The sequence below is a fragment of the Loxodonta africana genome, chromosome 10 (genome assembly GCF_030014295.1).
Source record: "Loxodonta africana isolate mLoxAfr1 chromosome 10, mLoxAfr1.hap2, whole genome shotgun sequence".
In the NCBI taxonomy this organism is placed as follows: Eukaryota; Metazoa; Chordata; class Mammalia; order Proboscidea; family Elephantidae; genus Loxodonta; species Loxodonta africana.
In genome coordinates, this window is record NC_087351.1 from 67,427,367 (window position 1) to 67,715,724 (window position 288,358).

At 39.7% G+C, this 288,358-nt stretch overlaps 1 protein-coding gene across 14 annotated transcripts; it reads left to right on the forward strand.

Moving 5' to 3' along the window:
- The first annotated feature begins 79,110 nt into the window (after positions 1-79,110).
- KTN1 (kinectin 1) lies at positions 79,111-197,925 on the forward strand. Of its 14 annotated transcripts, none has more exons than XM_064292520.1 (44): positions 79,112-79,219; positions 119,732-120,286; positions 124,500-124,637; positions 126,005-126,169; positions 127,073-127,203; positions 133,541-133,657; positions 135,541-135,681; positions 138,469-138,575; positions 145,431-145,563; positions 146,656-146,743; positions 150,558-150,724; positions 151,114-151,182; positions 152,896-152,930; positions 154,115-154,205; positions 154,577-154,645; positions 155,172-155,209; positions 155,574-155,655; positions 156,181-156,249; positions 160,736-160,770; positions 161,202-161,292; positions 161,991-162,059; positions 163,248-163,285; positions 163,939-164,029; positions 164,177-164,245; positions 165,443-165,480; positions 166,250-166,340; positions 166,429-166,497; positions 166,972-167,009; positions 168,681-168,771; positions 171,103-171,171; positions 172,197-172,234; positions 173,677-173,767; positions 175,840-175,926; positions 179,313-179,402; positions 181,235-181,315; positions 182,095-182,184; positions 182,314-182,406; positions 183,160-183,231; positions 183,461-183,544; positions 183,704-183,787; positions 186,333-186,416; positions 188,651-188,743; positions 189,621-189,738; positions 197,418-197,555. In XM_064292520.1, the coding sequence occupies exons 2-43, from the start codon at positions 119,764-119,766 to the stop codon at positions 189,717-189,719; spliced, it is 4,038 nt and encodes a 1,345-aa protein (XP_064148590.1). In that variant the 5' UTR covers positions 79,112-79,219; positions 119,732-119,763; the 3' UTR covers positions 189,720-189,738; positions 197,418-197,555. The 14 variants fall into 14 exon arrangements, with proteins under 14 accessions (XP_064148596.1, XP_064148590.1, XP_064148582.1 ...); XM_064292513.1 differs by lacking the exon at positions 189,621-189,738 and adding an exon at positions 81,067-81,139 and having other exon boundaries at positions 79,205-79,219; positions 197,418-197,925; XM_064292512.1 differs by lacking the exon at positions 189,621-189,738 and having other exon boundaries at positions 197,418-197,925.
- The last annotated feature ends 90,433 nt before the right edge of the window (positions 197,926-288,358 follow it).

The window sequence follows — 288,358 nt, forward strand, 5'->3', positions numbered from 1 at the left end:
TATTGCTAATGATAAATGTTTAGTGGAACACTACAGTGAAGACACAGACCATGAAAGGCTCAGACACCTCACAATTTACAATTTCGTTCATTTCATCAGGTTAAAAGTCGCGACTAGCTGAGATGCTGATGGGAGGCCAAGGGAACATAGACTCGGTGGTGGAGAAATAAGTCAAAATACCACCTATAGCCTTGTGACCTATTACAGAAATAAGAACAATTTCAACAATGTTTTCTTCTCTGCTGTGTCATGTATATGTTTGTACACTCTGATTTCCCTCTTTTTTCCTCCTCCTCACCCCCTCACCCCCTCCAGTTATAGATAGGGCATATAGGTGGTAGTTAACATTAGTCTACATGTCACAGACTACCAATAGGGGCTGTAATAAAACTGAAGAAGACTGGACATCACCCAGATATCTTGGATTTAAAGCTGGATGTAGTAAATTTTAAGATCTTGAGACTTTAAAGAATGGGTGTTCATATTTTCTTTACATAAGAGATTATTTAATTTTGTTAGATGAGAGCGTTTTAGGGATTACAAGTATGTGAAAAAAGGCATATGTTGATATTGGGCAGTGAAGAGGTGAAATAGAAGAAGAAGAAGAATAACTACTATAATATCTAATGCTTACTGAGCACTTACTATGTGCTTTATATAGTATTTTACCTGAATTGGAGTCCCTGGGTGGTGAAGATGGTTAACACATTTGACTGCTAACCCAAAGGTTGGAGATACAGGTCTACCCAGAGGTACCTTGGAAGAAAGGCCTGGTGATCTACTTTAGAAAACTCAGCCATTGAAAACTCTATGGAGCACAGCTCTACTCTGATACACATGGGGTTGCCATGAATCAGAGTTGATGGCAACTAGTACTGTTTTTTTTTAGTACTGGTTACATGAATTAACTCACTTATTGCTCACACAGCATTTCATTCTCTATTGGCCAGTACACAGTCAATGGAGCAAATGGAAGCCAGCTGATTTTCAAAAAGGCAGAAGGCTGGAAAACTACAACTGAGATCATTTAGTCCTTATATTCTACAGCGTTTTCTCACCGAAGTCCGCGAAATCAGCAGTGACGTGTCATTCCAGCATTTGTGTCTCTGGAGGACATGCACTGTAGAAAAGAGAACAGTGTAGAAGCTGGAATATGCCCTGGAAATTAACCACAAGGAGTAAGGCCCTTGCTGTGCTTTGCTATGAGTTGAGGGTCTCTTGCCTTAATCAACTATGAGTAGAGAAACTGAGTCTGACCATCATATTTAAAATCACCGTACCTTATGTAAACCATTATCTAACGGAAGCTGCATTCTTGAATTCTTTTATAACTAATCTTTGAAGCGATATAGCATTATTTCTACTAAGTTCTATTGGCCACACAGACCAACCGTGGTACAATGTAGGAGAGGACTATACAAGGTTATTAATACCAGGAGATGGGGAGCATAGGAGCCATCTTGGAAGCTGACTACCACCGGTGTATGTGTACACACACACACACACACACACACTTATGTGTATATGTATATCATTTCATGGTGCGATGGATCGTTTTTATATGTCCTTTCTCAGCATGGTCTTGTAATTCTCACCAAATGATTGAGTGAAACTATGCAAATAAGGTGCTTGTGGTCCACCTAGGGGACTGGACAGCTTGCTAATAATTCAAATAAAGTGCATGGGACCCCTGTGGAGGGTAGGACCATTCTAATAAGGTGTGTAGAACTCTAATGAGGGCATTGGCCAGTTTTGCCATTCATCTAGGCTTAAAAGAGAGCCAATGCCAGAGCAGGAGGGCGAGAATCTCAATACCACCAAAAAGAAGAGATGGAAGCAGAGTGCATCCTTTGGATCCAGAGTCCCTGCTCTGAGAACCTCCTAGACCCAGGAGACAGAAAGAGAGAGCTGTAACACTGGTGATTGCAAGACGGCAAGAAGCAGCAGCAGAGAAACGGTGGCAGCAGAGACAGCAAAACCAGAAGACCAGCAAGAGATGGTGCAGTGGCCTTCCTGGCTCACAGAGTGAGAAAGCTGAGAGCCTTTGGGCAGGAGGCTTGCTGGTGGAATGGGGTGTCTCCTGGCACATGATGGAGCTAGGCTTGCTAACCCACAGAGCAAGAGAGCTGATATGATCATTAAGGTTGCGTGTCAATTGGCTGAGCACATGATTCTCAGTGGTTTGGCAGTTATGAGGTAGTTTGGCAGTTGTATAATGATGTAATCACTTCCAGGATGAGATACTGATATAATGTGATCACTTCATGACGGGATCTGTTGTGAGTAGCCAATCAATTGAAAAAGAGTTTCCTTGGGCGTGTGGCCTACATCCAATATAGGTAGACTTTCTGGCAAGGCTCAGGGTCTTTGTTTGCTCTGGATCCTGCAACGGGCTTCTATTCTTCTGACCTCTGGTTCTTGGGACTTGTGCTGGCTGCTGGCTTACCTGCAGATCTTGGGATTCGTTGGCCTTCACAGCCTGTGAGCCAGAGGCCTCCAGCCTGACCCATGAACTTGGAACTTTCCATCCTCTACAACTGCATGAGCCATTTCCTTGATATAAATCTCTCTATATGTATTTTTGTGCTGCACTGATTTTGCCTCTCTAGAGAACCCAGCCTAAGAAAGCTGAGTGCCTTTGATCAGAGGCTTACTGGCAGAATTGGGTGCCTCCAGACACTTACTGGCAGAGCTAAAGAGCTTCGTAATACTTGCTTGAGCAGGGTCAGAGGGAAGCCTACCTGCAGGCATGGCTGAGAAGAAGCTATCCTTATTGAAGAACTGTATCCTGAGTCATTCCTGATCCTGAATTACAACCTGTTACTTCCCTAATAAACCCCATAACAGTATGGTCTGTGAATTCTGTGTGGCCATTGCAATGAATTATTGAACCTAGCGGAGAAATAGAGAGCTATGGAAGGGACAGCTGTTGTGAGAAATTCCCTGTCCTTCCTCCCTCCCACGCACTACTCTGAGGTCTGTCTGGAGATATCCCAAATACCTGAGTATAAACACCCCATGAGAGACTTGCAGATTTTTTTATGACACATTATGAAGTAGTGGTCAGTCCTATAATGTATCTCCTTGTCCTACCATCTATTTTCCCTAACTTAACTTCCCCAGAAGCATCAGAACTTAATCCTTACCTCAGGCTATCTTTTCTAGGGAATCCAGGCTAAGAAAAATGCTTTCAATATATTAAAATCACTACTGAGACATACCACATACGATCCTAAAATGGTTTTTCTTGGCATTACCAGTATAATTTTTAAAAGCATGTAAATGTTAACATTTTGCATATTTGAAGTAGTTAAAAAAAAAAAAAAAACTTGTGTAAGCACCTTTCCCTTTAACAACTCATGCACTTCAGTATGGAGAAGTAGAGTCTTAAAGTAACTGTCTATTTCTTTAAACAGCATGCTAAACATTGTATGGCTGTTGAATAATTAAGTGAATAGACGATGATGATGGGAGCACAGTGGGAGCCACTGTTGGAATGGGAGGTTACCATCAAGGGGAATCGGGGAGGCTAGAATGATCCATGTGGTAACAAGTTAGAGACATTAGTGTGAACTCATGTTTACCTTAATATAGCTACACATGGTTGCACATGGAAATATTTATAAATATGTGTACATACACAAGTTAGTATACACATATGTATTTCCTTTCTCTTTCAGCTGAGAGGGCCTAGAAACAATAGCACCCTGGTAACAAGCAATGAACACACCTACCACCCAAATCTTGGTTTCTAATACCATTCTTCAATAAAAGGAACCAGGACTCCTTAGAGAAATGACTGATTCTAGACCCGGGGCAGGAAATACACAAGGTGAAGCTGGAGCATCTTTTAGTGCCAGAAAGTAAGAAAGTGCTCAAAACACACACACACATGCACGCACGCACGCACACACACATGCACGCACGCACGCACGCACACGTGCACGCATGCACACACACGCACCCACACATACACAGTGATAAGGGTACGTCAAAGGGACACACAAAAACCCAACCCAGCCCATTGCCATCGAGTCGATTCCAACTCACAGTGACGCTGTAGGATAGACTAGAACTGTCCCACAGGGTTTCCAAGGAGTGGCTGGTAGATTCAACTGCTGACCTTTTGGTTAGTAGCCAAACGCTTAACCACTGTGCCACCAGGGCTCGAGAGGACACAGGAGCTGACTAAAAGAGCTCCTAATGCCAAAGCTGGAACAATTTGAGCAACAAAATCAGTGAGGAAGTATTGGATTATAACCCAAAGTATATAATAAATATCCACAAGTCCATATTGGTACAAATAAATGATTGAATAAATGGGGGAGAAACAACAAATCTCCTGTGCAAAAGAATTCCAAATAACTTATGTAGATACTCCACCCTCAAGGAGGTAGAGCAAAGCCCCGCTCCTTAAGTGTCACCTGCACATAGTCAGCTCTTTCCAAAGAGTATGGTATGGAAGGGGGTGGGGGAATGGAAAGGGGTGGGGGAGGAGTAACATTACAGTGGAGAAACTTGACAAACACTTCCTTAGCCAGGTGATCAAGGTCAACATCTGTAGTGATAGATGTCATGTTGACAGTATGTACCCTTGTTATGATGTGGTAAAAATGGTACTTTACTTCTGTGGCCTTCCTTCCCAAAAACCCATAATCCCAGTATAATCATGAGAAAAACATCGGACTCATATCAATTGAGGGACATTCTACAAAATATCTGACCCATACTCCTCAAAACTGTCAAGGTCATCAGAAACAAAGTTTGAGAAACTGTCACAACCAAGGGAAGCCTGGGGAAATATGACAACTAAATGTAATGTGGTATCCTAGAAGAGAAAAAGGACATTAGGTAAGAACTAAAGAAGTCTGAATAATGTGTGGACTTTAGTTAATAAGAATGTATCAATATTGGTTCATTGATTGTAATAAATGCACTACTAAGGGTAGATATTAGTAATAGAGGAACCTGGGTGAGGACTATGTGGGAACTCTCTGTGCTATCTTTGTAAGTTTTCTGTAAATCTAATCTGTTCTGTAAAATAAAGCTTATTATTAAAAAAATTGCATGGCCGAAGTTTGATCATATTCATAATTTCCGTACCTTCCTTCTATACTGAACGAAAACATACTGTTGACTGCCTTATTATTATGTTCTACAAACAGAGTCATTTAGTAAGGAATTTTTGCCAATTACTTTTTCTGTCTTTTCTCTGAATATGATTTTCATCATGCTTTATAGCTTTAATTCAGCAGTACAATGACAGGTACCTGCTTTTAATATGAAAATGACACTTTGAGTAATATTCATTCTTTCAGTACAGCAGAAAATTTCATAACTTTCATATTGGAGGATTTTTTTTCTGCTTCTTTGGGAATAGGACGGACTATTGGTTCATTTGGGAAGTCACTATGACTTGCTTGAAAATACACAAATAATTCGGTGGTATAATGCTACTATTTAGCAACATTTGAAGAGGACACCACACTGAGAACTAGAGGATAATAGATTGATGAATGAATTAAGACTCAGTTTCAAAGATTCATCATATTTCCAGTTAACTCTTTTCATGTTTGGTTACTTATAGAAAATCAGTATTTTCATAGATTTGCTTGTCCCAGCTTGAATAGACTCACATTCTCTATTTGTTCTGGATTCTGGTTCACTCTCTGTGTTTGTGTTGCTATTCTAAATTATAGCGTTTGTACTACTGTTTTCATTACTACATTTATTCTTCAATAAACTACTTTTAAGCTGCTGTTTCAATTTTGTGAATTGGATGTAAAATGCAACAGAATAATTTCAAAAAACAAAAACTCAACAAATATATATACCATTCATGCTTTGAAAATATACTCACTGAGAGAAATTATACCACATTAGTTGAATGTAAAAGGATGAAGGGGGTGCTTGTAACATATTTGCAAGTTTAAGAATGTAGTGATTATTAAGCATGAAATTGGATTTATGGGAAAATCACATTAAATTATATTAATATATATTTTAAAATGTTTGTGTAACAGTATATTAGATTTTTCTTGAGGCTTTAAGTTATGATGATTTTAAAATACCAAAAGTTCTGAGATAGATCATGGTGTAGAAACTTTAAAGTAGGTGTTTGGGAATCAATAAAAATTTCTGCAATGATGGATATGTTCTCTATCTACGCTGTCCAATATGGTAGCCACTAGCCACATGTGACTACTGAGCACTTGACATATGGCTAGTGTAAATGAATTTTTATTTTCTTTGATTAATTTAAATTTAAGTAACATAGGACAGTGACAGGTTAGGTGGCTCTTCAACCCTTAACCCACGAGAGTACAGATAGGTTGAGAGAGGACTGGAAAGGTCTGTGCTATAGATTCCTCATCCTGCCGCCAGAGAGTCGGGCTAGGGCATGGATGCCTCTCACTCAAGGTTAATAAAAAAGGCCATGTTCAAGAAATCTAAAAAATAAGAGAAGGGCTGGTTAGTTGCCCACCAAACCAACCAAAACCCTTTGCCATTGAGTGGATTCTGACTCATAATGACCCTATAGGACAGAGTAGAGCTGCCCCCTAGACTTTTCAAGGAGCGCCTGGTGGATTCAAACTGCTGACCTTTTGGTTAGCACTTAACCACTACGCCACCAGAGTTTCCTAGTTGCCCACGGGCACATGAGAATTTACTGGGGCCAAGAATGACTGTTTCCCAAGGCCTAAATATGAGAGAGGTGTGGTACCTTCTCCAGATTCTGACTGATAGGGCTTCCTGGAGGGGCAATCAGGGCCTAGTAGAAAGACACTGAAAATATCTCCAGACTTCTAGGGGCCGTAGAAGGAGAAACGTACCAGATACTGATATCTGATTGTTTAGGTCAAGGAAACTATAAGTAAAAGATCTTCCCTGATTGGGAATTCTTTGAGACTATGGCAGTCATCTTGGGACCATGAAGAAAGCTAGTTTAAAGGGGCGGGCCACCAGGCGGGGATGGCACAGTGAGAAGATGAGAGGAACCTTGTTGGAATCACTAAGCTCCTGCATTCTCAACCATGAAACCCCTTTAAGTCCAGATATCTTGTGAGTGAAATGATAAATATCTTTACTGTTTATACCACTCTTCAGTAACTTGTAGGCAAAGGTATCCAAGACAAAACAACTACTATCTAGTCCTCTTCGTTGTTTCACAAACGAACACACATACACACATAAATAAAAAGCCCTAAGCATGGGGAAAACAGATCATCTCAGAATATTGGATGGTACTTTATATGCAATTAACTTAGTTCAGTGAAAAACTTGATTTATTCTCCTAGTTCTTCTCATTGGCTGCAGACCCAATGAAGCTTCATATGGCATTTGGGAGGCACTGGTCTAGGCTTGTCGCAGTCGTCGTTTTGCGCCATCGAGTCAATTCTGACTCATAGTACCCAATAGGACAGAGTAGAACTGCCCAATGGGGTTTCCAAGGCTGCAATCTTCATGGAAGCAGGCTGCCACATCTTTTTCCCTCGGAGCAGCTGGTGGGTTCGAACCACCAACCTTTCTCTTAGCAGCAGGGTACTTAACCACTTAACATACTTTATTCAGGTTTCCATGGTTTTTACCTAATATTCTTTTTTCTCTTCCAGGATACCACATTGCATTTAGTTGTCATGTCTGCTTAGGCTCCTCTTGGCTATGACAGTTTTTCAGACTTCCTTGTTTTTGATGACCCTGACACTTTTGAGGAGTACTGGGCAGGTGTTTTGTAGAATGTCCCTCAGTTGGTCTGTGTTTGATGTTTTTCTCATGATGAGTATGTTCTTGCTTTTTATGTAATTTTTCTAGTATAGTAACTGTTATTGTATTTTACAAAAGTATCAATCTGTAACAGATGGAGGGGCAGACCCCTGGTCCCTTACTGTATATAATTTGAGAAGCACTGGTCTAAACAATTGTTGTCCCAGCTTGAGCATTTAAAATTTTCAAAGAATTTCTCCTAATGAAATCTTTGGTTGATCTTTGGATACAGTTCTGTTTTTGAATCAAAATACTGAATTTTATATCTTTAAATATATTTTAAATTTGAATCTTAAGAAAAAATAAATTACCTATTTTGGGCCATCTTCTTTTTTTTTTTATTTTGTCAGTCAATCCTTGATGCCTGACAAACATTGGAAAGAACACATACAAACAAACTCCCAATTATGATGAAAATGTGAAATTTCTGAATCAAGATCTTTATCCAAGGGAGGGGAGTTCATAAAAATCTAAACCAGAAGTACTAGAAATATAAAAGTATTCTGTAAACTAGAGCATAGCATAGCACATTCCTTTACATTCTGTTTTGTTTTGGTTAGGCGTCGGGTGCTTTTGTTTCTTCTCTCTTAATTCCACATAGCAAGTACCTTGAACATTAAGCACCAGTGTTTTTCATTGTATCACACTCCTCAGAGGGTTAGCACTTTCATCATCCATCCTTTTTCTTAATGTCTCCGCTGATAAGCTTGTTCTGATGATATGAGCAGTCTTGTAAACCTTGCTTCTCTCAGGGATTCTCTCTTTGATCCTTGTATCTGGAAACCTGGCGGTAATGAGCCTACTTTGGGCTTTGATGATAACAGCCTTACTCAGTATGTGTTTCCTCTCTGGAACTTGATACTTCCAGTTGCAAGATTTGTGTTAAACAGCATACAGGCAGGCGGCAGGTTACGTACGAGATCTGTTCTTAATTGTGTCTTTAAATCTTTAAATCAAATTTGTGCATAAGTTGGAATAGGCACATACAGTTCTTACATGGTAGCCTTACTTGAATGCAGGAAGGGAGCCCTGGTAGCGCAGTGGTTAAAGCACTTGGCTGCTAACCAAAGGGTTGGTGGTTTGAACCCATGAGGCACTCTGTGGGAGGAAGATGTGGCAGTCTGCTTCTGTAAAGATTTACAGCCTTGGAAATCCAATGGGGCAGCTCTACTCTGTCCCACAGGGTCGCTATGAGTCGAAACCGCAGTGAGTTGGGTTTGGTTAGTGCAAGAAAGGGCTCAAAACCTTTTCAGTGATTTAAAAAAAAAATTGGGGCTTGCACTTTGCATGTTTCTGATGACTAATGACACTGAGCATCTTTTCATGTGTCGGGTGGCCATTTGAATGTCCTCTTTGGTGAAATGTCTATCAAGTCCTTTGCCCAATTTATGACTGGATTGTCTTTTTGTTGTTAAGCAGATGTATTTTTAAATGTCCTGCCAGAACAATTTTTTTCTAAACATGTTACCTTAGAATAATTTTATTTCTTTGCCATAATTCTGGCTATATTCAGCCCTGATTTAGAACTCTGAGTTTCACATGTCTGTCATGATTGACTTATTTCCTTCCCTGTCTCATTTTAAACATTTCAAAGAAAGACAAATTACATGTTCTCCTGTCGGTCTAGCCAAATGTGATTTTGCCATAGGATTGTTTGCTTGTTTATTTATTCACTGATTTATTCATATACTCAGCAAATATTTATAGAGTCTCTATTACGAGGGCAATGCTAGTGCTAGGTATTAGAGAGAAAATGGTGAGGATAAGATGCTTGGTCTGAAGCAACTGTTAGTTTAGTGGGAAAGCGACATATGAAATACACATATACATACATAATTGAAAATGAAAGTATGATCAACACTATGATGAATAAGTACGTTTACAATTACCCTTGTTTGAAACTGGGAGTCCATGAAGGCTGCCTTAAGAAAGTGACATTTAGACTGAGACTCGGGAGATAAAAGGAGGACAAGGAGAGATGGAGAGAAAGAACTTTCCACAACAAGCTTATATACTGAATGGATATGATTCCTTTTGCTTTTTTCTTTAACCTGGAAGAATTTATTCGTTCAATTAATATCGAGAATCCATGTGCCAAGCAGAGATTGAAAACTTGTATGTTAAGAATAATGTTGTATTAAATACTTTTTAATGATGTAGGAAAATGGTTTTAGTTATGGTTTGGAGATGATTTTTGCCTCTAGAGTTCATTTCTCCTCTTCTTCCCTTTAGTAACTGATTAAGAAAATGCTTAAGCACAAGCACTAAAGACAGAGGGCTGGATTACTAAGGCTTAATAAGATGACAGTCTTGGACTCCTAATAATCCTCTCTGGGCCTTGGTTTCTTCATCTTTAATATGATGAGGTTGAACTTGATATTGTGCGAGACTTCTACCAGCTTCAAGTTGTTATCAATAGCCATTAACTTTAGTATCTGAAGTATTTCAGCCCATGAGAAATAATCCTAGCAGCATTATTACTTGGACTGTTTTACATGAAATATACAAATGAATTACTTCTGTGAATATACTTTTGAATTAAATGAAGATGTTTGCAAGATCTTACTTTAATTTCGCTGCCAGTAAATTTCTTATCATTATTAATTCCTGCTTCAACTCACCAAGTATACTATTGCTTGGAAATTTGTACTCCAGGAACACGAAACTAATCAAGTGTATATTCAGGCATGTGTAATCAGTTATGTAGTTAATTATGTATATACAGTTCTTTTTAAATCCACTGCTGCTTAAGCCCTGAAATTTAAAACTGTTATTTGGAACAGGAAAGCAAAATTTACTGCCAGGCATTAGATTGTTTTTTTTCCTCCTCCTGCTCAGTTGCAGAAAATTATATATTCGGTAAAATCTTGGCCTAGTAGTACGGTTAGAAAATGTTATTTTTTTCCATATGATCCTTTGTGTGTGCGCACACAGACATTGCTCAAAGGGATATGCAAGTATCATAAAGTGTGTTACAATTTTGACCAGAAAAGAAGCCCCTGGCAACAGATGAAGAGAGTGATGCAGCATTTTGCCAATTTCAAACCTGCATCCATTCCTTTTCTGATTTCTGGCTAAAACATGAGCCACCTTTATCATTCTGCATAGATAGCATAAAGCCTGGCTGTTCCCTCATTGAATTAATTAATAAAGGTTCAAAATGAGTCACAATTTCGTCCAAAGAGTAATTTTGGCAAGGGAATGACTTGGCTGAACTCTCTTGCTTCTCTTTGGAGAAAGAGAATATTAGTCTTGGAGTCCTGGCCACATTTCTGTAATGTATCCCTATGGACCGCCACTTGTCATTGGATAGAATGGGGGGTTTCCCTGCCTACTCCAAAGATGACAGCACAGGTAGTAAAAGCTCTACTCTACTCACATGTTTCAAAGGAAAAATACCCCTGATAACTGTTTAGGTGTCCAATAAGGCAGGGCTCGAATACTGTTTTCATCATTCATTTGCTACATAACTTCAGTTTCCTCATCTGAAAATGGGCTAATAATTCTGTAACCTACTTGCAAGTAAGCCTTGTCGAATTGTCCCATGCTTACTTAAAATCTAGCTCCGCATATTGACATTTTGGGGAAAAAAAATAAGCCAAAATCCACATTGAAATATAATAAAGACCTTGACTGGAGGTTGTTATCATTGTTGTTAGTCACCATCGAGTTTATCCCAACTCATGGTGACCCTATGTGTGCAGAGTAGGACTGCTCCATTACGTTTTCAAGGCCGTGACCTTTCAGGAGCAGATAGCCGGGCCTGTCTTCTGAGGCATCTCTGGGTGGGTTGGAACCACCAAGCGTTTGACTAGTAGCTGGGCTTTTAACCGTTTATGCCACCCTGGGTTCCTTGACTGGAGGTTACTCAGGAAAAAATAAGGGGATTACATTGCACATTACACAAAGAAGGCTCCCTAAAACGTCTCTTTAAAATTTTTATCCCCCCCAGATTTCAGTGCCTGTATCAGTTTTTATATGCATTAGTTAGGGTATTGCCATTTTACTATCCCAAAGAGTCCCAACATGTAGTGGCTTAAACGGAAAAGAAAGTTTTTTCTTTTTCTTGAACAGCCAAACTATAAATGATCCTGGTCAGCAGGGCATCTCTGCTCACTTGGCATTCAAGAACCCAGGCTCTTCCCTGTGCATCAAAATCTTGTTCATAGTAAAAGAAGATGAATTCCAGATAGAGGGAAAAGGGAAGAGAATGTGGTGGGGGCACAGCTCTGTGTCTGAAGACCTAGGCTTGTAAGTGCACTTATCACTTTTGCTGATATTTCATTGATGAGAACTTAGTCACATGACTATACCCAATACGGCAGTTCGTATTGGCCACAGTCCACCACTCCACCCTGTGTCCCAGCCCATTTCACGGTTATTTTTCCACTCCTGTTGAGAGGTAGAGTGTAATTCTCCTCCTCTTGAATCTGGCCTGGACCTGTGGTTTGTTTTTGCCAGAAGAATGTGGCAGGAGTGGTGTTGTATCTGTTCCAAGCCTTGACTTTAAGAGGCGTTCTACTTTCTTTCTTAAAAATTTCCCAGCTGCCCTGTGAACAAGTCCATGTGAACAAATCCAGCTAGGCTGCTGGAGGATGAGAGACCATATGGAACAAAGATGAGCCACCCTAGCTGAGCCCAGCCCAAACTGATGATCCATAGAACTGTGAGCTAAATAAATAGCTACACGTTGCAGGTTGGGTTCTCTGGGAAGCAGATGCTGAGATGGAGTTAGGAATGCAAAATGCTTATCTGGGAGAAATATCTGTGAAAAAAAAAAAAGGGAAGAAGACAGGATTTGGCTCGTGGGCCATCAGAGTATGATGTTCATGACAAGTCTCTGCCACCCTGACAAGGAGCTCCAAAGCAAAGACTGCATTAGAGGAAACCTATATTGGACAGGTCCCTGGGTGGTACAAACAGTTAAGTACTAGACTACTAGTAAAAGATTGACAGTTTGAACCCAGCCAAGGCACGTTGGAAGATAGGCCTGGAAATCTGCTTCAGAAAGGTCGTAGCCTTGAAAACATTATGGAGCAGTTCTACTCTGCATGCGTGGGGGCACCATGAGTCTGAATCGACCCTATGGCAACCAACAACATTGGACAGACATGGCTAGTCCCTTGTACCACTGCCTTGTGCGCTCATTGGCTAGAGGGTATCCTGAGATGATAATGACCTCATTTTGAAAACCGTCAACTAAGTATACTTCTTGCAGTCAAGTAACGAGTCCTTTCTTGAAGAGGGATCTCAGCGGCACATCTCCATGTGTGCCACATTGTTGTTGGAAGCCACCAAGTTTTAGGGTTACTTGTTATGCAGTAAAAGTTAACTGATTCACGTAACTGCAAGGGAAGCTGGGAAAAGTAATTGAGCTAAGTACCCTCAGGAAACAAAGGGAAACTCCTCCCCTCCTTTTCTTAAGATGGGGGTGGAGATGTAGGTATGTGTGCAGGTGGCCAAAATTAACAATATTTATTCTTAATAACTTAATACTTATTCTTAATACTTACCTCATGTAGTTGTGAAAATTAGAGCTAATATATGTTAAATACCTAGTATAGTGCTGAGGGCTGGATCCAGGTTTTGTGAGGCCGGAAGTTTATACAATTTTGGGGCTTCTTTATAAAGAAAAATAATGCAGAATTACAAAAACAAAATTAGGTACAGGGCCTTTGAAATGGCCCTCATGAGGCTCCTGAAGGTAGTGCTTCATTAGCTTTACATCAAACCTGCCCCTGATAATGCCTGATAGATAGTAGATGTTAAAAATATATATATATATATTATTTGTCCATTGAAAGTAAAATCATATAGCCATTAATTTATTATCCAGTCGCCATTTGCCTGCACAAACAAGCTGTCAGCAGGTCCACTTACGGGCGAGATCCAAACCAACAGCAATTTCCTTTTGGGGGGAGTGGGAGGTCCTTATGATGGACAGAGGATATTGATTATTTTTGTTTTTCTATCATATGAGCCTCCTATGACAGTAGATTTTGCAGCCTTAGGAGGTAGGGTCAGATTTTCTCTATGAAGAACTCATTGCCCTCAAGTCAATTCCAACTCACAGAGACCCTATAGGACAGAGTAGGACTGCCACGTAGTTTCCAAGGAGAGCCTGGTAGATTCAAACTGCTGACCCTTTGGTTAGCAGCAGTAGCACTTAGTCACTATGCCTCCAGGGTTTCCAGATTTTCTCTAGAGAAGCTGAATATACCAGAAGCTCACTTCCCAAGTCTCTCTTGCAGCCAGGGTAGAGGCACAACACCTATCCATCAGGGCACGCACCCCAGACTTTGAAATGAAAATAATGATGACAGGCAGGAGTCTAGCAGAATCCTGTCTAGTAACCATTTGGAGGCAGCAGGGGCAGTGTCTGCAGAGGCAACATCTAGCATCCAGTGCCGGTGGGGCTGGGGTGCAAGTCGCAATGGCTATGCCCAGTGCCAGCACCAGTGACATCTTCCCTGTACTAGTTTGAGTATAGTTCCTGGCCTGGTTCACAGCCTTTCAAAGGCTCCGTGAGATGCCCAGTATCTTTTATTATTATTATTGTATATAACCACTCCGTAGAGTTTCCAAGGAGTACCTGGTGGATTCGAACTGCCGAATTTTTGGTCAGCAGCCATAGCATGTAACTACTATGCCACCAGGGTTTCCATATATAACACAACATCTGTCAAATCAACATTTTTCAGATGTACTATTTAGTGATATCCGTTAATCACATTGTGTAACTGTCACCCATAATTGTTGCCAAATTTCCCATCACCATAAATAGGAACACACTGCCATGGATTGAATCGTGTCCCCCCAAAATATCCGTCAACTTGGCTAGGTTGTATGATTGTCTACCATTTTATCTTCTGATGTGATTTCCCTAAATGTTGTAAACCCTATCACTATGATGTAATAAGATGGATTAGCGGCAGTTATGTTGATGAGGTCTACAAGATTAGGTAGTGTCTTAAGGCAATCCGTTTTGAGATATAAAAGAGAGAAGTGAGCAGAGAGACGTCAGAACTTCATACCACCAAGAAAGCAGCGCCAGGAGCAGAGTGTGTCCTTTGGACCTGAGGTTCCTGCACTGAGATGCTCCAGACCAAGGGAAGAATGATGACAAGGACCTTCCTCCAGAGCTGACAGAGAGAGAAAGCCTTCCCCTGGAGCTGGCACCTGAATTCAGACTTCTAGCCCACTCAACTGTGAGAGAATAAACTCTTTGTTAAAGCCATCCACTTGTGGTATTTCTGTTACAGCAGCACTAGATGACTAGCCCACTCACTGTTTCCTAATAATGGCTCCCATTCCTGCTAACCACTAATAAACTTTGGCCTCTATACATTTACCTATTTTGTTATTTCACGTAAGTGCAATCATACAATATTTGTCCTTTTGTGATTGACTCATTTGACTCAGCATAATGTTTTCAAGGTTCATCCATGCCGTAGTATATATCAGGACTTTATTTCTCTTTATGGCTGAGGAGTATTCCATTGAATGCATGATCCACATTTTATTTATCCGTTCATCTCTTGATGGGCAAGAGGTTGTTTTTACCTTTTGTGCTTAAATCAGCCAGAGTAGGTTTCTGCTACTTATGGCTAAGACCCTGACAGAAATACAATACATGGATTTTTAATTTCAGTCCTCACAGCTGGAGAAAGGAAATATTCCCTTCCATTTTGGGTGAATTCTTATATCTGGAGATGCTGTGGAAAGAATATAGAGCTTACATGAGAATCAGATGAAAAGTGTTTTCCTCCTTCAACTCAGAATACTTGGGTTTGATGTCTTCTGCTACTTGCTTGTTATGTGGCCATGGGTAATTCTCATTTCTAGAAGTCTCTAAAATATTGCTTATAATGTATAGCACCTGGGGTTGTTGTAAGGCTTAAATGTGATAGCAAACATGAAGGTGATCTTCTAATTGTCAAGAACTTAACCCGTATAAGTTATTTTTAAATGTAAAAAATCGAGACAAGCTCTTGCTCCAAACCTGATACACTAATTCCCTGCTTTGGGTAGTTGGATAGTAATTAAAGTCAATTTACAGGCTTGTACACGTTCTTCACATAATTTGAGCTTCCTCCAACTTATTTGTATAATTAATTGGTGCCATTTACTATGCCAAATGGAACTTTGTTCATTTTGTTCTTTCTGTATCAGTAGTAGGAGTCACCTCCCTCAATAACTTTTTTTTTCCCTAGACTTTTATCTTTTTGTTGTTTGGTTTCTTAACATTAATGTGGGTAGAAATAATAAATTTCATGACCATTATGCAGTCTATCGATTGACCTTAGTTTTTTATATTCTTGGTTTGGAGTTTCACAACTTGGTTAGAGAAACTTGGATAGGAATAGAGAACTAATCTAGGAGAGTTTTGCCTAAGAGTATTTTTATAATTATTCTTAAGATTCTTTGCAAAACATTCTTTGGTTCATATGTAATACATATATAACAGAAAACTTGAAAACATCAATGAGAAAAAATTTCCAAATGCTATTATTACCACTTTGGTATTTAGTTATTTATTGTTTAGTTGTTTATTTTGTGTATATAGACATACCTTGTTTATTGCCCTTCACTTTATTGGACTGCTCAGATATAGTGTTTTGTACAAATTGAAGGTTTGTGGCAACGCTGCATCCAGCAAGTCTATCAGTGCCATTTTCCAACACCGCGTGCTCACTTTGTGTCTGTCACATTTTGGTCGTTCTTGCAGTATTTCAAACTTTTTCATTTTTATTGTATCTGTTATTGTGATCTATGATCAATGATCTTTGATGTTACTATTATAACCGTTTTGGGGCACCACAAAATGTTATGTGTGTTCTGACTGCTCCACTGACCGACCGTCCCCGTCTCTCTCCCTCTCCTCAGGCCTCCTTAGTCCCTGAGACAGGACAATATTGATATTAGGCCAATTAGTAACTCTACAATGGCCTCTAAGTGTTCAAGTGAAAGGAAGAGTTCTACGTCTCTCACTTTAAATCAAAGCCTAGAAATGATTAAGCTTAGTAAAGAAGGCATGTCAAAGGCCCAGACAGGCTGAAAGCTAGGCCTCTTGTGCCAAACAGTTAGCCAGGCTGTGAATGCAAAGGAAAAGTTCTTGAAGGAAATTAAAAGTGCTACTCCAGTGAACACACGAATGATAAAGTGAAACATCCTTATTGCTGATATGGAGAAAGTTTTAGTGGTCTGGGTAGAAAATCAAACCAGCCACAACATTCCCTTAAGCCAAACTCTCTGCAATTCTATGAAGGCTGAGAGAGGTGGGGAAGCTGCAGAAGAAAAGTTTGAAGTTGGTTTATGAGGTTTAAGGAAAGAAGTCACCTCCATGACATCAAAGTGCAAGGGCAAGCAGCGAGTGCTGATGTAGAAGCTGCAGCAGGTTACCCAGGAGATCTGGCTACGGTAACTGCTGAAGGCGGCTACACCAAACAGCAGGTTTGCAGTGTAGACGGAACAGCCTTGTATTGGAAGAAGATGCCATCTAGGACTTTCATAGCTAGAGAGGAGAAGACAATGCCTGGCTCCAAAAGTTCAAAGGACAGGCTGATTCTCTCGGTAGGGGCCAATGCAGCTAGTGACTTTAAGTTGAACCCAGTGTTCATTTAGCATTCAGAAAATCCCAGGGCCCTTAAGAACTATGCTAAATCTACTCTCCCTGTGTTCTATAAATGGGACAACAAAGCCTGGATGACAGCACATCTGTTTATAACATAGTTTACTGAATATTTTAAGCCCACTGTTGAGAAAAATAAAAATTCCTTTCTCAGAATAAAAGATTCAAAATATTACTGCACATTGACAATGCACCCAAGAGCTCGGATGGAGATGTACAAGGAGATTAATGTTGTTTTCATGCCTGCTAACATAATGTCCATTCTGCAGCCCATGGATCAAGGAGTAATTTCTACTTTCAAGTTTATTATTTAAGAAAACATTTTATAAGGCTATAGCTGCCGTAGGTAGTGATTCCTCTGATGGACCTGGGCAAAGTAAACTGAAAACCTTCGGGAAGGAGTCACCATTCTACATGCCATTAAGAACAGTCATGATTTGTGGAAGGAGGTCAAAATATCAACATTAACAGGAGTTTGGAAGAAGTTGATTCCAACCCTCATGGGTGACTTCAAGGGGTTCAAGACTTCAGTGAAGGAAGTAACAACAGACGTGGTGGAAATAGCAAGAGAACTAGAACTAGAAGTGGAGCCTGAAGATGTGACTGAATTGCTGCAATCCCATGATAAAACTTTAACAGATGAGGAGTTGCTTCTTATGGATGAGCAAAGAAAGTGGTTTCTTGAGATGGAATCTACTCCTGGTGAAGATGCTGTGAACATTGTTGAAATGACAACAAAGAGTTTAGAATATTACATACGCTTAGTGGATAAAGCAGTGGCAGGGTTTGGGATGATTTACCCCAATTCTGAGAGAAGTTTTACTGTGAGCAAAATGCTGTCAAACATTGCATATACAGAGAAATCTTTTGTGAAAGGAAGAGTCAATCAATGTGGCAAACTTTATTGTTATCTTATTTCAAGAAATTGTTATAGCCACCCCAAACTTCAGCGAACACCATCCTAATCAGTCAGCAGCCATCAACATCAAGGCAAGATCATCCACCAGGAAAAAGATGATGATTCGCTGAAGACTCAGATGATGGTTAGCATTTTTTAGCAATGAAATATTTTTAAATTAAGATATGTGCTTTTTTTTTCAGACATAATGCCAATGCATACTTAACAGATTACAAAGCAAAAAAAAAAAAAACTAAACCCATTGTCGTTGAGTCGATTCTGGCTCATAGTGACCCTATAAAGGCGACTTTTATATGCATTGGGACAGAAAAATTTGCCATGACTCGCTTTATTGGCATGATCGCTTTATTGCAGTTTTATTGGAACCGAACCTGAAATATCTCTGAAGTATGCCTGTAGTTAATCTTTTGCTTCATAAAACACCACCCCAAACTTAGTGCTATAAACCATTTTACTATGCTCATTGATTCTGTGTGTCAGAAGTTCAGACAGGGGTGACCTGCCCGTGAATCGAATTACCTGGGGGCTGTTAACACACAGTCTTTGACTCAGGAGGTCTGTGCTTGTCTGCCTAAGATTCTGCATTTCCAATAAACTTTCAGGTGAGTCGGGAAAAGTTGCTCTGCAGACCGGGAGGATCTAAACAGGAAAACACCCAGCTTAGTCCCTCACATTGAAATATATACCTCCCTTTTTTTTTTAATGTGAGCTCTGAAAACCCTAGCTATGCCTGCTAACCAAAAGGCCAGCAGTTTGAATCTACCAGGCACTCCTTGGAAACCCTATGGGGCTGTTCTACTTTTTGTCCTATAGGGTCGCTGTAAGTCGGAATCGACTGGATGACAATGGGTTTGGTTTGGTTTGGTTTTTTAATGTGAGCTCTAGGTGGTTTTTATGCATTATCTAATTTAATCCTCAGACAACTGTCTGAGGGAAATACTATTATTATCCTCATTTTATAGGTAAAGGAACTGAAGCTTAGAAAGGTTAACTTGCTCATAACCTCAGAGATGGCAGAGCTGGGAATCAAACTACAGGCTCTGACTTTAGAGCCTTCATTCTGAACCACAGGGTGAGTGCCTTGTCTGTTAATTTTTTTCCCTGTATAATTCTAAGATGCCTTGGTGGCACAGTTGTTAAAGTCCTCAACTGCTAACTGAAAGGTTGGCGGTTTGAACCCACTAGCCGTTCTGAGGGAGAGAGATATGGCAGCCTGCTTCCATAAAGATTTATAGCCTTGGAAATCCTATGGGACAGTTCTACGCTGTCCCATAGGGTTGCTATGAGTGGGGATCGGCTCGATGACAGTGGGTAGGGGTATATACATTCTAAGGAGCCCTGGTGGCACAGTGGGTAACAACCTGGCTGCTAACCAAAAGGACTGTGGTTCAAACCCACCTGTGGCTCCATGGGAGTCTGCTTCTATAAAGATTCCAGCTTTGGAAACCCTAGGGGCAGTTCTACCCTGTCATATAGGGTCGCTGTGAGTAGGAATCAACCTAATGGCACACAACAACAACAACATACATGCCAGGAGCCCTGATGGCATAAATGGTTAAGCACTTGGCTGCTAGCTGAAAGATTGGAAGTTTGAACCTCTGCAGCCTTTCCGTCATGGGAGAAAGACCTGGCGATCTGCTTCTGTAAAGATTATAGCCAAGGAAATCCTACAGAGCAGTTCTACTCTTTTATGTGGAGTTGGTAAGAGTTGGAATCGACTCTGTGGCACCCAACAACATATACGTGCTATCATATATTAATTATAACCATAATTTTAAAATAACTGGGATTATACTATGCATAAAAAAAATTTTTTTTTTTACTCTTTTTAAAATTTTTATCCTCTTTCTTTTTCCTTTAACAGTGTATCTTTTATTTCATTATTTTAACATCAAGCTCCACCTGAGAGGGGCTGCTTTCTTTTCTTTCTTGGTGCACACATTCAGGACACTGGAGTTTTTTGTTTTTTAGGGCATCAGAATTTTTATTATAACTCTATAGACTGATGCTCTTGGGTTCAGATGCGTCTCTTTAGTAATATTTGTAGAAAACCTTTACTTGGGGCTGTTCAAGACAAGAGGAATATTATTGGAAATGACTGAGTCCACACTATGGAATGAATTGTGTACAGGTATAGCTGAGGGGCCCTGGTGGTACAGTGGTTAAACTCTTGGCTGCTAACTGAAAGGTTGGCAGTTCAAACCCACCAGCCACTCTGTGAGAGAAAGATGTGGCAGTCTGCTTCCGTAAAGATTACAGCCTTGGAGACCCTATGGGGCAGCTCTACTTTGTCTTATAAGGTCACTACAAGTCAGAATCGATTTGACGACAATGGATTGAGTTATAGGCATAGCCTAAGCCTAAGGTATAACTGTGTGTATTTAAACAAATTGCCATCAAGCTGATTTTGACTCATGGCGACTTCATGTGTGTCAGAGTAGAATTGTGCTGCATACAGTGTCAGTGGCTGACTTTTTGGAAGGAGATTGCCAGGCATTTCTTCTGAGGTGCCTATGGGTAGACTCCAACCTCCAGCCTTTCGGTTAGCAGCCAAGCACATCCAGAAACTCCAGCTGTGTATAGAATTATAATAATTTACAGCATAATTAAATGTAACTCTTTAATTTTTCTATTTTCTGCATAACACTTATTTCCACCCCCACCAATAAAATACAAACACTAATTACAGGGACTTTGTTTTTCTCACTATTGTGAGCCTTAAACTTGGGCTTTGAACTAGTTCTGCCCAATTCAGTCATGGCCAACAAAGTGAAACCCAAACAGACTTGAATTTTTAAAATGTGGGTGAAGCAGAACAATAAGTGGAATGGGAAAAATTATGGGTCAAAGTCGTGCTAGAAATTTAATCTCTCTGTTAGAAAACAAGGACAGCATGTGCATTGCATAGCAACCAAATCTCTTGACCGGAAACAACTGTCCTGGCTCAAAGATGGCAGGCAACCATGCTGCTTTGAATGTGTGTTGCTCTCCACAGTCCTGGCAATAATCCAATCTCCCGAATCAGGCTCTTGAAAGGGCTCACTATGCCTCTTCTGAGTCTCTCATTCCAGGGCTTCGACCTATAATTTTTCCTGTTCCGTTTATCATTTTGCTTCATCCAAATTTTAAAAAATTTGGGTCTGTTCTGATTTTGCTTTGTCAGCCATGACTGAACTGGTTCAAAACCCTGCCTAAAACAGCCTGGCACGTAGTAGGCTATGTATCGATATTTGATGAAAAAAGCAAATGGATGAATTACTCTGGGGTCTTGTATCCTTCAATATTGGCGAGCCTCCTACGGCAACTGTGGCTGAGGGAAATGTTTCTGCCTTGGTACTGGGCCATCCTTTTCTCTGCTTGTCTTCAAAACTGCGTATGTATCCTGTACCAAGTGATGACCACATTGCTTTCTACTGTCAGAGCGGAAGCCCTAATTACAAATGATCGTTGGGTCTCCTGTCTAAAATTGCTTAGAGTGCAGACTCTAAAATACAGAGTATCCGTGAATTGTGTTTTATGGCTCTAGTTACAATATACACGATTCTAATTCTGCAAAATCTTTGCTACAGCTGCCAAGAAATGCCTCTGAGTCCCGGCCATCAAGCCTTCTGCAAGTGAAAGTGCTGACAGAGTTTCAGGAGGAAGAGAACAGCTTCCATTACGAGTACCATGTGGACGATACCCCACTCTTCTCCCTCCACTCAGGGAACTTCTACCCCATTGTCATCCCAGCTATTGTCACTGGCTGGGGTGAAAAATCAAACACATACTAAAACATATTACCTTGCCGGGGCTATCCCTGGGTGGACCAAATGGTTAAGCGTTTGACTACTAGCTGAAAGATTGGCGGTTCGAACCCATCCAGAAGTGCCTCTGAAGACAGGCCTGGCAGTCTGCCTCTGAAAGGTCACAGCCTTGAAAACCCTATGGAGTGGGTTCTCGCATACATGGGGTCACCATGAGTTAGAATTGACTAGATGGCAACTAACAACAGTTACCTTGCTGGGATGCTGTTTATCTATGCCATACATTTATATTAGACAGTCACAGAGTACCAAAAAACAAAAAACCAAACCTGCTGCCGTCGAGTCGATTCCGACTCATAGCGAGCCTATAGGACAGAGTAGAACTGCACCATAGAGTTTCCAAGGAGCACCTGGTGGATTTGAACTACTGACCTTAGCAGCTGTAGCACTTAACTGCTATGCCACCAGGGTTTCCAGTTACAGAGTAGATACTCAAAATGTGCTAATAGATTGATTAGGTCTTATTATCTAGGGTTAACAAGTAGGAATTGTGAATCTAAGAAATTATATACAGCTGGATCTGACTAAGCTCCCTCCATATTAAAAATGTAAATGAAAACTAATAATAGGTGTTGTTAATCGCTCTGACTCATGGTGACCCCAAGTACAACAGAATCAAACATCGCCTGGTCCTGAGTCATCTTCATGATCATTGATATATGCTCAAATCCACTGTGTATTTGAGTGCCTTCCAACCTAATGGGCACATCTTCCCAGCACTTTATTGGACAATATTCTGCTGTGATCCATTGGGTCTTCATTGGCAAATAGATTGCTAGGCCTTTCTTCCTAGTCTGTCTTAGTCTGGAAGCTCTACTGAAACTTGTTCACCATGGGTGACCCTGCAGGTATTTGAAATACCTGCAGCATAGCTTCCTGCATTATAGCAACATGTAAGCCATCATAGTATGACAAACTGACAGATGGGTGGTGAAATACTAGTAATAAACACTTATAATATGCTCACTGTTTGTCAGGCACTGTTCTAAGTACTTTGTGTATATTTATTTGATCCCTCCCAACAACCAATAATGAGGTAGGTTCATTATCATCTCCAATCTGCAGCTAAGGAAATGGAAGTAAAAAAGGGTCACACAGCTAAGAACTGGTGAAGCCAAATCCAAACCCAGGCCAGCTCAAGAGACCATCCTTTAATCACTATCCACACTGTCTCTCTAACCCCATGATATACTAACATGAGTGCCCAGTTAACAAGTCACACCTCAGCAGGGAAACTTCCTCCCCTCCCTAATGCAAATGAACGGCCAGCTGATTATGACCAACAGCTGCTGTGACTCTTCCTTTCCTGATCTGACAAGCTCCAATTTTAGAGAAAGTCCAAAGCCTTTGAGCAGTGGGGAATAGATGATTCTAAACTGCCCGTGATTGGACTCAAAGATTGTTTGTTAAACACTGAGGTCTGCCCTGCATGGGGGTCCTCTGGGATCTGCTTAATTTTTAATTATGGTATGAACATTTCATTCTGTATTGGCTGGTACACAGTAAGTGGAACCAGTGGAAGCCAGATGATTTCCAGAGAGGCAGAAGCCTGGAAAACTGCAACCGAGAGTCTTTTAATCATTATGTTCTATAGCATTCTCTCCCTGAAGTCCACGAAAACAGCACTGTCTTGTCATTCCAGTACTTGTGCCTCAGGAGGCCTAGCATTCCAGAAAAAGGAACAGCATAGAAGCTGGGATAAAAAAAAACAAAAAAACACACAAATACAACCCAAACCCATTGCCATTGATCCTGACTCATAGAGACCCTACAGACGCTGGGATATGCCCTGGAAATTACCCACGGGGAGTTAAGGTCCTTGCTGTGCTTTGGGACAAGTCCAGGGTTTCTTGTCCTAATCAATCTTACCATCATATTCAAAATCATAAGATTATACAAGCCATCATTTGTGAAACTTTCTAATTTTTTTTGTTGTGATAATAGTAAATTGTTGTATGCCGTGAAAGTCGATTCTGACTCATAGTGATCCCATGTGACAGTGGAACTGCCCCATAGGGCTTTCTTGACTGTAATCTTTATGGAAGCATGTTGCCAGGTCTTCCTCCCTCAGAGCCATGGAATGGGTTCAAACTGCCAACCTTTTGGTTAGCAGCCAAGCACTTAACCATTTCTGCAACCAGAGCTCCTTGATTATGTTGTCGTAGTTATTGTTTTGTGTCTTTAAATCAATTCTGACTCATAGTGACACTATAGGACAGAGTAGAACTGCCCCATAGAGCTTCCTAGGCTGTAATCTTTACAGGAGCAGATCGCCAGGTCTTTTCTCCCATGGAGCCACTGGTGGGTTTGGACTGCTAACTTTTTGATTAACAGCCGAGAGTTTAACCGTTGTGCCACCAAGGCTCCTTTCCTTGATAATAAAATAGCTGGCATTAATTGAGAGCCTACTATGTGCTAGGACTTGTATTAAGCATTTTATGTTATTTCATTTCAAACTCATAACAACCCTATGTGAAAGGTACTATTATTATTGGGTTTTTACATGAGAGGAAGCCCAGAAAGATTAAGAAACTGCTCAAGTCCACTCATCATGAAAAGACAGTCAGGATTCAAATCCAGGTCTTTTTGAATCTGTTGCCTACACTCTTAACTACTAAGTTATGCTTTTTGTTTTAAACGGAAAATGCATTTATTTAAATTCTCTGATACCAAAAAGCCAAACCAAGCCCTCTGCTGTCGAGTGGCTTCTGACTCATAGAGACCCTATCGAATAGAGTAGAACTGCTCCACAGGGTTTCCAAGGAACAGCTGGTGAATTCGAACTGTTGACCTTTTGGTTAGCAGCTGAGCTCTTAACCACTGTGCCACCAGGGCTCCAAATCTCTGATAGCTGCAAAAAATAAACAAAAGGTAGAATTCTATTAGGTTGAATGATGTGAAAGTGCTGTTTTTGCAGGTCAAAAACAGTAAAATATCAGCAATTTCATAGAGTTCAATCTGATAATTCATAACCAAGCAACTGATGAATTTTCTTCTCTACATCCTGAGCATGTTAACAGGGTTAATATGTACAAAGTTAGGAATTAAAGTTAAGTTTTGGCATCATCCTGAAAATGAAGGTGTCGCATGATAGCTGTTTTGGAAGTCTAGGGCCACCCTCCACCACATGGACTTTCTAGAAAAGAAGGTTCCCTGGGGAGAGTAGTCCTCAGTAGTCCTCCTCTCTTTGTCTGCTGCAGGTGGGCCTGGGAAAGCAAGTTGTCTCTACTGCCTTTTTGGGGAGATGATGATGCTGAGCTAAGTACCTGTCTGTGGTGGGAAGCTTCAGGGTTTTAGTGTCTCCTCTCTCCAAATAGGAAATCTTTGCATTATTTGGAGTATAAAATGATGCCTCTGGCTATCTCTTTGCTCCATTATCCTATAATGGCAATTATAATATTAATATACACATTCTTGTGTGTGTGTGTGTGTGTATCTAAGTTAATGTTGACTAAGGAAAGCTTTCTTTTAAAGCAGTACATTTCTAGCTTCCTTCTCATTTATGTTAACATAGCCTTAAATAAAGTTTTGACAATAATATATTAAAAGATTGAAGTTTTAAAAAAAAGTCCAGCTTTTCCAAGATTTCTCATTAGGACATGGGAAGATGTATGAGTTTTCTATGAAAATGATTTTAGAATTCAAACACAAAAGACCTCCTGAGACAGCTTTATGTTCTTCTTCCTAAACAACTAGTCCTTGAAAGCTACTGGGCTCCCTCAATAGAAAAAAGCTAGTTGACATTTTTCCATTTAATGCCAGATTTGCTACATTGTACTTGCAAGCAGCTAGAGGATTTGAATGCAGTAGTTGTATGCCCCTTCCAGAACAAACAGGCATCTAGCTTTAAAAACACACTGACATGAGTTTCTCCAGTCCGTTAAATGGCCTAAAGCAGAATGTCAGAGTGTCAGACATGCTTTAAAAGCATAGCACTCTCAATGCAAGACAGCATTTCCCTCGCCCCCAAATACCTTTATGAGTGATTTCCTAGAATATCAGGACCAGATTTACATAAAATTTATTTTATTGAAGTGAAATTCACATAACAGATTTATATCTTGCGTTAACTTTTTTTTACTGTTAAATGAAACTACATCAAAAATATTTGCTTTTTTTCTGTTATTCAGGTGACAGGAAGATATCATGCTGTTGTTCTTAAATTGATCAAAGGATCAAAGCTATTGTATGCAATTGTTCCGGATGACACTAAGCCTTGCTGTTGACACTGTGTGGAATAGATGCTCAGTGAACAAAGGTGCAGGTGTAAAGGGTAAGGGCTTAAGAGCAGTCACAGGTGTTTTACAAGAATAGGGTAATTATTATGTGACAGATATTATGTGACAGAAATGAGGAAGTCAGAAAGTCAAAGGCAATGGGAGAAAAAGCACAAAGATACTATCTGTAATTAAGAAGCTTCTAGATCAAAGAACTGAAATAAAAAGCCTGACTCTTCAAGGTAACCTGTTTATTTTTTCAAGGTAATCTTTTTAGGTGGTTTTTATTGTTAAGGAGTTGTTGAGGTGGCACAGTGGTTAAGCACTCAGCTACTAACTAGAAAGTTCAGCGGTCTGAAACTAACAGCCACTCCAAGGGAGAGAGATGCAGCAACCTGCTTCTGTAAAGATTACAGCCTTGGAAACCCTATGGGGCAGTTCTACTCTGTCCTACAGGGTTGCTGTGAGTCAAGATCCACTCGACAGCACTGGGTTTGGTCTTTGGTTTGGTTGTTGTTAGTTGCCCTTGAGTTGATTCTGGCTCATAGCGATCGTATGTGTGCAGAGTAGAATGCTTCACAGGGTTTTCAAGGCTATGACCTTTTGAGAGCAGATTGCCAGGCCTGTCTTCCAGGGCACCTCGGGGTGGGTTCGGACCACCAACCTTAAATATTTTGCTGTCAATTAATTACTTTGTGGTTAACACACACCCGTTGCCATCGAGTTGATTCCGACTCATAGCAACCCTATTGGACAGAATAGAACTGTCCCATAGAGTTTCCAAGGAGCGCCTGGCGGATTCGAACTGCCGACCTTTTGGTTAGCAGCCATAGCACTTAACCACTACACCGCCAGGGTTTCTACTTTGTGGTTAGCATGTATTTAATACAAGTATTAAATGTTTATTATGGGGATATTTCTGTAAAGCTAGGGAGGCTATTAGTGAAAATTATGTGATTTTCTAAAGTCATCTTTTCGTGCCTTTGAAATATTTCTATTTGCCCTCTTGTTTCTTTCTCTAAATCATATTTCACAAGACATGATCTTGTCATTTTATTATGAATCAATAACCATGAGTAATTAAACTATCTTTTCAACTTTAATCTATTTCAAATGGTGCCTCATCAATGACTACTCATCCTTGAGTTAGCCAGTAAATCGTTTCAGGTTGTGATCAGCTGCTAGTCATAGAAAACCTTCCTAGAGGAGTCAAATGAATGCGTGCTTATTTTTCTCACGTAACAATAAGTCCAGAGGCCTGTGGCTACTGGCATTGACTGAACAGCTCGAGTTGTCAGGACCATTGTCTGGGTCAGCGGATCTCAGACTTTTGGGATCAGAAATTCTTTATATTCTTAAAAATTTTTAAGCACCCCAAAGACCTTTTGTTTATGTGGGTTTGTAAAAATGGCGTGGGGCAGCGTCTGACCTCCTCTACTTCACAGGGAAAGGAAAATCAAGATCAACAGCCCAAGGCTGATTCCTATTAGGCGGAGGTCAGGCATGCCTCCTCTCTCCACCATCTTTACCAATTCTGATACCAACTGTCCCTCCCACAGCACTCACTATTTCTTTGCTGGGTTAAATAACTCATTGCAATGGCCACACAGAACTCACAGACAATACTCACAGTTATGAGTTTATTAGGGAACCAACAGGTTACAACTCAGGTTCAGGAACACTCAGGGTACAGTTCTTCCATCAGACAGCCTCTTCTCAGCCATGCCCACAGGATCACCTGTCTCTCACCCTCAGCCTCTGCCCTGCTTGGGCAAGTGTTAAAAAACTTTTAGCTTTGCCGAAAAGTGCCCAAAGGCACCACACACTACTACTAAGCCTCTGCTCAAAGGCACTCAGCTCTCTTGCTCCTTGGGTCAGGGTCAGCAAACCTAGCTCTACCAAGTGCCTGGAGGCACCCTACTCTATAAGGATTACAGCCTGGAAAACCCTACAGGGCAGTTCACCTTTTTCACAAGGGGTGCGAAGAGTTGAAATTGACTCAACACAACAGCAACACCACCACCAAGCACTTTGCATGGAGTCCAATTATTCCTTGTGCCAAGTTTTGTATTATATCTAATATTAACAATATAAGGTATTGTAGTAACTCTTAGCTATGTTTTTACTCAACTACCAGAGATAAAAGATCTCATTGCTCACTGGGTCTGAGTTTGATTTTCCAAGAATATTTTAGAGGTACTTGTATGAAACATGGATTGCTGGTGGCACAGTGGTTAAGAGCTTGGCTGCTAACCAAAAGGATGGCAGTTCAAATCCACCAGCCACTCCTTGGAAGCCCAATGGGACAGCTCTCCTCTGTCCTCTGGGGTGGCTATGAGTTGGAATCCACTCAACAGCAACAGGTTTGGTTTTGATTTGATGTATAAAACTTGGACAACTTAAAGAAAAGGTATAGGCACTGTTTAAAATACTTAAAATTACTACATGCATGTATTTTTTTGTGATTAAAAATATTTTAAAATAAATATTTATATTTGGTTTCATGTTGAGAAATTTCATAAATAATCACATGGTACCTAATTTTCTTAAAGGACAACTATCTATGTGTACAAATAATTTTTATCATTCAGTTTGGATTAGATGCAGAAATAGGGTTTTCAGATAAAATATAAGACTCCCAGTTAAATTTGATTTTCAGATAAACAACACATAGCTTTTTTAGTCTGTCCAAACATTAAATAACCAAAAAAAAAAAAAAAAAAACCCATTGCTGTCCAGTTGATTCCGACTCATAGCAACCCTATAGGACATAGTAATACTGCCCCGTAGAGTTTCCAAGGAGCACCTGGTGGATTCGAACTGCCGACCTTTTGGTTAGCAGCTGTACTTCTTAACCACTATACCACCAGGGTTTCCAAACATTAAATGGGACATCCAAAAAACCAAACCAACCCATTGTTGTCGAGTCAATTCCGACTCATAGCAACCCTATAGAACGGAGTAGAACTGCCCCATAGAGTTTCCAAGGAGCATCTAGTGGATTCAAACTGCCAACCATTTGGTTAGCAGCCATAGCTCTTAACCGGTATACCACCAGAGTTTCCAAATGGGGCATACTTAAAAAAAAAAAAAAAAAATTGTTGTTTATTTGAAATTCAATATTAACTGGGTGTCCTGTATTTTTATTTGCTAAATCTGGCAATCCTACTCTGAACGTGTTAGATTCTGAAAAATAAAAAGAAATTATAATATATAGTAAAACATTTTTTAAATGGAAAAAATAAATAAGAAATGAGGACTTCCATTTTGGCAATATGAGAACAACCACAAATGCTAGATAAAGTGTACAGCGTATTTTTCGATGCATCATCCACCATCTGGCAAGCATGTAAGAAATTTCAGAAGCCAAAACCGAGGGAAAGTGAGAATCAGGACAACTGTTGGATCCTGATGACCTTGGGCATGGGACAGGAGATGAAACCCAGGGCCCAGCGCGACCCTAATACTCCCCAGCATGTTTTCTCCTTTTCAAAATCGGTGACTGAGAACTTGACATAACTAACGCCATGATGAACCTATCAGTTTTTCTTCTCTGCCTGCCTCCTCCTTCACATAACCTCTGTTAGTGACTTTGTTTTGACCTAATGCTAATGACTTTGTTCTTCGTTTCATCGGATACAAATAACGTTGTTCTGTCTGACCACGTGACTTACAACCCCCACAGGGAAATCAGAGCCCAGGTGTCTGATATGTATATCTTTAACTTGATAAAGAGATGTCCAGCATGTATCTCTTTAGTCTGATAAAGATTTTTTCACTATCTTGCAATGAAAAACTACAAAGATACTTCTAACCCTTGTAAAATTCTTTCTAAGCTCAAACGTAAAATTGTTCTTCGGGACTGCTGCCAGGTCCCCAGTGATGTCTACATCTCCTGAATAAACTTTCTTACTCTTTCTGACTTGGAGTACGTTTCTTTGGCTCGACTGCTCCAGGGCACGAATCCTAATCGGGTAACACCAGCATAGCTAGGGAGTCTAATAGGAGCCACTTGCAGAAATCTAGGCCCAAGAAGGGAGGGCTGCATCCTCAATATAAGGATGAACTAGACATAAACCTCCCTCACAAAAGGGGACAACAAAGAAACTTTTCTGTCTCCACTTCGATGGACTGAAGGCAGAAAAAAAAATCCTCCCTGAGAATTTACATCCGTAAGCCAATCTTCATGCGGCTTTGCAGCCCAAACTCCCACTATGTACATGTCCTGAAACTTTAAGACAAAAACTGTTTAAAATGATCCTGGCTACTAAGTTCCCCCAAAATGCTTGGCAGAAGCAAATGCAAATTCTCTCTCAAGAAACCTGTCATTAACCTCACAGGGCTTCCAAAGCTGTAATCTTTATGGAAGCTGACTGCCACGTCATCCTCCCTCAAAGCTACTGCTGGTTTTTCGAACTGCTGACCTTTCGGTTAGCAGCCAAGTGCTTTACCACTGTGCCACCAGGGCTCCTTTGGCTAGGCTGTAGTACCCAGGTATTCAATAAACACTAATCTAGATGTGCTGTGAAGGCATTTCATAGGTGTGGTTAACATCTACAATCTGTTGACTTTAAGTAAAGGAGATTATCCTTAGGAATGTGGTTAGGCCTCATCCAATCAACTGAAAGGCCTTTCAGAGCAAAATGAAGTTTCTTTAAGGGGAAATTCTGCAGTACAAACTCCTGCCTGAGAGTTTCCAGCCTGCCAGCCTGCCCTGTGGATTTCAAACTCTGCAGCCTCCACAATTGTGTAAGCCAATTCCTTGAAATAAATACCTGTATATCTATGTCTGTATTCTACTACTGGTTCTGTTTTCTGGAGAACCCTGAGTGATACAATCAATCGAAACCCACACCCAGACGCACCACAGTGAAACTGCAGAATGCCAATAACAAACAGAAGATCATAAATGCAACCTGAGAAAAAGAAGAGATTACCTATATGGAATGGCAGCTGAATTCTCAATAGAAAAAATAATTGTCAGTCTACAGTTACATATCTTATGAAACCACTTTTCAAGAATGAGGGCAAAATAAAGACATCTTCATGTATATAAAAACTATGAGCGTTTACTATCAACAAACTCCCACTAAAGGAAAAAGGACTGGTAAGCAATGAAATGGCTATTTGGGTCAATTTGAACAACAGTAATTATATAAAACAATAACAACAGTAGTATATTATTTGTGGACTTGAAGAAAAACAAGGTAGAAATAAAACATAGGAAATTAATAGCAAAAAGTCAAGAGGAGAAGGACCTGTGTTAAAGTGTTTCTAAGGTCTTTGTATTGTTCTGATGGGGTTTCTAAAAATGAAGAAATGGAGTGACTATCTTCCAAGCTAATAGAGAGGGAATAATGAAATGTGGTGGAGCGGGGGAGAGGGGGAGAAAACTTAGTCAATTCCGAAGAAGATAAGATAGGAATAAATACAGAAAAAATGTAACATAGAAGAAGTGAGAGTGGTGGGGATTGGGTGGGATCCGGGTTGTGATATGCTGAGATTTGGCCACCTGGGGCCAGCAGGGAGGGTAAACTAAGCCAGGGACCACTCCTGCCCCAGGGACTGGCCTTCGCAAGAGACTAGTGACCCAGGGCACAGCACCTGAACAGGGAGCATGCTCAAACACACTCAGTTATCGTTAGTACTGGCAGACCCAGTGCAGCATGGGTGGAGCATGGCAGCAATTATGCCAGGACGTAGCTAGTTCAGAAGTCAGAATGGCATTTAGCTTCAAGAGAACTATATGACAACACCTCCTGCTCCACCATGCCATAACTGTTAGACAATATGCCTAATTGGCTTGGTGCTCATAGGTTGTATCCAATATTTAGATAGCCAGGAGGCTGTTAGAATAAGGGCACCAATAACTAATATGGATTGCCCCATAAAAATCACATCCTTCCAGCCAGAGCCCGAATACACGTTAGCACGTGGAAAGCAGTTTTTATTACTTACAAGAATCAGACAGCATTGAATAGGACAATGTCCATTACAAGAAGTTTGTCCTTGAAAGCTGAAAGGGCAGAGATGATGCCTCTTCCCTGCACACCTCACTTTGTGCCATGGGTGAGGGGTGTAAATGGGAGCCTACCTACTGTCGGTCTTCTCCTGGCCAGGTAGGTCCACTTAGGTGGACTGTAAGCTTATGCTGTGTGTGCCCCATCTGCACCATAGCTGAGGAAACTCAAACTTCCTTTCCTGGCTATCTTATACCCACAGCCTAAATGACTAATTGTATCTTTTTAATGTTTTTAGTAAACATCCTACTGCATCATGCCCCCAGAGGAGTCACTAGGGTTGGTGTGACCCAGTGAGGTAACTCATGTTGTCACCCGCCCATGCTAATTACCACAATATTGTAGTTAAAACATCAGAAAATTTGAGAAAATCAGTGACTATTAAAACACTAGCAGTGATGAAAACCACAGCATGTGCTTGTAGCGCCTGTAAATAAAACCACGTGATTCCAAGTGTCATTGTAGTAACTGGTAAAGACAGCTCTGAATGGAACACGTTGTTGTTGTTGTTGTTAGGTGCCATTGAGTCAGTTCCGCCTCATAGCGACCCTGTGTACAACGGAACAAAACACTGCCTGGTCCTGCGCCATCCTTACAATCATTGTGATGCTTGAGCCCGTTGTTGCAGCCACTGTGTCAGTCCATCTCATTGAGGGTCTTCCTTTCCAGGGACTGGCCCTTTCTGGTAACATGTCCAAAGTATATGAGACAAAGTCTCACTATCCTCACTTCTAAGGAGCATTCTGGCTGTACTTCTTCCAAGACAGATTTGTTCATTCATTTAAAGGTTCAAAAAGTAAATTAGCATAGAGTTTTTAGCCTTGTAAGTATATCGATACATGTAAGCTGGGTTTATGAAAAAAAAAAAAAACTGTTGTTATAATTAACTACAGGGATATCTTTATAAAAAACAATGTATTTCTGCTGAAACACTGCACAACTTTTTATAGACAGCCATTTTGGCGTCACCTCTTCCAACAGTGTCATCTGGGGTGGTACGTACCCCCTTGCTAGCAAACATCAGGCCTTGGCAGGGGTGGTGGTTTGTTCTGAGGCCTAAAGACGCCAGCAGGTAGAAGATTGGAGGAAACTATGGCTGTCTGGCTTTTCTCAAGGACTTAGGTACTCCTTATGAGAACTATCTCTATGCGGCAGGACAGCCACTGGGGGTGGAGTGGGGCAGGGGTGGATTAACCCGTAAGCAACAATTTCACATGGGTTTTACTGCTAGTTAAGATGTGGTGAAAAATAGGTGAAATTGGGCACTACAGATTAATAAATAAGCACCAGTCAGCCTGTGCGTACCTCGTTTATTGGGTAATCTGTCCTTGGGTAGGTAGAGGATACTGAGAGCAGAAAGGAGCTTGAGGGTGGCAGCTGGCACAAGTTAATGACTGCACTTCCACCACTCCAGGGATCCAGCGAGGGCAGTTGTAACACAGGCTGTTGTTGTTGTTAGGTGTCTTAGAGTCAATTTCGACTCACAGTGACTGCATGTGACAGAGTAGAACTGCCCCATAGAGTAATTTTCTAGGCTGTCATGTTTATGGGAGCAGATCGTCAAGTCTTTCTCCCTCAGAGCCACTGTGTGGGTTCAAACTGCCAACCTTTGGGTTAGCAACAGGGCACTTGAACATTGCACCACCAGGTCGAGGGCAGGCTAACTGGGTAGAAACCAAGGAAGAGAATCCTGTCCGGCTGGCAGCACAAAATGTTTGAGAAGCCCATGCAAGACCCAGTCCTCAGGGTTGGGCTCCTGGCTTCCAAGCACTGAGGAAGGCTGAGACAGAGGAAGGAAGGCAAGTCTAAAAAATGTAGTCCTCCCACCCTGTCTTGGTCATCTAGTGCTGCTATAACAAATACCACAAGTGGATGGCTTTAACAAAGAGAAATTAAAGTCTTCACAGCAAAGTAGGTTAAAAATCCAAATTCCGGGTGTCGGCTCTCTCTCTCTGTCGGCCTTCTCATCAATCTTCCCCTGGACTAGTAGCTGCTCTGCTCAGGAACCTTGGATCCGGAGGACGCGCTCTGCTCCTGGCACTGCTTTCTTGGTAGTTTGAGGTCCCCCTGTCACTCTGCTTGCTTCTTTATATCTCAAGAGATTGCCTCAAGACACACTCCAATCTTGTAGATTGAGTCCTCTGACTCACTAACACAACTGCTTCCCATCCTCCCTCATTAACGCCATAGAGGCAGGATTTACAACGTATAGGAAAATCACACAATACCTGGAATCATGGTCCAGCCAAATTGATACACACATTTTTGGGGGGACATAATTCAATCCATGACATGCCCCCATCCTTCCTTTCCAATCACTCTCCATTCCAGGTCAGAAGCATTTTCATTTGCAGTTTCTGCTAGTGAATCTATAGTCGTATATCTGCGGATTTCAGAAATCATCTCTGCCTTTTCAAGGAAATTCTTGGTACAAATTCATGCCTCAATAAGATTATAAGTAACCAGCAAAACTAAATGAACCATGATTCTTTTTTTTTTTTTTAAAGGAAACCCTTTCCCTAGGCAACAACCAACTGGGAAAATAAATCCAAGTAAATCCTTTAATACTGTTTCCTGATAAACTTGCATAAATCATTATCAATCTAAAGAAATGAGGCAGGAAGCTATTATAAGAAAGTTTTGATGGTAAAACGGAAACAAAAATAATGCCACATGGAGATGTGTTTTTCTGTGGTAATATGATACCATCTGTGATAAAGTATTAAATCTTAGTGTTTTTTGTTTTTTTTTTTTTATCTTAACTAGCACTGGGTTTCTGGGAGCAGCCCATAGAATCATCCATTTATTCACTCAACGTTTATGATGTAATTTTTCTATGGCAGACCATGAGTCGGCATATAAAGGTAGATGAGATGTGTTTTGTTTCTAGACTTTGAAGGACCTGGAATCCCTGGGTGGTGCAAATGGTTAGTGCTGTTGGCTGCTAACTGAAAGATTGGCAGTTCAAGTCCACCCAGAGCTGCCTGGTGATCAACTTCCAAAAATATCAGCTATTGAAAACCCTGTGGAGCACAGTTCTACTCTGACACACATGGGGTCGCCATGAGTCACACCCGACCCAACAACAACTGGTTCCTGGTAGTAGAGGGAGAAAAATATGCAAAGAAATGACTAACAACAAAAAGAAAAAATTCTAATAAACCGTGCTTTAATAGATGAATGAAACAGAACTAACATTTATTGACAACCACTGTATGAAATGCTCTCTATCAAGAATCAAATTCGATAATCAAATTTAATCCTTACGATAGGCATGTGAGGTAGGTACTATTATTATGTTCATTTTAAAGACGACAAAATTGAGCTTTACACTTGGACAAGCTTACAAATTGGTTAGTAAGTAGTGGAGATGGGATTCAAACCTGGTGGCCTCTGGTAGTTCAGGAAAGATTTCAGTGAGAAAATGACCTTGAAAAATAAGTCAGTGTCTCCTGGTTGAAAGGGTAGAGAGGATGGGGTGAGAGTAGGGCAGTCTGGAAGAGAAAGAAGACTATGCAGGGGGATGGGAGACTGGGTCCCCTGGGCCTGTCAGAGGGCCAGGGATCACTAGGTGTGGTGTGGTATGGGAGGGGAGAGAAGGCTGGTGAAGGCAGCAGGGGCCGGAGCACTGGGGGTCTTGCATGTTTTATTGAGAAATGTCAGGTTTGTTCCATCTTAGTTAAGGATTAAAGCAAGTGAGTGACAGGATCGAATTTGCCTTTCAGAAAAATTACCCTGGCAGATTAGAGAAAGGGAGGCAGGAAACTGTGTGTCTCCCTGACTCAGGGAGATTGGGATAGTAATGCCAGTCCTAAGAATATATCTTAGAGAAGCTAACACACATCTGCTCACAAAGAGCAATGCAGCACTGTTTGTATGGTGAAACCTGTGAGAGCCAGAACTCAACAGGACTGCCTCCTTTTTCCAGAGCTCCCAAGTTTTCCACCTTTGACAGGGTGCAGTCTTACCACTTTTCTATTGCTTGTCTTAGTGGAAAATACTTGAGTTTTCCTTCTCTGACAGGCTTCCACCTTACACAGGTTTCAGCTTTCGCAGGTTTCACTGTGTAAGAACTCTGAAATGTCCTTCTACAGAGAATAAATAAACACATCATGGTATAATCCCATAGCAGAATACCATACGGCAGCTAAAGCAAATGAATCGGGGTGATACACGTTAACAGGAAAAAATATAAAATTAAGTGAAGAAGGCAAGTTGCAGATGATCTATGCACTATGATGTCATTTTCGTAAAGTTTAAAGGCCTGTAAAACAACACTTTATATTCTTTATGGATATATAAATATCCAGAGGAGGTAAAAATATGTATGAGAATGATAAATCTTAAATTCAAATGTCCTGGGGAAGAAGGGACTTGGGGGTGAGGGAGAGCTAGTCAATGTGGGCTTAAATACATGTATAACACTTATTTCTTTTAAAAAACGGCAAATATGACAATGTTAAGATTTTGATAAAACTGGTAGTCACAACAAGGAGCCCTGGTGATGCAGTGGTTAAGAGCTCAGGCTGTTAACCAAAAGCTTAGCAGTTCGATTCTACCAGTTGTTCCTTGGAAACCCTATAAGGGCAGTTCTACTCTGTCCTATATGGTTGCTATGAGTCAGAATCGACTTAAAGGTAACAGGTTTTTTTTGGTAGTCAGAGCATAGTTGTTTGTTATATTATTCCCTGTACTCAACTGTGTTTGACGTAGAACATTATTTAAAATGTTAAGCTTGGATCCAAAAGTGTGCACTTACTCCAACAAAAAGAAAAGAGAAAAAGCACTTGGCAGCAGTGTGGACCAGAGACTGGGAGCTGGGAGACCACTGCAAAGCCTGGGCAAGTGATGGCAGAGACATGAACTGATACAAAGGCACAGTGAATTGGGAGGGTGTGAGAGACAGGAAGTAGTAATTCTTGGATGGCAGGGAGTGAGGGAGAGTCCAAGTGACTCCCAGCATTCTGAGTGGGTGGTGGGCCAACCGCCAGGAAAGGGCACATAGGAGAAGTAACAAGTTTGGTGGGGTGTGGTGCTCCAGGGAGCTCAGTTTCAGACATGTTCAGTCTGAGGTTCTTCCAGGAAGAAATGCCGATATGCAATTTGATATTCAGGTCAGGGGTCCAAGGTCTGGGAAAGAATATAAATTTGGTGATGACCAGCATATGGGGGAAACCATGAGAGTAAATGAGATTGTAAGTCATATTTTAGGAAGAAATACAAGAGTATAATATGCATATCAATTAAAATTTACCAGGTATGAAAAGTATGATATACAAGTACTAATCCTGACTCTTACTCATTGTGTTTGAAATGTTTGAAAGAAGAAGCAAGTTGCCTCTGACAAATTACATGTCTAAAGGTGTTTAGTTTCTAGACTTTATTGTTATCATAACCCCTCATCACCATTTGGAGAAACTTAACGATTTCTGGAAAATCCATGATCTTTTTTTCTATAGGTTGGTTTGGAACCAACAAAAAGGAATTGCCAACCTGATTTGGGTAGCCTAGCCATTGCTCAGAATCATCTGGGGGAACCTACAAAAGCAATGTAGATTCCAGACCAAATGAACCAAAATCCCTGTGGATGGGGCCTGGGAATCTTCTATTTTGAGAAGCTGTGAAGGTCAGGCCGGTCATCAGCCAAGCTTAGGAGCCACAGCAATGGCTCTGGATGAGCAGCGGTTATTTGATGTAGTGGAGCCTACTGATGGCTCCACTGGGACCTTGGCCAAATTACTTACCCTCTTTGTGTCTCAGTTTCCTGACCTGTAAAATGGGTATAAAAATACTCTTGGGGTAGTTACAAGGATTAAATGAGTTAATTTAAGTACATGTAATAGTGTCTGGCATAATACTGTGAGCATGCAATAAAAGTTAGTTACCCAATTACTATTTTTATTACTATATATGTTACAAGGGTCCTGGAACACCACTTTTGCTGGTCTTTTTACTAAGATATTCTAATGATTTTATTTTCAAAAAATAAAGTTCTACGCTTGAGTCGTTTGTACTAAGATCTTCACTTCTCCCATCTTCTAAGCCTCCTGAAATAGTTGCTCTGCCTGTCTTTTATTTTTTGGCAGAGGAAATCTATCCTGAAGCTATTTGAAATATGAAGACATATTTTATGCCCAAACTAGTCTATTAGAGTTTTGGTATAGGGTAGGAGATTGGATTCTTATTCAAATGGCCCTTATTACTCACCAGGTGCCTCAGCAGGCCCTGATAACATTAGAAGTTTCTGGCAGTTTCAGAGACAGTACTTCTACGGTTAAGAAACTTTCTCCTAAACAAATCTATAGTTTGTTGGACTTAAGGCCTATGCATGCCCTAAAGACCTAATTATATGGACTTCCTGTGGTAGAAGTATTATATTAAGACCGTATTTTGAAGGGAAATTTTCCCGAATTATTATAGTGTGTGTAGATTCTTAATCCAAATAGGTTCTTAAAAATTAAAAAGAACATGTGCTCAGTAGAAACATACTCTTTACCAATCTTACTAATCACTTCATATACTAACCATGTACCTTAGCTATATATTACAAATATTATTGACTTATTTTGGTACAGTTAGAATTCCTCTGCTTTAAAACTTAGTAGCTTTAATTCATCTTTGACCCTAGTGGTTGGTGCATAAATCTGAATAATAGTCATATTAACTGGTCTTCCTTGTGGGCGTATGGATATTATCCTATCACTGACAGCATTGTACTTCAGGATAGATTTTGAAACCTTCTTTTTGACGATGAATGCAACACCATTCCTCTTCAAGTTGTCATTCCCAGCATAGTAGACTATATGATTGTCTGATTCAAAATGGCCAGTACCAGTCCATTTCAGCTCACTAATGCCTAGGATATCGATGTTTATGTGTCCCATTTCATTTTTGACGATTTCCAGTTTTCCTAGATTCATACTTCATACATTCCAGGTTCCAATTATTAATGGATGTTTGCAGCTGTTTCTTCTCATTTTGAGTTGTGCCACATCAGCAAACGAAGGTCCCAGAAGCTTTACTCCATCCACATCATTAAGGTCGACTCTACTTTGAGGAGGCAGCTCTTCCCCAGTCATCTTTTGAGTGCCTTCCAACCTGGGGGGCTCATCTTCCAGCACTATATCAGACAATGTTCTGCTGCTATTCATAAGGTTTTCACTGGCTAATGCTTTTCGGAAGTAGACTGCTGGGTCCTTCTTCCTAGTCTGTCTTAGTCTGGAAGCTCAGCTGAAGCCTGTCCTCCATGGGTGACCCTGCTGGTATCTGAATACTGGTGTCATAGCTTTCAGCATCACAGCAACACACAAGCCCCCACAGTACCACAAACTGATAGGCATGTGGAAAGATTGATGAAGTAAAACAACTAAACAGAAGATTTCAAAGGGCCTCTCAAGAAGACAAAGTAAAGTATTATAATGACATGTGCAAAGAAGTGGATGGAAAACCAAAAGGGAAGAACATGCTCGATGTTTCTCAAGCTGAAAGAACTGAAGAAAAAATTCAAGCCTCGAGTTGCAATAGTGAAGGATTCCATGGGGAAAATATTAAATGATGCAGGAAACATCAAAAGAAGATGGAAGGAATACACAGAGTCATTATACCAAAAAGAATTAGTCGATATTCAAGCATTTCGAGAGGTGTCATATGATCAGGAACCGACGGTACTGAAGGAAGAAGTCCAAGCTGCTCTGAAGGCATTGGCAAAAAACAAGGCTCCAGGAATTGATGGAATATCAATTGAGATGTTTCAACAAACAGATGCAGCACTGGAGGTGCTCACTCGTCTATGCCAAGAAATATGAAAGACAGCTTCCGGGCCAACTGAGTGGAAGAGATCTGTATTTATGCCTATTCCCAAGAAAGGTGATCCAACTGAATGTGGAAATTATAGAACAATATCATTAATATCACACGCAAGCAAAATGTTGCTGAAGAGTATTCAAAAATGGCTGCAGCAGTATATCGACAGGGAACTGCCAGAAATTCAGGCTGGTTTCAGAAGAGGACTTGGAACCAGGGATATCATTGCTGATGTCAGATGGATCCTGGCTGAAAGCAGAGAATACCAGAAGGATGTTTACCTGTGTTTTATTGACTATGCAAAGGCATTCAACTGTGTGGATCCTAACAAACTATGGATAACACTGCGAAGAATGGGAATTCCAGGACACTTAAATGTGCTCTTGAGGAACCTTTACATGGATCAAGAGGCAGTTGCTCGGACAGAACAAGGGGATACTGACTGGTTTAAAGTCAGGAAAGGTGTGCATCAGGGTTGTATTCTTTCAGCATACCTGTTTAATCTGGATGCTGAACAAATAATCCTAGAAGCTGGACTATATGAAGAAGAACGGGGCATCAGGATTGGAGGAAGACTCATCAACAACCTGCGTTTGCAGATGACACAACCTTGCTTGCTGGAAGTGAAAAGGACTTGAAGGACTTACTAATGAAGATCAAAGACCACAGCCTTCAGTATGGATTGTACCTCAACATAAAGAAAACAAAAATCCTCACAACTGGACCAATGAGCAACATCATGATGGAGAAAAGATTGAAGTTGTCAAGGATTTCATTTTACTTGGATCCACAATCAACAGCCACGGAAGCAGCAGTCAAGAAATCAAAAGACGCATTGCGTTGGGCCAATCTGCTGCAAAGGACCTCTTCAAAGTGTTGAAGAGCAAAGATGTCCACCCTGAAGACTAAGGAGAGCCTGACCCAAGCCATGGTATTTTCAATCGCATCATATGCACATGAAAGCTGGACAATGAATAAGGAAGACCAAAGAAGAGTTGACCAGTTTGAATTGTGGTGTCGGCGAAGAATACTGAATATACCATGGACTGTCAAAAGAACGAACAAATCTGACTTGGAGGAAGTGCGCCCAGAATGCTCCTTAGAGGCAAGGATGGCGAGACTGTGTCTTACATACTTTGGGCATGTTGTCAGGAAGGATCAGTCCCTGAAGAAGGACATCATGCTTGCCAGATTACAGGGTCAGTGGAAAAGAGGAAGACCCTCAACAAAGTGGATTGACACAGTGGGTGTAACAATGAGCTCAAGCATAACAACGATTGTAAGGATGGCGCAGGACCGGGCAGCATTTCGTTCTGTTGTGCATAGGGTCGCTATGAGTCGGAACCGACCCGACGGCACCTAACAACAACAACAGCTTTAATTCACTAAGAAGTTAATAATTCTAAGATTTTCACCTATCGAGTAGTTAATTGTTTCTAAACCATTACTAAAGTACATTTAGAGAGCCAAGTGAAAATGTATCCCACTGAGGGTGGGCATAAAATGACACAGCATTAAAACGTTAAGACATGAAAAAATGCTGAATGTCACTTGTCATTGTTGTTGTCACTGTTAGGTGCTACCGAGTCAGTTTTGACTCACAGTGACCCTATGCACAACAGAATGAAACACTGCCCAGTCCTGCGCCATCCTTACAATCATTGTTATGCTTGAGCTCATTGTTGCAGCCACTGTGTCAATCTACCTTGTTGAGGTTCTTCCTCTTTTTTCCTTTTCCAGGAACTGATCCCTCCTGATAACATGTCCAAAGCATGTGAGAGGTAGTCTCGCCATCCTTGCTTCTAAGGTGCATTCTGGTTGTACATCTTCCAAGACAGATTTGTTCATTATTGTGGCAATCCGTCGTATATTCAATATTCTTCGTCAACACCACAATTCAAAGGCGTCAATTCTCCTTCGATCTTATTCATCGTCCAGCTTTCACATGCATACGATGAGATTGAAAATACCATGGCTTGGGTCAGGCACCCCTTAGTTTTCAAGGTGACATCTTTGCTTTTCAACTCTTTAAAGAGGTCCTTTGCAGCAGATTGGCCCAGTGCAGTGCATCTTTTGATTTCTTGACTGCTGCTTCCATGGGTGTTGATTGTGGATCCCAGTAAAATGAAATCCTTGACAACTTCAATCTTTTCTCCGTTTATCATTATGTTGTTGATTGGTCCAGTTGTGAGTATTTTTGTTTTCTTTATGTTGAGGTGCAATCCATACTGAAGGCTGTGGTCTTTGATCTTCATTAGTAAGTGCTTCAAGTCCTCTTCACTTTCAGCAAGCAAGGTTGTGTCATGTGTATAACGCAGGTTGTTAATGAGTCTTCTTCGAATCCTGATGCCCTGTTCTTCTTCATATCGTCCAGCTCCTAGGATTATTTGCTCAGCACATAGATTGAATAGTTTGGTGAAAGGATACAACCCTGACGCACACCTTTCCTGACTTTAAACCACTCAGTAGCCACTTGTTCTGTCTGAATAACTGCCTCTTGATCCATGTAAAGGTTCCTCAAGAGCACAATTAAGCGTTCTGGAATTCCTATTCTTAGCAATGTTATCCATAATTTATTATGATCCACAAAGTCAAATGCCTTTGCATAGTCAATAAAACACAGGTAAACATTCTGCTGGTATTCTCTGCTCTCAGCCAGGATCCATCTGACATCAGCAATGATATCCCTGGTTCCAAGTCCTCTTCTGAAACCAGCCTGAATTTCTGGCAGTTCCCTGTCGACATACTACTGCAGCTGCTTTTGAATGATCTTCAGCAAAATTTTGCTTGCATGTGATATTAATGATAATTTCCACATTCAGTTGGATCACCTTTCTTGGGAATAGGCATAAATATGGATCTCTTTCAGTCAGTTGGTTAGGAAGCTGTCTTCCATGTCTTCGCATAGATGAGTGAGCACCTCCAGTGCTGCATCTGTTTGTTGAAACATCTCAATTGATATTCCGTCAATTCCTGGAGGCTTGTTTTTCACCAATGCCTTCAGTGCAGCTTGGACTTCTTCCTTCAGTACCATCGGTTCCTGATCAGGTACACTAGTCATTAAGGAAATGCAAATTAAAGCCACAAGGAAATACTATTATACATCTACTACCTGAACCCTGTTGCCGTCAAGTCAGTCCAGCCTCATGGCCACCCCATGTGTGTCAGAGTAGAACTGTTGCTCCACAGGGTTTTCAAATGGTTGATTTTTTTCAGAAGTGGATCACCACGTCTTTCTTCCAAGGCACCTCTGGGTAGACTCAAACCTCCAACCTTTTAGTTATCAGCCGAGAGCTTTAACCATTTGCACCAGCCAGGGATTCTACATATCTACTAGAATGACTAATATCAGAAAAACTGACAAGTTGGCAAGAATTAAACATTGCTCATAGGAATGCAAGATGATATGACCACTTTGGAAACAATTTGACAGTTTTTTATAAAATTAAACATATATGACTATTTTATCCAGAATCTGACTCAAGAGAAATGAAAACGTATGTTCCCACAAAAACCTTACACAAGTATTTATGACTGCTTTATTCATAATTGCTCCAATTTGGAAATAAACCAAATGTTCTTCAATGACGGAATGGATAAACAATTTGTAGGATATTCACATATTTTAGACTGACTAATACCCATCCTAATCCCTGGAGTTTGTGAATGTTACCTTAAACAGAAAAAGAGGATTTTGCAGGTGGGATTAAGTTAAGGATTTTCAGATACGGAGATGACTCCGGATTATCTGGGTGGGCCCTGAATGCAATCACTTGTATCCTTCTAAAGGGGAGTCAATGGAGATTTGACCCCAGAGAGACAGAAGAGGAGAAGGCAGTATGACCATCGAGGCAGAGACTGGAGTGTGGCAGCCATAAACTGAGGAATGCTGACAGCCACAAAGAAGCCAGAAGAGACAACAGATTTTCTCCTAGATCTTCTGGAGGGAGTATGGTCCTGCCAACACTTTGGTTTTGGCCTAGTGAAACTGATTTTGGAACTGTGAGAGAATACATTTCTGTTGTCTTAAGTCACCAAGTTTATGGTAAGCAGCAAGTACATCATACAGTGGAATACTACTCAGCTTCACAAAGAAACCAACTATTGATATATAACAGCATGAATTAACCTGAAATGTGTTATGCTTAGTGAAAGAGCCAAGACCCAAAAGGCTCTATACTGAATGATTCCATTTATATGACATCTTGGAAGAGGCAAGATTATAGGGACAGAGAACAGATTAGTAGCTGGCCAGTGGTTGTGAGTAGTTGAATACAAAATAAACGGCCTAAAAGAGATTGGGGTGGGGCAGTGGGGTGGGGAACAATGGAACTATTCTGAATATTGATTGTGGTAATGATTATACAACTGATTTCTATGATGTTACCACTTTGGAAACAGTTTGTCAAAACTCATAGAACTGTACAACAAAGAATAAATTTTACTATATGCAAATTTAAAAATAAATTTTAAAAAAGAATGCAAGCATTAGAAGCAAGAAAGAATGTTCAAATGTTAAACTTCAAAGGTCACATAACACATGTCCCTGCCCTAAGGGGAGTTCGTTTTCAGCTCAGACGTTAGTCAGAAAATTTTGCTTCCCACCAAAAGAGACGCTAACCCTTTGGTGGCTGACATTGTGCAGAACACAAAAAAGCAGAGAACATATTCCTTACAGGCAACCGAGGAGATGACACAGAGAGCTCATACTAGAGAGAAGTGAAAGCTTCCAGGCCATGAACATAGACAGAAGCATCATCCCTAGTTGCTGTTGTTAGGTGCTGTTGAGTCAGTTCCGACTCATAACGACCCTATGTGCCACAGAACGAAACACTGCCTGGTCCTGCACCATCCTTATGATTGTTGTCATGCTTGAATCATCTCTAGGGTATTTAGTAATTAAAGGTCTGCATTCGTAGGGTGTACTGAAGGGAACAAACCTTCGAAAACTGTCCTTAAGGTAAAGTTCAGTAATCACATAAAGCAAAGAATTTCTACAATAGGCCGAAGAATCAAGCAAATGACATCCTGTTGCAGTCCTGAGTGGGACAAGACAGAGGATGGACAGTATAGAGTTTAGACTGCACACAATTAAAAGTCCGGAACAGAGGCGAGGCCATTCTCTCAGCCACATTTAGCAAAAGATTCTGACTTAGAGAGGAATTGGGTATTTATAGCAGAACTCCTCCAGGTAACATTGATAATGCAGAGTATGTAATTATGCTTAAATAAAGCCCTCTCATTCCATGTGCTAGTCCCATCATTGTCAATAGTTCTTTCGTTGCCTTCACAAAGTTCAAAGTTGAAGCATCTATTCTGATATTTTGCCATACCAGGTTGTCAATGAGAAAGCAAATCAAATGTTGGAGGATGTTTGCCAAAAATGAAAATCTGAGCTTTGAAATACTGTAATGTGTAGGGTGCAAAAAAATTGAGCCATATAAAATGCAGGGTCTTTTTTTTGTTGTTATCGTGTGGTTAACAAAATGATTGAGGGAAAGCAATGCAAAACCAGGAAGTCGAGAGTTCTAGCAGGATTACTGTGCCATTTCATCTATCCTGGACCCTGACAAGGTTTGGTATCAACCTGGTGGCAGTTTATTGACTTAGATATTACTGGGGACAATTCTGGGTCTGGCTGGCTGAGGCTTCCAGGACAGCGAAGATCCCAGAAATCTTTGGATTAGTTGATACTTATCTTGATGGCCTAATCCAGAGAGACTGGGTCAAAAAAATACTATAGACTCAGGGACTCACCTTCCACCTCTGTAGTTCTTAAGACCCAAACTAATTGTTATTTCCCTGCCCATCTTAGCCCTCACCTTCACAAGAATTTTAGCTGGCCCTATTTGGAAGCCAAGGCTGGACAGAAAATGAAAGCCAGTTGCATTATGTTTGAGTTAATCTCATTGTAGGGTGTACTATCACTGTTTTTTTATGGTTAATGATTTAAATCATTGTTTTTGACAGCAATTAGAAAGCAGGCGATTTGTCTGTTAAGCCAGCCCTAGTTTGAAGGAATGTTGTCATCTTGTAATGTGCTGATCCTGAGCCTACTTGTCCTCAGACCCACCTGTCATTCTTCACTTGCTCTGAGGTTTGTTTCCCAGGCCCCTGTATCAATTGGATTCTGAGTTTGGCCAATGAGAGGCTGTGGTAGGCAGAATAATCCTCCCCCAAAGATATTTACACCCTAATCCTTGAATCCTGTGAATATTTTATATTACATGGGAAAGGAACCTTTGTAGATATGACTAAGGTTATGGACCTTGAAATGAGATTACCCTGGATTATCCAGATGGGCCCAGTCTAATCACGTGAGCCCTTAAAAGCAGAGGACTTTCTCTGGCTGGGGCAGTAGGGGAATCAGAGAGATTTGAAGCATGAGAGAGACTCAACCCACCATTACTGGCTTTTAAGATGGAGGAAGGGGTCATGAGACAAGGAATGCAGGCAGCTTCTAGAAGCTAAGAATGATCCCTGGCTAACAGCCAGCAAGGAAACAGGGACCTCAGTCCTACAACTGCAATGAACTGAATTCTGTCAACAGCCTGACTGAGCTTGGAAGCAGATTCACCCCCGCAGTCTCCAAAAAGTAACATAACCCTGCTGGCACCTTGATTTTGGCCTTGTGAGACTCTAAACAGAGAACTCAGCTGAGCCACACTGTACCCAGACTTCTGACCTACAGAACTGTCAGAAAATAAATGGCTATTGTTTTAAAGCATAAAGTCTGTGGTAATTTGTTTCAGCAGCAATAGAAAACTGTTGCAGAGGCACTGGTCAGAGTGTGGATTGAGAGGAAGGAGAAGTCAGGGTTTTCTACTCCTCCTGCTCTACCTCGGTATCCTCTTTGGCTATGTCTGCATTTCCTCCATACGTCTAGTTCCTGCTGGCCAGATCTCCTATAATTTCAGCATTCTCCACACAACCCTGGCCCCTGAGCTCTGGTAATATCAGTTCTTCCTATCATTCCAACTTAAGGGTCCTAAGTGCTTCTTGCTGTTGCTAACATCTAGAGTACCTTCCATTCCCTGGCTGTCTTCTTAGCCTCTTCCTTCGCCTATGTTACCAATTCTCTGTGTTAAATTTCTTCTGCTTTAAATACTCAAAGTGATTTCTTCATCTTGGTTCGACCCTAGATGATAAGTACAGTATAGGATGGTATTTACCTTTCTGTTTTTTGGTGGCAATTGAAAGGGGGATGCATTAATTCATTCAACAAACATTTATTGAGAGTCCACTGTGTATCAGTGGTGAACAGGGAAGACAAGATCCTTGCCTTCAATGAACTTTACATAAGAACAGGCAGGCAGAATTTTAATTCGTAAATAAATAAAGCACCAGTATTATATAATAAGGGAAGAGCAGGGATCTATGAGAACATAAAGTAGGGAGTTCTTAAACTAGTCTAAAGGCTAGGGAAGGACTCCTTAAAGAGGGGATATTTAACGAGACTTGAAGATTGAGTAGGGTTATGCAGATCATCCAAAAATTAATAAGGTTGGGAGGGAAGCTGGATAATAGAAATAAAACACCCTGTCTAATTCTTTCTTCCAAACTATTTTTACTTTGATTTTGAACCTTTATCTTACCACATTGGCTAGAAATTTAACCTTTGTCATTAGCAAGATTTTACCACCATTCCCCTCCTTCCACCTGTATCCTGCCTCCACCTACCCCGCTCACCCGTCCCATCCCCAGAATATGTCAAAGTTCCCGGGAGAGTGGGGTGCGGGAGGGAAGCATCTCATCCAGGTAGCACTGTGTCTTCCATGCTCCACACCACCCCCCCTCCCCGCCTCTGCTCTTCCTATGTTGTTTTGGAAGCACAAGAGAGGCTGCCTAGGAATCTGTGTGGCCAGGTGCTTTGGTCACTGTTTTCTTCTCTGGGGTCTTATTGCTACTGTAAAGTACAAAGGGACTTCCAGATGACCAGGCCAAGGCCTACTGTCAAGGAGATGGATCACTATCCACAGTGCCTGGAACATCCGAGGCACTCAGTCAGTACTGATGAAAGGAATAAATAAATGGTCTGAAGTGGTCAATCCAAGCATAGTAAGCAGAGTGAGCAACAAAATAGCAATAACAAACACTAATAGGGCTCTAATGTGCCGGGCATTGTTCTTGCTGCTTTAGGTAAGTTAACTCATTCAGTTCTCACAATAACCCTAAAAAAGGCAGTTACTATTGAGTCAACCCCACGTATGTCAGAGTAGAACTATGCCCCACAGGGTTTTCAATGACTGATTTTTTTTTGAAGTAGATCCATGGGCCTTTCTTCCAAAGTACTTCTGGGTGGACTTACGTGTTAACCATTTGCACCTTCCAGGGACTCCCATAATAACCCTAGGAGGTATGCAACTGAGTAGAGCTTAAGTAACTTCTCAAGGATTTGAACCCATGAAGTCTGACTTGAAGCCCTGTATGCTTAAGCACTACTCCATACTGCAGCCCCAGCATGGAATCAAGGTGCATTCTGACTGTGCAGAGAAAGAGCTGGGCCTCGGACTTCTTTGGATATTTCCTTTAGCTTCAGCATAGATTTCATCAGTGGCATTTATCTATGATACTTAAGCTTGCTAACAAATCCTGGGCAAAATCCTGGCATGCAGCCAGCCCACTGGCATTCCTGTCTGGCACACTTTGCAGGGCTGACCATGTGGAAAGACAGCTAACAGGAACAATTGCTGGGTGATGAATGGCTAGAAGTGGGGCAGCTCAAAGCATGACGGACTCAAGGAATGCAATCAGGAAATGCTGACCTGGAACTTAGAGCAGGGAAGGTTGGGCTGTGATGGATGGAAGGCAGCAGCTGCACCTACAGCATGTTGCCATGCTCAGCCTGAGAAGTACTACTTGATTTGAATTGAAAAGGGCAGCTTGAGAGGCAGAGAGGCAAGCAGCGACCGAAGCCACAAACCAAAATACAGAACTTCCATTAATCTTTCCAGCCACACTCACATGCTGGGGTGGTATCTTTGTTGTTCAGCATCTTTTTTCAGTATGATAAAGAACCAGGGTACAGGGCTGTGGGCCCAGGGCTGTGCATTCTGAGACTTCTCATAAAAAGAGGAAGGAATAGGCCAAAGAGGCTTCAATGTCTGATCTCACGGGCACATCTGAGCGTTCTGCTTAATCTTTTTGAAATGGCAATTCTGGAATGCACTGAGGTGCCCCGTGTGAGAGCGGAGGATGACTCTAGTTAAACAGACTTGTTATAGGTAAAGGCAAATTAGGATTGTAGGGACTGTTATTCCAAGGTTCCAGAGCTAATTTGGGACCTTGCAATAACATGGAGTATAATTTTTTTTTTTTATAGGGGCCCATGCCCTTGGCTCTGGGAACTGCGGTGGTGTAGTGGTTAAGAGCTGTCTATGGCTGCTAATGAAAAGGTCAGCAGTTCGAATCCACCAAGTGCTTCTACTCTGTCCTATAGGGTCGCTATGAGTTGAAATTCACTCGATGGCAGTGTGGTTTTTTTGGCCCTTGACTCTTAAGGTTTTAAATGACTTCAGAGCTACTGGATCTGAGCAAAGTATGAGGTGAAGATTCTGTCACCTCCTTCCTGAGCTCCAGATTTATCTCCAGCTGACAGGACATTCCTAGTGAACACATCAGACAGTTGAAACTCAGCATGACTAAAACTAAGGTCTTGAATGTCCTCCTCTAAACCAGCCCCATCTTTTATCTCCCATGTTGATGAATAAGAGCACATACTGTCCCCAGGCTACGAGCCTCATGGCCATCCTGGGCTTCGTCTTTGCCTCACCCCACTCTTGGTGAGTTAGCCTTTGCTTACACTATCAATTCTTCTCAAATATTTTAAAATATATTTCCTCATTTTCATCCCCACCCTGAGCACCTTAATTCAGGCTTTCATTTTCTCATTTAAACCTACTGCAGTGCAGTGGTCTTCTAAGAAGTCCCCTGGCACCCAGTCCTGGTACGCTCAATTTTTCCCTTTATGTCAGAGGTAGAATAGTACAGCAGTTACGGGCTGTTGTTTTTAGTTGCCATTAAGTTGATTCTGACTCTGAAACCAGATTTCCTGGGCTTGAATCTGGGGCCCACCACTTACCACCTGTGTCATTTAAGCAAGTTTCTGAGCCTTACTCTCCTCATCTATAAAATGGGATAATATGTAATAGTACCTACCTTATAGTGTTCTGATGAGGATTCAATGAATTACTACACGTAAGGAGCTTAGAATAGAGTCTGGCGTATGGTAAGCAGAGCTGATGAATAGCAGAGCCCAGTGTTAGAGGGAACATCTTTTCCCCTTTCCTTGTTGCCATTCACCGTACTCCTGGCCTCTCTCAGCCTCTGGGAAGGTGAAATAATGTGCTGTGGCTGGCTTGCCTCAGCTCCACCTCCTTTCCAGGGGCTTTGCCTCTGAGGGCAAGGTCCTACCCTGGCCCACCTGCCTGAGTTCCAATTCATCTTTGTCAGTTCTGAAGGTGATACTTTGCCCTCCATCTGTTTCAAATTTGTTTTATTTCTCCAATTGTTCACAACCTGGGCTGAGAAGAGGAATGCTATTAGAGACATAGAGACTCCCATTGCTCCTTCTACTACACTTTACTGCTTCCTTCAGCTTTCAGAAGAAACTCAGCCATGGTCATCATACCATTTCAGTGTAAACAGGTTTTGTCTTAGTTCTTCTTTGTATTACCCTCAGGGTCACCTAGAGCTAAGCCCATAGCTGGTACTCAATATACTTATTGAATGAAAGAAGTCAAGCTCTAGTCTCCTTCTTTAAAATCAAACATTTCAAGGCAAAGAACACTACAGTGGAAGATAGGACACTTTGTGAGCAACTACATGTCAGGGATCATACTCATTCTATTCGCTCACATAACCCAAAAAACCCACATATCTTACTTCATTTAATGTTCACAATAACCTTCTGTGGTAGGTTTTATTCTCTCCCTGTTTACATAGGAGGAACTTGAGGTGTGGAAACTAGCCCAGGGCTGTACAACAATTAGGGGCAGAGCCTGGATTTAAGCCTGGGCAGGTCAGATTCTTGTGCATTTTTACTGCACCAGCTGACTCCAATAAAGAAGGAACATCCAGGCTCTGGGACAAAGGCGAGGCACATTTTATGCAGTGGCTTGCTGAGGTGCTCATCTGTAGTTTTTGGAAACCTGGTAGCCATTCCTTCTCCTTCTCTTCCTTTTTTAAATTTTATTATGGTAAAATACATATAACATAAAATTAGCCACTTTAACCAGCTTTAAGTGTGTAATTCAGTGACATTAATTACATCATAGTGTTGTGAAACCTTCACTATTTCCAAAACTTTTTCCCCACCCCAAATAGTAACTCTGTACCCCTTAAACAATAATTTCCCATACCTCCTCCCCCACTCCCTGGTAACCTCTAATCTACTTTCTGTCTCTATACATTTGCCTATTCTAGATATTTCATATAAGTGGGATCATACAATATTTGTCCTTTTGTGTCCAGCTTATTTCACTTGGCTATTCCCTCTTCTTTTAGGAACATTATTCCAGGTTTCCTTTGAAGGACCACCTCTATTCTTAGACTGTATGACTCAGTAGAGGACTGACCCTACCATGGGCTTCACGGGTGGGCATGTGACTTAGGCCTCAGAAATTGACATAGAACTTCCTTCTAACCACAGTGATTGGTTCAGAGGCCAGCATGCGACCCAGACTCAACTGGGTTCAAATCAATCCTGGACTTCTCCTGGAACTATTGGGAAAGAGAGGACCTCTTTCCCCGGGTGTTGCTGAGCTTATAAAATGAATGCTGAAATCTTCTGGTACAAACTTCCCAAAGAGGGCCTTCCAGAGGATGAAGCCCACAGCGGAAGATGAAGATGAGCTGGAACAAGAGAGATTCCTGAACCTCTGGGTCTTGCTGTTCCTGGAGCCAAACTCTCCTTGGACAATAAATATTCCTTTCTTTGCTCAAAGGGTCTGAGCTTGATTTCTGTCACTTAACTGCTGAGAGAGTCCTGATGACACACTAGCCTTGATTCTATTATAGATAGACATTTAAGTGGTATAATTATTCATTCTAAGCTTTGCTCTTTTCATTCTGATGAATACTGGTGACTGAAGACTGGATGAGTTGTGGAATGAAATCAAGGACATTATACATGAAGAAAGCAAGAGGTCATTGAAAAGACAGGAAAGAAAGAAGAGACCAAGACGGATGTCAGAGGAGACTCTGAAACTTGCTCTCGAACGTCGAGCAGCCAAAGAAAAAGGAAGAATTGATAAAGTAAAGGAACTGAGCAGAAGATTTCAAAGGGCATCTCAAGAAGACAAAGCGAAGTATTATAATGACATGTGCTAAGACCTGGAAATGGAAAACCAAAAGGGAAGAACACACTTGGTGTTTCTCAAACTGAAAGAACTGAAGGAAAAATTCAGGTCTTGAGTTACAAAAGTGAAGGATTCTATGGGGACAGTATAAACGACGCAGGAAGCATCAAAAGAAGATGGAATGCACAGAGTCATTATACCAAAAAGAACTAGTTGACGTTCAAACATTTCAAGAGGTAGCATATGATCCGGAACCAATGGTACTGAAGGAAGATGTCCAAGTTGCACTGAAGGCACTGGCAAAAAACAAGGCTCCAGGAATTGATGGAATATCAGTTGAGATGTTTTAACAAACAGATGCAGCGCTGGAGGCGCTCACTCGTCTATGCCAAGAAATATGGAAGACAGCTTCCTGGCCAGTGACTGGAAGAGATCCATATTTATGCCTACTCCCAAGAAAGGTGATCCAACTGAATGTGGAAATTATAGAACAATATCATTAATATCACACACAAGCAAAATTTTGCTGAAGATCATTCAAAAATGGCTGCAGCAGTATATCGACAGGGAACTGCCAGAAATTCAGGCTGGTTTCAGAAGAGAACGTGGAACCAGGGATATCGTTGCTGATGTCAGATGGATCCTGGCTGAAAGCAGAGAATACCAGCAGAATGTTTACCTGTGTTTTATTGACATTCGACTGTGTGGATCACAACAAATTATGGATAACATTGCGAAGAATGGGAATTCCAGAACACTTAATTGTGCTCATGAGGAATCTTTACATAGATCAAGAGCCAGTTGTTTGGACAGAACAAGGGGATACTGACTGGTTTAAAGTCAGGAAAGGTGTGCATCGGGGTTGTATTCTTTCAGCATACCTATTCAATCCGTATGCTGAGCAAATAATCCTAGAAGCTGGACTATATGAAGAAGAATGGAGCATCAGGACTGGAGGAAGACTCATCAACAACCTGCGTTATGCAGATGACACAACCTTGCTTGCTGAAAGTGAAGAGGACTTGATGCACTTATTAATGAAGATCAAAGACCACAGCCTTCAGTATGGATTGCACCTCAAGATAAAGAAAACAAAAATCCTCACAACTGGACCAATGAACAACATCATGATAAATGGAGAAAAGATCGAAGTTGTCAAGGATTTCATTTTACTTGGATCCACAATCAACACCCATGGAAGCAGCAGTCAAGAAATTAGGCTATACTATTTTTTATCAGGGAGGTAAGAGGGGGTTGGTGTGGAACCTAGAGACTTAGTAAGACAGAACAGAGGGATCCCCAAATCTGTAAAGAAAGTAACAAGAAATGGGCCAGGGCACAGAAACAAAGTCATTCCCCAAAACAGTGGGGCAGGGTATCTAAAAATAGCCCACAAACTTCTTTAAAGTTGCCTTTCAGAAACAGCTGGAGAAAACCAGGCCCAGGGACATGTGCAGAACATCCACCTGTGACTGCTGTGTGACCTTCCACCAGGGGCAGTGAGGGGCTACAGCCCTAGCAGGGGAATTGAACCCAGGGAGTGAGATACTGTGCAGGCGTGACACCCCACAATAAGTCCTGCTATGAATCCCAGAGGCCTCCGGGACAGAAGCCATCTTGGAAAGCTGCTGTGCAGGCACTTTAGTTAACATATCCCCGCCTGTCTCTATGAATAAACATGAATCTTTTCCCCACCCAAGAACTTTAAAAAAAAAACTCGGGCCTGTCTTTTGTTTTATGAGATGGGGGTATGCGTTGCTCTAGGACCTCCTCACCTCCGCTTGCTTGCAAGCCTCTTCAATAAAGCTTTGTTCGTGTGGAAAACTATGTAACTTACCTGCTCATTCTTGACCAGTGAGAGGCAAGAACCTTATTCCAGTAACAAGCCCAGGAAGGTTAGATGCCCACACACTTATGCCGCACTAGTTGATTCCAATTAAGGAGAAGAACCTAAGTTCTGTTATGGCGGTGAGATGAAGTTTATTTAGTCATCTGCTCCTGTGCTCATCTCCAGCTTTTGCCAGCCTTGCATCCATTTCTTCTTTTTTGGTAATTGTGCTCTGTTTTCCTTTGGGTAGTTACCTCAAGACTCATAAGGTAGAAATACACACTGTAGTAAAGAATCTTTAAAAAATCAAGCACACAAAGAACTATAATAATATCTAGAAAATGGTAGTTACCATAAACAAAGCATAGTAGACTCTGACTTGACTACTGAGATTGGCATTTATCAGTTCATCAAACACCTTGGTTCAAATAATGTATCTGATAAGGGACTTGCATCTAGAATATATAAAGAACTTTTACAACTCCATAATAAAAAGGCAAATAACCTGATTTAAACATAGACAGAGACGGATTTCCAAAGAAGGTAACCAAATTGACATTAAGAATGTAAAAAGATGTTCAACATCATTAGGCATCAGGGAAATGCAAATCCAAACCCCAAAGAGATACCACTTCATGCTCACTAGGATGGCCATTATAAAAAACAGAAACCATAAAGTAAGTGTTGGTGAGGATGTGGCAAAATTGGAATTGTCATACATAGCTGGTGGGAATGTAAAGTGGTGAAGATGCTGTAGCAACAGTCTGGCAGTTCCTTCAAAGGTTAAACATAGAGTTACCATATTACCCAGCAATTCCACTCCTAGGTATATATCCAAGAGAAATCAAAACATATGTTCACGAAGAAAGTTGTACAAAGATGTTCATAACAGTATTATTCATAAGCTAAAAGGTAGAAACACCCGAAATGTCCATCAGCTGATGCATGGATAAACAAAATGTGATAAATTCATATAATGGAGCCAATTCAGCCAAAAAAAGAAACAAAGTGCTGACTAAAGTTATAACAAATGAACCTTGAAAACAGTAAGTGAAAGAAGCCGGTCACAAAAGATGACACATTGTATGATAAAAAATATATATGTATTTTTTTAAGGTTGCTTTCTTGAACCAAGTTGTGGATGGATGGGTGGACAGACAGACAGATCCCACCAGCAATGTATGAGAATTCCAATTTTGCTGCATCTTTATTTTACATTTTTTATTTTTTATAATGACCATCCTAATGAGTGTGAAGCGGTATTTCTCTGGGGTTTTGATTTGCATTTCCCCGATGCCTAATGTTGTTTAGCATGTTTTTACATTCTTAATGTCAGTTATAAGATATGAAATGCCCAGAATAAGCAAATCAATAGAAGCAGAAAGAAAATTGGTAGTTTCCAGGGACTAGAAAAGGGGGATAGGGAGTGACTGCTAATGGGTACAGGGTTTCTTTTTAGACTGATAAAAATATTCTAAAATTGATTGTGGCAATAATTGCCAAACTCTGTGAATATACTGAAAAACATTGATGAACACTTTAAATGTGTGAATTGTGTGGTATGTGATTATGTACCAATTTCTCCACATCCTTGTTAACATTTGTTATTATCTGTTTTTTTTCTTTTTTATTATAGTTATCCTGTTGTTGTGTACCATTGAATTGATTATAACTCATTACTGTTGTGTGCTGTCAAGTTGATTCTGACTGATAGAGACCTTTGGGACAGAGTAGAACTGCCTCATTGTGTTTCCTAGGCTGAAACCTTTACGGGAGGAGCCTTGGTGGCACAGTGATTAAGTGCTCGAATATTATTTGAAAGGTCAGTGGTTTGAACCTGTTAGTCACTCCTCAGGAAACCATATGAGGCAGTTGTACTGTGTCCTACAGGGTCGCTATGAGTTGTAATCGACTCAGTGGCAATGGCTACCTGTGGGTTCAAACTGCTGCCTTTCAGTTAGATGTGGAGCACTTAATCATTGTGCCACCAGGGCTCATTATAGCTATCCTAGTGGGTATGAAATGGATAAGTCTATATCTAACTCTTTGTCTATCTATCTATCTATACTTTGGTTCAAGAAAGGAACCTTAGAAAATAAATTTATCTTTTAAACATTTTGTTTTAGCCTAAAATCCTATCAATGTGCATTTGTTTTCCCATATTTGCATGGCTAAGATTTCTTTGCATATATTGGTAGTATTCTACATTGTCTTTTTTGCATAAACCACTCTCAAAGCATCATCTATGATTTCCTTCATATTTTTTGAGAGGAATGAGAAATCATAGACACTTGCCAAGTAATTGTAAAAGTCTACTAGATTCTTTTAAGTCCTTGAGATCTTTTGCACTTATCTTACTCACACCTAGTTTTTTATAAGTTTTATTGAGATGTAATTCACATACCATAAAATTTACCGTTTAGGAAAGATTAGCTCAAAGGACTGATGGACCACAACAACCACAGCTTCCACCAGACTGCGTCCAGCACAACTAGATGTTGCCTGGCTAGCACCACCAACTGCTCTGACGGGGATCACAATAGAAGGTCCTGGACAGAACTGGAGAAAAATGTAGAATGAAATTCTAACTCACAAAAAAAGACCAGACTTACTGCTCTGTCAGAGGCTGGAGAAACACCCTGGACACCCATTTAGCTCAGAATGAAGTCATTCCTGAGGTTCACCCTTCAGCCAAAGATTAGACAGGCTCATAAAACAAAATGAGACTAAAGGGGCACACCAGCCCAGGGGCAAGGACTAGAGGGCAGGAGGGAACAGGAATGCTGGTAATAGGGAACCCAAGGTTGAGAAGGGAAAGTGTTGACATGTTGTGGGGTTGGTAACCAATGTCACAAAACAATACACATACTAATTGTTTAATGAGAAGCTAGTTTGTTCTATAAATCTTCATCTAAAGTACAATAAAAAAACATTTACCCTTTAAAACTGTACAATTTAGCAGTTTTTAGTATTTTTTTTAGTACATTCACAAAGTTTTATGCACACTTAATTTGACATTAGTTTTTCCATGTATTTGCCTTTATCAACTCTTTCCAAAACAATCAATGTAGTTTTAATAGAAACAGCTCTTTTTTTTGCACTCAGTTGTTGTTATTATTAGGTGATTGCGGATCAATTTTTGACTTAAAGCAACTCTATTTGACAGAACTTCCCCATAGAGTTTCCTAGGCTGTAATCTTTATGGGAGCAGATTGCCAGATCTTTCTCCCAGGGAGCCACTGGGTGGGTTCAAAATGCCAGCCTTTCATTTAACAGACAAGCACTTAACCGTTGTGCCACCTGGGCTCTTTTTGCATTCAGTAGTTGATTAAATTATGTAAATACAATAACAGATATATCTAATGCGGTATATGTGAGAAAACACAACTGACCCTGGGTAAGCACATTCAGTTGTGGGTGTAGAAGTGCTTGGGTGAACTAGAGTGTAGTGTAGCCTATAGTTATGAGTGTTTTGTGTTCCATACACAAAGTAAGTAGGTATCAAGAGAGAATGCAGACAGCTACTTAGTCTGGAGAATTAGTTAAGCGGAGGCTGGTTGAAAGAGCTATCACTGATCAAACAAAATGCTTTGGAAGTTCAAAGGAAGAAAAGAGAAAATCTTGTAGTTTCAAAGAAGAGGTGGCTTTGAAATAGGTCTAGAAGGATGCATAAAAATTTTTTTGATGGAAAAAATTTAAAAATCAGAGACTATATAAACAACCTCCGTATACCCATGAGCCAGCTTCAACAATTGTCAACACATGGCCAATCTAGTTTCATCTGTATATTATTTACTTCCTCCACTCTGCCCAAAAGATAAGTTTTTTTTTGTTTATTTTTCTTCAAATTGAGGTATAGCTTACATACAGCAAAACAAACTAGTCTTAACCATACTGCCCAATCAGTTTTTACGTGTGTATGCACCAGTATAACTACCACCTAGATCAAGATAGAGGACATTCCCAGCTTACTGGAAAAAAAGCTCCCTTATATCCTCTTCTAATCAGTGGTACCCCACCCCCAAAAGGTAACCACTATTCTGGCCTGTATCATCATAAGTTAGTTGTACCTGTTCTTGAGCTTCACATAAATGGAACGATACAATATATACTCTGTTGCATCTAACTTTTTTCACTCAATGTTATATCTGTGAGATGTATTCAATTTGTTGCATGTAGCAGTAGAAGTTTGTTTTTTGCTGTGTCCTATTCCTTTATATGAATACACAACAATATTGTTTTATCCATTCTACTATTGATGGACATATGGGTTGACTCCAGTCTTTCGCTATGAACCTTCTTGTGAATTCTTTTTGGTGATGTGTGCTGTTTTCTGTTGGGTTTATATACAGGAGTAAAATTTCTGGGTCATAGAATATGAGTATGTTTAGCTTTAAGTTACTGCGAGTTTCCAAAAGCGTTTGTATCAATTTACACTCCCAGTATCAACATTAGGCAGTTCTTTCAGTTGCTCTACGTCTTTGCCAACATTTAGTATTGTCAGTCTTTTAGCCACTCTGATAAAAGGGTAGTGGTAATCACTGTTTTTAATTTTTCATTTTTGTTTGTTTTTTAATCAGACACTTATGTTTATTATGTAGGTTCATGATGTAGTGAAAAGAGACCTAATTTTTTTTAATTCAAGTTTATTGAGATATAATTTACAGACAGTAAAGTTTGTCATTTTTAGGCGTACCAGTTGATGAGTTTTGACAAATATATACAATTGTGTAAGTATCACTAAAATGAAAATATAGTACATTGCCCTCATGTTTTTTGTAATTAATCCCCTCCCCGCGCCCCCCCCCCCGCCCATCTGCAGCCCCAGGAAACCAGTGATCAGTTTTTTATCCCTATAGTTTTGCCATTTCCAGAATGTCATATAAATGGAATCCTTTTTTTTGTGTCTGGCTTCTTCAACTTAGCATAATGCTTTTTTTAGGTATCTTTTTATTATGTTACTAGTTTAGCCATTTTAAAGTGTACAATTCAATGGTATTAAGTATTTTCACAATGTTGTGGAGCCCTTACCACTAACCAGTTCCAGAACTTTTTCGCCACTCTAAATGGAAACCCCCTACCCATTAATTAATCACTTCCCAGCCCCTCCTCCCTCAAGCCCCTGACAACTACTAGTCTGTTTTCTGTCTCTGCAGATCTGCCTATTCTGTGTATTTCAGATAAGTGGAATCATGCAGCCTTTTGTGTCTGGCTTCTTCACTCGGCATAATGTTTTCATCCACTTCAAGGTTCATCCATGTATCAGTACTTCACCACTTTTTATGGGTGAACAATATTCCATTGTATGACAGGTCTATAGGGCCAAAAATAACACACGAGGGATATGCTTCATAGTTCAATCATGTATATGAGACTGATGGGCACATCAGCCCAAAAGCAAAAATGAGAAGGCAGGAAGGGACAGGAAAACTGTATGAATGGAAACAGGGAAACTGGGATGGAGAAGGTGGGGGGAGTGTTGACACATTGTAGGGGTGGCAACCAATGTCACAAAACAATTTGTATATTAACTGTTTAAAGAGAAACTAACTTGCTCTATAAACTTTCACCTAAATCACAATAAAAAATATTCCATTGTATGGATACTCCACATTTTGTTTATTCACTCGTCTGTTAATAGATATTTGGGTTGTTTTCATTTTCTGACTATTGTGAATAGTGCTGCTATGAACATTAGTGTACAAGTTTTTTTTTTTGTGTGTGTGAACATCTGTTTTCAATTCCCTTGGATATATATCTAGAAGTGGAATTGCTGGGTCACATAATTCTATGTTTAACTTTGTGAGAACTGCCAAACTGTTTTCCACAACAGCTGCCCCATTTTACATTCCCACTGGCGATGTAGGAGGGTTCCAATTTCTCCACATCCTTACCAACACCTGTTATTTTCCATATTCCTGTTTAAAGGCTTCTTAGTGGGTGTGAAGTGGTATCTCATTGTGGTTTTGATTTGTCTTCCCCTGACGTAGAGCATCTTTTTTTGTGCTTGTTGGATATTTGTACATCTTCTTTGGAGAAATGTCTATTCAAGTCCTTTGTTGATTTTTTAATTGGATTGTCTTCTTGTTGTTGAGTTGTTAGAGTTCTTTATATGTACGGATACTAGACCTTTATCAGATATATGATTTTCAAATATTTTCTCCCATTCTGTGAGATGTTTTTTCATTCTCTTGATAGTGTCCTCTGATGCATAAAAATTTTTAATTTTGACAAAGTCCAATTTATCTATTTTTTCTTTTTTGCTCATGTTTTTGATATTATATTTAAGAAACCATTGTCATATCCAAGGTCATTGAGATTTACCTCTGTTTTCTTTTAATAGAGTTGCATAACTTTGGAAACCCTGGTTGTGTAGTGATTAAGAGTTATGGCTACTAAACAAAAGGTCAGCAGTTTGAATCCACCAGGTTCTCCTTGGAAACTCTATGGCACAGTTCTACTCTGTCCTATAGGGTCACTATGAGTTGGAATCGACTCGACAGCAATGGGTTTTATAGCTTTAGCTCTTACATTTAGGCCTTGATCTATATGGAATTTATTTTAGTATGTGGTGCAATGTAAGGGTCCAGCTTCTTTTTTTTTTTTTTTTTTTTGTATATGGGTATCCAGTTGTCCCAGCACCATTTGTTGAAGAGACTATTCTTTCTCTATTGAATGATCTTGGCACCCCGTAAAAAATCAATTGGCCATAGATACATGGATTTATATGGACTCTCAACTGTATACTATTGATCTATATGTCTATGCCAGTACCACATTGTTTTGATTACTGTAGCTTTGTAGTAAGTTTTAAAATTGGAAAGTGTGAGTATTCCAAGCTTTTTCTTCTTTTTCAAGATTGTTCGGCTATTTGGGGTCCCTGGCAATTTCATATGAGTTTGAGGATCTGTTTTTCCATTTCTGAAGGAAAACAACGCTGTTAGAATTTGTTTAGCTATTGCATTAAATCTAGAGATTGCTTTGGGAGTATTACCATCTTAATAATATTAAGTTTTCCAATTCACGAACATGAATGTCTTTACATTTATTTAGATTTTCTTTAATTTCTTTCAGCATTATAAATGGAATTGTTATCTTAATTATTTTTTCGAACGTTCATTACTAGTTGCTAGAAATACAACTGATTTTTGTGTGTCACTCTTGTATCCTGCAACTTTGCCAAATTCATATATTAGTTCTAATAGCTTTTTGTCTGTGTGGATTCATTAACATTTTCTCTATATAAGATCTTGTCATATGAAAACTGTTCCTATTTTCATACAATAGATTTATATCAAGGAAATGGCCCACGCAATTGTAAAGGGGGGAACATCCATGGTCTATGGATCAGAATTGAGGCTTTTCCTGATTTATGTAGCTGCAGTGGCTGGTGAACCAAGATCAGCAGGTTGGAGGGCAGGGCTCTTGCTCACAGGCTGTGAAGATTGATGAATCCCAAGATCGGCAGGCAAGACTGCAAGGCTTCTCCTGATTCACGTAGCCACAGGGGCTGGTGAATCAAAATCAGCAGGTCAGAGAGCAGGGCTCTTGCTCGCGGGCTGTGAAGATTGACAAATCCCAAGTTCAGCAGGTAAGCTGCTAGCTCAAGTCCCAAGAACCAGAGGTCAGATGAACAGGAGGCAGCTGCAGGATCCAGAGCAGGCAAAAGCCAAAACATCCACTTATATTCATATGCAGGCTACACACCAAGGAAACTCCCTTTCAACGGATTAGTACTCACAGCAGATCCCATCATGGAACGATCACATATAAACACTGAGATATAAAACTTGGCCCAGCCAAGTTGACACACAATCTTAACTATCACAGGTACCTTTTATTCCTTTTGCTTGCTTAATTGCTCTGGTTAGAACTTCCAGTACAATGCTGAATAGCAATGAAGGAAGCAGACATCCTTTTCTTTTTCCTTATCTTAGGAGAAAAGATTTCAGTCCTTCATCATTGAGTATGATGTTAGATATGATTTTTTCATAAACTCCCTTCATCATGCTGGAAAGTTTCCTTCTATTCCTAGGTTTCTGAGTCCTTTTATCATGAAAGTGTGGTAGATATTGTCAAATGCTTTTTCTGCATCAATTGAAATAATCATGTGTGTATTTTTCTTCTTCATTCTGTTAATGTGGTGTACTACATTGATCGATTTTTGTATGTTAAACCACACTTGCATTCTTGGAATAAATCCTACTTGGTCATCGTGTATAAATATTTTAATATGCTTCTGGATTTGGTTTGCCAGTTGTCTTAGTTATCTAGTACTGCTATAACAGAAATACCACAAGTGGATGGCTTTAACAAAGAGAAATTTATTCTCTCACTGCCTAGTAGGCTACGAGGCCAAATTCAGGGTGTCAGCTCCAGAGGAAGGCTTCCTGTCTCTGTCGGCTCTGGGGGAAGGTCCTTGTCATCAATCTTCCCTGGTCGAGGAGCTTCTCAGCACAGCGACCCTGGGTCCAAAGGATGCACTATTCTCCTGGCTCTTGTTTCTTGGTGGTATGAGTTCCCCATGTCTCTCTGCTCTCTTCTCTCTCTTATATCTCAAAAGAGATTGGCTCAAGGTACAACCCAATCTTATAGATTGAGTCCTGCCTCATTAACATAACTGCTGCTTATTCCACCTTATCAACATCATACAGATAGGATTTATAACACATACAAAAATCACATCAGATGACAAAATGGTAGATAATCACATAATACTGGGAATCATGGCCTAGCCAAATTGATACACATATTTTTGGGGGACAGAATTCAATCTGTTACACCAGTATTTTATTGAGGATTATTGCAACTATATTCATAGGGGATATTAGTCTGTTTTCTTGTGGTATCTTTGGCTGGTTTTGTTTTCAAGGTAATGTTGGCCTCAGGGGATGAGTTAGGAAGTGTTTCCTTGCCTTCTATTTATTGGAACATTTTGAGAAGGATTGGCGTTACCTCTTTAAGCACTTGGTAGAATTTGCCAGTGAAGGCATTTTGGCCTGGGCTTTTCTTCTTAGAGAGATTTTTTTTTTTTAAGCTTTTGTTTTTTTAATTGTACTTTAAATGAAGGTTTACACAGCAAACTAGTTTATCATTAAGCAATTAACATACATATTGTTTTGTGACATTGGTTGCCAACCCCAAAATATGTCAACACTCTCCCCTTCTTGACCTTGGGTTCCCCATTACCAGCTTTCCTGTCCACTACTGCCTTCTTGTCCTTGCCCCTGGGCTGGTGTTTCCCTTTAGTCTCATTGTGTTTTATGGGCCTGTCTAATCTTTGGCTGAAGGGTGAACCTCAGGAGTAGCTTCGTTACTGAGCTAAAAGCGTGTCTGGGGGCCATACTCTCGGGGTTTCTTCAGTCTCTGTCAGAACCGTAAGTCTGGCCTGTTTTTTTTGTTAGAATTTTGTTCTATATTTTTCTCCAGCTCTGTTCGGGACCCTCTATTGTGACCTCTGTCAGAACAGTCGGTGGTGGTAGCTGGGCACCATCTAATTGTGCTGGACTCAGTCTGGTTGAGGCTCTGGTAGTTGCAGTCCATTAATCCTTTGGACTAATCTTTCACTTGTGCCTTTGGTTTTCTTCATTCTCCCTTGCTCCAGACAGGGTGAGACCAATCAAGTATGTCAGGTGGCCAGTCACAAGCTTTTAAGAGCCCAGACGCTACTCACCGAAGTAGAATGTAGCACATTTTCTTTATAAACTATGTTACGCCAGTTGAGTTAGATGTTCCCTGAGACCATGGTCCCCACAGCACTCAGCCCAGTAGTTTGGTCCCTTAGGGAGTTTGGATATATCTGTGGAGATTCCATGACCTTGCCTTGTACAAGTTGTGCTAGCTTCCCCAGTATTGTGGGAGATGGTTGTCTTACGCTTCACCATTTTGTGGAGATTTTTGACTACTGATTCATTTTCTTTACTTATAAGTCTATTCAGATATTTATTGTAATAACATGTGGGACAATGTCCTCAAGATTCTTAGAAGCCCTGCAGTTTAAACAGAGAAAGAACACAAGTTTCACTCTTAAAATCCTTAATAGGCTTTCTGTCTGTCTGCAAGGGTCAATGAGACACCACCCTACAGCTCCCTGAGATCTTAACAAAGGAGCTTATAGCTTTATCCTAGATTTGATCTTTGCTCTAGATTTGTTTGAGAATCGTTTGCCACTTCGCATAGACTCTTCTGACTGATACGAAAAGATTAACCAAAAGAATTGTGAAAAGAAAATGGGAAAAATAGTTTAGGGATCATCCTGAATCTTTTTGTAATGGTTCAGCTATTGATTTGAACCTCTCCTTTTAATCAAAACATTTTTTTTTTCTTTCAGGGATATTTGTTACTTCTGTTTTCTCAATGCTGAATGACTTTTGACAAAAGCATTTATGGAACTTCTCAGTAGAGCATTCATGTTTATTTTATTTTTTAAAATAATCTTGAAATTATGTCTTTTACTGCCATCAGGCTAGAAGCTGAAAGGAGTTTGTTGCTGTTGACCTTTGTGCTACTGTAATCTTGGGTTCTTTTCAATCTCCTGAACCAATGGGAATTGAGATCTCCCACAGCAGTCCCAACGCACTCTATAGAAGAAAATAAAGTCACAAAGTAGTGAATTTTAAAGTCAAGGAAGTAAAAAAGTGGTTTAAAAAAAATTACCTTTCTTTCACTGTTAGCAGAGAGTAGAAATCACCTTTCTCTTCCAGCAATTTCACAGAAGGCGACCTCCGACAACCCCTGGCATGAGCTTCTAAGCATAATGAACATTTCTTGGTTAGTATTTAAATCTATAGTTCATTGTTTCTATAAATTCTGCTCTTCTTTATTGTTGTCCTTGAAAAACTAGAAGAACTGATTCATAAGACTATAACACAAGACTAGTAATCTATTTGCTCCATAGTACCAGTGGAGGTTTTGTGAGAGGGTATTGTTTTACTTTAGTTGTTTCTGACCTGAAATGAAACAAATCTTAATCTTTGTTTTTGAGTTCTACTCAGTGGTTGGTGCTGTAAGCCAAGTCCATCTGGAAGCAGATCTTCTGACAATTACTGATGTCATCACCAAGACACAATAGAAAATGAGACTGATTTTCAATACTTAGAAGCCTGAAGTCCCTTATCAACAATATCTCATTAAGGAGTGATTTTTGATGAGATGCTAGAGAAATTGAGCTTTTCCTAGGTTTTGAGAGTCATGGGTCATAATCATTATACAGCTTCCTTCTCTTGGGAACTAAAATTCTAAAACTGCAAAGCCAAAGTAGCGGGAATCAGAAGCAAAATTTTTGTAAGCAAATAATTAGGTATAATAATGAGAAGTGCTCCCACTTCTTCCCCTTGGCTTCTGCACCTATATACCTAACCTGTGGGGTTAAAAAAAAAAAAGTGCTGAACATATTGGCAGGTGATTTGGAGCATATATCACACCTTCTAAAACAGCACCCTAGTATTGCAAGGGATTGTCTTATTTGGCTCTAAAACTGGGTCTGATAGACATTCTAACCATTCTATAATGTCAGCTACTTCTGGTGAATCTTTTGTGCCTTAGCCCATTGCCTCACTGTTTTTGAAGTGAAATTAGCACCTTTGTGAGAAGCAATGTTGTGTGGCATTCCATGCCAGTGAATAGACATTTAGTAAGTCTACAAATGGTGGTGCTGGCAGAAGCTTTGTAGGCAGGGAAAGCAAATCCATATCTAGAATGAGTATCTATTTCAGTGGGGACCAATCACTGCTCCCTCCATGACGGGAGAAATTTAATATAATTAACGTGCCAAATATGACCTTGAGTATATCCCACCTGAATTTAGAGACCATCTCAAGAATAGATTTGATGCACTGAACACTAGTGACTGAAGATCAGACGAGTTGTGGAATGACAACAAGGACATCATCCATGAAGAAAGCAAGAGGTCACTGAAAAGACAGGAAAGAAAGAAAAGACCAAGATGGATGTCAGAGGAGACTCTGAAACTTGCTCTTGAGCACTGAGCAGCTAAAGCAAGAGGAAGAATTGATGAAGTAAAAGAACTGAACAGAAGATTTCAAAGGGCCTCTTGAGAAGACAAAGTAAAGTATTATAATGACATGTGCAAAGAGCTGGAAATGGGAAACCAAAAGGGAAGAACACGCTCGGTGTTTCTCAAGCTGAAAGAACTGAAAAAAAAATTCAAGCCTCGAGTTGCAATAGTGAAGGATTCTACGGGGAAAATATTAAACGACGCAGGAAGCATCAAAAGAAGATGGAAGGAATACACAGAGTCATTATACCAAAAAGGATTAGTCGATATTCAACCATTTCAAGAGGTCGCATATGATCAGGAACCAATCGATGGTACTGAAGGAAGCAGTCCAAGCTGCTCTGAAGGCACTGGGGAAAAACAAGGCTCCAGGAATTGATGGAATATCAATTGAGATGTTTCAACAAACAGATGCAGCACTGGAGGTGCTCACTCGTCTATGCCAAGGAATATGGAAAACAGCTTCCTGGGCAACTGACTGGATGAGATCCATATTTATGCCTATTCCCAAGAAAGGTGATCCAACTGAATGTGGAAATTATAGAACAATATCATTAATATCACACACAAGCAAAATTTTGTGGAAGATCATTCAAAAACGGCTGCAGCAGTATATCGACAGGGAACTGCCAGAAATTCAGATCAATTTCAGAGGAGGACGTGGAACCAGGAATATCATTGCTGATGTCAGATGGATCCTGGCTGAAAGCAGAGAATACCAGAAGGATGTTTATCTGTGTTTTATTGACTAGCAAAGGCATTTGACTGTGTGGATCATAACAAACTATGGATAACACTGCGAAGAATGAGAATTCCAGAATACTTAACTGTGCTCATGAGGAACCTTTCTGATCAAGACGCAATTGTTTGGACAGAACAAGGGGATACTGATTGGTTTAAAGTCAGGAAAGGTGTGCGTCAGGGTTTTATTTTTTCACCATACCTATTTAATCTGTATGCTGAACAAATAATACAGGAAGCTGGACTATATGAAGAAGAACGGGGCGTCAGGATTGGAGGAAGACTCATCAACAACCTGCGTTATGAAGATGACACAACCTTGCTTGCTGAAAGTGAAGAGGACTTGAAGGACTTACTAATGAAGATCAAAGACCACAGCCTTCAGTATGGACTGCACCTCAACATAAAGAAAACAAAAATCCTCACAACTGGACCAATGAGCAACATCATGATAAACGGAGAAAAGACTGAAGTTGTCAAGGATTTCACTTTACTTAGATCCACAATCAACACCCATGGAAGCAGCAGTCAAGAAATCAAAAGACTCTCTGCATTGGGCAAATCTGCTGCAAAGGACCTCTTCAAAGTGTTGAAGAGCAAAGATGTCACCTTGAAGACTAAGGTGCGCCTGACCCAAGCCATGGTATTTTCAATCACATCATATGCATGTGAAAGCTGGACCACGAATAGGGAAGACTGAAGAAGAGTTGACACCTTTGAATTGTGGTGTTGGCGAAGAATATTGAATATACCATGGACTGCCAAAAGAACGAACAAATCTGTCTTGGAAGAAGTGCACCCAGCATGCTCCTTAGAGGCAAGGATGGCGAGACTCAGTCTTACATACTTTGGACGTGTTGTGAGGACGGGTCAGTCCCTGGAGAAGGACATCATGCTTGGCAGAGTACAGGGACAGCGGAAAAGAGGAAGACTCTCAACAAGGTGGATTGACACGGTGGCTGCAACAATGAGCTCAAGCATAACAACAATCGTGAGGATGGCGCAGGACTGGGCAGTGTTTCGTTCTGTTGCACATAGGGCTGCTCTGAGTTGGAACCGACTCGATGGCACCTAACAACAACAACAACAACAACATGCCATCTGATGGCTGCTATTCCCCCCAGGATTTGATGCTGTACCAGGGTTCTGTGCAGGCTTTTGCTGTTGGCAGGTTGAGTACTTAGGAGCGGTGGTAGCTAGATTAGTCTTGGTGAGAAGTTCATATGAACCCAGGCTTAACCTCCATCACTACTATGGTCACTAAGTTCATGAGCCCTTTGAACAAACTGCAGGTTGACTGGCGAAAGAGGTTGACTGACATACACGTAGTAACTCATATTGCCCACCTGTATTATTTTCTTAGGGCTGCTATAACAAATACCACAAAGTGGGCAACTTTACAGAAACAGAAATTATTGTCCCACAGCTCTGGAGGCTATCAGCCTCTGGAGTCCGAGTATCATCCATGTTGATCCCTTCTGAGGGCTCTGAGAGAAAATGTTTCATGCCTCTCTCCTGGCTTCTGGAGGCTCCCAGAAATTCTTGGCAGTCCTTGGCTTGCAGCTTTGTCTACCTCCACCATCACGTGGCTGTCCTTTCCCTGTCTTGCTCTGTCTCTCTATTTTTCTTTTTTATAAAACATCACTTAGATGGGATTAGGACCCACTCTGCTCCAATATGACTTTATGTTAACTGAAAGCATCTTCAAAGACCATGTTTCCAAATAAAGTTCACAGGTACCAGGGGTTAGCACATCAACAAATCTTTTGTGGGGATACAATCTAATCCTTAATACCACCTGATAACAGAGAACTCCTATCCTATGCCCTGAGATGAGCATTCACAGGGGAAAGGAGTAAAGTCATATTCCATGTCCATTTTAAGTGAGCACACCCACATGCCTCTTTCCTAAACCTCCTTGTTATCAGCTCTCCTATATTGTACCTTCTAAGTCCCAGACCATGAATTTGGACAGATATAAATACACGGACATCTCTCTTTCCAGGCAAAGTGAACAACCAGATGTATGGCTTGAAGTTCTGCCCACTGGGAAAATTTATCATCCTCATAGTTCTTCAGGGCCACCCTGATGATTGTGATTCTACAGCAGTTTACATTCAGTTGGTGCCTACATATTGTGTAGATGAACCTCTAAACCTGGCTCAGTTTTTTGCTTCCTTGGTCAAGTGGAATTTCTTATGAGGCCATAGGGTATGAATGAAGCAGAGATGGTAGTGAAACAGGAAAGGTTCTCATGAAAATCTGAGCCATCTGCTTATTTAACCCATTTGTGCCTTCAGAATGTGCTTCAGCTAGATTTAATATAAACCACACCTTTTTGATAAAAAAGATCCTCCCCATTGTCAAATTTATAGCTTGATAGGTCAGACTACATCCAGTTCATAAAGGCCAGTCCAGGTCTTCAGGTTACTTGGGGTCCCATGGTGAGGCACTTGATCTCTATTAGGCCCTGGTAGCGTTTAGTATACCTTTGTTCCCAAAACCTAGATGTCTGCACTATGATTCTTTTTCTGGGGATCGCCAGAGGCTCTACACAGTGTTCTCATCTGCCACAGATACCTCTAGCAACATTGGATCTGCTGGGTCACAAGGCTCAATTAGCAATAAGACCCACAAATCCTGGACCTGCTACAGAGCTCTTTTTTCCTCTGGGCCTCCCTCAAAATCAGCAACCTAACAAATATTCAGTAAATAGGTTAATGTAGCAGACCCAAATGTGATACAAGCTGCCTCCAAAATTCCAAAATATATGTTGCCTCTTCCTTAGTGATAGGGTGTGCAAAGTGCAACAACTTGATTTTGCTTTGGGATACAGATTTTGATAGAAGGCCAGGCAGGGACTCTGAAGTGCGAAAATCAAAGGGGGGAGGCTGGAACCCTGAGGAACATCAACACAAATGTGAGAGACAGAGAAAATAAACTCATTAAGAGACTGAAAAGGAGCTTTTTAGGCTGGAGAGAAGGAAAAGCCTAGAGATGGGGCAGAAAAGCCATGTGGGTAAGATCACTGAAGACAAGGAAATAGTGCATTTCAAGAAGTGAGACATAAACAACTGTGTGGTACGTTGACAGAGAGGTTCTACCAGGTAAAGACTGAAAAGCTCCATCGGAGTTAGCAGCAGAGGGGTCATTGGTATGAGGTGAGAGGTGTTTCCGAATCCAGTTGTGGGTGCCAGGGCCGGTTACTGTGAATAAGGAGCCAGTGGCATCACTAGGATTGGTGTCACCTGATGTGGTGACTCATGCGGTTACTCCCTTCGCATGCTAATTACCACAATATTGTGGCTAAAACATCAGAAAATTTGACAAAATCAGTGACCATAAAGACATCAGCAGCAACGAAAACAACAGCAGGGGCTTCTAGCATGTGCAGAAGAAACCACGTGATGTGAAGCATCGCTGTAATTGGGTAAAAACGACAGCTCTGGCCAGAGCACATTAAAAGGTTCAAAAGTGCAAATTAGTACAGGAGTTTCAGCCTTGTAGGTGTATTGATACATGTAAGCTGGGCTTATGAAAAATGTTTTAACTCACTAAAAGGATATTTTTATAAAAAATAATAAATTTCTGCTGAAACACTGCACAGAAATTTTATAGACAGTCATTTTGGTGCCATCCCCTCTGACAGTGTCACCTGGTGTGTCCACATCCCCATACCCCTCTAGTGACGCTACCGTGAGGACTGAATGGGAAATGAGAGTCCACAGTCAAGTGAGTTATGCCTCTTAACCAACCAATCAACCAGCAAACAAAAAATTTGACTTTGAAGGGGATGAGGGAGATGGGAGGTGGTCTGAACTTTGAAGGAACTTTGTATTTCCGTTTAAGTGGACAGAGCCCTGAATGCACTAATTGCCGATGGAGAGGGAGAGGCTGAGTGTAGACACAGAAAGCGCAGTGCTGATGGAGTGAGGTCCCTAAGGAGGCCAAGAGGGCTGACATCTGTGTCACGAGAGTCAGCACCCAGAGAAATTAGTTCTTCACAGTTGGAATAATGATTTGTAATGGAGCTTAGAATCTATTTACTTTTTCTCATAAATATACAATATCCAAAACAATGGATGGAAAGTATCAAAAGGTGACTTTTAAAAAATGTTGACTTGGATAAAAGAAAATTGGTAAATTGGGGACATGGTCAGAAGTAAATGGAATAAAACCAATGAAGGTTCATTACAGGCTGTCATACTATGAGGAGGAAAGACACTGGGAAAGGACAGGCTGGGATCTAAGAGTTATCCTGAAGGAGCTGAATAAGAGCCGAGCCAGCAAATGGAAGTATGATTTGAAAGGTGAGCACCATTCTGGAGGATAACATTTTTAAAAGCACATTTTATATTCAAAACTCTGAGCATGATGCCATAAATATTGTTAATACTTCCTAACTTGATTTGATTTGTTGCTGCCGATTTGCCCTTAGCAGGTTATGTTCTTCAGAGCTATTTGGTCAGCAGTGGTGAAATACCCACATTCTCTTGCCTGATTCCTCAGGCTATGGCTAATCCCTAAAACATGGCTGGTCAGGATGAAATACGTGTAGACAGTGGTGAGGAAAGAAAACTTTTTTTTTTTATGTGACACTAACCAGCCTGAATGCTGACCATATCTTTAATTTGGCCTACTGAATAGCTGAGCTAACCTATCAAACAAATAGAACTTGTCATGAGAGGATCAAAGAAATATGAATTAATCTTTCGTTTTACCCTGAGCATTACTTAGGACTCTGACTAGTAAAAGTGGGGAATACAATGCAAAAGAGAACCATGAAAAATGTTTATGGGAGGACCCCAAATATGGAGAGAGGACTAGAAAATAAGACCTAGAAGTCGTTGGGTTTGAGAAATGAGAAGACTGCAAGGTTCACTTTAATAAACTCTTCAAGTATTTACAAACAAATGTGACCATCATAAAAGAAGACATTTAAAACCACACTGACTTTTTGTCCTTACGCTGTTTGTTTTCTGCAAATAGCTGTGTGATTTTTTTAGTCTTTTTTGGCAACATTTTATTGTGAAGATTTTCAAACACAGAAAAGTTGAAAAGCAGTATAACATACAACTGTATAGCTACCACTGAGACTCAGCAGTTGTTGACACTTTGCCATATTATCTTTATCTATACATATATTTATATATATATATATTTTGTAAGTTCTGGTGGCACGGTGGTTAAGAGCTCAGCTGCTAACCAAATGGTCAGCGGTTCAAACCCACCAGCTGCTCCTCGGGAGAAAGATGTGGCAGTCTGCTTCCGTAAAGATTATAGCCTAGGAAACCCTATGGGGCAGTTCTATTCAGTCCTGTAGGGTCGCTATGAGTCATAATAGACTTGACGGCAATGTTTTTTTTTTTTTTTTTTAAGTATATATTATTGCTTAATTATTTGAAAGTACACTATAGACATCATGACTTTTTATTCCCAAATACTTTAGCAGGTGTTTCTGAAAACTAAGGGTATTCTCTGAAATAAGTACATACTGCAACCAGATGTATTATCACAACCAAAAAATTAACAACAATCCTTAAATATTATCTGTGATACCCAGTCCTCATTCAAATATCCCCCATTTGTTCCCAAAATATCTTTTTCAACTTTTTTTGCAATACAATAATACAATACTTATCACAGTTCTTTGTTCTGTCTCTTTGGCTTCTTTAAATACATAACAGTTCTACCACCTTCATGAGTTAATCTTAAAGTCAGAAAAGATAAAAAGACAGATGTTAAAAAATAGAAGATTATAAAATTTTTTGCATATATTACTTCATTTGGTATTTACAGTCATAATTACAATAAAAAATATGTGCAGCTTAAAAAAAAACTGAAATAAAAAATGTCACCAGTGATTATCTCTGGATGTGAGACTAGAAGTGATTTTTTTCATTTACTTCCTTCTAATTTTTGTATATTTGCCAAGTTTTCTACAATGAAGATGCAATTAAAAATGTGCCCAAGATTTAGGTTAAAACAATAGAAAAGTTACCTAACAGCAAGGGATATTAAACATTAAAGCAATGAAGTAGCTGTTGAGGAAGGATGTTGAATTACATGTGAAATTAAAAAAAAAAAAAATGATTCATACCAATTTCATGGGGCTAAGAGTGGCTTGCCCTAGAAGTGAGAGGAAAGATGTTGGTTCTCCGTTTTTATGCTTATACAAGCTGGTTACAAACCAGCCTGTTGCCCTGTGGGGTGCAGTCTAGTAGAGTGGAAGGAACCTGGAGTTTGGAGTATCAGCCCCAGCTTTGCCACTTACTCGCTTTTTGATCTAGGCAAGATACTTTATTTTCTAAGTCTGCTTTCTCATCTTTAAAATGGGCATAATTACATCTTACAGAGCAGTTGTCAGGATTAGCAATTATGTACAGTATATGTAAAGTAGCTAATATGGTAGTTGTTATTATTTAGATACAATATAGGTTAAATAATGCCTTTTAAAATATTTATATTTAGAACCTGTAATAAGGTTGTTGAGGAGTCCCAGGGTGGAACAAACAGTTAAATGGTCTGCTACTAACCAAAAAAAAATTAAAAATAAACTAACCAAAAGGTTTGCAGTTCAAATCTACCTAGAAGTGCCAGTCCACCTACAGGCTCCATGGAAGAAAGGCCTGGAAATCCACTTCTGAAAAATCAGCCACTGAAAACCCTATGGTAAGCAACAAAATAAATAAAACTTAGGAAAAAAAAGAAAACAGCCCTATCTACCACAGCTCTACTCTAACACACATGGGATCACCATGAGTTGGGATCAACTCAATGGCAACTAGTTTGTTGTGGTTTTAGTTTTTGGAATAAGATTGTTAGTCTGTAATAGTTATACACTATTTTACAGTTTAAAATTATTTTTAAATGTATTATGTCATTTAATTCTTACACTAACTCTTGTTGTTGTTAGGAGCCCTCAAGTCAGTTCCGACTCATAGTGACCCTACGCATAATAGAACGAAACACTGCCCGGTCTTGTGCCATCCTTACAATCATTGTTATGCTTGAGCTCATTGTTGCAGCCACTGTGTCAATCCACCTCGTTGAGGGTCTTCCTCTTTTCCCCTGACCCTTTACTCTGCCAACCATGATGTCCTACTCCAGGGACTGACCCGTCCTGACAACATGTCCAAAGTATATAAGATGCAGTCTCACCATCCTTGCTTCTAAGGAGCATTCTGGTTGTACTTCTTCCAAGACAGATTTGTTCGTTCTTTTGGCAGTCCATGGTATATTCAATATTCTTCGCCAACACCACAATTCAAAGGCGTCAATTCTTCTTTGGTCTTCCTTATTCATTGTCCAGCGTTCACACGCATATGATGTGATTGAAAATACCATGGCTTAGGGTCAGGCACACCTTGGTCTTCAAGGTGACATCTTTGCTTTTCAGCACTTTGAAGAGGTCCTTTGCAGCAGATTTACCCAATGCAATGCGACGTTTGATTTCTTGACTGCCGCTTCCGTGAGTGTTGATTGCGGATACAAGTAAAATGGAATCCTTGACAACTTCAATCTTTTCTCCGTTTATCATGATGTTGCTTATCGGTCCAGTTGTGAGTATTTTTGTTTTCTTTATGTTGAGGTGTAATCCATACTGAAGGCTGTGGTCTTTGATCTTCATTACTAAGTGCTTCAAGTCCTCTTCACTTTCAGCAAGCAAGGTTGTGTCATCTTCATAACGCAGGTTGTTGATGAGTCTTCCTCCAATCCTGATGCCCTGTTCTTCATACAGTCCAGCTTCTTTGATTATTTGTTCAGCATACAGATTGAATAGGTATGGTGATATAACCCTGACGCACACCTTTCCTGACTTTAAACCAATCGGTATCCCCTTGTTCTGTCCGAACAAGTGCCTCTTGATCTACGTAAAGTTTCCTCATGAGCACAGTTTTCTGGAATTCTCATTTTTCACAATGCTATCCATAATTGAGGTACGTATCATTATTAAATATGATCGTTATTAAATATATATATATTTAATTCCTAGAATGAAATGTATAAAATCATGGGATCAAGAACCAAAGAAAGTTCAAATTTGTTTCTTCCAGTCGCTAGATGTACTTGGACAAGAACATACACAATTGTGTTCTTTTAGTTAGAAGTGTTTACATGATGGTGATTAACAGCCAATTTATTATTATTGATTTAATTTAATGTTACGTCTTCTAGATTATTTATGTTAATGACAAAGGCTGTCAAGAATAGGTGAAACCTATATACAAATGAAAATTCACATTTTAATTGTTTGTATACCTGAAGGTTTACACCTTGGGAGTCAACATAGTGCAGTGGCATATGCATGGGAACTGGAGTTAAACAGATCTGGGTTCAAGCTCTGCATCCTTGAGCTGATTATTCTGTGTGAGCCTGTTATTAATATTGGGTTTTATTGAGGATTATATGAGTTAATATATATTAAACACCCAGCACAGTGCTTAGGTAAATAATTACTGATTCCTATCTCTTTCCCCACTGAATCCACCAGTTTCTGATTCATTGGACAGTCTTTGAAGATGAGCGACATTAAGGTGGTTTTAATCATCTCAGTTTATGCTACATACTATAGCTCCACCTCTCCACCCACTCCTGCCCAAGTTTCTATCCCTTGGAAGTCTCCACTGATCTCTTGGGACTGTCTGGAAAAAGTAGAGACCCCTTTCTGCCTAAACAAGGCTCCAAGATTCCAAGTAGCTATTTAGAAGTGGAAGAAAGCTGTTCATTTGTTTATTACTATGTAACAAATCATCTAAAAAAACAGCAATTATTATGCTCACAATTCTGAGGGGTCAAGAATTCAAACAGGGGTTGGCTAGGTGATTCTTCTGTGTGCTATTGTTACTTCGGCATATTTAGCTGGCAGCATGGATGGTCTGGGTTCAAGAAGGCTTCACTCATGTATCTGTCATCTTGGTGGGGATGGTTGGAAGGCTAGGACCAGCCGGACCCCTCTTCCTCTCCATGGTAGTCCCAGGGCCTCTCCACCTGGCTGTAAAGACCATGGAGCAACATAGGTAATCTTTTTACAAGGCAGCTCAGGGCTCTAAAATGAATGGTTCCAAGAGACAGGGAGTAGAAACTGTTTGTCTCTTAAGGCCTGGGGCCAGAAATTGGCACAGTGTTAACTTCTGCCATATTCTATTGGTCACGGCAGTCACAGATCCCTCCCAGATTCAAGAGGAGGGGACACAGATCCTACCTCACAATGGGAAGAGTGGTAAATAATTTGTGGTCATCTTTAATCTGTCATGAAAGCATTTACTTGAATGTCACTTGCTTGAAAAGACTCCATGTTAAAGGAGCAGAATACAGACATCTATTAAGCACTGTTATGTGCCAGATACTTTGCTAGATTAGCTGATTTGCTTCTGGATCTATAGGTGAGAAGTTTCTATGCACCTCCCCACTTCACTGTTTGGGTTGAGAAGGTAGACCTGGAATCTTTTCTTTATTTGTAGTTCTGTTAATTGCTTCCGTTATAGTTTCATCGCTGCCATCTCTGATCTGGTAGAGTCAGGAGATATAATCTGTTACTCACGTATTACTCAAATCTCTACATAACTCACTGCTTCTGGGAAGCCTTCTTTAGACAAAACAGGAATAACCAGCTTTCTCTCCATCTGCTGGAGAAATGCGTGTTATGTGTGTTTAAAACTTCCAAAACTCAGAAAAAAGAGAATTGTTACATATTAAAGTTATAAATCAGAAGGGAGTCTCCAGTAAATTGCTCTTGTTAAATTAGAAAATAATGATAAGTACTATTCATGGTTAGGTAACAGTGTAACATTTCACATCTTCAATGAAACTTGATTTCTCAGTTGTTACAACTAGAGGTACCTCAAAAAGAGGGTGCTCTAATTCTTTTTTGCAAGTTTGTTGCTGATTTCGGGGGCACTGAAGGTAGTAAGAAGCCAAGGTTAACTCTATGCTAGGTTAATTACATGTGTTAGTTATAGTTAGTTATATTATACTCTATTTCAAATCTAAATTCCTAATAGTGATTGCCACGCATAACATGGCTAGCAATTTTTTTGTTTTGATGTGAATAAACAGAAAGCTTAGAAAGAATGAAGAAGCATTCAACCACTTACCTTTGGAAAAAGTCAATCACCCAGAGAAGATGAAATAGTCCATACATTTATGCTTCTTTGTTTCAAACTGTGGAACACAAAACTAAGCGCTTTCTGACAATAGGAAACCCTCTGCCATTGAGCAGATTCCAACTCATCGCGACCCTATAGGACAGAGTAGAACTGCCCCATGGAGTTTGCAAGGAGCACCTGGAGGATTTGAACTGCCGACCTCTTTGTTAGCAGCTGTAGCACTTAACCACTAGGCCACCAGGGTTTCCAACTCTGACAATAAACCAAAAAACCAAACCTAGTGCCGTCGAGTTGGTTCCGACTCATAGCGACCCTACAGGACAGAGTAGAACTGCCCCCACAGAGTTTCCAAGGAGCGCCTGGCAGATTCAAACTGCCAGCCATTTGGTTAGCAGCCGTAGCACTTAACCACTACTCCACCAGGGTTTCCACTCCGACAATAGAAGTAGTATATTCAGGGAAAACATGTTCCTCAACTCACTTATTACTTAATTAAAAATGTGCCTAAGTATTACTGTGTCTAAAATGTCACTGTGGTTTTACTGAAGTCAGTAAAATGTTAGAATTAACCTGAGGAAAGCAGGTGGTTGTTTGTAACCTAATCAAGAACGCTTAAACTCCGTTACAGAAAAAATACATTTTGCCCCTTTAAAAAAAAATTTTTTTTTTTTTTTCATTAGGAGACTAATGGCTTCACTCTTCAACAAAGCCTGACCTTCTGGCACAGGCTCAATAGGCAGCCAGTGGTTTAGATTAACTTGAGGGTACTGGAGCCAGTGAGGGAGGGGCTGAGTGATCCTACTAAGAAAGGAAAAAGAGGACACTCCTGGAGCTAAAATAAGACAGAATACATCTTTGGAGAACATAGTGGCTGAAGACTGGCAGAATTCTTAACATCTCAGGCTACTACATAGTGTTCAGTTTTCATTTGTAATTGGTCTAAAAAACTAAGACAGAAGTAATTAGAATACAAATGTATATAGTATACTTTTAACCAGCCTACATAAAAGAAAATTCACTGTTGGTTCTCGCTCTTCCTTTTTTAAAGATTGCTTCTGTTTCCCTTTTTCTTCGAGTTGAAGGGGAAATTGGTGGTAACCCCTAATTTTAGGTATCTCTGTCCACACTCTGGAAACATTTGTATCATTTCGAGCTCTCACAACCTTTGAGGAGAGCGCGGAGCTTTTTGGGTATATTTGGAGCAGTGCCTGGCATTCAGTGAGAGATCGATAAACAGTAAGTAATGATAATCAACACATCTCATTTCCAGGTGGAACAGGAAGGTCCCCTGCCATCCTTTTAGCAAATATCAAGCTAATAAACAGGGACCCCGGCCTATCTCTCCTTTCTGCTGCAGATTCTAGTTATTTACTGTGGCTTCATGAATGGCCCCCTCTGGGGGCTTCTTAGTATTGGCCCAGGATTTATTCGGGTCTAAGTTTTTTAAGTTTTCTCTACGTTTGTAGCTAGTGTTGTCCGTAACAACTCAAAAAGAGAAACTCTGGAAACAGGAACGAAGAGAGGATTTCGTTTTCCTGTGCTTTCTGGAGTGGAAGCCAGCACGAGCACGGTGAAATCTAGTACCTTAAGCATAAGGTAATGTGGGGATCCAGGTCGTGCTTAAGTTGGAGGAAAATGCAAGACGAAACCAGCTGTGGGAGAAGAGAGAGAGAGAGCACGGCTAATGAATGAATGGGACACCGCCGCGCCTCAAACCCCGAGCGTCCAACCTCAGACCACCTGGGGGACGTTATCTCGGGAGGAAACCCTCAGAATTCCGAACCAGGCGGACGCTGGGGGATATCCGGCCGAGCGGCGGGCACGGGCGCCTGTCCCTTTAAGGGGCCGGTCTCCGGGCACCGCCGGCCCAGACGCTGGGACGTGCTGGGGCCGCCCCGCCCCGAAGCCGCCCGTTTCCTGCCGGGCGGCGCGACGGCACCTGAGCGACTGCTGCGGCGGCGGCGGCGCCTCGGAGCGGGCGGGCCGGGCTGCGGTGCCGGCGGCGGCCGTCGCGCCTTCGTCTCCTTCCCGGGCCGCACCGCACCGCGCCGCGCCGGCTTCGCAGGGTAAGGGCGAGCAGGCCGCGCTGGGCCCGGGCGCCGGCCGCGAGGGGAGGGCGGTGCCGGCCGCAGGGTTCCGGGGCGGGCCGGGGGCGCGGCCGCGGGGCCAGGACGCCGCCCGCCGGGTAGGCCTCGGTTTCCGCGCCGCCGGGCTCCTGCTCCGACGGGACGCCGCGGTGGGCGGGACCTGAGGGCAGCCTCGGCCTCGTCGGGCCGCGGGGACCGACCCCGGCTCCGGCGCGGCGCCTCTGAGCGCGGCCGAGGACTCCCCGGGAGACGTCTTCCGAGGGCGAGGTCGGCGGAGAGGGCCCGGGGTGAGCGAGACGCCTATTTTTAGCCGGGTCTGAGGGCCCCCGCGAGGGACGGAGGATTACCGCCTTCTCGCCGGGCGGACGGGGGAGCGTGCCTCCAGCGGCGTCCCTGGGCCGGAGCTGGGCCGTGCTGACGCCCTGCTGGAATTTCAGCCCTCGCCGCCCCGTCCGGATGCCGAGGGACCCGGCTCTTCGGCGCTCGTTCTTCCTCTGGCAGCCCCTCCCAGCGCCCTGTAGCTTGGGGTGGGACGGCCGGGGCTGGGAGAGCCTGTGAGGGGAGAGTTGGGGAGATCTGTGGACCGCACTGGGGACGGGCGAAGTTATCCTTTCCTCTTCCTGAGGGGTGTGTCTTCCTGAGTGATCCCCTTCCCCCCTCAGCTTCCAACAATGAGGGTTTGGCGTTGGGGATCTCAGCAGAGCGCCCAGCTGGCAGGCTCGGAACGTCGGACGGTAATGAAGCACCAGGTGTAGGCTGTGCAGGTCTGCACGCTGGTCTTGAAAGGAGCACCAGAGATGAGGGCAGCCGGAGACACCGGAGAGGGAGCTTAACCTCGTGCAGCTGCACCTTCGTGAAGTGCACGAGCGGGGAGGAAGGAGGAATCTTAAGTTCCTAAGTGCATTAGGCCTTTATCAGAGACTGATTCCAATAAGCACTGCTTAATAGGCTACAGTTGAAGTTCACTGTTTAAAGTTGCCTTTTTTCTTTTTTTTGGGAGCTGCTTTGTGGAAAGTTTTTAGAAATTTAAACATACGCAGACAGCTAAAGATTAAACACTTTGGGGGTGAATTAAAACACTCCAAATGGTGTAGAAATTGAGTTTGAAGCTTTGGTAAGTTAGGTTAAACTCGTTCTGGCTAAGTCACAAGCAGGCAAAGGGCAACTGTGTCTCCAGTTTTGGCTAAAGCAGTTGCTGAATAGACTGAGTTGATCTTTCCAAGAAAAACACTGGACTACTCTTGAGTTGATCTGTATTTTGGATAGACATGTCTTGCGATAGGCAGACATACTTGATGTTTCCTAATAAACAAGGCTTCCTTTTCTTTAGTTCAAGTATCTAACATGAAATAGCTGGGCTCATTGTCTTGTAGGTTCTAAGAAAACGTTAGGCATGTCCTTTCTAATTTTGCAGCGTCAGCAGTCATAATGATGTTAGGTGCCATCGGGTGGGTTCCGACTCACCATAGGGTTTCCAAGGAAAGGGCTGGTGGATTCCAACTGCTGACCTTTTGATTAGCAGCCATAGCTCTTAACCACTACTCCACCAGGGCTCCACTTTACCTTTCTGAGATTCATACTGAGATTTAAAATATAACAAGGCCTAATGAAACTTTCTTAAATCTATTAACTCTTTCAATATTATAAGTAAAGCATACGGAGTGTTATTGCACCCTTAATGATTCAGGGTCAGCATTATGAAGAGCCATTATTTTACGATTTTGTTCCCGATTTAGTTTTTTCTATATCTTCCTTTAATGTCAGTAGTCTCTTTGCATGATGGAATATTTTTCATTCAAAATCTCTCACCCCAAGCCTTCTCTTAGTTTATAGGCTTTATTCTGCTTTTGAAGGAGCCTTGGCGGTGCAGTGGATAATAACTCAGCTGCTAACTGAAAGGTCAGTGGTTCGAACCCAAATAGCTGCTTCGTGGAGGAAAGGTGTGGCTGCCATGAAGATTTCAACCTTGGAAACCCTATGGGACAGTTCTGCTCTGTCCTGTAGGGTCGCTGTGAGTTAGAATTGACTTGACGGCAACAACGGGGTAACCGGTAATCTGCTTTTGGTAGAGAAATCAGATAACTAAATTTAACAATTACATTTTAAATATCAGGCAATGTGGCTTTTAGAAAGGGCCAAAGAAGGCCTTTTTTGAAGGCTTTTTTGAGGCTTAATTGTTAATGTTGGTAAGTTTTTACCTTGAATTTTACTTGGAATGTACAGAAGTACTTTCAATTGCAGGCTTATGATTTCTTTATAGCAAAACCAAAAAAACCAAACCCAGTACCGTCGAGTCGATTCTGACTCATAGCAACCTTATAGGGCAGAGTAGAACTGCCCCATAGAGTTTCCAAGGAGTGCCTGGTGGATTCAAACTGCCGGCCCTTTGGTTAGCAGCCGTAGCAGTTAACCGCTACGCCACCAGGGTTTTCTCTTTATAGCAAAGCAACCTTTAATCCAAAAGATCACCGAGTACTTTGTAAATACGTAGATTTGTCAATAAACTCAGTGATTCCAGCAAGATTTGGGGTTTCTTAGGAATCTGACCTAATGTATTATAAATAAGTGCAGAAAGAATCATGCTTTACAAGAATATTCAGATACTTAAGGAGATAACATCTTACGAGCTGCTTGTTTTGTGTACCGTTCATGTTTTAATAACTTTGAAGATAAATCTAGAGTATCCCTAGAGACTAGAAGCAAGTAACTATTTCTCCAGAAATGACACTGATGATCACTCTTAAAGAGTGGAGTTTCACTGGCTTCCTCTTTCTTTTGGTGTGAACATGATTTTTTGGGTATGTTAAAAATGTAATTTACGTGCGAATCTCCGAGAAAACATAGGTTTAGATAAGAACATAAACTGTTTTCTTTTATAAACAAGATAAACAGAAAGCCTTAGTGCCATGAACAAAGTAGTTTAATTAACTTAACCTTCTGTATCTGAGATCTAGAAAAATAACAGTTTATAACTGTTTGTGTACCAGGCTGTTGAATTGGTGTTTAAATATATTTTCAGCGTTTAAGAGATGTGCAGATTTGGTTTCAGCAAAGTGATTTGTACACTAAGTATAACTTAATCGTTACACTCTCCTTGGAGGATGCTTTTTTTGCGTTTCTCTCCTCGGTGATAGCTTTGTTCATTCTTTATGTCCTTTACTCCTAAAGTTGAAGTGCTCGGTCCTTGGTTCACTTTTCTTTTTATACTCCCTTGGTGATTTCATCCAGTCTCAGGGCTTTAAATACCTATATGCTGATGACTCCCGTATTTATTTATATCTTCAGCCTTGACTCCCCTTCTGTACTCTAGACAATCTGTGCGAAATCTTCACTTGGATGTGCAGTAGTCAAACTGAACTTGTGTATTCACCTTTAAACTTGCCTCTGCTGCAGCCTAATTCACTTCTTTTGATGGCAGTTTCCATCTGATACTCAGGCAAAATTTTCAGAGTCGTCCCTGTCTTACCTCATTCACACATGGCATTCTTGGCTCTATCTTATCTTTAAAATAACATCCAAAATCCAATCTTTTATCACTTCTATTGCTCACTAGCCTAGTTCAAGCCATTCTTACTTCTTGCCTAGTTTTCTGCAGTTAGCATCCTAACTGGTCTTCCTGCTTCTGCCCTAGCTCCCAACAGCCCTTTTCAACACAGCAACCAGATCATGTCACTTCTCTCCTCGAAACTCTGCATTGACTTCCCATATCCTGCAGAGCTAAAAAGCCAGAGTCTTTATTGCCTAGAAGGTCGTGCAGAATCTGGAAACTCTTCTTCGTCGTTGTTCTTCCTGTCCTGTTCTCTTACCTTAGCTACTATACTTCCCCTTACTTAATTCCTGCCAGCCCCACTGACTGTCTTAGTTAGGGCCTTTACACTGCTGTTTCCTCTCCTTGGATCACTTTTTCTGTGAGATTACTGCATGAATGATTTCCATGTCTTCGAATCTTTGCTCTTTAAATGCCACTTTCAAAAAGGCATTACTGTCTTATTTAAAGCTGCACTCCCCTGCGTCGGATCCTTGTACCCTGCTGTTTTCTTTATAGCACTTGTCACTTTCCAACATACTATATAATTTCTTTGTTTATTGTGTTTGTTTCTGCTTCCCACCCTCAAACACACGGTATAATGTAACCTCAATGAGGGCAGGGCTTTTTGTCTGTTTTGCTTATTGATAGATCCCAAGGGTTTCGGGCAGTGCCTGGCACATAGCAGGTGCTCTGTAAAGATCTATTGAGTGAATAAATTAAACTCTTACCCTGCAGTTCCTTCCTTTGATGGATACTGCATCTTGGACTCACGTGGTTTTTAGTGTGCTCTTTTCCTCTCCTAGGAACTGTCAGAGCAGAAGGAAGTGGCAGGGAACCTTTGGGAATCCCTTGGTGGAGGGAGTCACGTTAGAGTACGGTGTAAACCCTCTTACCTGTCCCGTGTGATTAGGATCATTGGTTGGTTAGTTAATTAAAAAACTTGGTTAAAGCAAGAACTAAAAATATATGTGCACTTTAAATGGCTTATTTTAACTTAAAACATCTAAATTTACATTTATTTGTTTACGGATTTGAACCATTCTTTTTTTTTTGTGTAGAAGTCTGGTCTTTCTTCCATAAATTATATCCTAAAAGTAGTATCTATGATTTCTAGTATTGGTTTCTTTAAAATGGAATGAAAAGCTATTCTAATCTGGTTCAAGCCATTCTTTTAGAGACTGGGGAACAGCTTCTAAATGTAGAATCCTCCTGAGTTTTTCCAGTTTTTCAACAGCACCTTCCAAAGGATTTAACTTAGTTTTTCTAGGAATCACAATGCTTTGGCTTTATTCTCATATTGATGGATTTCTAGAAATAAGCAGATATATAGTAGATTAGATTGCTAGGCAGAAACATTTTCACTTTCCATAGACACCAGTTTATGTGTTTTAGCAAGGGGAAGAATGACAGTTAATCCAGTGAGGTCCTTTAGGGTAGCTTCCACATTGAATAGGTTTCATAGGGGCCACAGGGACATAGCTGCCTACCGTTCCTGGGGAAGAATGCCATTTTTTCACATTTATTTTGACCCTGAAGAGTATCTGTTTTCAGAATTCATGATTTTCAGTAATTATATTGTCTATCAAGAGACCTGATGCTATGCTACATTCTCACTGGGAAATGTGGGACAATTATTTATTTATTACAGATGAGTCAGTTAAGTGACTAAGGAAAAAGCATAGTCTGGCATGATACCTGGAAGTCACTTAGAGTCCTGCAAGTCATAGACCTATTAGCTCTAAAGTTTTGTGTGAGTTCTGTTCCTGGCTTCTTAAATTACGTAACCTTATATAGTAGGAAGAGTGTGACTGCTAGGGAATCAGAAAAACTTGGGGTTTGAATTTGGTTTTGCCTGTTAGTAACATATTGACTGCATGTGTGTGACCTTAACTGTTAACCTGCCTGAGATTCAATAACCTTGCTTATGTTATCTTAGTAGATGCTTTGTAAGTGATAGCTGACGTTAGAGTGCTTCTTTGCCATCCGTATCTCGTTTCATCTTCTTAGCAACGTTATGAGATAGGTACTATTTGGCGGAAACTAGGAAACCCTGGTGGTGTAGTGGCCAAGAGCTACGGCTGCTAACCATAAAGGCAGCAGTTCAGATCCACTAGGTGCTCTTCGAAAACCCTACCGGGTGGTTCTCACCTGTCCTTTAGGGTTGCTGTGAGTCAGAATCAACTCAACGGCAGCGGTTTTGGTGGAAACTAGGGAGACGGATTGAATAGTTTATCCAAAGACAAAGAGCAGATACGAGGAGAACCCTGAATTTGAACTGAGACATCTGATTCCAGAGTGTATTCTTATTCTGAGATGTTTGTGAGAATGCTTTCTGAAATGTCCGTGTGCAGTTATTGATGTTAGGTGTTGTCAGAATTGACAATAACTAACAGCAACAAGGTGTTAGCTAAATTAAGGCAATGAATATATTATTTTTTGGAGTAGAGGGTTGACTCTAAGTTAATGACTTTAAATTGAAATTTTCCAAGTGGAGAAAACGGTAAAAGCTACTTAAAACCAACTGTTAAAAAATTTTTTAGTTACATAGAGAGGAGTGGGCAGACTGCTTTTAGTTCAAGAATTTTTTTCAGTCTAAATTCCTGTCTGTGTGCATTATGAGTTAATCCTGTGTAATCTTGCAGACGTATCTCAGCGGTTATCTCAGAAGGGTCATCCCTGATCACCCTACCTAAACTACATATTCTGTTTTTTTGTCCTAGTCTTGTTTTTCTTTATAGCACTTATCAGTCACTACCTAACATATGTATATTATGTTTGCTATCTGTCTTACCTACAAGTGTGTAAGTACTTTGTGGCAGGAACTTTGTCTTGCTCATAACGGTGAAGTGTATTCGTGATACTTCTGTAGTTCTCCATTTGATGAATGAATGAATTTCCTGATGTTTGAAAATGAGACTCGTTGATCTTTCTGCTTTACTTGTGATTTGTGCCATCCTTCTACTCTGTTACCATGGCTAATTGAGTGATATTTGGAATGCCATATAAAATGAGACTCTAAGAATAAGGGATTGAAGTTTACCCTTGGGACAGTGAAATAGAAAGCAGAAACTTTAATACACAAATTTCAGCCAAATACTTCTGTGCTTAGTACCAGATAATCTGTTGATCAGTAATTTAAGTGTGTTCTAAGTGAAATCTGTACACAAATAATTTAGTGATGGCTTGTGTTTAGTTTCGGTTATCTTTGAAATAAACTTGGAGGAGCTAAGCCTTACATTGAAAGCACCTCAGTGTTCTGAACGCTCTATTGCTGAACATTGGAGGTATTACCTTAAATCTTTATATCCACACACAGGTTGAATTCATTTATGTGCTGCTGACCTGTGCTTGCCTAGTTTATTGGGAAGTTCATGTTCACTTGAAATGTGTTTTATGATTATTTTACATAGTTTTCATTACCTGGATGTCTGAGGTTGGCTGAATGTCATGATTTTTGCAGGTTTTTCAAGCTTTGGGTATTTTTTGGTGCTCTTATTTCCTGGTATAATTTCTTGCGGTACAGTTTTTATGGCTAGTACACCATTGCTGATGAATGGGGAATTGTTTCTTAAATGGCTTCCAGTTTGACCTGAATATCGACTGCAGTTCTAATTGAAGTTTAAATTGGATAGTTTGAAAAAAGTGACTTAATCCCCTCTTCCCATATCCCTCTCTCCCCCCTTGGCCAAAAATTGCATTTAGTTTTAAATTGGAAGCATTTCTGAGTTTGAATTTTTTGGAGCACTTTTTAAATAAAATATACACTTAAAGATTAGCTTTGGAATTATATGTAAAATACAGCCCATTCAGTTAATCTGTCTGATGGAAGTAGGGGGAGAAAAGAAATAATAAATATAAATTAGTTGTAAAATGAACAAATTTGAGTTCTTGTCTATTCCAGTAACCTTGTGTACTTGGCAGGAATAGGTGAGTCATTATATTCCATATCCTTTCAGTTTTACATAGCCTTCATTAAGCAGTTCTAGCAGCATTTAAAATAACATACTGCTTTTGATAAAGATAAGGTTTACTTATTATTCTTAATTACTATTTTATCTGATATCTTAAGGCAGCTTTGTGCTAGTACGGGGTTGCTAAGTCAAGAAAATGTGCTTCTTAGAGCAGTCAAGTATATGAGACCAAATGGGCAACACCTACCCAAAAGCAAAGAAGGCAGGAAGGGACAGGAAAATTGGACGAATGGAAGCAGGGAACCCGGGGTTAGAAAGGAGGTGAGTGCCGACACACTGCAGGGATTGTGACCAATGTCATGAAACAATTTGTGTGTAAATTTTTTGAATGAGAAACTTACTTGTTTTGTAAACTTTGACCTAAAGCACAATAAAATTAAAAAAGAAAACTCTAGGTATTTTTTGTAAAAATAAATAAATTTCTTATTTAAAACTAACTGTTTTAATTTTCTTTTTGAGGAAATTTGCTCCAAGTATAACTTTCTAGAGGTATTCAGCAGTTCATAATTGCAGTTGTATGCATTTAAGAAACTGGGAAGTTTTTGTCTGTTTACTCCTTCCTTTTTGTTGTTTTGCTGAAAAGTAAGACAAATATTTGTTAAGTGATTGAGATGTACAAGAGAATATAGAATGTGTATGTACAGCTTAAAGATCATATAATGTATATCTGTGTACCAAACACCTTTCAGTCAGCTGTATTTAAAAACTTACAAATTTAAGTACATATAAAAATTTATATGTATATGTAGTATATATAAGATAAAGAATAAAGACATAAAGAACAGCCCTGTACTTAATACTCAGTTCCAGAACATTATGTGAAGTTCTTATTCCTTTATGTACTCCTACTTGCTGAGAAGTAGCCACTATCTTTGTTGCCTTGCTTTTCTTATAGTTTGCCACATCTGTTTGTATCCTCATAGTGGAATAGGGTTGCTGTGAGTTGGAATTGACTCAGCGGTTCACAACACCACCACTTACATTCCTTAATTTTTTTCTGTTGTTTTTGAACACTATAAATAAGATCCTTTTGTATGAGCTTATTTGCAACTTCAACTTTTCCCTTCAACATTATGGTCTGGATATTCTTCCATGTTATACATAGCTCTAATTCATTTACTTTCACTACTGCATGAAATTTCATTGTGTGAGTATTTTACAGTTTTATCTATTTCCTATTGATGGGCATTTGAGTTGCCAGGTTTTTTTTTTTTTTTTTTGCCATTGTAAACATTGCTGCTATAAAGACCTTGCATAGGTTTATTGGTACATTTGAGTAAGTTTCTCTGGGGTAGTGTTTTTCAGACTTTTTTGTTAGCACTCAGTAAGAAATACATCCACTCCTCGTTATCAGCATGGCTAGGTTCCAAAGACCAGGCCATTACATGAAAATTGGTGTTATGCAAAAATGGAGGATGACTACATCAGATCACAAAAATGTGAGGATGACTATATCATTATAACCTTTAGATTTCATCATTTCATAACTGCCAAACCACTGATAATTATGGTCCAGCCACGTTGACATGTATCTTAGATTAACCATCACACCCAGCATTATTCTGCACCTTTCACCTCAGTGTTTGTTACTGCCATACATATGTTAATGCACAAAATAGGATAGATTTTTTCTGTTGTCATAAATGCAGAATGTAGGATAATGAGTTGATAAGTGAGGAGTAGGTGGACGTTTTACATTGTGACCCAGTTCATGATCAGGTATACATGTGCATAATCAAAAAAGTGTTGTGATGAAGAATGAAACCAGTTGCCGTCCAGTCAGCTCTGATTTATGGCAACCCTGCGTATGTCAGAACAGAACTGCGCTTCATAGAATTTTCAGTTGCTGACTTTTTAGAAATAGATCGCTAGACCTTTCTTCTCAGGCAACTCTGGGAGGACACAAACTGTCAGCCTTTGGGTTAGCAGCCAAGTGTCTTAACTATTTATACTACCCAGGAACTGACTCCCAAACCCTTAAATGTGATGCTACTCCATGCTGTTCTGGTTTATTAAAAATAAAAATGCTAGTCAAAACCTATTGATTTTTGCTGCCCACTAATGAGTTGAGACATGGAGTTTGAATGTATTTCTTAGAGGAGTAGAATTGCTGGATTATGTACATTTTCACCTTTACTAGATAGTGCCCCTTTGTTTTCCAGTGTGTATATATATGTGTTGTGATGGCTGCGTGTTCTTGCCGATACGCAATATTGGCAGAAACTAAAGTTAGCTTACTGGGTATGAATTGATACAGGTTTTGCATTTCTTTGATACTGAGAGAGAACACCTTTTTTTTTTTTTTTTTTTAATTGTGCTTTAAGTGAAAGTTTATAAATCAAGTCAGTCTCTCATACAAAACCTTACATACATCTTGCTGTGTACTCCTCCTTGGTCTCCCTGTAATGAGACAGCACACTCCTCCTCTCTACCCTGTATTCCCTGTGTCCATTCAGCCAGCTCCTGTCCCCCTGTGCCTTCTCATCTCGCCTCCAGGCAGGAGCTGCCCACATAGTGTCATGTGTCTAGTTGAGCCAAGACAAACTCCTTCCTTGCAAGTATCATTTTCTGTCTTTATAGTCCAGTCCAATCCCTGTCTGAAGAGTTGGCTTTGGGAATGGTTCCAGTCTTTTGCTAACACAAGGTCCGGGGACTGTGACCTCTGGGGTCCCTCTAGTCTCAGTCAGACCGTTAAGTCTGGTCTTTTTATGAGAATTTGAGGTCTGCATCCCACTGTTCTCTTGCTCCATCAGGGATTCTCTGTTGTATTTCCTGTCATGGCAGTCATCAGTTGTAGCCGGGCAGCATCTATTATTTCTGGTCTCAGGTTGATGTAGCCTCTGGTTTATGTGGCCCTTTCTGTCTCTTGGGCTCATAATTACCTTGTGTCTTTGGTGTTCTTCATTCTCCTTTGCTCCAGGTGGGTTGAGACAAATGATGTATATTAGATGGCTGCTTGCCATAAGACCCCAGACACCACTCACCAAAGTGGAGAGAACATGTTTTCAAATGTTTGCAGGCCATCTTTGTTTCTTTTTCTGTGGAATGGCTGTTCTCTTCTTTTGGGTTGTTACTTTGTTTTTGATTGGTAGGAGTGCTTTATAGGTTCTGAATACTAACCCTTTGCTGATTATGTGTCACAAATGTCTTCTATCACTTCGTGGCTTGTCTTGTCACTTTCTTATGGCGCCTTTATTTATAAAAATTTAAAGTTTTAATGTAGCTGAATTTATCAGTATTTTTCTTTGATTTCTACTTTGTGTCTTGTTTAAGAAATACTTTCCTTCCTCAAGGTTATAAAGATACGCTTGCATGTTGTTTTACAAAAGTCTTGTTTTGCCTTTTACAATTCTTTCCCTAGGATTGAGTTTTGTTTCTTCCCTTTTATGCTACTATTATCTGCAAAATTTGACTGCTTAACATTTCAGTGTTTTTTTTTTTTTTTAAGGATTAAGATGTGTGAATTTACTAGATGCCTTGAGGTAGTTTTTTGAGTTATTTTATGCATTGTCCACACCTTCCTTTTAGAATCGTAAGAAAATAATTATATAAGAATGGTAAAATAAAAAGTGTGGGTAGAGTTATTCATTAAGCTTTGAAGTCGCTGCTTTTCCACACCCTCCATTGTAAGAGATCTGTAAACATTTCTGAGTGAAGCTTGGAGTTGCGTGTGGATTCTGAAGTTATTACAGACATTTGTTGTGTTTTTCCTTGAAGCAGCAGCTCTTCGTGCTTGGTATTTCGCAGTTTCACTGAGGTGTTCTGTAGGTGTGGATGAACTTCTGTACATACAGCAGGTACTCAGAGTGTACTTATAACCTGAGGAATCGGATTTTCAGTTTTGGAAAATTCTCAGCTCTTTAAATATTGTTTCTATTATTTTTTCTTATTCTGTAGCCGTATGGTGAAGTCTGTCAACTTATTCTCTGTGTCTCTTAATCACGGTTTTAATTTTTTTACTCTTTATTTTTCTGTGTCTCATACTAGGTGAATTCAGTATTACCGGGCAATTTAATTCTTTCTTATACTGTATCCAGTCTAGATTTTATTCCATCTATTGAGCTTTTTTTTTTTTTATTGAGCATATATGGCAGTATCTACATTTTCAGTTCTTAGATTTCTAATGTTTCGTGTCTACATACGTGTTTCGGTTCTCCTTGTTTTTGTTGTATAACCTTTTCACTACTTAAAAAAAGATTCTCCCTTGTGTTTGTGATATCTTCACCTTACTCAAGTTTAAAAATATTTCTCAGACTGTATCATAAAACTAATACCATGTAGTGTGAATTCATGTTTTTATTGATTTTTTTTTTTTTTCCCTAAGCATTAAATTTCTTCCTATGTTTTGTATTGTTGGGTTGTTAGGCTCATTTTGAGTGGGGGATTTTTACCTTTCTCCCTGAGTACTCAGCTACCCTGCTGCTAAATAATTATTTTTTCAGCTGCTTCTACCTGGCTAGTTGGGCCTTCAGTCACAAGCTAGGTCTGTTCTAGAAACAGTAAAAGAAAAAGCAAGGTGGAGAAAAGTGTTTATATAGTATGCAGTCTTGCGTCAAGGGAGGGGGGGATGAGAATATATATATGCTAATATTAAAAGTGGAAGGATATTGAATAAAATTAAGAAAACAATAGTTACGTGGAGGGAGAGGTGTAGGGCAGAGAGAGCACAGGGGTGGAATCTGTACATCTTTCAATTTATCTCTTCCCTTAGACCTGACTTAAAAAAAAAAAAAGAAACCCAAACCCGTTGCTGTTGAGCCCTGTAAATATTTTACAAGGAGCTTGGGTGGCACAAGTGGTTTACGATTGGCTTCTAACCAAAGGGTTCGCAGTTTGAACCCACCTAGTGGCTCTACAGAAGAAAGGCCTGGCAAGCTGCTTTGGTAAAGATTACAGCCAGGAAAACATTATGGAGCAGTTCTAACACAATGGGGTTGCCATGAGTTAAGGGGCCAACTCAGCAACTAACAGCAGCTCCTACTTATATAATTATAAAACAGAAATAAATCACTAAAAATTGAAAGTAAAATGAAACAAATGAACTTACGTTATTTACTTGGTGGACACTAGAATGAAACTCTGCCAGATGACTTTAAAACACAGTAATTTCATTGTGTTATACCTAGTGAAATATATGATCTCTTGTGCATAATTTAGTGGCATTAAATTCATGTTGTGTAACCATCAGTGCTGTATTTCCAGAAGTTTTTCATCACCCCAGACAAACTCCCTCCTCGCCTTTCCCCTCAGTCCCTGGTAACCACTAATAAAATTTTATGTCTATGCATTTGTCTATTCTAGACATTTCACGTAAGTGGGATCATACAGTATTTGTCTTTTTGCATCTTATTTTACTGAGCATAATTTTTTCAAGATTCATCCATATTGCAGCATGTATCAGAACCTCATTTCTTTTTATGCTGAATAATACTCTATTGGAAGGATAATACCACATTTTGTTTATTCATTTATCTGTTGATGGGCACTTGGGTTGTTTCCACCTTCAGGCTGTTGTGAATAATGCTGCTGTGAACATTGGTGAACACATACCTGTTTGAATCCCTGCTTTCCGTTCTTTGGGTATATACTTAGGAATGGAATTGCTGGGTCATATGGTAATTCTACGTTTAACTTTTTGAAGAGCTACCAAAATGTTTTCCACAGTGGCTGCACCATTTTACATTCCCACCAGCAATGAATGAGGGCTTCCTGTTTCTCCATGTCCCTGACAACACCTGCTATTTGCCAGTGATTTTCCTGATGGTGACCATCCTAGTGGGTGTGAGGTGGTATTTCATTGTGGCTTTGATTTGCATGTACCTAATTTTTTTTAATGGCTAGTGAAGGAGTCCTGGTACCACAGTGGTTTTAAGTGCACTTGGCTGCTAACCGAAGTCAGTGGTTAGAATCCAGGTTAGAATCCACCAGCTGCTACCAGGAAAAAAGACCTGGTGGTCTGCTTGCATAAAAGTTTCAGTCTAAGAAACTCTATGGGGCAGTTCTACTCTGTCCTGTAGGGTTGTTATGAATTGGAATAGACTTGATGGCACACAGCGATCACTAATGACATTGAGAATCTATTCATGTGATTATTGGCCATTTGTATATCTTCTTTGGAGAAATGTCTACTCAGGTCCTTTGCTCATTTTTTTTTTTTTTTAATAATTTTTATTGTGCTTTAAGTGAAAGTTTACAAATCAAGTCAGTCTCTCACACAAAAACCCATATACACCTTGCTACACACTCCCAGTTACTCACCCCCTAATGAGACAGCCTGCTCTCTCCTTCCACACTCTCTTTTCGTGTCCTTTTCGCCAGCTTCTAACTCCCTCCACCCTCTCATCTCCCCTCCAGGCAGGAGATACCAACATAGCCTCAAGTGTCCACCTGATACCAAGAAGCTCACTCCTCACCAGCATCCCTCTCCAACCCATTGTTCAGTCCAATCCATGTCTGATGAGTTGGCTTCGGGAATGGTTCCTGTCCTGGGGCAACAGAAGGTCTGGGGGTCACCGGGGTCCTTCCAGTCTCAGTCAGATGATTAAGTCTGGTCTTATGAGAATTTGGGGTCTGCATCCCACTGCTCTCGTGCTCCCTCAGGGGTTCTCTGTTGTGTTCCCTGTCAGGGCAGTCATCGGTTGTAGCCGGGCACCATCTAGTTCTTCTGGTCTCAGGATGATGTAGTTGGTGGTTCATGTGGCCCTTTCTGTCTCTTGGGCTCATAATCACCTTGTGTCCTTGGTGCTCTTCATTCTCCTTTGATCCAGGTGGGTCGAGACCAATTGATGCATCTTGGATGGCTGCTTGCTAGCATTTAAGGCCCCAGACGCCACTCTTCAAAGTGGGATGCAGAATGTTTTCTTAATAGATTTTATTATGCCAATTGACTTAGATATCCCCTGAAACCATGGTCCCCAGACCCCTGCCCCTGCTACGCTGGCCTTCGAAGCATTCAATTTATTCAGGAAACTTCTTTGCTCTCGGTTTAGTCCAATTGTGCTGACCTCCCTTGTATTGTGTGCTGTCTGTCCCTTCACCTAAAGTAGTTCTTATCTACTATCTAATTAGCAAATACCCCTCTCCCACCCTCCCTCCCTCCCCCCTCTCGTAACCACAAAAGAATGTTTTCTTCTCAGTTTAAACTATTTCTCAAGTTCTTAATAATAGTGGTCTTATACAATATTTGTCCTTTTGCAACTGACTCATTTCACTCAGCATAATGCCTTCCAGGTTCCTCCATGTTATGAAATGTTTCACAGATTCCTCACTTCTTTTTCTATGCATAGTATTCCATTGTGTGAATATACCATAATTTATCCATTCATCCTTTGATGGGCACCTTGGTTGCTTCCATGTTTTTGCGATTGTAAACAGTGGTGCAGTAAACATGGGTGTGCATATATCTGCTTGTGTAAAGGCTCTTATTTCTCTAGGATATATTCCAAGGAGTGGGATTACTGGATCGTATGGTAGTTCTATTTCTAACTTTTTAAGGAAGCGCCAAATCGATTTCCAAAGTGGTTGTACCATTTGACATTCCCACCAGCAGTGTAGAAGTGTTCCAATCTCTCCACAGCCTCTCGAACATTTATTGTTTTGTGTTTTTTGGGTTAATGTCAGCCTTGTTGGAGTGAGATGAAATCTCATTGTAGTTTTGATCAGCATTTCTCTAATGGCTAATGATTGTGAACATTTCCTCATATATCTGTTAGCTACCTGAATGTCTTCTTTAGTGAAGTGTCTATTCATATCTTTTGCCCATTTTTTAATTGGGTTATTTGTCTGTTCGTAGTTGTGTTTTTGCAGTATCATGTAGATTTTAGAGATTAGGCGCTGATCAGAAATGTCATAGCTAAAAACTTTTTCCCAGTCTGTAGATAGTCTTTTTACTTTTTTGGTGAAGTCTTTGGATGAGCATAAGTGTTTGATTTTTAGGAGCTCCCAGTTATCTAGTTTTCCTTCTGCATTCTTTATAATGTTTCCTATACTGTTTATGCCATGTCTTAGGGCTCCTAACATTGTCCCTATTTTTTCTTCCATGATCTTTATCGTTTTAGATTTTGTATTAGGTCTTTGATCCATTTTGAGTTAGTTTTTGTGCATGGAGTGAGGTATGGGTCTTGTTTCATTTTTTTGCAGATGGATATCCAGTTATGCCAGCACCATTTGTTAAAAAGACTGTCTTTTCCCCATTTAACTGTTTTGGGGCCTTTGTCAAATATCAACTGGTCATATGTGGATGGATTTATGTCTGGATTCTCAGTTCTGTTCCATTGGTCCATGTATCTGTTGTTGTACCAGTACCAGGCTGTTTTGACTACTGTGGCAGTATAATAGGTTCTAAAATCAGGTAAAGTAAGGCCTCCTACTTTGTTCTTCTTTTTCAGTAATGCCTTGTTTATCCGGGGCCTCTTTCCCTTCCATATGAAGTTGATTTGTTTCTCCATCTCATTGAAGAATGTCGTTGGGATTTGGATCGGAATTGCATTAAATGTATAGATTGCTTTTGGTAGAATAGACATTTTTATAATGTTAAAGTCTTCCTATCCACGAGCAGGATATGTTCTTCAACTTATGTAAGTCTCTTTTGGTTTCTTGTAGAAGTGTATTGTAGTTTTCTTTGTATAAGTCTTTTACATCTTCGTTAAGATTTATTCCTAAGTATTTTATGTTTTGGGGGGCTACTGTAAATGGCATTGATTTGGTGATTTCCTTTTCAATGTTCGTTTTGTTGGTGTAGAGGAATCCCACTGATTTTTTTTGTGTTTATCTTGTATCCTGATACTCTGCTGAACTCTTCTATTAGTTTAAGTAGTTTTCTGGAAGATTCCTTAGGGTTTTCTGTGTATAAGATCATGTCATCTGCAAATAGAGATACTTTTACTTCTTCCTTGCCAATCTGGATGCCCTTTATTTTTTTATCTAGCCTAATTGCTCTGGCTAGGACTTCCAGCACACTGTTGAATAAGAGTGGTGATAAAGGGCATCCTTGTCTGGTTCCCGATCTCAGTGGGAATGTTTTCAGGCTCCCTCCATTTAGGGTGATATTGGCTGTTGGCTTTGTATAAATGCCCTTTATTATGTTGAGGAATTTTCCTTCTATTCCTATTTTGCTGAGAGTTTTTATTACGAATGGGTGTTGAACTTTGTCAAATGCCTTTTCTGCATCAATTGATAAAATCATGTGATTCTTGTCTTTTATTTATGTGATGGATTACATGAATTGTTTTTCTAATGTTGAACCATCCCTGCATACCTGGTATGAATCCCTCTTGGTCATGGTGAATTATTTTTTGATATGTTGTTGAATTCTATTGGCTAGAATTTTGTTGAGGGTTTTTGAATCTACATTTATGAGGGATATAGGTCTATGATTTTCTTGTGTCTTTACCTGGTTTTGGTATCAGGAATATGGTGGCTTCATAGAATGAATTTGGTAGTATTCCATCCTTTTCTATGCTCTGAAATACCTTTAGTAGTAGTGGTGTTAACTCTTCTCTGAAAGTTTGGTAGAACTCTGCAGTGAAGCCGCCTGGACCAGGGCTTTTTTTTGTTGGGAGTTTTTTGATTATCTTTTCTTTTGTTATGGGTCTATTTAGTTGTTCTGCCTCTGATTGTGTTAGTTTAGGTAGGTAGTGTGTTTCTAGAAATTCATCTGTTTCTTCTATGTTTTCAAATTTGAGTATAGTTTTTCATAGTAATCTGATCTTTTAATTTCAGTTGGGTCTGTTGTAATATCTGCCATCTTATTTCTTATTCGGGTTATTTGCTTCCTCTCCTGTTTGTATTTTGTCAGTCTGGCCAGTGGTGGTTTATCAGTTTTTTTGAGTTTTTAAAAAAAACAGCTTTTGAACTTGTTAATTCTTTTAATTGTTTTTCTGTTTTCTGTTTCATTGAGTTCAGCTATAATTTTTATTATTTATTTTCTTCTGGTGCTTGTGGGTTTCTTTTGTTGCTCTCTTTCTATTTGTTCAAGTTGTAGGGATAATTCTTTGATTTTGGCCCTTCTTTTTGGATGTGTGCATTTATTGATATAAATTGGCCTCTGAGCACCGCTTTTGCTATGTCCCAAAGATTATGATAGGAAGTGTTTTCGTTCTCATTGGATTTTATGAATTTCTTTATTCCATCCTTAATGTCTTCTATAATCCAGTCTTTTTTGAGCACGGTATTGTTCAGTTTCCAAGTGTTTGACTTCTTTTCCCTGCTTTTTCTGTTATTGATTCCTTATGGCCTTATGGTCAGAGAAGATGCTTTGTAATATTTCAGTGTTTTGGATTCTGCTGAGGCTTGCTTTATGACCTAATATTTGGTCTATTCTAGAGAATGTTCCATGTGCATTAGAAAAGGAAGTATAGTTGGTTGCTGTTGGGTGGAGTGTTCTGTATATGTCTACGAGGTCAAGCTGGTTGATTGTGGCATTTAGATCTTTCATGTCTTTTTTGAACTTCTTTCTGGATGTCCTGTCCTTCACTGAAAGTGGTGTGTTGAAGTCTTCTACTACTATTATGGAGCTGTCTGTCTTATTTTTCAATGCTGATAGAGTTTGTTTTATGTATCTTGTAGCCCTTTCACTGGGTGCGTAAATATTGAATAAGGTTATATCTTCTTGATGTGTTGTCCCTTTAATCATTCTATAGTGTTCTTCCTTCTCCTTTCTGATGGATTTAACTTTAAAGTCTGTATTGTCAGAAATTAATATTGCCACTCCTGCTCTTGTTTTGATTGTTGTTTGCTCGATATATTTTTTCCATCCTTTGAGTTTTAGTTTGTGTCTCTAAGTCTAAGGTGTGTCTCTTTTAGGCAGCATATAGACAGAGCTTGTTTTTTGATCCATTCTGCCATTCTCTGTCTCTTTATTGGTACATTTAGTCCATTTACATTCAGGGTAATTATGGATAGGTATGAATTTAGTGCTATCATTTTGATGTCTTTTTTTGTGTGTTGACAGCTTCTTTTTCCCACTTGATTTTATGTGCTGAGTAGATTTTCTTTATATGTTGTTCTTTCCTCATATTCGTTGTTGTTGATTTTGTTTCTGCTGAGTCTGTATTTTTCCCTTGTATTTTATTTTGATGAGTAGGATAGTTTGTCCCCTTTGTGGTTACCTCATTATTTACCCCTGTTTTTCTAAATTTATAACTAACTTTTATTTCTTTGTATCGCCGTATCTTCCTCTCCGTATGGAAGGTGTATGATTACATTTCTTAGTCCCTCTTTATTATTTTAATGTTGTCTTCTTTTATATAATAACATCGCCGTTACCCTGTGTGGGCCTTTTTTTTATTTTAAATCTTGCTTTTTTTTTATTTCGATTTCCCTGTCTGGGTTGACTTCTGGTTGCTCTGCCCAGTGTTCTAATCTTGGGTCGATACCTGATATTATTGATTTTCTAACGAAAGAACTCCCTTTTTGCCCGTTTTTTAATTGTTTCTTTTTGTTGAGTTGTTGAAGGTCTTTATTTATTCTGGATATTAAACCCTTAAGAAGGAGCCCGGGTGGTATAATAGTTAAACACTCAGCTACTAACTGAAAGGTTGGCAGTTCAAACCCACCAGCTGCTCTGCAGTAGAAAGATGTGTTGCAGTCTGCCTCCGTAAAGTTTACAGCCTTGGAAACCCTAATGGGGAAGTTTTACTCCATCCTATAGGGTTGTTGTGAGTTGGAATTGACTCAGTGGCATTGGGTTTTTTTTTTTTTTTTTAAACCTTTATCAGGTACATAGTTCCATAATTTTTTCTCCCATTTTGTAGATTGTCTCTTCAGTTTCTTTTTTTTTTAAATTGTGCTTTAAGTGAAAGTTTACCATTGAAGTCAGTTTCTCACATAAAAACTTATACTCACATTGTTATGTGACCCTAGGTGCTCCCCCTACAATGTGACAGCACACTCTTTCTTTCCACCCTGTATTTCTCGTGTCCATTCAACCAGCTCCTGTCCCCCTCTGCCTTCTTATCTCGCCTCCAGAGACGAGCTGCCCACAGTCTGATGTGTCTGGTTGAGCTAAGAAGCATACTCCTCACCTGTATTATTTTATGTCTTAAAATACAGTATAATCTTTGAAGAGTTGGCTTTGGGAATGGTTTTAGTTTTGGGCTAACAGAGTCTGGGAGCCATGACCTCTGTAGTCTCTCTAGTCTTAGACTTTTAAGTCTGGTCTTTTTACTAGAATTTGAGGTCTGCATCCCACTTATCTCCTGCTCCGACAGGGGTTTTCTGTTGTGTTCCTCGTAAGGGCAGTCATTGGTGGTAGCCAGGCACCATCTAGTTCTGGTTTCAGGCTGATGGAGTCTCTGGTTTTATGGGGCGCTTTCTGTCTCTTGGGCTCATATTTTCCTCGTGTCTTTGGTGTTCTTCATTCTCTGTTGCTCCAGGTGGATTGAGACCAATGCTTCTTAGATGGCTGCTTGCTAGCTTTTAAGACCCCAAGTGCCACTCACCAAAGTGAGATGCAGAATGTTTTCTCATACAATTTGTTACGCCAGTTGACCTAGACGTCCCCTGATCTCTTCACTTTCTTGATAAAGTTCTGTGATGCAGAATTTTAAAAAAATTTTGATAAAGTTCATTATATCTGTTTTTTGTTGTTTGTGCTTTTGGAGTTATACCTAAAAGTCCATTATCAAAAACAAGGTCTTGAAGTTTTACCCTGATGTTTTTATCCTAATAGATTTGTTTTCATTCTTATATTTAGGTCATCAATCCATTTTGAGTTAATTTTTGTATATGGTGTGAGGTATGAGTCACACTTTAGCCTTTTTTACGTGGGGGTATCCTGTGGTCCCAGCACCATTTATTGAAGACACTATTCTTTCTCCATTAAGTGGACTTGGCACCTGTGTCAAAAATCAGTTGGCCTGGCCATAGATATGTCCGGATTCATTTCTAAACTCTGTTAGATTCCCTTGGTCTGTACATCCTTACACTAATACTACTGTTTTGATTATCGTAGTTTTATAGTACCTTTTGAAATGGGGAAGTGTGAGTTCCCCTACTTTGTTCTTTTCCAAGATTATTTTGGCTATTCTCGGGCCTTGCAAGTCCTTCTGAATTTGAGGATCAGCTTTTCTACTTCTGCAAAAAAGACTTGGAATTTTGATAGGGATTGCATTGAATCTATAGATTGCATCAGGTAGTATTGCCATCTTAATTCTTCCAATTCATGAACATGGGATGTCTTTCCATTTATTTAGGCCTCCTTTAATTTCTTTCAGCAATGTATTATAGTTGTCAGTATATAAGTCTTCTCCTACTCTGGTTAAGTTTATTCCTTTAAAAAAAAAACAAAACACCCAAACCCTTGCCTTGTTCTGGCTAATGATATTGAGCTTCTCCATCTTTTCTTTCTATAGATGTAGTATGTTTGATTGCTCTGTACTGCATCTGGCGAGGTCCACATATATAGTTGTTGTTTCTGTTGTTGAAAAAAGGTATTCACAATAAATAAGTTGTTGATCTTGCAGAATCCTATCATGTGGCCTCCGGCATCATTTCTGTCACCAAGGGAATATTTTCCAACTGTCGATCCTTCGGTCCTTCTTCATGTCCAGCTTTTGCATTCCAGTCCCCAGTAATTATCACTGCATCATGATTGCATGTTTGATCAATTTTAGAATACAAAAGTTGGTAAAAATCTTCATCTTTGGCATTAATAGTTGGTGCATAAATTTGAATAATAGCTGTATACGTGGTCTTCCTTGTAGGCGTATAGATATTATCCTGTCACTGACAGTGTTGTACTTCAGGATAAATCATGAAATGTTCTTTTTGATGATGAATGTGATGCCATTCCTCTTCATTTATCATTCCCTGCATAGTAGACCATGTAATTGTCTGATTAAAAATTGTTAGTACCAGTCCACTTTAGCTCACTAATGTCTAGGTATTGATTCTTTTTTTAAATTGTACTTTAGATGTAGATTTACAGAGCAAACTAGTTTCTCATTGAACAATGCACATATTGTTTTGTGATAGTTTGCCAACCCCATGAGATGTCAACACTCTCCCTCCTCAACCTTGGGTTCCCTGTTACCAGCTTTCCTGTTCCCCCCTGCCTTCTCGTCATTGCTCCTGGGCTGGTGTGCCCATTTAACCTTGTTTTGTTTTATGGGACTGTTTTATCTTTGGCCAAAGGGTGAACCTCGGGAGTGACTTCATTACTGAGCTATAAGGGTGTCCAGGGGGAAAGGGGATATTGATTCTTAATGCGTTCCATTTCATTTTTGACAACTTCCAATTTTCCTTGATTCATACTTTGTACATTACATGTTCTGATTACTAATGGATGTTTACAGCTGTTTCTTCTCATTCTGAGTTGTGCCACATCAGCAAATGAAGGTCCTGAAGGTTGGATGCCATCTGCATCAAGATCGACTCTACTTTGAGGAGGCAACTCTTCCCCAGTTGTATTTTGAGTGCCTTCCAACCTGAGGGGCTCATCTTCCAGCACTGTATCAGTCAATGTTTGCTGCTATTTATAAGATTTTTACTGGTCAGTTTTTTCAGAAGTAGACCACCAGCTCCTTCTTAGTCTGGAAACTCTGCTGAAACCTGGGTGGTGATCCTACTGGTATTTGAAATAGCAGTGGCATAGCTTCCAGCATCACAGCAACCTGTAAGCCACCACAGTATGATAAACTGACAAACGTGTGGTACAAGCCTTGTGTACAGATACACAAATAAGTAGAATTTTATCAAGAATTTAATTTTACTGGGATCCACAATCAACACCCATGGTAGCAGCAATAAAAAAAACAGACGTAATTCATTGGGCAAATCTGCTGCAAAAGAACTCTTTAAAGTGTTAAAGAGCAAAATGTCACCTTGAGGAATAAGGTGCGCCTGACCCAAACCATGGTATTTTCAGTCACCTCACATGCATATGAAGGGTGGACAATGAATAAGGGAGACTGAAGAATTGATGTATTTAAAATATGGTGTTGGCGAAGAATATTGAATATATTGTAGACTTCCAGAAGAACGAACAAATCTGTCTCCGAAGAAGTACAGTCAGAATGTTCCTTACAAGTGAAGATAGTGAGACTTCATCTTGCTTACTTTGGACATTGTAAAAAATGGTGTAGTGGGAGCGGCTGATCCTCCTCCAACTTCCAGTGCGGGAGGAAAGAGAATCAAGATCAACAGCCCAGCCAAGGCTGAGTCCTGTGAGGTGGAGGTCAGATGTACCTCCTCTAGAACGTTTTTACCAATTCTGACACTAGCCGTCCCTCCCACGGTATCTTTCTCTGCTGGGTTCGATAATTCACTGCAATGGCTATACAGAACTCACAGGCTGTATTCACAGTTATGGGATTTATTAGGGAAGTAACAGCTTATTAGGGAAGTAACAGTTTAAAATTCAGGATACAGTTCTTAAATTAGGACAGCCTCTCTTGTACTTGGTCTGTTGGCCTGGCCTTTGCCCTGTTCGGACAAGTGTTACAAAGCTCTTTAACTCTACCGGTAAGTGCCGGAAAGGTGCCTTGCTACGCCAGTAATCCTTTGCCCAAAGGCTCTCAGCTCTCCCGCTGCTTGGGTAGGTGGGCCTAGCTCCACCACGTGCCAAGGGCACTCAGCTTTTTTGCTCCATGGACCGGGAAGGTCACTGCACTGTCTCCTGCTGTTGCCTCTCACTGTCTTGCTGTCTCTGGTGTTACAACTCTGTCTCCTGGGTCTAGGAGGTTTCAGTGTAGGGACCCTAGGTCCAAAGGATGCACTCAACTCCCATCTCTTCTTCTTGGTGGTAGTCAGGTTCTCCCTTTTGGCCTCTGAGGTGGCTTATTTTAAGCCTAGCAGGATGGCAAAACTGACCTATCCATTTGTTAGGATTCTGTGCATCTTATTTGGATAGATCCCCCCTACACCCCACAAGGGTGCCCGTGCACCTTATTTGTATTAGTTAGCAAGCTGTCCAGTCTCCTTGGTGGTCCACAAGAACCTGATTTGCATAGTCCCACCCAATATTTTGGTGGGAGTAACAAGACCATGGCTAGAAAAGGCCATGTAATAGTGATCTATCACACTGCAGACATGTTATCAGGAGGGCCCAGTCCCTGGAGAAGGACATCATGCTTGGTAAAGTTAGAGGGTCAGTGAAGAAGAGGAAGACCCTTAAGATAGACTGACACAGTGCCTGCAACAATGAGTTCAAATGTAGCAATGATTGTGGGGATGGCACAGGACCAGGCAGTGTTTCCTTCTCATGTGCTTCGGGTTGCAGTGAGTTCCAACTGATTTGATGGCACCTATCAACAGTGACAAAGATCTGTTGTTGTCAACATGATTCCGACTAAGTAGCAACCCTATAACCAAACCCAACCTGTTGCTGTTGAATCGATTCCAAGACATAGCACCCCCCTGTAGGACAGTAGAACTGCCCCATAGGGTTTCCAAGGGTGTAATCTGTACAGAAGTGGACTGCCCCATCTTTTTCCTGCAGAGCTACTAGTGGGTTTCAACCACTGACTTTTCTGTTGGCAGCCGAGCACTTAAGCACTGTGCCACCACTGTTCCTTTTCTCATAATTCAGGAGGCTAGAAGGTAGAATTCAGGGCTCTAGCTTTAGGGGAAAGCTTTCTCTCTCTGCTCTGGGGGAAGGTGCTTATTTCTTTGCACCTTGTTTCTTAGTTCTTTGGAGAACTCATGTGGTGGTGTGTTTTCCCCAACTCTGCTTGCTTGCTTTGCTTGCAATCTGCTCTTTTATATCTCGAAAGAGATTAGTGTAAGACACACTACACTAATACTGTCTCATCAGCGCAACAAAGAAAGCCCATTCCCAGATGGGATTATAACCACTATCCCATTGCCTTCGAGTGAATTCCAACTCATAGCAACCCTATAGGACAGAGTAGAACTGCCCCATAGAGTTTCCAAGGAGCACCTCGTGGATTTGAACTGCTGACCTTTTGGTTAGCAGCCATAGCACTTAACCACTACGCCACCAGGGTTTCCATAACCACTACCAACAGAACTTTCATATTCTTAAAGTTGGTGTATATATTACCTAGTATTATGAATAGAATTGTCCCCCAGAAATGTGTGTTGTAAATCCTGACCCCTGTAACCACACACATTTTTGGGGGACAATTCAATCCACAATGCAAGGTGATATATATACCAACTTTAAGAATATGAAAGTGTGTTGTAAATCCTGACCCTATAGTGGTTATATCCTGGCCCCTATAGTGGTTATAGGGGTCAGGATTTACAACACACATTTTTGGGGGACAGTTCAATCCACAACACTAGGTAATATATACACCAACTTTAAGAATACGAGTCTTCCTTTGGTGAAAATCCCAAAGATTTTTTCTGGAAGTCAGTTTCCTAAGGTTGCCTTGGGCAAGATTAGTTTTTGTTTGTTTAGTACTGGAATGATAGTAAAAGAATGGAGGTATTTTTCTGATAAACAGTTTTTTTCCTTGTCGTTACAGATTTAAACATCTTTAACAAAAGTTATGCTGTATTTCCAATTCATGGTAATTTGTAATTTTTTTCTGCTGTATATTCCTTTTCATCTTTGAAACATTAAAGTGCAGCTCTATCATGATAAAATGTTCTCAATTTTGTGTTGCAGCATATTACTGAACACAGATATACTATATTTATGAAGGTTTATTTTGAAATCATAAAAAATCCAGGGGGAAGTATTCAAAAGGCTACTTATATAAAAATAATTATATTCAGAGAAGTAAACTTTTTTTTTCTTTGATTTATTCCACATGCCCTTTAGTCAGCAAATATTTGATTGCTATGGGTTGGGTACTAGGCTGTGCCTGAAGTTAAAAAAAAAAACAAACCCAAACCTGTTGCCCTCGAGTTGATTCTGACTCATAGAGGTCCTATCAGACAGAGCAGAACTGCCCCATAGGGTTTCTGAGGAGCGCCTGATGGATTTGAACTGCCGACCTTTTGGTAAGCAGCCGTAGCTCTTAACTACTGTGCTGCAGGAATTTCCATACCTGAAGATAACCCCCCAAAAAACCCAGTGCCGTCAAGTCTATTCCAACTCATAGCGACCCTACAGGACAGAGTAGAACTGCCCCACAGAGTTTCCAAGGAGCGCCTGGCGGATTTGAACTGCCAACCCTTTGGTTAGCAGCCGTAGCAGTTAACCACTACACAACCAGGGTTTCCTATGCCTGAAGATAGTAGGTGGAAAAGAATGTTTAGGTTGGTGAGAGTCACTCATTTGGCGTGCTAAACTTTTACTCATATAAACTAAACCTTGTATAATAAGTAAATTAAAAAAAAAAAAACTTAAGCGAATGTTTTTTTAAAATCGTAGCTCTCTAGGTCTTACTTTAGAGAAAGATCACATTTTAAGGTTTTGTTGATAAGCTTATATTCAGTTTACCTTAAATATTTTTTTAAATTTGAAAGCAAGTATTTCTTAATGGATCAGAATTTAAAAATTTTTTAGTTATTTATGATTCTTTTTCTTTTACTCCGTCATGGATTAATGATCAATTTCTTAAAAGAAGTAATGTTCCAATAAAAAGGAACCCTAGTGGCACCACAGTTAAGTGCTTGCCTGCTAACCGAAAGGTGGGCTATCTGCTTCTGTAAAGATTACAGCCTAGGAAACCCTGTGGAGCAGTCCTACTTTGCCACACAGCGTAGCTATGAGTCAGGATGTGCTCAATGGCACCCAACAGCAAGAAAAATTGTGTAAATTAGAATACATAAACAGGGCAGGAGAACTATCTTGGTTCTTTGATTCTTATGTGCTTGCCATTAGAATATGTGTGAGATCATGCTGTTTATTTAGCAGTTATGTGTTTGTGTTGACTTCTGCTTTCTCTTATATGGCGGGGTGGGAATTTGCTTGTGGAATGACTTTAAAACGAATATTGAAATATAGAAATGTAAACTATAAAAGTATAGACATTGAAATGTAGACTGCAGAATTGTTCCTAAGGTTTTACAAAAAGTAATCAGGCTTTCAATATTTAATTGGTATACTTGACTGCAGAATGCTGAAAGTTTTCTAGTTTTATATGGCTCTGAAATACTGTAATTGAGGGGCCAGAGAGAAAATGTTTTGCTAGCAAATTTTTCTGGCTTCTTCAAAAAGTTTATTAGGAAAAAGGCTTTATGTTAATATGTTTTATACTATAAAGCTTTAGATAAAGTATTTTAAAGTATTTGCTGAAATTAAAAATCAGTTTTGTTATACATAATTGGCATTTTGTTTATTACTTCTGAAAACTGAATATTCTAGTGTTTAGCTGAGCCTGGAATTCTGTTAATAGATATTGTTTCAATGGAGACTTTATTCCATTATTCTCTAGGGCTTCTTTGCTGAGTAAAATATAAGTAATTGTATTCCTTTAGAGATAATTTTTTGTGTTTACTTTTTAAGACCCTCCCTTTCCATGAATGAGTTGGAATTGATTTGAGGGCAACTAGATACTGGGATTGTCTTTTGAATGGTAATACAGTTGTACTACAAATATATTTAGATACGGTTCTGTTTATTCTGTCCAGGTTTTGTTGTCCTTCCTGAATTGGAGGATTCATGCATTTCAACAGTTTTTGAAAAGTCTCAGCTATTATCTCATCAAATACTACCTTTCTTTATTCTCTTCTCTCCTTGAATTCCCATTTGACTTACTGGGCTTTTTTTATTCTATCCTTTATGTTGGAGCCCTGGTAGTGCAGTGGTTAAGAGCTCAGGCTGCTGACCAAAAGGTCTGCAGTTGGAATCTATCAGCTGCTCCTTGGAAACCCCGTGGGCAGTTCTACTCTGTCCTAAAGGGTTGCTATGAGTAGGCGTCGGAATCAACGCAACAGCACCGGGTTTGATTTTTGTTTTTTTGGTCTGTCAGTTTTTCTTTCATATTTCCCTGAGTATCATTTTATGCTGCATTGTCAGTTTTTACCAGCTTTATCTTCCGGTTTGATAATTCTTCAGCTGTGTATAATTATCAGTCCATTTAGTTTTTAAATTTTGTGTGTGTATACTCACAATTTACAAAGTTTGAGTTTTCCTAGTATCTCTGGTCTTTTATATGATGGTTTTATTCTTTTTTTTTTTGTATCTGATTTCCTTTTACAACTCTAAGGGCTGAAAAAAACTAGTTTTTATTGTCTTTCACAATATTTTGTTATTTGGAGTTTTGGGGGATATACTCCCTGTTTAGGAGCCCTGGTGGCGCAGTGGTTCAGAGCTACGGCTGCTAACCCAGAGGTTGGCAGCTTGAATCCACCAGGTGCTCCTTGGAAACCCTGTGGAGCAATTTTACTTTTATAGGGTGGCTATGAGTTTTTTTATGAGTTAGAATTGACGGCAGCAGAATTTTTGGTTTTACTCTCTTATCTACTAACTCTTCTTCATTCTTTATTATGATTTTTGATTATACGTTAACCTTCTGCAGAAGTGTATCTGCAAATACTGTATTGTGCAGACCAGAAGGAAAAAAAGGATTTTTTTTTCCAGAAGAATTTTATTTCCATCTTAAGAGCCCCAGGGCTTTCATGGCTTGAAGACATTTTTATGTTAATATATTTGGTAAGGTTTGAGGAGGGGTTGTATGTGTTCTGGACTGGCAGATACTATAGATGAAAATTTCAGAGCCCATTGTTGTAAAATCTCGGTGGAGACTTTTTACCTGGTTTGCGGGAGGTAGAAAAGTCAGACAAGGTTTCTCTTCTTCATATGTCAGTGTGGGGATTTTTTCCCTTCGTCTACCTTTGCTGACACTGGACTCCTTAGAAAGTGTTTTACAGACCTGTCTCATTTCTGCTTTCCCAACTTGCAGGTCTCCTGTCTTAGCCCTAAGTGGGCATTAACACTTTCGATTTCTACTTCATTCTTCCCCCCAGCACACACTGTTTCCCTCAATTTCCAGAAGACTCACCTGTTTTAAAACAATTCTTGCTATGTTTTAATTGGAAGAGCTTTAGTTCATATTGCTAGAAATGAATTCCCCAAATTAGTTTAAAAAAAAAAAAATCATGATTTAATTTATAATTAAAAATAAATGCAATTTTAAATTATACTTATAAAACTAATATGTGTTTATGTGGAAAAATGTAAACATTCTGAAAGTTAGCAGGAAAGAAGTCATCCCATAATTAGTGGGTTTCTGAGCATTCTTCCAGGAGTTTTCTAAGCATATAAGCAAGACCCATTCACATGAAAGGGAATTTTCTCTTAATATTGTGCTACAGTTTGCTTTTTATATGTTTTGTTTTGCTTAAAATATATTTTGAATGCCCTCCCATATTGTAAAAATGTACTGTAAACTTTTTTAGCCATTTCCCTAATGTCGGTTATAAGGTTTTATAAGATTACATTGTTATTGGTGAACACCCTTTTATATGTATCTTTTGCATTTGTGTGATAGTATTTTTAGAAAAAAATCCCAAAAAAGGGATTTTTCTGTCAAAAGCTTGTTGTTATGTCGTTAGGTGCCCTTGAGTCACTTTCGAGTTATAGTGGCCCCGTGTATAACAGAACGAACTGCTGCCAGGTCTGCACCATCACAATCATTGTTACGTTTGAGCCCGTTGTTGCTCCCACTGTGTCAGTCTGTCTTGTTGAGGGTCAAAAGGTATGCACTATTTTTACACTTTGGTTAAAATTGTGCCAGTTTTTTCTCTCAAGGAGATTGCAGTAGTTTAACACTATGAGTACTGAGTTTCACACTCCCTGGCTCACTCTTGTAAATCTTTGTCAGCTTGTGAAAAGAGGTGTGTATTTGTATGTGTTTTATTTACTTATTTATAATATTTTATTGTTTTTGGTGAAAGTTTACACAGCAGTTGTTCCCATTTAACAATTTCTTTACATACTGTTCACTGACATTGGTTACATTTTCACAATGTGTCAGCATTCTTATTGTTGCCATTCTGGTTATTCTGTTTACATTAATCTAGCTTCTCTACCCCTCCCCCCACCCGTTACCTTCTCATCTTTGCTTTAGGGTAATAATATCAGGAGTGATATTGTTTATTTTACGAGTCAACCTGTTATTTGGCTGAAAGACGACCTCCCTCTGGAGTGGCTTCAGTTCCAAGTTTAAAGGATATCTCAGCGGTATAGGGTCGCTGTGAGTCGGGATTGACTTGACAGCAATGGGTTTGATCTTTGGTTTTTTTGGGGTGATAGTCTCAGGGGTTCCTCTAGTCTGTACTGGTCCAGTGAGTCTGGACTTTTTTAGAAATTTGAGTTTTGTTCTACTTTTTCCTCCCATTCTCTCCGGGACTATCTGTGTCTCCCTGGTCAAAACAGTTGGTCGTCATAGCCGGGCACCGTCTAGTTTTTCTGGTCTCAGAATAGATGAGGCCATGGTTAATTTGGCCTATTAGCCCTGCAGACTAGTTTCTCTTCGAGACTTTGATTTCCTTCTTTATTTTTTGCTCCAGATGAGTACAGACCATTAGTTGTTTCTTAGATGGCCTTTATTTACTTTTTTACACAGTTTGATTGAGGTTTAATTGACATACAATAAGCTGTACATATTTAAAGTGCGATAAGTTTTTACATGAGTGTAGCAGTGAAACCATCAGCATAATCAAGATATAGTGATCATATGCAACATCTCCAAAGGTTTCCTCATGCCTCTTTGTAATCCCTCTCATACCTCCTTGCCCACTCTAAACTAAGTGAAAGTGATAGCATATTGCTTTAATGTACTTTTCTTTAATGTCACTGAGGTTATATTAAACTGTACTTACGGGATATCTTTTTTCCTTTGAGACCTTCTAAACATGTCCTTTAACCATTTCTCTCTTGAGTTAATCTTCTAAAATTTTGAAGTGATATTTTTAAGACAGCCAGACCTTGTAATGTTCTTAAAATGTATTTTTAGTTTGTCATAGGTCTTTTGAGCTTAGTCATTTATTTTTGCCGTATATAAAAATCTTTATATTTTCTAGTTAGACCTCCCAGTCTTTTAGGGCTTCTGGGTTTCACAGACAAAGGAGAGTCTTTACAAAACATAATTACTTTGAAAATGTATGGACACACGGACACACGACAGTGTCAGTGTCTTATCTTCCAGGTCTTTCATGGTTGAATTTTTAACCTTTGAAACTTTGACCCATATGTATAATTGAGGTAGGGGTTTTAGTTTTTCCCTTAAGTGGCTGTGTTATTTGTGACAATAACCAGTTGTTGTCTAGTTGATCCTGAGTCATAGGGACCCTGTAGGGCAGAGAACTGCCCCATACGGTTTCCAAGGCTGTATTCTTTATGGAAGCAGACTGCCACATCTTTCTCCCATGAAGAGGCTAGTGGGTTCGGACTGCCTGCCTTACTTTTAGAATTGGTTAGCAGCTGAGCACTTTTAAACACTCTGTCACCAGGGGTCCTTATTTGTGACAATACTACTTAATTATTTTTTTGCACATTGATTTGAAGATGGCACTTTGATTATATACTAAATTTTCCATATGTATTTGGGGCTACTTCTGTTCCATTTATATTGCCATTCTTGGGCAGATTAAAAAAATTTTTTTCGTAAGTGAAGTTTTTTCGGTAGGTCCCTTAGAGCCTGACAACAATTTGACATGTATTCTTGTTTTGTCATTTATGTTTAGTTTTGTAAAATGATGTTTTTAGGCATTATGCCTTCTCTGGGGATGGGCAAGAATAAAATTCTCTTTTTTTGGTAATTTCAATGTTTTTTTTTAACCTGTTACATTCAACTTTACCACCTGAGCCAAAACTTTCCTAAGGGATACCAGGTTTTTATAAATGACAGGTTTTGAGGTAGGTTTTATGTTTGCTGGTAAACTTAATTGAGAGCAGGCATAGTTATTAGGACTTTTCTTGTGGTAGGACTTTGAGGTAACATAAAGAGATAAATAGGACGTATAGGAGGTGCTCATCCCTGATTTTTAAGCACAGGCCGACCATTCAGCTGGGTTCAGTATTTGGGTGGCTAGTTGGATTAGAAGGCGTGCACAATGGTTGAATGCTCAACTGCTGACTGAAGGGGTTGGTGGTTCAAACCTACTCAGCATCTCCCCAGGGGAAGGACACAGCTTCAGTAAAGATTACAGCCTAGAAAACCCTATAGGGCAGTTTTACTCTGTCACATGGGGGTTGTTACGAGTCAGAATTGACTTGACAGCACCTAACAGCTGTTGAATTAGATGACCTTTCCAACCCAGGAAATCTTGTGAAAAGTAAATGTAGATGAAGACTATAGATTTAGGGGGAGAAAGCCTTCTGTATATGGTATACTAAAACTAAAAACCAAACCTGTTGCTGTCGAGTTAATTCTGACCCATAGGGACCCTAGAAGACAGAGTAGAACTGCCCCATAGGGTTTCCAAAGAGCGGCTGGTAGATTTGAACTGCTGACTTTTTGGTTAGCAGCTGTATCACTTCACCACCACTGTCACATAACTGCACCACCAGGGTTCTGTATATGGTATAGCTGCTTTAAAGTTACATTATAGGTGTGAATTTCATGTCCTAATGTTAATTTTTGAACTCTTTTGATGATTTATGTTCTTTTGTGTTTGGAAACTGACTTTATCCGAAATATTTAAAAAGCATTGTTAATTTCTTTGATATTAAAACTTCCAGTTCATCTAATTTTGCTAGGTTCAGTTCCTTTACAGAATAAACTTTTACCCAGATTATCTCCTATCAAGGTGTTTTAAATGCACAACGCCTTTTCCTGAGAAAACGGGCTAGTCAGGGTTTGTGGTGTGGGTAAGAAGAAATCTAAAAGATGGGGTGTAACTTTCAGCAACTACCAGCTGCACAGATCCTTTTTAGCTTCTTGGAGAAGCTGTTAAAACCAATTTATCTTATTCTTCTGTACGCTTTCATTACCACATTTTTATTACAAAAAAATTTTTTTTGGTGCTGTGTGTTTTTACTAGTGGAAGGCATGCTGATTCAAAGACCAATTTGGTAATTTTTGATATGATTTACGGATTTTGAGATATATGATCTGGTAATACAAGCCACCAATGAGGGGAGTGGCACTATACTACCACCGATCTGTGGAATGACACTATACTAATGAGAGCTAGGTAGGTAATTTATTGTGGACTCCTTTCCATTAGATTACAAGAGAACCTCTGGTTTTCCAAATGTGACATAGAAAAACCCAAACCCATCAGGGTTCACTAACTTCCACACAAGAAAGCCATAATTATGCTTACAAGCCCTACCTCACAGAAATAAAGTAAAAAAAGGCAAAAGTTTACAAAACTAACACATCCAGGAAGCATCACCTAATAGAATGCTCAACCCGCACAACAGTGAGGCTCTAACTCTGGTCTGCTGAGCTTCATGCATTTCAAAAGAGACCCAACTTGAAGCTAAATGTATTAAAAAAAATAATGCCTTACCTCTGAGGTCCAGGGACATAAAAAATGGCTGATGTACCTTAATCTAGTAGTAACAAAAGAGTTAAAGGGGCGGAAAAAACCCCAGGAAACTGTTGGATTAAAAAATAGAAATCTCATGTGTTGTGACATGATACCTAATGGAAAAGTTAAATTTAATTACTCTTCTTTGGCATTAATTGGATTTCTTTCAGATTGAGGTAGCAGTACTTTAGATTGCGCATTGCTGAAATAATTTAAGGGGTGTGTTAATAAGGTGTGAGTCATAGAAAAAACTATCTGTTGCAGTTTAAAAGGAGAAATTGCAACACAGCTTTGAGATGTTTCAGTGTAGTCTATAAAGCTAATTTTAGAAACTTGTAAATGGAGTTCCCATGTCAGGGAACTCAGTGTTTGGTTTACTGGATTATTTTGTCTTTTGGTAGCTTCTCCTATCTTTTCCTCTGATTTTAAAAGATAATTTTATAATTATGGTTGTGGTCTCTGGACCCATTATACTTGTGGCATAGTGACTGACTAAACCCACCAACCCAGTGCCATCGAGTCGATGACTAGGAGAATAGAAATTTAGGTGAGTTTTATATTTTGATGGCAGTTTCAGGACATGGTTAATGTTTTGCCTATTTTCCTCATTGGATTGTTTCTTGTTCTTATTTGTAGAATCAAGTTTGTCTTTAAAAATTGTTGCAGATGTAATATACTTGTAAACATTTAAATATACAGAAATAAAATAAAATGAACCCAGCTATTTCCTGTGTTTTCTTCAAGTACTTTGTATTTTTTCTTATATTTAAAGCAATAATCCATCTGGTTGTCTTGCATTTGAGTTGAGTAATCCAACCTTTCTGGAAACCCTGGTGGTATAGTGGTTAAGTGCTACGGCTGCTAACCAGAAGGTTGGCAGTTCTAATCCACCAGGTGCTCCTTGGAAACCCTGTGGGGCAGTTCTACTCTGTCCTATAGGGTTGCTATGAGTTGGAATTGACTCAGTGGTAACGGGTGGGTTTAATCCAACCTTTCTGTTACTGATTTGAAATAACTTTACAATAAACTAAGTTTTTGTATTGATTTGGATTTTAGATTTTGTGTTCCATTATTGTCTCTTCTTTTACCTTTATCATACTCCAGTATATTACTGATTCCCTATAATTACTAGACTGTCTCAGAATTCTAAAATCCTAGAGCACTTTTTCTTCATATACATATTCATAGGAGAACAACAACCAGCTATACCCATGGTACTTGAGCTGGAAGAGCAGGATTGCAATGATACCCAGGTTAGGTTTTTATGTTCTGGTTTATAGATACCACATGCTTACCTTTTCAGGTAGATCTTAAATTTGTTTAAAGTCAGCAGATCTTTTTGTACAACCCTTCTAAACATGCTGCGGTATGCATTCACATTTTCTGCATTTAGATTTTTAAATTTAGGTGGAGAACCAAAATGAACACAATTTATAAAAGATAATTCAACAATATGTGTTTCATAGGACCTCGAACTCTTCACCCTTACTCTGAGCTAATTATTTTGCTTCAGTTTCTTTAAGAAAATATTAGGAAGAGCATTTTCACAAATTTCTACACCATGTCTACTTCCTTACCTGTACCTGTGCCTGTATACTCTGTTTTTTATAGATCAACTGTCCGTGCCTCCACCTAAGACTATCCTCTCTACTTGTGTACTAAATTCTGTCCTATCTTGCCATTTGAAAACATTGCCCCTCACTCTTTTCCATATCTTTGTCTTTCTACCAGATCATTTTTGTCAGCATATAAACACGCTGTAATTTCTCCCATTTTTAAAAACTGTATTCGCAACCTCATATTCCCCTCCAACTCTCATCCCATTTCTCTGCATCTTTCACGAGAACTCTCAAAAGAGTTGCCTAGACCTGTTGGAGTTCCCACTCTTGAATTCATTTCATTCAAGCTTTGATCACTTTACTGCTTTTGTCAAAGTCACCAAGTAATCTCTGTGTGCTAAATTCATCAATTTCTTGTCATCTTTTTTTTAACCTGCCAACAGAATTTGACGTAGTTGATCAGTTTCTCCTCCTTGATACACTTTATTCATTTAGCATCCAGGACTAAATACTCCTAATTTTCTTTGTACTTCTCAGTCTCCTTTGCTTTCAAGTTCTACTTCATTTTTCTGGCCTATTAATGCTGAATTGTCCAAGGGCTCATTCCTGGGACTTGGGTTCTATTTATACCCATTCCTTTGATTTTATCCAGTCTTAAAACAAACCCCAGTGCCGTCGAGTTGATTCCGACTCATAGCGACCCTACAGGGCAGAGTAGATCTGCCCCATAGAGTTTCCAAGGAGTGCCTGGCAGATTCAAACTGCTGACCCTTTATCCAGTCTTATAGCTTTAAATATAATCTATGTGCTGTACTCTCCCAGTTTTGTTTCAGGCCTGCACTTTTCACCAGACCAAACTTTGTTTTGTTTAGCTGTCTGCTCGCTATCTCTGCTTTTTTTTTTTTAATATTGTGTCTTCGGTGAAAGTTAGCACAGCAAATTAAGTTCCTACTTAACAGTTTTTTTCTACACAAATTGTTCAGTGACATTGAGTACGTTTTTCAGTCTGTCAGCATTCTCATTATTTCTGTTCTGGTAGTTCTGTTTCTAGTAGTCTAGTTTCCTGGCCCCCTTGGCCTTCTCATCTTTGTTCTAGAGTAAGTGTTGACCATTTGGTCTTGTATAGATGATTTTTTTTTTTTTTTATTTAAAGGAGCACAATATTCCTGGGTGATGTTCTTTATTTTATGAGCCAATCATTTATTTAGCTGAAAAGGTGACCTCAGGAAGTAGTCTCGGTTCAGAGTTTAAAGAGTATCTCGGGGCAGTAGTCTGGGGAGTCCTGTAGTCTCAACCAGTCCAGTAAGTCTGGACTGTTTAAGAATTTGAGTTCTGTTTAACATCTTTCACGCTGTCAGAATCTGTTTATCTTGTCCCTGATCAGAACTGTAGGTAGTGGTAGCCAGGCACCATCTAGTTCTTCTAGTTTCGGGTCCACCTGTTTTTGGTTTAGCCTGAAATCTTTGGAGTTGTCTGTGGCTTTGCTTGTTCTCTCATCCCACATTCAATCTATCAGTGTATCATTTCGGCGCTACCTTCATAATATATCGGAAATCCTGGTGGCACGCTGCTTAAGCGCTACAGCTTCTAACCAAAAGGTCAGCAGTTTGAATCCACCAGGTGCTTCTTGGAAACTCTGTGGGGCAGTTCTACTCTGTCTTACAGGGTTGCTGTGAGTCAATCTACTCGATGGCACGGGGTTTGGTTTTGGTTTTGGTTTTTTTGTAATGTATCCGATGTTGACTACTCATCACCTCACCTGTTAACAACTTGTTCGAAGCTCTTGTCGTCTCTTGGCTTGGATTATTTCGATTGCCACCAATCAGTTTTCCCTGCTTTCACATTTTACCTAAATGATTTTACCTAAATGATTCTCAACATAGCAGTCAGTAATTCTTGTGAAATCGAATCACATTACATCTCTTCTCTACCCTGAACTCTCTTCACTGGCTTCCCATATTTTTCAGAGTACAACCCAAAGTCCTTCCAGATGCCTGTGAGAAACTACATGGTTTGTTGCCCCCCTCCTCCTTCATATTATCTGTTTTCATCTTCTGCTTTTTATTCTTCTTTGTTTTACTTGAACCGCATTGTCCTTATACCTCTCTTCCTCTAATAGGTTCCTTTCGCAGGACCTTTGTACTTGCTCTTTTCATCTATCCATTCTGCCCTTCATTCATTTAGTTCTTTGTTTGAAGGTAAAACTTTTTATTTGTGAAATCATCTCAAAACCTGAGCCTCTGTGTCTTCATGTGCAGCAAACATTTATGAATTGCATACTGTGGACTTAGAACATTTTATTGACTGGGTCCTATCACCTAGAGTTAAATTAACATTGTTTTAATTTTCCTCCCTTTTTTTTTTTTAAGAGTTTGTCCTCCACTACATTCTCCTCAGTTTCATCCCCAGTCCCTTTTTCCTCTTTTTTTTTTGTTCTTTCTCCCCTCCTTATGTAACTGATGGTCCAGTGGTTAAGCACTTGGCCGCTAACTGAAAGGTTGGTGATTCAAACCTCCTCAGTGGCTCCATGGGAGAGAGACCTGGCAATCTGCTCTCATAAAATTACAGCCAAGAAAACTCTATGGGGCAGCTTGACTGTCACGGGGGGTTGCTTTGAGTCGGAAATCAACTCTACAAGACCTAATTAACAAGTAACTGATGCCCCATGGGTATAATGTGAAACAGAGGTGTATTAATTGACATTGTAACTTTAAGTACCTGCTTATTTTGCCAGTTTAAAAAAAAAATGAAGAATTGAATATTTTCTGAATTTCTCTTAAACTAACAAATTTAAAAATTAAGGCAGGTGATACTACATCTGTGATTCTGGCACAACTCTGTATATTCCTCAGAAAATATTTTGTTCCTACAAATACAATTATGATTTTGACCTCAATGTTTTATGGAGTTCATATTTGTGAATTTTACTTATTCTAATGTTGGATGTTTTAGTTCTCTTCTAGTTTTTCATATTATATGTAAGTGAACGTCTTTATGAATGCTTTCTCTTCCAAATAACGTTTCTTAGGATAAAGAGTCAGGATTATTGCGTTAAAAAGGTGGCAAGGTTTTCTTGATTCTTAATATATATTGGTGTTCTTGTTACGGTTATAGAGAGGGAGGGGGAGAAGAGAGGGGAAGGGGGAGGGGAAGAGGGAGAGGGAGGGACACAGACACACTCAGGGGAGGGGAGGGGAATTGAATTGTGTGAAAAGAATCTAAGAACAGAAGTCTTGATTTCTCCAGGCTTCCATGGGACCTGGAAAAGAGAACTAGAAAATCAGTAGAGCCTTTGAAGAATTATGTCTCAAAATTCTTGTGGTTTCATGACCTCTCTTCTCCTTGAACACTTCCTTTTTTTCCTGTCTACACACAGGCAGATTTGCTTTGCTCAATTACCTATTCTGCTATTCTAAGACCTAGGCTTGCACATGGCTGTCACTTGTGGCTTATCAGGGCCCTTCTGGCTTTGACTTGATCCGATGTTTCAGCTTCTATGGCTGCTGCTAAGTGCTTCGGCCTCTCCTCCCCACCCCCCAAACAAAATCCCAAGAGTTCAAACTCATTGTTTTTTTTCCTTTTTCTTACCCCAGACCCCCAGCCAAGTTGAAGAGGTTGCTTTGTAGCTTAGGAATGCCCTATTAAAAAAGGAATGGTCTCTGCACTTCAGAAGGTTCCTTGAAAGACCAGTAACCCTCATGCAGACGGAGTAAAATATGCCTCATTTTTTTAAAACTTGGGCAGTTCATGTTAACATGAATTACCAGAAAGAAAAATTCCGTATAAAGTTTCTTTTAGTATTTTGTTAGCTCATGATTCCTTTCCCCTTTTTAGCTTGTTGGTAAGGTCAGGGTTGTATAACATTATTAAAAAAAAAAAAAAAAGTGTTAAATGCAGGTGTGAAGTGTTAAAATGCAGTTTCAGTCACATGGTTAATGGATGGTGTGCCTGATGAACACGTTCGTTCTCAGGTTTCATTTCTGGCAATTTTCAGATTTGATTCATTGGTCACATAACTCGAATCAAGTATGCATTTTTAAATTGGATATAAATTAGTTGAGAGACAAAGTTTAATAAGCTCAAGTTTATCATGTTATCAGTAAGATCCCTAGGTCTGTCTTGGCAGTTGTTAACACAGATAAGTCTGAATAATTTTATTTTGTTCTGTGGTAAAATGTGTGCTCATAAACCCAAACCCATGGCCATCGAGTTGATTCCAACACATAGCGACCTTATAGGACAGAGTAGAACTGCCCCATAGGGTTTACAAGGAGCAGCTGGTAGATTTGAACTTGCCAACCTTCTGGTTATCAGGTTCTGGTAAAGTCTTACATTCAGTAAGATTTTATTGTTTTATCAGATTTAAAAACAGATTTTTCTAAGGTGCAAAATCTTAGAATGATGATTCCTCCATTCAGGTGGAATTTGGTTTATTTAATCATTTCCTATTTTTAAGACTATTCAGACCAATAGCTTAAAACCTTTAAAAACTTTCAGATTTATTTGCACATTGAAAGTACAAAAATTGACTTCCTAAGCATATTCTGGGGTTTAATTATATCTGCATTACATCCTTTGCCGTTTTCCACAACAGATTTAGGATGACTTGTGAGAATACAAGCTACTTAATATGTGACTTGTACGTGTTTATAGGAAGAAACAACAGAATCATTTTTATTTTGAAGTTTAGCTAAGCTGTCCTTCAAATGAGGGATACAATACCTATATTCACGGTAGATCTGGGTACTCAGATCATATGTTTATTTTCTGTAGCTATTGGATTAATCGAAATACTGAAGCAAAGCCTCTCTTAGCGTTTGGGAAGGACAGGGATGGCCAACCTTGATTTTGTACCATGACTTGTTTCATCCAGTAAGGGGTGCCTTGAAAAAAAAAAGAAAAAATAGAGAAAAAAATCAACGCCAAATCTCATGTTGTAATATTTTGATTTTGACTTTTTTATATTTCTCTATCCTTGGTGTTTTTCACTATATCATGAGACTTCTTAGCCACTGGAATAAAGTTATTAGCAGTTTGTGAATGGGCTTTAAATCTCTAAATGAAGGAATGAGAACTATCTTTTTTCCTTTAAGAGTGTGGTACTCAACGAATAGTTAGTGTGTTGGTAATAGTTCATAATACCTCTATATTTCCAGAGAAGTTGTGAACACTGTATGACTGGTGCAAGCCGTTGTTCAAGTACTAGCCGAAAGGATGGTCGTTCAAATCCATCTAAAGGCTCATTAGGAGACAGATCTGGAGCCCTACTTCTGAAAGGTCGTGGCCTTGAAAACCATACAAAGCAGTTCCGCTCTGCACATGTGCGTTTGCCGTGAGTTGGAGCTGACTCAACAGGAACTAACAGCTATTTTGAGAGAAATTAATAATGTAAATATCTCCATGGTTATGAGTTGTCATTTATTGTTGGAGTGACAAAAATTAGTAATCTATAGAATTACAAACCAGAAAACAAATTGAGATGTGTGTTTAATTATTGAAAAAATTGCTGCTCTCAAAAATCAGTATTCTTAATTTTTTGAGGTATTGTAGTGTGTAAATGTAGCTGTATCAAAATTACTATGTATAGTAGTATTTATCAGTGCAGTGCTTAAGAGCTTGGCTGTTAACCAAAAAGTCGGCAGTTTGAATCCACCACCTGCTCCTTGGAAACCCTATGGGGCAGTTCTACTCTGTCGTATAGGATTGCTATGAGCCTGAATCGACTTGATGGCAACAGATAGGGGTATCAGCATTGTGTAATAAGGGGAAAAAAAGCTAAATACTAAAGTATAAAAAGTGAATTTTGGGGGGAAAAACTAGGTACCTTTAGCTTTTTTCCTTCTCATCAGGATCCTTTCACATACTTTAAAATTAGAAGGATGTGTTACAAACACTCTTTTTAGTTACTACACATTTTCCTTTCATAGTATATTTCAAGCTGTGGTTGGCAAAATAATCAAGTATGTGGTTTAAACAACTAAGCTGCTTGGATTTGTAGTTCAGGTTAGATAAAAATACCAATTGAAAGAGAAAGGAGTTTAATTTTTAAAGACTAAAACAGTTTTTTTTTCCCTTCCTTTCACCCATTTAGGTTTTGTAGGATCACATTAACAAAAAAGCACCATGGAGTTTTATGAGTCAACATATTTCATTGTCCTTATTCCTTCAATAGTTATTGCAGCAATTTTCCTATTCTTCTGGCTTTTCATGAAAGAAACATTATATGATGAAGTTCTTGCAAAACAGAAAAGAGAACAAAAGCTTATTCCTACAAAAACAGATAAGAAGAAGGCAGAAAAGAAGAAAAATAAAAAGAAAGACATCCAGAACGGGAATCTCCATGAATCTGATTCTGAGAGTGTACCCCGGGACTTTAAATTATCCGATGCCTTGGCTGTAGAAGATGAGCAAGTTGTACCTGTTCCTTTGAATGTGGTTGAATCATCAAGTAGTGTTAGGGAAAGAAAGAAGAAGGAAAAGAAACACAAACCTGTACTTGAAGAGCAGGTCACCAAAGAAAGTGATGTATCCAAGATTCCTGGCAAAAAAGTAGAACCGGTCCCAGTTACTAAACAGCCAACTCCTCCATCTGAAGCAGCTGCCTCAAAGAAGAAACCAGGGCAGAAGAAGTCGAAAAATGGAAGCGGTATTGTAATCTTTTCAACTTTATCACATGATTTTATTTGTTTTAATGACTTTAGAGCTTTGAAATTCAGAAACATAGTTAGCTATGAACATAAAATACTAAGTACTGAGTCTGAAACCAAGATCACTACACTTAAGTGTTTGCTTGCATTAACATTAGCTGCTGATAGAAATAAGTAGTATCGATCATTAAAAACAGCATTTAAAACAACCTCGTACTATAAATATGAAAAAAACCTTTAATGGAAGTATGTAAAATCTACCTTTGAGCTGTTTTTCTAAAACCGTTACGGCTGTATAAATATCAGCAATTAAGAACTTTTAGTTGCTTCAGCCAACACTTTCTAATCAATGTAATAGATGTTAAAGATGAAAAGAGAAATCAGATACTGTTTCTTGCCCTTAATTAATTTCTTTCCCTATTTAAAAAATTATTGTAAAATATATATAACATAAACTTTGTCATTTTAACCATTTTTAAGTGCATAATTCAGTGGCATGAATTACACTCACAATGATGTACAACTATTACCACTATTTCCAAAACTTCTTCATCACCCCAAGTAGAAACTCTGTAGCCATGAAGCAACAAATCCTCATTCCTCCTTCCTCCCCAGCCCCTGGTAACCGCTAATCTACTTTCTGTCTTTATACATTTGCCTGTTCTAGACATTTCATGTAAGTGGGATCATACAATATTTGTACTTTAGTGTCTGGCATCTTTCATTTAGCATGTTTTCAAGGTTCATCCATGTTAATGGCATGTATTAGAACTCTATTCCTTTTTATGACTGAATAATATGAAACATTGCTTGGTTGTACCACATTTTGTTCATCCATTCACCTGTTGAGGGACACTTGGCTTGTTTCCATCTTTTGACTGTCACTCACAATGCTGCTGTGAACATTGGTGCACACTTGTCTGCTTGAGTTCCTGTTTTCAGTTCTTTGGGAATTGCTAAATCATATGGTAATTCTGTCTAACTTTTTGAAGAACCAACAGACTTCCTGATTGAATGATTTTGCAAACATTTTATTATACGAGGGTTTTGTGCCAGGTATCATTAGTAGGTACTAGGAGTACAGAGGTGAATAGTGCATTTTCACAATTGTATGTTTACTGCGTAGACACAAACATAAATACCATATTTTTACGCAGATGTGCACTTTATACATTTCTGCCAAGTATGCAACCCCTTCCTGTGTTATTTTATAACCGTGCTATGCGTGTCACATGTGGAGGCATTATTTACATGGGCATGTTATTTGTGGGAAAAAAAAGTCATTATAAATCAAAAGTTTAGTATAATTTAGGTATGCCTAAAGAAGTGTAGGAGTGCCTCACATTAATTTTAAAGGTTGAATAAGTACAAACTATTTTTTTGTGTGTGTGGATGGGAGGGGCAGGGTAGGTTATTCAAGGTAGAGGGGTTAACAGGTACAACAGAAAGGATGTGATGAGATGATGTGTGGAACTGCAGACAGTTTGCAATGTATGAAAGGACTTGTGTGTACCAATAAATTATTTGTGTATCTTAACTCTTGGAGTGTTACATTGGGTTTTCAATACTTGTTGGTCAACAGTGATCAAAGTATGGCATTAGGAAAATTGAGTAAGCACCCCGTTTTAGTAGGGTAGGGCATGTAAACGAATGAAATTTATGTAAGAGATGTACAAAGTATAGAAAAAAATGTAGAAGCCAAGTCTCAGGAAATGCTTTACAGAGGACGCAGTGCCTAAGCTAGGTCTTCAAGAATAAATTACTTCACCAAGCAAATTGTGGGGTTTCCTTCCACTGGTAGACACCATGTTTAAAGTATAAAGTTACAGAGGTACAAGAGTGCAGTGTGTTGTTGAACCATGAAATGTCGAACCAGGAGCGGTAGGAAACAAAGCTGAAATGATAGGCAGTGGCTAGATCATGATGGTCTTTGTGTATGGTGTTAAGGAGCTAGGATTTTATAGATTACCACTGGTGAAAATTTTTAAGCAGATTAGTTGTGTAATCAGATTTACATTTTAGAAAGTTTTTTTTTTTTTTTTTTTTGTTAAAACTTGGGCTGACAGATTTCACAGGGCAGTGTTTGTTATAGCCAGGCTAATTAAGTGGTTATTGTAATATTCCAAAGTTAAGATGGAGGTCTGAACTCTAGTGGTGACAAAAGAAATAGAAAGTAGATTAGATAGGTCTACAGAGCACAAGTGATGTGACTGATCTGATTGGTTAGAGGCATGACAGATAAAAGTCCCTGTGTGGAGCAAATAGTTAAACCCTCAACTACTAGCCAAAAGGTTGGTGGCTTGAGCCCATCCAGAGGCTCCTCAGAAGACAGGCCTGGTGATCTGCTTTTAAAAGGTCACAGCCTGGAAAACCCTCTGGAGCGTAGTTCTACTCAGACACACATGGGGGAATCTGCTCCATGGCAGCTAACAACAACAATGGCAGACAAACTAGAAGGCAGAAACAAAGCTGATTTCCCAAGTTCTAAATTAGGTCAGGATTGGTAGGCTGCAATTTACGAGCCAAATTCTGGCTCTTTCCTGCTAACCAAAAGGTCAGCAGTCAAACCCCCCAGACACACCTTGGAAACCCTGTGGGGTAGTTCCACTCTGTCCTGTAGGGTCGCTGTGAGTTGGAATTGACTCAATGCAGTGGGTTTGTTTTTTTTTTCTTTTTTCCTAGCCTATGAGCTAAGAAAGACTTTTACATTTTAAATGGTTGGGGGAAAAAAAATCAAAAGTAGAATAGTATTTTGAGATGTGTGGAAATTACATGAAATTCAAACTTCAGTGTCTATAAATTTGTATTGAATATAGGCACATTCACTTGGTTTTATATTGTTCGTGGCTGACTTTAGCACTGTAAAAGCAGAGTTGGATAGTTGTGACCTGGGAAGTCTAAAATACTTACTGCCTGGCCTTTTACAGAAAGTTTGCTGGTTGGTAACATGAAGATAAGGAATATTAGGGAGAGAGTGAATGTATATGGAAAGGAGAATGATTTTAGTTTGTTTCAGGTGCTTGTGGGGCCATGTATATAGAGCACAACTCAGGATGCAGCAGTAGAAGTATTTCACAAAGGAGACTACAAAAGAATATTTAGAATATAAGAAAAGAATCATGGGAGCTGAGAGGAGAGAGTTTTAAGGAGTTAGAGACCAACATTATGAAATGCTAAAGCTTAGTCAAATAAGGATTTTTAAAGTATGGCTTTTGTGGAACTAGAGGCCTGAGTTAAACCCAGTCATGATATGGAAGAGATGGAAATCAAGTTGCAATTTGTTGAGAAATGATTGGTAGATAAGGAAGTACAGACTATTATTTTGTTCAGTATCGGATAAGGAGGAACTGGGTTTGGGAGGCGGGGATTACAGTGGTAGAAAGGGTTTTAGTTTTTAAGATGGTAGAGACTCAACCATTCTATAGGCTAAGGGTGGCTGGGAGGGGCTGAGGAAGGGAATATAAAGGGGCAAGCACTGGAAGTCTTGAAGCTAAAAAGCAGGTATAGTGGAGAAAACTGGAATGATAAGTTACTGGTGGTGAATGTCTTAGTTATCTTGTGCTGGTAAACCAAGCCAAACCAAACCCAGTGCTGTCAAGTCGATTCTGACTCATAGCGACCCTACGGAAAAATCACAAGTGGATGGCTTTAACAAAGAGAAATTTATTCTTTCACAGTCCAGGAGGCTGTAAGTCCAAAATCAGGGTGCTAGCTGCAGGGGAAGGTTAACTTTCTTCTGTTGGCTCTGGGGAAAGGTGCTTGTCATCAGGCTTTACCTGGTGGAATAGCTTATCAGTGCAGAGACCCTGGTGTCCGGTGCTTCTTTCTTGGTGGTATGAGGTCCCCATGTCTCTCTGCTTGTTTCTCTTTTGTACCTCAAAAGAGATTGGCTGAAGAAACAACTCAATTCTTTAGTTTGAATCCCCCCTCATCAGCATAACTGCAGCTAATCCCATCACATCAACATTATAGAGGTAGGATTTATAACACATAGGAAAATCACATCAAATGATAAAATGGTGGATAAATCACACAATACTGGCCTAGCTAGGTCGACAGATATTTTTGGGGGACATAATTCTCAATCCATGAAAGTGAGAAAGTAGGATATCAGTTTTAAAATTCTGGAAATTATTCATTAATAATTGCATGTTTTTCTGGTGTGCTCATTGTTTGCTGTGATGATGATTTATTTATTTATTTTTAATAAAGATGACCAGGATAAAAAGGTGGAAGCTCTTGTGGCACCTTCAAAAAAGCAAGAATTATTACCCCTCCATCAAGAGACTAAACAAGAAAGTGGATCGGGAAAGAAGAAAGTCTCATCAAAGAAACAAAAGACAGAAAACGGTGAAATGTGTAGATACGTATTTAATACTGTCCTTAATTCTAGAGAAGTATACTAGGACAAAGATCACAGAGGCCTAACATGCTCTTTAATTCTCAGTGTTATATGTAATTCAACAAGTATAATACTAATAAAGTCCTGGATTGGATTCTCTTTAGCTGTGTGGTTTTGTGATGAAGAAGCGTATCTAAATTTAAAAGGACAACACATTTGTAAATACTCTTAGCTTTGTAAAGAATAATGTAATTAGTATATAATCTCTACAGAAGAAAAAATTCCTGTGATGTCTGTACTTTTAAAAGACTGGATTCCTTGTTTACTAAATATCACTTGCAGATTATGCTAGAGGACATTAGCTAGATCTAGCATTGCCCTCACTCCCCAATTCTGTTATTCTCATTGAAATTATGATATGAACCAAATCCGTTACTGTTGAGTCGATTCTAACTCAACAGCGACCCTATAAGACTGAGGAGAACTGCCCCGTAGGGTTTCTGAGGAGCAGCTGGTAGAATTGAAATGTGGACCTCTTGGTTAGCCAGCTGAGTTCTTAACTACAGCACCACCAGGGCTCCAAAAATGACATAGTGAAGCAATAAAATGTGAGAAAAATATTACCCCAATAGATGCTGAAAATAATCTGATAAAATTAAATATATTGTTTTCAAATAAAAGAATTATGTATGCGGAAAATTTTTTTTTTAAAGGAACAGAGACATTTCTATTTGAGTATGGACGTGTACACCTCTAATCAACAGACATCACACTTAATGTTTAAACTGGTAGAGTTTTTCTTATTAAAATTAGAAACTAAGGATGTTTCGTTTTTTCACTTTTAATACTGTTGTGGAAGTAAGAAGTATCATGAAAATTAGAGGCATCACTATTAGAAATGAGAATATCTGCAGAGAACAATGACTGTGATTGTGTACCTAGCAAGTCAGAGGAGCTCAATTAAAAACTATCAGTCACGATAAGAATTCAGTAAAATATCAACAGAAAATAAAAATTACATTTTCTTTGAGTACTAATTAGACGTGAATGGATTCTTACGAAAAACAGGAGAAAAAATGAGAACTAAAAATCTAAAGAATGTATAAGAAATTTTCAGATACTATTAGAAGTGATATGCTAGATATTTTAGATAACTTAAATGATTTATTGTAAAAGAAAAATACTAAACTGATACGGTGTAATTAGAAAAGTTGGTTTGACTTGTTAAGTGATAAAATAAAAATTTAAAGTCAAATTGAGCAGGTATTGGAGATTTTGAAAATAACTCCATTTATCTTTAAGCATATTTTTATGTTGTTTAATACCGGTTTTAAGAGCTTTGAATGATTATGATTTTGTTGAACTTAAATTGCAGTAGATGAGCCCCTTATTCACGCAACTACTTATATTCCTTTGATGGATAATGCTGATTCAAATCCTGTGGTGGATAAGAGAGAAGTGGTTGATCTGAATAAACCTGAACAGGTAGAAGGGATCCAGAAAACTGGGAGTAAAAAACTGAAGACTGAAACTGACAAAGGTAATATGTGAAATGGTACAGTTTGTTATATTGTAAAAAACATTTTTGAGTTCTGATGGAATTAAGTACCTATTCTTAGAGAAACAAGGTATTGCAAAAGACTTGTAGTAAGAGGTTTACTAGTAGCCTCCTAGTTCAGCCTTCTCAATTTTGTGGACCTAGACACTGGAATTTGACTAATCCAAGTTCCACAGCTATTTTGCTGTGTGTCGCTCTGTTCTCTTCCACTTCTGTCTCCTGTTAGGTTTCTGGGCTAATTCACAACTGACTTTTTTAAGATTCTAATGTAGCTGAAGTAATAAAAGCACTGCGCCTTTTGGGCTGTAGTCTTATGGGTGGTAATTCCTTTAAAAAAGTGAACTTGGGTGCTTAATATAGAGCCCTGGCAGAATTGGGGTGAATGAGAGAGGTGTTTGATGCATAAGTTTTTTCTAATGTCAGGATTGCTTGTATATATTTGATCTTCGTAGAATCCGATTTCCTTCTTATAATTGTCTTAGAGCTTATTTTCTTTTCTGTAAAATTTGGTTTATATGTCTCAGGATTGTTAAAGTTAATTGAGAATATTTGTGAACATATCTAGTGCAGGTAGTATATATTAGACACATTTAAACGATTTGTTTTAAAGTGAGGGCATTCTGACATTTTAGTGTTATGTAAGTTTGTAAACTTTTGGTTAAAAATTAAACTTTTAATATAAATTAATCTCATTATATTAGAGATGATAAAGATACTTCTTTTCCTCTCAGCTGGAGCATTTTTTTTTGTTGTTTGACCTGAAATGTAAATCCGTTTTTTCTTTTGATTATTGATTTTCTGGGCCAGGAACTCGTGATGCCTACCTTTGCTGAGGTTATTACCTGTGTCTTTTAAATGCCAACTCCTTTTTCTTTTTTTTTAAAGAAAATGCTGAAGTGAAATTTAAAGATTTTCTTCTGTCCTTGAAGACCATGATGTTTTCTGAAGATGAAGCCCTTTGTGTTGTAGACCTGCTAAAGGAGAAGTCTGGTGTGATACAGGATGCTTTAAAGAAGGTAAATATTCTTTTGATTTTTGGGCATATTTGGGAGCAGTGATTAGAAGTTCACCAAACAAGACTGCTGCTAGGACAATGAATTAGTTTATACTCCCATCCTTCACATCCCAAAACACAGTAACATCTCAAAGTTCTAGAATGTCTTCAGAAATTATTTCACATATGCATACTAATCAGTACATTTATTCAGTTTGCTTAGATGCCTGTTGAATCATTTGATACTTTGACAAAAGTCAGTTTCTTTAGTAAGGTGATTTATGTGACTTTTAAGTCATTTCATACTTGCCTTAAGTTGGACCTTGCTTTGTTCGTACCTTGCTTTGTACCTGGCTGAAAGTGTTGAAATGAGGGCCAGGTGATTTCTGGATGGCATATGTGGATTTTTTTTTTCTTCCTGCTAAAGATAGCACCATTCAAAATCCTTGGCAATGTTTTTTTTATTGTTTATTGTGTGTGTTTGTGTGGTATTACCCTTCTAAAATGATTGGGGTGTGAGAGAATGCTATTTTACATGGCTGATGAAAATTTATATAAAACAAATCAAAACCCCCATGGACTTAATATCTATATTCTCATAGATCTGCTCACTATACTGTGATGTGCACTGTGTCAAGCTGGGAAAGATGACCGGTTTTCAAGTCTTGTTTATGTAAGATAAGCTGATGTGGTATCTGGTATTCAATATCAGATAACCGGCTTAACTGTCCTCATTCTTAAAACATGGCTCAACACACACATCTAACCAGTGCTCTGCTTTAAAACCTTCAATGGCTTCCATTTGTTGTTCTTTTTTACATTTTTGTTTTATGGTGGTAAAACATGTAACAATTTGTCATTTTAACATTAAGTATACAGTTCAGTGGCACTAATTATATTCACAGTATTGTACAGCCATCACCACTGTCTATTTTCCATTCGTTCTTAAGATAAAAAAATCACCCTACTTCAGGCCACTTGAGCTCCGGCAGAGGTCTCCTAATTGTTCTGATTTTCCTCTTAGCCCTCTAATCTGTTTTTCCACACAATTGCAGGGGTGACCTTTAATAAATAAATCAGGTTATGTTACTTACTGCTTTAAAAACCTTTTGGTACCTTTCCCTTTGCACTTAGAACATAATCCAAATATCTTAGCAGGCCTTATACCTACCTCTCCCTACAGCCTCATCTTATGACATGTTCCCCATTTCCTCACTACATTTCATACACAGTAGATCTTCTCTGGTTCCTCTAGCATAGCAAGCTCACTCTTCTGCCTGGACTGTCCTGTTTTTCCTTACCTCCCTTTGCCCCCCAAATTCTTTCCCTGGCTAACTCCTCCTTCAAGTCTCTGCTTAAATATCACTTCCTCTCAGGCTAAATTGTTCTCCCTGATACTCTCTCTTATAGCTAGCTGTACTTTTTTAAAATACCATTTATCATTATTTAATAAACAGAAATAAGTATATACTGTTGGTCCTCCATATTCATGGGTTCTGAATTGAAAATATTTAGGAGAGAAAAGTTCCAAACAGCAGAACTTGAATTTGCCATGCGCCAAGCACTACATTGAATCCATGCGAGTTAAGTGTTGTGTAGGCATACCCTGCTATAAACTCCCGCTGTTTCACGGATCCTCGGTCTCTCTCCAGCACTGCTTGTGTGAGCATTTTTCACCTCACGTCTCATTTGTTTGCTGCTTGTGTTGTGTGCACCCTTTGTTTCTGCGAAAAAATAGTTCCTAAAAAACAGTAAAGTGGTCAAAGCAATCCCTCTAAGGCCAAGTGTAAATGGCTTGAGGAGAGCTAGAGGAAAGCATTTAAGGCTAGTAAGGGGTGGCTGGCTAGCTGTGTAAAGCGCAGCAGTCTCAGGATTTCAGGATCGAGGGAGAATCGACTGATGCCAGGGCAGCCATCAGTGTTCCCAGGAGAGCTCAAGAAACTCATAGAAGAGAAAGATTACCTTCCAGAACAAGTCCTCAATTTTGAGGAAACAATTATTTAGATTGTATTAGATATTAACATTTTACCTAATTTACATTTACATTGTATTAGGTATTAGAAGTAATCCAGACTTTGTTTAAAGTATATGGGAGAATGTGCATAGGTTATATGCAAATTCTGTGCCATTTTATATAAGGGTCTAGAGCATCTGGGGATTTTGGTATCCTCAAGGGCGGGGGTGGTAGTCAGAGAGGAGTCCTAGAACCAATCCCCAAGGAAACCAAAAGAATGACTGTAATTTTAATGTTTCTCTGACTAGACTGTAAGCTTCATGAGGATAAATGAAGGTATCGTGTCTGTTTTTGCTCATTATGGTCTTCTGAATGGCTGACACACATTAAAAAAAAATAGGCACTCGTATTTACTGAAGTCTATTCATACTTCCAAGTATCTAGTAACAGTATGTTTTACAAGCCTATGGCATTTTACAATGTAATATGCTTGTTGGACAGTCTCCATGTGGTACTTGTAATGGCCCAGAGGAAACACAGTGCTAGAGGGTAGTCAGTAGAATAAATGTGGTAACTGTGACTTTGGATAAAATGTCAGATTATTCTGTTGCAAGGAAATTCCTTGAAATTCTCGATAAACTTGTTCTTTCATTTGCTTTATATTATAATCAGATGAGTATATATCTAAGAAGGGTCCTTAATTATTTGTGGGGATTGGGAAAAGCACCCAGCAGGTAAAAGCCCTAAGCTGAAGTTACTACCTAGCTGTTTAAAATTAAATTGCATTTTCAAATAAAAATGCTTTAAGTGTCACTCTCCTGAGTAAGGATGTTGCTGATGGCTTATGGGGGCAAGAGTAGTCATTTTATTGTCTGAGACAGCTTTGCGCTCTACAGACTGAGTGGTAAATCAAATTCCCCTTTATTTTAAGCTGGCCAAGGAGGAGGTTGGGAGTTGTTAAAGATAGTGTTTTGAAATAGAGCAAGTGTTTTAAAACTGTTGGCATTTTTTTTTTTTTTCTCTGCCCTTGAGCCATTTGCCTCTGGATTAAAATATTTTTTGACTTCTGGGTGGGTCTGTTCTCATCTGCAGGGACCCATTGACCTTGTAGGTACCCTATATCCTTGAAAGACTAGAGAAGTTTTGTTTTCCCCTTTACCTGCCATACAAACTGAGTCTTGGTCATCATACCTTTTATTAGATGCCAGGAGGCCCTGGTGGTACAGTGGTTAAGAGCTCCGCTGCTAACCAAAAGGTCAGCAGTTCGAATTCACCAGCCCCTCCTTGGAAACCCTATGGGGCAGTTCTGCTTTGCCCCATAGGGTTGCTATGAGTTGGAATTGACTAGATGGCAATGGGTTTGGTTTTTTTGAATAAAGATCAATTCAGAGAAAGGGGGACAATAAAAGCAGCAGCACTGGCCTAGGCAGAGGACAGAGATAGAGGAGTTAGAGGACTTGGGGACCAGTCAGATGTGGTGCCTAAAGAAGAGTCTAGGATAACTGCTGCTTTTTGCCTCTGAGTAACTAAATAGATTGTGTGATCATGATATTTGTGAACACTTTGTGGAAGAAGAGAGAGTGGAGGATTGTAAAAAAAAAAAAAAAAAAAAGTTAGGAAGCTGTTAAAGCGGAAATTGTAATTTCACAGTTGAATGTATATTTTTCTGGAGTTGAAGAAAGGATACAATGGGAGTGATTTATGAAAGTAATACACTATCACCAGTACATATGAAGGATATATATTAGACCAGGAAGGATATGGGGAGTGATAAGAAGGCTCAAGAACGAACCCTGAGAAACACCAACATTAAAAGGGCAGGAAAAGTTGCTACAGAGGATACTAAAGAGGAGCAGAAGAGGGAGATAATTAGGAAAGAGTAGTATGGAATCACAGAAGCTTACAGTAGATAGACTTCTGGGGTGAGGGAGGTCAACAGTGACAAGCTATTGAGATGTCAAGGACTCTTGACTGATTTACTTTAAATGAGAAGGGAAATACAGGGTAAAAACTAAAAGGGATTGCAGGGCTGGGGAGATGTTATATTTGTGTGTGTGCGTGCATGTGCGCACCCTTGTATTTAATCTAGAAGACACTTAGGTTTTATGTTTTGTAGAACGTAGGTTAAGATCCTGAGCCCTAGAAGTTAGGTTTCCTGGATTCAGATCTTGGGCTCTGCCACTTTGAGCTTTGTGGCCTTAGATAAATTACTTAATCTCAGTGCCTGTATTCCCCCTCTGTCCCCATCTCTAAAATGGGGATGATAATCAGGTTTTGAGGATCAAATTAAGTGATATACATTAGTTGCTTAGAGTTCCTTGCATAGGGTAGCTGCTCAAAAATGTTAATTGTCGATATAATTATTAGTCAGAAAATGTTAAAATTAGTTTGATTACTTAATTGATTTTATTTTTTATTGTTGACATTTAAATGTACTTGCCTGAATTATGTGATTTTTCAACTTTAAGTTAACTATTTTGACCCCACGTTATATAACTTGAGGAAGTGTGCATACCTAATTTCTTTTCTGCCTTACCCTCTCAACTTTTATTACTTAAAACATTTTTGGTCACCAGATAGTTGTAATATTAAAGTCTATTCTGTGACTATAATTTCCATGTTTGATTGAATCTTAGTCCTACAGTTTAATGGGTTCAAAGCTCAATACTAGCTCTTTGCCATAGCTGATTTATTCATCTCTTGGTCACGTGAAGTTTTGTTTCCTGGAATTTCTTCAAGAAGAACTGATGAAAACTATATTCCCTAAATTCTTGGCAAGTTAAAATGCGTCTTTGTTGTCTTTACACTTGAATGGTGATTTAGTAGGGTATAATGTTCCTGGGTTTTATTTTCTTAAGAATTTTGATTATATTGCTTTACCGTTTTCTACATTCATTTCATATTGCTGAGTAGAGGTCTGAGGCCAGCCTGAGTACTGCCCTCTTTTATGTATTTTTTTCAAACCATACCCTCACATAGAAACATCGTTTGGACAATCAATCAAGGTTTATTATTTAGTGGATTTTTCTAGTGTCCGCACTACTGTACTAACATGATAGGATTCACTTTCTTTGAAGGTCAGTAATTTTACTGTAATATAGCTGACCATTGACTCTTCCATCACTTTCCCCTTAGATATAGCATGTCTTTTCAATCATTAGATTAAATCAACTTTTATTTTTGGGAAGTGTTACATAAAATTTCCGTTCTTTTAGGGATCTCAGTTAAGCATATGTTGGATGTCCATTGCCAGTCTTTATCTTCCATATTCTAGTTCTTCTCTAAAAAACAAACAAAAAAACCAAAAATATTTTTATTTTCACTTTTCATTTACTTTTATCAGTCCTAGATTCTGTGGCCTTTACTGTGTTTTCAGCAGCATGTCTTTTTTTTTTTCCTGCTTCTGATTGGATTATATTCCTGGAATGCTGTTACTTTTACTTCCACTTTGGGTTTTGCCAGCTCGTGTTTCACCTCATTCTGTGGTCTTTCTTCTTCTCTGAGCTCTTTCCTGTGTGTCTGTTCTTTGTTCTTGTTTTCCAGAGATGACTACTATATTAAATTTTTAAAAATCATGGTGATGTTTTTCATCATAATTTTTATCTGCTTTTTGACAGCTTTTATCTGGTGATTGGTCTTCACCTACCGTTTTTTTTTTCTCCTAATTACTTTCCTTTTTTCTTCTGTCATGCATAGATCCTGTTTTCTTTCTTTTTGACCTATACTTCTTTCAGTGAGGAATGTTCCTCTCGGGTCATCTCTCTGCCTCAGTGGACAGCTGCTCATTTTGAAGCTGGTGTGATTTTTTCATTCTTACTTCTGTTTCTTGAGACCACCTTCTAAGAACGTTCCTACCTATAGTCCTTCTACTTGTTCCCTGATGTCATATGGGGGATTGTTGGTTTTGCTTTTTAGGATGTGCCTCCGTTAACTTTGGAGAACTACATACTCATGGCACCTCTGTAGCCTTTGGGTATATATTGTGTCAAGGTTGTCAAGTACCTGTGTTTGATCTTCACTGCTTTTGGTAGTCTTTCCTGATAGTATGCTTGGGGATTACGGATGACTGTTTCATTGAAGATCATTTGTATTTTGGTTTCATAGTAGTTTTTCCTTTTCATCTTCTAGGAGGAGGAGGAAATTGTTACCTTACTCTGGGTTTAAAACTGGAAGTTCTGTAATTCTTTGTAAAAATCTGTTTCTTGACTGATATATACCCTGAAATTAGCACTGGATACATAGCAATACAGTGACTTTTTTGAATGATATTTTACTGACCAGTATTTGGCAGTTATTCTACTTTCTGTGTAAGAGAACTCTGCATTGGCCCCAAAACACTTGATATTAGACACTTCGTTTTCATTAACTCATGCTAACTAATTCTATATTGACTTCTCAATTGTAGTCTAGTAAAGGAGAATTAACTGTACTTGTACATCAACTTCAAGAAAAAGAGAAGTTACTTGCTGCTATGAAGGAAGATGCTGCTGCTACAAAGGATCGGTGTAAGCAATTAACCCAGGTGAAGATATTCTTATATTTGAGGGATATACTTGCTGTATAAGAAGCACATTAATTTTAGAAATTGTCCATAATTCCTGATTTATTTACATAACAAATTTACGCTCAGCAAAGAAGTTACTTCCTTATAGAATTTTTTAATCTCAGTCTTTCATGATATTATCCCCTACAATTTGAGTTATGAATTTAAAATAACAGTACTTAGAAATAGTTTCAGAATAGCAAAATATTTGGTCATTTTGAGTCTGTTTTAATTAAATCTGACATAGAATTGTTCTCTATAGAAACACAAAACTTGGTAAAATCTTATTTAAATTCAGTTTATAGGATAAATGTGAGGCTCTTAACATAGGTAATTAATGAAGGTTCTTGTGATAAATATTTATAATATTTAATCAGTGAAAATCATCAAATCTCAGAAATTATATTCTGAGAAATAGAAAAAGACCTTTAAAACATTACATAAATGAGAAAACAGGATCAAAACTCTATAGAAAATGTGGTCTCCTACTGAAGTGCTTGTTTCTTCTTTTTGGGATTAAATACACTACAGTAAATGAAGCTTATTTATGAATCATTCAGCTAGCTACTTGATGTCATTAGAAGAGTGAATGGCCTTGTTTGAATATAAATCTTTTAAGTGGATTTGAAGAAAAAAACCAGTGGGAAAACTTAGTCAAATTAAGATTCAAATTGTTAATAAAGTAAGCTTTTTTCCTTAGTATTAGAAACAAGTATAATTTTATGACTAGTTTTCTGAAGGAGCCCTGTGGTGCAGTGGTTAAGCATTTGGCTGCTAACCACAAGGCCAGTGGTACAAACTACCAGGCACTCTGCAAGACAAAGAAGTGACAGCCTGCTTCTGTAAAGATTATAGCCTTGGAAACCGTATGGGACAATTCTTCTCTGTCCTAGAGGAGGCTGTGAATCAGAATCGACCCCTTGGCAGTGGGTACTGAGCTGTACATTAAAGATGTAATTTGAACCCTGGTGATGCAAACGGTTAAGTGCTCCAATGCTAAAGAAAGGGTGGAGGTTTTGAATCTACTCAGCACCTTCGTGGGAGAAAGACCAGGTGATCTGCTTCTGTAAAGGTTACAGCTAAGAAAACCCTATGGGGCAGTTCTACTTGGTCATATGGGTTTACTATGGGTCGAAATCTACTCAACAGCACCCAACAACAACAACATGCGTCAGTAAAACAGTTTGCAAATATAAATGAACCAACTCTTAAGGGCAACCACAAATTACACAAAAATACTAGATTTTGTCAAACAGTTCTTGGAGCAGGAAACATGGCCTGCAGATAACTTTAAAATGACTTGCTTGGCTTTCTTGCACTTTGATAATTAGTATTTGTTCTAGTAGTTCATAGTGCAACATGAAATGAAATCACTCCTGGAAGATTTGATTACGGAAGATGATAAAAGCCTTGCCTTCTGATTTTTACTTTTCCTTATTCCAAAGGTCCATTGTACTACGTATCTCTTCTCCTAGGAGGCACCCCCCTCCCCTCCTCCACTTTTTCTATATCCTGTAAGGGAACTGGTACCTGGGAGTAATAGAGAATTAACTCTTCCCCTTTCTTGTAATCAAGTGAGAGTGTAAGATTTATTATAGGTTAACAGATGTTAACTTTTAGACCAGAATGTGCATTTCAAATAAGAATAAACAGAGTGGCAAAGCACATATGAAGGGAATTGGTGCAAAGAACAACTGAGATGCAGGAGACTGTGATTTTTTAAATCCCTTTGACCTTGCAAGTATTTATTGTTTCAGAATCACAGTCATTTCACTGAAATTAAAAATGGTTTCTCATTGTTATAAGCTTATCATACTGATTTTTATGATAAGTTTTTCATAATTTCTGTTTTACTCTTCTAGGAAATGATGACAGAGAAAGAAAGAAGCAATGTGATTATAGCAAGGATGAAAGATCGGATTGGAACATTAGAAAAGGAACATAATGTATTTCAAAACAAAATGCATGTCAGTTATCAAGAGACTCAGCAGATGCAGATGAAGGTATGTTTTCATTCTTTGAAAACAAAATGAAATGTTTGCAGTTGTTTAAACAGTAAATTTTAAGCTTCTTAAGGCCACGTGCTAGACCACTGGGGTACAGTGCCTCATTAAACTCAGTGTCTGTCCTTAGTAGTAAGCAATTTTTCTAGATGGGGATGATGTGGGGAGGTAGAAGCAGACAAGTAAATACACCATTACAATAGAGGTAAACCTTGGGTGCTCTGGAGCTATGGAGATGGGAGGTGGAGAAGAAAAGGATTGATAGGGAAGGCTTGATAGAGGTGATACCCAAATTGAGTCTTTCTGAAACAGTTGGGCATTGTTGAGTGAAGGAATGTGCATGTGGCATGGAGCAGGGATTCTAAATACCATTGAGTGTAACAGTTAATGGGGGTGCTTTCCTTAAGAGATGATGGTTATGTGAGTCTAGTTTGGGGCCCAGGATTGAGCTTTTTAATGAGTGTACCCCAGATGTTTCCAATACAGGTTGTCCAGTGATAACATTTTATGAGAAGTACAGTGAGAGTTAACGGTATTTGGGGGTTAAGGCTGGTCTGATTATTGAGAAAAGACCTAGAGTGGTAAATAGGGGCCATGTGTAAAGGATCTTATATATTTAAAGAGTATATAAAAAAAAAGAATATAGAGCCAGTAAAAGAGTTTAAATAATGTAGCAGTGTGATTATATTAGTATTTTTAATGATTATTCTGGCAGCAGTGTGGAGAGTAGAACAAGGGATAGTTGGAAAGTTTTTTCAGGAATCCAAGTCAGATAGAACAAGGGCCTGAAATCAGATACTGACAATGTGATGTTTGTGTGAAACAGAAGAGTTAGGTAGGGCTTGGCAATAGAGGAGTGAGATAATGAAGGATGGCACCCAGGATTTTGGCTTAGTTGATCTGTCTTTTTTGTTAATTCTTACTCTTTTGCGTCTGTCTTCTATCAACATTTCATAAGATACAATTCTTACTGTTTTTTTTCCATGTCTCATGATTCTGGTTAGATCTGGACTGATGATTTTTTTTATTGTTTTTAAGATATCAAAATTACGTCTTTATTACTAATGAAGAGGTTATTTAAGAACTTGGTTTGGGTCTGCTGCGATGTGGGCTTATGATGATGATGATGTTCTTTGCCGTCAAGTTGATTCTGACTCATAGTGACCCTATAGGACAGGGTAGAACTGCCCGATAGGTTTCCTAGGCTGTAATCTATATTGGATCTGACTGCCACATCTTTCTCCCATAGTGTGGCTGGTGAATTTAAACCACTGAGCTTACGGTTAGCAACTGAGTGCTTTAAACCATTGTGCCACTAGGGCTCCTAAGGTTACATCCCTCCAAATTGAACTTTCTGGACTAATGACTTCTTGAAATGATTATTTCCATCTGCTGGCTAATACTTCAATTTGGAAGCCCTATCACCTCAAATAGTTTTTTTTAATCATCACCTCAAATCTAACATATGTCTGCAATCAGACTCTGACAGTTAGCTTGTTTTTATTTTCCAGTATTTTGAGGCATTATTATCCATACGCTTGAATAAAACCTTTCTCTTCTCTCTTCCTTGCCCAGTTTGTTCTGAAATCTTAGAGTATTTCTAGTTAGCCTTGCATCCAATTCTTATAAATCACCTTAGTTTATTATCTCATACAAAAATAATTAGACAGCCTTCTTAAATAGGTCTCTTATTTCCACTCTGGCCTGTAATTGCTACCAGATTAATTTTTTATAAAATATTGTTTTGGTCATATTGCTAGTCTGTTAAAACTTTTAAATTATTCTTCACTGCTTTGAAAGTCTCAGATTTTCCACTCAGATTGCCACAAATGGCAGAAAAGAAGTAAGTGACCCTGTTGTCAGGTTCTTACCCTGTCATGTTGCTGCTTACTCCAGGTACTCCCATCCACTGTTTCTGTGCTTTTATTTAGCCCAGTCCTCCATCATCTCAACCCCCAGCTACGTGGAATAGTCTCTCTTCCATTATTCAGGTTATTGAAGAACTGATTTTCTTAGCCTCAAGTAATTTTTTTCTTCCCCATAATGCCTATTTACTATTCATTTGAAAGTTAGTCAAGTCTACTTCTAGAGATAATCTTTTATTGGTGATGAAAGATGTTTGAGTAACTTTAATTTTTTATTTGATTGCATGTAAAGGCCGGGATGATAGATTCCATATAAAGTTGTTGCAAAACAGGAACATATACCTTAATTTCTCTTAATTGGATAGGTTTACTAAGATTTATAAGTAAGATTATTTCATATATTAAAGAAAGAAATATCCTTATGTGGAAATAAGATTTGGCATTCTATATCTTTTTGACTGTAATTCTGAAAAAAATAAAGATCAGTATATTAACAAGCAGATTTTTGTGTGATGAAATTGCCATGTATTTGATTATGGCTCACTTTGTGCACTAGTATTGAGCCTATTTTCAGTTTTTAAACTTGGCATTACTGAAAATTTTCTTTAGGTGTATTGGGTAGGAGGGAAATTCTAAATCGTCTTTTAGTTTTGAACATTGTCTCTGCATGTGTTTATTTTGTATTTCGAATATAATAACAGCTAGCATCTACTTGTGCTCTTAAATACTGTGACATATATTTCCTTTGCATTCATCACTAACAAAATACAGTTTTTTTTTTAAATTTAAGTTTTTATTTGAGAAGTATGGTCCAAACTTCATTTTGTTGGTGCTTTTTGTGTTCTCATCCTAGGAGTTTCTCTTGAAAGTTAGTCCTGACAATCACTGTTTTCTAAATCTTACCTGTGTAAAATAATTTTAGTTTCAGCAAGTTCGTGAGAAGATGGAGGCAGAGATAGCTCATTTGAAGCAGGAAAATGGCATACTGAGAGATGCTGTCAGCAACACTACCAGCCAGCTGGAAAGCAAGTATGTTTCCAAATGTTTTTTCATTTGAATGGCAGAGTATTTTCTTGAATCATCAAATGGTATTTAATAGTAATTGGTTGGACTTTTGTTCCTTTTTTGTGCTTTAGGTGAAAGTTCACAGAGCAAATCAGGTTTCATTCAGTAGTTTGTACATAAAGTATTCAGTGACATTGGTTGTGTTCCCTACAGTGTGTCAGCATTCTCTCCATTTCCATCCGGCGTTCCCCATATCCTTTATCTGGATTTTTCTGCCCCTTCCTGCCTTCTCATCTTTACTTTTGGGCAAATGTTGACCATCCCATCTCATATAATTAATTGTTCTAAGGAGCAGGTTCCTCTCAGATGTTACTGTTTCTATTATGGGGTGTCTGTTGTTTGGTTGGAAAGTAGTCTTTGGGAATGGCTTCATTTCCAGGTCAGAAGGGTATCATAGGGCCATAGTCTTGTGGTTCCTCCAGTCTGTCAGACCAGTAAGTTTTTTTTTTTTTGTGAATTTGATTTTTTTGTTCTGCATTTCTCTCCTGCTCTGTCCAGAATCCTCTGTTGTGATCCCAGTCAGAGTGATTGGTTGTGAAAGCTGGGCACCATCTTGTTCTGTCTTGCGTTTGTGTAGGCTGTGGTTCATGTGGTCTGTTAGTTCTTTGGACTAATTGCTCCCTTGAGTCTTTGGTTTTCTTTACTCTCTTTTGCTCTGTATGGGAAGAGACCAATAGTTGTATCTTAGATGGCTACTTGCAAGCTTTTAAGACCCCAGACCCAACTCACCAAAGTAGAATATAAAACACTCTTTCTGAACTATGTTGTCCTAATTGATGTAGATGTCCTCTGAGCCTATAATCCTTACCCTTTGAAGGCTTAGGAACTTTGTCCAGTGAGTTATTTGGTTATATCTAGGAACTTTCTGTGGCTGGGCCCTTGTGTGCACTATTGCCTATATCAGTATGCATGCAGCAACTACAATTATTTATGTTGAAATTCCCACAACCTAACCTAATCTACAGGTAGGTGTTGCTCCCTTGCACCCTCCTGCACCTCTTTAACATACCTATCTACATGTGTATCCTTACATAAATTGTTAATACTACTATTGCAGAATTGTCTCTCTTACAGTAGTTACCATAGTTGTCCTTTATCCTTGCATTGCTCTCAATTTCTTCCTTTGCTTTGGTCCTGTTGTGCTGACTTCCCCCGTATTATGTATCGCCTTTCCCTTAACCAATATGAACATGTGTCTTCTATCTGGTTAGTAGTTTTCCCTTCCTCTCCCTCTCATCCCTGGTGACCTGTCAAAGAATTTCTTTTTCCTTCTTGCGTGTAAACCTTTTCTTTTTTAAAAAATAATGGTTTCATACAATATTTGTCCTTTTGTGTTTGGCTTATTTCACTCAGCATAGTGTCCTCCGGATTCACCCATGCTGTGAGATGTTTCATGGATTCGTCATTATTCTTTATCATTGTGTGGTATTCTGTTGTGTGTATGTACCACAGTTTATCTATTCATCCATTGATGGGCACTTAGGTTGTTTCCATCTTTTTGCTATTGTGAATAATTGCTGCAATGAACAGGGGTGTGCACATGTCTATTCTTTAGGGTATATATCTAGGAAGGGGATTGCTGGATCATATGGTATTACTATCTCTGGCTTTTTAAGGAAGTGCCTTACCATTTTCCATAGTAGTACCATTTTACATTCCCAACAGCAGTTATAAGAGTTCCAGCCTCCCCACAACCTCACCAACATTTATTTTCTATTTTTTTGATTAGCGCCATTGTCAGGGTGAGATGGTACATCATTTTAGTTTCAATTTGCATATTTCTAATGGCTAATGATCACGAGCATTTCTTCATGTGTTTGTTAGGCACCTGAGTGTCTTCTTTGGTGGAGTTCATTTCCTTTGCCCATTTTATAATTGGATTGTTCATTTTTTTGTAGTTGAGGTGTTGAAGTTTTCTGTAAATTTTAGAGATTAGACCCTTATTGGGTATGTCATCGTCAAAAATCTTTCCCAGCCTACAGGTTCTTTTTATTCTTTTGGAACTGTCTTTTGATGAGCGCAAGTGTTTAATTTTTAGGAGGTCCCATTTATCTAGTTCATCTTCTGCTGTTTATGCATTTTAAGTTATGTTTGGTATTTTATTCTTGCCATACGTTAGGGGCCCTATCGTTCGTTGTCCCTATTTTTTCTTCTTATGATCTTTTATAGTTTTAGGTTTTATATTTAGGTCTTTGACCCATTTTGAGTTAGTTTTTGTGTATGCTCTGAGGAATGGGTCCTGTTTCGTTTTTCTACAGATAGATATCCAGTTTTGCCAGCACCATTTGTCAAAGAGACTGTCTTTTCCCCATTTAATGGACTTTGGCCGTTTGTCGAAGGGCAGCTGTCTGTAGGTGGCTGGATTTACGTGTGGGTTCTGAATTCTGTTTCATTGGTCTATGCGTTTGTCCTTCTACTAGTACCAGGCTGTTTTGACTATCATGGCTGTATAGTAGGTTCTGAGATCATGTACTGTGAGGCTTCTACTTTGTTCTTATGCTTCAGTAATGCTTTACTTACTGGGGCCTCTTTTCCTTTCCTTCCAAAGTTGGTGATGAGTTTTTCCATCTTGTTAAAAAATATTGTTGGAATTTGGATTGGGATTACATTATATCTATAAATTGCTTTGGTTAGTATTGACGTTTTCACAAAAGAAAAAAGTGTACTTTGCTGCTGTTGGAGTGTTGTGCTATGTCTGTGAGGTTGAGTTAATTGGTCGATTGTGGCATTTAGAGCTCCTGTGTCTTTGTCCAGTTTCTTTCAAGTTGTGTCTTTCACTGAAAATAGTGTGTTGAAGGCTCCTACTATTGTAGAACTATTTCTCCTTTCAGTGCTGTTAGAGTTTATGTATTTTGGAACCCTGTCATTGTTATTGTTGTTAGGTGCCATCAAGTTGGTTCCGACTCATAGCGGCCCTGTGTACAACAGAACGAAACACTGCCTGGTCCTACACCTCAGAATTGTTGTTATGCTTAAGCCCCTTGTTGTAGCCACTGTGTCAGTCCATCTCATTGAGGGCCTTCCTCTTTTCTGTTGACCCTCTAACCCTCTACCTTACCAAGCAGGATGTTCTTCTCCAGGGACTGATCCCTTCTGACAACATGTCCAAAGTATGTGAGACATAGTCTCACCATCCTTGCTTCTAAGGAGTGCTCTGGTTTTACTTCTTCCAAGACAGATCTCTTTGTTCTTTTGGCAGTCCGTGATATATTCAATGTTCTTCACCAACACCACAATTCAAAGGCGTCAGTTCTTCTTCCATCTTCCTTATTCATTGTCCAGCTTTCACATGCATAGGAGGCCATTGAAAACACCATGGCTTGGGTCAGGTGCACTTTAATCTTCAGGGTGACATCTTTGCTTTTCAACACTTTAAAAGAGGTCTTTCGCAGGAGATTTGCCTGATATAGTGCATCTTTTGATTTCTTGACTGCTGTTTCCATGGGTGTTGACTGTGGATCCAAGTAAAATGAAATCCGTGACAACTTCAGTGTTTTCTCCATTTATCATGATGTTACTTATTGGTCCAGTTGTGGGGATGTTTGTTCTCTTTATGTTTAAGTGTAATCCATACTGAAGGCTGTGGTCTTTGATCTTCATTAGTAAGTGCTTCAAGCCCTCTTTACATTCAGCAATCAAAGTTGTGTCACCTGCATAATGCAGGTTGTTAACGAGCCTTCCCCCAATCCTGATGTCTCATTCTTCTTCATGTAGTCCAGCTTCTTTGATTATTTGTTCAGCATACAGGTTGAATAGGTATGGTGAAAGGATACAACCCTGACGTACACCTGTCTTGATTTTAAACCACACAGTATCCCCTTGTTCTCTTTGAACAACTGCCTCTTGATCTATGTACAGGTTTTTCGGCACAAATAAACATTCTAGAGTTTCCATTCTTTGCAGTGTTATCCATAGTTGGTATGATCCACACAGTCAAATGCATTTGCATAGCCAGTAAAACACAGGTAAACATCTTTCTGGTATTCTCTGCTTTCAGCTAGGATCCATCTGACATCAGCAGTGATATCCCAGGTTCCGTGTCCTCTTCTGAATCCGGCTTGAATTTCTTGCAGTTCCTGCTGCAGCTGCTTTTGAATGATCTTCAGCAAAATTTTACTTAGGTGTGATATTAATAGGAAACCCTGGTGGCATAGTGGTTAAGTGCTACGGCTGCTAACCAAAGGGTTGGCAGTTCAAATCTGCCAGGCGCTCCTTGGAAACTCTATGGGGCAGTTCTACTCTGTCCTATAGGGTTGCTATGAGTTGGAATCGACTCGATGGCACTGGGTTTGGTTTTTGGTTTTTGATGATATTAATAGTAATGTTCAATGATTTCTGCATTCGGTGGGATCACCTTTCTTGGGAATAGGCGTAAATAGGGATCTCTTCCAGTCGGTTGGCCAGGTAGCTGTCTTCCATATTTCTTGATACGGACAAGTGAGTATTTTCAGTGGTTTATCCATTTGTTGAAACATCTCAATTGATATTCCGTCAATTCCTGGAGCCTTGTGTTTCGTCAGTGCCTTCAGTGCAGCTTGGACTTCTTCCTTCAGTACCATTGGTTCCTGCACATATGGTACCTCCTGAAATGGTTGAACGTTGACCAGTTCTTTTTGGTGTGGTGATTCTATATATTCCTTCCATCTTTTGATGCCTCCTGAGTTGTTTAATATTTGCCCCCTAGAATCATTCAATATTGTAACTCTAGGCTTGAATTTTTCCTTCAATTCTTTCAGCTTGAGAAATGCAGAGTGTGTTCTTCTCTTTTGATTTTCCATCTCCAGGTCTTTGTACATGTCATTATAATATTTCACTTTGTTCGAGCTGCCGTTTGAAGTCTTCTGTTCGACTCTTACTTCATCAGCTACTGTACGTTAAAGAGCAAGTTTTAGAGTTTCTCTGACATCCATTTTGGCACTTTCTTTCTTTCCTGTCTTTTTAATGACCTTTTGCTTTCTTCATGTATGATGTCTTTGATGTCGCTCCACAACTCTCTGGTCTTCGGTCATTAGTGTTTAACATGCCAAATCTATTCTTGAGATGGTCTCTAGTTGTGTATATATTTATTATAGTTCTGTCCTCTTAGTGAATTGATCCTTTAATTTTTATGTGTAACTTTATGGTAGATTTTGCCTAAAAGCGTATTTTATCTGAGATTAACATTGTCATTCTTGCTCTTTTTTTGTTTATTGTTTGCTTGATGTATTTTTTCCCATCTTTGAGTTTATTTATGCTTTTGTGTCTAAGGTGTGTCTCTTGTACACAGTGTAATGACGGGCCGTGTTTTTTTTAATCCATTCTGCCACTCTGTCTCTTTACTGGTGCATTTAAGCAATTTATATTCAGTATGATTACTGATAGGCATGAGCTTACTACTGTTTTGTGGTTTTTTTTTTGTGGTGTTGATGGTTTTTCAGTTCCGCTTAATTTTCTGTGTTGAGTTCCTTTCGTTTGTGGATTTTTTAAAATTTCTTCCGTTGTTGTTGGTTTTGCGTTTACTGAGTCTTTATGTTTTTATTCTTTATTTTGTTGAGTAGGTTTATTGACTTTCTTTGTGGTTACCTTGCAATCTACCTTTATCTTCCTAATTTCAAAGCAGTTTTTTATTTCTCGATATCACCTTGACTTCCTCTCCATACGAAAGATGTATAACTACCTCATTTATTCCCTCTACTTGTTTTGACTTTGTCATCATTTATGGGTTGATGTCTCTGGTTTCTTGTTTCTACCTTTTAGCCTTGTTTTATTTTTGAAAATTCTTTATCTGGGTTGGTATTTGGCTGATGCTCTTCTTTGTCCTAATTTCAGGTTGTTGTTTGATGTTTTTGGTTCTGTGCCAAAGGACTCCCTTTGATATTTCTTGTGAGGCTGGTCTGGTTTCTACAAATCCCTTAATTTTTGCTTTGTATCGGCTTTTTTTTGTGTAGTCTCTCCTTTCACTTGGCACTTTCTCTGATTATTCAGCCTTGCCTTTGATGCTCAGGGTTCCCAAGTTGTCATCTACATCCGATTTGCTTGTTCTCCGGTTTTGTTGTAAGAGGGTTGTTGTAAGGCTTCTGACTACTCTGCCATCTTGGACTACCTCCTCTAGACTTCCGTTTCTGAAATGAGTTGGTTTTCAAAACCAGTTCTCTTTTGCTATGTAAAGAACTTCTTCAGCTAAATTTCTGTATGATGAGTACTAGCAACACCAGTGGAACAGTCTGTAAATTTATATGAGACTGAATTTACAAGTTTTATACTATCCCCTTGAGTAGTTCTCAAACGTCTTTGTTCTGAAATGAATAATACTTATTTACCTGGCAAGATAGCTAAAAAAAAAAAAATCCTGATTTCTGTTCTTAAAAGGTTATGATTTAATGACTCTGAGGTAGACCCCAGGAATGCATATTAAGACAGATTCCTTATAATAGTGATGTGGGTGGCTCTGGGGCCAAACTTTGAGAAACAGTGCCCTAGAGAGACTAGTATGCTCACACAGAGTAAGTAAGAAACCTGACCGGTTGATTTTAATAGGTTTTTCAGACAGCCAGTTTGAGATCATGCTCATGAACTGTAATAATCCATTTTTCTTGATATTTTCTAGTAGTTTTAGAATTTGTATAATTGTCACCAGAATCAGATTATTCAGGAATTACAGTTAGCAAACTTCATTATTAGTGGTAAATTATTACTGTTCCATTTTCAGTTAGCTAGGATATATTTTTTTGTAAATGAAATTAGTAGCTCAGAAAAATTCACATAAAATATGTTTAGCTTATCCATTCCTTAGATGTGTTTGTAATAAGGGAACGTTCTTAATCCAGTTACTGTTTTCAGGCAGTCTGCTGAACTAAATAAACTGCGCCAGGATTATGCCAGATTGGTGAATGAGCTGACTGAGAAAACAGGAAAGCTACAACAAGAGGAAGCCCAAAAGAAGAATGCAGAGCAAGCAGTTACTCAGTTGAAGGTGATTTATTCCTGCCTTTATTTGTTTCATGAATAATGCAGATATTCACTTCTTTGATCTAAATGTGTATATAGGTTTGAGAAATGTAGTTTGAGGCTTATTGGTACCTGTAGTCTAAGTGCTCTGCCTTTATGGAAGCCTATGCCGTTATGAAACAATTGAGTATAGGCTTAAACTTGAAGTTAAAAACTGAAGATACAAAAAGAATCAGCTGATGGACAAGTATAAAAAAAAAATAATCTGTAGAATTTTGTCTTACATACGGGGGTCAGGGTCTGCATGTGTAAGGCAGAAATCATGTACAGAAATTATCTTTAGCTTCTCTTTTATCAGTCATAACTTGGAATTTCTTAGTAAGTCCAGTTGAGAAATATAGTTCAATTTGTAGAAGTTAAATGCAACCTCACTGTGTTAGACAGATTCCAATGTAGACCATTGATAAACAGTTACATCTTGATACCAGTTGCAGAGTAGTAGGGGTTGAATGGGCTTTGAGAATAATTGAGTGTGGAAAATAGTATGAGTAACTTTTGTTCTTGAAGTTTTCATGGATATCATATATATAATATTGGTCTTGGTGGTGGGTTTAGAGCTGTAATTTCTAGATATGGAAATCTGTTCTCTACAGATATGGATAAGTAGATAAATGACATAAAAGATAATAGTCATAATGGGAGTGCCGTGCTATAAATCCATGTACCTTATAATATGAATTTCAGGCATCTACTGAGACTTAGCAACAAACACACCTTCCAGTCTTGGAATGCTTATCAGCTGAAGGAAGATTAATGGAGAACAGGTCATAGCTCAGTGGATCAGATCATAGACATAGTAGCTACCTTGATCCAACAGCACAAAAATTGGGTTTTTGAAATTATCTCCAGCTAGTAAATCCTGTATATTGGAGGGTTGGATGTCTGTGCTTGATAAATAAATGGCTTTCAGACTGAGCGTATCTGCTTAGCTTATTAAAATGTAGGAGACTAGTTACAGTAAAGAGTTTTATGACATAACAGTATAGAGGGTGCCTTACTTTAAAAAAAAAAAGGTGAATCCTTTTCTTTTGTTCATCATTTCTTTTTAAATGTCAAGGTTCAACTACAAGAAGCTGAGAGAAGGTGGGAAGAAGTCCAGAGTTATATCAGGAAGAGAACGGCAGAACATGAGGCAGCACAGCAAGGTAAAGGGAAGAGGTATTCACATACATTTTGTATATAGTTCTAGGTAAAATTTCCTTGCGTCTACATTGTGAAAACCAAAAAACCAAACCCGTTGCTGTCTAGTTGATTCTGACTCATAAGCGACCCTGTAGGACAAAGTAGAACCGCCCCATAGGGTTTCCGAGAAATGCCTGGTGGATTTGAACTTCTGGTTAGCAGCCATAGCTCTTAACCACTATGCCATCAGGGTTTCCTCTGTATCATAGAGTATAATTGGGCATTTTGGTTATAAAATAAAAATAGCTCTTAATAAAAATATCTTTTATACTTTCATGGTATATTTATTTCTCTGACATTTGCCAGGGCTTTAAAAATAAGCTACCTACTGGCTTTATCCAAAGCATTAGGTTATGGGCAAAATAATAATATTTAATAGGGTAATGAGAGCCTAGCTGTGTGTATTTGCTTTGTGTAGTTATTCCTTTTGGTTCCTTGATTAACTCTTCATTTTATTTTTCTCTTTTTAAGAAAGGATTCATTTCCTATATTGTGAGGAGAAGAACAGTGAGGGGCATTACCACCCTAAGAAGTTTGCTTAAAGCTGCTTATTTAAAATGCTCACTTGTACTACTTATCTATTCTTAATTTGATGGATCTACCTGGGAGATAATGGAGCTTGTATCTTATGTATCATTTACATCTCTACTACCCCTTTCCTCCCACGAGAGAGGGGGCGAGCTAGTAAAATACAGAACTGTATTTTGGCTCTTTTGACCCCTTTGGTTCCTCTGATTCCCTCCAGGAATTTTCCTCTGGTTCCATATCTAAATATACCCAAGATATTTGAAGGCCTTTTTTTTCACATTCAAAGTTGGCATTTATGTTAAGATACAATAGTTTACTTTCAAGTTAATGTTTTATATTTACATCAGTGAAACACACATAAATCTTGCTAAGACTTCTAACTATAAAGAGTAATCTCCCATTTTACTCTCACTAGAAGTAGTCACTGTGAACTGTCACCTAGTGCTTTTAGTATTTTCTTTCATACTTCTAAATAAGCATACAATTTCTATTTATACTACTATCTCGATCAGTGACTAAGCATCTGTTAACTTATTACTACAAAATATGAGGGCTTAACACTGTTATGACATTTCTCCCATCTTCCCCTCATTCTCATGATATGGTTATGTGTGTTTTTCTATTATATCAATAGTCAATTTTTATATCACTATGACTGCATAACTGAGTGCTGAGCCAAGATATATATTAAAATTGCAGTTCTTCTTAAACTACTCTTTGTTTCCTGAAACCAATTACTTCTTTTTTTTTCACTTGCTTGATTTTTTGTTTTAAAATTTTATCTGTGATTAAACTGTCCTTTCCTTTCTGCCTCACAGCCTCTCAACGTATTAGGTATTAGAGAATCTATAAGTTCTGGCTTTTCCTGGTGATATCCCTTGTGGAGTCCGCCAGCCTACTACTGCTCTAGTACTCATTGCTTTCCTTTCTAGGTTAGCTCCATAGCTGTCTTCCTGAGACGTTTTTTTATGTCTCTTCCCTGTTGCCAAATCCCATATCACTGTCATCTTGCTGCCTTTCCACCCATTTAGTAGAGTATATCTTTTCAGCCACTTCATGGGAGTATATCTTTTTTTTTTTACATTAATAAATAACATGTATTTACCTTTTTTTTTTTTTAAGTTGTACTTCAGACGAAGGTTTACAGAACAAACTGGCCTCTCATTGAACAGTACACATTATTTTATGACATTGATTAACAACCCCATGATATAACACTCCCCTTCTCGACCTTGGGTTCCCTATTACCAGCTTTCCTGTCCCCTCCTGCCTTTAAGTCCTTGGCTCTGGGCTGGTAAGCCCATTTAGTCTCATTTTGTTTTATGAGTCTGTGTAATCTTTGAATGAACGGTGAACCTTAGGAGTGACTTCATTACTGAGCTGAAGGGGTGTCTGGGGGGCCGTACTCTTAGGGTTTCTCCAGTCTCTGTCAGGCCAGTAAGTCTGGCCTTTTTTTGTGAGTTAGAATTTTGTTCTACATTTTTTTCCAGCTCTGTCTGGAGAAGAATGAGTAATGCAACATTTTTCTCCAGCTCTGTCTGGAGAAGAATGAGTAGTCAGGCACCATCTGGTTGTACTGGACTCAGCCTGTGGAGGCAGTACTTCTTCCCTCGTGTCTTTAGTTTTCTTCATTGTCCCTTGCTCCCAAAGGGGTGAGACCATTGGAGTATCTTAGATGGCTGCTCACAGGCTTAAGACCCCAGATGTTACTTACCAAAGTAGAGTGTAGAACATTTTCTTTATAAACTGTGTTAGGCCAGTTGAGCTAGATGTTCCCCTAGACCATGGTCCCCACAGCCCTCAGCCCAGTAATTCGGTCCCTCAGGGAGTTTGGTATTTATGGAGCTTCCATGACCTTGCTTTGTACAAGTTGTGCTGACTGCCCCAGTATTGTGCACTGTCTTACCCTTCACCAAAGTTACCATTTATCTGTTGTCTGTTTAGTGTTTTTCTCTCTCTGCCCCTCCCCTCCCTCATAACCATCAAAGATTGTTTCTTTTTGTGTGTAACCCTTTTATGAGTTTTTATAGTAGTGGTCTCATGAAAGTATGTCCTGAAGTACATTTGTTGAAGCTTTGTGTTCTGAAAATACCTTTATCATCCTCCCTTTTATACTTGATTGGTAGCTTGACTGGATATAGAGTTCTAGGTTGGAAATAATATCCTCACAGAATTTTGAAGGCATCAATTCAATGTTTTAACTTTTAGTGTTGCTGGTAAGAAATATGATGCTCTCTGTTCTAATCTCAGATATGACCATTACATGTTTAATTTTCATGAGCTCTTTCTTGAGTGCTGTTCTGTTAATTATCATCCTTTTATCATTGTAACATTTTACATTTCTTAGAACACATACGCACATTCCTTCATTTATTTCAGATTTGGACTTGTTTATGTTGGGGGGGGTGTTTTCTCATGGCATAACTCACTGTGTTCTAATACACCTTGTATTAATAACACGCTTTTTTCCTCTCCTTTTTGGTTGCTGTTTATGAAAGGATATTTTGAAGCAGAGTGAGGCTTTGAAATCTCAAATTAGGTCAGGTATTTCCATTTCCTGAGCCTTTCCTGATTTCTGGAAAACTTTCCCCATTCCTCTTCTCTGCCAAGTTAATGATTTTTCTGCCGTTCACATTGTCTTCATTTATTGTGATTTGGGATTACATTTATTTTCTGATTATATCAAAGATTGTGTTTCTCATTTTTCTTGTAGTTTTTGGGTTGTTTCTAAGAAGAGAAGCAGACAGAAAAGTTTTTTGTTTTTAAATTTTTATTGCAGACAAAAATTTTACTACTTCATCTTAAATGAGGACGTTTGTTACCCTTCAAATAGATTTCTTTAGCATCTTTCGCCATTCTCTAGGCAAGAGAGTACATGAAATTCACAACGAATTTGCTAAATAACTTATTAAATTTTTTTTTGTAAAATAAAGACTACTGCCAAGAAATTATATAACAGTTTTTAACCATCCATAAACTATTCAGTTAATACATTTATTGAGTATGTACTGTGTATCAAGCCTTGAGCACAGTTCTGAAGTTAGAGAAAAGGCAATCTTTGACTTCACAAAGTTTGCTCTCAGGCAGGTGCTATGATAAAGGTGAGCGTAGGCCTTGAGGGGAGCACACAGGAGCAGGAAGCAGGGGAGAGATTCATGGAAAGTTTTCTAGAGGAGATAATGCTTAAACTAAAGATGAGTCAGAGTAGCCAGATGAAGAGACATTTGTAAAATGTAATGTTTGTTACAGATTTACAGAGTAAATTTGTGGCCAAAGAAAATGAAGTACAGAGCCTGCACAGTAAGCTTACAGATACCTTGGTATCAAAACAGCAGTTGGAGCAAAGACTAATGCAATTAATGGAATCGGAGCAAAAAAGGGTGAACAAAGAAGAATCTTTACAAATGCAAGTTCAGGTATCTGTTTTTCTCTTTAAAAAAAATAAAGAGGCAGTGATTGGATGCCTGTGTGTAGAAAAGATAGTATATCTACCTTACCTAATTCTAAAGTGGTGAAGAATAATTATACCTTAACCTTTGAGCAGTTCTCAAGACGCGAGAATTGTCACAATATGGTATGTTTGAAGATGTAATTACCTACTGTCTTGTGCTTCTTGTATTAGATTAGAAACAGCACAAGACATTCTTAACTTCTACCTTGAAATTAACTCAGAATAAAATGTGTGGTCATTGTTTAAAATAATGCCTTTCTAAAGATATGCTAGTAACTCACTGTGTTCTAATACATTGTATATTTATTAATAGCACACTGTTTTCCTCTCCTTTTTGGTTGCTATTTATGAAAGGATATTTTGGAGCAGAATGAAGCTTTGAAAGCTCAAATTCAGCAAGTCCATTCTCAGATAGCAGCCCAGGTAATGGTATTTTCTTATTGCTTAGCATTAACAATAGCTTCCTAACCATTTGAACAAACATCTGAATGCAAAGCACTGGACTGGCAGCTGGGAGACTAGTCCAGTGAATCAACAGTGATTCCAAGTGCTAAGCACTCAGTTTATTATGTACAGTGCTAATTACATCAAGAAAGAAATCCAAATATGACCAGTTGGTAAGTGGATTAGAGAGGTTTTACCATGGGGGAAAAAATGTCCACAGTCCTGTCACATAATGGGAGGAATTGGCCAAACAGTGTTTAGAATATTGGTTTCTAGATGCTGACTAACCCATTGCTGTCGAGTTGATGTCGACTCATAGTGACTCTATAGGACAGAGTAGAACTGCCCCATACGGTTTCCAAGGACAAACTGGTGGATTCAAACTGCTGACATCTTTTTGGTTAGCAGCTGTAGCTCTTAACCACTATGCCACCAAGGTCTCCAGAAGTTTCGACTAGCCGTGGGGAAAACCTTACATACCCTGGGGGGATAGCAGTTAGTTAACCATAGCTTTCAGATTGTGTTTGAAAAAGGGATTAATTTAAAATTTATGCTTCAGTTTAGTGAATGAGAAATATTCCAGAGTTTTGCAGGTGGTTATTATTAGACCTGTAAATCATTAGCAACATTGTTTTGTAATATTTTATATATATTTTGGAATATAAATAATAAGAAAAAGATAAAAACCTCAGGTACTTATTGCCATAATATACCAAGAAAACAAACCAAACCCAGTGCTGTTGAGTCGATTCCAACTCATAGCGACCCTAGAGGACAGAGTAGAACTGCCCCATAGAGTTTCCAAGGAGCGCCTGGCAGACTCGAACTGCCAGCCTTTGGTTAGCAGCCGTAGCATTTAACCACTATGCCACCAGGGTTTCCTGCCGTAATATATGTACTGTGAATTTCAATTTCAGTTCTTCAGTGTTAAAAATCTAGAAATTATGGCAGTGTTGGGTTAAACTAGAAATCTGACTTCTCTGTGTAGAAAGTGGTTTTAACATTAAAAAACTTGTTTTTAAGGTTCAGGCAAGTTCAAACTCCCAAAGCTTTGAGTGTGCAAACTCCCTTCCGCCCCTTAATTGCTTTCTTTGTAGAAACTTTAGTCTAAAATTAGTAGGGAAAGAATTATTTAATATAGGGAAAGGTGAGTGGGTGAGTGTGTCTATGTGTAAATGATTGATTTAGATTGGATTGAAATCTTAAATTATCAACTGAGAGATAACTTTGGAAAATGTATCTAAAATTAAATACTAAAAGAATGTCATAAGTAAGTACCTCTTAAAAAGTAAAGATGAATGTGGGTATTACCAAACAACTGTTATCTTAACCATGAAGTGGATTATATTATTACTGAAAGTTGTTTGCAGAGGAAAAGAAGTGCAGGGATGAAAAATGAACTTTATGGCTGTTTTTCCTATTTGTCGCTTGTCTGTTATATAGTTTCAAGGTCTATCAAGTTGTATTTGAAATGTCTTGTGATATGTAGCTCTCTCATACTGGCTGTTGGTGATCAAACTTACTTTCAGTATAATAGCTACTATTTATTGAATACTCACCATGTGCCAGATACTGCTTAACCACTCTATATACCTTAATTTCTCTTAATTTTTAACTGTTGTGATGATTATTGTACAACTTTTAAACTTCATCTCAAATGCTTTTATGTTGATAACTGTTTTTCTTCCTTAGACCTCCGCTTCAGTTCTAGAAGAATTACATAAAGTGTAAGCCTGCCTTTCCACATTTGTTATAATTGCTTAGTCACAACTAATTGCTTAGTTATCCGCTAGGTCACTTATGATTAACTTTATTCTCTGACTTCCTCAGAAAGTACTCTGAACTAGACTTGTAGCAACTTTTGCTCTTTTTCTCTCAGTGATTTGGGTATGTAAACATTAGACATTCTGTGTTTTTATATCATCTTAAAAAGAGGTGGGCAAACTTCCTTTCATTTGGGATTTAGCAATTATATGGAAGAAATAATTGTGATTTGAGAGTAGTGGAAATAAATTTTTATGTCTAATAAGTAGTTGCAGCTTCTCTGTACCTAGCTATATGGTGGTATACCCAAAACAAAGTTGTGCATTTTTTTGTGTTATGTAATTTTGTATAGATAATGGAGCACTCAAGTTCATAAGACCTGAAATCTGGTTTTGACATTGCTAGCCCCACGAGCTTAAACAAATTACAGGCAGTCCCCAACTTATGACAGGGTTCTGTTCCGACGACTCCGTCATAAGTAGGTTCTGACACAAACCAAATACCCTTTTTAAAAAAAATTTTAATCACCTGCTATATGGCAGTGTTTTGAACAGTAAGTCATAACGTTGAACATCTGCAAGTGAACATCTGAGAATGATAACATCAAATTACATGCTGCAACATTGTGTGTAGTACATATGACTAAATTTTAAGATGTACCCCCCCTCCCAAAAAAAAAGAAAACCCAAAACAGATGATCTTAAGTGCAGTTTGTTGTAACTTGAATATGTCGTAAGTCAGGGACTACCCGTACTTAACCTCTGTAACTTCGAGTTTTAAAATAGGGGTATGTATTTTAAGGAGTTGTGGTAACGCGTATGTCAGTTATTAATAAACAAAGGGCTATAGGAGTGGAAGGTACAGCCTTGAGAGACTAAGTAAACAGCAAAAAACCCAAACTTGTTGCCATAGAATTGATTCTGACTTACAGTAACCCTGTAGGACAGAGTAGAACTGCCTGATAGGGTTTCCAAGCAGCGGCTGGTGAATTTGAACTGCTGAACTTTTGTTTAGCAGCCTTAGCACTTAACCACTGCGCCACCAGGGCTCCTACCTAAGTAAAGATGACCCTGTTTAAAGCTTTTAATCCTTTGATTTTTGACTTGATTTCTAAATGTTTATTGAACGAAACTATTTCTTGTTAAAGGATTGCAGAAAAGGATAAGCAGATAAAACAGACTGAAGACTCTTTAGCAAATGAGCATGATCATTTAACAAGCAAAGAGGAGGAACTTAAGGTATGGTTATTCTGATAAATGGCAAAAATATTTTGCAGGACTGAAAATTGAATTTTGTAATCAGTATGACAATGAAGAATGGAAAATACTCTAAAACTTACCTGAAATTGTCTTACATCTTTTCTAGAATACAAAATCCTTGTTAGCCCTGTAAGAAGAAAAGTTTACAGAGCTTTTCTTACATGATCTAAATCACAGTAATTTGATGGAGAAATATGTTAAATAACAGGAATCAATGGTTTCTTTCTAATTTAACTAAGAAATTATAATTTGAGATCTTTGCTTAAATCTTAGGTTAGAAGGAATACTTTGCAATCTTCAAAGGCAATTGTACTAAATATTTCTAATACTATTTTTTCTTCTTCTGCCAGAGTGTGCAGAATGTGAATTCTTTCTTAAAAGCTGAAGTGCAAAAATTACAGGCCCTGACGAATGAACAGGTAGGTTTTTATTGCCTTTGAGCATTTACTTCAGAATTTCAATTTGCATATACTTATTTCTAATCAATTTTATTATGATCACTAATTTTATTAATGTAGATGGTAAATATAATGGTTACTTGTGTTTTCTGCATAGCGTGTTGTTGCAAGCGTGTTCTGTTTGACCATGTCTCTCAACCCACCAAGATGTTAAAATTCCATGTTGAAATTAGATGTTCAGTCCGGTGAATTGATTGCCCCTGGAGTACTGAAGGGGTCAGTTAAAACAATCCTGATGTGACTTGTTTTAGCTTTATGTTATTTAATCCAAAAAGGTTATAACTTTTATTAGGGTAAAAGTTGATTAGTGACAAATAAAAAACATGAGACAGCAAAAAGTATTAACAGAAAAATACATTATTGCTATAACTTTATATTTACTGCAAATGTATGAAAATACAACTTTTTAGTTTATAAAGATAAATGAAAGGATAAGTTTGAGTGCTTCCTGAGAAATGATGTAATTTTCATCTGATTCCAAATACAGGCTGCTGCTGCACATGAACTGGAGAAGATACAAAAAAGGTGATTACAGTGCTACACATAGTGCCATTCATAGGATTTATGTTCAAGTGTAATTGTTACCCACTAGTCTGTCATTTTGTTGTACTGTGGTGGCTTCTGTGTTGCTGTGATGTTGGAAGCTTTGCCACCGATATTTCAAATACCATACTTAAGACAGACTAGGAAGAAGGATGTGGTGATCTACTTCTGAAAAAAATTGGCCAGTGAGCCTTGTGGATAGCAGCGGAACATTGTCTGATACAGTGCTGGAAGATGAGCCGCTCAACAATGGGCTCAAACATAGCAACAATTGTGAGGACAGTTGTATGCATAATTGGTGTAAACTTTGTAGATGTATTTTGATTGTTGGTGTTCTTTCATATAGTACTCATCTTAAGGATGATAAAATAAGATTGCTTGAAGAGCAGCTACAGTGTGAAATTTCAAACAAAATGGAAGAATTTAAGGTATGTGATTAAACTTGTATACTTATTTTGATGTGTGATAGCCTTCTTAAAAAAACCTTGTATAATTTTCTGCTCAAGTGAATTTAGATATACTACTTTTTTTATGAAATCATTCTGAAACAGTGCTACTAAAGCTTATTTGGGGGCTTATACAAACAATGAATTTTATTGTAGACTTTGCCTAGATTACCTTAACCTGTTCTTTTAATAGACTTTTGAAATTTATTTTATCCCAACTTCACTCTGCAGTTTTCAGTTTGTATTTGTGACGGTTGTGTCTGCCTCCCTTGTTGCTGCAGTGCAAATCTCTGGTTCTGTATTATAAAGTGTTAACAATCGTAAGAGTGCATTTCTGCAGGCAATAAGATTTGCGTTCTTATGTCAATATATCATTCACCTGAGTATATATGAGTACTTTATGAGTACTTAAAGCAAAAATGGGTTTGATTTAAAAAAAAAAAAATTTAATTAGTGCTTTTTAGCCTTTTTTATTATAAAATGGTAAGCTAAGATTCTTTCTTCCAGATTTTGAATGACCAAAACAAATCATTGAAATTAGAAGTTCAGAAGCTACAAACTCTTGTTTCTGAACAGGTAAGGTTTTCATGAATTATGGGGTAGAAATAGCCAATATATAATAAGGAATAATAAAAACGATAAAAGAAAAAGAATGCATGTGTCTGCTAAAGGAGGTCTATGACTTACAATAACTAACATCTCTTCTAAAAAAGTATGTTCCAAAAACTTAAAACAGTATTAAAGAAACATGCAGCTTCTGTTCTAATGTGTCATCTAGTATCAAGAATTTCTATACTTCTAAAAACTGGAATTTGAAGAGTTATATAGGAGAATAGTATGAAGGAAACACTGAGGAATAGCCAGAGAATAGACACCACCTAGGTTCTAGTATATGGAACCATGCCCAGTCAGGCTGCTATAGTTTTGATGGGTTGGTATAAATACAGACAGAAGGGTGATGCGGGTAGGAGGCTCAGATGAGATGGAAAAAATAAATACTCTGAGAAAGAGAAATTAAGGTTTAGATGTCTGCAATATGCAAAGATCAAGCCAAGTGTTTTACCTAAGGTTCATTTTTAAATCTAACAACCCTGTGATCTAAGTATAATCTACATGTGAAAGAGAGGTCTCTGAAACATCAAGCAGTTTTGACCGGCATCACTCTGCTTTTAAGTACTGGTATAGGTTTCAACCCCATTCTGTTTTTTAAGACATCATGCTACCTTAACAGGAAAAGGTAAGTCTACAAAAGTCTAAGCAAGTACTTCTGTCCTGAGAGCAAAATGTATCAAAATAGTTCGAATATATTCTTTCTATGCATCCTATTACATTTTTTTTTTTTGTGGGGGGGCGGGAGTTGCTTATGAATATATTAGCATTAGCTTCATGTCAGGGAAGAAAAATTATATACTTCACAATTTATATTTTTTCATTGTGTTAATTCTTCCCTGAAAAAACAGAAGGTAGTTTTTGTGTGTTGGTTACCAGAGATTTTAAAATGTACTTCTATTTCATTAAATAAAGTTTTAAACTTCCTAAAATTAACTTCATGGTGTTCAACGCCTTGGAACTTCTGAATCTGTCCTAGAATTCCAGTATTAATAGTTCTGGTAACTCTTGCGTAGGTTTAAACAGAAAACCTCAATCTAAAAAATCAATCATTTAACTTCTGTTCTTTACTAAAAATGGTCTTCCCCATCAATAGACATCAGTAAGCTTGTCAATTTAACATTTTCTGTGGCAGTTCTTAGAGCATCATATTATATCCTAATATCTAATATGAAATTTCCTATCACATATCAGAGTTAATATTTAAAAAATTAAATATTAAAAAAATGCTGTGTTATCAAGTCAGGGTTTTATCTACTGTAATGTTTCTGTGTATTTTAGATAGTCCAGTAAAGTAACAATTTTCAGCATATGATGGAATTTTGTTAAGAAAAAAGTTAATAAGTTTTACAGAACAAAATTTCATAGGTGATTTATTCAAGAGAATAATTTTGTAAAAGGGGAAGGCCATTATTTTGTAATACCGATTTAAGATCTGCCATTGGATGATTCTTAGAATTTTCTTCTGGTTCTGAAAGCCCCGCTTTTTTTATTGTCCGGAAAGCATCTGACTCAGGTTACGTGTTTTTGGCTATAGTTGTTACTTATTTCTTTCATCTTGACAGACCAAAGAACCATATCTTTGGCTTTTCTTTGGTCATTTTTATTGTTATTGTAGTGAAAGAAGAAGTAAAGATTAGTGTAATTTTAATTTCTTTCATTTCTGCTTTTCTTTAACCCCTTCCTACCCAGCAGTCAGAATTCCAAGTGACAGTTGAGAGATGAACAGTTTAGTTATGTAAAACATTCAGTCCTTTGCCCCATGGATTTTTGTTTTTACCCTGGAGGGAAAGATTGAGCTTATTGAAGCAGAAACCAGTAATGGTGCCAAGTTGTTGTTTCTTCAGGTGTAGGAAGCAGAAAACCGATAGATATCAGGTAAGGCAACCTGCTTATGCACTAAAGAAGGGAAGGCTCCGTTTGGATGTAGGCTGTGAATGGTCAGATAAAGCAAATGAATCAATTACCAAGATCTCAGTTGCTCAGAATAAAGTAAAACTTTTTTTTTTTTTTTTTGGTAGGGGAGGGATTCTGAGGTGTTCTACTTTTTTGAGCATCCTGACTTTTGTCAAAGGAGTAGCATTATTTTTCTTACTCCAGTAGATTTTTAAGATTCAGTGGTCAAGACGATTAAGTTGAAAACTTCAAGAATAGGAAGTTTCTTCTCTTTGCCCTGCTGTCTGATTATATTGCAGAAGAATTGATTGTATAATATGTATAAGACGTAGCTTTGAAAATCACCCAGAAAGGAAACGAGGATTGGACATTTTAGACCAATTAAAATGTAAGGTAAAGTAAAAATGTTAAGTAGTTGTTAAAGCTGGGTCAGTTTTGTGCACCTGAATATTCAGTGAGGTGATGACGAAAAAGTACTTGTTTAAACTGTAAGCTTGCTAAAGGAAATTCAGTTCATCAGATATTTATTGAGTATATGCAGGCACATGCTGAGGCTACAGAGATGAATGAAACTTGGTTCCTGCCCTCTGGAATAAGGTTTAGTGTGGAGAGATGTAAAATAGAAAAGTGTGATGAATAAAATTCTCAAACTGTGTATTTAGGTCTAGAGGAAGAGATCATGAATTCTATCTGAAAGAGTGTGAGGGTGGAGAGAAACCACAGAGAAGGACAACTAAGCTAGATTTTGAAAAATGACCATGAATTTGTCAGTTAAGGGGAGTACAGTCGTCAAAGTCATGGCAGTGTGTAGCAAAATTGTCATATTCAGAGAATTAGCATTAGTATGATATTGGACAACTACAAAATATGGGGCGTGGGATAGAGGAAGATTTGGTAGGGCCTAATCATGAACTCGGAAACCGTGGTGGCATCATAGTGGTTAAGTGCTACGGCTGCTAACCAAAGGGTCGGCAGTTCGAATCTGCCAGGTGCTCCTTGGAAACTCTGCGGGGCAGTTCTGCTCTGTTCTGTAGGATAGCTATGAGTTGGAATCGACTTAATGGCCCTGGGTTTTTTCAGGTTAAGCGTGAGCTTTCCCTTATAGGGTTGCTATGAGTTGGAATCGACTTGATGGCAGCGGGTTTGGTTTTTTGGTTGGTTTAATCATGAGCTCAGGGAGCCCTGGTAGCGCAGTGATTAAGCACTCAGCTCCTAACCCAAAGGTCAGTGGTTCGAACCCACCAGCCGCTCTGTAGGAGAAAGATGTGTGGCAGTCTGATTCCGTAAAGATTACAGCCTTGGAAACCCTGTGGGGCAGTTCTCCTCTGTCCTGTAGGGTCACTATGAGTCAGAATCGACTTAAAGCAATGGGATTAATCATGAACTTGATCAAGCATATGGGTGAACTTTGAACTGAAGGGTTTTACAAGGGGGAATGAGTGTTTAGCATTTTAGGAAGGTCACTCTGGCAATGAATTGTTTTGAGTTTATGTGGGGAAAAGCCGGTAGGACTAAAGGTATAATACAGCTTTGGAGAAGATAACTTGGATAGAATAGTGTTAAGTCTTTCTATTAGGTGGCATTCATAGAAAGTAAAAATGAACAAAACATTGTGATGGAAAATTTAGAACTTTTCCCACAGTTTGTCACAATTTTCCATTTTATGCAAATAACGGGTACCTTCTATGTTTGTTTGCCAACTGATCCCACCCCCTGAAAGATACCACCGCCCCCCCAGGTGTTTTCATAAGTGGATCTGTGTCAGTTTTTTTACATGTTACTGTGAAAAAATTAGCATGCTTACAAAAATACCTCATTGGCGGGGGTTGGCAAATAAAGTGGAAGGCATGCATTATTTGTGTAAAATATGGTATAAACCTGATTTAATGTTGTTTTGATAGCTCCTGTCTCCCTTCTGATAGTAAGGAATTTTTTTTCCTCGTTTGGAAAGTTCTTTCTGTGCCCGTGATAAAACAATGCTTGTGAACTAGAGGCAGGGAGAAGAATTAGGGTATTGTGATATGAGTAATGAGTACAAATAAAGCTTAAACTTACACACTGAAGAGAAGTTAATTTTAGAAATATATAAGAAGTGGAATCAGAGGACTTGTGTTTGGTACTAGAAAATCACTATAATCAAATTGGAAAAATTTAAGAGATTAGCAAAATTAGGAGAGAGTGTTGAATTTTTTTTTGTATTTGAAGGATTGAATTAATGTAAAAGAAGTAGGGCAAGTTCTCTGTTATCCTTAAGATTTTCTTTGATAGTAATTTAAAAAATTACCCATAGGACAGTAATTGGTTTTGCTAGCTCATTTTATAGTTCATCTCTTTCTGTGTCTTGTGTAGATGGTCCTCTTCTGTCTTCTTGTTTTTCGTGAATTGAACAATTCTGTAATTATTAGCAGTCTTCAAATATAGACCGTCTTCCTCAAATTTGCATCTAATTAAAACCTTAAACAATTTTCATGGAATATTATTTCTAAAATAGGTTTACCTTATGAAAACTGGATAAAAGTAAACTTTTTTGGTGATTTTTTTTTTTTTTTTTTTTTAGCCTAATAAAGATGTTGTGGAACAAATGGAAAAATGGTAAGAGTTAAAATTTTCCGTTTATATTTTAATGACTCATTTCTACCAAATTTGAGATCATGGAATAATTAACTACATTAATCTAGATTCTTAAAATTCACTTTGTACTTCGTATTGGAAGAGAGTTGTATGCTGTTGATTCATTTGAGATTATGTTATAGTTCGTAGGTGCCATGTGTAGCAGTGATTTATGTGTTGAGGCTTACATATAGACATGCATTGGTTCAGCACGTACTGCATATTAACGAAGAGGAAATACCCCTACACTGTGATCAAAGACCCTGAAGAACTTTTCTAGAATCAAAAGTTTATTAGGAATGATGGACAAAGGAGTTGACTCCAATAAAATATTTAAGAATTGAAGAATATTTAAGAGTTTAAAATATTGTCTTGAAAAATAGTTGATAAATGTTTTAAATTTATCATTTCAGCATTCAAGAAAAAGATGAGAAGTTAAAGACTGTAGAAGCATTACTTGAAACTGGACTTATTCAGGTGGCTACTAAAGAGGATGAATTAAAGGTAAGGCATTTTGTAGATTTATTTTCCTTGTGGATAATTTAGTGAGCATAAAGGGGGTTGGTTGTAACTTGTATAAGGGATTTCCCATAGCTTTTAAACTTGATATTAATTACGTATATTTTATAAATTTATATAACATCTTTTTTTACTGAATTTAAGGTTTTATTTGAAATACAGAAATGCATAGTTGATTGTAGCATCTACTGCCTTAAAGAGGCTGATATTACTGTTACACTTTGTAATATATGCTTCTTCACCGCCACCTGTGCTGCAGTGATAACCAGCAGACTTCATAAGAAGTTCAGGAAACGATTTTAGAGGCCAGAAGAAAGGAAGTACTGTAGTTCTATTTTGATTACCATTAGTCTTAACTTGGTTAAGATAGGCTAGAAGAAATAAGTTAAAAGATGTATTTGGATATAGGAAGGAAAATGGCTTAATTGACAGTAGTATAGACTGTATCTTTTTGAGATTGTGGGAGATATTAGAGATACTTATAGGGATAATTGAATTAAAAATCCATTTGGCTGGCAATAGAAGTTATTGACTTGTAGACATATAAAGAAGTCAGATTTCTGAGTCTTCCAGAGGAAAAGAAGCAAAAAAAAAAAAAAAAAAGTTACTATATTTTGAGAAGCTAGCTGTTGTTCCTTCAAGAAAAAACAGAAGTATTTTGTGCTTATGTTTCTTTGAAAAAGGCATTAAGAACAGAGAACTCATCTCTGACAAAGGAAGTTCAAGACTTAAAGGCTAAGCAAAATGATCAGGTAATGTATACAGTAGATCCTACAACCAGTCTCTTTGTAATAAACAATGAGAAACCTATTACATACAAACATACCAAGCCTGTTAATCACCAGATTCCAAGGTGGAATTTGTCAATTACAGTTTTAATCTGTGAATGATTAGTGACTTCAATATTAGTAATAAGGCTACAATTTACTGAATGTCGACTGTACGCCAGGCATGATGTAGAGTACCCTAAATACATTGTCATCCTTACTACGGCTATACAGTCAGTCTCCCCGGGTTACGGGTGTCTGATTTAGGGACAACTCGTACTTAAGAATGGATTGCCATAAAGTTTATTATGTTAAAAATTTGAGTTAAAAACATACAGTGGTTCACAATAAGGAAAGCATGGACTACTTTGTGACGCTCATGAAAACATTGTGCAGTTTAGAAGTGTTCTTTAAGTGTTTTATATGCATGGAAAGGTAAAACATATACTATATACTAAGAAACATTTGGCTCACTGACTCTTAATAAGAACCATACGTACCTGTTCCAACTTACATACAAATTTGATTTAAAAACAAGATTCAGGAATGGATCTCGTTTTTAACACTGGCACTGCCTGTAAAAAGGTTTTGAGTGTTTAAATCTAAGACTATAAACCAAAACCAAACCTGTTGCTGTTGAGTTGATTCCGACTCATAGCATCCCTATAGGACAGAGTAGAACTGCCCCATAGGGTTTCCGAGGAGCGCGTGGTAGATTCGAACTGCCGACCTTTTGGTTAGTAGTCATAGCTCTTAACCACTATGCGACCACAGTTTCCGTAAGACTACTAAATAAAAATAAAAACCAAACGTGTTGCCGTGGAGTTGATTCCGACTCATAACGACCCTGTAAGTAATAGTAAAAGAAGCTACCTGAAATTAGGCAATTTTCTAGTTTTCTTTTCTCTTTTACCTGGTTGAAAGTACTAACTCAATATATCTAATGGTTTTTCATTTGGCCTACACTTAATACAAGTAACCTTAAAACTGCTTGCTTTCAGAATGCTATTTTCATCATTATGGCTTTAAAATATCTAGAAAGAGTTAATTCACAGGTTTATTTTTCCCATTTGGATTTTGGTGTAATGGAAGATTTAAGGGTAACATACTTTTATGTTTCTGACCATTTATATTTCTAGCAAACTACTAAGTAGGATGCCTTCCTATTTCCAGGTTTCCTTTGCATCTCTAGTTGAAGAACTTAAGAAAGTGTAAGTAATAACATTATTATAAGCTGGTCTTTCTCTTTTGGTCTATTAGTGCTCTTAAATCTTTTTTTTTTTTTTTTTGGTACAATTGGGATAGCTGACATGTTAGTTTAACCTTCAAATCCTATTTCCATAATTCCATTTATTTTTAGTTTATAGCTTTGAATTGTTAATTAACTCCCTACTTTCTGCAGTGAAAACTATTAATAGGTTATATTGGACAGAGATCAATTCCTTATATATCCTGTTAAGGCTTCTACAAGCTTTAGGCAATAGTTACTTTCAAGTTCTGCCCCAGGCACAGAGCCCTAGAAGCTAGTATTGCTGAGTGGAATTTGATTTTCCCCAGTGTTCTTCAGGGTACAAATCTTACGTTCCCTATGTACTCCCGAAGCAGCTTCCCAGCTTCTTGTGTATGCATAGGTTTCAACCATCCGGTAGTTATTGATGTAAATTGTACTCTTTAATTCCTCAATAGGAGGAGCTTGAAGTATGCCCACCCCCCACCCCATGTCTGCAAAGATATGTTTCTGTTCTGTCTAAAATGGAAAGGGTTGATTTGGAGAACCTGCTCATGGTTTGGTGCTGTTTTTATATCTTAGTTGGGGAAGCTTGGTGATTTCTGCTGAAGTTAATACTGCATTTCTTTACCTAAGGATCCATGAGAAAGATGGAAAAATCAAGTCTGTGGAAGAACTTCTGGAAGCTGAACTTCTCAAAGTTGCTAATAAGGAAAAAACTGTTCAGGTATTGGAACAGAGAAAACTGTTTTGTTTTTTGTTTATCAGCTTTTTGGTTCATACCATTTATTTTCATGTGTTTGTCTATACATTGCACTTTGTGTCAATTTCTGTGTTTCCATTGTCCAATCTTGTCTGTTTTGTCATTGTCAAGGATTTGAAACAGGAAATAGAGGCTCTAAAAGAAGAAATAGGAAATATCCAGCTTGAAAAGGCTCAACAGGTAAAAAATCCCAGAGCCATAGCATGACAGATTTGTTAGTGTATGTGTTATTTATGGGCTATTTAGTTTTTTTCTTGTAACCTGGGGTGGGGAGGAAGCACTTTTAAGAGCGTGCTGCAAGTATATTTATTGGGTCATGTGCTTTTTTTTTTTTTTTTTGTTCCTTGCCTGATTGGAGAAAGTTTCATTGATATTTTAATCCCTGTATCTTTTAATTTTAACTCTAAAAGGTTCTTTTCTGGAAAGTTTTCCATATTAACGATTCCTTATAGTGTGATTCCTTTTAGTTTGCCAACTTAAAAAACAAAACATGCTGATAATTCAAATCTTTTTTTTTTTCACCTCCGTGTTTTCTTTAACTTGCATGGACCAAAATGTTTTTATTATAGACTATGAATTCATCATCCTCTGCCTGTAGAACAGAGTATGAGTTTCATTGGGGGATTTCAGAGGTAGATGTGATTGCTGGAAATAGATGGGTTTTGGTGAATTTAATCTGGAAAGGTTTCATTGAAAAACTGGTGAGGTTGCATGAAAGAGATGGTTCATTCAGTTATCCAACAGATTGACTCAGCAATATTTATTGAGTTCCTCCTACTTGTCAAGTATTATGTTAGTGGTCGGAGATAATGTGTTGAACAAAACAATATGATGAAAAGATAAAGTAGTCGTCTAATATAGATTGAGAGTTTAGGAAAGGCTGGTCCTGAGAAACTGACATCTAAGCCAAGGTCTGAAGGGGGTATGAAGGAGTAAACCTGGGAAGAGAGAAAGTATTACTGGACTGTGTATAAGAATAGGAGATTTAAAGAAGGCCAGTATATTTAAAGCGTACTATTAAAGAGTTTTTTATTAAAGAGTAGTTGGCCTTGAAGACTGGGATGGAAAAGAGGTCTGATGTGTACTAGATATGTGGAAAGTTAATATTCCAATTTTAACAAATTTTGAAGTATCACATTATTTAGATTTAGTATTTATAATTCTCCTTGCAGCTCTCCCCCTCCTTATATTTTTATTACATTTACTGTCATTGGAATGAAGGAAAGGTGAAATCAAAACACATCTCACTTTAGTATGAATAATTCAGTTAGGACCTTCGTAATTTGAAGTGTACACATTTTAAAGAAGCATTGTAGAATTTAATAAGGTAAATTGTGAAAGAATTATGAATTGGTTTTTCTGTTCTTTTTATTTTAGTTATCTATCGCTTCTCAAGTTCAGGAGCTTCAGAACTTGTAAGTACCATTTCTCACTTTTCTTTAATAATACCTCTTTTTTACAAGTTAAGTACAGTTATAATGAAAATTCGTAACTTCTTCTTATTTGACTTCAAGTAATATTTTAGATAATATCAAATTATATCTCAGAAGTCTTAATAATTTTTCATCAGGATTTAACCTAGAAGTTTTTGGGGGGAGAAATATTATTTTTCATGATTTATAATCTGTGACCTTAAATGTTGCTGTTTGTCCATTCTAATACCCATTGTGAAATTATGTATATATTCAACAGCAAAAACCAGTTGTAATAAACTAGTATTGATTTTGAAAAAATGAAAACCCATTGCTGTCAGATCGATTCCGACTAATAGCAATCCTATAGGACAGAGTAGAACTGCCCCATAGGGTTTCCAAGGAGCACCTGATGAATTTGAATTGCTGACCTTTTGGTTAGCAGCCATAGCTCTTACCTACTGCACCACCGAGGGTTTCTGGTATGGACTTTAACAGGGTGTAATTTATTCAGTGTCTGGCTGTTTAATGATATATAGAACTGTTTTCTTTAGTCATCCTGTACTTAATTTGATTAGTTCTGTAAACCTTGTATGCCTTTTGTACTTGAAACAATTTTAGTGAAGGATAACACCATTGAAATAATATTGAATGACAGCTGATTTTAATCAGTTTGGGCTGTGAGTACTAAAAATATGCTTTTTCAGTCTCTGGTATTTTTGCTTTTTATGGACATGTAACATTTTCATTTATTTTTCTTACTAATTATCAGATTAAAAGGAAAGGAGGAACAGATGAATACTATGAAGGCTGTTTTAGAAGAGAAGGAGCAGGACCTAGCAAATAGAGGGAAATGGTTACAGGTGAGAAGCTAAAAGAAAAGTAAAAAAAAAAAAAAAAAACCTTTTCGATATTTCAATATCAGTTAAATTTACACCTACTGTTTTTAAGGATCTTCAAGAAGAAAATAAATCCTTAAAAGCGCACGTTCAGGAGGCAGCAGAACATAACTTGAAAGAGGTACAATACAAATTACTAAATATATTGGCATAAGGAGTAAGAAATCTTTACCAGAAAGTGAGAAGTGAATCTGTTCTGAGTTTACGTGCCATAAACCTTTGTTGAACCGTAGATCTTTTGTTGTTGTTGCTATTAAAACAATTTAAGTGTTAGCCCCATCTAGTTAAACTTACTGCCTGAATTGTCAACCTGAACCTAAAAGTATTTCCTTAGCCTTATTTTTTCGATGGATTCTTAAGCTCTACCTTAACCGTGTTAAATTGCTGTTAACCTGCAATCCTTTGAGAAATAAATATCATAGATTAAGTTTAATAGAGAAAATTCATTCTTTCTGTTACAAATATTACAAATATAATTTACTTTAGATAATTGTTTATTATGCTTTTTATATTTATTTTCTTGGTAGGTGATACTGTATACATGTTGTACCTTGTTCTTTTGTTCTAGAATTAAATATGTGAATCTGTTTCTTAGGCATGTTCTGCATCACGACTTAAAGAACTTGAGACTGTGTAAGTATATTTTTAGCCAGCATTTTAAGCAGAAACTTGCATTACTCTTCAGAATATGCCTTGAATATTATGATGGATTTGTTCAAAGTCATTAGCTTTTTTTTAAGTAGGAATTATAGTTTACAGACTGTGTCTTTGTTTGGTATAATAAAACAGAGGCCCTTTAGATGCTTTCAAATACCTGAAGATGATCCTTTCTAAACTCATCAAACCCATTTCCTCAAAATGCTTTCTGCATATGTAGACCGGTTTTATTTAAGTTTTTCGTCTTTAACAGTTATTGTTAAAGAGAGGTTGATATATTTCAAATTGAAATTATTTTTTAAAATAGTTGAAAGAATAAAATGAACATCTCTGAATTAACCAGAAGATAATCTTAGTCATGGTCTTTATCATGAATATTGAATCCTTCTATAAGAGTAACTTGCTTATTGGAAAAATAATATTTGTTGTTATCTTAGTTATCCTGTTGTTAAATAGTAAAAATATTGAATCTAATCAAGGTATCAGCTTTTGTTTGTAGATATTCATTCTGGAAAGTGTCTTTATCATGGTCTGAGGGAAGTCTGTCTTCTTAAACTAGATTAGCATACAGTGGTGAGCAGGGTCTCTGGACCTCATCTTACTAGCCCACTTCAGAGTTACTTTTATGAGATTTTGCTTTGATACGATGCCGCTTGTCTTTATTGATGTTTGGGTTAGAAAGTGGCCCTTTGAAACTGTCAGTATCTTAATGAAGACAAGAGAGAGTTCTCTGTTTTTGTACAACTAATTGTTTATTTTGTGAGCACTGTGTAATTGCCAAGGTGTTTTTTCCATTTGCTTATAGAAAGCTTAGAGCCAGCTTTGTGCTCTATTTTTAGTAGGAATATAGGTCATTGAAGTATGTAATTTTAGGCTCCTTTCTATGTCACATTCTTTCCCTTTTCATTCTTTAATTCTATCCTGCATGTGTGCTCTTTTGTCATTTTTCATGTAGACCTATAAGCATCTTGAAATTCTTCTAGATTTAAGATGAAATAATGTTCAACTCAACAAATGTTTGAGAGTCTGTGATGTACCTCTCTCTGGAACTGTTCTTGGCACTGGGGATATGGATAAGATGGAGTCCTGAGGAAACAGATAGTTAAACAGATCATTTTTTACAGTGTTCATGTTATCCTAGAGGCTTGTTACCTAGGATGCCAAGGGCAATTTGGATTTACTTGGGCCAGATATAGTAAGACATATTTAGATTGTGAAAGGGAGAGCCAGATTAAATTGTATATAGCCACTCTTCAGCACAAAAGCTGGGCATATTGTAATTTTTGGAGTCAACTTATTATGGCTAAGATTCTTGGGAGCAATAACTCATTTCTTTTTAAGTGATTTTTTTATAGTGAGTTGATGAAATATAGTCTTGTTCTTAGCCATTATTTTAGATTTTCCTCCTAGCTAAAGCCACACTTGTGTAAGAAATGTTAAGTATGAAGCAGTTTTAGGATGTACTTGGAGCTGAGTGATCGTGGAAATAGTTGTCTTTTGAAACACATTTATAAGTTGGTATATCATGGAGGGAAAGAGCTGGTAGACATTTTGTTATTCCATCTTTTTTTCTTAGGGGTATTATTGGAGTCTGCTTGCCCTTTTTTATGTGCATAACTAAATATAAGGTCTCTTAAAAAATTCTAGATTGAAAGAAAAGGAAAATGAAATGAAGAAAGTAGAAGCTATGTTAAAAGAGACGGAGAGTGATCTTTCTAACAAAACAAAGCTGTTACAGGTGAATATGATTAGTTAAAATTCATGATGCATGAATTATTAGCTTTGCATCTTTAGGATTTAACTACTACAAAAAGAAATGGAATACATAGTGAGCCTTCCTCCCACCCAGATACTGGGTTTCATTCCTCAGAGATAAATTACTGTCAAATGTTTGTGTATCTTTTGAGAATATGCCCATGCATAAATGCATATGTGTATGTGTTATATAAATATTGGGGGCCTGGTGGCGAAGTGGTTAAAAGCTTGGGCTGCTAACCGAGAGGTCGACCGTTTGAAACCACTAGCTGCTCCTCGGAAGCCCTATAGGGCAGTTCTCCTCTGTCCTGTAGGGTCGCTATGAGTTGGAATCAACTTAGCGGCACACGATAACAACATACAAATATTTACTATTTTTTAAGCACACTGTATTTAACTGGAAACCCTGGTGGTGCCGCGGTTAAGAGCTACGGGTGCTAACCAAAAGGTCAGCAGTTCAAATCCACCAGGCGCTCCTTGAAACCTTATGGCGCCGTTTTACTCTGTCCTATAGGGTTGCTATGAGTCAGAATCGACTTGATGGCAGTGGGTCTGGTTTTGGTTTTTTATATCTCGCTATACACACTTTTGAATTTTGTTTGCCTCCGCTCGCAAATAACGATTTTTTTTTTTTTTTTTTTGAGATCTTTCCATATAACTGGAAACCCTGGTAGCATAGTGGTTAAGTGCTACGGCTGCTAACCAAGTGGTTGGCAGTTTGAATCCGCCAGGCGCTCCTTGGAAACTCTATTGGGCAGTTCTACTCTGTCCTATAGGGTCGCTATGAGTCGGAATCGACTCGATGGCAGTGGGTTTGGTTTTTTCCATATAAGCACATGACTTCATGTTATTTTACTGTATTATTGTATCATTTATATACCAATCCTCTGTTGGCGAATACCTATGTTGTTCAGAGTTGTTTTCCTGTTTAAAAAAAGCTGCACATATATTTTGAATACTTTCGTAAGCGTAGCTGTATTATAGATTCCTACAAGTGAAATTTCTGGCTCAAAGGTTTATGCAGTTGTTTTAAAGAAAGAGAGAAATAATTTTAAATAAAACAGTACCTCCTCACCTTTAAAAATGTAGTTAATATTGAAAGTACTTAAAGAACATTGATTCAAAGACACCTACCTTGTCTCAGACCAGTCTTGCTCACGTTTCATGCTCCGAGGGTTGAATTTGTCACAATCTCTCTCCTTCCGAAGTGGGTTTATTTTAAATTTTGTTAGATAATGCTAAATCACCCTCCAAAAATGTTGTTACCAATTTACACTCCCAACAAAGGACCATTTTTCCTTCATCTTCTCCATTACTGACAAGGAGGAAAACATTGGATAGATGGTAAGATTGTTTTACTTTACATTTGAGAGAAATTAAGCTTTCTTCAAATTTGTAAGCCATTTTATATGAATTGCCCTTTCATCCCCCCAATTTTTCTTTGTCTTCCCTTTTTTAAACTAATTTATAACTTCTCTTTTACATAATAGGAAAGATTAGCCCTTTGTTACTGTGTGAAGAAATTTGTTTTCCTCAGTTTTTTCTTTAACATCATTTGTGTTTTTTCCCCTCATTTGGAGGTTCAAACTTTTTGTATACTCAAATATGAGCAATTTCCCAAATTTTAAGCCTTGGGAAGAAAGATGTCTCCCATTCTATGATCATAAAAATATTATTTTTCATGTTTTCTTCTAATACATTTACAATTTTTTGTTTAGATTTTTTTGATTCATATGTAATTTATTTCAGAGTAGGTTGCGATGATAGCATTCTAGCCTTTGCGGGGCAGGGTGGGAAATGGCTAGCCACATTATTAAGTATTCCCTCACTCCCTTACTGTAGTAGTTCTGTTCCCCATGGGACAGTTGGCAAATCTGGAGACATTCTTGGTTATCACAACTGGTGGAGAGTCGCTACTGAAATCTTGTGGGTAGAGGCCAAGGATGTGGCTACGTATCCTACAGTACACAGGGTAGCCCCCCAGAAAAAGGAAATATGCAGCCCCAAATGCCACTAGTGTCAAGGTTGAGAAACTGCTGTACTGATTTGAAAAGTCACCCATGCTAACTTCTTATAGGTATTTGGGTCTGTTTCTGAATCCTATTTTGTTCCATTGACACATGCACATTCCAAGGCTAGTACTAAATAATTGAATTACTCCAATTTCCATAATAAGTTTTGCTATATTATAGGACTTATTATGCTCTTTAAAATTATTATTTTTGAATTTTCATAGCTTGTCTCGTGTTTCAGAAGTCTACATGAAAAATAAAATCTGTATTCAGGTATTCATATTTAATTTTTGTTTAAATAGGAGGTACAAGATGAAAACAAGTTGTTTAAATCCCAAATTGAACAGCTTAAGCATCAGAGTTACCAACAGGTAGGTACTATTAGATGTCTTGCCTTTTATTTATGTGGCGATACGTTGTATCACCAGTACTGTTGATAACTGTTCTTGCCATTTTTGCCTTTGCATTGAGAATATAGTGTGCTGTTTTATTATAAATGTTTGTCTAATTTCCTAAAAAAAAGCAATTTACTGTGCCATATCCAAGGTGAAATAATCTACAGTTTATAACATATGAACAAATAATATTATCTTTAGTCCAGATCTGTTTTGTATTTGTGTGTGTTTCCTGATCCTCTAGAACGCTTTTCTTAGCAAGCCAGTTAAAGTCCTGTAGAGGTCTTTAGACATCTGTGTACTCCAGACCTCTGCTTTTCCCAAACAAAACATCAATAATTAGAGAAAAAGTAAACAATGTGTAGAGTTGTAATAGCTTAACACTATTTAAAATAACCCTGGTAAAAATGAAAAGTCTTTTTTGTTTAAGATGTTACCAAAATATCCTTTAAATTATTTTATGAACACATGTATAAATTAGAAGGTATTTTGAGGGACGAAAGAATCAGCTTATGTAACAGTTTTGTTTGGGAGATTCTACTCATGAAGGCATTAAGGAGAAATGCCATATGTGAAGAGCTGCCTCCCTTTATATATTATACAAATTTAACTTTTGTCATACATGAGGTAATGAATTTTTCCTGCTTTTGATATTATTGTATTTTTTTAACTTTTAGAAACTTAACATTTTTCATGTAGTCAAAGGAGTTGTACAGTAATGAAAATTCAAGGTGTCAACTCAGTGCTTTGCACATAGTACGAAATTGACAAATGTTGATGAAGTTTGTAAGCGTGTGGTGACAATGAAGGTTAGACTTAACGTTCAGTATAGTTTATAAGTTTGTACACGTTTTTATTAAAATCACTTGATTAAAGTGACTAGCTAGCATATGGACTCTATGGTATTTTCACTTTTGGTGCTAACATCTCAAAAGCAGTTACAATTTTTTGAAGTTTCCTAGAAAGCTTTGTTTTGAAATTACATTTAACTCTTTTAATAGGTGTCTTCTTTTCCTTCTCATGAAGAACTGTTAAAAGTGTAAGTAACAAGTTTGATTCACAGTTTGGGAAGTGGTAACTGTTTTTATGTGCTATATAAAAATACAGTTCTCAGGTAAGCAATTTAACATGACTACAAACGGTCACCTCACTTTCACAGCTCTATTTGGGTATACTGACCTGAGTGAAGGTCAGTAGAGTTTAGCTGTGCCTCTGCCTGAGTTAAAGTACTTTTTTGTGTATTTGGATTTTTTTTTAATACTTTGCTGACGAAGATGCTTGACTCCCCCCACCCCTACCCCCAAGTATTCAGAAACCATTAAACTACTTTGAAAGCTTTTCTGAGTTATCTTAAACTATCTCAGTTACCCTACTGAGTTTTCTCTCCTGATCTCACTATGGAATTGAATGATAACAAATTTTGGTTTAGCTTTTGTATTTTTTTTAAACTCAAAATCTTTATGATTACTCTCTTTTTAGGAAGCAATTTTAAAAAAATATATTTTACCATATATCTGTTTTTTAAATTGTCAGGCTCTGTTTTCCTCCTAAGAGCCTACATTTATGGTCATTTCAGATAAGGTAGTATGTTAAATGTGAACTAAATTAGATATATTAGGTGATAGAAGTAATCTAAGTATGCTATCACCTTGACTTGTTTACAAAGTTGGTGATTTATTTACTAGGTTAGAATTACTTACTGTTAAATTGAGTCTTGAGTTTGTAGAGAGCAGGGGTTCGCCAACTTTTTCTGTAAAGACCCTGCTAGTAAATATTTCAGGCTTTTCAGCCACATGGGTTTCTTTCGCATATTCGTTCCCCACCCCCAGCTCTTTAAAAATATAAAAACAGTTCTTAGCTCGAGGGCCATACAAAAACAGGCCATGGGGCTGAGCCGGGGCCATATTTTGTCAACCCCTTATATAGAACCATATACTTAGAGAAGAGCTGTTTGTAATTTAACCTTCTGCCTAAGCCTCTCCCAGCTATAATAGGATTGAATTGGAAATTCTTGCTGTTGCTTTCTGCATTTCTGGGAAATAGCCAACTCATTAGACTGGACCAGAAAACGTGAACTTTGAGACTGCTATGAGAATAGAACACCTGGCTCACTTTAATATTAGACTTTTGTTGTGGGTCAGCCACTTAACGTCATAAATGATTTCATTGCCTTTTGGGGAAAAAAAAATGTTCTTTACTCTGAAAATAGCTACTGCAGTTGCCCCAGGTACAGCAGTTCATGTGTTCATACTGTTCCTTAGGGAATGGTGTTCTTTTCTCTCTTGCACAAACTTCAGCATTATTGTGTGTAAAAGGATTTAAAAAGCCTTTTATAAAAACAAGAATTCATAGGATGGGCTTTCTAAGTGTCATCCACTTGATGTTTTTATTTCGCAGTAACAAATGTTGATATATGAGTATTTAACTTGTAGTCACTGTTTGCCTGAAAATCTTGCTGTATGTATTCATGTTTTGGTTTAGAATTTCAGAAAGAGAGAGAGAAATAATTGATCTCCAGAGTGAGTTAGACTCTTTGAAGGATGCTGTCGAACACCAGAGGAAGAAAAACAATGTAAGCACTTACCAGAATGAAGCTTTTATTTTTACTACTTTAACTTTGAAATGTCATGGTTCAGGATTATTACTTATTTTTGAAAGCTACTTTTACTTTAGATTTGTTAATCTTTGTGGGAAAATGCTATTGTTTTCTGTGTGTAGCTCTTTGTTGGGGAGGTTACTTGGGGTAATCATTTTATTGGAGAGCTACTTTTCAGTGAATAAGTGTAAAGACCAATTCTTACACTTGTTTGTGAATATTATTTTAAATATGGAAGGTATGATTACTGCAGCTTTAGGTCTTTTTTTTTTTTAAACTAAAAATACAATGGAAAGACTTTCTATTAAACTTTATATTTGGGAAAATAATCTTTTTCAGCTCAGTATTTTAAAATCAAAGATATCTCCTCTTACACTGATTTGGACTAGCCTTTTTGTAAACTAATAGTGATGCCAGTATTCAGACCCAGCATCTCAGTAATTAAATCTTTTCAAAGCCTTCTAGAACCTCTCCTTTTTAACTGAGAGGTGTGTCAGAGGCCTCAGAACCTGAATATATTTATATTAGACTAGGAAGGGATAGTGCTTTTAGAAATATAAATCCCTTTACTGAATAGACATTTATGAATTTAGGTGAATTTCTTATACATTCTTTCTGAACAGAAGGTGACACCTATAAGTAGATGCAAGCATTCTTTGTAGAGGAGCTTTTGTATACAAAAGTGTAATTGCTAAGACTTGAATAAGGCTAAAATGGTTTTGAAATCTAAAGGGTTATTGATGGTAAATAGATAAGTATTTTTCTAACGTAAGTTAAATTTTTCAAAGTTTGTATTCATTAATTTAACAAGTTGGCATTTTCCTGCACCCCTGAGTTTGTCAAAATTAGGTATGTGAATTGCCCTTTGTGTGTGCTTGCGTAACATTACTAACAGGCCTGCCTTTTCACAAAACTAGACGTGAACTTGCCAATACACTGCTAACATCTAATGTGTGTTTTTTAATCGGGCTTGTGAAATAAAGAGTGCATGGTCATGCCAGTGTAATGCAGCAGCAGTGCTGAAGGCGTTAAAGTGTGGTGAAAAGAACCAAGACCTTAGAGGCCTGCAGATTGCAGTGCCAATCCATTCTAGTTTGGTCACTTTATTTGCTGTGTACAGTTGGCCAGATTTCTTAACCTATCTGAGCTGTGGTTTCCCCATCTATAAAATAGGAATAAATACTTCATAGGGTTGTTAGGAGGATTAACGAGACCTTAAGTGAAGTGTCAACTACAGTGTTTGGCACGTGAGTAAGCATCTAGTACATGGTGATTATTGGCTTTTTATTTTATAGTTTTTATCTGTTTGAATTTCTAAGAAAGACTGAAATTTAGGAGATTGATATGTGTTTATATTTGCTTATGAAATGCTGTTAAAATCTAGATCTTTCAGACCTTAGTTTCCAATGGCTTCTGTTTCTCCTTCAAGCGAATGTTTTATAGCTGTCAAGCTTCCCTGTTTGCCTCGATCAATTAGCTAATACAGTTTGTGTCAGGTTGCTTTATGGTATACACGTTTGACCATGCCAAGAAAGATGTAGAAGCACAGTGAGTTACTATGTTGTTGCTAGGTAGATTTGAAATGTGTTAACCTTATTAAAACGTATTCAGAGAGGAAAAAAAAAAGTCATGCTATAGGGGAAAGTCCCGTGAGTGACATTGAGCCTTGTCTAAAAATCATGTATAAAGCTTTTTGCAATACTTGAGTACTTTGTTTTTAATCCTCTACTGTTCAATGTACCTTAAATCTTACTTGTAATCTTGATTTGCCTGTTTACTTTTGAATGCTTTCTTCTTTGTTACATGTGTGCAGTAATTACCTTAAAGCTGGCATATTGTGTGTATTAATACATGGAAAGTGGGCATCTTTATTTCCTCATTCAAACTTCTAAACATTGCTTTTTATTTTTTGCTGATATACATATTCTCACACTGAAATAATTTTGCAGTAACCAGCATTTAAATGCAGTGCAAAATACTGATGAAGTAAAAAGCAAAAATCTTTCAATAATAGATAAACTGAAATCATTCTTTCTAAAAATGATTAGGACCTTCGGGAGAAAAACTGGGAAGCAATGGAAGCATTGGCATCAACTGAAAAAATGCTGCAGGACAAAGTGAACAAGACTTCCAAGGTTGTAATGCTAACTCCTAGAAATAGTCATTTGAACAGAGAAAATCTGCAGCCTGTCTTAAAATCAGCCTAAAGCATTTAATTTTACTGCAATTTAAATATAAAATTTCCTTATCCACATTTATCATCTCTGTCATCTCTACTTTTTCTCGTCTTCTCCTGGCAGCTTTAGTTGTGGGCATGCTGATTTGTTGTTGATTACCTAATTGTTTAAACTTTGGTGAGTACTACTTTAAGCTGAGGAGTCTGAGGAGACCTTCTGTGCTAGCCATGTAAGCTCTTGTCAGACAGTGTGTGCCTGTTAGGTTGGTTAAGAAGGAACTTTGATGAAAACCCTGAACTAAAAAAATAACTATTATTAAACACATTTGAATACCTAGGATATACCTACAATGTACAACAAACTGTCGTAGGTTCTTTGGAGTATACCAAGATGACCTGGACAAGGTAGAAAATGATAAAAGTCATAAATACAGGAAAGGGATCAATGCCGGGTGTGTTATTGGGGGTGGTTTTCCATATGAGGTGGAATTGAACTTTAGGTTTTGAAGCAGCTAGACATCAGTGACCACATGTATTATATTTAGTATGAAATTTTAATATCAAGGGATAAGCCTCTTGACCCAAATATGTAAAGTGCTATATATCCCTCTGTCTCCAAAACGACAAAGGGTACGCTCCCTGGGCTCAAGTTGTTCCATGGGTATGAAGATTTCTAATGAGTTATAGTTGAGAAGAAGTTCTTTTTAAAAATTGAGAGAAATGAAAGCTTTCAGTCAAGTACAGTGGAAACCTGTCAGAGAAGGAAAACTCAAATATTTTACACTAATGGTGATAGAAAAGTGGTAAGACTGTACCCTGTCAAAGGCGGAAAACTTGTGAGACCCAGAAAAACCAGGCAGTCCCGTTGAGTTCCAGCTCTCACAGGTTTCACTGTACTTTGAAAATTCCTACCAAGAATACGTGTGGAACAGGAGAGTTGAGTTTTACAGATGAGTTAAGAAGCTGTGTGATTTAGGCCAGCATTTTAAAAGTACTTGATGAGCCACAGTGACCTATTTAATTTTAAATACAAGTCTTAGTGACAGTTGAAGGACTTTTTTAGCAGGATATACTTTTTATGAAAAATCTTCTATCCAGCATACGTTTGTAGTTACAGTTCTTTTAGTGTAATGGATTTATGTATCTATTCACTTGGCCCTAATTTTCCCTAAAACCCAAATTAGTGAACACTGATAGATACTGGAACCAGAGAAATCTAGGCCAGGCAACAGGAAGATCTCGGCCAAGTAGGACGCTGTGGTTTTGTTGTGAGTGGCTGCAGCTGCATAGTCAAGTCTGTTAGCAATGAGAGGTTTCTGATTGTTGCCACACCTTTGATTTTCACTGTTAAGAGCTACCTTTTAGCTTTCGTTTTGTAGTGAGGTTATATATATCTAGTAGGTGCTAATCCTTCATTTAATACTGGACCATTCCTGCAAGAAGCCATATGCCACCTTCCGTAGGCATTCTTACATACTATGATTCCAGAAGAAAGCTAGAATTTAACCACATTTCAAAACTCATCACTGAGCTGCTTGTGGGCTTCTTGCATAGCTAATCATCTCCAAAGAATAGAATTCAGTCTTTCTATTTCAACGGAATTTAGCCAGCCCTCAGATACCATATGTGTGGAGTGCTGGTGATAGGCCCAGTTCCTCGGGTTGTGCTGTAAGGAGAAGGAGCTATGCAAAACATCTTTAGATGATAGAAATAAGTAATCTTGTTAGAATGTAACAAAGAATGATATACTGCTTTTTCAGGATTATTTTTAAAGTAGTAAGTATTGTTGAAGAGCTTGAGGTCACATTGAAAGATACTTTTTACATATACTTAAAGATAGTAAGGAGATTTTAATGAAGCAGTTACCAGTATCACCCAGGAGTTAAAATGGAATGGAAATTGCTGCGCATAATTAAACTACTGTGTCAAATGAAAACTTGACAGCAAAGGTTATTTGAATGGTATAAAAGTAAATCTTCATTGTTGTGGCTCCTGATTACAAGTTGTATAGTTTTTCTCTTGGGTCATGTTCAAAAAGCTCCTGTTCCACAGCGTCTCTTTTCCTTACTGATTTTGCTTAAAGCTTGCAGCACCACTTCTGTGGTCAAATGATAAAAATGACCTATTAGTTGTCTTGGAACTAGCAGCTAAGTATTGTTTTGAATGAATGTATCTTGTTTTATATAGTAGGTGTATTCCCAGAAAATAGTGGACTTTATTGAATTACTAAAAATACTCCATTAAATCTTCCACTTAAAAAAATCTTGCTGCTAGTTCTTAATAAAGTGACAGCTCTATATAGAATATAATCTTTTTGTAAATTTAGATTTTCATGTGATTGGATTTGCTTAAATTGAAGTGTATGCATCTTATATCAGTAATCAATTTCAGAGATCACATCTAAAAGGGGAATGATAGGCTTGAGATTGTACTAGCTTGCTTGCATTTTTGTCACCTGTGAACTTGACAAGTGTTGTTTTGAGATGATATTCTTGGTTTGGTTTAGGTGTGCGTTTTTGTGTTCTTCTTTATCATGTAGAGATAGTTTGGATATTAGTTGGGATTTTTGTGTGTGATCAAATCATTACCCTAATTTTGACAAACCATGGTTTTGAATTTATTTACTGATATCTACTAGGTTTGGATTTTAAATTATCAAATTTAGACATATGTACATCTGTACTAATGCCTTTGAATTTATAGCTGAGGGAGTCCATACCCAAGTGTCAAAATTATGCTTGGCATTAGTGAAGTATTGTACCATCGGTTTATCTGCTCTCCTTCCTCTTTCTCCTATATGGGCCAGCCATCGAATTTTGGTCCTTTTTGCCTTGTTTAGCATAAACGGCTTCACATGACCTTCAAGCCGAATATTTGGAAATTGCCATTTTAATGCCCATGGAATTACGGTCCCTCAGTAATGCATTTTGTGTAGACATTTGCCCGCCAATAAGCCTCAGCTGTGTTGCGCAGATACATATATTTTAATATATGTAGCTTAACTTTTACTATAGGAAGTGTTTTAGTTTCTTAATGATTTGTTCCTGGAGGTGTAAAGCACTTGTCTAATGCCAAGGAAAATGCCCATATTATCAGATAATTTCTTAGCATGATTAATATGACATTATTATTCAGGATGCTTTAGAGATTTTGCAGATTTTTTCATGTGGACTCATTTTGACACATTAAAATGGGAAATATTAACATTTGTCAGTATTGAAATGAATATTTTAAATCCTATGACTTTCATTTCTTGAAGCTTAAAAGATCATAGCTTTTTTTTTTTTTCCTTTAAATTCTATAATCTTGTAACTTGGATTTGATTTGGTTCATCATCTGCTTTAGGAAAGACAACAACATTTGGAAGCTGTGGAGTTGGAGGCTAAAGAAGTTCTGAAAAAGTTATTTCCGAAGGTTTCTGTCCCTTCTAATTTGGTAAGACTAATTTATGTGTTTATTTTTTTACTTGACATCTTTATCATTATTCAAGGAAGTTGTGAATAAGCAGCATTTGCACTCTGCACTTGGTTTTGATAGTGCACTGACTCCTTAATCTATTATTAACTTAGGGTACTGCCAAGTAGTTAGTCACTTGATTCTAAACTAATTTCTGTTTATTCAACTGATTAATTCTTCTGTTTTATTCTATAAAATTTACATATGAGATTATTTGGAGGATTATAAAAATCCTATTTAGGAAGGAAATATTTCTTAGTGGTTAGTAAAATCAGTGTTCTCAATAGCTTTATTCAAAATAGAACTTAATTGTAAGAAATTGCTCCTTAGTTTTAGGAACAATATCATCTATTAACTTATTCAAGCAAAATTCTTAAGACAGTATAGAACAACTGGTTTTACCTGAGGTTATAAAGTGTTTTAAGTAGGAGAGAAAAGTAATCTTGGATCAGAGAATTAATACAGTATAAGTTTGAGGGTGGGAAAAGCTTGTGAGCCTGCCGTGTGAGTTTCCTTAAGTGGTGGCATAGGCCTTTTTTTAGTTAAATGGAAAATTATTATACATATTCAAAAGTAAAGAGACTAGCATAATGAGCCCAACATACCCGATATCCCACTCCAGTAATTATCAATACGTGGCATGCATCAGTACACAAACAATCTTGTTTTACCTCCCATTCTGAACATCCCAGATTATTTTGAAACAAATTAGACATCAGAAGGTTTCATCTGTAAATAATTTCAGTATGTATTTCTAAAAGATAAGGATTGCTTTTAAAAAAATTATTAAATTAAAAAAATATATCTTTAATAATTTCTGATAGCTAATTGATGCTTGCATTTCCACAGTTATCATATAAATTGTCTATTTTATTTTAATTAAATAATAATTATAGCAGTTTAATTAGGACCCAAGTATAGCTAATATGTTGTGACTGGTTTAAGATATCTCTTAGATCTTTCTTGCTCTGCCTTTATTACCCACCCCTCGACCCCTAACTCATTCCTCGGCTTATATTTGACCCAGGGTTTCCTATGTAGTTTCCCAGGGTCTGAATTTAGCTGACTGCATACCTGTGGCATCAGGATGTTTCTCTGTCCTTCGTGTATCCTGTAAATTGGAAGTTGGATATAGAAGCTAGATCATATTCAAGCTCAATATCTTGGCATGGATAGGGTGGGGGCAGGAGTCCCTGGGTGACACAGATGGTTAAGCACTTGGCTACTAATCAAAGCTTAGAGGCTTGAGTCCACCCAGAGGTGCCTTGGAAGAAAGGCCTGGTGATCTACTTTCAAAGGTCACAGCCATTGAAAACCCTATGAATTGCAGTTACGCTGTGCAACACATAGGGTTGCCATTAGAGTCAACTTGACTGCAGCTGGCTTGGTTTTTCGTTTGGTGTGGGGGCAACACTACTTTATAAGCAGTGTTGTACACTTCCATCAAGAGATACATAATGTCTGCTTGTCTCTTTGGTCATTTGGAGCTTATTTAGCTTGCTATGGAATCCTTTTGACACAACCCTGCTAAACTTCCATTGCTTGTTTGCTTCGTGGTATGACAAGATACTTCTGATTTATTGTATACATTTCCTGCCACAAACCTGGAATTGGTCATTTCTCTCAGAAGCTCTGGTTCCTCTTAGTTAGCAATAGGGGTGGTGTGTGGCTTTTTAAATAAATTTAATTGCCTGACCTATGTATAATCTGAGCTTGGCTGCTTTTGCTGTATTAGACAACATGTAATTTTCACCTATTTTATTTAAATATTTTTGGAAATTGATTATTTTGACTTTTTTCCCCCCTGCCAGAGTTATAGTGAATGGTTGCGTGGATTTGAAAAGAAGGCTAAAGAATGTGTGGCTGAAACTTCAGGTTCAGAGGAGGTTAAGGTTAGTTCAAGAAGTGAAGGGTCTGTATTTTAACCAAACATGGAAAAAAAGAAGCAAATCAATTTCTTTTTAAGGTTGGAAAAGATGCAGGATATATTGTGAGTAGAATAATGATTTTTTGATAAGGTGTAAGAAGGCATATTTCATCTTGTGAAAAATTTGGTGGAAATACTGTAAGTCTTCCTTGCATTTGAATTCACCGTTTCTTTAACTCTGTATCTTAATCATTTCTAAAACTGAGTATTTAATTATCCACTACTCCCTGTTTAGCCTAAGTTTAAGAAGTAAAGACCAGTTAAGATGGGTACGTAGAAACCAATTGGCTTGTTGAAACATCCCAAACTACATCATTTGGATTCAGAAACTATGGATTTTTAGCTGGTTGCTGAAATTTGGGGTTTTTTTTTTTTTCCTTTTCTTTTCAAGTAACTTGAATAAAATCTCCTCTACCATTTGTATAGCATAGGCATTATGATCTTATTTCACATGTGAGTCTGCTTGATTTTACCATCCAGCTAAAGATTGACAAACTTAACGTATTATAAAATCGGGCAATATATTTTATGGTAAGCAGATCTGAAAGAATTTAATTAGCAAAAAACCAAATGCAAAGGCCATTGAACTTCATTGCCACTTAGGAAGTTGAAATGTAGTGTTTCATTATAAAACAGTTTGAAACCATTTATCATAATATGCCATTAAATACTGAAACAAATTTGAAGTACAAAACTTCCTGGTAAAATTAAATGGAGAATTTTTCTTTATTTCATTCTTTGCAGGTTCTAGAGCACAGGTTGAAAGAAGCTGATGAAATGCACACATTGTTACAGCTAGAGTGTGAAAAATATAAATCCGTCCTTGCAGAAACAGTAGGAAATGATTTTAATATGCATTTTGGTCTTATTTTTAAATCATTAACTTACTCCTTAATGGCCTAAATAGTTTTATCTTGGCATTAATATATGAGTTTTTCAAAACAAGTCTATTTTTGTCTGTAGGAAGGAATTTTGCAGAAGCTACAGAGAAGTGTAGAGCAAGAAGAAAATAAATGGAAAGTCAAAGTCGATGAATCACAGAAGACTATTAAACAGGTATTTGGGATGAAGAGCTTGAAGCACGTGGACCGGGAGCCTCAGCACCACCTGGGAGCTTGTTAGAAATGCAGACTCTTTGGCCCCACCCCAGATGTACTGGATCTAAAACTATGGGGTAGGGTCCAGCAGTTCGTGTTTAACAAGCCCACCGGGTGATTCTGATGCCCACTCAGGTTCGAGAACCATTGGTTTAGAGTATGATTAAAGGGTAGTAGTATAGTATGTAAAATACTTTGAAAATTATTGAAATATTATGTGGTAACATAAGGTAAAGAATTCTGCTTTTAAAACAGTTGATGCCCTACACATGATGCAGTATTGAAAAAAAAGTTAAGTCATTCTGCTGTTCTTGGAACCTGAAAGTTATTGGAGAGCTTTAATTTTTCTCCTATTTTCTGTGGTGTGGAAAAAGGGTGCCATCTGTTTCTCACTTATTTTCCTGGCCCAGACTGTGCAGAATTTGAGGTTGCTGATGGTACTGTGTGTTCTGCATCTGGGCATTAATTGTTAATGAAAAATTAAGCACTTTTTGTTGGACTTAATATCATGGAAATGGAGTAGGTTTTGAGTATAATTTAAATCAAGTGAAATGTGATTCTTTTTAAAAGTGTTCTAAAATTCAGTATGACTTTAAATAGGGTGTATTTCAAAATCTGTGAAGTGTCCAATTAACTCAGAGTTCTACAAGATGAAAACATCTGTCTGTACCCTGGGTTGTTTACTTGGTCGTGAAATTCTTTCACGTTTTAGATGCAGTCGTCCTTTACGTCTTCGGAACAAGAGCTAGAGCAATTAAGAAGAGAAAATAAAGATATTGAAAATGTATGTTATTTGATTATTTGGCTTATAACCTAGCATTAAGGGATGTCCTAAGATCTTTGTGTTAAGATTTATCTGCTAATGTAGTTGTTAAGCTATTAAGAATGTATCTTGGATAGTGTTTGAAATGATACAGCCTTGTATTTGTGTGATAACTTTCCATTGTGGAGAAGCATCATGAAATCTTAAATGTATATGTTAGTTAACTTTTCCTTCTTTGTTGCATTGCTAGCTGAGAAGAGAACGAGAGCATTTGGAAATGGAACTGGAGAAGGCAGAAATTGAACGATCTACCTATGTTACGGAAGTCAGAGAGGTACATATAACGGAATTTTTTTCAGTCTTCTCAATTCAAATTACATTTATAACAGTGATAAAATATTTCAATATAATTATTTGTGGCGAAGCTTCCGGGTAGCATACAAAACATGGGATATCACAGGAGATCAATCTTAAACTCTAAACTTCATTGCAGCTGAAAGATCTGTTGACTGAATTGCAGAAAAAACTTGATGATTCATATTCTGAAGCAGTAAGACAGAATGAAGAGCTAAATTTGGTAAGAAGCTTGTTCTCCACTGGGTATCAAGTAGGCTCTGAAAACACTTGCGTTGACATGTGGAGAAACACCCAAACTTTTTCTCCTTGCTAACATCTTTAGCTTGGCATTTTTGCAAGTTTAAGATAATCTTCATATTCTGATGGCTCCTAAGATGATCTTTCTTTTCTTGACTCCTAAGATGACCCTCCTTTTCTTAGCTCCTAACAATGGCATGTTTGGCTTTCAACTCTTTTTCAAAAAATTTTCCATGTTTTGTTAAGCCTACTTTTTCAAACAGCATTATTTTCAGTGAAATAGAGAAATGATACAGATAAAGATTGGCTGAGTTGTGAAGATACGCTCTCAGACTGTCATAGTTAACTGGATCTTTTATTTCTAACCTGGGAGAAGATTCTTGAAGATTGAAGATATATATTCTTCATTCAAGGGCAATAATCCAGTCCAGTTTCATATTTTAACTATTTTTTTTTAAAGATTCCAGATAATAAAAAGGTTATGGAATTCTTTTATCATCAACATATTATTTAGAGCATAATAACTAAAACTGTAGACTTTGAGATACTCAAATTAGCTAAATGTCTTATAAAGGCATAGTACTCTGTTTTCCAGTTAGTAGGAGTCCCTGGGTGGCGCAGGCGGTTAAGCGTTCAACTACTACTAGCTGAAAGATTGGCAGTTTGAGCTCACCCAGAGGACCTTGAAAAACAGGCCTGGTGATCTGCTTCTGCAAGGTCACAGCCTTGAAAACCCTATGGAACAGTTCTACTTTGTACACATGGAGTCACCATGAATTGCAATCAACTCGATGGCAACTAACAACAACGACATTCCAATCCTTATGTTTTCTAAAAACTTAAACTGATCGTGACAGGCTTAGTTGTTAGATATGACTATCTTGTTCTGTTTCAAGCAACAATCGTTACGCCTTCCTGTGACTTAAAATTATAGCACAGAATTCGTTCTTTTTAAAAGAAGCCGAATAAACTCAAGGAAAGCTATAGAAAATAAGTTTTCTCCTTACCCCCAAGTTAACCCTTCCTAGTTTGGAATTTTCCCATTAGCATTGCTACATGTACCAAAAGAAAACTTCTTGATTCATTCATTTGTGCTTGGTTTTCTGTGTTTATGGCAGTGATTTTATGGAAATGAATTTTCAGGGTAGGGCACACACAGCATATGTATCTATCCCCCTCTGTTTGTCTTATTTACCTTTGACTTAATTGAACTCATTCTCTTTGCAACATAAGACCAGTTTTATACATGTTTTTAAGAAATCATTTCTAACTACCTTTGCTGAAGATTTTACTTTTAACTTTGACACTCAGTGGCTGATTCCAACAGTGGCATCAAATCCACGGGATTATAGTTACATCTGCATTCAGCCTGCTGTTCTCTTTGTATTTTTGCCTCTTAATTTCTGTCAAAAGACCATTTTGAGTGGCATTTGCTTTTTTTTATCATGATGCCTTGAGTTTGGAATCTTTTTTGGTTGTTTTGCTTGCTCAGGGTAACTGTTACCACATTTTAAGATAATTTTATTCACCTGTGTACACTTTATGTGTTCATGGGCCAAAACGAATAACCTCTCTGATGTGTAGAGCATTATATTCAAGAGTTTAAGTAAGGAAGCAAACACTGAATAATTTGGATATTTGAATAGAGTTCGCAAAATAAAATTTCCAAATGGAATGCCCTCCACTAATTCTGCCTCCAACATGAAATGTCAGTATCTTACAGTTCCCTTTTTTGGGGTCTCCAGAACTGTTTGGAAAATTATGCCTACGGGCGGGAAGTTTTTTTTATATGCAGATAAAAACAATGAACTTGATAGCTTTAGTAGGAAAGTAATTCTTGTCAATATAGTCCATTTCCCTTTTTCACATTTAATCAGAACAGCTGTCAAAGAAAAGGGATTGTGTTGGCACTAGAGTTTTATAGAACTTTATAAGTGTTTTAACGAGTTGGTTATTGAGAAGTATATCCAAAGACATTTCTGGTTGATATAATTTAGGCCAGCTGTAAAATGTGGTCTTGCACTACTTTCTTCAGTGAAGTCTTAAAGGATGAGCAACATTTAAATTTGTTAAGTTTTCATTTTACTGAATTTGTGGTCTCCTGTTCAGTATCTTTTAAAATATTGGTAATTGACTCTTTAAACTGTAGATCAAGAAAGCCTTTAAAAACAAGTTGGTAAAACTTCCGATTTTAATTTGGAAGAATTTAAAAATGAGCTCCTTTATGAATAGTGAATAATACTTTTCTAAGGCACTTTACTGGAATTTGCTGGTTTTGGTTTTTGCATATGCAGTTTCCCACTCTAAATTCTAGTTCATTTCTATGGGTTTTCTTACGTTTAGCTTTACAGATGGGAGTTTCCACTGCTTAGCTTTTCTGTACATCTGGTGCAGCATATTGGCTAATCCATTGTGCATAGTAACTCTCAGCAGCCCCATTCTTTCTCATTTGGTTTTTCAGTCCTAGAGATGTCAGCATAATCATAGAAAGGTGAATAGTAATTGTCGTATTGCTTTTATTTTTATAGTTGAAGGCACAGTTAAATGAAACACTCACAAAACTTAGAAGTGAACAAAGTGAAAGACAGAAGGTAGCTGGTGACTTGCATAAGGTAAGACACGGTTGTCCAGAAGATGTAATAGTGTGGTGCTAAATATCATACCTGAACCTTGAGGTGTATTTGAGTCTCAAGCAGGCTGCTAATTCTGAATCTGTTGTCTTGCATCATTATGTTAACATGCTTATAAATTTAAGCTCAGTTTGTTATATAGTTACTTTTTTGGAATTAAACTATTTTGGCTGTTTTCCAAGCGTAATTCACTTCATCATTTCATCACATTTATATAATTATTTTATAAAGTGTGTTGTAAAACTAAGTTTAATTGGAGTTACTCTTCTTTAAAAAAAAATTTGGTTATATCGTTTTTTTTTTTTTTTTTTTTTTAACTGGGATTTGCCTGCGTAGTCATTTACAAAGTACATTTTGGTTGATCTTTGTGGATAAAATTAAAAGATGCATATAGACCTTTGGTGTTTCAGGAATTTTTAAATTTGTGCACACGTTTTTCACAATTTCATATATAAACGAGCTAATTTTAGGTTTGCATTTCTTATTCGTTGCGTTAAGTTTATATTTGTAATTCTGCTTTGGGTTTTTTTTCATAGTATAATTCACGTAGGATTATATCAAATCTCCTTTAGAGTAGGGCATCGAACCAGTTCTCAACGGTTCAGCCGTGGCCTACAGAAACAAGGCAGGGCTTCAAACTGGGTCAGAGTGGTTCAATCATGGTGGATGGCAACAATGGCAGTGTACGCATTGTGTAGCAACCAATTCTCTTGCATATCGGCTTTTGACTTAAGTAGGAAACAGGCAGCAGTACCCTACTGAAAGATGGCAGCCAACTACACCACTTTGGATGTGTGGTGTTCTCCACAGTCCTGCCAATAATCCAGACTCCTGCATCAAGCTCCTGAAAGTTTCCTGATGTAGGACATTGTTACGCGAAGGTGTAGGAGGCCAGAGTTGTTTCACATTATTTTGGTGTCATTGTTACCACTAGATAAAATGTGAATTTAGGAAGTTTGTTTTAGAGCACAAATTTAGATAAATGATACACAGACCGAGCAATCTAATTTACTTTGATACATGATTTTAATTTCTTCCCCTGGATCAAAATATAACATATGCAATTTTGGCCTTATACTTTGGTTTCTGAAAAAGTACTTTAAGGATAATAAACAGGTGCTCAAAGGTGTGGATATGCCATGTTATTTATGATGGCTAAAAATGGCAACAATAGATGACAGTTTAAATAAGATGTCTGTATAGTAGAAATGCTGTACAACCCTCCATTTGAAATGCACCTATTTATTGGCATGAACAGAATTAACAGTATTTTGTAAAACAAGTTATAAAACAGCACGTATGTAAAAGCCTACTTTTCTGTTTTGTTTTTTTTTTTACTTTAGATGAAGGTTTACAGAACAAACATTGGTTAACAACCCCATGACATGTCACCACTCTCCCTTCTTCACACCAGGTTCCCTATTACCAGCTTTCCTGCCCCCTCCTGCCTTCTAGTCTTTGCCCTAGGGCTGGTGTGCCCCATTAGTCTTGTTTTATGGGCCTGTCTAATCTTTGGCTGAAGGGTGAACCTCAGGAGTGACTTCACTGCTGACCTGAAAGGGTGTCTGGGAGCCATACTCTTGGTCTTCTGCAGCCTCTTTCAGACCAGCAAGTCTGGTTTTCTTTTTTTTGTGAGTTAGAGTTTCATTGCACATTCTTTTCCAGCTCTGTCTGGGACCCTTCTTTTGTGATACCTATCGGAGCAATCACTGGTGGCAGCTGGGCACCATCTAGCTGTACTAGACTCAGTCTGGTGGAGGCCATGGTAATTGTGGTCCATTAGTCCACTGGACTAATCTTTCCCTTGTATGTTTAGTTTTCTTCATTCTCCCTTGCTCCTGAAGGGGCGAGACCAGTGGAACATCCTAGATGGCTGCCCACAGGCTTGTAAAGCCTATTTATATAAATATTTTTTGCCAGTTTCTACAAGCACATACATGTACAGAGAAGGGATCTAGACCAGGGGTCAGCAAATCTTTTCTTTGGGAGCCTTGGAATAAATATATTAGTTTGTGGGCCACATGTGGTTTCTGGTCCACGTTATAATCTGGAGTAAAAAAGCTATTTTCATTTTGGAGAAAAAGCTCTGAATAGGTTGGCTTTATGTTGTATTTTAGGAAGAGTTTTAGTCTTGTACGGTGTAACAAAATCACTGATTTTTTCATCATATATTTATCAATTCTTTATTGAGTAGCTATCATATTTTTTTCTTGTAGGCCCAACAATCATTGGATCTTATCCAGTCAAAAATTGTAAAAGCTGCTGGAGATACTACTGTTATTGAGAATAGTGATGGTTCCTCAGAATCGGTATGTATTTTCTTTAACCCAAAATCTATGGGACTAACTACCGTCCAAAAAATGGGAAGAATAAAAATATACAAGGTTCTGACTAGAAAAATGCCTTTGTAATGTGCTACTGTCAGTTGTACTGAAGGTAATCCTTTCCTTGAAATAATCTACCTCTGAAATGCAGTGTTTTTTTTTTCTTTTTGTGCTGCAAAAAAGTATTTGGTTTTTACTTTAGCTCAGTGAGATGATAGTTAATTTTAAGGTTTGTGTTGAGAAGCAGCATGGTATACTGGTGACAAGTATAGATTTTGGAGCTAGACTATGTTTGAATCTGGGCCCTACCATTTAGTAGTTGAGCGACTTTGGGCATATTCCTTAGCCTTGCTGTACCTTAGTTGCCCCATCTGTAAAAGGCAATGATAATAGTACCTATCTTGTCGGGTTGTTTAAAGAAATAAATGAGTAAATATATAAAACACTTAGAATAGTGGGTAGCACTTAAAATAGTGCCTGCCAGTTGATAAGAGCTTGCTAAAAATAAATGTTAACTATTTTACTATTTTTGTTATGAATGTGCTCTACTCTGATGCTGGGTCAATTTTTTCTGCAAGAACAAATAAGATTTATTTCTGATATTCATAGATTCTAGTTTTTTTTTTCCTTTTGTGGCTTAGTGACTACATTTATAACAGCTTTCTTTGGTTCCATCTAGTTTTCACCACTAGTAAATAAACACTCTTTCTCTATGTGGTTATTTTTGTTGTTGATTTCCATGCCATTTTTCAAATTTTTTGTATTCATATTTAAAACAACAGTCTAAGATTTTCTGGTTTTGGTTGAAATGCCTTTTCCTCATGTTTGGAGTTTTTCATCACTCCTGTCTTCTTTTTGACAGTCTTCTGAGAAGGAGACAATGTCTGTAAGTCTAAATCAGACTGTAACACATTTACAGCAGTTGCTTCAGAAAGTAAATCAACAGCTCACGAAGGAGTAAGAACACTACCAGATAGTAGGTAAGAATCACTGAGGTGTTGGTGTCGTTTATGGGTAATTGACCTAGTGTGTGTATGTGTAATTTGTGTTTTATCATAAACTCAGGGAACTCTCGTTGCCCCAGAGGAAATATTCCCCCTGTATCTCTCTCAGAACCTCTAGATGGCAGCTTTAGCTTTCTTAGAGTTTTATTTTCATCTTGTGCCTATGTTGAAGGTCTTTAGGCTTGGAGGGAAAAAATAAATCCCTTTATCTTTTGCCACTTTTGACCTGTTTATAAAGCAGACTTCCTTATATCTTGGATACCTGGGTTTTGTTCATCACCCTAGTGTCTGTAACTGCTTTGTTATTTTATTGAACTAAGATCAGGATAAACTTTTTTTTTAATGATTTAGTAAAATAAAGTGACCCTAGCCTTTATACTGGGGGCCCTGGTGGTGCAGTGGTTAAGAGTTGGGCTGCTAACCAAGGGTTGGCAGTTCGAATTCACCAGCCACTCCTTGGAAGCCCTATGGAGCAGTTCTCCTCTGTCCTATAGAATCTCTGTGAGTCGGAATTGACTCTCCGGCAATGGGTTTTTTTTTAACCTTATACTGAGGTAAGATTGCTGAACTGAACATCACAATTTCGTTACATTGGAAGCTGATTTTTACCTAAGTTTGCCTTTGTAGATATTCCAAGAAATCCGTTCTTTAACTCTTAAGTGAGAATTTTAATTGAGGATCAGTAACCCATCATGATATAATAACCTTTTATTGGTTACATTGTGATTGTTGGCATTTGAAAACGATTTGTATTCCAGTTGGTAAATGCAGTTTTTTTTTTGCTGTTATTACTTGGACTATCCCTGCTTTATGAGCACATTATGTCACATTGTCTATGATAGAGTATTCTAATATGCACCGAGTAGTTCAGATAGTCTTCTTTTGAAGTTGTTTTTTAAAATAACCATATCATTTTGGAGACTAGTGACTTGTGGAACCCAAGGAGACAGCTTATCACTGAACTGTGTGTCTTAGGCTAGGTTCTCTAGAGAAGCAAAACCGTAAAATATATAAATGTATATATAGAGAGATTTATATCAAGGAAATGGCTCACGTGGTTGTATAGTCTGGACTGTCCCAAGTCCGTGGGCCAGGCTTCTGATTTCACGTAGCCACAGGGTCTGGTGAACCCAAGATCAGCCGGTCAGAGAGCAGAGCACTTGCTCACAGGCTACAAAGATCGATGAATCCCAAGATCGTCAGGCAAGACAGAGGGTGAGCTGCTAGCTCATCTTTAAAGAATTGGAGGTCAGACGAACAGGAGCCAGCTGCAGGATCCAGAGTGAGCAAAAGCTGATGAGTCTTGCCAGAATGTCTACTTACATTCTATGCAGGCCACATGCCCAAGAAAACTCCCTTTCCACTGATTGGCTGCACCCAGCAGATCCCATATGGAGGTGATCGTGTTATATCAGATCTCATCATGGAAGTGATCATAACATCATATGACTGCCAAACTACATCATAACTGCCAAACCACTGAGAATCATGGCCCAGCCAAGTTGACACACAGCCTTAACTATCATACTGTTAAATTCAGAACCCGTGCGTTAAGACTGTGATGGCTATACAAGAACCTTAGGGATCAATAAAATATCCCTGAAATTTGGGATGGACCTCCATTTTGGTGTTACAGGGACATCTTGTCTCACGTTCATAGAATGATTTTACTCTGGCCTGCCTTTTCATAATGCTCTCCTTTTAAAATGCCATTTCAGGTCAGATTCCTCTAAGAAGAATTTCCAAACAAGCACAGCTAATTTTCTAACGTGTCAGCAAAAATAATTACATCTAATCTCAGTTTTTTATCCTTAGTCAGCTCGCCTCTCCAGTTGCCTAGTTACTATTTCAAACTTTTGCTGTACCGTCTTACTTCCCCAAATTAGCAAATGATCTTGCTTCCTACTTAACAGGGATACAGAAAATGCTTTTGTCACTTTTTCCTGTGACTTCAGCCCTATTCTCTCCACACCCTTCTCTTCAGCCTTGAAAATGTGCAGATGTCATATTTTGATATTGTATTTCCTTCAGGCTACCACCTGATTTAGGCTGGGTTCTCTAGTGAAGCATATATACAAATGTATATAGAGAGATTTATTTTGAGGAAATGGCTCACGCAGTTGTGGTGGGTGACAGGTCCCAAATCTGTGGGTTGGGCGTTGTGCTGGAGGTTTCTGCTGACGCATGTGCTTGCAAGGGACTGACAAACCCAAAATCAGGAGGTCAGGCAAAAGGCTGTTGGCTTACAGGGTTGCGAAAGCTGGTGAATCTCCAAATCTGCAGTTAAGGTGGCGGGGCTACTGGCTCATGTCCCAAGAACCAGAGGTCAGAGGGTGAGGAGTTGGATGCAGGATCGAGAGAGAACGAGCTTTGCCAGAACATCCGTATATGTTGAATGCAGGCCACACCCCCAAGAGAATTCCCCTTTCAGCTGATTGGCTGCTCACATCAGATCACAAAATGGAGAACTGATTACATAGTAGCTGCCAAACCACTAAGGATCATGGCCTAGCCAAGTTGACACATAACCTTAACCGTCACAGTGTATCCCTTTTCAACTTGGTGCCTGTATACATCTCCTTAAATGATACATAATCTCTAAATAAAGACATTTACAAAGCTGTACTTGCACCTAGCATGATACAACTGACATGTACAACCAAAAAATGCACTAGTCCCATTTACATTTTTATAATAAGTAGTGGAATAAGGGAGGGAAGAAAAAGATGTTTGCTGTATACACACACACATATAACAAAAGAAGGAAGACATAAAGCAGTTACAGTCCTTGTTTTTGCAATTGTTCATGTGGTTTTAGCTGGTATTTAGAACTACCCTTTGCCTTCAGCAAGTACCTCAGCTTGTTGTGGTTCTTTGCCTGGTGGGGTGACCTAAGCCTTCATTCCTGAAGCGTCTGGCCATTAGTAGTCCTGCTGGAATTAGGTTGCTGTAGTTTTCCACTGACTTTAATCACAGGGCGTGGTAGTACTGAGACGCCCTACGGGATCTCCTGTACTCCGACATACTTTTCTTTACCTCCATTACATAATGGCAGTCCAATTTCCTCTTGGTAATCAGGATCAGTTATACCAGCCAACATGAGAACTCCCTTCTTTGCCTGTTGATCCAGAGGCATGAGGAGCCTAAAGTGGCCAGGTAGCATTCTTACCTTCCAGTTCAGTAGAATCAATGTTATGTCTCCAGGTGGGAGCGTTCCTTCCTTTGAAACTAAAACATCTAGACCTGCAGAGCATAGGGTTGTAGGGACAGGAAGCAAAAATTTGCGTGTGGGTCAGCAGGGATAATAGTGAGTGGTGCCACTCCCATTTTCACCCCTTGACTCCTAGACCCATAAATTCTGTCTTAGTTATCTAGTGCTGCTGTAACAGAAATACCACAAATGGATGGCTTTAACAAACACATTTGTTTTCTCACAGTTTAGGAGGCTAGAAGTTCAAATTCAGGATGCTGGCTCTCGGGAAAAGCTTTATCTCTCTGTTGGCTTTGGAGGAAGGCCTTTGTCTCTGAGTTCCTGCTTCTGGGCAATCTTCAGTGGCTTGGCATCTTGCTTTTTTAATCTCTTTCATATCTCAAGAGAGATTGACTCGAGACGCATGCTATCCTGATCCCACCTCATTAAAATAAAAAAGACAGTCCATTCACAAATGGGATTATAACTATAGGCATAGAGGTTAGGATTTACAGCATAAGTTTTTGGGAGACACAGTTCAATCTGTAACACCATCTTAATTTTTTACTTCACTGTTTAACAAAGATTCTTAAAATAAGAAACTATTCTCACAGTGTCTACTTCTTATTAACTCCTCCATCCACTCTAGAATGGCTTCCCTTCCTGCTTTTCCACTGAAACCCTTTTTGCTAAGGTCAGTAGTGATTTCCTAATTGCTAGGTCTAATACAGGCCTTTCTTTTGCGTACAATGAGATTCTGAAAAAAACTTAGGAAAGTTGAATATGCTGAAGTCAGTCAGTAGGCCTTTGTGTTATGAGGAAGGGTTTCATTTCTGTAAGATCACCTATTACCCCTTGCCTTTAGATATCATCATTAGTATCTCTCCATCATTTCCAAGGTGTTCGTTAGTATTTGCTTTTTCTTGCCAAACACATGGTCTACTTGCTTTAATCTCATGAACCATTTTTGGCTTGCCTTATTGTTCCCACATTTGCCGTGTTAAGTTTGAAACTTATACCAATCATTGGTTATGACACTTTAATCTCTTAGTTTTTAAAAAATGTAGTAATTTGTTAAGATAAATACATATACCTTGGCAACACAGCTAAACTGAACTGTTGGCCGGTAGGCAGCTCCCCTGAGTGATTTTTAGCATTCTTTTGTCAAATGATGAAAGAAGTCTGAATTTTGCAAGCCAAAAGGTGGTTGAGACTTAGTAGTAGTATAACATATTATGAATGACAGGGTGATTGTGTGAAAGAAGTCCACAGACATTTGAGAACTTTTGAAAACTTCTTTGGCCCTATGCAGCGTTGATAGTGATAACCCCTCCTCACATATCCTTTAGTTCTCCTGGTTCTTTATGCCCTTTAAATATATGTTACCCTCAGATTTTTATCCTCAGCCCTTATTTTTTCTCACTATGTGCTTCCTAAGGCTAACTCATATTTTCTTACCATATTCTTAATCATACTACTGGATGATTAAGTTGGAAATATAAATTTTTTAATCATCAGAATTTTAGGTAATAGGCTAATATCATTTGATCCCAAGAAACTAATTTCCAGCTTTTTAATATACACAAGTACATATGAATTGTTTAAGATAATGCTGTTCATCTTCAATAAGGGAAAAGCTATTTTTTTTAGGTAAAAATGAGAGGTGCTGTACAGTAACTTTTTAGGGTCGCTGTGAGTCGGAATCGACTCGACAGCAGTGGGTTTATACGGTAATTTTTCTAACTCAGTTCTTAGAACTTCTGTGAGCTGTAGAGTTTGTGTGTTTAGCCCCTATCCCTAATATGTAACAAACCTTAACCTTTCTTTTGGAAGTTGTCTTTCCATCCTTTATTTGCCCACTCTGCCTCTTAAAAAAAAAAAAAAAAAGAACTGCCATCCTTTTTTTTTTTTTTAAAAAAGAAGAATTAAGATGATTTTTGTGGCTTCGGATTAGCAACGCTAATATTTTCTAGTGTACCTTTTGTTCCCAGGTATCTAGTTTCCCTTATATGTCTCACATTTGCCTGGCTTTTAGGTATATTTCTGACCATATCAGAAAATTTCATTACCCCAGGTTCCCTTAAATGGGGAACAAGTTTAAGGAGTCCTCTAGAGGGAGAAGGATGATTTTAATCACTGACACTTAACAAGTATGCCTCTGAGCATGAGTGTGCTTCTAACATGTGCTGATTTATTTAATCTTCACAATAACCCTGTAAATTGGGTAGATATTATTGTTGTTATTCCTGTTTTATAAGGAACGGACAGACCAAAAAGGTTATATAACTTGCCCAAGATCACATCTCTAGTTATGGTTCTGGAGCCTGCACTCTAAATCATTGGTTTTCTTCTTCCTAATCCAGGTACTCTGCTCTCATCCCTTTTGTCACTTCTTTTTTCCTTCATTCTGTCTAATCTCTTGCTGCTAGCATCATAATTTCTTCAGTCAATTCTGACTTTTTTTTTTAAAAGTTGGTATCTGGTTGGTCAATAGTAAATTGGTGAGGCTTATGATACCCAGAAATAATTGAGGTTAAGGTAGGGCTAGGGACCATAGTTTCGGGGGACATCTGAGTCAATTGGCGTATCATAATTCATATAGACAGTGTTCTATATCCTACCTTGAGTGAGTAGCAACTGGGGTCTTAAAAGCTTGCAAGTGGCCGCCTAAGATACAACAATTGGTCTCTTCCTGCCTGGAGCAAAGAAGAATAAAAAAAATCAAAGAAATAAAGGACTAATGGACTACATGAACCATGGTGTCCACTAGCCTGAGACCGGAAGAACTAGATAGTGCCTGCCTACCACTGCTGACCACTCTGACTGGGACCATAATAGTAGGTCATGGACAGACTGGGAGAGAAACAGAACAAAAGTCAAACTCATAAATAAGACCAAACTTACTGGTCTGGTAGACTAGTGGAATCCCTGAGACTATGGTCCTTAGACACCCTTCAAAGTGAAATCACTCCTGGAGATCACCTTATAACCATATAAAAGGCCTATAAAATAAACAGTAACACCAGTGAGGAATGTACACCTCAGAGCAATCAACTATATGAAGCCTAAAGGGCAGCATTTGCCCAAGAGCAAAGTTCAGGACAATAGGAGTAGGAAAGCTGGGCGAATGGACAGGGGAAACCAAGGGAGGAAGTGGGGGTATGCTGACTCATTCAGGGGTTTGCAACCAACGTCAAGAAACAAGCCATGTATAAATTGTTGAATGGGAAGCTCATGTGCTTTGTAAACTTTTACCTAAAAAAACATTAAAATGTTCAAAAAAGTTTGAGGTGAAGTTTTGGGAATGTGTGTTATATGTATGTGTTCTCCCTACTCCTTTTTATATGACACAGGTGTCTTTTGTTTCTGAAAGAAAAAAGTTCTTTTGATCCATGGGCATGTAGTGGTGGTAAAGTGCAAGAGTTCGGATCCCATATATAAACTAGCTTTTATTTGCATACTTCGCACTTGTCTATCAGACAGTTCAGGTTTTAGTTTCTGTAATGTATTTAATAGAACTACATTAATTAATGTACCAGTGGGCTGTGTAGACTTTCTGATCATCTGTTAGTCTTGCTTTAATTAGATAATATGACAGTTGGTGATAGCTTTTAATTTTCCTCTCAAGTTTTTATTTGGAAAAATTTCACACATACAAAAAGTTGAAAGAATAGTGCAACACCCATAAACCTTTTACCTAGATTCAACAACTGTGAACAGCTTGCCTTAGTTGCTTTGTCTCTTTCTAGAAATGTCTATCCATATTTTATTAATGTCAAATTGTTTGAAAGTATAAGTTTCATACATTATGATACAGCGTTCTCTTATAAATCCATAGTAGTAGTGTCACATTCAAAGCAAGGTAATAGTTGTATAGTATCACTTGATATTCAGAATTCCCCAATTGTACCAAAAATACCCTTTTTACTATTTTTTTCCAAACAAGGATCCAATCAAAATTCACACTTTATATTCAGTTAAGTCTGTAATTGCTTCTGAAGTTTAATTCTTTAGTCATTTTATCTAACTTGGAAAGCTTCATATGTCCTCAGAAAATCCATGTCTGAAACTTAAATTATTTGTTCCTGGGTAGGAAGTTATAAATTTCAGTCCTGTCTTCCGTGCTACGCACCTTAACTTCACAGTCTCTTGAATAGGACTAAAAAATACAGATACCCGATGTCGTTCTTTTAAATATTTTCTGATAATATTAAAACAATCTCTACATTAGTCTGAGTTTGGTTGGCATTTGGGCTCACTTTTTAAAAATCCAGCCTCTTTCTTCTGAATCTTGAGATTTTTCTTGTGTTTTTGATTACCGTTAGTATTAATTGCTTTGAGCCTAGTTGAAAAAGGGCCTTGTTAGACCACATGGAATATGTGCTTTTGGTGTTTGACAGAGTCTTCAGATTGTCTTTTGTGGCTTTATTTTAAAATGAATGTATTTTTTTCTGATCTTTTACAGAGTGAAGTAATTGGGAACTGTTCATTCAAGGATACAGAAGGCATTGTATTATATTTTGCCAAATTAAAGCCTTATTTATGTTTTCACCCTTTCTACTTTGTCAGAAACACTGAACAGAGTTTTTGTCTTTTCTAATCCTTGTTAGACTACTGATTTAAAGAGAGAAAAATAAAAAATAATAAAAAAATTTAAAAAGCCAACTCTGTAGACACCTTCAGAGTTTAGTTTTATAATAAAAATTGTTTGAATAATTAGACCTTTACATTCCTGAAGATAAACATGTAATCTTTTATCTTATTTTGCTCAATAAAATTGTTCAGAAGATCAAAAGTGGTAAAGACAATGTAAAATTTAACATTTTAATACTGATGTTGTACACTGTTTTACTTAACATTTTGGGGAGTAACTGCCCCTCACTTCAACTCAAGAAAACACTTTTTTTTTTTGTTGCTAATGTAATCTGTTTTTGTAATGACGTCACCAAATAAAGAGATGCTTATTATTCAAAGTTGACTTGTTCGAATTTTTATTGAGCTCTTACAGATTTCATTAGCAATACAGTTCAGAATAACTTAGAACACAATTTTTGTTTTTGGTAAAAATACACACAACAAAACATATACCCTTTAAGCAATTTTTACATGTACAGTTCGTTGACAGTGATTACATACTTCATGCCACCATTTGCACTCTTTACCCATATGGTTTCACCACTGGTAACATGTACTCTTTGCCCCTTAAAATTCTCAGCTGTGCTTTAGAGTTAACGGTTGTCTTTTCAGTCTCATATAGGTAATTCTTAAATAGGATTCAGTGCTCAAGGCAGACATTTATTGAGCTAAATTCTTGTTTAGTTTCAAGATGACTTTATGGGATAGTTTTGGCTCAAGGTTCAAAAGTTGTTTCCAAGGAGTAGATTTGGGGGTCCCTCCAGTCTCAACGTGTCCAAGAAGAATTTGAAGTAGAACAGAGTTATTGATTGCAGACCATCAAACAAGATAAGATAGGTATTATTGATTATATACCTTTTCCAACTGAAGCTCAAGGTCTGTGGTTCTGTACAATTTAAACTGCCTGTTGGGGCTGTGGGTTAGAGAAAGGACGTGGGCAAGCATTTAGGTTTTCACACTTAACACCCCCACTTCAGGGAGAGAAGCTCTATTTTTACTATTACTGTTTTTAAAAATAACTTTTAAGTTTTGTTTTGTCAGATACTATGTTTATACAATTCACATGTATTAGCTTTCTTGTTGAAGAAAAAAAATTTTTTTTAAACAATTGGGTGAAAACACCAAGTTTTTTCAGATACTAAATAACCATTGACAAACATCTTGTGGTTTTGAGTATTAAAATACCTTTTAGGCCACACTGTGGCCTCTTTGCTGTCTCTTGAACACTCTGGCCATGCTTCTGCTTAGGCCCTTTGCACTCTTTCCTCTGCTTAGAACTCTCAGATACCAGCCTTGGCTTGCTCCCTCACCATCTTGAAATCTGCCTAAATGTAACCTTTCTCACAAGATGTTTTGTGACCATCAGTTCCCTCCCCCCGCCCCGCCTTCTCTATCCAGCTACCCTGCTTTATTTTGCCTATAGTACTTAACCCAGACCCAGTGCCGTCGAGTTGATTCCGACTCATAGCGACCCTATAGGACAGAGTAGAACCGCCCCATAGAGTTTCCAAGGACTCTTTATACTTGGTTTCCCTCTGTCCCTTCCCAGAAGGTAAGCTCCATGAGGGCAGGAATCACCTCTTGTTCTTTGCTCTGCCCCCAGCCCTGAGAAAGTACCTGACAATGTGCATTCAAATATTTAAATGAATGAATGGATGAATTTTTATAGCTTACAGATTATTTAAAGCATCGCTTCCCAATCTTTTTGCCTCACAGCACATACCCAAAATAGTATTTTTAAGGTATACAGAGGTAAATTGAAGAGGCTGTCGATGGCAGTTGGTGATGGCTTGGGAATTCAAGCTACCCAAGGCCTTGCCTGACTGCTTTAGTTGGGAAATTGATCTAATGGCCCAATCCTGTGTATCGGCTACTCCCCGTCTCCTTTCTGCTTTGCCTTTTCCTGTAAGGATGCTCATGTATGCCATTTGAAGAAAGCAAACAAATCTCTTTCCACCTTAATGACCACTTGGCTACCCTTCTCGCTTCACAGCTAGGTTCCTCAAGAGAATTGTGTAATTGTACTATTCTTTGAACCTTTCTGTATGTTTGAATTAAATTGCAAAAGTCTCTGAGGGCTTGGCTCAGTCCACCAGTTTGTATCCCCTCCATCAGCACTCCAGCCAAACATTCATTCACCTCTTTGCCTCCAAAGTGGCAGGAAGTTCCCAACATTGCCTGTTCAGTTTGGAGCTCTTATAATTGTTAATGGTTATTATATCAAATTATTGTATTTAAAACTGTGTTCCTCTTGTATTAATTTGTTCTACCTCCTCCAGAATCAAATCAGAAAATCTTATCACACTTCCATTCAGTGATTTTTCAAATTACGCAGATAACTCCATGAGCCCTTAGGTCCACTCCCTTCGAGGTTAAATATTGCCAGTTTATTACGGAATGATGAAAGGCCAAACTGGCCTGCTAGTCCCAACTGTTCCCCATCTGTCCACCATTTCCCATGTACTACAAAGCAGATCCCTGGGAGAGGAAGGGGCATCAGAAGAGAGGAAGTCCTGTGTTACCAGTCTTCAGTGACTCCTCTTGCCCTTGCGGCAGCCTGTTGAGTGGGAGGCATTAAGAAAAACTCAGATTAGGGCAAGTCTACAGGAAGGGGAGAATGACATCAGTAGTTGAGCAGCAAACTTATTGATTCCCCAAAAGAATGGAGAGACATGGTAGGAATGAGTGAGGGATGATTTTACCCAAGCTGTGTCCTTCGGTTTGGTGTGGCAAACCAGTATGTTTCCTGGAAGCTAGTGACGTTGTATAAAGTCTTTCCAAGTGTTCTGCCCCATCAGTAAGAGACTACAGGGTATACAGCTGTGGGTGATACCTGTGTTACCCACAGACAGTTTGAGCCAGGGTCAGACTTTTCTCGTGTCTTGTGTCCCAGGACAGAGACTGCATCTGGACACTTGTCACTCATGGGATCTGCCTTAGGGGGCACATATGGGAAAAGCAGCAACCACCAGAAGAGGACTGTAGCCGCACCCTCAGTTCAAGAGATGCTTGTCCCTTGACTCCATTCAGTGGGTTCCCAGAGAAGGGAGGACCAGGGAGAGATTAAAAAACAGACTCTTTGTTGCTACTACTAAGCCACTAGCCAAGCCTAGGTTTGGGGGAGGTGGGAGATGGGTTATTAAACTAGGCCGGACTGGACTTTTAAGTGGTAATAGGAGAGTAGGAGAGTGAAGTGATAGGAGAGCTGAGGGATCTGCTCAGGATGTGCTTAAGAGAGGAGGAGGACACCGCGAAGCATGATTGAAGGCCATGGCTGGGAAAACATGGCTTCAGATTGTTCTGTGAACTGACAGGTTTTCTATCTTAATCCAGTTTTGTCACGTTTTCCTAGAAAATTGGATCATTACAGATTCATTGGCAGAGTTTTCTAGGGCAACTAACTTATCACACCACTTATTACATGCCAGGCATTTTTAAGGCACTTTAGTTACATTAACTTATTTAACCCTCACCCGAATTCATTGAGTGAGTTCTTTTGAGGCACAGGGAGGATAATTAGCTTGTCCAAGGTCTCACAGCTACTTTAGGGGAACGGGAATCCAGCCTAAGCTGTCTGACTGGATTCCCTTGTTCATCCCCTCCTATATATAGCATTGTCTTATAATCTTAAAAATTATAGTTCTCTCAAGTGTCCCTGAGGTTAAAGGGCCTACTTTGATTTTCTCCTGATCTCGCTTTCCAAGGGATTGTCTACCTCAGTGGTTCGCAAAAGTGTGGTCCACAAACCCCTGAGGTGGAGATTTACTGAGACCTTTTCCAGGAGTCAGCAATGGCCAAACTATTTTCATAATACTAAGATTCTATTTTCCTTTTTCACTGTGTTGACATCACCACTGATGGTGCAAAAACAATCGTGGATAAAAGTGGCTGGTGCCTCAGCTAGAATAAAAGTAGTGGCGCCAAACTGTATGAGTAGTTATTATACTCACTCCAAGTAAAAGCAGTGTCAGATGCACTTAAGGATGCCCTTTCTGATGAGATGGGCGGTGGTACTAATGACTGATTTTTGGATATGTATAATAAAATGTGTCAGCGTTTCAAAGATCTGCACAACTCAGTGAATAAGTATTTTCCAAATGATCAATGCACGATGTAACAAAACCATGCGTAGCTAAAAGATCCATTTAAAGTCCAAGATAAACTAATGGATTTTAATGTAACAGTACAAAATGTTCTTTGGTATGGTCTCGGATTCCACATTACAGTTCATCTTTAAGAAATGACCACTTGTTGGGTTTTGCTTTGGTATCAAATAATTATTCACAGTTATAAGAAAGAACAACTATTTTTTCCGAACACGTGTGAGGCCAAATTTTCTTCATATGTTTTGTGTTAGGTGCTTCGAGTCGTTTCCAACTCATAGAGACCCTGTGTACCACAGAATGAAGCAATGCCTGGTCCTGCACCATCCTTATAATCATCGTTATGCTTGAGCCCATTGTTACAGCCAGTGTGTCAAACCATCTTGTTGTGGGTCTTCCTCTTTTTTGCTGACCCTCTGCTTTACCAAGCATGATGTCCTTCTCCAGGGACTGGTCCTTCCTGATAACATGTCCAAAGCACGTAAGATGAAGTCTCGACATTCTTCTAAGGAGCATTCTGGGTGTTCTTCTTCCCAGACAGATTTGTTCTTTTTTTTTTTTTGTATATTCAGTATTCTTCATCAGCACAGTCATCCAAAGGTGTCAGTTATTCTTCGGTCTTCCTTATTCATAGTCCTGCTTTCACATGCGTATGAGGTGATTGAAAACATCATGGCTTGGGTCAAGCACACCTTAGTCCTTAAAGTGACATCTTTGCTTTTTAACACTTGAAAGAGGTCTTTTGCAGCAGATTTGCCCAGTGCAATGCGTCATTTGATTTCCTCACTGCTGCTTCCATGACTATTGATTGTGGATCCAAATACAATGAAATCCTTGACAACTTCAGTATTTTCTGCATTTATCATGATGTTGCTTATTGGTCCAGTTGTGAGGATTTTTGTTTTCTTTATGTTGAGGTGTAATCCATACTGAGTGCAATGGTCTTTGATCTTCATCAGTAAGTGCTTCAAGTCCTCTTTTAGCAAGCAAGGTTGTGTCATCTGCATAACGCAGGTTGTTAATGAGTCTTCCTCCAAACCTGATGTACCATTCTTCATATAGTCCAGCTTCTTGGATTATTTGCTCAACATACAGATCGAATAGGTACGGTGAAAGGATACAACCCTGACGCACACCTTTCCTGACTTTAAACCACACAGTATTCCCTTGTTCTGTTAGAACAACTGCCTTTTGGTCTACGTACAAAATTTCTTCATGTAATTCAATCAAAACGACATAGCAGAACAGACTGCAGAAGCAGTTGTCCTCTATTAAGCCAGATATTAAAGAGATTTTTTTTTTAAAAGAGATATGACAACATGTAAGACAATGCCACTCTTCTCACTAGATTTTTTAGTTTGTATGTTTTGGAAAATAAAGTTGTTTATTTTATGGAAACCTGTTTGTTATTTTAAAACTAATAAAGGAGTATTTAAAATTTTCTTGGTTTTAATTTTTAAAACGTTGAATACTGGTACAAATCAGAAACATAAAACCTTTTAAGAGTGTAAAGGAGTCTTGAGACCAAAAGTTTGGGAGCCACTGGTCTAGTGTGTTGTTTTTTTCTAACAATTTTAAACTACGTTGGGCAACTTGATCAGCACTTTTTTGTCGTATTTTATGTTTAACTCATTTATGTTTTTATTATTTTTCTTGTTTCCTTTTACTTTTTTTGGATTTATTTTGTTGCTTTTGCCGAAGTATTGTCCTTAAATTTAATTCATTCATTTTTTAGTTCTTCTTGTTTTCTAATAAATTAATTTCAGGCTGTAAATTAGCTTCCTAACTTCTTTGTCTGCATTTCACAGATTTGGTTATATAGGAACATTCTTGTCTTTCAGTTCTTAATTTTTTAGAAATCATGAGTATTATAAGTATATAGAAAAGCACAAAAAGTAATAGAAAAAAAACCTGTGTACCCCCCACTTGGTTATCAAATATTAACATTTTGTCATATTTGCTTGAAATTTCATAAATAGAAGAAAACAGGTTCAGTTGAAGTGTCTCGTGTGCCCTTCCTTGATCCCATTTCCCTCCCACTCCAGAGATAGCTGCTGGGCTGAAGTTGGTCTTTATCTTTAATCTCATGCTATACAATTAATACATATGCATGTGTCCATAAACAACATATAGTGGTTAATTTGCTCAATATTAGTTTTAAAATTCATAGTGCAGCTTTTATTCATTCATTTGAGATGTGACTATGCCACAGTTCATTTGTACATGCTCCTGCTAGGGGACATTTGTCACCAATTTATAAAAATGGTATGTGATTTCCATTTTGATTTCCTTTAAGCTAAGAGTTATTTTGGAGTATGTTTTCATATTTTTTTTTTATAATGGTGGATTTTTAAAGTATTGCTTCCTAATATTACATTTTGGTCAGCAAACATGATGTATATGACACCAATTTTCTAGAATTTGTGAAGACTTAAGAGGAAAAAAATTCTAAACTAAAAAACCCTAACAAACTTATTAGCCTTGGTTTAGAATTAAAATGAGGTTATCAGCAAGAATGCTAAGATTTAAGCTTTGGAAAGAAAGGATTTTATTAAAGGAAGTAGTTTCAATTTTCAAATTACAATACTGGACTGGATATTGCCCTCTTAGAAAATGAGAAAGAATTGAGGAATATTTACATTCCATGGATCTCAGAAACACAGGAAACCGAGAGTCAAAACAGGTGGGGAAAGGTCGTATTTACATTTACATTTATGTGAGCGTTCTCTCCTGTTTGTTACGAATTTATGAGTTCTGAGTTCGGAGCAGGTACTTCCTGAGCTACTCAATACAGAATTCTTGGGATTTCATTCAGTGCCAAGTACAAAGTCCCTGTTTATCTGATGAATGCAGTATTCATATCAAAATATTTGAAATGCAGTATTGTTGGTTTAATCTGTCGACTCTATAGACTATACTGCTTACTCATGTTGATAAATTGTGTTGGTAAGTTCCATTACCACCTAAACTGTGCAGGCACTTCAGACTGGGGCATGCTAGCTGTGCAAGTAAAGTAAAATGTGGCTCTGGCAGGTTCTAACCAAATGCAACAATGAATTTTCTTTAACAGCCCCTTTATTGTCAAGTGCCTGGTGAATATTTGTAAATGTCCCCAGTGATTGAAAACAACATTTACTTTTTATTTGATAAATTCAAATTTGTGAATCGATATATTCCCACGATTCCCACTGTTTCTGATTCAGTAGGTTCGGGTGGGGGCTCAGTAACTTGTATTTCTAACAAGTTCCCAAGTGCTGCTGATGCTGCTGGTTGAAAATCACTGCGTAGTAGTTTTCAATTTGCTTTTCTTCCTTTGCAGTTTCTTCAGTGTCTTGACAAATAAAAACTCTTGTTTTCAAGCATCGGTAAATATTTACTAATTACGTTTATATCATTTTTATACCTTCTACAAATTTGGGGAGGGAGTTTGCAGCATGTGCTCAGTCTGTCACCTTGACAACAGAATTATCCCAAAATAAGCCTAAAAAAGGTAAGGTGTTAGTTGGTGGCTTTCTCCATGTTCTGGATGTTTCTTGATATTTCCTAGTTATGCCAGAAAAGGAGTATTTTTTAAAAACAAGTTTATCTTAAGCTTTTTTCCTCTTTGACGACTTTCTTTATTGCTCATCTCCCAAAAGCTGAATATGCCTACACCAGGACAAGTCCTTTCAGCAATCGACCTCTCTCTCCATTCAAGTTGGTTTTGAATTTGGGTCTCATGTGAGAGTGCGTGAGTAGAGGAACCTAAGTTATGTCTTAAACCTTAACTGTAGGAGAGTCTGGAAACCCTGGTGGCGTAGTGTTTAAGTGCTACGGCTGCTAACCAAAGGGTCGGCAGTTCGAATCTGCCAGGCGCTCCTTGGAAACTCTATGGGGCAGTTCTACTCTGTCCTATAGGGTCATACTATGAGTCGGAATTGACTCGATGGCACTGGGTTTGGTTTGGCTTGGGTAGGAGAGTCTGGGCAATATAGCTTCCTGCTATTCAGATGCAGAGCCAATCAGCCTTCCCTATCTGCTACACAGGGTTCATCGCCAACATTTTATTAGAATGGTCACATTTTACAGTGATTACCTGAATACCCACCACCTTGATTCTATCATTAACATTTTATCACATACCCATCTATCCCGTCCATCAGTTCTTTTTTGTATACTTTTCGACCAAAGTTGCAGACATCAGTATACCACTCCCTAAATATTTCAACAAACATATCATTAAACAGAGTCCAATCTTTGTTTACAATTTTACTTTTGAGGTAAATTTTTTTTACGGTAACATGCAGAAGCCTTAAGAGTACATTTGCTGAGTTTGGACAAGTGCATGCATCTGTATACATGGCAACCCAAACCCTGATCAAGATATAGAACATTACCATCACCCTAGAAAATTTCCTCCTAATCTTACCCAATTCCTGCCCTCCCTCCTGGACCCCGTCCCCAGGCAATCCTGTTCTGATTTTGTTCACCATAAATTAGTTTTGTCTGTTCTAGAATTTAATATAAATGAACTCAGTATATACTCGTGTAAGACTTCTATCCCACTCAGAATACTGTTATTCCCTGGTGATCTTTCTCCTGTCCTCTTCATTGTTCTAGGATTATACCTTTTTATAATTCCGCTATTATTTTTTTTATTATCATTTTAAGTGGGATCTCAGGAGGGAGAGGAGAAGAACACATTCAATATGCTTTCTTTAACTCAAAGTTGAAAACTTGACTTTAAGGGAGTCTTGATTTCACTCCTTGCCTCCCCCCAGTCCTTATCCTAGAAAAGTTCCAGGGATTTGATGGTAAGCTTCAGCTGATGCCCAAAGCTATCAGACTCCAGGGTCTAAATAAAGGGTATACGCTGATTACAGAGAGAGGGTTTTGTATGTAGGCAGGCTACATTTTAATAACAATAGTAACAGCTAACATTAAATTTATGTTTCAGACTAGTACTAGTCTAAGTACTTTATACACATTCTCCCTTTGTCTTTAGAGCAGCCCTGTGAGGCAGGAGGGGGTTCCTGGATGGTACATATGGTTAACATGCTCTACTGCTAACTGAAAGGTTGGAGATTCGAGTCTACCCAGAGACTCCTCAGAAGAAAGGCCTGGTGATCTACTTCTGAACAATCAGCCACTGAAAACCCTGTGGAGCACAGTTTACTCTGACACAGGAGGGGTTGCCATGCGTTGGAGCTGACTCAGTGGGAACTGGTTTGGAGGAGGCAGCAGGATAAGAATATTACGAGGCTGCTGTGAGGATGAAATGGGTGAGGTGAACCAATAGGGAGAAGGGTGCTAAGACATAGAAACTCAATAAACATTAACTTTTATTATTATTATAGCAATGTCTTAGTCATCTAGTGCTGCTATAACAGAAATACCACAAGTGGATGGCTTTAACAAAGAGAAATTAATTCTCTTACTGTCTAGTAGTCTACAAGTCCAAATTCAGGGCGTCAGCTCCAGGGGAAGGCTTTCTCTCTCTGTCGGCTCTGAAGGAAGGTCCTTGTCATCAGTCTTCCCTTGGTTTGGGAGCATCTCAGCACAGGAACCTCAGGTCCAAAGGACACGCTCTGCTCCCAGCACTGCTTACTTGGTGGTATGAGGTTCCCAACTCTCTGCTTGCTTCCTTTTCCTTTTATCTCTTGAGAGATAAAAGGTGGTGCAGGGACACCCCAGGGAAACTCCCTTTTCAGTGGATCAGAGAGGTGACCTGAGTAAGGGTGGATTTACAATCCTACCCTAATCCTTTCAAAAGAAAATTACAATCACAAAATGGAGGACAGTCACACAATACTGGGAATCATGGCCTAACCAAGTTGATACACACATTTTTGAGGGAACATAATTCAATCCATGACAAACAAATAAAAACAAAGACCACAAAGATTATCAGTAGAAAGGTCAATCAGCTCCTGACGTAGTGGTGGGGACTGAATTGGCAAGAGGGAGATAGAAGGAGTCAAAGGGTGATTTCTGGTCTGTTTCTGAAGGGAAGAGATCTATGGAGAGTGCAGAGGTGCTGGTGTCTCCCAACTTCCTTGTGTCCACGGTGTCCCAAGTTATTATCCCTGCAGAATCCTTCTGATCTGTGATTTGATGGCTGGAGTAGCCCTGTTACCAATTGCCAATCTGACACAAAGGGTCCTTGTCTTTTCCAAAGTAAGAATACACGTAAAAGACAAACTTTATCTTCAGCAAGCTTTATTTTGCTTGAGTCAAGCAAAAGGAGTCAGCGAGGATCTAAGCCTCTCCAAAAGACTGACTTGAAAAGGGAAGCAAGGCTAGGGCTTATATGGGTTTGGTGGAGACAACAGAATAATGAATATTTAGTGGGGTTCTTTCAAGGGGCGGGTACTTCTCAGAATGGCGGTGCATGTTAATTAGGTTGCCTGTGCATCTGGAATCCGAGATGGAACCCGCTGATATTCAAGATGGAGTCCTCTCAGCGGTCCTTGGCATCACTTATTATGGGATATAGCGCAAGTGCATTGATCTTTGGCACTACGTCACCATCTTCTGAGGGCTAAGGAAGGTTAAACAGCGGTCACACTTTTTTCTTCTTTGCATGTGGGAGCCTGTAAAGGGAGAAGGGACTAGAAAAACACTACGAAAGGAGACAGTAATTCATGGGTCGTTTCAGCTTTATTTCATGTTGACAGGGTGGGTTCCTGCTTACCCAACTTTTAGATGGTAATGTCTCAACAGCTTTTTTGTTCTGCCAGCACAGTTAACCCTATCTGTCTCAGCCGTGCTTAGGAAGATGATCTGTGCAAAAGACTGGTATGGATTGCCCTGTTGGACATCCCCTAGTATTTTGTTGTTTCTCAGCATTTTGGTTTATGAACCAGTCTCAATAATTTGATCAGTTGGAGTTGGTGCCTTAGTGCCTGTTTGACTTCAGGGGAAAAAATAAAAATCTTCATTCTTTATTTTCTCTATTTCTTAATGGCAGAATCCCCATCATCTAATTTTTTGACTATGCTAGGTAGTTCTTTACTGTCTTAGCATCTGCCCTTTATAGATGAGGAAACCAAGATACAGCAAGGTCGTATCTTGTTTCAGATGACATATATAGAATTAGTGGAGAGCAGAACTTATTAGGCTAAGATTTTCAGTCTAGCTTGCGCTGTTAAATCTGATAGTGTGCCAAATGACTGTGTATGTAAGCTGGGGAGGGGAAAATGAGCACAAAATTCATCCCAAAGTCAATCTTTAGAAGCATGGGTGATGGCAGAGAAAACTCCATGAATTGTTGCATTCTTGCCCTTGGCAGAAGAAACCTCCACGCACCACTATTTGAATTACCAGATTGAACACAGCTTTGATTTCAATGTGGGATCCACAAACAAAAGGCAGATTCAGTTATAACCATTTTAATGACAGCCGTAGTCTTTTTTTCTTTATTTGAAGTGTTTGGTGTCCTAAACTTAAATTATCCTAATAGTGATCAAAGCAAATAGGCACATCTTAGTGATATTGGCACACCCGCAACCATAGCTTTCTGCAGTTGCAATAGCTAGGCCTAAAGTAAAATTTTACAAACATTGTTAAATTGCAGAGCAGAATGAAGTGGAAACCCTTAAGAGTTTAGGTTTGCTGTCTCTAATTTCCTGAGAGTCCATTTGATGAATTCAGATGGTTTCTCAGCCATTCTAATAAGATTACATTTTAAATGCCTTTATGGAGATGGCAGAGGGAGTTAAGTTCACAGCATTCCAAATAAACCTGGGAGGGAACTCACCAGGTGGCCGGTCAGGTGAGTAGCAGGATTTGGGATGGAGAATGTTTTATATACCATGACTAAAGCAATTCCCTTCCTCCAAGTGTTGTAGATGGAGGGGCGGCCAAACTGGACATGATGGGGTGAGGATGGAGTAAGCCAAATGAGAGAAAGTATAATTTGATGTCTTAGACATTTCAGGGTTGAAAGGGAATATTTGGCGAAAAAAATATTTGGCAGATCACAACAAATCTTCAGGAGTTATTCACAACTCTGGCTAAGGTGTAATTAACATAACAAGGAAACCCTGTCTCCAAACAGAATTATATCCACAGGCACAAGGGTTAGGATTCCAACACATAGTGTTGGGGACACAATGCAATCTGTAGCAACTAGTGACTGACTCCTTCCTGGAAAATCCAGCGGGTGAGAGATGGCTGCTTTGATGGCAGAACAGAGGAGAGGTGGGTATGCTGGGTGGCCAGCATTTCCCCAATCTTCAGAGCTAAGAATGTGTGATTGTCTGTCATGGAGCAGACATGAACCAATGAAGGATAAAGCCAATGGGATTGTCTCGGATTCTGTCCAAGAGGACCAACTGGAGGGGGAAAAGACCTCAGCAGACAAAAGCTGAAGGCACCACCAAACATCCAAGGACCAAGGAAAAAATAAGCAACAAGTTGGAATAGAGATGTTCTTGCCCTCAAAGGCAGTGGAGAGATCTCTATGGCTGGAAAAAAAGGACTTGGAGATGGCGGAGGTACGCCAGGGCGCTCAGATCCCAGAGTCACTGCTTGGACGAAAGCTGTCTAGGAGAACTGCCCAACCCACAACATACTGTGCGAGGGAGATATAAGTGTTTACTGTGTTTAGCCCCTGGGGCTTATTAGTTACCACAGTATATTGTAGCCTTTAGCATGTGCCCACATATAGCATTATCATTTACCTCACAGGGATGCTGTGAGAAAAATGGGATGACATATGGAAGTATCTGGCATGTGTTGGGCACTCAATAAGGGTCAGTCTTCCTCCCTCCCTCTCAGTGAACAAGCACAGCCCTAATATGGTGGATACTCTCACAGTGCAGCATGTGTCTGAGGGGTGTCTGTGGCAGGAAAACTGGGCCCTTACTTAAAAACAGTTTAGGTTCCCTGGGCTCCATTTCCCAGCCTAATTTATTGATTTGTTGTTCTTACTTTTTTGGATTTGGGTTCCAATTTTAGGATTATCTACAGATCTGAACGTGAGAGAGAACCTTGGTACTGGTTCAGATCCATTTTAAACCTATTATTTCTTGGCTTCACTTCCAGAGTGTTTTTTGTTTGCTCGCTTGCTTGGTTTTTGGCTAGGAATAAAGGTACTTGCTGGAAATATGAGGATGCTACAAATATGTTTATGGAGGATCTGCAATTTTTATTCATTCAACAAGTGTTTATTGCACGTGTTCTAGCAAAGTACCTACAACACCTACAGGCAATAGGTCTGGGGCTGGGGATGCAACAGAGAGCACTGGAGACATGATGGTGCCCCCACAAAACTCAGGGAGCTCGTGGGGGATACAGATAAGTAGAAAATTATGACAAGCGGCCACAGAGTGGGAGGGCCACTTGACACAGGTCAGGGAAGGCTTCCAGAAGGACACCATGTCTAAGCTAAGGTCTGAAGTGAATGTTACAGGCAAATAAGGGAATGCTGGTTGAGGGGTTGCTGAGTGGGAGGAGAGGGTGGAGCTGGAGGTACAGGAGTAGAATGATGGAATAAGGCTAGGTATGTTTCCGTCTTGGTCTAAATGTCTGTCTCATCCCACCCAAAACACACATGACTTGGTGAACGCTGAAGCAGAGGGGACTATTGTTAAGGTACGTTATGACTTGTTTTCTCCTTCCCTTCTTCCTTCTTTCTCTCCATAGTTGTTGGATCTCCGTTTACTTGAGAAGTGAGAGCTCACCGAAAACCTCATTACTATTGATTACTGGGTCTTTACCACCAGCCTCTTTTTTTCTCACAAAGCCTCTGGGTGCTCGTAGCTTAGGGGAATCCAGCATTTCTCACAGTCCTCATTCTTTTTACTGGGGGACCCCCCCATCTCTTCTCTTTGCATTATTGCCTTTTGTGTTGGAACCATCCCCCTCTCAAGGAGCGATGTCTCCAATTATGTCATAAAAGTCAGTGAGAACAGATATGCTGGCACTTGCTTTAGGAAAACATGCATCTATTTGGATTCTTGTGGGGATAATCATAAACCAATGTATTTTTTAAATACTCTCTTTTATAGAGGATATTCCCCAGTAGTTATTATGTCATTATGAGTCCAAGGAAAAGAGGAGGGAAAAGCCTACCTCAGCAAATAGAAGGATAAGACACAGGTGAAGTTCTAGCCAACAGGATGGAGAGGAAAAGAGGGTCCTTTTAGAACTGTGGAGCATGGCAGGACTGAGAGTAAGAGATAAGGGACTACTTTGGAGAGTAGCGTCTAGAGCCTTAAATGCTAGGAAGGGACGACCTAAGATGCATCAATTGGTCTCAACCCACCTGGAGTAAGGAAGAATGAAGAACACCAAAGACACAAGGTAATTATGAGCCTAAGAGACAGAAAGGACCACATACACCAGAGACTACATCATCCTGAAACCAGAAGAACTAGATGGTGCCTGGCTACAACCGATGACTCCCCTGACAGGGAACACAACAGAGAACCCCTGAGGGAGCAGGAGAGCAATGGGATGCAGACCCCAAAGTCTCATAAAAAGACCAGATTTAATGGTCAGAATGGGACTAGAAGAACCCCGGAGGCCATGGTCCCCAGGCCTTCTGTTAGCCCAAGACAGGAACCATTCCCAAAGCCAACTCTTCAGACAGGGATTGGACTGGAATATGGGATGGAAAATGATACTGGTGAAGAACGAGATTCTTGGATTAAGTAGGCACATGAGACTATGTTGGCATCTCCTATCTGGAGGGGAGAAGAGAGGGCAGAGGGGGCCAGAAGCTGCCTGGATGGACACGAGGAGAGAACGTGGAGGAAAAGAGTGTGCTGTCTCATGAGGGGGAAAGCAATTAGGATTGTATAGTAAGGTATATATACATTTTTGTATGAGAGACTGACTTGATTTGTAAACTTTCACTTAAAGCACAATAAAAATTAATTTAAAAAAAGAGGTAAGGGACTTAGGTCACTTGCCTCATTTCGTACTCCACTCTGGGTAAATCTTGTGGAGAATAAAATGGTTTTGGAGGTACCATTGCACGGATGAGGAAATGGAGGCCAAGGAGGTTATGCAGGTTGCCCAACATCACACACTAAGCATGAATGCTGGGAATTTAACCTAGTCTTGCTGACTCCAAAGATTTTTTTATCCTCTACCAGGGGAGACAAGTGTGTAAATGTATATTACAATGTGATAGAGATAGTGTACTAATTTTCTATGGCTGCCTAGACAAATTACTACCAACTGGGTAATTTGGTGGCTTAAAATAACAGATAGTTATTCTCTCACCGTTCTGGAGGCCGGAAGTCTGAAATCAAGGTGTTGGTTGGGCTATGCTCTCTCTGAAGGCTGTAGGAGACAATCCATTCCTTGCCTTTTCCAGCTTCTGGCAGCTCCAGGCATTCCTTGGCTTGTGGCCACCTCAATCTCTGCCTCCTTCTTCACATGGCCTTCCCTGCCATGTCCCTGTTTTCTCTTATAAAGACACTTCTTATGAAATTTAGGGTTCATCTGGGTAATCCAGGATGATCTCATTTCAATATCCTTTACTTAATTATATCTGCAAAGACCTTTTTTCCAAATAAGGTCTCATTTACAGGTTCTGTGGGTTAGGATATGGACATATCTCTTTTGGGGCCACCACTCCATCCAATACAGGTAGTTACAGAGTTCTATGGGAGCGTGGAGTGTATGGTTGAGAGACATCCCCAGGAGCCTAAGGGATGGCTTGGTAGAGGTGTGACATTTAAGCAGAGCTTTGAAGATGAGGAGGTTTCAGCAGGCAGATGGTGGAGGAGATCCATGGTGCTAAGGCATGTAACTGATGGAGTTGGGTGCCTAGGAAGATGGTAGGATGGCTGGGTGTAGAGGAGGCGGTTGTGGATACAGCTGGGAAGGCAGGTAGGGTCTGATCCTGAAGGCCTTCATGTGCCAGGTTAAGTAGTTGGCATGGTGGCCTGTAGGGGATGAAGATCTTAAGGAATTGGAGCAGAGAGGTGATGTAATTGTTGGATCCTCAAAGGCACAATTTTCTTTATGGTTTAGTGCTTCACATGCTGTGCTCTTTGCCTGCAACACCCACTCAGGTTTTCTACCCAGAAAATTGCTATTCTTTGTTCAAGAGTCAGCTTAAACATCAAATTTCTCTGAAATCTTCTGGACCACATGTGGTCTGGGTACCGGAGAGCCACACCTGACTTGTCTCCCTTGCTGCCTCCCACTATGAGGCTGAAAAGTCAAACACTTTTTCAGCCTTTCTTGTAGCTAAGGGAGGTCATGTATCCTAGACCTGGGTCATGAAACCTAAGTAGACACCTGTAGGGAGGCTTCCGGGAAAGTAAAAACTCTCTTGATCAAACACAGACACACACAGAACACATGAGTTTCTTCAGCCCTTTTGCTTTTCCCCTCTTCCTGCCTTGAACACAGACACGATGGCTGGAGATGCAGCAGCCATCTTGTGACCATGAAAGAAAGGCCAACAGAATTGCAGAAGAGTCCCTGATATCATTGGAACCCTGAATCAACCCCTGCAACCACTCACCTTCAGACTTCTGGGTCTGTAAAAAAAATAAGCATCAATTTTGTTTAAACCACTATAGTGGTTTGCAGCCCAAATTAGTATTAATTGATCCACCATGCTAGGCAGAATCTAGTAGTCCTTCCTCTGAGTTTATATCGCATGTCTTGACATTCCTCCATGTCACTTATTTTTGGTTTACGTGTCTGACTTCCCCGATACTGTAAGCTCCTTGGGGTCAGGGTCTAATGTATCCATTTTGGCAATTCCAGAATCTAGTACAGTTTCTGGTACATAATAGCTGGTTAGTAATACTTTGTTGAATGAATGAATGAATGTGGCCATGTGGAGGGTGGTATGGGGGAGGAAATGTTAGTGGCGGTGGGTGAGGAGGCTGTTGAAGTGAAAATCCGGGAGGGAGGTGATGAGAGCCTGAGCTAAAGCAGGGACAATGCAGACAAGAAGGGGTGAATTCAGGGGATATTCAGGGGACAGAAAGTTAGGACCTGGTGAGGAGTTGGATGAGTGGAGTGAGGGAGAAGGAGGGCTTATGGAGGGCTCTAAGACCTTTAATGTGTGGTGGGTCGTGTGGTGGGTTTGGGTACTGACTTCACCATCTGCTAGCTCTGTGATTTTGGACAAGTTACTAAAACATATTGGTGGCTCAAGTCACCTCATCTGAAAAATAGGGATAACAGTAATAGGTATTTCATAGATGTGTTGTCAGAAGGAAATGGCTTAGTAGATGTAAATTTCTCATAACAATGCCAGGCATATAGTAAATGTTCAATGTTGTTGTTAGCTGCCACCAAGTTGGCCAGATTCATGGTGACCCCATACGCGATGGAACAAAACACTGCTCAGTCCTGTGCCATCCCCTTAATTGATTGTGAATTGGACCATTGTGATCCATGGGGTTTTCACTGGTAGATCTTCAGATACAGGACACCAGGCCTTTCTTCCTAGTGTGTCTTAGTCTGGAAGCTCTGCTGAAACCTGTTTAGCATAATAGCAACACGCAAACCTTTACTGACAGATGGGCGGTGGCTGTGCGTAAGGTGAACTGGCCAGGAATTGAACCTGCCTCTCTTGTGTGGGAAGCCCTGGTGGAGCAGTGGTTAAGAGCTTGGCTGTAAACAAAAGGTTATTCACCAGCCGCTCCTTGGAAACCCTATAGGGTCACTATGAGTCAGAATAGGCTCAACAGCAACAGGTTTGGTTCTCCTGCGTGGAAGAAGATAATTGTACCACTGAACCACTACTGAACCACTAAAAAAAACCCAAACCCATTGCCGTTGAGTCGGTTCCAACTCTTGGTGACCCTAACGGACAGAGTAGAACTGCCCCACAGGGTTTCTGAGGCTGAAATCTTTACAGAAGCAGACTGCCACGTCTTTCTCCCACAGAGCGGCTGGTGAGTTTGAGCTGCTGACCTTCTACCTAGCGACCAAGTGCTTAACTACTGTACCACCAGAGCTCCGTACTGAACCACTACTGCCTGTCTAAGTGCACAATTGATGTTATCAGTTGTGGTTGTGGTTCTCATCATCATCATCATCATCAGGAGAGCAAGAAAGGGGAAGGGGGAGGCCGTGGCGAGAGAGGAGGGTGAGGATGAGCAGGAAGGAGATCTAAGAAGAATGAGAAGGAAGAGCCAGAGCTCTAGCAGAGTGGTTTTAGGATGCTAAACACCTTCTGGAAACCCTGGTTGTGTAGTGGTTAAGAGCTACTGCTGCTAACCAAAAGGTCAGCAGTTCAGATCCACCAGGTGCTCCTTGGAAACTCTGTGGGGCAGTTCTACCCTGTCCTATAGGGTCGCTATGAGTTGGAATTGACTTGATGACGATGGGTTTGGTTTTTGGTTTAAACTCCTTCTTGGTCTCCATCCCCTAGAAAAAAAGATTTATTTAAAGTGAAACTGAAAGTCACTTAATAAGCTCAAGAGGAATGGGATTAGGGACAGTCTGCTTTTATTCATGACTTGTGTCATCTGTTTATGCTGCTTTGATTATTGTTTTGAACATGTCCCAGGAGGCTTGGGGTAAGAAGAGATGAGGATGCTCATTTTTAATATGAAGAATTGTAAGCTATTCTGGGGCACAGTAGGTGTCTCAGGAGGGCTGTACCTAACGGATTTCTGAAACAATTAATGAAGCCCAAAAGCCAGAATAACACAGAAGGCACACTGTGAGGGCTATTAGCCTCAAAGCAGTGGAGGATCTTGCATCATGAGCTGAGTGAAGTGGTGGAGCAGAAACCACACTCAAGCTGCTGCAACCAGGGGCCATTGATGAGGTTACCCGGGAACAGTGATAAAAGCTCCTACCTACTGAATGTGTAAGAGGGTCAAGTGTTTTACATATGTTACCTTAATCCCCTTAATTTCCCGGTAGAAGTGGGATATGATTGTGCCTATTTTAAGGATGAGAAAACTGAGGATTAGAGAGATTGACATTCCCCAAGATCAACCAGGAGAGGCAGAGCCAGGATGCAAACCCTGTCTGGCCCGGCAAGACTTGGCTTTCCAGTTCCAGTTGTCGTTGAGTCAACTTCAACTCATGGTAACCCCACGTGTGTCAGAGTAGAACTGTGTTCCACAGGGTTTTCAATAGCCGGTTTTTGGGAAGCAGATCTCCAGGCCCTTCTTCTGAGGTGCATCTGAGTGGACTTGAACCTCCGACCTTTCAGTTAGCAGTCAAGCACATTAACCATTTGTACCACCCAGGGACTTCCAAGACTTACTTGGTGATTTCCTTTCTTACTGTGTTGTAACTTGTGACAATGCCGCTCACAATTTTTTATTTGGGAAGCTTTGGCCTCTGCATTATAGGAGGTGCTTTTCAGCTCATGCTCAGTCTGAAAGTTTACTTGCCACCAGAAGGAGCAGTGTATCAGTCATTCCTTGCAATTAGTGAGACCACCAGAACCAGTTGCCATCAAGTTGACACTGACTCATGGTGGCCCCATGTATGTGTCACAGTGGAACTGTACACCATAGGGTTTTCAATGGTTGATTTTTTGGAAGTAGATCACCAGGCCTTCGTTCCAGGTGCACAGCTTGCCTGTTAGATACTGCCTTAGCCAGGCTTGTCCCTGATTGCGTGTACTACTTTTTAAGGTGACAGTTCCCACTAGTAGGGACAGTTGCTGCATGTTAGGATCACCACCTCCAGGTGGCCAGGCTTTGCTTTCAAATCCTAGTTCTGCCCTGCAAGCCGTGTGGCCTTTTGTAAATGACCTAAACTTTTAGAGCCCCAATTTTTGCATCTGTCAAGCAGGGATTCTAGTACTTTCCTCGTAGGGTCACTGTGAGAAGTAAAGGCTAAACATGAGTCCAGTGCCTACCAGAGTACCGGGCGCTTGGAAGCGAGTCAGTGAGTGCTCATCTCCCAGCAGGAGCTGTAACTTCTTGGTCCCGCTTCCTTCCTTCACCATCACCTAACCCTTGGGGGTGGCGCCACTTAGGGTTTTTCAATACATGTGTGTAGAGCCCTTCAGTTCCATCTAACAGACATTTGTTGAGTGCAATCCTGGTGCAAATGAGATGTTAAACACAATAAAACAGGCCTCTGATTTTCAAGTGTCCCTGGCTCCTGGAGGTGGAACCTGCAGAGTGGGTCCTTGGTTTGTTACTGTTCTGTTTGCCCTTGGCAAGGGCTTGTGTAGTGAGCTTTGAAGGAACAGAGACTGTGGTGGAGTCTTCTCTCACCCTTTTAGGAACTGGAGCACGAGTTCCCTAACCTCACTGCAAAGATGCCGTATAGGTTTGCTTGTAGAGCCCATATCTCGCATCCCAGAGCAGGAATTTTGGAAAGGACTTTTTTTACTGCATAGTAAAAGATTTCCAGGTCTCTGCACCTGGAGGTGTCAAGGGTGGTATTTTCTTCTCCAGTGGAGTGACAGGAAGGAGGCATATGGGAAAAGGAGTTTCTACAATTCCTCCTCTCTCTCCTTACTTCCTCCCTACTCATTATCTCATAAGAACCCGAAGGGACCTGACAGACTCTTGACTCTTCCATGACGCGAAGACAGAGGCAAGCACCTGTTGTGCAGGGCTGCCTGGATGACTCCTGATTGTGTCAAAGGTGTTTGCTCCAGAACAAGCTGTTTGCTCTTCCTCTTGACATCTGCTAAGCCCAGGTGGTGGAGCTAATTTTGATACCAACTTCAGGAATTGCTTCCCTCCATCTCCAAGCAGAGCTGATAAGCCTATAATTTGCTCTGCACCTCTGTGTGTGTGTGTGTGTACAGGCACAGGCGTGTGCTTCTTAAGCTTGCTCAGATTAATACATCTAATTTAGAGTTATAAAGACCCCCAGCTGATTTTTCTGCCACTCCCTGTGACCACTGGCTCTTCTTTAGCCACCAGGGGATGTAGTCTTTGAGGAAGAGAATTTGTTCTGAGCAAAGGCCTTGCCTGATATGCCTCTCTGGTGGTGCTGAGCAATCTTGGTGCCTGAGGCAGGCAGACAGACAAGCATCTGAACTGAGGGAGCATCAGCACAGGCGCCCTTGTGGTTTTGCACATGGCTCTGAGCTTTAGAGATCAAAGTTCAGGGGTGGAAGGAGAAGATTCTTGTAACACCGAGGTTTTTCTCTTTTAGAAAGGTCATAATAAATCAGGCCAAAAATAGAAAGATAATTGGAAAACTGAACAAGAGAAAAAAGGTTTAAGTAACGACAGTAACATGTTTTGTTGATAGACATAAGGAAGAATTGCCTCCCTGCAGGTTCAGAACCAGTTGCCATCGAGTCGATTCTAACTCATGGCAACCCCAGGTGTGTCAGAGTAGAGCTGTGCTCCATAGGGTTTTCAGTGGCTAATTTTTTTAAAGTAGATCTCCAGGCCTTTCTTCTGGGGAGCCTCTGGGTGGACTCAAACTTCCAACCTTTCAGTTAGCAGTTGAATGCATTAACTGTTTATACCACCCAGGGATTCAGAAATCATAAATGGTTTCTAAAAAAGTGAAAACCCAGTCCTCAATGACGCCATTAGTGATGTAGCAGCAGCAACAACGGTAACATTTTAAAAGGCCTTACCTCACACCAGGCACAGTGCTTGAGCCAGTATAAATATTCATTTAGCCCTTATTGCATCTTTATGAAACATACACTATCAACCCCATTTTACAGATTTGAAAATGGAGGCTTAGAGAGTTTAAGCAACTTGGTTCAAAATCATAACAGCACGCACAGCAGCACCAGCCTTCAAACACACGTCTGCCTGACTCCAAAGCTCACACTTCCAGCCCCTAGATTTTTCGGTTTCTCTGATTTTGATTAATAGGCCCCAAACCGATGTCAGTGTGACGGTTTGGTGGTAGAAGGCACTCTGCCTGTTCTACAGGGTTGTTGTCAGGATAGATGAGAAACACGCAGTGTGTGAAAGCACTTCGGGGAACGTGCAGCACTATACAAGTATGAAACGACATAATTATTATTATCACTGGGTCATTTAATTTTTTCAGCTTTCCCAGTGCATTCTTATTGTAGTTCACAATGTGATCAGTAGGCGGAGGCTATAGACAATTCATATAAGCCAACTTTGCCTTGGAAGGAAGGTGTATTTTTTTTTTTTTAATTTAAAATAAATAATGTTTAGGAATTTAAAACAGAAAAGCAAAGACTTCTTTTGAGGACTGGTTGCCATTCTCATCAAGGTTTGATCTTGTGTTTTTGTTGAAGAGTTGCCATGAAGGCATCTTAATCTATTACAGATACTTTTGAATGGGGGGATATCGACCAACAAATGAATGAAAGATACTCAAGGCCAAGCACTGACTCCTTTTCGCCGCTCCCTGGCTTCTTGCCTTCTGCCTCTGCTTCCGTTCTCCCTGTGACCATTTCCAATTTTGTTGAGGTTCAGCTTCCTTTTTATTCTTCCCATTCAATTTCAAAGCAGACCATGTTTGTTGGCCGTTTGAGGCGGAACTGCTAAGGCATTATCTTAGTTCCCTAGTGCTGCTGTAAAACAAATACCACAAGTGGTGGCTTTAAAGACCAGAATGTATTTTCTCACAGTTCTGGAGGCTCTGAGTACAAATCAGGGTCTTGGCGGTGCTGATTCCTTCTGTGGGCCTCTCTCCTGGTTTCCGGTGACTGCCTTTGCTTGTAGAGGATCCTCACGTGGCGTCTGTCTTCCCCCATGTGTTTAACCATGTCTATTCTGCTCTTTGTATAAAACACCACTTAGAAGTGATTGGAGCCCTGGTGGCACAGTGATTAAGAGCTCGGTTGCTAACCAGAAGGTCAGCAGTTTGAATTTACCAGCTGCTCCTTGGAAATCTTATGAGGCAGTTCTACGTTATAAGTCAGAATTGACACGACAGCAACAGGTTTTCTGGTTTTAGAAGTGATTAGGTTTAGGACCCACCCTACTCTGATATTACCTCATTAATAAAATAAAAGAAAACCCCTGTTTCCAAAACAGGGTCATATTTACAGGTACAGGTCACATTTTAGGGGGGCGGGACACAATTCAATCCATAACAGCCATATTCCTGACCTCTCTCATCCCTTTAATGGTGCTAACCTGGGGGACTTTGGCTTCCAGGGAATTTCTTCCTCAGTCCAGGTGGCCTCAGTTTGGCTATTATGTGCAGACCATTCTGTTACTATTTCAAGGTCATTTTTATTCCCATGTTTCTTCCTCTGGTTATTTGTTCTCCTCTTTTTCCATTCTCCTATGATTCCCCATATACATTTATTTCCCTTCTGTTTGGGGGGAAGAACACTGGACTAGGAGCTCAAGCCCTGTGAATACCGCTTGGTACTAGCTAGTTGACCTTAAGTCTTTGTTTCCTTATTAAGTCAGGGTAATTATAACTTCTGTATTTAACTCACAGGTAAAGCACTATTTGTTTTTATAACCCAAAATGATTCAAATTACAAGAGCCAAATTACTCTGGCTCTTGCCTCTGTTGTTCATTCAGATTTATCCAAATAGTCCATCCCCTCTCCCACTTCAAGTATTTCTGGAGGTCAGTCCCCAGGTACTGATGATTAAGTCGACACCTGTGGTGTCTGCTTGGTTTCACCAGGCGTTTCCAGTGGCTGAGCAGTTCTGCCAAGTGCCTCAGTCACTGTGTGCTGATTCCCCAGCCAAAGCAGATCCTGCTGTGGATTCCTCCATGTCCCAGAGGGCCAAAGCCACTTGGCGCTCTGTTGCTAAAAGCAAGAGCAGCTCTCTTACTTTTGTAATATTATCTGGTAGAGTGGTCTCAGAGCTATATGGCCTGGGCTTCCATGTGTCACAGAGTCTGCATTCCTCTTAGTTGACTGGAATTTGGGGCTGGCTGGAAATGGATTCATATCGTAGCCCCTACACTTTCATCTTGAGAATCTCTACTCCTCTTTAAAAACCAAGGACCAATCTGCTACACCTGAGTCCCCGTCCCATTAGGATGAATCCTAGTTTTCTACACTCTTCTGAAAATAGACTATTTGCTAGGTATACCTTAATATTTTTGAAACCTATCAAGGGACAAAATTTGAGTTTTTCCCAAGTGATTTCTCATGCATGTGGGCTGTTGTCAGACCGTCCCTCTGGCTCATGAACGTACCTGAAACCTTGTAATGGACAATGGAAGGTTTTGGTTAAAGACAAGATCTCTGTTTCAGTTGAAAAGAATTGTCACTGTTGTCTAGTCCTTTCTGGTGCTTCTTCCTTCTTCTGCATTTCCCTCTCTTTCTTTTTTTTCATTTTAAATACCATCACTATATGTTCAAAATGTGAAGGGATCATGTCAAAAGCACACATGATTTGCTTAAAGGGGATCCCCTGGCCAAATTTGGGACAATTTGAACATCAAAATGAATAATAATATCAGTAGTGGACGATAGTACATTGAATTAAAAAAGAATCAAAAGGTCTACATTTATAACAAATGAAAGAGGGGAGAAGGGAAAGCCCTTCTTTGTAGAAGAATGCCAGTTAATATAGAGGAATGATGAAAGTACAAAACCACCATTTTGCAACCATGATCGTAATACTTAATTCTGGCAAGAATTATAATCGGATATTAAAACCATTGGGTGAAGGTCTTCTGGGGAAGATACTCAAAGTATCATCTCATAAAACCCATTAAACCCATTGCCATCGAGCCAATTCTGACTCATAGTGACCCTATAGGAGAAAGTGGAACTGCCCCATCTGGTTTCCAAGGAGTGGCTGGTGGATTCGAACTCTGGCCTTTTTGTTAACAGCCATAGCACTTAACCACTACACCAACAAATAACATTAATTGTTGATGGTGTTAAGTGCCATGAAGTCAATTCCGAGTTATAGCAACCCCTTGTGACAGAGTAGAACTGCCCCACAGGATTTTCTTGGCTATAATCTTCATGGGGGGAGATCAATAGACCTTTCTCCTGTGGAGCTTCCGGGTGGGTTTAGACTGCCAACCTTTCAGTTAGCAGCCAAGTGGTTAACTGTTGCACTACTAGGGCTTCTTAACTCATTAAATACAAATTGAAAAAGGTACGTCTATAATGGAGAAATCTGGAGGAGACCACCTTAACTCAGTGATCAAACTTAACATCATCAGGAATGGACAGATTGATATCAGGTGACTCTCCAGTAAGGCATGAGGACACAGCACCACCTGGGTGGAATTCTTGCCAAAATGTTTAACAAGAAGAAACGATCAAGCAAATCCAAATCCAGTGATGTTCTGAAAAGCAACTGACCTGGATTCTTCTAAAGGTCAATGTCACAGGAGACAAAAAAGCCCTAGATGAAACTATCCCGGATGAAAGGAGACTAAATACGATGTGTGATCCTTGATTGGATGCTGGATATGGGGCGGGGGGGGGGGGAGGTGGTGGTGGTGCTGGGGACAAGCTTTAAAGGACATTATTGGGACAGTTATGGAAATATGGATTTAGACTATATTGCATCAATGTTAAAAATCATAATTTGTGTAATAATGGAAAAATTCAAACAAAATTAGAAGTAAAAATGAAATAAAATATCATTCTTTATGTATGCATGTGTGTCTCAGAAAAAACAGTCTATGTTTTTCTGGGTCTTCATATTTTATGGACTGATAAATATTCCTGTGATCCTTATTTACTCCTTTTCTTATCTTTCAATTTTCTTTCCCTTTTGTTTTTTTTATAGAGAACTCACAAGGGGGAATTCTTTTTAAATACAATGTATTATCCATTACCGTCATTATTCATTTTGATGCTCAAATTGTCCCAAATTTGGCCAAGGGGAGTTTCTTTAAGCAAATCCTATGCCCTTTTGACATGTCCCCTTCATGTTTGGAGCATATCGTGATATTTAAAATGAAAGAGACTGAGGAAAATGCAGAACAAGGAAAGGAGAGGAAAAATGATCAAAAAATGGCAATCTGAAGGTACTTTTATTAGAAGGTGTTTCCCTTTGGGACAACTATTGGAGAGCCACAGCCTCTGACGCAGAAGCCACTTGTGTTTTTGTTGAACAAATGCCTGTTTAGCACTGGTTTGGGGTAAGGCATTTTTACTTCCTTTGGGTTCTGAAAGTCTACTTATTTGAAAAGCATGGCATTTCCTTTCTTTGCTCGTTCTAGCTCAGCACCCATTTATGGACCAGGGAGGCTCCATAAATGGGTCATGTGAATGGTGTGGCAAGTTCCTGCTATTTAAAAAGTATTATTATTACTATTTGAATTCTAAAAGTAAAAAAGCCTGAAGGAGCGTAAGGTTGGCTCCATAAACAGTAGGGTTGGAAAGAATGAATGATTGTTTAAGGTCAGTCTTTCCTGCCACAAGAGAGAAAATAAAAATCTTTTGTTGACTGGGGAAAACTTTCTTTTGTCTTGCTTTTTGAGTTAGCAGAGGCAATAAATTGAATTTGATGTCAAGGAGTATTTTAGAGAAAGGATCATACTATCAGAGCCCAGCCCCAGGTTGGGGGATTGTTGACAGAAACTCCAGGTAAGTCTGGGTAACCCCAGTGTTTTGCTGCCAAGTGTATCCTAAAGAGACCACAAACTTCTTGGAGACCATGTGGGCTGCCCAGCACCACAGAGATGGAGAAGTCCCAGATGACTGGGGTGTCCAGCCAGAGAGGTCTGAGGGCAGCCTCATGGGGTCATGGCACCCCATCTTAGTGCAAAGAGAGTAGCCAAAAGTTCTTGTGCCCCCTGAGAAGGGCGAGGCAGGGGCTGAGAGGGCAGGGAGACGGGGAGAGGGACTCGGTGTGCACGAGTCTGTGGAGGCCCTGGGCTCATCTCAGCAGATGCTGAGGATGTATGTCCCAGGATAGGCTGGATACCAGTGTAGAAATGCCTACTACCCATGTGTCTCTCTTCCCGATGCCAGGAAAATACAAAAGCTCCCATCCACCTCAAACTTAGATCCCTCAGATCTGCAAATAAGAAAGAAGAGGGGAGGGCATGACCTTGAATGTAACCAGGAAGATGAATGTAACCAGGAAATCACTTAATTTGACTGCATTTTTTTATAAGATTGTCAAGTTTGCTTGAAAATGGGGGCTCAGATTCAGAAATTAAATAGGCTTATATAAAACAAATGTTCCATCTTGACATTCAGGGGCTATGATTATAACTATATTGGGTTTAGTGGGGGTCTGCAGTCCCTGGGGAAACCCTGGTGGCATAGTGGTTAGGAGCCGTTCAGATCCACCAGGCACTCCTTGAAACTCTATGGGGCACTTGTGCTCTGTCATATAGGGTTGCTATGAGTTGGAACTGACTCGATGACAGTGGGTTGGGAGTCCCTGGGTGGTGCAAATGGTTAATGCTTTCAGCTGGTAACCAAAAAGTTGGAGGTTCGAGTCTACCCAGAGGCACCTCGGAAGAAAAGTTTGATGATCTGCTGAAAAGTCAACCATTGAAAATTCTGTGGAGCACAGTTCTACTCTGACACAAATGGGGTCAACAGGAGTTTGAATCAACTGGACAACAACTGGTTGTTGTTGTTGTGTGCTGTCGAGTCGATTCCGAATCATAATGACCCCATGTGACAGAGTAGAACTGGCTCATAGGGTTTTCTAGGCTTTAATCTTTAATCTTTTATGGGAACAGATCGCCAGGTCTTTTTCCCATGGAGTTGCGGGGTAGGTTCAAACTGCTCAACTTTCAGTTAGCAGCCAAGTGCTTAATTGTTTGCACCACCAGGGCCTCTTGCCAATGACTGGTTAGTAGGGCCTAAACAAATGGATGGAATTGTTCTGATGTTACCAATAGCAAACAATATCTAAATTCTTGCTTGTTTTGTTTTGGATTAAATGGTTTCCCAGGATTGTGAGGCCAGCCCATGTTTCCCTCATTCATCTGGGATTCCCGACATAGACAAGGAGGGTTCTGGGTTGTCTCCACCTTCTCAGGGCTCATGACCCATCCTGTGCCCATGGCCTGAGCCACGTGGTGATTGTGATGGCTGTCCCTAGGCTGTGAGGGCCCTGGGGCACAAGGGCCTGAGGGTGCCACTGAAGCGCCTAAGAAGCAGGAGGTTCTCTCCCATCGAGGTGGCAGGAGAACCTGCTGCAATTTTTCCTTCAGCTGCTGCGAAACTTTCCTGCCATCAGGGGCGGTCAGATCTTGAGTGAGGCTGGGATGAGGAGTTACAGCAGTATCGCAGGGTAAGTGGCTTCAGCGGCAGCTTCGAGCTCTACTCCTTTCTCTCCTCTCCCCCTCCCCAGAACTTCACTCATTTCTTTTGACAGTCTGAAAGGCCATGTGGGGAGAGAGGCCAGCTCTGGCAAGCGACCACTCTGATCCCTCCCCCAAGCTGTGGGAACCCTGTGCTGTCTGTAAAGGAGTCATGCAGGTGAGTGTGACCTTTGGGGATACAAAGAGGGTATGTGGGAGTCTGTAGCTTTGGGAGCCTCAGGGAAACCAATTCTGTTTTTTTCCTGTGTTTCTCAACTAATAACTGTCCATTACTTGGGAGATTCACTGTTCTAGGAAACAAAACTCACCACTTTCAAGGGGTGAGAATGGAGTGGGGTGCCTTCTTCATCTCCAGAAGGGTTTTGTCTCTTACTGAGCGGCTCAGGGATGATAACAGGACGGGGATCCTGGCCTCTGGGGGGTTTCCAGGATCTGATGAGTGATTAATCTATGTTTAAGGGCTCTCTTACTGCCTCCCCCTTCCTCAGCACCCTGCTGCTCCCAGCACTCCAGAGAGTGACAGCTGGATCCTGCCTGGCTGGGCTTATCATTTAATAGTGGGAGCATCCCTCACCAGACACAAAACATTGAAGGATCAGCTGTCAGCCTTTCAGAATCCAGCCCTGTGGTGAGGAGCCTGATCACCAGGCACCTACTCTATATAGATGGGTTCTGGGTGCTCCATAGATAGAAGGCCAGCAGCCAGGTCTTCATCTAGAAAGTTGGAATGGGATGGGGCTGGATAGAGAAGAAAGCATGAAGAGAAAGGTAAAAGATGGGGGGTATATTATAAAGGACATGCACATGACAATAGAAATACACTCGAGCAGGACAATAGGAGGAACAAATAAGTTCCTTAAATATGAGCTCAAATACAGTCACGATTATGTCCCAACTCTTGGCAGCTGGGACAAAAAATGACATCATAATCATAAGAGAATTCCCATTGATTAATAATGATAGGAAATATTTCATGCTCACTAGGTATCAGGCGCTGTTTAAGCGCTTTACAGGGATTATCTCATTTCGTCCTCACAATAGCTTTATGAGGAAGTGCTGATTTTATGCTTCTTTTACCTGTGAGATGGTGCCAGCTGGATCCTGCCTGGCTGGGCTCATCTTTTAATAGAGGAAACAGCCCTCTCTAGAACAGTGACAGACAGGTTATATCAAAGGTAAGTGGTGGACCCAGGTACAGCATTGGGTGGTCTGACTCCACAGCCCAACTGAAAACTCTCAATCTAATGCTGTACTGCCTCAATGCATGGAAAATGGGATGCATAGCTCTTTTTGGCTTCTTGATATGCATCATTGAACCAAGAACTAGAGAGGAGTCCCACAATTGTGCGATGGTCTTGTTGTAGATTAATTCAATGCATAACAGTTACTCTCCTACACACTACAGTTTTAAGGGAAGATGAGTTTGTCCATGGACCAGACTGTTCTAGAAACAGAGCCTAGTAGAGATTGTGTTCCCCTCCCACCACCCCCACCAACCAAATATGTGTTGGAATTTTAGCTCCTATACCTGTGGATGTAGTCCTGTTTGGAATTAGGGCTTTCTTTTTTAAGTTATTTAGATCATACCTAAGAAGGGTGGGTTCTAAATCTAATCACTTCTGAGTTATAAAAAGAGCAGATGGACAATATGTGAGGATTGTCTATAAGCCAAGGAACCAAGGAAAGCCTGGAACTACCTACAGAGAAGGAATCTACACAGCTGATTTGGTGTTTCAGTCTCTTGGACTGTGAGAAAATAAAAATTTCCGTTCTTTAAAGCTACCCACTCGTGGTATTCGTGTTACAGCAGCACTAGGTAACTAAGATAGGACCAAACAAACATGATTTAATCTGGTCAATAATACGCTTGCATGTGGAGTGGGAAGCCTGTCTCAGGGAGCAGTTGGAACCAAGTATTAGGAGTCCTTCCCATTCCAGAAACTCACAGAGGCAGAGAGGCAGGGGGCCACTTGCTTTGCATTAGGATCCCTAACCTTTAGATTTTGTCAATTCCAGTGATGGCTTCAAAACTGAAGACAGCTATGTTGAAAATTAGGAGCAAGTGGAGATGGTTGTTGTTAACTAAATATTATGTCATTTTATCTGACACATCTCAGGTACTCCTCGTTCTCTTGGCCTCATTGGCATCCTGGACTTAGCTGCTCTATCCATCTCAGCTGTTGCAGTAGTGATTGACTCTGGCAAGGGTCTGATGTGGTTCTGATGCCTGAGGCTGTTCCCAGAGTCTCTGCCTCCTCCCTCCACTTCTGAACTCAAATGAAGCATCATACCACAAGGTGCAGGATCTGGCTTCCTCAGGGGTAAGGGGTAATGGGTCATTTGATGCAACTCAGAAATGCAAGGAAGTTAATCCCAGTGGGGTACATTTTAACCATGAAACTGGACATCAGCAGATAAATTCCCTTTCCATTCTTCCCTTTGATGACAGTCCTGAGGTAAATATCTTTTTCTGCATATCCTGTCCAGAGATGTCTTAAGTGGCCAAGCAAGTGCGTCCATGGGGAGATAAATGGCTGTACCTCTTTGTGACTTGTTGGGAAGCAGTGGACAGCACAGCAAAGCATCAGCTTGCATTGGCTTCTCATCCTTCTCTGACTCGCTTTCCTCTTCCCTCACTTTCACTGTCCTGGGGTTGGACTTCCCAAGTACAGCATTAGCCCTTAGTCCTTGCCTAGAACATGCTTTCAAGGAGTTCAAACTAAGAATAATTTAACATGGGCTTTTGGAGTCCACAGGTGAAGTTCCCGCTGAACTTTTCCTCTAGGTTACTATCGTAGTTACTGAGGGCTGCCCTAACAAAAATACCACAAAGTGAGTGACTTTAAAGAACAGAATTTTATTTCCTCATATTTCATTCAGGAGGCTAGACGAGGAACCCTGGTGGTGCAGTGGTTAAAAGAGATCAACTGCTAACCAAATGTTGGCAGTTTGAAACCACCAGCGGCTCCTCGGAAGAGATGTGGCAGTCTGCTTCCATAGAGATTTACAGCCGTGGAAACCCTACTGGGTCTCTATGATGGGGAATCGACTTGACAGCAGCGGGTTTTTGGGTTTTCAGGAGGCTAGAAGATCAAATCCAGGGTGTCAACTTTAGAAGAAAGGTCCTTTTTTGTCTCAGCTTCTAGTAGCTGCCAGCAATCCTTGGCATTCCTAGGCTTGTAGATGCACCTGCCTCACTTGTCACATGGCGTCTGTCTACCCTCTGTGTGTGTGTGTGTGTGTGTCTTCCCTTTTAATAAGATACCACTGAGAAAGGGTTAGGTTTAGGACCTATACCAGTATGACCTCATTAACATACCAAAAGAAACTCCTATTCCCAGGAGAGGAATAATGCGGTGCAATGAATTACTTAATATGGCCCTTCTAGCCATGGCCTTTGTGACTCACACACAATGATTGAATGGGACTATGCAAATAAGGTATATGAACCTGTGATGGTTGGGGTTACATGTCAACTTGGCTGGGCTATGGTACCTGGTATTGGGTGGTTCCCCTCCATTTTATGTGTTGTGGATCCTGACCCCTACATGTTGATGAGGCAGGATTGGTGTAAGGTGTGTCTTGGGTTGCGGGCTTGTAGGAGGGCATGACTCAAATCCCACCTTTACTAAAGTTACACCCTTCCCTGGGGTGTGGCCTGCATCTAAAATATATGTGTGTGTCTTGGCTGGGCTCTCTCTCTCTGCATCGGGATCCCTCATCCAGTTCATGACCAGTCAACCTCCCCAGCGGCCTGCTGTGTGACCTGCAGATTCTGGGATTCATTGGCCTTCACAGCCCCTTGGGCCAGCAGCCTATCCTGTCCTGTGACTTGATTCGCTGGCTTCTGCAGCCTTGTGAGCCAGCAGCCCATGGTCTGAATTGCTGGTTTGGGTTGGTCAGCTTCTGCAGCCACGTGGGTTGGGAGACGCCTACTACTGACCCATGATTTTGGGACTTGCCAGCCTCTACGACATGTGAACCATTTCCTTTATAAGTTTGTGAGTTCTGTGAGATGTTGCAGTGAATTAGGGAACCCAAAGATGAGAGGGAGAGTGCTGGGGGAAGAGGGAGTAGTTGATGGTAGAGGTGATGGAGTGGCCCTGCAGCTTGGAAAAGCTGGACGTTTGGGACATCTTTAACCTCTGCCTCATAGGAACTAGCTTTGCATTGATCCTTACAGAAGAAATTATTTGTTTACACAAGTACAGGGTTAGGGCTTCAAAATACCTTTTTGGGGACACAATTCGATCCATAACAGTCACTCTCCTACCCATTCAGTTTTAAGGGAAAATGAGTTTGCCCATAGACCAGACTGTTCTAGAAACAGCATAGTAGAGATGTAGCATGTGAGCTCTGCTCAGGGGGTATGATCTCCAGTGTCTCCATGACAGGTTTGATTGGGATGGGAATTCATAGCCAGAGGACCATACATCAGTCACCATCTTTCACTTTCTTTCTCCTTACCTGGTTCTACCTTGATGGCTCCATCTTCTCTCTTTTGTGTATATACTAGGTATGCTTTCGGCCTTCAAAGTTCCTTGTACTGAGGTGAGCCAAATTCCTGTGACTGAGCCTTATTTCTTTTCTTCCTAATAAGCTAAATGGTGGCTCAGCTCCCAAGAACTGCAAATTTCTCTTGTGGATTGGAGGTATTGGAATGTTAGTGCCATAAGTTTCCATTCTAATCACCCCAAACAAGTCCCCTTGCTCTGATGTGCCTGCCAAATTCCTGTGGGACTCTTCACAGATGAATTCCAGACAGCTGAGCATCTTGTAGGCAAGAAGAGAGAGAAATAAGAACTGGAACTTTTTCCCCACTGGACTAAGGTTGGGGGACTAAGAAAATTGGCTAGGAGTAAGATGTCCTGGTTTCCTACAAGGCCACCTCCTTTAGTTAGCCATGTAGTCATCTGTTAGCCCCTGGCTGTAGGAAACTCTCACTGTGAGAAACCATGTGGTCACGAGAGATACATTTTTCAGATCCCCTTTTATGGGCTCTCATACAAAAATTACATAACCTAAGATCTTATGAGCTGATGAGTTTCTGTAAATTCCATTTAATTTTACAGGGTTTATAAAATGTCCCACAAGTCTTCTGCAGGTATGATAATAAAAAACCAGAGCAAAACCGAACCTCTATTTCAAACCTAACAATGGGGAGCAGCATTGGTAACACCAGTGTGAAAGAATCCACCTTATTTGGGGAAAGAAAGAAAGGACCAGTTCATGGCCTCACAGTCTCTTATGCTAGGTCAGGTTGGAAGTAAGACGGATTGAGATCTTTGAGGGTCAGAGAAAGCACCTCAGCAGTGGACATTCTACACACACAGCTCTCTTCTTTTCCACCAGGTAGACAGGTCTGTGGTATAGAGGGACGCTGTGGGAACTGTACCCCTAAAACAGCCTGGAGCTTCTCCTGGACTCACTACTTGGAGAAAAAGTCATTTAAACTGCCATTCTCTGGTGTCTTCAGAGAAGCCCCACTTGGGCATGTGGGTCTTGGGCTATGGCCTCAGAAGCAGTGGCTTGCTTTGAAAGTAGCTCAGCAGTGGTGCATCGTTAGGGATGAAAGGCAGAGAACTTGGGTAAAGGTAAGGCAGGGAGAAAGCCCAGGCTATTCAAAGAGGAAGGCTTAGAGTTTTTGCATGGAAGGGCTGCTCTGAACCAGGAGTCAATAGCAGGCTGAGAGTTCTGAGGCCCCATTGCCAAAGCCCAGGATCTCTTTCTCCATCCGCCATGAACTCCAGGTCCCATTCCTCTCCTTGGCTAGCAAGACCTCCTACCCTTGTCTGGTCCCCAGGAAACAGCATAGGTTAGAGGGCCTCAGAGGCAGACATGACCTTCAATTCTTCTGGGAAGAGCTTCCTGCTTCTCCCCCATTTGTACCATTTTATTGCTAAATGGGTGCACCTCAAAATAACACAGATCCTTTTCCTTTCAGTGTACAAGTGGCTGAGTATGCTGCAGGGACAGCAGGACCGATGCATTTGGAGTCAAAGACTTTGCTGAAGGGTCCTTTTGGGACCACAGTCCTGTAAACAGAGATCTTCTCCCAGCCTTTTCTCTTGGTTGTATCTTTGGTTCCAGAGTGTCTGACGGCTGTTTTATCAGGAGAGGCATCCAAAATTGACTATGGATGAAGCAGCTCAGGGGTCTAGTTTCTCCCTTTTAGTAGACTTGGCACAACTGTGGGCTGATAGGTCACCACTGGCCTTCTGATGGCAGACACAGCCTCTGCCCAGCTTTTTTTGTCTCCCAACTTTCCTTCGGTCTGTGTGAACTTTTTAATAGCTGGTTTGGACCATTTATATAAAGAAGACTGGGTAAATTCCCACGAAGCAAGGAAACAAGATGGTATTTCCACGGTGGCATATTTGTGCTGTATTCTTACTCACTTTGTTCATTTCTTTATTCACATGGCTTTTATTATTATTATTATTTTAAGGTAAATAGAGTAACAGCCCCTCCAGGCTGCTGAGACAACCAGGGTTATTGGTTATTCCTACAATGCTGAGGTGCTGGTAACTAATATCCAGTGATGAGAAAGGAAAATTCTTTACCCTGGAAACCCAGCATATGTCCGTACACGTAGCTGCTTCTCTTTGGTGAGGCATACTAAATACTGATTTTATTTTTCTGATAATCTGGGAACCTCCTAGAACTGTGGTTTTCTAGTATTCTAAAGAACCAGACCCTTTTTCAGGTGAAAAACCATGGCCCCAGTTTATTAAACAGATAGAGCAGAAGCTCTGGCTGTAGGGGTGGTAGATGCTCCAGCTTCTCTTTCCCTCCTTCCTCTCTGCAGCAGCCCTCGGACCCCTCCATGAATCCCTGGCACTCTGCAGAACAGTGAAAAACTATGCTAGTTAGAAGTATGAGCTGACATATTTTGGTACTTACTGGGAAGGCCACAATAATATTAAAGACTATATGTATCACCAGTTTGAAAAAAGCATTTTTTGTATATCTATGGTACAGGTGCTATGGCTTCTATACAAAACCACTTAGTAGTTTGAGTTCCTGCCTACAGGGAGCTAACAGATTTGGTCTGATAATGGGCACACAGGTACATGTATGGTGGTCATCTTTAGAGCCTGTTTCCACCATGGCCTCCATGACCTAGCTCAGAAAAATACCAAGGTGTAAGGAAGGCCTAGCTCAGAAAAATACCAATGTGTAAAGAAGGCCTCTTGGGAGCTACAAGTCTTCTCAGAACCCAAATAGAAGAGCTTCTTCCATCTTTTCTGAATCAAGGCACCTCGAGAGTCAAAAAGCCAAAGGGCTTCCCCATCAGGTTACTTGACCCGCAGCTGGTACAGTGAAGCTCCTCTGTTCCAGTTGACTTGAAGGTCACTGTTAACAAATTGTTAACTTTGGTGACTGTTATGTAATTGTTGTAGAGCATTGGAGTTTTGGATTTTCCTCGACTTCCTCCACAAGTTCTCAGTGCTCATGTGTTTCTGATTCCCACTGTGAGAAGATGCTGTAGACCACTCACCAGCTGTGGTGAGGCCGAGTCTTTCTTCACGAGGACAGCTAAGGAGATGCAGTAGAAGTGTGTGATCTGAGGGTTGTTGACTGGCAAGGCACTGGGTGTCCCACTAACTTCCCCTGGCATACAGCTGTTACCACGGCAGCCTCCACTCAGCGATAGTGATCATACTCTGTGATCACAGAGATTGTTAGCTGCACCCACTTTGTCATGTGAGAAAGGAACAGACTGGGAAATAGCTTAAGGGCTTAGTCTAATAAATCACATCCCATTAATTTCCAAATATTTCTGAGAAATCAGGAAGGAGAACCAGTAAGTTCCATTAGTTTATGGCTGGATGACTGCTAATCGGTTATACATTTTAAAACACACAGAGAGAATTATATTAAATGTTGTCTTCATCTGGAGAGAAATTTGTTTTGTTTGACCAAGCATTAGCTGTGACATCTTGAGGTTAGTGCAAACCACTTGGTCTTTACCTGGAAATTCATAGATAACGGAATTTTTAAAATTTCCTTTACATGAGTATGAAAATAATAGGTACTAAATTCTCTCTACAATTTATTGGTCCCATCACATTGCAGTAGTACCTGTCAGGCCTGATGGAGCCCACTGCTCTATCTATGGGGTCTTCCCTTGCCCCCAAAGATAGGTGTGAATTCCCTCCCCTGCCTCCACCCTGTGACACTTCCTAAAATGCTCTGTTCCTGAAGCTTTCTTTCTTGCTTTGTAAAAAGGCAGCAGTGCAATGAGGCTCAATATATAGAGTCTGGCATACTTATCTTGTGTTAAAGGGCTGACAAAGTTGGAATAATGAGCTTCATTTATGAGGGGGATGCTGTTGACTGCTTTGGGAAGAGCATCAATTTGAGTTTTCTTCAATAAGTGATGATGAATTTGACATTCACTCATTGAGAATATATCAGTTGATCACATTCTCTATGTCCTGATCTGCCTCTATTCTTTTGCTCTTTCTTATACATCCAAGAACTTATCTGATGTTTAATTGTCTGCTGCTAGGAAGATGCTAAGTATAATCAAGAATATGAATAAAACAGTATATCTGAATTAACTTACGGTTCTTTGAACAATCCTTTAACCTATGGAATAATCGCATCAGCCTTTGTGTTAGATTCCTAGCCACAACAAGATACCACAAAATGGGTGGTTTATAAGAACAGAAATGTATTTGTTGTTGCAGCCTTACAAAACTAATACATGTGGTAAAAGGTAAAACCGTATCATTTACTGAGCACCTAATATGTGCTAGGTACTTTACATTTATTATCTCACTCTTCATAGCAACTTGATGAATAATTGTATTAATTCCATTTTTCAGATAAGGAATCTGAGGCCCCAGGAGTTAAGTAACATGTTCAAGTTCACATGATTAGTGAGAAGCAGAGAAGGGATTCAAAGCCAGGCTTATCTTAAGCATGGGCTCTGTGGTGGTCCTTAGTGCTTTGTCAAATATTCCTGGTTCTTCCCTCCTTTTGAAGAAAAATTGGAGTTCTTGGCCCCCTTGAGATTGGGTGGGGCCGTATGATTAATTCTGGGCAATGACTTGTTAGTGGAACTGATGCTTCTAAGTCAGAACATTTAATTACTAAACAAGATTTTTCAGAGCTGTCCTTTTACCTTCAAAATGGTGACTGGCTGCTCTATTAGCATGGGTCTTTGATTGACTGTGATAAGCAGAATACCCTGCCAACCAGTGATGTACATTTAGTATGAATGAGAAATAAACTGTAGTGGTTTTCAGTCATTCAGGTTTTGGGGCTCTTTGTTACTGCAGCAGAACCTGGCATATCTTGACCAGTACAGGCTCCAACAGGGTGGTTGACACTTATAACTAAATTACTGTTATTGTTGTATGCTGTCAAGTCAATTCTGACTCATAGCAACCCTATAGGACAGAGAAGAACTGCTCCAGATGGTTTCTTAGGTTGTAATCTTTATGGGAACAGATCACCAGATCTTTTCTCCCGCAGAACCTCTGGTGGGTTTGAACTACTGACCTTTCGGTTAGCAACCCAGCACTTAACCATTGTACCACCAGGGTTCGTTGATAGCTAAATTACCTCTGTGACTATGATTTTCCTGTTTTTCAGGTAGAGGCAGCAGGCTGACTAATTTTAGGGGAAATAATGATTAAATGTTTCTAAGTGCTAATGAGGTCATGGGTCCAAAATGGTCTCTTATAAAATTTTCAGTGTTTTCTTGCTGATCGATTTCTTGTCTCTCCCCTGCCTGCCTTTCTTTCTCTGCCTTTCACACTGCCCATTCCTTACCCTGAACCTCTTTTAAGTCTGTATACATGCTGACTGCCTGGTGCCTGGTAACACTCAAACATTTTTTGAAATGGGGGAAAATCCAGAATCCAGGAAAGCAAACGGCCTGAATTCCATGTCCTCTTCTCTTTGTTGACAGTTTGGTTAAAAAAACAAAAAATGATATTTAAACAGTTGTCCTTTAACCAAACAAAGCAATCATAAGACTCAGTTTCTTAGTTTTCTCTTCAAAGGTCTTTTCACCCCCATTTCTCCTGGTCACACATCTCTGTGGCCTCAGAAGTTGCTCTAGTAACCCAGTCTGGGACAATGGTTTGCGCCGGTGCACACAGATTGACTTTATTGCCAGCTCAGCCCAAGCCTGTCAGTCACCCAATTATCTCAATAAATGTATAAATATCAGGCCAGCAGCCCCAGAATGAAGTCCCTGGTTTTGGGTCCTTGTGAGTCTCAGGTAATCGTTATTAATTCAGTTGCTGTAGTTGTAAATTGGCTAAGAACACACAATGGGAACTATTACAAGTGCTCTTGTCAATGGGGACTCACTCCATCGAAAGATGTTTTAGATTCGCTTTTGATTCATTCCAAGAAAATATGAGATGCAATTTGCTTCAGACTAAATGCTCCTTTCGTTTCTTGCCCAAATATTAAACAAGAATAAGGCAGGTTGGAAGAGCCATTTCTGGGATGTATTGTTCTGAACGAGTTGGAGATCTGCAAGGTCACTTTTGAGCTAATGTGAATTGGCAGGCACAGTGCTTTCCACGGAGATGAATTACATGCTCAGCGTCACCTGGTTTTTTGTCTGAGTTAGAGAAGTCAGGAGGAGATAGAAGTGAAATGACCCATTATCAAATAATCAATGAAAAAGCTACTCTCTGGTAATGTTTTGGGATCAATATACAAGTTACCTTTCAGATAGATGAATTATTCTTGTGTAGTTCAGAGGAGAACAATGCCTGCTTCCAGCCAGACTCCCCAAGTGCACTGTGTGTGAAAGCAGCAGAGAGAGAAGGCATCAAGCCAAAGACAAAAAGGGGGGTGTCCTCTGTGCAGCAGCCTCCCCAAAACGGGGCCCAATGTGAGTATTCTTGGGAACACAGTCTGGTAGATATTGATCCAGAGGCACAAGCTGTTGAAGGTTAAGGGGATGGTGCACACGAGGTTCTGGAAAAGGGGTACATTTATACCTTGAGGTTAGTGTTTGGCTGCTAACCAAAGGGTCAGCGGTTTGAACCAACCAGCCGTTCCATGGGAGAAAGATGTGGCAGTCTTTCAGCCTTGGAAATCCTATGGGGCAGTTCTACTCTGTCCTACAGGGCCTCTATGAGTCAGAATTTACTTGATGACTGTGGTTTTTTTTTTTTTTAAACTACCCTGTTGTTGTATTCCACAACAAAGTATTGTCTTATGATGCATTAAAAATAATAATGATGTTGTTGGGTGCCACCAAATCAATTTCTACTCATAGTGACCCCATGTGACTGAGTGGAACTGCCCCATAGGGTTTTCTCGGCTGTAATCTTTGTGGAAGCAGATTGCCAGGTCTTTCTCCCACAAAGCCACTCAGTGGGTTTGAACTGTCAAACTTTTGTTTCTTTACTCAGCTGAGTGCTTAACCATTGTGCCACCAGAGCTCCTTGTAATAGTAACGGTCATAAATTATTTTCCTTTTTCTCTTTTCTCGTGAGTGTACACTGGTGTCTCCTAGATACTACAGGACATGTGAATATCAAAACAGGTCGAATACGGACACAGATATGAGAATCTAGCTATCTTCTATGAAACTAGACATTAGGAAATTTGCAAAAATTTAAACAATACCAGTCTTCTCCCTAATTTTTTTGTTTTGGAAAATATAATTGTGTTTTATAAAAATATTGTGTAATGGGTTTACTTTTTTTTTTACAATATGATACATATTGATAATTACAACTCATCTAAACAAAAACTCTTTGGGGTCCTTAACAATTTTTTGAGTGTAAAGGGGTTCTGAGAACAAAACGTTTGAGAACTTCTGTCCTAAAATGATTACTACGGGAGGGCCCTGCCTGTCTCAGCGAGAGTGTTAGCTGGAAAGATCATTAAACACAGGTAAGGTTTCTTTTTTTTTTTTAAGGTTTCCTTAGCTGTACTGAATATAACATGGAGCCTAGTAGGTTCGTGTAAATACTGTTATTTTTCATAATCATCACCAGTGTTCCATATCTTGTACTTCCTGAAGGGGAAAGATGATTAGTTTGTTAAAGAAGATCGGTTGCGTGAATTATTCCAGCAGCCTCACAAAAGTTCGCAGCTTGATATTGCATCAGGAATGAATAAGAAAAATGGTGGGACGTAACCCTGAAAAGAAAAATGCTGCTTTCTAATAGGAGGCGCCAGGAATCTAGCGTCGTCTTAGAACTTTATCATCGTGTCTCGCTAGCTTCCACACAGAAGAGCTGCATAAGGCACGCGTTTACACCGATGAACAGTAATCATGAAGGATACTTTGCGTAGCGCTTTTATTAAGACTCTGCAGTGCTTTCCACATATAAATGAATTAAGCATCCTTTCGCATTTGTGAGCAAGCACAGCTAGGTTTTCTGTTCCCCCTGCTTTTGCTTTGTACTATGACAGTGCCCCGTTCCCAAAGAGGCCTCTCCCAATAAATGATTCCCTAACACAGATCTTGAGACCCTGGGTAGTGCAAATGGATAACGCTCTTGGCTGCTAAACCTAAACACTGGAGGATCAGGTCCACCCAGAGGCTCCTCAGAAGAAAAGCCTGTTGATCCACTTCTGAAAAAACAGCTATTGAAAACCCTATGGAGCACAGTTCTACTAGGACACACGTGGGGTTGCCATGAGTCAGAATGGACTCAGCAGCAGCTGGTAACACAGAACTGACCCACCAGAAGAGCGGTTACCTCTGCAGTCACCATGGGAACTGTTCAGTTGGAGAACACACAACACTGTGCTTCTCTAAACAATCATCTAAATGAGACCTGATGGTCGACATTTACCCTAGATCAAAGATGAGAAGGTAAGGGGGGAAAGGGAAGCCTGATTAACAAAAAAGGAAACAACCAGAATGGAAATGAGAATGCTGACACATTGTGAAAAAATGTAACCAATGTCACTGAATAATATGTATAGAAATTGTTAAATGAGAACCTAATTTCCTATGTAAGTTTTCTCCAAAATCACAATAAATTAAGAAGGAAGAACACAACAGAAGTGGCTATCCTGGAAGCAGGAGGCTGAATTGAGAAGTTGTGTTGTCACTGCTTCTGCCTCAAGTGCCCAGGAAACTGGAGAAAGACTGCAATGCTGTCACAGAAAAACCTCATCTCAATACCCTGGCTTGTCATGGAATGGAACGGAACCTCCAGAGGGGCAGGGATGTGGCCTCAGCCTCACTTCCACCTTCCCGAATTTATGCAGATGCTTATAACTGGTAAAACCTTACATGTAAAATTCTAGCCTCAGAGGAATCTGGAAAACACAGCTTTCAGATTCCCAGCATAGAATATGAGCAAGACAATCCACGGTATCCCACACAACACCCTTCAAGAGATCATTGCATAGATTAAATGGAATAGTTCCTGTGAGTGCCTGGTGTACAGTATCATGCAATCAATGCTGTGCTTTCTTATTGTTTATTGAGTGCAAATCATGTGCCAGGTACTGTAGTTATTTACCGGGAATGGAAAAACTAACAGTGTTCTTTGCTGTCCTCCGAATATTCCCTGTATAAATTTCCCCGTTCCTCATTGCTGTTGAGTTGATTCCGACGCATAGCGACCCTATAGGACAGAGTAGAACTGCCCCATCGGGTTCTCAAGGCTGTAACCTTTACAGAAGCAGACTGCCAAACTTTCTCCTGTGGTGCAGCCGGTGGGTTTGAACCGCTGACTTTTGGGTTAGCAGCTGAGTGCTTAACCACCACACCACCAGGAATCTTTCTAGTATAAATAGGAGTTAGATATTAAAGAAATTATATCATGCCGAAAAAGTTGCTATAGGAAGGTAGAGGATGGGGCAGCTCTGTCCGGAGTATGTGTTAATTCAGTTATTCATTCATTAAAAAATAGATTGACGTCACTCATTATAAGGGCCAAGTCTAGTGCTGGGAAGTAGGTGAGTGAACTGGGCAGATGTTTTCCTGCCCTGGGGGGCGTGTGTGCTGGGTGGGGGGAGTGATGATAGGGGAGCAGGAAGGAAGGCATCCCAGAAGAGGTAACATTTGGGCTGAATCTTTAGGGATGAAGGAGATTTTAGTCTGAGAAAGGAAAGAAGGCAAGTACAGAATCACAGAATGCCAGAGTTATAAGGATTTTAGGCATCATTTTAGGGCAGTGTTTCCCCAAGTGTGTTCCACAGAAGGCTAGTCCACCCAGAGTGGGTCCTTAAAGGGATAGTTCTGAGGAAGTCACTACTTAGAGATAACAGTGATTATTAACACATGAAAATGTTGAGAAGGTTTACGGTAAAATGCCGTTAAGTGTAACTCAGCATTTCTTATATTTTTGATCACAGACACCTTCTTTGATGTAATCTCCGTCAGCATAGAACACACTTTGGGAAACATAGTCCCAAAGTGATCAACCACTTTAGTCTCTGGGTGACAAAATGAGGTACAGAGAGGTTAAGGGTCAAGCAATACATGCTAAGTTTCGAGACGGCAGGGATGACGTGAGTCTCCAGCACCGTTATTTCCCCAGCAATTAATCCAGTACCTGGCACATAGTAGATGCTCAACAAATATTTGGGATGAGAAACTGATGCACAAATGATCTGAAATGGAACTCAGCTATCTGAGCTCCCAGGCCTTTGTTTATGTTAATACACACTTCTGAACTGATGAGAAAACATTTCTTAAAAAGACAGATTCTCTGTGAGGGTTGTTCAGAGCCTTTCCCTCTTAGGAAGGGTTTGCAGATGAAATGCAGAATGCCCAGTTAAATTTGTATTTCAGATACAAAACAATTTTTTAAGCATGTCCCAGAAACCCTGGTGGCCTAGTGGGTAAGTGCTATGGCTGGTAACTAAAAGGTTGGCAGTTCAAATCTACCAGGTACTCCTTGGAAACTTTATGGGGCAGTTTTATTCTGTCCTATAGGGTTGCTATGAGTCAGAATCAACTTGAAGGCAATGGGTTTGGTTTGGTTTTTTTAAGCATGTCCCAAATATTGCATGGGGCACACTTATGCTAAGAAATTATTCATTGTGCATCTGAAATGTAAATTTAGATGGGCATCATATATTTTTATTTGCTAAATCTGGCAACCAGCTCTTAGGGGAGTGACATGGAAACCCTCTGCTTGCTAATCACCTTGAAAAGTGATTCATAAACAGACTTGTACTTTACTTTCCAATATATCACAGGGTCAGTCCTTTCAAGTGGATCTAAGAAGATAAACCAATTATGTACAACCTCCTTTCTTTCAAGTTCCTGCTGAGAGGGAGAGCTTTTGTGTAAACAGGGGAGCAACAAAGCACTTCTCTAATCAGCCTGGGCCCCAGCAAATGTACGAGAGCACCCAGTGAACGCCGCCATCTGGGGTGGTGGGGCCGGCCAGTTATAACTCACTCGAGGGGCTAGTCCAGGGACAGAGACAATGAAATAGATGTTAGGGAGCAGCCAACACAAACTCCTAAGAAAAGAGGCTGCGTGGACTTTGTAGAGGGAGAACCCTTGCTGTTACACACCCCGAGCCAGGTCTATGTTTCCAAAAGGAATAATTTTAACCGCAATGTTTCTGGAGCTTAGCCCAGGTGATTCCTTCATCTTGTGCAGCGAAGACCTGGGTATAGATAACGAATTGTAATGCTCTTAAAAGCATTCCTGTTCCCCATCTGTCTTTGCCCTGCCCTACAAAGACGCACTGAGACCTCTCACAAACCATCCATTATGCCTTTGCCAGGAGGATCTTGACCTTCAGGCAATTAAAGAATTTGAAAAAAGGGGTAAAAGAAAAAAGAAAAGAAAAAAATCCTCCCTCGCTCTTTGTATAATTAGTTGCTTAAGGCAGTTCACTTTGTTTGCATCCTCCTTAGCTCGGGTGTGATTTATGCATGTTTTCGTAAACCTCAACTTAAAACTCAGCATGTCTTTAGATGGCTTTTTGCACTCATTTATGTGGGTGATTCTGCTTCCACAGAGAAAGGAGATGACTTTCTTAAAATACTCACTAATTCCACTTCCATTCCTTCACTTGCTGGCTGGTTGTTGTTGTGTGCTGTTGAGTTGATTCTGACTTGTAGCAACCCTATAGTACGGAGTAGAACTGCCCCGTAGGGTTTCCAAAACTGTAATCTTTATGGAAGCAGACTGCCACATCTTTCTCCCTCAGAGCTGCTGGTGGGTTTGAACCGATGACCTTTGGGTTAGCAGCTGAATGCATAACCACTGTGCCACCAGGGCTCCATTGCTGCGTTTAACAAATATGGAAAAAAAAAATACAAATTAGGTATCAGGAACTGTATGAAAGGCACAGGTGAAACAGAGGTAAATAAAGCACCAGCTGAGCGCCACCCCCCCCCCCCGCCCCCGAGCTGGCAGGTCACACAAACATTTGCAGTGCAGTGTGGTAAATCAATAGAGGGAACTCAAAGAGGTGTTGTGATCAACTCCACCTCGCCGGGGTGGAGGGGGACGGAAGAGCTGCACAGACGAGACTTAGGAGCTGAATCCTGAGGCCTTTTCTAAGCAAATCCTAATGATCTGGTTTCCAAAGGTCCAGCCTTGAAAACCCTGTGAAGGCTATCTGCTCTGCCGCACGTGGGGCCGTCATGAATCAGAATCGACTCCACGGCAACTGGCTTGGCTTTTTGGTTTCTAAGCAAAGAGAAGGTGGAACGGGTATAGCACGTGCAAAGGCAAGGTAATACAAAATAGTATCATTTGTTGTTTGGTTAAAGGTCTCCACAGAAAGGGGCTAAAGATGATCCATTGGGATCCAGAAAGAAAATAGCATAACTTCTTACCTATATTTGTTTTTATGTAAAAAATGAACTTTACTAATATTTAGTATATGATTTATAGTTTTACATATAACTTATCAACAAATATGCGTGGAGGGTTAAAACAAAACCAAAACCAAACCCAGTGCCGTCAAGTCGATTCCGACTCAAAGCCACGCTATAGGACAGAGTAGAACTGCCCCATAGAGTTTCCAAGGAGCACCTGGAGGGTTGCATGCTCAAAAAGGCTTCACCAAAAAGGGGCGCTCACTGTCAAATTAGCTTGACTACCTTGCTGGAGTGGCAGGGTTAGGGTTCCAGTTCATGGCCCTCAACTTGGGCTGTTGCGGGGCCAGCAGGAGTCTAGATCATTATGTTTCTTTTAGTCCAGGGTATCTCAAAATCCAGTCCATGAATGCCTCAAGCGCTTGTTAAAAAAGCAAATTCCCAGATCAATAGAATCAGCCTATCTCAGGAATGAACTCAAGAGCCTGAGTTTTTAATAAGCTCCCAGGTAGTTCTTATGTTCACTGAGATTTGAGGACTATTGCTGCTGTCTATCCAAGGAAAAAGCAGTAAAGTCAGTGATAGCTCCTGATTGTAGGCGGCCTTGTCCCAGAGCCTGAGTGAAGAGAAAAAGCCAGAAAAATGTGGCTTTGTCAGTTCCTTCCCTTGCTTTTCAGACTAGGACTGTCCAATAGAAATGTCATGGGAGCCGTAAATGAATCATATATGTTGTCTTAGTTATCTAGTTCTGCTACAACAGAAATGCCACAAGTGGATGTCTTTAACAAAGAGAAGTTTCTTCTCTCACAGTCCAGTAGGCTAGAAGTCTGAATTCAGGGCACCAGCTCCAGGGGAAGGCATTCCCTCTCTGTTAGCTCTGGAGGAAAGTTTTTGTGATGCATCGGTGTTCCTTTGGTGTGGGGGCATCAGTGCAGGAACCTCAAGTCCAAAGGATGTGCTCTGCTCCTGGCACTGCTTTCTTGGTGGTATGAGGTCCCCATGTCTCTCTGCTAGCGTCTCTTTTATATCTCAAAAGAGATTGGCTTAAGACACTATCTAATTTTGTGGATCTCATCAATATAACTGCCACCAATCCATCTCATTACATAATAGTGATAGGATTTACAATATATAGGGAAATCACATCAGATGACAAAATGGTAGACAATCATACAATACTGGGAATCAGGACCTAACCAAGTTGACACATTTTTGGCAGACACAGTTCAATCCATGACACGTGTAATTTTAAATTTTCTAGTAACTTCTTTGAAAAAAGGTAAAAAGAAGCAGGTGAAATTAATCTTAATGATTATTCACTTTAGTCCTATATATCCCAAATATCATTTTGACATTAAAAAATCAATATAAAAATTATTAGTATATTTTCAAGATTTTGTACTAAGTCTTTGAATTCTGGTGGGAATTATTTTATACATACCGTACCAGGCCCATTGCAGTTGAGTCAATTCCTGCTCATAATGACCCTATAGGACAGAGTGAAACTGCCCCATAGGGCTTCCAAGGAATGGCTGGTGGCTTCGAACTGGTGACCTTTTGATGAGCAGGCGAGCTCTTAACCACTGAACCGCCAGGGCTCTGTTACACATGCAGAACGTCTCAATTCACACTAGCCAGGTTTCAGATTTCACGTGCTCAATGGCCACATGCGGCCAGTGGCTGCCATGTTGGACAGCACAGCAGTAGACTATTTCGGCCCTCAGTTCAATGCCTGAGGCGATGAAGCAGACAAGGTGTGTTGTGTAACACACTGTACAAGTAGTATCATTTCTACGAAAGACTTTATGATTAGCCCTGAAATGTTTTTGTTAACATGACTCTCCTCTAACCAGCAGCTTAAGGTGTCAAGTTGAAGCAGAGAACAGAAGCTGACAGCTCATTCTAGCAGTTGAAGAAATTGTCACCATTCAACGTTCTGTTTACCATTTACATAAGAACTCACAAGCTGCCAGAACTGCCTGATGGCTGAGCCATGCTGACTCGATGATAGTTTGCTCTTAAATTAAAACAGAGCTGCATTTGATTTATCACTCTCAGCTTGTCACTCTTCACCTCTGCTGGACCTTTTCTGAGACCACAATAAATGTCACTTCAAAGGTTCAGAACTGGCTTTCAACTGTGAAGAACGTATTAATCCTAAAACAGCCTCCTTCAAATAAAACACAATTTGCCATCAGTGTTGGGGGAAAGCATATGGAGAAAGTTCCTTGAATTTTACATAATGAAGAAAGCATTAGGCGAATCCAGGGCTTCTAATCAGTATGGTCTGGTTCGAACCCTTGCTGAGAATTTGCATTTCTAACAAGTTCCCAGCGATGCTAATGCTGCTGGTTAGGGACCAATTCTGAGAACCACTAGTGGTTCGTGGTTCTCAAAATTTATTACACTTAAGAGTCTCTTGGGGATCTTGTCAAAATGTAGATTCTGATTCAGCGTATCTGGGGTGGAAATGCAAATCCTCGGCAGGGTTCAAACCAGAGCGAACTGGTTCGAGGCCCTGGGTGAATTATGAGGCTAACTTGGTCTGTATCCCCCCAAATCAAGTTGGGGTTCTCAGGGGCTGCAGGCATGTAATTGAGACCCAATAGATCCCAAGAAATTCTAGTTATTTTTTAAATTTTTTATTATGAAATATTTCAAATAAAAAAGAAAATTACAGAGAATATCCGTATAAATATCCCTGTGTCCACTTTCCAGCTTCATTAAAATTTGCCATCCTTGTATCAGATTTTTTAAAAAACAAATATATACATTATAAATACTGTTGATGATGACTGTATAACCCACCTTAATCCCATACCCCTCTATCCTAGACGTAACAACTAACCTGAGTTTGGTGTTTATCAATTCCGTGAACTCTCAACACAAAAGAATACCTATACCCATCTGAAAAGCATAAAGAAATGCAATGAAATGAACACCCATGACCCAGCTAACAAAGAGAAGGCCAGAGATTATGGGTATCCCAGTCCCTAATCTGATTCTATCTACCTCATGTTCCCTTCCCCTCCCCTGCCCCACACATATGGAAGTAACCACTACCATGAATTTTTTGTTTATAGTTTTGCCACCTATAATGTATTATTTTTATTTTTGCATATTTTCTAACTTTGAATAAATGGAATTATGTTCTATGAATTCTTCCGCTATTTGCATCTTTTAATGCGACATGCTGTTCCTAAGGTCAGCCAGGAATAGTTCACTCATTTTCACTGCTGTATGGTATTCCATTCTTTGCAAACAGCACAAATTATGTATCCATTTTACTGCTGATGGAATTTGAGTTGTTTTCAGTTTTTTGGTAGTGAAACATTATCACTATGACACTATGAATATTCTTTTAAAAGCTTCCTTGCACTTGTGCAAGGTTTGTCTAATGTGTGTGCTAGCGGGAGCAGAATTACAGAGCTGTAGTGCATATACGTCTTCGGCTCTACCAGATAATGCCAAGTTAGTTGTTTTTGAAACTGGCTGTTCCAATTGACACTCCCAATAGCAGGGTATACAGTAGTTCTTCTAGCTCATCAATGTGTCATATTGTCAGACTTTCACATTTTTGTCAGCAACTCAGTCCCTCAAAGTAGTTGGATGTGTCTAGGAAGCTTAAAGAAGACATTTTTAATGAGGCTGTAACAACATTAATAAGACACTGACATCAGTTTCCTTAAAGCACTATTTGTGGGGGCACTGGTGTGATAGAATTCTCATCTCCCATGTGGGAGACCTGGATTGGATTCCAGCCAATGTATCTCATGCACAGTTACCGCCCTTCCATCAGTTGAGTGGGGCTATGATGCTGGACAGATTTCAGCAGAGCCTCCAGACTAAAATGGACTAGGAAGAAAGGCCTGGAGATCTACTTCTGAAAATCAGTCAGTGTGAACCCTATGAATCTCAATGGTCTCGTCCTGTTGTGATGGTGTTGCCCTGAGCTAGGGCCAATTGGATGGCAGCTAACAATAACAAAAAGGCCACTGGTATGGAATGTGGTTTGAGAATGGTTTGGGCTTGATTTCTTATGATCCCATTGATAGCTCACTCTTACTTGAAGAGAAAATATCGACTATCATTGGCTGTTTATTGCATTCAGATTGGGCAGCTTTTGGCATGGGGCTGACTCTAGGGCAGCTAACACTAACAACAGGGAATCATTTATTGAGTACCTACCTTGGGTCAAACACTGTCGCTTATATTATTTCAATTATATTTCACAACATTCGTGTAAGGTAGGTATTAAAAAAAAAAAACATTGCCTTCGAGTCGCTTGGTACTCATAGCAACCCTATAGGACAGGGTAGAACTGCCCCACAAGGTTTCCAAGGAGCAACTGGTAGATTTGAACTGCTGACCTTTTGGTTAGCAGTCAAACTCTTAACCACTACACCGCCGAGGTTTCCAAGGTAGGTATTATTACCTCATTTTTACAGATGAAGAAACTGAGGCTCGAAGAGGTTTGGTACCTTCAAGAACAGGCTGCTTTTTGATGAGGTGGAATGGGGGGCCCAGTCACTGGGTGTGTTGAAGCAGGGGGTACGACACTGTAAGACTGAGAATATCAGTCATCTTGACAAGCTAATAGTTACTACTCCTTAATTGTACTAGTTTTGTGATAAAAATATTGAAAAGTTTGGTTTAGACCTTAAAATGATCTGGTCAAAGTGACATTATGTGGGTTGAGTAATAGTTTTCAGACTTCAAACTCTTTTTAAGCCAAGAAACTCTTTTTCCTTCCCTCGAATGGATGCTTAGGCAGCCCGAGCCCCTGTGTAAAGCAGAGTTGGTCTGCAGTAGGGTGAGGTGTGGCGTAGCTCAGCTGCCTGCTAGTTGGTTCTGCTGAAGGTCACTCTGAGGGTTTTCCTGGCATCATAAAGGCTCTGAGAAGCCCAATTTGAAAACACTGAGCTACAGTTTGGGCTTTAGCCATAATATAGGTATATAACTTTAGAGCTGGTTAGTTGCCTATCTTATTTTTTTTTAAGTAATAATAATAATTTAATGAGCACAGTGCCCATACTGTGCCATGGTCTTGGCATATGTTATTTTATTTAATCCTCACAGTAACCTTACGAAGTGGGCATTTTTTATTATCTACCTTATACTATGAGGACACTGAGGTTCAGAAAACTCCATAATTTGCCTACAGTTGTACAGAAAGGACTAGAGGTAGAATTAGACCCTGGTCTGTCTCATTCCAAAGCCTACCGTCTCTAAGTAGAAATATATCCTTCATGTGGGCAATTGCTAGCAGTAGCTGTATCTTCTATTTTCCTTAGTTTTGCATACCCGATTGATATGCATCTAGCAAAAGATGGGAAATTGATTGGTAGTAGCTGCCTGGAGCCTGGGGCTGAGTAAACTTCTGAGGCCACACCTGGGCTCAGACTCCAGTGGGTGTTGTGATTAATGGGGTGAGGAGGGCCACAAGCACCAAGAATTTGCCATTCTTAGTGTAATTCATCACTGTGTATGCTAACCCTCATTTCATCTGAGATTTGGAATACAGAGATCTGAGTTTCACTCCTAGAAGACCGTAGACTCAGGTTAAATTCCTTGCATCTGTCCTCCATGACATAAACGCAAGGATGCGACTCTCACCAGCTGAGACCCCTCAAGGTGGCCCTTCTTTCCATGTAGAAGTAGATGGAGTGTGGAGATTGTAGGGCCAAGTTTTTCAGTTGGGGAGAGTATTGAATTAAAGTCACCTAGGGCAGAAGGCTCCAAATCTATCTGTTGTAGAAAGTTGCCAATAGTACCTGGAAAATACCACAGGAAAGGGAATTATTATCAAAAGGTGTTGCCCCCTCCGGGTATGTGTTTGGTTCTAGGTGGCGGATCATAGGCTCATTCTCGAACGTGGTCCTTTGTATGGACAGTTTACTTTTCTCCACATATGAACACATTAGCCCCTTTGCAAATCTTACATGTTGCAATTCAAAAAGGGCATGCTGGTCTTAGGGAATGTTGCTTGGCTCTCCCGGTAAGCAGCAGGAAGCTCGTTGCAGGCTTTGCCTTGGGCTGCTGGGTTGAGGGTTAATTACAGAAGGCTTGAGTCACCACTTGGATTTGTGGAAACCTTGATTGCTTTGACCAAATACCTAAAAAAAAAAAACACATAAAAGTCACAATCTGAGTAAGGCTTACTGAAAGGCATGCAGAAATTTGACTGAGAAGAGAAGTGAAGAAGAGACTAACGTAATTACTGGTAAAAAACATTCAGTGGCCTAATAACTCCCTACATTCAATCAGGTATTATAAGTTAGCACCTGAATGATTAGGAGTCAAATCCCAATCCCCAGATGAAGGGGGGTTCTGTGGTGCCAGAAGCTTCAACTTCCTGTTAAGTCCGCCCTCAGAAAATTCTAGCTTTTACCTGTCTCTCTGCACATCTATTTGTCTAGTCTGTCTTTACAAGATATGTGCAAACTCAGTATTTACCATTGCTCTTGCTCTAATAGAGAGGATAGGAACTTCAGGTGAGATGGCAATTTGAGCTGCTCAAGGAAGCCTCTTTCTCCTTACTCTAATGTGTAGGAATACCAAAAAAAATATAGAAAAAGTTAAACACTTGGCTGAGTTTTCAAGTAAAAATTCTGCAAGTGCCATAAGTAAAGGGAACATAAAGTGGGAAGAGGGGGTGGATGTCATGTTATCCATAGGGTGCCAGGACTAGATACACAACTTCAGGACTAGGGTTTTGATGCTCATACAGGGCAGGAGTTGAGCTCACAGGCCCCGTGGGTAGAGTTAAACTGGAACTGAGCTACTTGCAAAGAGCCAGGAGTTGGGAAAGAATTCTTCCTATTATAACTAAGAAAGCTCCCTGCTTTGACCCGAGAACGCAGCAGAGAAAGGGGTGTCACTTGCCTAGAGATATGGGAGGAAACATTCAGATGCAAGGAATTGGAATTCTGAGCCTGAATTACGCGCAAGCACGAGGTCAGAAATCTTGTAGCACCCATCTGGTGTGGAAAACCTAAGCAGAGTCACCACAAAACCTTTCCATAACAATGCCTCCACACCCAGGGGCATGTAGAACCCTGCAGGAGATACTTTCTGCTAAAGATGAGCTCAAAGACAAAAATCACAAAGCACTGGGGAAGTCCATCCCATGAGAGATAGTCAGCAGTTGCTTTAAACCAAGAGTAGACAGTACTCTAGAGGAATCATGATAATAGAGTTATGGGAAATGGACTTAAAAATAAGTATGTTTAAAAAGTTCAAAGAAATAAAGGGAAAAATAGAACCCATAAAAAGCAAAACAAGACCTTATGAAAAAGAACAGGAAGATTTAAAAAAGAAACACATAGAAAATTTAAAAACAAAAAGCATAGTAATTGAAATCAAATCAAAGAATGAGGTTAAACAATGATCTAGAACAGAAATCAGCAAATTATGGCTTGTGGACATGCTTCCTGTTGTAAATAAAGTTTTACTGGAACACAGTCATGCTCATTCATATATGTACTGTCTATGAATACTTTTGAGTTACAATAGCAGAGTTGAACAGTTGTGGCAGAAATTATATGGCCGGCATGCTGTAAATATTTGCTATCTGATCCTTTAAGGAAAAGTTTGCCAACCCTTGAGCTATACTGTCTCTTGGTATATATATATATATATATATATATATATATATATATAGCATAGCATAATTTCTCTCCAACTTTATCAAAAAATAAACACACTGGCGAGGACCTATGGGGGCCTAGACTTTGCTGGTAGCCACATGTGGCTATTAAGCACTAGAAACAAAAAAACGTAGTTAATCCAAATTAATACCTGCTATTTTTTAGGAAACCCTGGTGGCGTAGTGGTTAAGTGCTACGGCTGCTAACCAGAGGGTCAGCAGTTCGAATCCTCCAGGCACTCCTTGGAAACTCTATGGGGGCAGTTCTACTCTGTCCTATAGGGTCGCTATGAGTCGGAATTGACTCAACAGCACTGGGTTGGGGTTGGGTAAGTGTATAACATACACCAGGTTTTTAACACTTAGTATAATTAAAAAAAATGTAAAATACCTCTTTAGTAAATTTTTTTAATGTTGATTAAATATTGAAATGATAATATTTGGATATATTGGGCTAAATAAAATATTAAAATTAACTTCCCCCTTTTCTTTTTCTTTTTAAAATGTGGCTTCTAGAAAATTTATAATCATATATGTGGCTTTCTTTTGTGGCTAGCATTCTATTTCTATCAAATGGCACTGGCCTAGACAGTTTGCTCATTCATTCATTTAATATATACTGGCACATAAGAGATGCTGACAGTGTGTGAGACTTGGGGGATACAGCAGTTGACATGAGAGATCTGGCACCTGCTCTCATGTAGGTCATATTCTGGGAGGGCGGGGAGTCGGTGGGGGTGGGAAGAGACAATAATAAGTACACAAGAAGTTAAGAAGAAGGGGCATCTAACCCTCGGGGGCCATCTGTTATGGATTGATTTGTGTCCCCAAAATATGTTGGAATCCTAACCCCTATATCTGTGGATATAATCCTGTCTGAGAGTAGGGTTTGATTTGTTATGTTGGTGAGGCCATATTAGTGTAAGGTGTGTCCTAAGCCTAATCACTTCCAGAGTATAAAAAGGGCAGATTAGACACAGGAGTAAGCACTAATGGGAGAAGACAGTGCCACAGGAAGACACCAAGGAACTGAGGAATACCCAGCTACAGAAACTGAGACAAGTATCTTCCCCAGAGTGGACGGAGAGAGACTTCCTGCATTTCGAGGCCTAGCCTCCTAAATGGTAAGAAAATAGATTTCTGCTCTTTAAAGCCACCCGCTTGTGGGATTTATTATAGCAGCATTAGATAATTAAGATACCATCCAACAAATACTATTCATTCAGTAAATATTTGTTGAGTGAATGAATAAATTTGGGGGCTAATGGAGGCTTCCCTGCAGAAATAGCTTTTAGGCAAAGTCTGGAAGAATTAGAGTCAGGTGACATATAGGTAGCTTCTACTTTGATTACAGGCCCCACTACGCTAGGTGGCTTTGGCCCACTCTTGCCCTTCTACCAGGGACAATTTCTCTGGTCACAGACATGTCCAGGAGTTTTGTGGGGTGGCCAGAGAGGTGGGGAACAGTGTTCCTTCGTATGGAGAGGAGTGACCCTCAGGTACCAGGGGCATTGCTGGGAGATAGGCTGGACGGGAGAGCCGCACCTTCGCGCCTGCTCCCCCGGCATCCTGCAGCCCCCAGCACCCCCAGCCCCTCAGGCCTCAATCCTTCTTCGCCTCCACTTGTCTTGCCTCTGCAGCATTTCCCTTTACTGCACAATCCATTCTGCAGGTTTTTATTTTGTTGTTGCTCTTGCCCATTGTAAATGAGATCTCCAGTAGGGAGAATGACTTTTAAATCTTTTGTGACCCTGGAGCACAACACGTTCCCAATTTCTCCTCCTGAGCCATTTCCATTTCTGTGGCAAGTTACAACGATGTGCTTATTCTTGTCAATAACAGAGCAGCAGCGCAGAGAGGAGGCGGGGGAGGCCTATGCATGCTGGGTGGCTGGGGCTGGCGTGGGCCACCTGTGAGATGAGCCTGCATGAGCAGAAGCTGGAAGCAGAAGCTGGTCCTAGGGAAAGACAGTGGCTTCAGGCTGGCAGCAAGGCTGGGCACCAGTCTTTGGGCTTAAAGCTGAGCAGAGCCTCGCCCCTGTGCGGCCCAGGGAGTCACTCTAGGATGGGTCTCCTTCGGTTCTTTCCAGGCCTGATCCCACTTTGCCAAGTTACCCAATGAGCCAGAAAACAATAAAACCACCCTAAAACTAGCAGCTGGGGGTGATTTTGCTGGGCCTGAGCCTGTGTGTCTTGCCCGGATCTTAGATTGGGTTTAAAGTACACTGAAAGAACTGTCTCAGGGTGGTTAATAGTTTCGGCAAGGAAATTAGGCACCATGTCCTGAACATACAGGGCACCCAACAAATATTTGCTAAATCAGTAAGTAAGAATTTGCAGCAAGGTGGCAAATTTGTCACGAAAGGAGAGACTGGAAGGGCTGACTCATTAGGGGGAGAGCAAGTGGGAGTATGGAGTAAGGTGTATATAAACTTACATGAGACAGTTTGACTTGATTTGTAAATGTTCACTTGAAGCTCAATAAAAAAAAAAAAAAAGAATTTGCAGCAAAGAATGCCACTTTCAGTTAACTTGCCACGTGGGTTCTACCTGGGAGGGCAGTCAAGCAAGCAGAGCGTTAGCATGGTTTGGTAAATGTTTTGTAGCTTTGTTCTAAGATTGTCCTAAGAACTCTGTTGTTGTTAGTTGCCACATGGCAACCTCATGTGTGCAGACTAGAACTGTGTGCTCCATATGAGTTTCAAGGCTGTGACCTTTTGGAAACAGATCACCAGGTCTTTCTTCCAAGACTCCTCTAGGTGGGTTTGAACTAAAAACCTTTGGCTAGTAGTCAAGTGCTTAATCATTTGCACTACCCAGGGACTCCGCTAAGAACTCTACTGGGTCTGGGATGGACTAGATTGTCTCTGAAGCCTCTTCCTGCTCTAAGAGTCTGAGATCCTCTGAACCTACTATGCCTAGTCAGGGGCAGACTCTGACCTGGAGAAGGGGTGTATGTATTCCAGGCTTTGGGTCTACCTAGTGGAGACTCTTGTTTCTTTATAGTAGGGTTGCTCAGCCTTGACACTAGTGACATTTGGGGCAAGATAAGTCTTTGCTGTGGAAGTTGTCCTGTACATTATAGGATGGTTAGCAGCATCCCTGGCCTCTACCCACTAGATGCCAGTAGCAGTACCCCCCTTCCCAGTTGTGACAACCAAAAAATATCTCTAGGCTTTGCCAAATGCCCACCAAGGAGCAAAATTGCCCCTGGTTGAGAGCCACTGGCCTACAGTAATAAAGGGAGACAGCAGTGCAGACTGCAAGAAAAAACCCATCATCCAGACACAGTTCCTACTGGAATGTATCATACAGCCTGTTGGGTTTGTGGACTCATCTTCCCTGAACACTTTATTTAGCACATATTAAAGCTGCCCAACCTCCCTTAGTGCTTGTGGATTGGGGTGGGGCTCATAGGGTGAAGAGACCACCTGCAGTATAGCTCAGCTCTCAGTGTCTGACTCACTGCATCCATCCTTCTGTCCACTCCACCTCTTCCTCACATGGGTTGGTCTTGACCCTGAATATCTGCTGAAAACACCCAGGGAGATTTTATAGAAATAACGTGCCCAGCTCCCTGCCAGGATCCCAATTTAATTGGTCGAGGTTGGGGTCTGGGCAGTGGTATTTTTCTAAAGCTTCTCAGATGTTTCTGCTGTGTAGCCAGGATGGACAGCCCTGGAGGTGCAGAGAACATGGGCTTTGCGGTGGGACGGCCTGGCTTCTAGTCTCAGCCGGCCAGACTTCTCTGAGTTTGCTTGTTGGTAAAACTGGAAGTAATCGCCTCTCTCTCCTCAGGTTGGGGTGACAAACAAAGCAAGTAGCATCTGAAGGAAAGACTCACTGTGAGGAAAAAAAAATTTTTTTTTTTTTTTTTTTACTCTGAGGTACATGCAAAAAACCAAATCCGTTGCCGTCGAGTCGATTCCGACTCATAGTGACTCTAAAGGGCAGAGGAGAGCTGCCCCACAGGGTTTCCGAGGAGATTGCAACTGCCGAGCTTTTGATTGGAGCTGTAGCTCTTAATTACCATGTCACCAGGGTTTCTGTGATGTACATAAGTACTCAGTAACCTCCTCTCCTTTTGGGCCTTCCTTCCCTTGTCTGTTTCCTTCCCTCCTGTTTCTTTCTCATCCTTTTTTCTTCCTTTCCAGGAAATTCCGGGTCTAAGACAGAGTTCAGGGCATTCTTACACTATCTCCATGTGGCTGATGGGGGCGCCTCTCTTGACTCATTAAGGAGTCCCTAGGTGGCACAAATGGTTTTCATTCAGCTGCTAACCTAAATGTTGCTTGTTCAAACGTACCCAGCAGCACTGCAGAAGAAAAGGCCTGGTGACCTGCTTCTGTTAAGATTGTTGTTGTCATATGCTGTCCAGTTGATTCTGACTCATAGTGACCCTACAGAGCAGAGCAGAACTGACCCATAGGGCTTCCAAGGATTTGATAACCACTGTGCCACCAGGGGAAACTCTGGTGGTGTAATGGTTAAGTGGTACGGCTGCTAACCAAAGGGTCGGCAGTTTGAATCTGCCAGGCACTCCTTGGAAACTCTATGGGGCAGTTCTATGCTGTCCTATAGGGTTGCTATGAGTTGGAATCTACTCAACGGCACTGGTTTTGGTTTTGGGTGCCACCAGGGCTCCTCTGTTAAGATTATAGCTAAGAAAACCCTTTGGAGCAGTTCTACACCATAACACATGGGGTCACCATGAGTGGGAACAGACTCAGTAACAACTAACAACGACATTCCCTGCATCTGGGAAGAACCACTCTGCACAATCCTGAGGCGCTCAATGTGGCAGATCAGCGGGCTCTTCCAGGATCTTCCTGGAGAAGGCAATTCAAGGGAGCTGTGGTGAGCCTGCCTGGGGGCCCAAGAAACCACATTCCTGGCCAGGTGTGTGTCTCCATCATGCCTCCCCCTGCCTTTCCTTTGAATGGAAGTGGGTGATGGTTAGGACAGAGCCAATAAACTTAGTAAGCCTGGGTCAAACGAGGTCAGCTGAGTCTGACATGAAAAGGAGAGACCCCATCCATTCTTTCACTCACTCTTTTATCCTTTGAAGCTGCTTTCTTTTTAAAGAGACCCCCTGCAGATGCAGGCTCTTTGGTGGGAACAATTCCCCGTTACGTTGAACTAAACCGTAAAACCAAACCCATTGCTGTTGAGTTGATTCTGACTCATAGCAACCCTATAGGACAGAGTAGAACTGCCCATAAGGTTTCCAAGGAGCAGCTGGTGGGTTTGAACTGCTGACCTTTTGATTAGCAGCCAAACACTCAGCCACTGCACCACCAGGGCTCCTATGTTGAACTAGCAAGTGAGAAATACCTTTGGAAAGAATGCTTTTGTGTATTTTTGTTGGTCCTCGTGGAGGCTACTAACTGAAGTGACACAATGTTTAACCAGGGCATGGGGTTCCTGCCAACATCTGGGCTGTGCACTGAGGCTTAAAAAACCCTACCATTTTATCAAGTAGAAACAAATAATCACATGTATTAGCAGGGAGTTGAAGCAGCCTTTAAATAAGCAGAAATGTTACAATGTCATCAAATGATTTCCCCAGTTCCTTCTCTTCCCTTGGAATGCACTGCCTATAAAATATACAAAATTAATATTCTTCACTGGGCAGGTGGTTTTTAAGCAGACACTATGGATAGACTTGTAACCCTGCGTAGGAGACTCAGTACAAGCATTTCATCAGACCAATGGTTCGCAATCAATTTTGCCTTCCAAGGAGCCCTGGTAGTGTGGTGGTTAAGAGATACAGCTGCTAACCAAAAGGCTGGCAGTTCAAATCCACCAGCCACTCCTTGGAAACACTATGGGACAATTCTACTCTGTCCGATAGGGTCGCTATGAATCAGATTGACTCGACAGCAATGGGTTTGATTTTGTTTTGGTTAAGGGCCGTTGGGCAATGCCTGGAGACATTGTTGGTTATTACAGCTAGGGGGAGGGTGCTGCTGGTGTCTAGTAGTAGAGGGCAGGGGTATTGCTACATAGCCTACAGACCCCACAGCAAAGAATTATGCAGCCCAACTGGTTAACAGTGTCAAAGCTGAGAAAGGCAGCATTAGACAGGCGCTTTTCCAGCTGGCTCTGTGTGGCACTGGGATGTGAATTCCGGGTAGCCCAGTCTAACCAACTTGACTCTCACGGCACACAGTGGTACGAATGATGTTTTGTTTGTACCGACTCCATCCTCGGTTCTGAGCTGGGCTCCTTACAGACATCATCTCATTTAATTCTCACAACAGTCCTGAAGTATGTAGATGAGGGAGTGGAGCCTCAGAAAGGTTATATTGTCTGCTCAAGGCCACATAGTCAGTAAGCAAAGGAATCGATATTTGCACCCAGGTCTGTTCCCTCTGTAGCCTTGTTTGCCTCTTCCTGAGATAACCAAGGAGAAAGGCTGTGGCTAAGGGTCTGGATTCTTTCATGCAGTTTTGGGACAGATTTTATCCAAAAATTGGTCTTCGTCTCCTTCTGCCAACCTGCAGGTGGAAGGCATTTTCACCTTTGTCACTGTGTTTTTCATGAATAGTGGCTTTGGCTGGTACCCTTTCAGAAGTAACAGCAAATATCATTTGACACAACGGGGAATTTTGGCAGGCTAAGTGGGGAAAGCCGGCCTCAGTGCCCCTGGGTGTGCGTGGGCTGTCTCCAGGGCTGATGCTCCGTACTGGGTGAAGCTGACGTGCTCTGATCCACATCTGTGAGGAGATGGAAGCTCAGGGAAGACTCCTGGCAACCATCTGAAAGAAAGATGAAAGGTGTTCATTGAGGATCAGAATTGGCATTCGTCACGGAACCTGGGAAAGTCCTGACTGGCCATTTCTCGCCCTGATCGCCTGACTTCATTGGTCCCCCAGGAGTGTTTTCTGTGCTGACTGAGGTAGACTAAACAGTTAAGACAAGGCCTCTGCCCTCAGTAATGTGCAATAAGAGGCACAGCTGTTAGAAGAGGCTCTACCAGGATTTGTTTTCTGACTTTCTCTTTGCTTCAGAGTCTCTGAGTTCAAGTGGGAATTTGGATTTCATGAGGAGAAGTGCAAATGTAAAATTCATTCTTTAAAGCTGAGCTTGGAGCAGCCCTAGGCAAAATTGCGATGTCTGTGAAGTGTGCCTTCTGGTCTACAAGGCCCTTCTTTTTGCCTTTTTTTCCTTGACTTTCTTTATTCTTCCATCTATTCCCCTAGCTCCACGGCAACATTTCCCCTTCACAAAATTTCCTTAGATAGTAAAGTGAAAGTGATTGCTAAGACTTGTTGGGCTTTGAACAATTCATTCTCTAGTTCAAATCCCTGTTGAGAATGTGCATTTCTAACAACTCCCCAGGAGATGCTAACGCTGCTGGTTAGGGACCAGTTCTGAGAACCTCTAGTAGAGCAGTGGCTCTCAAAATTTATTATACGTAAGAATCACCTGGGAATCTTGCTAAAATGTAGATTCTGATCCAGTATATCTGGGGTGGAAATATAAATTCTCAGTGGAATGAACCAGTTGGAAGCCCTGGTGTTACTTATAACTGAAAAAACCAAACTCACTGCTCTTGTGTTCATTCTGACTCATTGCGACCCCACAGGGTTTCCAAGGCTGTAAATCTCTGGGGAAGCCAACTGCTACATATTTCTCCTGAGGAGCTACTGGTGGTTTTCAAACCACCAATCTCTCAGTTGGCAGTCAAGTGCTTTACCCACTGCACCACCAGGGCTCCTTGGTGTTAATTATACCCCTAGGTAATTTTACATTTTGAGAATAAGTAGCCTTAAACCAAAAAAAGGGGGTGCGATTGTATAGTGGAAAGAACAGTGTACCGCCATAAAAATAATTAGCATTCATTCAGCACCTTTTATGTAACAGGCAACTGTGGTCCACATTGTTGCTTGCCTACCCAGCAGTCATTCCACGCCAACCCCTCATTCTTGTTGGCAGAGCCCAGATGTCTGGTTGGTCCCCTTCTGTGTGTTCCAGGAAGGTGACCATACCAAGTGCCAGGAGCTACATCTTGGCCTAAGCCAATCATGCTCCCTGGATTCCTGTTGCGAGGGGTTGGCTTAAGCAAGGGAATGTGGTGCAATCCTGGTCAATGAGAAGTAAGGGGGTTTCTGAGGGAGGCTTTCCTCCTTGATACAGAGTCTCTTGGAATCGCCCAAATTCTGAACTTCTTGTTCTCTGAGATAATAAATTCTTTATTATTATTTTTTTTTTGAAGATACTGTTAGTTGGGTCTTCTCTTATTTAGAGCTCACAGTATCCTAATGGCTACTGTGCTGTATACTTTTATGTAGATTATCTGACTTAATCTCACAACTTTATATAAATGGTAAAGGGGGGCTTAGAGAGCTTAAATGACTTTCCCAAAGTCACACAAGCCCAAGTAGGGGTCCCAAATCAAAATACCTGCCTTCAAAGAATTGGGCTCTTAACTGCTATGGTCAAAAATCTCTCTCGTGCCATGGTATCTTTCAGGGACATTTATTGGGCCTCATTTTCTGGTCTGTGAGGGAAGAGACTGTATTGATGGATTCAAATGTCCTTTCTTGCTCTAAAGTTCTAGGAATAAAACTCCAACTCTAAAATTCTTGGTTCTCTCTGAGACCAAGTCCAGGCATCCAAGAATGGAGTCTGTATTTAGTTGGCTCCTTGGATGCAAACAAGATATTCAATTCTGGATAACTCAAGCAGAAAAGAAATTTATTGTAACATATCGATGGATCACAGTCAAAGTCATGCCCTAGAGACAGCCCGGTGAGGAAGTCACTGCCATCCCCATGCTTACACGCAGGATTCCACAGCCAGCAAGATTGCTACCACCTTGCCGGACACTGGAGGTCCTTGCTGGTGGCCTCAGAACAAATTCTAGACTGTTCCTGATTCTTCACTTGCTTCAGGTTAATAATCTCAGGCAGAAGCATCTTAGGTCATATGGACTTAAGTTATATTCCCTGGTTGGGCCTGGGACATCCAAGATGGTGCACTCTGTTGCTCACATGGCTAGAAGGTGGTGCTGGTGGTTGGATGGAAGCTCATCTAGGATTGTTGACTGGAGTGCCTTGGTTCTCCTCCACATGGCCTCTCCATATGGCTTGGTCTTTTCACAGCATGGTAGCTGAGTCCCAAGAGGTAGTCTTCCAAGCACGAGCTACAGGTTCTTAAGGTTCAGTATTGGCAGCTACATAGCATCATTTCTGCTACAAGTCATAGGACCAGCTCAGATTTAAGAGCAGCGGTGGCAAATAATTCACAGCCACCTTTAAGTCACCACAGGAGTAAATGAAATTAATCACCACAAGTGCTTGTTACTGTTAATCACCAGCAGTGCTTGTAAGTGTCTGGGCTACGATAGGTGACAAATATCATCTATTAATATTAAGAACGGAGTCCTTGGGTGGCACACATGGTAAAAGCTCAGCTACTAACCAAAAGATTGGCCATTTGAATCTACCCACAGACACTTTGGGGAGGGGGAGAAGGTCTGGTGATCTACTTCCCAAAGATCGTAGCCATTCGAAACCCTGTGGGAGCACAGTTCTACTCCAACACACATGAGGTCACCATGAGTCAAAATCCACTTGACAGCAACTTTTTTTTTTTCTTTAATATTAGGAGTAGAAATCCTCTTGCTTGGCTCTTTGTATTCTGCCCATGAGGGCTTACTGCTCATCTTTCATCACTCAATGAGTGTTTCTTGAGGAATACCCTTCCAACATTGGTTTTCACAACTCCTTGGTTTCCCCAGAGTTCTGCAGGCCTAGTGCTCTCCCTTCAGGAGCCGTGTGCCCTTTAACACATCCAGGAAGAAAAGAGGTGGGCAGGCTTAGGGCATGCTCTGAGGTGATTTGATTGACTCAAGGTCTTTTTCCCTCTCGGCTGCTGAGATATGAACTCTCAACCTCAGAAAAGGACCCAGCCTGTGGGTAGACAGAGGGTCAAAGAGGACTTTAAAGAGAGGACATGCCTGCTCATACTAACTCTGTTTATTGAAGACTGCCTGTGAAACCTGTCCATTTGTTAGGAGCAGAGAGTGCTAATTATTAAATTCCCGTTAGGACACATCCCCTTGAGAATATAAAACCCACTGCCGTCGAGTCAAGAATATACAGCCCTAAATTTTACAGCAAAAGAAAAAGAGGATTCTGTTTGAAAAGTTGATTTCAACTGGGTGTAAAAGCTTATCCCAAGTTGGAAGAAAGGAATAGTTGTAAAAAGAAGGGGCCAGGCAAGTAATGTAAGGGAGTTAAGTGGTTGGGTGTAATACAGTAGGGGCTGGTGAAGACTGGGCAAAAATGGAGAGTGACAGCCCCATTGAAGTGGGTAGCCATACATCTTCACTTGTGGCCATATAGACAATTGTTAGATCTTGACATTTTTAAAGAAAAGCCTGAAATCCAGACTTTCCTCTGAAATTTTCTGTGTAAAATATGTTGGCAACAAGTTAAAAATTTTTGAAGGCACATGTAGACTCATTAAATACACACATACACACATACCTGTGGGCAAGTTGCCGCTGGCAGATGATCCATTTGGGAGCCTGTATCAGAAGAATGGAAAGATAGATAGGCAGGAGAGTACATGCTTTTATTCAGTGACATTTTTCCTTATTATTTTAGTTCTAGGCCCACATCACAGCACAGGGGCAAGGGAGATATTGGGTATTTATAGACTATGTTGGGACAAAGTAGTTAAAAAAATACAAAGTTTTGTCCTTACCTATTTAATCGTTAAAATAATGACATCATTTGTGTCAGTGCTGATCTCTAAGGCGTCAGGAAATGATTGAGCTAAGTTTTAATCAGCTCCATACAAGAGAGCAAAGAAATGCCTGTGTCTTGTCAGTTGATTGGTTGAGCACAAGTGCTGGTCTTCCTGTTTTAAGGGGAAGGAAATAGAGATTCATAGAGGTTCCTTTAGGAACTGACCAGAAATCCCAAAGAAATCCAGTGTTTGAACCGAGACAAGTACTATAAACGTCCGTGCTTGCGTCCAGGTAAAGATTCCACCTGAGTAGATGTGAAACAATTACAAGTAGTGTTCACTGGGGAAGGAGGGAAAGCAAGAGGTATTCAGGTTCTGCATAAGGAAGTATTTAGAGATTAAGAGGACTAAAAGGCCCTGGAACAATGGAAAGAGGCTCAGAGATCTTTTTTTCCGCCTGAAGTTTCTAAAGGGAAGAATTAGCAGCTTTTTTCTTCGCAATGCTCAGAAGCTACCCTGCTCAGAAGGGAGTGGGTGAAAGGAAGCCCCCCAGATCCTCTTCCCTCCCGTGATTTCTTCTACAGCCCAGCAGACAAAGGCCCCCCAGTTCACTAACTCACTAGAATGATTTACCAGCTGTCTCTTCCCCCAGGAGGTAAACAGGCAATAAAATAAATGAAATTCCTATTCTTTATTGCTTGACCCCCATAAATCATTTCTCACCCCGGGTAAGCACTTATCTCTAAGGCATTGCAAAATATTTAAAATACTGTCTCCTTTATTATGAATGAAATAGAAGAATTGAGCAAAAACCCAATGACGACGTGTCTTAGTGCAAGGATGGTGCTATAAGCAATAACTGTTGAATTTCAGAAAATGGGAGTGTATGTGTGTGCACTGGGAAGAACGCAGATTCTTGGGGGCCCCTCAGTTTCTTCTGTCCTGTTCCAAACATTTGCTAGGATTACATTCACTTATGGAAGTTTAGGTCTTTACAGAGCAATTCATAGATAAGATCATATGGGATATTACTTTCCATATTTGGTTGTTTATAAAGTCTATCTTGAGCTAAAAGCTTATTGTACCTAAATAGGGGGCTTTTGTGTGGTGCTGGCAAACAGGCGGGGTGCTATCCTGTCACTATGACAACAAGCATTTGCATTAAGAGCAGCTCCTCAGACCACATTACAGTCACGTGGCCTGGAAGGACCCTCCCCCAAAAGCCCTTATAATCTTCCCTGTAAGCGTGATAGTTAACATCTTCCAAACATACTCATTAACCACGTTCTGTAACAGATAATTACCTACTGTAGTTAGTACTTTCTATCCCTGAGTGCTTTGTGAAATTCAGAGCGCAAGAGCTGCTCAGCGTCACTTACCTAACAAGTAGGATAAAGCAGTTTGGCTTCTCCTTGAAATCCAGGAAAATTTGCATTTCCACGAAAATATTGTGTTGAACCTGGGATCGTGCGTATCTGTCATCATACGCTCCCGGCTGTTCACCCCTGTCTTCAAATACCTATCCCAGAAGCCTCCACAAGGCCACGAGCTCCCTTCTCCTGTCTGTATTTCTGTTTCCCCGCGAAGCCTGCAAACTTATTGAACTTTTAGTGCCCGTTTGTGCTTTAGATTTGTTGCACTCGCTTGCCAAGATGCGTAGGGAATTTTTTTCTGTTGACAGCAATTTTCCCTGTAGGTTTCTCTTTATCAAGTAACATTCCCTAAGATTTCTAAGGCTCGTGTCTGGCCAAGAGCTAGGGAATCGTGTTTCTCTTCTGGCTCTAGTTTGAACAGGAAAATCTCTCCTGCACAGGAGAAAGCCTCCCTTTCCAGGTTCCCTAACTCCCTTTTTTCCTTGGAGTTATTCTCAGAACTTGAGGGAGTTAGACGAACTGGATGTTATAAAAAAGAGAGAGAGAGAGAGAAGACTCTAAAACCCCAAGCCATAACAGAAATTAATCATTACTAACACCTTTTGGAGTAGTGGTTAAGTGCTACGGTTGCTAACCAAAGGGTCGGCAGTTCGAATCCGCCAGGCGCTCCTTGGAAACTCTATGGGGGAGTTCTACTCTGTCCTATAGGGTCACTATGAGTCAGAATTGACTTGATGGCACTGGGTTATTTTGTTTTTTTTTAAACACCTTTTCAGGCATATGATTAAAGCACTGCAGTATTTTATCTTGTTATTACACAAATAGGATGAGAAATCGTTATGGTGATAAAGAAGGCTTAGGTTTTTTAAATATTACCTGGCTGGGGTGTCAGGATCCTACAAATAAAGCCCTTGACTGTAATAACCTAGGTCATTTCTTGTGGGGCAGGGTTGGGGCACTAAGGAGGAGAATGTGAATCATACAACTTGTCAACTCCTTGTCAACATTTCTTTGCCAATAAAATTCAACTAAAATGAGCTTCCAGGGCTATGTGTGTGCCATATTTTCTGAACTCCAAATCAGAACCCATGTCAAAGCTATCATAGTTGTGTTGGTGATAAAATCAATATTTCCAAGCTCACACAACCTAAGGAAATTTGGCTTTGTCAAAACTCTTCTTGGAGGGGAAAAAAGACCCAGGAGAGGACACAAGAGGTCAACTTGTTGGATACAGGGGTGTGGGGGTACTGGGGAGAGGCTGTCACATGTTGAATACAAACATACACGTATATATATATATATATATATATATACATTAAAAAAATACATGTATATGTGTAAAACCAAAACCAAACCTGTTGCCGTTGAGTCAATTCTGACTTGTAGTGACCCTATAGGATAGAGTAGAACTGCCCCCACAGGGTTTCTAAGGAGCGCTTGGTGGATTTGAACTGCCAACCTTTTGGTTAGCAGCCGAACTCTTAACCACTATACCACCGGGGTTTCCATATATGTGGGTATGTATGTAATAACCATCACAACAGGCTCAAACATACCAATGATTATGAAGACCGCACAGGACTGGACCATGTTTCATTCTGTTGTACATAAGGTCACCATGAGTTTGAGCTGACTCGATGGCAACTAATAATATATGCTTGTGTGTATTTTTTCAGTTTTCTTTAACGAGCCACTCAGGACTTTAAAACAGCAGCTGGCTGGGCCACCTCTAGCTCCTCAATTTGGTTTTGGCTCCAGCTGCATGATGGTTTCTACAGCATTACAGCCCCTGTTTCCCCACCCTCTCCCCAAAGCCCAGGAAATGGGACCAGTCCCCAATTTGTGCTGCACTCCAGGCAAAACTTCACTCATAATGAGCTAGCTCCCTTGTGATGCAAAAAACCATTAAACCTCTGCCATGAATGCCCAACAGTGAACCGAATTACACATTTCCTTCTCCCAGTTGAGTATTGTTTTATTTAATATGCTCATACCTTTCTAATGATAGGTATGAAATTGTCAAGTATATGAGAAAAACATATTGGGCTCTGGTTGTGCGTGTGTCTGTGGTTGTGTCACAAAACTTCTCTCATTAATACTACTATGAGTAAAGAGTCTTCCGGGGTAAGACATCGATTGAGACACTATCTGGATGTATTCCTGAAGCCCTAAGGCAGAGCAAATTCTTGACACACAGGGTATAATCAGCCAAAATGGAAGGTGTCCAAGGTGCTGGAGTTAGATTTTCTGTTCTTACACACAGTGGGGTATTTCAGAACCTCTTTGTCATAACCGAGTGGACACAATTTGTAGGGATGGATGACAATGTGCTGGGGCACGAAGACAGCAGCTGGCTGTTGTTTAACCGACTCATTGTTCTGCATTAATTTGATCTTTTTTTTTTTTGTCAGAGCCCCAGTGGTGATGAACTCATTTAGAATCTCTCTGTCTGCCACATGTCAGTTCAGAAATATTCCAAAGCCATGTGGTATTAGTTATGCGATATGGGATCTGGGCCAACCAATTGGATCTAAGCAATGTGAATAAATTTTATTCATTGGCAAAATTAATAAACAGCCGCTGTGACTTGAGCCAGTCAGGAGGCAGCTTACTGATAACAGTTGAGTGCCTTTGGGATGAACTGGCCCAGCCCTCATTTGGCTTCAGCCACACAATAGTTCTATTGTGTATATCAGTCAGCATGTCGGGGTCCACAGGGCACTGTCACAGCTCCGCACCAATGTCCATCAGATAAACTGACTAAATCTGCATTAATCACAGTGCCCTTGAGTGTTGCCACGAGGATCAATTGATTTGGATTGGAAAAAATGCATTTCTATCATGGTTGGAAGCTATTACCTGGTGACAATGTTCTACTACATTGGTGTTATCTTTTAATTAATGAACACTGAGGAATAAATTCAGGCCACGACCACACGTGTATGCTATTGGGAACAGGGAGCAAGTAGAGAGAATGAGTCCCTCTATCTCTTACCTAGAGTAACATGAAAATTCCTTTCAGTAGCCTACAAGACTTGACATTATTGACTTCTGCTTACCTGCCTGATAATCTCCTGCCCCTCCCACCTCATGCATTCTTCTCCCCTGGTGCTGGCCTTCTTTCCTGCTTTAGGCCTTTGCACTTGGTATCTTCTGCCTGGAACACTTTGACTCCCAGTTATTTTCGTGGCTGGCTCTTTCTTGTCACTCACATCTCAGATCAAATGCCACCTCCCTATGGAGAGTTTCCCTGATCACTAAATAGTAAGGCCCCATTCCTTCTTTTCTTATTACGTTATTCTGTTTTATTTCCTTCATAGCACTTATAGCCATCTGCAATTCTGTTGTTCAATAGGTTATTTATTTGTAATGTAGCTCCATTTGTGTTCTCCACTGTATTCCCAGCCTCTAGCAGAGCCTGATACACAGTAAAAATAAAAAAATAAACAAAAAACAAGTGGTTGCTAGGTCGATTCCAACTCATGGTAACCCCATGTGTATCAGAATGGAACTGTGTTCTCTAGGGTTTTCTTCATTTCTGTTTTGTTTTAGAATTTTTTTTAATTGTACTTTAGATGAAGGTTTACAGTGCAAACTAGCTTCTCATTAAACAATTAGTATACACATTGTTTTATGACATTGGTTGCCAACCTCATGACATGTCAATACTTTTGCCTTCTCAACCTTATGTTCCCCATTACTAGCTTTTCTGTGCCCTCCTGCCTTCTTCTCCTTGCCCCTGGGCTGGTGTGCCCATTTAGTCTCGTTTTGTTTTATGTGCATGTCTAATCTTTGACTGAAGAGTGAACCTCAGGAGTGACTTCATTACTGAGTTAAAAGGGTGCCCGGGGCCATATTCCCAGGGTTCTAGGGTTTTCAATGGCTGATTTTTTTGGAAGTAGTTCACCAGGCCTTTCTTTTAAGGTGGATCTGGGTGGACTCAAACTTCCAACCTTTTGGTTAGCAGCTGAGCACGTTAACCATTTGCACTACACAGGACTCCCTGAAACACAGTGGGCGCTTAATAAACTTTGTGGAGTAAGTGGATTTCTCTGGCTCCTGCATCTGTTTTTGAATAAGTGCGTGATTACATGGTTCACAGGAAAGAATGCTTCACCAGAAAGCTTGACTGCTTCTAGCCTAGACTCTGCCCCTAACCTACTGGGTGGCCTTGGGCAAGTCACTCAGCCTTTTTTGGGCTAATTGATCACTTTAGGGCTCCTCAGCTCTAAAGCATTGTTTCTAAGTGCTTGTTGAAAGGGCAGTAAATTGGGAATGGGTATTTTCTGTTTAATCATTAGAGTTTTAGCCTTGAAGGGAATGGGAGCAGGCAGTGCCACAGTAGACTATCCCTGGATGAGATGGGGGTAGTCCTTAGGGTACCAGAATGCACATCATTTCACAGCTTCCACACTATTTAACAGATATCCAGTCAGGATTCCTATCTGGGAGGTTGGTTTTCTCTCTTTGGTGCCCTGTGGCTCAATAAGTATTAATAGGCCAACACAATTACTTTATTAGTAAATGAAAAAGCTTATACTACTGTACAGTAGCTTCTGTCTATATTGCGAGGGTCCAGTTCCTCTAGTAGAGCATGTGAAGGAAGCTTAGGCAAAGTCACAGGGAGAAAATGAGTTGTGAGAATGAGGTAAAAAGGTCCCTGTGTTCCTCTTCCTGTGGGCATAGAAGCCTGCTCATTTATCCTGTGCTGATGACAGTCCTTATCTCTCATTCTTACTTAACATCTTCAAGTTCAGAAGCCTAGAAAGCAGGTTCATGAGGTTGGATGGCTATGCTGTTCCCAGCTTTAAGAGGCATTGCACCTTGATATGTTTTAAAAAGGATCAAGAAATTTCAAAAGCAAAAAAATACAAATGGCAGAGTGCTTATGTGAAAGTGGAGATATTTCTCCCAACGTTAGAGACTGGATGCTGTCTTCTGAGAAAAACAAAAATGAAGCTATTAACTAAAAATAAGAACAGTAAAATCAACCCCACATAAATTCTTTGGAGGAAAAAAGATGTGATTTTCAATAGAGGTTTTGGTGCAGAGGACTTGTTCCATAGATATGAGTTGTTCTGATGCAATTTTCTCAGATTATAACTTGTTTCTTGCATAGCAATCCTCCAATATGCCCCTACCACATGTGTAGACTAAGTGAAATTTTTAAAATTTTCCTCCTGAAGGAGAAAATATGAAAAAAAGTAACCTTTCAGAAGAACTTTTCATTGAAAGAAAAGCCATTGCCACCAGTGAAGAATTTACCTGGAGTCTACATGAAAGGCATTTTCAGAGACAGTTATTTTATATCCAGTCAGCCCATGTTCCTCAAGAAATTATTTTCTTGGAAAAAAAATGATTGTTTTTCTGAAAATGTTGTGTCCTAAATTTTTGTTTTTTAAATTCATAGTTCTATGCACGTGTGGTAGAAGCAATCCCCATCCCCACCCCGGCAAATGGTAATAATGGAGTTTAACTAATACAAAATGGTGTGGTTTCTGGTTATAAGGTAAACTATCACTTGTAGGAGATCATTTCCCCTGCCAGGAACACCTAGAAAACATGGATAAAACACTAAAAAAGAAAAAAAAAAAAATTGAAAGCATCAGAGAGCTGCCAAGCCTGCTACAATTTGAAGAGCCACATTCTAGTAGGAAGGAAAAAACCAAAAAAAAAAAAAAAAAAAAACCAAACCTGTTGGCATCGAGTTGACTCTGACTCATAGCAGCCCTATAGAACAGAGTAGAACTGCCCCATAGGGTTTCCAAGGAGCAGCTGGTAGGTTTGAACTGCTGACTTTTGGTTAGCAGCTGAGCTCTTAATCACTGAGCCACCAGGGCTCTGGTAGGAAGAAAGGATCACTGAAATAAGCTCATTTTTGCATGCTACTTCTTTCTTGGACATTTTGTGAGTTTAGGCATGGGGCAGGATGCTGAGAATATGGGCAGAAGGTTGGCTTCTCAGAGGCAGAGAAGACAACTGAGGCAATCCCATGAAGCTGGAGAGACAAAAATTTGGAGTTTATATTTGTGAGGCAACCAGGAGTTAAGCATCTGAGATTCTGAAGAGAAATGGACCTGAAACTATACTGGCTTTCTTCTTAAGGCACTCACTGATTAAGATCTGTAAGATAAGAGGCTAAAAAGGCAACCAGAAACCTGCTGAAAACAGAAAGAACTCTTAGACAGTGCTGTGGAGACAAAAATTTGAATTCAGCGCCCATCAAAGACAAACCCCAGTAAACATCCTAAACTCTCAGTTGGGGTCCTTGGGAGAGTACACCCTCGGAGTGGGGTGAACCAGAAATAAATCAAGACTACAAACACTGAAAAAAATTTTGAGCAAGATTAGATCCTGATTGAATCGAGCTGATGTGCCTGTATATTTCCTGGCAGAAAATAGGGTGTATCTTCTTGGGAGGAATATAATCCAGATCCTCTATAACTTTTCATGAACAATATTTGGCATTCAATAAAAAAAAAATCAATCATACCAAGAGAAAAAACACTGACTCTAGAAAAACAGACCTAGAAGTGAAAATGACATGGGAATTATCACATATGACTATTACATGATAACTGTGATTAATTGTTCTAGGAAATAGCTTTAAAAAACAGAGACTTTCACTAAGAATAAGGCTCTATTAAAAAAAAGCATCAAACGGAAATTCTGGAAATAAAAGAAATACTACAACTGAAATTAAGAACTGAGTAGTGAATTTAACAGCAAATAAGACACAGCTAAAGAGAGGATTAGAGAGCTAGACAATAGGTCAATAGTACTAAATATTGACTACTGAATGCATGGAGAAAAAAGAATGGAAAATAGAGAAAAGAGTATAAGAGACATGTAGGACATGGTAAATAGGCATAATGTGTAATTTGAGTTCAATAAGACAAGGAGAGGGAATGGGGCAAAAGAATATTTGTAGAGAGAGTGGTTAAAAATCTTCCAAAAATGACGAAGGCATCAAGCCACAGATACAAAAATTCACTGTGAACCCTAAGCAAGATAAATACAATGAAAACTATGCCTAGAAACATTGTAATAAAACTGCTGAAAACCAAAGACAAAGAGAAAAATCTGAAAAGTAGTGTAAAAGCAGCATGGTGGTGGCACCTGACCTCCTCTAACTTCACAAGGGAGGAGAATCAAGATCAACAGCCCAAGGCTGATTCCTATGAGATGGAGGTCAGACATGCCTCCTCTCTTCGCCATCTTTACCAATTCTGACACCAATTGTCCTTCCCCTGGCACTCTCTACTTCTCTGCTGGGTTCGATAATTAATTACAATGGCCACCCAGAACTCACAGACCATACTCATGATTATGGGGTTTATTAGGGAAGTACCAGGCTACAATTCAGGTTCAGGAACACTCAGGATACAGTTAGTTATTCCATCAGGACATCCTTTTCTCAGCTGTGCTCGCAGGCATGCCTCTCTCTGGCCTCTCCACCTCCTCGAGCCTCTGCCCTGCTTGGGCAAGTATTACAAAGCTCTTTTAGCTCTGCTGATAAGTGCCAAGTGACACCCCTCTTCACCAGTTAGCTTTGGCCCAAAGATGCTCAGCTCTAGCTCCATGGGCCAACCAGGTGCTGGGGGCACTGTATTCCTCCAGCAAGTCTCCTGCCCAAAGGCACTTAACTTTCTTATTCCATGGGCTGGGAAGCCCACTGTGCCATCTTCTGCTGGTCTCTCCTGCTGCCATTTCTCTGCCACCACTTCTCACCATCTTCAGGGTTACAGCTCTCTCTCAGACTCCTGGATGCAGGAACTTCTCAGCATAGAGATTCTGGGTCCAAGGGATGTGGCCCACTCTTGGTCATTCTTCCTTGGTGATGGTGAGATCCTCTCTTTGCTCTGGAATTGGCTCCACTTTAAGCATGGGGGGGCGGCAAAAATGACCAATCCCCTTGGTGGGCACAATTACCTTATTTGCACAGTCCCATCCAACCAGGACCATAGTGAGAAAGACCACACAAAAGCAATTCATCCTATGGCAAGTAGTCATAGGAAAAGATACATTACCTCTAAAGGAACAACAATAAGACTTAAAGCTGACTTCTCAATAGAAACAATAGGATCCGGAAGACAATGGCACGACATCGGAACAGAAAAGGAAGCCCACATATAGTTGGTGGGCAAGAAAGTTTGACTCCTGCAGTGATTTGGACATCCACGCTGGGAAAAATCTTAAGCAATCCCCTACCCACCTCCCAAAACTGAAAGATCTCCCTCATCCTAGCACTGCCATTTACTGATTTTATAAGGAGTATGTAAAAAAAAAAAATTATTATTGTTATTATTTATGTAGTTGGATATAACTAATTACTAAACTAGGATTTTACATAAAAAAAATCCTTCAAAACTGAAAACCATAAAAAAGACATTGCAAATAGAGAACTATATATCAATATCAAAGAGACAGATAAAAAATTTAAAAGAATGGGCAAAAGGCATGGACAGGTATTTCACAGGAGAAAACATACAAAGGGTGAATATATATATATATCTGCACCACGTGTCTGTCAGTTTGTAGTACATATATATAAGTAAAGGGTCAAAATAAAACTATTCTTAGCTTCAAAGCATATTTTCATAATTCATTAGCTCTTTCGGATGGATGATATAATAATAGATGCCATGCCAGACTTTCAATAATGAAGCCAGGAAGATAGAGCTTTATCTAGCTATCTTTTCACTTTGAAAAATAGATTCTATCACATGTGCTTTAAAAAAAAAAAAATTTTTTTTTTTTTTTTTCAGAGAGGAAAAAACATAAGAGGTTCAATGACTTGGCCAAATTTGAGAAGGCAAAGGTAGGAGCAGAACTCATCTTTTACTGGCCCTGTGGACCCAGACCATCTTTCTCTTTGACACTTCAACTATTATTGGGAAAAGGCAGAGTTTGACATTGGTCCCTGTCCTCATGGGACATACATTCTAATGGTAGAAGACAGATAATGAACAAAAATATGATAAGCACTTTGAAGAAAAATGAAGCTAGTAAGAGGACAGAAAGGCATGAAATTACCTCTTTTAGACAAACTGAGCAAGGGTCTCCTCTCAGAGGAGGTAGCATTTGAACAAAGATCTGAATAAAGTGAGGGAGCAAACACTGTAAACAGTTGGGGGAAGACCATTCTAGGCTCAAAGCAAAATGGCCAGTAAGACTGAAGGAGAAAGAATGAAGAGGAGAGTGAGGTTGGGACAAATAGTCTTATTAAACTATAGTGAGGACTTCAGAATTTATTTTCAGAGTTAAACACTCATTTGAGGACTTTGAGAAGAGAAGTAACAGGATCTGACCTAAGTTTTAAAATAATTACTCAGCTGCTTTACGGAGAATAAAGAGTGTTAGGAGTGAATTCAGAAACACTATTTAAGAGAATATTACATTAATTCAGGCAAGAAATGATGGTGGGTTCCAGTAGGATGGTAGTGGTAAGTTAGTGAGAAATGGTTGTATTTGAGATAGATATTTAAAATAAAGCCATCAGGATTTACTAATGGATTACCTGTGAAGGAAGAGGGAAAGAGAAGCGTCTGTCATGGTTTCACAATCCTTAGGAACTGAAGGGATGAAAGAAAAGATTTGCATTTACAATAAACCACGATAAACTCTGTGACAGGAAAAGTGAAGGCAATGGGAGTATAAAGCTGGGGCAGCTAATAGAGTTGTGGAGATGGCGTATGGCCAGGAACGGTTCATTGCCTTCCTTTTGTATTCTAGTTTCATTACCTTTTGGCTGATTCTTTCAGATTTTGTGAGAGTTTTATTTGGTTGGTTCCTTTCAAAGAATAGCTGTTGCCTGATCCCGCTCACTGACTTTGAGACCAGATCCCGGACTTCCTACCAAACTGACCATCCAAGGTGTATTTCCTGGTTCCCAGGACAGAAGTCTGGACCTTTGCTTTGAATCTCCGCACAGTCATCTAGCTGTCAGGACTGGAGCTAGAGTAACTCACCAGGGAAGACACCTGCCTCTTCTCACTGGCACTGCAGGGTGACATAACCAGGAGTGACTCCCGCCACTCTCAGGGCATTCAAGGGGTCTCTAGTATCAGCCAGTTAAGGTCTACCCATGGAACTGGGTGGGAGTTGTTTTTCCAAAAGCACATGGTAGAGGTGGGTACCTGAGTAAAAATTAAAATTCTTTTCCCAGAGGTAAGGGAAATGCATTCTGAGGGGCTCAAAGTGGAAATATCCACTATATGAGGGGAGAGAGGTAGTATGTTCAGGGGACAGGTGGAGGTAAAAGTTCTTTGTGTCATCTGTGGTCTATGAACAATGACATGCCCAAGGGCAATTACTGGGAGAAATGCCTTAGGCAATCTATTCTGAGCTCATTTGTAGTCAGACATCTCCAAAGACACAGACTTAGGTTGGACCACATCCTGCTTTTCATGCATTACATAAGGAGATGATAATGTGTGTGTCTAAGCCACAGCTAGTCCTACCAAGACACAGAATCTTCTCAGAAGTAATGCCCATGTTGATCTGTTTTCAGTCATCTTAGAAACAAGCCATCCCTCTCTCCTACTGATGGCAGTACTAGCCCTAATTCTGGTTTAAAGAAGAGTCCAGAGCAGGAAAATGGACTAGTCTCTCCCAGCCACATCATACACCAGGCTGAAAAAGAGCTGAAAGGGATCTCAAAGGTGATTCAGTCTAATCCTTCAATTATATGATGGGGGATTAAAGGTTTAAAGCAGAGTTCTCGATACAAAATTCCAGGTACATGTGAAGATTTATATAATCATATGGCTATTTGTGCTCATAATTTTCCCTTTCTGCTGAGCCCATGTCTAATGAAGGGAAACTAGACCCTTAGAGTATACATCCTTTGTTCCTGTCAGTCGTTCATTTATTAGAAAAATACTTGAGTACCTACCACATATCAGGAACAGTTCTGGGCTGAGAATACAGCAGTGAACAAGACAGACATGGTGCATGCCATCACCATGCCATCTAGAAGAAGAGAGAAAAAAAACTCAAATGAATGCTCACAGTGTGCAGAAGTTATAATAAGCATTATCAGAAAACAAAATAAGGGTGTGGTATGAAGTAGTGAGGAACAAAGGGGAGCTAGATAAGAAGATCAAGGGAGAATTTTCAAAAGAATGGAGTAATTGAAATAATTTAACTCAAGGTAATCTGAGAAAATCTTAACTGGCCTGGTTCTGAAGCTCCAGCCCCTGAAGACACCTCTGTTTCAGCCATATGGGGCAACTCATGTCTGGACATTTAAGTGGATCCTGGAGCTATTTCTTCTGTCTTGCTTCCCTCAGACCAAGGATTCTCCAAGCTATTGGAAGCTTCACCAACTCTGTATGGCCTAATATACGGAAAGAATGACCAACAATGGTGTGAGAATCAGGTAGATATGTTCAGGGATGTGTGTCTAGTTATGCACTGCGGAGCTGTAGGGGTTACCACTCGTATAGACTAAATTGAACACTGTGAACACAGTCACATTGACTGATTTACATTGACAACATTTCATTTTCATGTGATTTCCTCTTTTAATTTATGATATGAAATAGTCTGGATCCAGGACCGGGGAATAAGAGTAGGGGAGACGGATTTGAGGAAGACGGTGGAATTTAGTCTAATCTCTCCCTCCAGTTAAATTCCATGGTCGTGTTCTGGAGTAAAGGAGCAACAGGATATTCAAGTTTCATGAACTTTAGCCCTGTATATTTCCAAACAGAATCATCAATGCAGAACTTGGGATCCAAAAGCCTCGAGGGGTTTTTAACCAACTCTATGTTCCAGAAAGAAGCCCAGAAATGTCATGCTGTTGACAATACTTCCAAATATAATGAACAACTTGGAAATCTTGGGTGTCATTAGTACTGCTCTTACCTCCAACCTAGAGATATGTGTTTACTCATATGTCCTTATCCTCCACTCCTCCCTCAACTCTAAGTTCCCTGAGAACAGAATCTTTGTTTGCTTCATCCATATCTCCCAGAGCTCCTAGAATAGCACTACCTTACATACAGCAAGTGCTCAATAACTGTTTATTCTATCAACAAATGAGGCAACTCACGGAGCTGATGTGATCATGAGTCAGAGCTTCTGCAGCTGGGGCCTCCCAGAAAGGTTTGGCTTCTAGTCCTTTGGCAGAACAACCCTGTATGTGGGAGTTGGGAACCACTTGGAAGCTCCCAGCTGTGGAAGTTGGAAAACCTAGTGTGCTGGTCAGGTTAGACTAGAAAGAGAATGCCTTCAGAACTCACATTCCAGTAAGATCCTGAAGGCTTTGACTGAGTTGAGGTGGTGCTTCCTGGGGCCCCTCTCTAGCCTCAGTGCCAGCGGACTGAGCATCTCACCAGCTTTACCATCCAGGTGCTCAGGATTTTGTGCTAGAATTTATGCTCAAAGGGAAATCCTACTTTCCTGTGCTTTTCATTTCCGTCCTTCTAATCAAAAGGAAACTCTAGTTGATTCTGAATCAAGAATGTACTGAATGACCTTTCCCAAATGGAAAGCAAAGTGCTCACAGCCCACAATTTTAATCCAAATCAATTCATTTCCTAGCATGACAAACAAATAAAAATAACTTCCCAGGGAAGCGAATGTCAGAAGGTACTAGGAAGGGCTTTGGAGACTTTCAGTATGCAGTGGTTGGTCTCTTACAAAGGTGAACAGTACTTACTTTGCTGGTTTCAGAGCCATTTGTGGGGGGCTGTGTCCCAGGCTCCAACAAAGCACCATTGTGAGGCTGAGGGCCAAATGCGTAGTGTGAAGGGCAAACTTATGTTGGTGTATGGTGTGGAGCCAATGCCTGCTGTTTGGAAAGAATTGCAATGCAATTAAAAGACTTTCTGAGAGATGGTAATACTGTTAATTCCTTTGCCATTTTATATGAGCAGGAGGATTAATTAGCTTTGGCTTTATGGAGTTATATCTAAATGCATATGTTTTGGGTTAGATATTTCTTTTTACTAGATTAGCCAGACTCGTTCCCAACTGTGAAGGCTACCTCATGGGATTCATTTGTGCCTGCCTGAATGCTTCTTGTTTGCTGGAATGTTATCCGGGACTGACACCAGACTGTTTACAATGAGGCTGGCTCTGTCTTACCTCACACAATTGCTTTGGAGGAAGAAGTCAAAAGGAAAGTGGGTAGGGATTTAGAATACAGGGGTGGACATAGTGTCGGAATTTCTTTTATTATTATTATTTTTTGGGGTCAATTTCTACAAATAACTTTTTAAAACAGTCTTATTTTCCCAAATGTATTTCTTTGATATTTCTTGTTTTTCACACTTTTATAGGGGAGAAAGAGTGAGAGAGAAAAAGACAAAATTCTTTGCAGTGGGGTCATCTTTTAATGAAGCTCAGAATAGCCCTCCAGAGTTACTTCTGCAGACTTCTCAGTGTTCAAATCCAATTCCACAAGGTTCCCAGTTCTTCCTTCTGTCAATTAAGCCATGATTAGTAGAATATTTTTCTTAGCTACTTGGGTGACCTTGAAATACAGGATATTCCAGAAATAGATGTATTTATGATTCTCTCTCTCGTTGCTCATGTAATGAAGATAGCTTGTCTTATTCATCTCCCAGCACTGGGCCTAGAGATGTATAATAAATGCTTATTGAAAGAAAAAAATGTTTGTCTGGGCCAATAAATGTTTGTCTGGGGCAGTGGTTCTCCGTTTAGCCTGCATGAGGTTTACCAAGATACCTCATTAATGGGGCGATTCCAGGATCAGCCTTCTGAGTTCTGATTTGGTGGCTCAGGGGAGTGGTCTAGGAATTTGCATTTTTAACAAATACCCTGATGGATTTGAGCACAGGTGTCCTGGACCTCACATATCATGGGGCGGGGGGAACTGCTCAGAAATATGGCTTTTCAAAACTTTGTTGTTGTTGTTTGTTGCCGTTGAGTGGGTCCCCAACTTATGGGGCACCCCATGTACAACAGAATCGGACTATTGTGATCCACAGGGTTTTCATTGGCTGATTTTGTGAAGTAGATCACCAGGCCTTTCTTCCTAGTCTGTCAGTCTGGAAGCTCTGCTGAAACCTATTCAGCTTCATAGCAACACAAGCCACCGAGAGATGGGTGATGGCTGCACATGAGGTGCATTGGCTGGGAGTTAAACCGGGGTCTCCCTTATTGAAGGTGAGAATTTTCCCATTGAACCTCCACGCTCCCACTTCAGAATTTTAGAGGATAGGTGTCTTCAAACCAGCAGGAGCTTCTTCCTATTGTTATCCATGCCCATGGACTTCTCTGAGGGACTCCCATGAACAACCCCCTCCCTCCTCCTCTCCAACAATCTCTCCAGGCACCGCTCCCTGCACCCTCCATTTCCTAGACGCATGTCATCCATTTTGCTTGGAATGAATCCTTGCTGTTCCCCTGGAGCTACCTGAGAACACCATGATGATATCAGACCCCTTGGTCTTGCTCTGGAATTACACAAATTTACCAAGTGGCCAGAAGGCCTTGTGCTTATCATTCTGGATTTGGTGACCTTCCCAGCACTGGCCGTGACAGTTTCCATTGCCAGTTGTGAGAGATCAATCAGCAAGTTAAAACTAATTGCCATAGGTGCTATTTTCCATAGACAGGCCCTTTTCCCAGGTGCTTGTGCTGTGTGTTTGACCCAAGACAGAGTGAGCTTAGTTATATGGGTGTAGGTGTATAAATGAGATGGTGTGTTTACACCACACAGGGTACATTGCACATGCTGGCTTTATTGTAGATGTTTTTCCCTAGATAGATTATAAAACTCCTTGAGGGTTGGGACTGTGGCTGATTCCAAGGAGTCCCTGAGGCAAACTTGGCCTCCTGAGGGTTGGAGACAGAAGCTGACACTCACCTGAAAGTTAGGTGCCAGTCTAACACAGTTATAAAATAACTAAATAGCAAGACCCTAGGGATGCATCAAGCTGGCAGTTTTTACCCAGAGCTGATACCTTCCCTGCAGAAGGGTGTTGATAGAGCGATAAGGAAGTAACTCTGTGGGAAGGCCTTCTAAGTAGTCCTGTCAGTAGCCCTCAGCAGGAAAATGTCTTCACACTCAAAAGCAAGGAGCGCTTAAAAATACCCACCTTGCTTCCTCTTCCCCACGGCAGGAACGTGTAAGGCATTTCGTAGCAGACAGGTTTTGTTGATTCTGCATTAAAGGAGATTATACTTTCTATAATAGTATACATGTGTGTAATAGTGAACAGAAATAGCAAAACAATAAAATTGTAGCTGAAGAAGAATATATTTTAAAAACAACTATATGCAGCTGCAGACATGGGGTGAGGATTCTTTCTAGTTTTGCCAGCCCTGATTCTCTTGTCTATGTAGGGCAGACGGTGGCACTACCTGAAGGCAAGACATGAGGATGTCATTTTAAAGCCTATGGGAAAGCAGAAACTCAGGGTGGAGCGGGGGGGGGCTGCATTAGTCTGAAAATCACCAGTCAACACAAGAGTGGCTAAAACAAAAGACAATTTCTGCTTAACAAGGAATTGTGTGCCACGGCTTCAGGGTTTGTTCAGCAGCATGACATACTGGGTTGGTGGTCATTTGATTCTTTTGGTCTTTTTATCAAGGTCACAAGATGGCCATCATAGCTCCAAGGTTCCATTCTACCCAACAGGGCTCCAAGCAGGAAGGAAAGGGGGAGGATTCCCTCTCTGCTCTCTCTGTCTCTCTCTCCCTCCCCCTCCCTTTCTCCTTCTGTCCCTCTCCCTTTTTCTTTCCCTCCCTCCCTCTCTTATATTTTCCCTCTCTCCCTCTTTTCTCTCCTTCTCTTACCAGGAGAAAAATCCTCCTGAGAACCTTCCCAAGAGAATTCTTTACGCCTCTTTGGCCAGAACAAGTTTATATCCTCACCTCCAAACCAATCTCTATCCAAGATTTATAGGGTTATCACTCTGGTTTAGACCAATCAAAACTCATTTCCTGGGTGTAGAAGACTCCCGTTTCTAAGCTGGTACCTGCCTGAATGATATTAAGACTCAATAAGCCAAGAAACAAGAACAACTGCCTAGTAGGCAGTCAAGTGTCTGCCACATGAGGTAAAGTGGCTGTTGATTTTACCTTGGATAACCTGAACGGCTTGGCTTCCTTGTTTACATTTATCATTTAGTGCAGTTGAAAGAGAACTTGTTTTCTTTTAATGTTAGGGAAAGAAAACAGCTATTGGAAAAGAACAAGAACTAAAAGCTTATAAGGAATATAGAAAATTAAAAATATCACTGTCATTATCAGTAACAATCCACCCATTTATGTGTCTACTGACTCCCTCGCTCTAACAGCATTAGAAAACCACAGCTTCTCAACTCGCTAATGCTATTAAAGCCCTCAGATAGAAATCTAAGAAGCAATAACACTGTGTAGTTACTAAACTCCACACTCATGAGAATCGTTAAGTAACTCTAATCATTTACGAAATTTAGTCTAGTGGAGTCATAAAATTGATTTTTCAAACATTTATATTCATTATTTAAACTTTTTTTTTTTCCAGACTTGGCCATGGAGAACAAGTAGTAAAATCAGTTTATTCATTTCAGACATTTTGGGACTATGTATATATCAGAAATTATAAATATTTAAAATACCTTTTAGACTATAAATATTATTGTATAACATTCTTCTTTTAAAGTAACAATCTATTTACTCCATCTTTTTATTTCAATGGAACACTCACTTCCTGAAAAGAATGATATTTTCTACCTAAAACATTTTTTAAAAAATTATAAGGCATCATAGGAAAACAATAAAGAACACTGGCATAGGAGTATTTTTAATTTGTCATAATACTTTTTCAGTCACTATTGCTATTCTCTGGTACTTTCCTGTGGGTGCTCATGGCAGACTTGGGCCAACGTGCCTTGGCAATTTGCAGGAAGAAGGAGGAGCCTTACCTGTGGACCATGTCTGACCCAATAACAGAAGACATGTGGTGAGCTTGGAGTAGGCTGGCTCTGATTAAGTCGTGTGCTGTGTCAGAAGAGATCTAATTCAGGCAGTGCTATGCCCCCACATCATGAATTTGAGGAGAGTGTTGGAGCTTCATCTGAATCCACTGAGCTTTGCTCCACCTTGTGCCTGTTCTTTTTCTTTGGTGATGTGATGCAAACACAGGTCTTTGCAAACAAAGCTGTCCTAGATGACCACCGTCACCAAGGCCACTTCTTTCTTGAGTGACCCACCAAGAATAGGTTTGGGCCTCAGCGAAACTGTTTTCTCAAGGCTCTTCCAGCAAGGGCAGACATGCCAGAAATCTCTTCAGGGATGTTATGGATTGAATTGTGTCCCCTTCCCCACCCCCTCCCCCAATATGTGTTGAAGTCCTACTCCTTGTACCTGTAAATATAACCCTGTTTTAGAAATAGAGATTTTCTTTTGTTATATTAATGAGGTCATGTTAGAGTAGGATGGGTCCTAAACCTAATCGCTTCTAAGTGGTGTCTTATAAAAAGAGCAGAATAGGCACAGATAAACACACGGGGGAAGACAGACGCCACACAAGGATCATTACAAGCAAAGAAACGCCAAGGATTGCTGGCAGTCACCAGAAACCAGAAGAGAGGCCCACAGAAGGAATCAGCACCTCTGAAACCCTGATTTAGACTTTGAGACTCCAGCCAGAACTGTGAGAAAATTAATTTCTAGTTATTAAAGCCACTACTTACGGTATTTCTGTTACGGCAGCACTAGGAAACTAAGACAATGGGATATGCCCAGGTCCCTCTTCTGAACTGTGGAGCCTGGAAAATTTGTAGGAGTACCCCTTTTCTCAGTGGCTCTGCCCTCAGACAAATTTGAGTGTGGTCAGTTGCTTTCATTGCTTCCTCTTCATCCGTAGCTTTCTCATCTGATCTGCCAACCACTGGACATGGGAAGCATCTCTTTGAGGGGACTTTTAAAAAAAGTTTTTCTTTGTTTACTTCCTTTCTTGGGCAGAGAATCATAGGCTAAAATCATTGTGGTGGTTGTTGTTAGCTGCCACTGAGTCAGCAGCCCCTGACGAATGGCAACCTCATGCATAACTGAATGAAATGTTGCCCAGGCCTGTGCCATCTCCATAATTGGCTGTGGATTGAACCCTTGTGATCCACAGGGTTTTCATTGGCTGATTTTTTGGAAGTAGATTGCCAGGGTTTTCCTCCTAGTCTGTCTTGGTCTGGAAGCTCCACTGAAACCTGTTCATCATCATTGCAACTGATGGACAGTTGATGGCTTTGTTTGAGGTACATTGGCCAGAATCAAACTTGGGTCTCCCACATGGAAGGCGAAATTCTACTACTGATTTTAGCCATGGACTTACGAGACTCTTGAAAAGGTGATATGCACAGTTTTCAGACTCTAGGTGATCTGAGCCTCAACCACTCCAGAGAAGTGTTTGCCTGTCCCTTTCTTAAAGAGCTCTTTAGCTCCATCAGTCACCTGCTTGGGCCTCACAGCCCTTACACAGGACATCTTCCTCATTTCTTTAGCACTTACACACTGCCAGATAAGTTAGTCTCTGCTCCATCATCAGGAGTCAACATCTCTCTTGCAGAATGTCTCTCCTGACTCTCATGCTTGCCCTTTGATTATTTTCATTGCTCTCAGATTTCTCCAAGGGCTCAAGGCGTTCCCATACTCCAAGCATAGAGCCAGGATTCAGAGGCTATAGTATAAGCCCAGAAAGTGGCTAGCTCTTCTGGTGTTTAAGTTTCCCAGACTTGAAAGTGGAGCCCATGAGAATGGTGAGCTGCCTACTGGTTTCATAAATGTTAAGTGCTAAAAAATTATGTGCAAACTAGAAGGCCTAGGTGAATGTGATTTTAAAAAAAACCTCAGCTGTTAGGCTCCCCATGGCTAATGGCAATAACAAACTGCAGCCCAGTTGGGCTTTGAATGATGGCCTATAATTCTTACCTGGGATTCTGCTGACTCCACAAGACATTTGAGATTGGTCTTAAGTTTTTTAATGTTACCAGGACCCCCATTGATGTCATAGCCCAGAGCTGCCTAAGAATTCTTCTGTCATTTACATCAAGTGTGTTCCTATAAGGCTTTCTGCTGTATCACCAGTCCTCAGGGTTAACACGAGTTTTGGCTCACTTTTCACTAGAGATAGTTTAGGCTCACCCAGAAGTGACCTTACATGTTTATAAAGCCTCCGATATGCTGACATGATTAAGTGATAATTCTTTAAAAGTGTAGGTTGTTTTTCTACCATAAAGCCCAGACTGGCCTCGATGACGTATGGGAAAATTCCTGCTCACTGTATGGCATCTTTGGGGGCCTTGACTGTCTCTTGCTGCCTGTCTCACTGACACCCCCTCTTAGTTTCTAGCATTGCAAAAGGCAGAGGATCATACCACAAAGGAAAAGATTTCAACTCCATTCTGGATGAAAGGAAAATTTATCCCAACCCTCCCCACCAAAACAAGCTTAATGAGTTGGAAACAAAAACCTATAAAGTTTTTCCATCAATATGGGGCTTGATTCATCTGTTTATTCAGGCTTTTCCTGAAACTAGGGTGACCGACATGGCTGGGTGTGATGGAAGGGGCTTGTGGATGACCACGGGTGATGTCTGGGCCAATATGTTTTAGGGTAATGCCTGTTAGTGCAGAGCTGTGGACAGAGAGGAGTGTTTTCATTCCAAGGCTTTGTGAGATTTTATGAGAAGATGAACTCAGAGGAACCTCCCAACTCCCAAACCATGCTGTGTGCACTGCACCAAAGCTGGCACCTCACCTTCTCCACTCTCTTCTGCCCATCTCTCCTGTCAGCACTGCCCCAGTTTGCCTAAAAGCAAAATCAAGCAGAAATTCTTCCCCACCATCTCCCTTCATGTCATTATCAGAAAGAACATGAGGGCCAGTTTCAAGAATTCTAGAACATTCTACGTTGTGAACTGGAGCCTTATAGCCAAAAGATTGGTGGTTTGAACCCACCAGAGATGCCTTGAAAGACAAGCCTGGTGATTTGCGTCTGATAGGTCACAGCCTTGAAATCCTATGGAGCAGTTCTACTTTGCACATGTGGGGTTATCATGAGTCAGAACCCACTCAATGGCAACTAACAACAACCCATAGGCTGATGACCAAAAGTGTTAGCTAGTGTAGGTGCTTGCATTGTGCAAACGGTTTGTGCTTGGCTGCTAACCAGAAGGTTGGTGGTTCTAAAGTCCCCAGTGGCACCCCTGAAGAAAGGTCTGGCAATCTGCTTACATAAGATCATGGCCTGTGAAGAACAGTTCTACTCTCAAGCATCTGGGGTTGCCATGAGTAGGAATTGACTTGAAGGCAACAAGTTTGGCTTTTTTGACTCACAGGCTGATGCCAAAAATGTTAACTAGTATTGAAAACAGGGTGGGGACCTCCACCAATAAACAGGAGGAAGAGAGACTTGTTATGACTTTGTGGCATGATGGCATGATGAAATGGGGAGGCTGGGAAAGCATGCACCCACAGGGGGCTCACCTGGGTCTACAGGGCGAGCATTAATCCCCCCTTCCCTACTACGTGCCTGTCTTATATAGACCACCTGCTCCATCTTGTCCAACAAGCCCATGCTGTAATGATCCATTCTGGACAAAAGTGATCAACAAGAAACCTTTCTCTGTGAAATGCTATCTGGGTCTTGAGGTCCTTAGGCTTGGTGGAGAAGGAGGCAAGGAAAATGGGGAAGGACCCAGTTGGTGGGGAGCCCCTGCCCTGCTCCAGGCACTCTGCTGGGCATGTTCCTTAGGCCTGACTTAAATTATCTTCCCATGATACCAAAAAAAAAACTAAACCCATTGCCGTCAAGTCAATTCCAACTCATAGCGACCCTATAGGACAGAGTAGAACTGCCCCATACGGTTTCCATGGAGCACCTGGTGGATTCAAACTGCCTACCTTTTGGTTAGCAGCTGTGCACTTAACCACTGTACTACCAGGGTTTCCTATGATACCCTGAAGTATAAATTCTTATCATTTTCTAGATGAGGAAACACAATCACAGAGAAGCTACGTTTAATTATTTTGCTCCCTGCTGCTCTTTGAGGGATTTTAGTTAACAAGAGAGCTTACAATCCAAAAAGAAAACAATAAAAACTTGATTGACAGATTAAAGTAGAGGAAAAGCAGGAAGGGGTAATAAGCCTCCCAGAAATGCACACCACACTGGTAGAATTGTTAGAGATAGCCATAAATTTGGCTCTAGGTTTTCTAGGAGTGAAAACAGAGGGAACGCAATTTATAGTTAAAAAGTTAAGAGACTTACATAGTGAGTAAATGGAGGAGCCAGGACTTGAGCCCAGGTTTGTCTGATGCCAAAGTCCATTTATTCATTTACTTATCCATTCATTTATAATATGGTGGGACTTGTTCTGTTGTCTTGAGTGGTGGCCAAGGCCCACATCTGAAACAAGAAGCTAATTGTCAAGTCCTGTCACACAGTGAAGAGAGCCACCAATGTGCTGCCAAGATTCGGGCCACACACTCTGTGCCAGGCTTACCAAGAAGCAGCAGGACCAGGCCTGCTACCACCCACTGCCCTCCCACCAGGCTATATGGAAAAGGGATAGGGCAGGCAAGGGGAAGGGGTCTTTCTAGTGCTCAGGCCATGTGGGTAGTGAGGGGCTCGTCTCTCACCATGGGGAAAAGGGATACTTTCCCTTCCTTGACGCCTTGTGCGAAGACTGGGGACACCGTAAGAAGGAGACTGGCCAGTTGGAGGTTTGTTGAGGTGCAGATCCCATAGGTTCACCCTGTGCTGTCATCAAAATTCAACATGATGAGGAATTCTTAGAGAGGCTTACCTGGGCATAAATACTGGATCCCACATTGGTCTAGAGAGTTCTAAAGACAAAAGTTCCACTGGAGTCACTGGTGCCAGTAAGATTTGAAAAGATTGTGGGGCAGTGTCCCTGGAAAAGAAGGGAGCAGCCCACATCCTATATTGTTTTCCACAGCCCTTGGAGGGCAGGAAAAAGACCCCCAAAGATTGTCTTTTTCATCCATTCTTGGAAGCTTAACTTAGAGACTTTGAGCAAGTTACTCAAATCCAGAGTCTTAGTTTTTTCATCTATAAAATGGGCCCAGAAACCCTCTCCCCAGACTTTTGTGAGGTTTCAGTGTGAGTGGCATCTTGTACTCCCACAGGACTGGGTCACACTACTGAAAAAACCAAACCTGTTGCCATTGAGTTGATTCTGACTCATAGGGACACTATAGGACAGAGCAGAACTGCCCTGTAGCGCTTCCAAGGAGCAGCTGCCTGCCTTTTGGTTAACATTCTGAGCTCTTAACCACTGTGCCACCAGGGCTCCAGAGTCGTACTATAGTGGCCCTCTAAACATGGTCGTGGAATCTCTTTTGTGTGGCCAGTCTTTCATGGTTTTTTTTTTTTTTTTTTGCTTCCTGTCTTGGAGTCTGTTCTGTCCTGGGGAATTCTTGGGCTGTCCTGTTCCTGCAGATTGCAGCCTTTTCTCTTTAGGCTGAGCACATTAGTTCTCCAGGAGAATTTTATAAAGACAGATGATCCCTGAGCCCCACTCAAGGAGCTTCTATTCAGTAGGCCTAGAGGGGAGCTCAGGAATCAGAAGTTTTTAAATCTCCCAGGTATTTCTGATTCATAACCCAGAGTGAGCACTTCTGCCTCAGACTGTACTTCAAAATTCTGATTTTTGTGGCCTTTTGTGTGGTTTGAACAGGATATCACTTATCCCTTGTTCAAATATCACTCCTTTGGCTCTGCAAAATGTGTGAAATTCTCACAAGTTTCTCTGTCATCTTTGCCTGAAAGGCAAAGCTATTTCAAATGGCCTAACCAAACCACCCACTGCCGCCAAGTTGTTTCCGACTCACAGTGACCCTGTAGGACAGAGTAGAACTGCCCCATAGAGTTTCCAAGGAGCACCTGGTGGATTCAAACTACTGACCTCTTGGTGAGCGGCTGTAGCACTTAACCACTACACCACCAGGGTTTCCTTCAAATGACCAGTCCAGAGCAATTACTAACTGCTAATAATACCCCAACTCAGATTGGTTTATCAGATTAAATCCAATCTGCCTGACAAGTTCCTGAAGGAATGGAATTTGGCATAGATTCCTTCTGAAGAACAAGAGGGTGAGGATTGTTCCATGATGGGGATCCTTCTTGGGAGAACACATGCAGCCTTGACAAACCAGGGGACAGAGGTGGTACCTTGAAGAAGGATAGAGCGGAATGGAAAAGGAGGAAAAAACAGTCATCTCTCAAGTAATGGACATTTATATTATTGATCATTTTTAAAAACTTTTTATCTTGAAATAATTTCAGAGTTACGAAAAAGTTTCAAGAGTAGTACAAAGAATTCCTTATATTCATGCACTGAGCTTCTCCAAATAGCAACCACAGTACAGTGATCAAAACCAGGAAATTAACATTGATATGATACTAAATGATATGCTGTTGTAGATATTAATTAGTCAACAGACTTCACTCAATTTCTCCAAATGTTCTGCTAATGTCATTTTTCTGGTCCAGGATCCAATTCGGGATCTCACACTGTGTTTATATCTTATCTCCTCAACCCCCTTTAACCAGGGACAGCTCTTCCATTTTCCTTTGTCTTTTATAACCTCGACATTTTTGAAGAAGTGTTGTTGTTAGTCTCCATTTAGCCGACTCTGACTTATGGCCTGGTCCTGTGGCATCTTCATGTTCACTGGTATGGTTGAGTCCATTGTTGTGGCCACTGTGCATTTTGAATGCCTTCCAACCTAGGGGATTCATCTTCCAGAGCTATACTGGACAACATTCTATCGTGATTCATAGGGTTTACATTGGCTCATTTTCAGAAGTAGATTGTCAAGCCTTTCTCCCTAGTCTGTCTTAGTCTAGAAGCTCACTGGAACCTGTCCACCATGGGTGACCCTGCTGGTGTTTGAAATATCAGTGGCGTAGCTTCTAGCATCATAGCAAAATGCAGGCCACCACAGTATGACAAACTAACAGATGGCTGGTGGCTTTGAAGAGTACTAGCTAGTTGCTTTGTAGAATGTCCCTCAGTTTGGCTTTGTCTGGAGCTTCCTCATGATTAAATTCAGGTTATTCATTTTGGCAAGAATATCGCAGAAGTGACGTTTTTCCCTTCCCAAGGCATTACAGGAGGTGACACAAAATGTTGAAATTCACATATTCTTCCCCCAGAAATGTACCTTAGAAGGATGTCTACCCATGTAACACTTAACAAACAATTTATAGCAACAACAAGGACCAGGTAAGCTTCATCCTGAGCCTGTGCCACAGGGCACCCTCCTCTGTTTTTGGGCAAGATCTCTTAACCTAAGGGCTTTGCCTCACCTTGCCAACGCTACCTGTGTTAACCTTGTCTGTCTAGTGTGCGAGGGCTTCTCCTAGGGAGGCGGGGTACTTTGGGAAAGATTTGTACAATCTCCCATAAAAACAAATCCAAAAAGTGGTTAAAATGTGGCTACCACCTCTAGTTAAGCACAGTTTTCTTTGGGAAGAAAATTAGGTGTAATAAGAAGAATTGAGTGTGATTGAAGAAACAAAGACATTTACGCATCTGTGTGTGCTCAATTTGCCAGTCAGGAAAAAATTAAACACTGCAGAGAATATACTCTTTGGTACAAAATTAGCTCATTTTTCAGGGGAGTAGGAGTGAAATAATTCAGCATAGTGTAGGGAAAGAAGCAGCAGAGTAGAATTGTGAGTGAGAGAATGAAAGACAGAGACTTTTTTTTTCCTGTCCTGCATGGTTCGAGGTCATGCAATTTTAGGATGAACTTTGTTAGAGTGACAGATAACATCTGGAATGTGCTTGTGTTACATGGATAGCCCTTTTGCCTTGCTTGGGTCCTTTTGGAATGATTTAAGAGCTCTAAGCAGTGGAAAGGTATTAAGAGCATCAAAGGTGAACTTCTGCTTTGTAATTGTCCATTTGGGACTGTCTACCTTGGTGGAGAAAAGAACAACCAGATGCTATGGATTGCATTGTTTCCTCCAAAAATGTGCGTCAACTTGGCTAAGCCATGATTCCTAGTATTATGTGGTCGTCCTCCATTTTGTGATCTGATGTATTTATCCTATGTTTTGTAAATCCAAATCTCTATGATGTTAATAAGGCAGGATTAGAGACTGTTATGTTAATGAGGCAGGACACAATCTACAGGATTAGGTTGTGTGTGTGTTTTTTTTTTTTTTTAGGTTATGTTTTGCGTTAATCTCTTTTGAGTTATAAAAAAGAGATTGGAGCACAGAGGAGAGGGACCTCATTACCACCAAGCAATAAGAGCCAGGAGTGGATTGTGTCCTTTGGACCCAGGGTCCCTGAGCTGAGAAGCTCCTAGACCAGGGGAAGATTGATGACAAGGACATTCCCCCAGAGCTGACAGAGAGAAAGCCTTCCCCTGGACCTGGCACCCTGAATTTGGACTTCTAGCACCCTAACCTCTTAGAAAATAAATATCTGTTTGTTAAAGCCACCCACTTGCAGTATTTCTGTTATGGCAGCACTAGATAACCAAGACACCAGACAATAAATAGGAGGCCTTTATTCTTTTTTTTGTTGTTGTTTTTTCTTAGACTTTAAGGCCAATGACCTTATTTTTGGATAAAATCATATTTATTCAATTTAAAAGATTAAAACAAAACATTAAGGACAAAATACAAAGAAAGAAGGAAGTAAATATTCCTGTAAATTTCTGAATCAAACACTTGTAGCGTTTTGGCATCTTTTCAAGATTTCTTTTAATCCATATATCCACAGAGTGGTATATCATCTTAGGAAGGTCAGGTACTGTACTTGTTAGTTTATATCTTGTTCCCTTTTTAGTCTTTACCTTTTTCTGCTTAAAAGTAATAAATATTTGATGTAAAAAAACCAAACATTTCAGAATATATGATGCAGAATGTAAAAGTTCCCCCTTCTTCTCCTTGTTAGCTGCATCAAGTCGGCCCCTGATTTGTGGAGTCGCTGCGCACAAAAGAAGGTAACACTGGCTGTCCTGAGCTATCCCCATTATCAGTTGTGGATCAGAGCGCTGTGATCCATATGGTTTTCACTGGCTGCTTTTTGGAAATATATCGCTAGGCCTTTTTTTCTTGGTCTGTCTTAGTCTGGAAATTCCACTGAAACCTGTTCAGCATCATAGCAACATGCAAGCCTCAAAAGCACCCCC

Coding starts and splice junctions, on each gene's coding strand:
- KTN1 (XM_064292512.1), top strand. CDS start 119,764: ATGGAGTTTTATGAGTCAACATATTTCATTGTCCTTATTCCTTCAATA. Junction 155,656..156,180: donor ACAAAATGGAAGAATTTAAG/GTATGTGATTAA, acceptor TCTTTCTTCCAG/ATTTTGAATGACCAAAACAA. Junction 183,788..186,332: donor AGAATGAAGAGCTAAATTTG/GTAAGAAGCTTG, acceptor TTATTTTTATAG/TTGAAGGCACAGTTAAATGA.